The sequence below is a fragment of the Manis pentadactyla genome, chromosome 1 (genome assembly GCF_030020395.1).
Source record: "Manis pentadactyla isolate mManPen7 chromosome 1, mManPen7.hap1, whole genome shotgun sequence".
Taxonomy (NCBI): Eukaryota; Metazoa; Chordata; class Mammalia; order Pholidota; family Manidae; genus Manis; species Manis pentadactyla.
The window spans coordinates 71,508,984-71,797,341 of NC_080019.1; the positions used below are offsets into that span (position 1 = coordinate 71,508,984).

Below are 288,358 nucleotides of genomic sequence, written 5' to 3' on the forward strand. Positions count from 1 at the left end.
TTAAAGCGGAACTGAAGAATGGAAGTAAACTATTTTTATCTCACTAAAAATCGAACTAGTTATTAGAGGAGAGCCAAAATACTGGTAGAGTTGATTATGGGCTTTTTAGTTTAGATGAGAGGGAAGATAATAGAGTCTGGAATAAAATACAAAGCCCATCTACTTTATTTATTGTGTGTGTGTGTGAGCGTGTGTGTTAATAACAAGCACACTTTAAAAAATACCTGGCACACAAAGAAAACAAGAAATTTTTCCAGGGATGTTGAATGCTGTCAGAGATTTGTAGTTTGTATATTTTTACTGATCATTAATATGACTTTCATAAGCTGTGCTTTGTGGTTTTCCAAATGAGGATTTAAGTACAAATATATTTCAATAGACATTTCAAAACCCATGCCTAGTTTAGTATGGTAACTGAACCAATAGATTTCAATTTGGGGAAAAGTATTGGTTTCCCTGATACGTGACATTCAAGTGTTATCTAAAAAGAGAAAATAGTGAGTATATTGGCCTACCAAGTATAAGCAGATGAAATAACAAATTTAACCACAGCTGTATTCCCTTTAGGTTTATTTTACTATACCTAAGTCTCCCTTTTAAAAGAGAAATTGCTTTGCCGGATAAAATACAGGCTGCCGACTTAAACTTGAATTTCAGATAATGTATAATTTTTTAGTCTAAGTATTTCCATGCAATACTTGGCACATATTTAGACTAAAAAATTTATTCTTATCTATATGAAATTCAAATTAAACCAGATAATCTGTATTTTTATTTGCTAAATCTGGCTACCCTGCTTGCAGAGGATACCTATGAATCCCAAAGGAAAAATAATAATGATCATTTATACATAATTAAGTCCTAGACCCTGTACTCCTTGCTTAGTGTGATTTATTTCTTAATCTTCACAAATACTCTAAGAAGGAGGTAGTGCTTCCCTAATTTTGTAAATGAGGAAACTGAGGTTTAAAGAAATTAAGTAACTTGCCCAGGTCAAAAAGCAATCAAACAACAGCAGGTTGATTGAAATGCTCTTCTTTTCACAACCGCCCAGTACTGCCTCCCCTGTGATTGATGGCAGAGCTCTGGGGAAACTTCACACAGCTGAAAGAGGCAAAATGAGAGAAACAGTTGTGGGCCCCTGGTTGAGTAAACTCTCCAGTCAGCAGAAGCCATTTTCTACTTTCTGTAGGCATAAACAAACTATTTTGGCTCTTAATTTGCTAAAACTCTTTTAGTTTATTCCTGAATTGTAGAATCACATTCAGAAAAATGTTTTTCAGTTGTTAGAGCTGCATCTTCTTTTATAACAGTATTCTAACTGATGTGACTATGGTAGTAAGTCACTGCAAGGCCATTGTCCTTCAGAGGATAGATATTAAGATCTCCTTAGAAACAGTTGTTTAGCACAAGCAGCAGCTACAATTATGCTGGCATTTTATTGTATTAGAGAAACACAGTTGTAAATACATACTCCTCTTCACAGAAAATGTCCTTTCCCTCACACTGACTTTAATATTGAATGCTTTTACTGATTCTTTAACAAATAGCATCTCTACATCCTTTGCCGATTAAAGGGCAGACACTTGTATTACTGATCATTTTAAATGAACCAGTGTTTTTATAAAGCATGAGCACAGTATCTGGCACAGAGAGTGCTCTGTAAATGGTAGGGTTTTATGGTTATGATTTTTAATACTGTCATCCATTGTTAGGTGTTTTATGAAAAAGTATGATGTGATCTAACAGTATAATTTGCTAAGTGAAAAATAAATTCAAATGACTAACTCAATGTGAAAGATTATTTAATTAATAACTTGGTTATAAAAATTTACAAGTGTGGGTGGAGGCATAGGTGAAACAAGAATGGCAGAATAATAATATTTATTGAAGCTGGATGGGTACATGGACTTTATTATACTTTGTTTACTTTGTATATCCTTGAAATTTTCCACAATAGAACATTTTTAAAAAATGAGGACAAAGGATAGGTGATTTTCCTGATATACATTTTTATGTTCACTTAGTTAAAAAAAACAAAAGAATATAGAGATTTAATGTTTTAAAATAATTATTTTTTTAAAAAGCTGACCTCATAGGAAACATAAGAGCACTTTTTTGTATTCTAATTAGACCTCAGGAAAATTTGAGAAGCTATTGTATCCATAAAACAATAAAAAGCTTATATATATATGAAGCAATCAGAGACAGAGAAATATGGAGATTTACAATAGTTATTTCTACAATTAACATAAGGGCTGAAAAAGAAGGTCAATAGATTCTCCTAAAGTGTAAAGCAAAAAGTCAAGGAGAAACAAGTATTTTTAAAGGTCCAGAGACTATATAGGGTCAATGCCAGAGGGACAATAGTCAACTAATAGTAACAGAAGGTGACAAGAAAATGCAAGGGAGAAAATAATCAGAGAAATAATAAACAAAATTTCCTAGAGTTAAGGAAAGATAGGAGTCTTCAGACTGAAAGAGCTTACTGAGTGCCAAGCACAATAAATAAAAATAAACCCAAACTTAACTATAACCTTGTGATTTTATAGTGCATTTAATATTAAGAGAGGATCCTAAAAGCTTCCAGAGAACAAATAACAGGTCAACCACAAGAAAACACATATGTGATTGGCACCAGTCTTCTCATGAACAACACTCAGTGCCAGAAGCAGTGAAGCACTGCCTTCAAATTCTGAGGCTCATAGCTTACCATACCCAGCTAAGCTATCACTCAGCTGTAAAGGTAAAATGAAGACATGTTCATACATGTAAGAACTCAGAAAGTCTACTTCTCACAAATGCTTTCCAAAAGAATCTATTAAGGATGTACCAATAAAAAGAAAATGGAATCAAAGAATGAGAAAAATATGGGATCCAGGAAAAACCAGTCCTAATAGAAGAGTGAAATGCAAGGAAGGCTTAGAATGACAGCTATACAGCAGGCCACGAGAGCAACTGGCTTTGAACGGAAAAGAATGTCTCAATTAGAAAGTACCACAGAGACTGGGATTAGGATCCTGGACAAATTTAGTCATATGGTGAAGGCATGTACTTCTTTTATTAAGAAGGAAAATTAAAGGCAATTAAAACCAGCAGAAAACTGTATTCCAAATATAAAGCAAACTAAAATGTAGTTTTGTTTCGAGCAATCAATGGAGTGTTTGAAATGTAATTATATAATCTTGATGTCTGGAGCATCCTTTCTAGTGGCACAGGTCTAGTGATATAGACTTGCCTTCTCTTTTTTAACTGATACACTTTGTTCTACAATGAAAACCATTTACACAAAATAGTATAATTGCAGTTTATTGATTTTCAATAGAGTCAACTGAATGACCATTCACAGAACAGAAAGTAATGGTAGAGTTGACAGAGGCAGAGAGGTCTGTGGTGGAGAAAGAGTTGAAGGAAGAAAGTTGAAGGGAAATCTACGTAGAAGTGTTTTTTTTCTTACATAATAAATAAGGAGGTAGCTGTTAAGAATTAAAGGGTTTGAAGATGGTGGAGCTGGAAGTGGGGGGTTAAGTATGTTCTTTAAAGTTAGAACCAATACAAAAGTGAAGTAAATCCTAAATGTATTATTAACACTAAAATAATACTATTACTAACAAACTATGAAATGAAGGATGAAGTGGGGCTTAGTACATAAATACCTTATTTGTCATCTTCCTTGGCAGGGAGTTAATGGTGTTTAAAATTGACAAATACAAAAATAGTCATTTAGAGCTGAGGACAGAGTGACTGCTTAGACCATGCAGGCTGCTATAACAAAATACCACAGACTGGGTAGCTTATCAACAGCAGAAATTACAGTAGGGAAAAAAGTACATTAGTATAACTGGCTCCCCCCATTACAATCTCTGAGACCCACAGTCTCCCTAACTTTTTTTCCTTTGCAAAGGAAATTTTAAGTTCTTCAGTAACAGGGTAAGAACTAACATTTAAATAAATGAGTTACAGGGTAAGAGGTTGAAACCAAATGAAATTTTGCCCTGTGAAGATAACCATTTTGTGTGGTTCAAATTTAAATGTGCCCTTTTCACTGAAAAATACAAATGAAGCCAAAATCATAATTAGGGACTGTAATACAGAATACCTTTAGTTTTTTATACTGATTTTTCTACTTAATTTAACTTCAAAAAACTTTTAAACCCCACAGAGCTCTGTCAAAAACACGTAACAATTTTAAATCATAGAAAGGACTAAGCTATTAATCTGCAGTGAGTTTTTGTTTACTTTGATATGTCTTCTACAAAGCAACGTGCTAACTTAAAATTGAGACTAAAAAGATGTCACAGGAAGGCATCTATTAAATAATCAGGTCCCTTGGAGGAACAACCTAAGACAGGCACAGTCGCAGGGGGGTCATCAGGTGAGAAATTGGGGATCAACAGAGGTGAGGCTTAGAACCTCACCCCCCCTGTTCTGAGAGAAATCTTCTGCATACGTGGATGTTTTATTGCCCTTGTCTAGCTTGGATTAACACATAGACTACAGGCACACACCTGATCATCTACATTTGCTCTCTTACAACACTAAACTATGTTTTCTACCTTTATCTTGTATCTACCTACCACTTCAGCATTTTATTAAAAATAATAATAATAAAGAGAGAAATGTGGTATCCACATATAAATCAACTATAAAAATCAAATGAGTATTCATATTTGAACTGACTGTTTATAGTTCATAATGCATGAGCAAAACCGAAAGTTTCCGTGATGACTGCCCTTGTACTGTTCACTATGTAACTTATTCACTATGTAAGAATTTGTTCTCCATGTAAGAACTTGTTTGTTATGCCTCAGAAGATTGGAGACTGACGAAAATTAGGCTTGGGGTGGATTAATGATCGTGCATTGAGCATTGACTCCCCTATACAGAATTTTATTGTTGTTAACAACCATTTGATCAATAAATATGAGAGATGCCCTCACAAACAAACAAACAACAACAACAAAAAAAAGTACACACTTCCAATGGTAAAATAAATAAGTAACCGGGATGTAATGTATAGCATAAGGAATATAGTCAAAATACTGTAACAACTTGGTATGGTGATAGCTGGTACCTAGAATTATCATGTATATAAATGTTGAATCACTATGTTGTACACCTGAAACTAATGTAATGTAATACTGTGTGTCAACTACCCTTCAAAAAGAAATAATTATCTACAAAAAAAAAAAATCTAAGAGAGTTGAGGATGTCCTATATTTTGAATAGTGAATAAAATGAGTAATTATCAACTCCTAAAAAAAATAAATAAATAAAATAATCAGGTCCCTTGGACGTGTAATATGCTGCAGTAATATATACTACAAATGTTCTGTTTACTTCTTCCATGAAGATCACTAAGAAGGACCAGAATTTCCTTGGACAAGGGCAAAGCAGACTGGAGAATAATGTCTCATGCTTAATCACTGTTTCCATATTAAATCACCATAAAAAATACCAGTGTTTATAAGAAAAATTAGTTTAAAATGAGCTTTTCTAAAATCACGATTCTCCAGAAATTCTATAGATAAAAAAAATGTTGCCCCTCAGAGGTCAGGAATAATGATAGTAAACAAAATATTTTCCATATTCTGAAATCCTTATTCCTGCTTTTATGAATAAGGAAATGTGGGCTGAAAGAATAGGAAGTCCTATCTTTCCATATTCCATATTTATGTGAACAAAAATATCTCACAAATAGTGACCAGGATTCATTTCCCTCTGTTCAAATAAGCAGTGGGCTTCTGTGTCGGCCGGACAACTCCTAGGGCAAAGGTGGAGCAATTAAAAACTTGAATACAATTTTCTAGTTGCCAGGATTGTATTATTTGATAGTATGAATAAATAACTGACTTATATTATTTAAACAATCTCTTTTCTTTTCAATTTGATGCTTTGTTTTTAGTGGAAAATAATTGTGTCAGAGAAATGACTATGTTCTTTCAAGCAGGAACTAGCTGTCACAATCTAAGAGGAACCTGAGTGAAAATTTAAATGTCACTTTAGGCAATATCTCTCCATTATTTCCTAAGAGACTTGATAAAGTCCCCGGGGCATGGGAATTCAAGTTCCTTGATTCTAATTATTGTGTTGCAACCAACCCACTGTATGACCATAGCTTAATTACTTTTACACAAATTCATTATCTTTAATGCATTGTGTAAAACTATATAGCTCTGCCTTACTGGGGATATTATGAGGATAATGGTTTTGGTTAAATGAGGGTTTGGGAGTTAGGACATCCCCATAACTGCATACTGTGTTTCAACTTCCTGCAAATTACATCAGCTTATATTAGTTAATGATCTTTCCATATCAAGAAACAGAAAGCAAACTCAAGTTGACTTAAAGGATAGGAGAATTTATAGGTGAACATAGTTTAGAGTCTGGAGGGTTTGGCTTCAGGAAAGGTTTGACCTAGGGCCCAAATGAAGTAAATAAATTCTGGATTCCTGCTTTTTCTGTTTATTGGTTCTGTTACCTTAGGGTTAATTCCCAGAAACTTCTGCGCCTCCTTGCCTCCAAGTTCAAATCCAGACAGAAAAGAGAGACTTGGCATCCTCAGTAGCTTAAATAAAACTCCAAATACATAGTCTCATTGGACCCCCACAGCCCTGATTCCGGTGCTGTGTTTGTCCTAAATCAACTGTGAAGGCCAGGGATATGGGATATGCTTATTGGGTCAATCCCAGGAGGGTCCACTCCTAATCTAGGAGTGTCAGGGGGCTTGAGGGAGCTGATCCCTTTCAAATAATGGTTCAGAAATTTGGAAACATTAGAAAGAGGGAAGGGAAGATAAATCTTACAACCACCTATTTAAATCCCTTCAAAAACTAGCATCTCAGCCTAGAGTCATTCTTGCATTCATTTGTTCATTCAACTAACATTTATTTCTTCAGGGCTCACTGTACAAGACAGTGAGGTTATTTATATATTTATTTATTTCTAATTTTATTATCATTAATATACAATGACATGACCAACATTGTGGTTACTAGATTCCCCCCATGATCAAGTCCCCCCTCACATACCCTATTACAGTCACTGTCCATAAGCATAGTAAGATGCTATACTGTCACTACTTGTCTTCTCTGTGATATACTGCCTTCCCCATGTCCCCCACCCCACATTATGTGTACTAATCATAATGCCCCTTTTTCCCCTTATCCCTCCCTTCCCACCCATCCTTCCCAATCCCTTTTCCTTTGGTAACTGTTAGTCCATTCTTGGGTTCTGTGAGTCTGCTGCTGTTTTGTTCCTTCAGTTTTTGCTTCGTTCTTATAGTCCACAGATCAGTGAAATCATTTGGTACTTGTCTTTCTCCACCTGGCCTATTACACTGAGCATAATACCCTCTAGCTCCATCCATGTTGTTGCAAATGGTAGGATTTGTTTTCTTCTTATAGCTGAATAATATTCCATTGTGTATCTGTGTCACATCTTCTTTATCCACTCATCTACTGATGGATACTTAGGTTGTTTTCATTTCTTGGCTATTGTAAATAGTGCTGCAATAAACGTAGGGGTGCATATGTCTTTTTGAATCTGTGATCTTGTTTTCTTCAGGTAAATTCCTAAGAATGGAATTCTTGGGTCAAATGGTATTTCTATTTTGAGCATTTTGAGGAACCTCCATATTACTTTCCACAATGGTTGAACTAATTTACATTCCCACCAACAGTGTAGGAGGGTTCCCCTTTCTCCACATCCTCGCCAACATTTGCCGTTTTTTGTCTTTGCATTGTGGCCATCCTAACTGGTGTGAGGTGATATCTCATTGTGGTTTTAATTTGCATTTCTCTGATGATTAGCGATGTGGAGCATCTTTTCATGTGCCTGTTGGCCATCTGAATTTCTTCTTTGGAGAAGTGTCTGTTCAGACCCTCTGCCCATTTTTTAATTGGCTTATTTGCTTTTTGTTTGTTGAGGTGCATGAGCTCTTTGTATATTTTGGATGTCAACCCCTTATCGGATATGTCATTTATGAATATATTCTCTCACACAGTAGGATGCTTTTTGTTCTACTGATGGTGTCCTTTGACTGTGAGGTCTTAACTCCATTCTTTTTCACTGCATTTTCAGGTTCCCCTTTAAGAACAAGCACCAAGAATTTGACCTCAGACTGGTGGCAGAATTATGAGAGAGATTAGAAAAGGTCTCTCCAGAGCCTCCATATTTTTAGGGCTCATTTCTTATATTTTCAGGTTTCTGGGAAAGGAAGAGAAACAGCCATCCCACCATCCACACGCCCTGCCAAGGCACATCTTCTGCCTTACTATTTACAATTTAGGGGGTTAATAGACTCCTCCAAGCCCATTCATAAGCCCTCGGGCTATATGATCATTAAGAGATGTACCAGTTACTACTTCTGGAAGGATTTTATGATTTGGCAGTGACATTTGAAACAGAATCTTTCTTTCCTGAAAGGCCAAGGAAAGAAAAGCACATTCTACTTCTTGGGAGAGATTACCTCTTACCTAAATTGCAGGAAGGGGTGGTTACAGCATATAGTAGTTGGATTTAGGTTCCCAAATGCCACCCAAGTCCTGGCTGGAGTTAGATCAGAAAACTTAATCTCTCTAGCATGTGGGTTATACAAAATAGGACGGGACAGGAAGTGTTCATATATTTCAGATGTTCCCACTGACTGAGCAGGAAGCAGCAAGAGAGATAACAGATGATTAAGGACTCTCCCCAGGCTCCCTTTGAGAAAGCAGCCTTTGGGAAAACACATGCAGAAAATGAGAGACAAGTACAACTGGAATATTTTCAACCATGCTTTGACGCTGCCTGTCTTGTTTACAAAGCACTCTGAAAAACCGAGTGAAGTTGCTACACATCTAGGGTATCACGAAGATGGAGGCCAGGGTGGTTGAACCACGGCCTGATGGTAAGTACAGCTCTGTCTCTGTCACTCTCAATGTCTCTCTCTTTTTTAGCTCACTAAATCTGTGGACCCTGAGGATCCATTTGTATTTCCTTTTCTGAGGGGAAGAAATGTTTTGGTGTTCAACAGGAGGCTCTGATCCTCCTTGTGTTGACTTTGGGACCTGCTCCAGTGCCCTTGCTGGATGGCAGGGCACCTGAAGTGAACTGGATGGTGGAAGAGGAAATGGAGGAGAGGATGCATGGGAAAGTAGAGAAAGACAACAGCAGACCCTCTGACCCAACTAGGCAAAATGGTAGAAAACATCCTTTGATTCTCACCAAGATCAGACTCTCTATCTACAGTAAATATTTTAGTGGAAGTCCACTGAGTGTTGTTGAAGGAGAAAATGGCAGTACAGTAGAAAGGTAGGATCTTATTTCTAAGACAAATGCACGTTGGCCAGGAGAATACTCGAATGCAAGCTTTAATCCCCACCCTGACCCCATGCTCTTCTTCTGCAGGACATCCCCCAAGAGCATGGCTTCTGAGCTAACACTTCACTCACTACCTGTGGCCTTTAGGGATGGATTCTCTCAAACAGGCTAATGTCAGCAGAGATTAACTTCCTTTTGTGTTCCTCAGATTCACAAATGGAGCTGATCCTCATTACTTTGGTAGTGAAGGCAAAGTTTACTTGCAAGTCTTTGTAACAGAGGCTTAGTGAGGTGATGTTTTTCAGGCACTTTGGACTTCTTGGATGATTTGTGGAGTTAACTTGGGGAATGAAAGGGAGTTTACACACACTGAAGACTTGTCTTCATATTTCCAGAGTCAGCTTGTTTTAGACCTAGGAGATAAAAGGGCCTTCTCCTCATAACAGTAGTTTGCCAACCTTTTCTGACTGCAGTTGAAATACGAGGAGCAGTTAATTTGTCTGGTGTAAAACTTCTTTTGGAGCTTTGGCTTGGCTCTGAACTATCTCCACTCCCAGCTCCAGGCTCAGCACTGCCTTTTGGTCTAGGGACAATGCTTGTGGGCAGGAGACCTGTACAGCCCTGACAGGAAGCTCACTGCCTCAGGACAGAGCTGGTCTTGTTGTTTGTTCCTGCCACTGCCTTGACTTAGTAACCAAGTATCTGCCCACCTTCTTGTTCCTGGCTGACTCTTGCTCTGTTCCTGAGTTCTTAGTTATTGCATTTCCCTCCTTGTTCCTCAGTGAGGTTATTGCCCTCTGTTCCCTCCAGCAGCTAGATTTGTCTGACCTTGAGTCCTAAACTATGCCTGAGTCATCCACACATATATCATCCCTCCTTGGCATAGAATCAACCTCACCTAACACAGGCGTAAGAGCATAAATAGTTTCACTTGGGGCCTGTGTTTTATTTTACTTAGCTTTTTTTTTTTTAATTGTTTTATCTTTAGTAAGCAAAACATTTCACACCTGAGCTATTAAATTTATTGAACACCCTGAATCTCTCTGAAAACAGCTTATTAACTTGCTAACATAGAACTGCATCAGCTGGTAGGAACACACTCGAGATGGGCTAAGTAAACAGGTCAATCACCAAACACCTCATAACATGAGCAAGAGAAAGCTTAAACATCAGTGTGATATGGTACCAACCAGTACAAAGATTTCAATAAAATGTGAACCTGCTATAACAGCCATCTGGTTAAGAATCCCATTTTAGTGTTTACAGGAGAATCATGGTCATATGAATTAAGAACCATAGTCATAACAATTGCCATTATTACCTTGCTACTTAAAACCAGAGGGAAAAAAACATTGATATATTTTATTTTTGTCTCTTAAGTTATCTTGGAATAAAAAAATGAAATCTGTTGCAACTTTGCAGATAAGAATTTGTCTGGGGCATCTTAAAGACAGGGGTTTCTGTCATTATTTTACCATGGAAATGGTTCAACAGACCAATTGCAGTATAGGATTTAAAGGGAAAAAATTTCCTTTAGAAGTGGTATATGAAATTATCTAGTTGTGATAATAGGATTATGCCAAACCAACACAGCAAAATGAACTGTAAAGCTCTTGACCTTTTTCTGGGCTCTGAAACCATTGATATTAGCTGGGGTATTTATGCTGTAAAAGTCTGAAAGAGCTCACATGTTTTAGTTAGGGTGTTTTCAGCTGCCAGTAACAAAAATTTCAGAGAGTGGTTTTTACAACAAGAATGTATTTTTCTCATGTAGGTGATCCCAGAGATGGTTCAGTGCTTAGTAACATCATAAAGAATCCAAAACCTTCCCATCTCATTCTTAATGGGTCAACCATGTGTTCCGTCAGGTCACAAGAGGGCTGCAGCCGACCCACAGGGACTGTCCCCAAGCAGGGAGGGAGGAACAGAGTCTCCTCATACTTCTCTCTCTTTCAGTGAAGAAGAATACCTTTCCCAAAAGCACATGCCCCTCTCCCTCTTCTTTCATCTCACTGACCAGAATTTGTATCTTGACCAGAATGTAGTATCTTTGGCTGAAAAGTGACGATCTGCTACTAATAAATGTTCCACCTATTACTAAGCATTAGGACATTTCATATTATATGAGGTTTATCTCCTCCTTGAAGTCTTGGTTGTACTCAACCTTATGGGCCATATGGATTTGTTTTCTTTTTGGAAGGTACATCTTTGACTACCTATTTCTTAGGTTATTATTGATAAGTTCAGGCTTTCTGTTCTTGAGTCAATTTTGGCAATTTATCATTTTCTGGAAAGTCATTCTCCAGGTCTGGACTTTTTAAAGTCATTGGATAAAGTTGGTACATAGCATTTTTTTAAAATTTAGATCTCTGCATCCTGTTTTCATTCCTAACTTTGTGTCTTTTTTCTTTTCCTGGATCATACTTGCCAAAGGCTTTCTTTGTTTTGATCTTGTCAAAACATAGAATTTAAGTATTGTTTTTGGTTTTCTATTTCATATTATCTATCTTATCTTTATTAATTCCTTCCTTCTACTTTCTTTGGTTTGCACGTTTATTTTCTAGCTTCTACAGTTGAAAGCTAAGTTTGTTTCTTTTAATTCTTTCTTGCTTTCTAACACTAGATTTAACATTACAATTTGCTCCTTGAGGAACAAGTTTGTTATGACTCGGAGTCTGAGATGTTTTGTTCTCATTGTCACTGATTTCTAAATGATTCTGCTGCCCCACCCCTGTAGGAGCATTCTATCTCCCTACCCAACTGATGCCAGATTTGGCCATGTGGCTTTCTTCAGCCAATAAAATAATAGTTGAAATTTTGAATCACAGTGTAGCTCCACTGTCTTTATTGTCCTTCTACAACTATGTCCTAGACTGGGCTGCTCCTTTGCCTGCAAACCAGATTGAAGATGACCAGAGAGTGGCAGCTGACCTGGGATGGTGATGCAGTGTGATTGAGAAATAAATCTTTGTAACTCTTGATACAGAGAAGGGGAGACTTCCTTATACTGTGTTAGCTCATTCTGGCTCAAGACTGACATGGCCTGTTGGGTGTTCTCAACCAACAGGCACACACATGCGGTGATAACACACCTTGGTGTGTAGTTCACAGAAATGCAGGAAAGCAACTGCAGAGCTAGGAATACCCAGGACCTAGGATCAACAAGGAGCACACCTGCATTCAAGGTGAGAGAAGGTCAGGGATGAGAACTTGTATCCTACTGAGACACAGGCACAGCTTTGAAAGGCAGGAGAGACTGGGCAGAGTATTAGACTTCAGCCAAGGCAGGCAAGGAAGAGCCAGAATTGGGCCCATTTCCCATGGCAGGGACAAGGCAGGAACCACGTTTTAGGAGGCAGGAACTTGAGAGAGCAGGAAGGAGACAAGCAAGTAGAGTGGCATATTAGGGTTCTCCTGAGAAACAGAGCCAATAGGGCAAACATATAAAAAATAAGTAAAGAAAAGACCTAAAGACCAATGGAATAGACTAGAGAGCCCAAATACAAACCCAAGCATATATGGTCAATTAATATTCAATAAAGAGCCATGGACATACAGTGGGGAAATAACAGCCTCTTCAACAGCTGGTGTTGGAAAAACTGGACAGCTACATGCAAGAGAATGAAATTGGATTATTGTCTAATCCCATACACAAAAGTAAACTCAAAATGGATCAAAGACCTGAATGTAAGGCATGAAACTATAAAACTCTCAGAAAAAAAACATAGGCAAAAATCTCTTGAACATAAACATGAGCAACTTCTTCATGAATATATCTCCCTGGGCAAGGGAAACAAAAAGCAAAAATGAACAAGTGGGACTATATCAAACTAAAAAGCTTCTGTACAGCAAAGGACACCATCAGTAGAACAAAAATACATCCTACAGCGTGGGAGAATATATTCATAAATGACAGATCCGATAATGGGTTGACATCCAAATTATATAAAGAGCTCATGCACCTCAACAAACAAAAAGCAAATAAGCTAATTAAAAAATGGGCAGAGGAGCTGAAGAGACACTTCTCCAAGGAAGAAATTCAGATGGTCAACAGGCACATGAAAAGATGCTCCATATTGCTAATCATCAGAGAAATGCAAATTAAAACCACAATAAGATATCACCTCACACCAGTGAGGATGGCCAACATCCAAACAACAAACAACAAAAAATGTTGGTGAGGATGTGGAGAAAGGGGAACCTGCCTACACTGCTGGTGGGAATGTAAAATAGTTCAACCATTGTGGAAAGCAGTATGGAGGTTCCTCAAAAAACTAAAAATAGAAATACTATTTGACCCAGGAATTCCACTCCTGGGAGTTTACCCTAAGAATGCAGGAGCCCAGTTTAAAAAAGACATATGCATCCCTATGTTTATTGCAGCACTATTTACACTAGCCAAGAAATGGAAGCAACCCTTTAAGTGTCCATCAGTAGGTGAATGGATAAAGAAGATGTGGTACATATACACAATGGAATATTATTCAGCCATAAGAAGAAAACAAATCCTACCATTTGCAACAACACAGATGGAGCTAGAGGGTTTTATGCTCAGTGAAGTAAGCCAGGCAGAGAAAGACAAGTATCAAATGATTTCACTCATATGCAAAGTATAAGAACAAAGGAAAACTGAAGGAACAAAACAGCAGCAGACTCACAGAATCCAAGAATGGACTAACAGTTACCAAAGGGAAAGAGACTGGGGAGGATGGGTGGGAAGGGAAGGATAAGGGGGAAAAGGGGGCATTAAGATTAGCACATATAATGTGGGGGTGGGGGACATGGGGAAGGCAGTATAACACAGAGAAGACAAGTAGTGATTCTACAGCATCTTACTACACTGATGGACAGTGACTGTAAAGGGGTGTGTGGTGGGGACGTGATAATGGGGGGAGTCTAGAAACCATAATATTGTTCATGTAGTTCTACATTAATGATAGCAAAATAAAAAAAAATAAGTAAACAAAGAAAACCAAAAACTCCTAATAAAGCCTTAAATACTTCAATATGCATTTCTGCAGAATAAGAACATCTTCCTATATGGCCCAAAATGACATTTTCACATCTAACAAGATTAATGATGATTCCTTAAAATTATTTCATATTTAATACATACTTGAATTTCTTCCTTTGCCCCCAAAATGTCTTTTGTAGCTGGTTTGTACAAACCATGAACCAAACAAGAACCACATGTTCCATTTTTGTTGCTTTTAAACTCTCTTTTAACCCAGTCCCTTTTTTAATTACGCTGATTTGTTTTAGAGCCCAGGCCACTGTCTTAAAGAGTGTGCTACCTTTTAGATTTGTTTGTTTCCCCGTATTGTGTTCAGCTTGTCCCTATATCCTCTCTATTTAGTGTAAATAAGTTAGAAAGAAACATTTGGTTAGATTCAAGTTAAACATTTTTGGCTAGAATGCAATATATGTGATGTTGTACTTCATATTGTACATCTCAGAAGACACATAAGAGCTGGTTATCATAGCATTAGTGAGGCTACCAGGATAGGTGACCCCTAGGAATAGCCTGATTTCTCCATTATACAGTTATGTCTTTATCTCTTGTGACCAGAAAGTAACCCAAGTGCTATCACTTTGGCACCATATGAATAACTGGTACCCCATCTTAGAGGTTTTAACATCACTTGATAATCCTTTTCTGAATCAATCTTTTCATTAGGGACTATAAAATGATTCTTCTGTAAAGTAGAGCTTTCCCTTCTCAAACGGAGCCATTTGGTTTCTGTAACAGAGGTTTACCTGAAAGGCAGGGTAAGTGCTTATAAGAGCTTAATTCTCTCCCTTTCGTTATCCCTTCCTTTCTTGCTTGCTTTCTTGCTCTCTCTCTCTCTCTCTCTCTCTCGCTCGCTCGCTCTCTCTCTCCCCCTCCCTCCCTCCCTTCCTTACTTTCTTTCCTTTTCTTTCCTCTTTTTAGTAGGCAATTTAATTCCCTTTAATTTTCCTGTAGTAAACTATGTGGTGGCCACAGCTGAAGCCTGGGTCCTCTGCACAGAGACACTAGTGTGGCTTTATAAGATGGTCAGTGAATTCCTGATACAGAGACTTGGTGGACACAGTCTCTTTCCAGAGGTCAGGGGTGAGATAGCTATAGGTCTTGGAGATGGCATGAAAGGTGGCCTTGGCAAAGCTGCCCAGGCGGCCGTGCAGCCCCTGGGTGAGGTGTAGCAGTCATCAATACCCGCCATCAGCAGCAGCTTCCTGGGCACAGGGGCAGAGATGATGCCAGTGCCCCTGGGGCAGGAATGAGGTGCACTGACGCAGAGCCACAGCGGCCAGTCAGTGTGAGGGGCAAGGGGTAGCATGAGGCCTGCCAATCTTGTTCCTCTAGTAGCCTTCTTGCACAGGGACAATGGAGAGTTTGGCCAGGGTGATGACCCCACAGATGGCAGTGGCTACCTCCTTGGAGCACTGAACACCCAGGCCAACATGTCCATTGTAATCCCAGTGGCGACAAACGCCTTGAACCCGGCCTATTGGCCAGCTCAGGTCTGCTTCTGCACAGGTATAATCTTCAAAACCTCATCCTTGAGAGATGCCCCCAGGAAAAAGTCAATGATTTCAGACTCCCTGATGGGGTGGGGGAGAAGAGATAGATCTCCTCCAGTGACCCCTGACCAGGCGGCCCAGCTTGGGGCTGGGGATCCACTCCCTGTCCTCAGCCTTGCCTCCGTGAGCGCCGTGACTGCAGCCAGCCTCCACCCTGGCCACCACTGCCAAAGCCTCCACGGAAATTGCCCTGGCCTCCCGTGCCAGGGTTAATCCACACTGTAATTTCTCTTTTTGATGTCAAATTGTTTTTAATGCAATTCCTAATTCTAGTAGAATCCTTCATATGGGGAAACAGAAACAAAGGAACCCAAGCGATTGTACTCAGTAAGTCAGTGGAAAGGTGGCTGTCAACTGGGGGCAGTTTTGCTCCCCAGGGGACATTTTGACAATATCTGGAAACATTTTTGGTTGTCACCATGACTGTAATGTTGTATTCAGTATTGTAATCATTTAAAAGATCTAAAATAACACTACATTTAACATTAAGACAATGACATTATAGTCGCAACACACTGCTTATTGACATTTTAAAGGGAAAAATATACCTTTCATTTTTGAAATCAGTGGATTAGGTAACCTTTCTGTAAAACTGAGGCAGGGCAGGGACACGGGACAAGCATCATGATTAATTTTCCCTGCCTATGATGAAAAATGCTGAGATGTAAATAAGTAAGAATAGGAGGGGCTCCATCTTAAGGCTAAGATTCCCTTTTAAAAATCGGGGAATTAGGAGGCAAGAATCCTAACTTATTTTATGGTAATCAGACAATAACCTACCCTAGCTTAAAGCAGGGCAAGTAGTTTTAAATGATATTCCCAGTGATTGAGGGTAACCACTGTCTTGGAGAAGAACAAGATCAGGAAATTCTTTGTATTGAGTTTATCTTACAGAATATCTAGAGAACAGATTATGGATGGTGACACAATGTCTCCCACTGGAGATAGACATCATAAGACTACAAGTCAAGCCTACTGGACCCCCCACCTCTACCCTTTGTCCCATTCTTGAAAGCCTTAAAAGACAATCCTAAGCCCTTAAGTATGTCTCCTCTCTGAGGTTGCCTGCACTCCCCTTTCTTCAAATGTGTACTTTGTTATAAATAAAGACTTCTCACTGCTCAATTCACTGCGTTTTGTCTCTATGCTCTTCCAGTGGTAAGCGTCTTTGTTGCTTTGCTATTTCGTTCGATTTTCTAGACTTAAGCAAAAGTCTTCACTCTATCTCCGTTCTATTCAGACAAGTAGGGAAGGGCTACTGAGATCTCTGATCTGGGCTTGCACGTTCCCATCTCCTGGGTGAGCCAGATGAGACTGCAGCTGTACCAACATGCTCTTCAGTGGCCTGCCTGAAAAATCTCCTTTCTTTGCCTTTGGGAAGTTCTCAGAATGTAATCTCACTCCATCCAGTGCTCTGAAGTTCCCCCAAATCCTGGGGTGGTAGGAGGTTAGTTTCCATGCTGTTCAGATCAAACAGACACTGGACGCCAGGTGACCCTGGCTTCAGGAGTTGGTAAGGGATTCGCCTTGTATTGAGCCAGAGTTCAGTGAGCTTCCCTTTCCTCCCTCTGTTCTTCCTTGCTCTTTGCTGCCTGCTGCATAGCGGCTGCCACTTGCTGCTACTCTTGCTTTAATGAATTCCTTCCTTACCTGCACTCGTTGGACCTGGTGGAGAATTCTTTCTTCATCAGAGTCAAAAACCTCCCTGCCCACCTGATCCCCACAGCCAACCCTTACCAGGTTGAGATTACACCTAGTGTGCAGGAAGAGGCCTCCCAGACTCAGCTGCCCCACACAGAACTTCTCTGTTGAACACAACTAAAATAGATGAAGAAATATAAAAATCATCTCCCAAAAATCATTGACTAGCCAGATAAGGAATTTAAAAGGCCAAAATACTGGAAAGGATGTAAATCAGGTATTTTAACATGGCAGTTGGGAACATTTATAAATAAGTAAATAATAACACATTTGGAAAAAAAAGGCGGGGGTGGGGGGTGGAGAGAAGGGAGAAACATGGGCCAGATAGCTAGCTAGGAAGACAGCTGCAGGTCTCCATTTTCCTGAGAAAGGTGTTTTGTATAACAATCCCAAGAATGGCAGGCCAGAGGCACCATTAGCTCAGAAAGAACCACCTTGATGGAACCAAGAATCACCATTGTTAACTGCAAAAATGGCCAGTTTTTACCAGTGGTAATAGATTAATCTTTGGAAGGCAAACAGCAAATACCAAGGGATAATAGGTCAATCAATCAATCATTATCCCCATCAAACAGACACACTGTGTTGGGGAAATAAAGAACTAGTTACATCCCTGCAGTGATTTATAATCCATTTAGGAATACTCATGAGTTACCAAATAAATGTTAGTTATTAAACCATCAGTACTACTGAGATTCCTAAGAGGGAGGAATCCCTTCCGCTGCAGAGGTCAGGGGAGTCTCATCGAAAGAGATGGGGTTGGAATGAGGCCCTGATATCTGAGAAGTAGTTTACTGTCTGAAGCTGTGGGTTGAGAGGGCAGAGAGCACCAGAGCGAGAGGTAGATAGTTTTATACATGATTTCAGGAAATCAGCTTTGACTGGTGGGTTAAGCTGAAACTTTAGATGGGATTTAGTAAATAAGAGAATTACTATGAGGTTTTCAGCATGAGGGGGAGGAAAAGATGGATCTTGAATGTGTTTAATAATGAGGCCCAGACCCCCCCACAACCCCACCACCACAAGTTACTAGTAACACAGAGGGATCATTAAGAAAATACTCAGTGCAGAAAACCAGAGCGGCCTGTGTGGTTTTCTCCCATCTGCCTTAGACTTGCAATGCCTAGAGAAGGTAGGTGTCATGTACTCTGAATCCCTGGGCACAGTGGTTCTGTGATAAAATTAGCTACATGAGGAAGCAGTACCTAATTTCATTTTGGTTTAGTTTAGGGGAGAGGTGGCAGAGAGCATGGGGACTTGACATCAGAGGGCCAGTTTGACCCAGTCTCTGCTCCGTTCTTATCACCAGGTGACCTCAGGAAAGACACAATGGCTCCAAGATTCAACTCCCTCATCTATAAAGTAAGAACAAGAATACCTTCCTTGCAGGGTCTCATGAGAACTTAGGTGCAGGGACTATGAAGCACCATGTAAATGAAACTTTTGAAAAATTAATAAATAAAAATGTTTCATGTTTTGGAATGCCTCAAACTTTTGGATTCAGTTCTTATTTTTAAAATCAGGACTTGCTGGTGATTTCCTGGTGTGGAGCAGTGAGAGCGGACGGGGCATGGCAGACCCCCCGGCTGCTCAGCAGAGTGCCCTGGCAGGCCATACTTGGTGGACAGAAACTCACAAAACCATCACAATGGGTCAGAATCCCCCTCTCTTAGACCAAGTAACTTGTAAGAGCTTTATAAAAAATTATGCACAGAATGAAGTTTCCTAACTGATAGGCAGAGTTTCACTGTTCTTATCTAGGCACCCCGGGCTCAGAAGAATCCCTTACTCCTTTTCCCAGCATGAACCTTTGACCAGCTCCTGTCTCCTAGCAATCACGTTTCGGAGGATGGTCTAATGAGCTCTTCAGTTTCTGGTGTGAAATTTGAAGAGTGATTTGTGGGATGTCCCCTCTGGAAAGCAAATGGTAATACAGAACACTAATTTAATTATTGGGCCCAGGAGGTCCTACTTAGATATGCCATTACAGATGAGATTAATGGAAGCCATTGGTTCTCTGGAAATGGAGTGAAAAAAATGGAATATTGGGGAGATTCAAGATGACGGCGTGAGAGGTGAGACAGAGAACTCCTCCCAAAACCACATGTGGTACAAAAATATAGTTAATACAACTAACCCTGGAACAGCAACAGAAGAGAAGGCTGCACCAGACTGCATACAGACCTGGCAAACAGAGCAGACCTCACGAAGCAGGGTAACGTACCAAAGCCTTGATCTGGCAGAACCCAAGCCCTTCCCCCACCCCAGCTCAATGGCGGGAGGAAGAGAAATGGAGTTGGGGAGGGGCTGGAAGCCTGGGACTGCTGAACACCCAGCCCTGGAGGTCTGCTTTGTGAGCAGAAACCTACATTGTGTGCTGCTCTGGAGGTTGGTGAGGATGGGGAGCTGGGACAGGTGGAGAGTTTGAGAGACTTAGATTCCAGCAGTTTGTGGAGGATGGGGATCCACATCTGGCCACTCTAGCACAAGGGAAAGGCAGGCAGTCTGAGAGGCTTCCTAGCAGCGAGAGGGCAGCTGGAGGGGCGGAGATTGCATGGAGCTAGCTGCGCAGGAGACGGGATAGGTGGAAAAGGTTGCATGTGCATGCTCTGCCCAGCAGGCTGGGAACTCTGAGGGGCTTCAGGTGCTCCATCCTCCTGGCTGGCTACTCAGCTCCGAGGCCCCCCACTGTGATACGCAGCCTGCTGCACCTTCCTCCTGGCCTGACAGCACCTGCTTGCAAACCGGCAGTCACTGCGCTGGTGTCAGGAGAGCCAGAGGGAGGCCCAGCCTGCAACATCTAGATACACAAAGCACAGAGGCTTACACATGTGTGCTTGGCCCACTGGCTCTGACACTGGAGACAGGCACCACAAACGGGAATCAGGAAACAGCTATTTCCTCACCACAGGCACCAGCTCCACTCCCCTATGACCCTCAACCTCACTCTAGGGGCTGAACAGATCCAGAGACTGCAGCTTCTGGGCACTAGAGGACACCACATAGAATTATGAAACGTCAAAGGAGCCTGGTTCAGAACAAAATCTCACAAACCCCAGAAAAAGGACCAAATGAAACTGAACTCACCAATCTCCGTGAAAGAGAGTTCAAAATAAAAATCATAAACATGCTCATGGAGGTAAAGAAAAATATACAAGAACTCAGGAATGAATTTAAGACAGAGATTCAATCATTAAAAAATTCTATGTCTGAAATGAAACATACAATGTAGAGATTTAAAAGCAGATTACATGTAGTAGAAGAGACAGTAAATGGAATAGTAATTAGAGAAGAGGTATACAAAGAAGCTGAGGCACAGAGAGAAAAAAAAGGATCTCTAAGAATGAAAGAATATTGAGAGAATTGTGTAACCAATCCAAACAGAACAATTATTTGCATTATAGGGGTACCAGAAGAAGAGAGAAAAAAGGAGGGAAAGTGTCATTGAGGAGATAAATGCTGAAAATGTCCCCAATCTGGGGAAGGAGATACTCTCTCAAGCTATCTATGGAGGTGGACAGATCTCCCAACACAAGGGACGCAAGAAGACAACATCAAGACAAACAATAATTAAAATGGCAGAGATCAAAGATAAAGATAGACTTTAAAAAGCAGCTAGAGAATCCATCAACATCATCCACTACATCAACAAAAAGAAGGACAAAAACCATATGATCATCTCTATAGATGCCGAAAAAGCATTTGACAAAATTCAACATCCATTCATGATAAAAACTCTCAACAAAATGGGCATAGAGGACAAGTACCTCAACATAATAAAAGCCATATATGATAAACCCACAGCTAACATCATAGTGAACAGCGAGAGGCTGAAAGCTTTTCCTCTGAGATCGGGAACAAGACAGGGATGCCCACTCTCCCCACTGTTATTCAACATAGTACTGGAGGTCCTAGCCACGGCAATTAGACAAAACAAAGAAATACAAGGAATGCAGATTGGTAAAGAAGAAGTCAAACTGTCTCTATTTACAGATGACATGATATTGTACATAAAAAATCCTAAAGACTCCACTTCAAAACTACTAGAACTAATATCAGAAATCAGCAAAGTTGCAGGATTCAAAATTAACAGACAGAAATCTGTGGCTTTCCTGTACACTAACAATGTACTAGCAGAAAGAGAAATCAGGAAAATAATTCCATTCACAATAGCATCAAAAAGAATAAAATACCTAGGAATAAATCTAACCAAGGAAATGAAAGACCTATACCCTGAAAACTACAAGACACTCATGAGAGAAATTAAAGAAGATACCAATAAATAGAAACATCCCATGCTCTTGGATAGGAAGAATTAATATTGTCAAAATGGCCAACCTGCCTAAAGCAATCTATAGATTCAATGCAATCCCTGTCAAAATACCAACAGCATTCTTCAATGAACTAGAGCAAATATTTCTAAAATTCATATGGAACCACAACAGACCCTGAATAGCCAAAGCAATCCTGAGAAGGAAGAATAAAGTGGGGGGAATTACGCTCTCTGACTTCAAGCTCTACTACAGAGCCACAGTAATCAAGACAATTTGGTACTGGCACAAGAACAGACCCATAGACCAGTGGAACAGAATAGAGAGTCCAGATATAAACCCAACCATATATGGTCAATTAATATATGATAAAGGAGCCATGGACATACAATGGGGAAATGACAGCCTCTTCAACAGCTGGTGTTGGCAAAACTGGACAGCTACATGTAAGAGAATGAAACTGGATTGTTGTCGAACCCCATACAGAAAGGTAAACTCAAAATGGATCAAAGACTGGAATGTAAGTCATGAAACCATAAAACTCTTAGAGAAAAACATAGGCAAACATCTCTTGGACATAAACATGAGCAACTTCTTCATGAACATATCTCCCTGGGCAAGGGAAACAAAAGCAAAAATGAACAAGTGGGACTATATCAAACTAAAAAGCTTCTGTACTGCAAGGATACCATCAGTAGAACAAAAAGATATCCTACAGTATAGGAGAATATATCCGTAAGTGACATATCTGATAAGGGGTTGACATCCAAATTATATAAAGAGCTCACACACCTCAACAAACAAAAGTCAAATAAGCCAATTAAAAAATGGGCAGAGGATCTGAACAGACACTTCTCCAAAGAAATTCAGATGGCCAACAGGCACATGAAAAGATGCTCCACATCGCTAATCATCAGAGAAATGCAAATTAAAACCACAATGAGATATCACCTCACACCAGTTAGGATGGCCACAATGCAAAGACAAAAAACAGCAAATGTTGGCAAGGATGTGGAGAAAGGGGAACCCTCCTACACTGTTGGTGGGAATGTAAATTAGTTCAACCATTGTGGAAAGCAATATGGAGGTTCCTCAAAAACTAAAAATAGAAATACCATTTGACCCAGGAATTCCACTCATAGGAATTTACCCTAAGAATGCAGCAGCCCAGTTTAAAAAAGACAGATGCACCCCTATGTTTATCGCAGCACTACTTACAATAGCCAGGAAATAGTAGCAACCTAAGTGTCCATCTGTAGATGAGTGGATAAAGAAGATGTGGTACATATACACAATGGAATATTATTCAGCCATAAGAAGAAAACAAATCCTACCGTTTGCAACAACATGGTTGGAGCTAGAGGGTATTATGCTTAGTGAAATAAACCAGACAGAGAAAGACAAGTATCAAATGATTTCACTCACCTGTGGAGTATAAGAAGAAAGAAAAAACTGAAGGAACAAAACAGCAGCAGACTCACAGAACTCAAAAGTGGATTAACAGTTACCAAAGGGAAAGGGACTGGGGAGGCTGGGTGGGAAGGCAGTATAGGGGGATTAAGGGGCATTATGATTAGCATGCATAATGTAGGGTGGAGGCACGGGGAAGGCAGTATAGCACAGAGAAGACAAGTAGTGATTCTATAGTACCTTACTATGCTGATGGACAGTGACTGTAATAATGGGATATGTGGTGGGGATTTGATATTAGGGGGAGTCTAGTAACCATAATGTTGCTCATGCAATTGTACATTAATGATATCAAGAAAAAAATGGAACATTGGGAGGGCTACCACACATCTCGTCCCACTTTGCCATTTATATACAAGCCCATGTTAGGCAATAGGAAAAAAGGCTTTGTGCAATTTCATCAACTATGATCTGGAAATCACCACACACTTCTCCCAGGACTTCCCTCTTCACACACAAAGCTTTTTCCTCTTGAAAATGAGATTTTTATCCTATTTATAGAAGGAATGTGTGTTCCTTTGTCAAACTATAGTCTAAGATTTAGTCAACTTCACATCACCTCAAAGTGGTCATTTCTTCTGATAGGTAGTATGAATTTACATGGAACTGCTGATTTTTGCTAGTGAATCGTGTAGTAGGAGAAGGACAGAACTAAGAGATTGCTTTCATTTCATCTGAGCACAAGGCCGGATGAAGGCACAAAGGAAAGTAAATACACAGAGGAAGAAGATACGAACAAAGGAGAAATCATTATACTTTCTGTACAATGTCAGATTATTCTATATAGTCATTTCTACATGCAGATACTATAGTATTTAACACAACCCTCTAAGATAAATATTACTGTTATCCCTGTTTTAAGATAAGGAAACCTCAAATGGAATGGTTAAATAATTAGCCTAAGGTCACACACTGAACTCCAGACTCTGGTAAAGACACTACTCCAGAAAACCTTTCAGGAGGGAGGCTGCTTTTCCTCTCCCTATGCACCTTGGAGCATGACATCTGGGGGAGGGACAGGTGTGTCCTCATTTCTCCTAATTGCTACTGCAAGATCATTGTTCCTCTGTCCTCACAAGCTCTCCGTTTTGAAGCACATGTTATCAGACTTTATTTACTAAGTATTCCTCTTTGTTGAGTCAACATGGTAATTTCAAAGTCCACGTGGACAATCTTGCCTGCCCGCACCCCAAACACCTCTATCCAGTGATCTCTTCCATCTACCCAGCCTGTGCATGTTACTCCCCAGCCCATTTCCTCTCCCTCCCGGGCAATCTCTATTTCCCCTCCTCCTTCATAGTTGGGTGTGGCATGCTGACTGAGGTCTGCACAGAGGAATACGGAAACTGCTCATGTACCCTTCTGTTCTATCTCACTATCTGCCAGCCAAATCTTGAGGATCCACTGGAGGCTTCAAAGGCCCTAGAAGAGCACTGTCCAATAGAAATGTAATGCACTCTCAACTTTCTAGTAGCTGTTTTAAAAAATGCAAAAAGAAGCTAGTAAAAATAATTTTAATAACATGTTTTATTTAATCCAATATATCAAAAAATTATCATTTCAACATGTAATCATATACTATTATTAATGAGTTTTTTTAATAGTAAGTTTTTGAAATCTGGTGTGTACTTTACAGTTTTAGCATTCATCAATTCAGATGCTAAATTTCCATCAAAAACATTTGATGTGCATAGTATATGCTCTAGTCCCCACTTACCAGTGATCAACCATAGTCCAGAAGCAGATGATCTTCCTTCTGACAATATTGTCAGAAGGTTAATGCTACATCACCAAGCCTATGCCCGTCACCTCATTTCATTTCATCATGCAGGTATTTTATCATCTCATGTCATTATGAGGAAGGAGGGTATGAATACAGTGTAATCGAGTATTTTGAGAGAGAAAGATCATATTCATATAACTTTTATTACAGTATATTGTTATTAATTGTGCTATTACTAGGTATTGTTGTTAATCTCTTTCTGTACTTGATTTATAAATTATGTTTTATCATAGCTATGTATGTATAGGATTAAACAGTATATAGAGGGTTGGGTACTATTCATGGTTTCAGGCATCCACTGGGGGTCTTGGAACATCTCCCGCATGCATAAGGGGAGACTACTATAATTCCATAAAGTAGATGCACATACCCAAATCCAAACATTCTTTTGAAATTTCAAATTAATTAAGCATCAATAGAATTTTTTAAATTAAGTTATCATTGATATTCAATCTTATGAAGATTTCACATGAGCAACAACTGTGGTTCCAACCTTCACCCATATTATCAAGTCCCCCCCACACCCCATTGCAGGCACTGTCCATCAGCATAGTAAGATGCTTATAGAGTCACCACTTGTCTTCTCTGTGCTGTACTGCCTTCACCATGTGCCCCCCTGCATTATATGTGCTAATCATAATGCTCCTTAATCCCCTTCTCCCTCCCTCCTCACCCACCCTCCCAACACCTTCCTTTTAGTAACCACTAGTCCTTTCTTGGAGTCTGTGTCTGTTTTGTTCCTTCTGTTTTGCTTTGTTGTTATACTCCACAAATGAGTGAAATCATTTGGTCCTTGTCTTTCTCTGCTTGGCTTGTTCACTGAGTATAATACCCTCTAGCTCCATCCATGCTGTTGCAAGCAGTAGGATTTGACTTCTTCTTAGGGCTGAATAATATTACATTGTGTATATGTACCACATCTTCTTTATACATTCATCTACTGATGGACACATAGGTTGCTTCTATACCTTGGCTTCACATCAGTAAAAATTTAAATTCAGTTTCTTAGTTGCACAAGTCACATTTCAAGTGCTCAGACTTGGAAAGCATGGCCCTAGAGTCTGAGCTGCTATGGAAAAAAACCTAGGACCTGATTGACTGCAGGGAGCTGACTCACCCTTGTGTCATCAACAAGTATTACAGCGTGAGAAAGCAGTAAACCTTATGTGCTCAGCCACTGAGATTTAGGGCTGTTTGTTATAGCAGCTAGCCTGACCAATATACAACCTCAGCCTCCCAACCTCATGTTTAGTCATTGTTATTACAATCGCACCACCTCCTCTGTAACCTTCATTTCAATCTTCCTCCTTTCCTCATTTACTATATTTTCAGCTCCTTTCCTCTAATCTTGAAACTCTAACAATTTGTCAGCCCCCTTTCCTCCTCCCACATGGACCCTCTTCTTTTCCCCTGATTTTTACTTCCTTGCATACACTCCTGATGTCCTTGCCCTTGCCCCCTTCCACTGTCTTTTCCTAGCAAACACCTCGCTGGGGTGGAATCACCACTCTGCCTGCATTAAGGGAATGTGGACACACAGAACTGCACTGACTTGCCTCACTTTAAGTTCACACCAAGTACTTCAGGCTTTTAGTACTGTGGGAAATCCTCCGATATATCCATTCTAGATTGCTCTTTCCCAATTCTCTTCTCTTTGATCCTCCACTCCTCTTTCCTCTCCTCTTTATTAAGCTTCTGACCCACTACCTGTTTCCAATGAGAAAATAGCAGCAATCGAAAGAATAATTCCCTGCACTTCTACCGTGCCAACCAACCTATGCACTGGATCCTGGCCCCTCTTACTTCATATACAACCTTCCAACAACTGTCTCCTCTTTCCTGCAACATTTTGTCTTCTTTTAGATTTTTAAAATTTATGTGTACTTTAAATACAGTAAAAAACACCACTCTTAAGTGTGCAGATTGATAAGTTTTTGCACATGTATATATCTGATCAATATCAAGACATAGAACATTTCCAGCATTCTTGAAGGCTCCTCCGTGCTCCATCCAAGTAAGTACCCCCTCAAGGGTATCCACCATTCTGTCCTCTATCACCCTAGATTGATTATGAAACAAAACTTCATATAAATAAAATATTACAGAATGGATTCTTTCAAGTTTGACATTTCATTTAGCATTCAGCATCACTCACTCACTGCAAGTAACAGCAGTTCGTTCTTTTTATTGCTGTGCAATATTGCATTGTATGAGTGTGTAACAATTTATTTACCTATTTTATTGATTGTGGCAGATTTAAGATGGCCACAAATTCTTTGACATTCCTCCCATTTTGAATCATTCTGTGTCCCTTTGAACTGGGGGGGCCTATGACTGCTTTGACCAATAGAAAATGGTGGAAGTGGGCCTGTGCTAATTCCAGGCCTAATTTTAGGAGGCTGGGTAGTTTTTTTCCTTTCTCTTGGAGGCTGGAACCACGATATAAGAAGACTTACTACCCTGAAGGTGCCATGATACAAGGAAGCCCAAGGTAGCCACATGAAGAAGCTGAAGGTAGAAAAAGAGAGGTATCCTGCCAGCCCCCACACATTCAAAACATCCCAGCAAGGCAGCAGAGATCATAGAGCAAAGATGAGCTGTCTCTGCTGTGCCTAATTATCTGACCCACAGAAGCATAAGATCCAATAACACTGATATATTATTGTTTTAGATTTGTTTGTTACAGAAACCAGATAGATAACCAGAAAACTGCTGGTAGATATTTGGGATACAGAATGGTGGTGGGATAATATTCTTGTATGTGTCTTTTGTCAGACTTAAGCCCTCATTTCTCTTGGGTATATGCACCATCACCAGTTTTTCCCTCTCTCCTGGATCAGTCCCATCAATATGCAAGCTTGCTGCAATTTTTCCCATCTTTAAAAGAAAACAATATTTTCTCAAACCCAGCCACAATTTCTTTGCTCCCCTTTACAGCTGACTTCTAGAGTTATCTATATTTTTTGTCCTCACTTCTTCTCCTCCTCATTTAAATCACCACAGCTAGGCTTATATCTCCTTCACTCCATAGAAATAGCTCTTGTGAATATCCCCAGGGCCTTTCTGCTCCCATATTCACTGGGAGTTTCTCAGTCCTCTTTCTTACTAAACTTTTTCAGTAGCTTTTGATTCCTAGGATCCCTCTCTCCTTTTGCCAGCACTTTCTTTGTTTGACTTTTGAGACTAAGACTCCACTTTCAGTTCTCCTACTTTTCTGGCCATTTCTCCTCAACTTCCCTTCATTATTTTAAATCTCTAAAGATTGATGTATCTAGGGCTCTAAACATACTCAATAGGCATTCACATTCAATCTCACGGCTTTAAATACCATCTATTTGCTGCTGATTTCTAAATTTATATCTCCATCCTAGACCTCCTACTGGGCCTGTATGCAATTGCCCACTCCTATGACTTCATCTCTTATGTCTCTACGTCTCAGTTTATTATGCTTTAGCTTTACTGGTCTCTTGCTTTCTCAGGAACTCTTGAGCTCAATCGCACTCAAGAGTCTTTGGCCTTGCTATCTCCTCTCCCTGGAATGCTCTTTCCTAGGCCTCTGCATGGCTGATTCCATATCATTCAGTTTGGAATAAATGAACAAGTGAATGAATGAATCATTTGAAAGTTTTATGTTTTTATAAATGTAATAGTATTATGTTACTACCATATATATCTTTTTTTTTTACTAACCTCTATCTTAAATATAAAGATGAAAAGGGTAGCTTCAATCAAGTAACTCTTTAGGATATTTTTGGTCTTCAAGATCCCAAATAGCTAGGCTGATGGCCATTTTCTATCTGAAGGATGTTTTGCTTTAGATCAGAAATAAAGGGACTAGATTATTTAAACTGGACATAATTAGGTCTCATACTCTCCTCATTTACAAAAGGATAAATTCCTTTTTCTCATACTTTATCATTTATAAGAGGAGTGTAACTTGGAATTTTCTATTATCAGTCTAGAAAATTCTTCAAATTATCAGTCTAGCACACCAGGTCTCATTTGGACACTGCTGGTGTGGGTAAAATTGCATTATTTCCAGAATCTCTTGCCTGACCTTAGTGCATCTCCATATCAATAGGTGTTTCCAAGAGATGGAGAGAAGTAGTCCATCTATTTATCAACAGGTGATTACAAGGGAGAGCAAGGGCATATCTGGATGGGAGAGGTGTGGTGGGCCCCTTTTAGTGACCAGGTCATGAGAGACATGGGTGAGCAGAAGCAGACAACTGCTTATAAGCAATAAACAGTTTCTCCGACTTTATTTCTCCCTTTGATTGATTTCGGCTTAAAAGGTTATTTGCCCCAGGCTGGGAACATATTTTCCCCCATGGAGTTACAGCTGCTCAGGCAGATGTGTGTGTGTGTATGTCTGCATTTGGAGGGAGAAAGGACCACTAGGGGTTCAGTATCAATATTTCATTCTATGGTTTGGCAGAATCAACTAGCTTCTGTTTAATTCTACTAAATCAGGAGGAAGCCCAAGGAAAGTACAAGATTTAAAGGTCAACCAGCTGTTTCATTAAAAAGTGTTGCATTCCTTAGAAGTGGGGGGCATTTGACCTTGGAGTGTGAAGTGCACTCCTTTGTAGCCCCAGGGAAGATGGAGGCTTAGCAGGCTGCCATTTCACTACCATTGTAGTTGGTGCAAGAGTGGAAGAAATTGAGCTCCCACATCCTCTAGGAGGACTTAAGATCTTTTTAGTGAGACATTTAACACAACACAAAAATATAAGAATAATACAACCAATGGCCATGTACCTACCATCCCTTATTAGTGCAGCTGAAGTCCCTTGTGCTGCACCCCCAATGAACAAAGTGTAGGATAGAACTTTCTTCTGTTGATCAGTGGACATGACTAATTAAAATCAAATCAGCAAAGAAAAGATTCAGTGCACTATATATCCAGAAATATTAACTGGTTGGGAAAGGACATCAGATCCTTTCAGAGCTGTTTAGAAAAGAAGATTAAGGTGAGTCATGATGAGGGTGCAAATATTTGGTGTGCTCTTATGTGGAAAAGTGAGTGGATGTCTCCATCATTCCAGAGTGTCCGGCCCAACTTTATGCAGAGATACAGTCTGACATCAGCATGCTTGCCCTGATACATAGGCAACTTCTGAACTGGATTTTCATTTCTTCGGTCCCCAGTTCATGTGACTCATTTTCTATTTGGGTTCTGGAAGCTGCGCTCAAACCTGGCCCTTGGTTCAATTTCTGTCTAGCTCCTTTTTCCTTCATCATGATTACATTTCCCCTCTTACAATGCTGCCCCCAGTCCTCTGGGTAAGTACCCTGCTAGGTTTGCCAGGCCTCACTGACAGGACTTGGACTCAGAAGAGAAACTTGGTCTAGGGAATTCAAGTTGCTAGGTGATAGGTTTCAGCTCCATGAAGTGAAGGACGCTCCCTTGGAAAGCGTGTGACCTGTCACTGGGCACATGAGGGAAGTATCTGGAAGAAATTCCTTTACTGTGATGGGTTTGAAGGCTATCACCTCAAAAATATTCCAAATCTAACCTCCCAAGGGCCCAAGAACTGACACTGCAAAGTGGTCTAGGACCAGCCAAGGATATGGTTCTTTATGCTGATGTCCATTTTGTATTCCAGAAAAGCAGTGATGATGTTCCAGATTTAACCATTTTGAGTCTGTTCTTCATCTGTAAAAATCAGGAAAATAAAAATACTATGCCCAAAGATTATTGTGAGAATGAAGAGATGTTTGTTTTGTAAGTTGTAAAGCACTTGAAAATGTAAATAAATCTGGAAGAAAGCAGACCAAACTGTTGACTCACCTCCAAGAAATGGCCTTAAATGAAAGTGTGAGAGTTGGTGCTTTTACTTTGAATTTTTTCAAGGAGCACATATAACATATGCAATTTTAAAATTTGCTAGAGTATATACTGATTCTGTTATTACATATGAATCCACAGATATATTTCTATGAAGATATATATTCTTTCAGTCTTTCTCCCCCTTCAGAATGATCCTCTTAACTATCAGGTTGTAATATGAGTTAGTATTATTCCATACTACTAAGCATTCTTTGATAACATTCCTATAAGGATGGACAGAGATTTATTTAACTGGTTCCTTATTGTGGCTATCTGCATTGTTGACAATGATTCCATATTATAAACAACACTGTGATGAGTATTCTTGTGTCTATACCTGATTATTCCCTTAGGATGGTCTCCTAGAAGTAGAATTGCTGGGTCAGAGAGAAGGCACATTTTCTTGGCTTTTGATTCTTATTACCAAATAGTTCTCTGGAAAGATGGTACCAACAATGTTTCTGCCAGCAGTGTACTGTCAAAATACTTGAAGTCCAACACACTGAAACAATGGAAATCCAAAGTAAACCTCAGCAGCTGGATGGTTTCTCTGTCAGTTGACCCAGGAAACTGAGTTGAGGAGGGAGATTCATGGGCTAGTTCAGGTCCTGTAGGAAAGTCTCACTCTACTCAAGCCTCGCCATCTCTAGCGAACTTTACCCAGGCAACTCTTGGCATAAGTATGAGAGGAGAACCTCTCCAGCTCACCCAGGCTTGCTTTCTCTGAGTCAGGTTCTTAGAAGGAGCTATCAAGCCCAGCCAGCCTAGCCAGCTTCTTGCAGCTCCTTGATCCAACCTTGCAAGGATCAACTGCCTGCAGCTACAATGAGTCCTTTTGCTGCTGGCCTCAATGTCCTTCTGCCCAAGTTATCTGTGGATCAAGTCCTGCATGGGAGCAGACACCCAGACATCAGGAGGGGCTGCCAGCCACTTCTCCTTCCCTCTGCTTGTGCAGAAGTAGAACCCTCTCCCTGTTAGAAGTTTCTAAGAATCTGGGCTGGGCCTTACCAGCAATACCAGCCAGCTCAGCCTCTCTCCCCTGTTTCCTCCCAGACCTGGAGGAAATGAATAAGAATTCTTTTCATGCTTTTAAATATTTTCTGTTGCCATTGCCATTGTTATCAGAAGTTGAATCTGAAGCAGAAAGGAAGGGAGGCCTCTGGAAAGTCTTTGACCTCCTATTTCTTTAATAGCTTTTGGTTCCAAGCTTGTTCTATAATGTTTTGACATTTCCAAGCTGAATAGCACATGAAGGGGTAAGGGTGGGGTAGTGTGTGTCAGGGAGAAATAGCATTTCTAGCCAGTAGAGAGATAAAATACACTGTGTATTAGCAAAAGAGGCAACTGGATTCAATATACTAATGGTCTTCAGGTCACTGTTACTCCTCATAGCCCTAAACTAGAAGAATTCCCATGCCTATCCCTTAGAAAAGATGAGTAGCTTGTGAGGTATTCGTGCCATGGAATATTATGCAGCAATGAAAAAGAACACACTGCTTTCACATGGAACACAGGTGGCTCTCACAAGCATTATGCTGGGTAAAAGAAGCCTGACACTGTCAGAAACATGTTGTATGATTCCATTTATATGAAGTTCAATAAGAGCAAGCTATAACTAGTGTTTAGGGTTGTCTGTTGGATTGTACACTATTAAGAAAAGGACAGAAGTGATTCACAGTAGTGGTTAGCTCTGGTTCAGAAGACGGGGTGGAGGTTCTGCATGGGAGAGGGCTTGAGGGGGCTTCTGGGTGCTGGTGTCGAGCTATTTCTGGTGATGACCTAAGAGGTAGTTATATAGGTTTTTACTTTACAATAATTCTTTAAGCTTTCATCCTTACCTTTTTGGCACTTTTAGTTATGTGTTTTGTTTTTCATGGTTTAAAAATTGTGTCTGATGCTTTGGTGTCTGTGTGCACTTAGTTTGAGGGTCAGTATTTTCTGGAGTCAGTCACTAGTGGACACAACCTTCTATATCTGTGAAGTCTATCTATGATGGTATCTTTGCTGCCTATCAAGGACCCCTCTGTGCCTGCGTCTTGTTAGGAGGATGAGCAAGACTGTGACAGGGCAGAGAAAGGAGACCAACCCCACCACCAAGTCACAAAGCCATTTACATATTTATCTGTGTCACTGTTCTCAAAGACCAGAACAGCAGGAATTACAAACCATTCCAGTTTAAAAGGTGGAGGAGAATCTATTAGACATTGGGGTCAGGTAGCCCAAGGTCAAAACTCGTTCAAGCCTGAGATATCTATAAACCAGGCAGAAGAATCCCTCTTTCTTGGGCTTTGGAGAGGGAGAGTGGAGCTAATGTGTGCAGTGCCGGACCTGTATAACTACGAATGATAGAATGGTAGAAGGTCACCCAGCTAGTGAGGGGAGGATGAGAGAGTCAAACCTAGGCGTTTCCCTCTCAGAGCCCATGTTACCCCCACCAGCCCTGTTATGCCAGGCGCATGCACACTGTGGGTGCTCCGGGGAGGGAGCAGCTGCATGCGCTGGGAGGGACAGCTTGCCACCGAGGATGTGACATTTGAGCTGAGCCTTTGAACCCAGATATTTATTTCTTTATTCGCTTAAATCTTCACCAGGTTCTCCTTCCCTAGTCACCTTACATGCTGTGCAACCTTGCAAGGATCATTAACCTTGTCTTGTCCTTCATCCTCTTCACTGAAGCTGATTACACGATTGGGGGATGTTGGCTGATAACATCTATGTCACAGAGGTGATGCCAGTCCACATGAACAGCGCCACAACGCCTCAGGACGCGGCAGGAAGTTGGGATTGGTGCATAATTTGGAGAAATTTCAAAGCCCTTCCACTTTCTGCCCTAACCTCTACATTCCTTTGCCAATAGTATATAACCCATCCCTCCACCCGAACGAGTAAGGCAGATTTGGGAAAGGCCTGCCTGCTCACTGGGCTGCCCTTCTGATAATAAAGCTTCCTCTGCTTCAAACTTGGTGATTCAGAAATTGGCTTACGATGCATCAGGCATGCGAATCCAGACTTGAGGTTCGGTAGCATCATGAAGAAGAGGTGAGGCATACTAGGTAGAAGAGAGAACACAGACAGCCTTGGAGGTGTGAAAATTCATAGAATCACAAGTGAATGGTGGGTGGATAAGTCACTGAATTTCTTTAAACACCAGGCTCCACATGCATGGAATGAAGGCAAGAATAGTCTTGCTTATTTCAAAGTGCTATTCCAAGGATCAAAGGAGAGTATATTTGAAAGCTCTTTATAAATTGTTCAGCACTATACAAATATAAGAGTGTGTATGTGTGTACCCCAGGGAAAATTTAGAGCTTGGCTTACATCTGTGGGTAAAAAATGAAATCATGATCTTACCTTTTGACCTGTAAAGGCCACCCCTGAGCCTAGGACACAGAGAATAAAGAGAAATTCCTAGAAATACTGCCCTGGAAGATACTTATTATATCCAATTAAACCTAGGGTATATAGATAATGTTAGGCCAATTTTTGATAATTAGAGTTTATTGTTCACAAGTATAGAGTTATCACCATAAACTCTAGGATGTCCAGGATCTGCTGGAAGCAAATATAAATTTAAAGAGGTAAAGTTGAGTCCATTTTCTGGGATAATTCCATGTACAAAACACTGACTTTCATGAGTAAAAATATTTATATCCTCCTGCATTTTGTGAACCTCTGAAAATATTCATAGCTAACAATTCCTCTGTGCTTACTATGTGTCAGATGCTTTTGTAAGTACTTTATATGATTTCTTAGTATTAAATTAATAATTACATATGAAAACATTGTTAAGTGTCTCAGCAATACTGTGAGATATGCTGCCTTGCTCACCTCCATTTTACAGATGGGGAGGCCTTAGGTAACCTGGCCAAAGTCACACAGCTAGTAAAAGGTGGGATTAGAATCCAGGCAAGTCTGACTTTGGTGCTCACATGCTTATCCATTTCCCTCTACTGTTCTTTCAGCCGAATTAATTTATTAATGACAGTGACCATTCACAAGAAGAAACTCTACTTTTTGTAATTCAGCCTACAATCTCTAAACTTCTGAAAATCAAACTTTCATCCCTTACTTTGAATTATCACAGCATATGGAATGTTGGTGAGGGTCACTTGTATCTCTGAAAAGAGTTTTTGAACATTTATTAACTTGTTCAAAATTTTGAGAGTTTTAAAAAATATATAAAATTGGCTGACCCACATTCAAGAATTTGAGAAATCCTACTGAACCCACTGAGGGGACAGAAAATGGGCTGGGATTGTTATGAAGCTCTGTGGTGCTGATGAAGACTGAGTGAAGAGTGAAGAAAGGGGAGGCCCAGGCAATGATTTTGAGCCTTGAAGGTGCGGGCCTCACCTAGCAGAAGAATCAATGAGCTGTAATCAATAGGTACCATTCCCTGTAATGCACGATGCTGCACATAACATTGTGTACATGGACAGAAATAAGAGTGTTTAATTAATGACCTTTAAGATCTGCGAGAACAGCCCACAGAACACACAGCTAGACAATTCAGCTGGTTTGTCCAAGATACTCTATCCTGCTTTCTTAACATCCCTTCTTATATTGCCTTTCAGGCTGCAACCAGAAGTAGGTGAATTGGCAACAAGCCTGCGGCAAGACAGCAATGTGGCTGCCTCTGCTAATGCCCTAGAGAAAGTCCCAAGGGTCAGGCTCTCTGTCCCCTCGCTTGCAGCCCCAGACTTCACAGAACCTGTCGACCACTGCTTCTTTCTGCTATAGATGATTAAGACATCCCCTACCTCGAGTGGGTTGTACTGTTGGCAGGCTTTGGCACCAGAGACAGAGGGTTAACTTGAAGTGAGGTTTTTCCTCAAGCAGAAGAAAAGAAAAAAAAAAAAAACCTGGCAATTGGTAGAACTAAGGAAATGAGCTGAGAAAAAGCCAAACAAAGAATAGTGGCTGGATGATTCATGAGGTGGGGTGCTCCTTTCTGGAAAAAATAATATTATTATAAGATTGTAATCTGGTGCCTGTCTTGTTCTTTAAGGACCACATTCTCTCTCAGAATTCTAAGTGTAGGTTAGGGCTGGGAAGAGGGAGAAACACTGAAGTGAGGGACTTTTATTATAAATGTGTCCATCGCCTCAGCCTTCCCTTCCTGCGAGAGCTGCGGGCACGTCTGATTTGCCAGCCCTGTATCTGAGTCATGCTTGCCCCTGCCCAGGCAATGAGATTCATGATGTTTCATCACCTTGGAAGATACAAAGAGGAAAAAAGCTCTTAAAATCCTTCCTCCGGTTTGCTCCAGAAACTTGGGGATTATTTGCAGGTTACATTACTTCCTGGTCCAGTAACTTTTTCCTCATTGCTATTGTGAACACTTTCATTGTTTTAAGCAAATAATAGCCCAGGTGCAGCCAGGACTCCTTTCTTCTGACAGGAAGACCCCAGGAAGGGCTGTCAGTTAGAAACTGTTCACAGCATACAATTGGTGGGTGTCTGTCATTTTTCTAGTGCTACCGATGAGCTAAAAGTTCGAGTATCAGCTCTGATCAGATTAAGGAAAAGGGCATCACAAACATTCCGCCCTGAGGCTCTACCCAAACAGGGTTTCCCGCAAAAGTAGTAGTTTCTCTGATCAGTAAGGAAAGAAGTTTGCAAGCATGAAGTTAGATAAAAATCCTTCCGTTTACAGGAGGTGGGCAGTGACAGGCGAGAGGGTGGGTGGAGGTATGGGATAGTAGGGACAGATTCTGGTCACTCGTGTGCTCCTGGTAAATTGGGTGGGGATGAACCTGGCCTGAAGGAACTATCTATTAAATCTCCCTTCCATGTTTACGTAACGGATGTGCTGATAAACTATGGCTAGATTTAGGTTTGGATTTTGCTTGCCTTGATTTGAACCTGGGATCTTCAAAGTATTTGTTGTGTGTCCTTAGTGCCCCCTTAATTTAAATGTCAAATGGGAATATAAAGGTACCAACACTAAGGGGCTGGGAGAGGTCCAAGGATTAATTCATGGAAAACATGGAGTAAGTGCTCAACAGAAGTTAGCTGTTATTGTCATTAGGGCTATGACAATAGCTCTTCTGTGGCACAGAAATTCTATGAATTTTTAAATTAGCTATGTGATCTTGGGCCTGAATTCCCCCATCTATAAAATGAGGGAGTTGAACCAGATAAGGTCTAGAATTAAAAGCCTAGAATTATATTCTTTGCATTTTTCTAATGGAAACTTTGAGGCATGCGAGTAATACGTGTCCTTCAGGGCAACCCAGAAAAGACAGTCAGGCGTAGGGGATAGCTGGCCACCAATCCCTCAGTCTTCTACGATCTTATCAGAAGACCTTTCAACCTATGGCTGGTGATTCCAACCTGGTACACCTTTCTGGAGGTCAATCTGGCAATATTTATCAAAAACCTTGAAGGTATTTTTAGCCCCAAATTCCACTTCTAGTTTATCCTAGGACAATGATAAATAATAACTAAGGATATTGGAAAATATGTATAAGGACATATAATATGGAAAAATATTGATAGTCAAAACAGAGGAAGAGTTAAATAAATTATAGTGTATCTATGAAATGAAATGCTATTGTTAAAATGATTAATGAGGAAATTCTTTGAAATTTAAATATTGTTAAATGAAGAAACAGACTGTCAAACAATAATTATAGTATCACCAAAGAGAGGTTAAAAACCAATATGGATATATATATCTCCACCAAATAATCCAGCAGATCTACCAAAAGTATAATCAGTCCACTGAATATATCCACCAAAATATAAACAGTGCTTATCTCAAGATAGTGATGGGCATTTTCTTTTTTTGTATTTAGTTTAGTTGGGGTTTTTTTGTTTTTTATTTTTTGGTTTTACCAATTTTATACAATCAACATGCTGTGCTTTTTTTCCTGAACTTCTGTTTTGGAAAAATTAAAACATAAACAAAAATAGAAAGAGAAAGGGGGTAGAGGGCGAGCAGATAGATTACGTCATTAAAGTTCACAGAGAATCAGATTTCAGTTAATGGTTTCAAATTTCTTCCTAAACACCGGTTCCAAAACCAAATGGACAGATGGATTTCTCTTCCCTTCTGCATCCCTACATACCAAGGGATAGGGAGTAGCGAGCGGCCCAACGACCAAAAATGGCCTGTGAGAGGGAGAAGCAAATCGACCAGAGTCCGCCGACTGCATATCCCACCTGAGTGACTTAGAACTGACCAGACACCAAACGATGACAGGAAATATTGCTGACAAAGACATAATAAGTAATAATGAAAGGGACAACAGCACACGTCTGGGCAAAGCTCCGGCCCACAGCATTCTGCTGTGCAGTTTTATGGGCCTGGCCCGAAACGCGTTGGAGCGGAGGCGAGGACCGGAGGGCACACTGCTTCCCGGGAAGTGAGGCGCAGACCAGGGCACCCGAATGCTTGCTGGAGCTGCGATTTCACCATTGTCTGCCTTGTTACCAGTTGTGACATGTGTCTGAGCAGCCCTGGCCCCTTCATTCCACTGGCATTTGTTAGAACAACATTCACCAAGATCCAGTCTGGATGCATCTTTCAGCCTGCCTGTAACTTTCCACCGTGAGGCAGACGTAATAAGGAGTTTACAAGTCCTGATTCTACGCTTTTTAAGAACAAGGATTTTAAAGCATAAACCTGGGAGAAAGTCTTGCAAATAAAAAAGGGAAAGGGAAAGCCAAATTCTGGTTCCTAAATCCCCTCCCCGGGCATTGTGCTTCTTGGTCCTTGGCATCCATCACAAGCTGACAGGAGAAGCAGGGAAAAATCACTGACCCGTATCAGCAAGTAGAGATATCCAGCCAAAGCGGGAACTATTCAGGATGGCCATGGCCTGCCTGCCTTGGCTATGTTCCCGCCTGCTACAACAAGGCCTACATGGTAAACCCTGAATCAGTATCTGTGAAATGAATGGATGGACATGATTGTTTTTGAGAGTATACATCAAGAAATGTGGTATCAAAAGGATTTTGCTAGGCATCTGCCGCTGAAGCTCCCCATCCGCAGGACCAGGGTTAGGGAGAGTGGAATGAAAGGCTTCAGGTGCAAAGCTGACGGAGGTGCTCACCTTCAGTTTTGTACAAGTTTGGACAGTGTTCTTGCACGCCCTGGAGAGGGAGTGCCGCCTCAAATACCGCCCAGGGTGCTCACTTAACTCTACTCTAGCCCCAGCCCTGCCGTCCATTTAGGGCCTACAAAATATTTTTTTAAATTATTTCTTCCTTGGGCGTGGTCCACTAACTCTGCTCTGAACCCCCTAGGAGACATTTCAGGGAATAGGGGACAGAAGTAGTTTCTACTGTGGGACACCAGGGACCTCATAGCCAAGAGCTGTCAGGTAGACTTGGGTTTACTCAGCACTTACTGCATACTTAGACAAGTCCAATGACTTCTGGAGCTTTCTTTTCCTTATCAATAAGATGCAGATAATAAGACCCACTTCACGGGATGACCAGGATCATTCAGAAGTAATACACAAAAAGTGCAATGTGCAGCACCTGGCACATAGTAGGTGCTCCCTAAATGGAAGCTTTTATTGTTATTATCATTGGCAGCAGTAGTAGGGATGCTGGCAGCATTGCCTGGCCAACTCTTTGAGTGGGAGAGAGCACATGTGGACTTGCTGACAAAAATGTGTGGAAATGTTATCAGAGGGCAGATTTGGCAGATTCAGGCAGCCCAGGTAGAGCTGTGTGCCAGGTGCTGTGCTAGGATTTTTCTGCATTTTCTTTAATCCAGACCACAGACTATTCTTAGTCTATTATCTATACTTGTGGACAACAGATACTTTTTTTAGTATAAGTATGTCCCATGCAACATTTGGGATATACTTCTACTAGAAAAAAAATTAATTTGCTTTCTGCAGTTCAAATTTAACTGGACATTCTGCATTTGAACTGGCAAACCTCGGAGGGGAGTCATTAGTTCTGGGACTCTAAAATGGTGCCCAGCTCTAGGTATGCCTCGGGAATGCACATTTGCACGGACGGCCTCTATGGCTCCGCAAGTTCTGCACTCCTAGCTGGTGACCTTCTACAGCTGTCCTTGGCTCCTCCGGCGCCTGGCTTTCTCCTCCCTGTCTCCCCATTCCCCAACAGCTTCTCCTGGGGCATGCAGGAACTGTGGGCAAGGCAGGAATGTCTCTGACAGCTGACAGTGCACATGGGAGGGGCAAGGTGAGAACTGGTTTAAAAATACATAGTAGTCAGCTGGTCCCATGTGCCTCAATCCAACTCCCAGGGAAATGCTAGCCACTTTCTGGGCTCGCCACCACTGCCACCTGCCCTCTGTTTAGGGTCTTTTCTCTTTGCTGTGTTTCATAAGAAAACAAAAAAGAAAGCACTCTTGCTGAGAATTTTGCTTATGGAAGGAGAACTTCAAAAATATGCCTCAGTTTCCCTTGATGGCAGTGTGACATTCTGAGCTAATGGATAATCCTTTAAAAAAAAAAGATTTATGACTGTCAAACTCATTCATAGAAATGCACACATGTTAAAGATTTTATTTAACTTATTAATCAGGAAGCCATCATTACAACCAGTTCAAAAAAGTAATAAAGACCACACATTTATATAGAGTAAAGGAATGCTGAAATGAATGAGAAAATGGACTTAAAACTGGCTTAGGATGTGTTAAAGGCTGAATTATGTCTCCCCCAAATTCCCATGTTAAAATGCTAACCCCCAGGTAGTTCAGACTGTGACCAAATTTGGCGATAGGGTCTTTAAAGAGGTGATTAAGTTAAAATGAGGCCACTAGGATGGACCTTAACCTGATATGACTGGTGTCCCTATAAGGAGAAGAAATTTGCTCACAGACACAAATGGAAGGAAGACCATGGGCAGACAGGAGAGGAGGCCTTCTAGACCTCAAGGAGAGAGGCATCAAAGGAATCAATTCCACTAACCCTTGATCTGGACTCCCAGCCTCCAGAACTGTGAGATAATAAATTTGTATTGTTTAAGCCACCCAGTCTGTGGTACTTTGTTCTCACAGCCCTAATAAACTAATATAGTGGGGAAGGGCCATTTACATGTTTATAGACAAGAATTATTTTGCACCTCTTCATTTGTTATCTACAATTTATTGACTTGTAAAATAACTCCTTAGAATCAAATAACCCAGTCAGTTGAATAATAAGACTTAATTTATGATGGGGATCAGTAAACTACTGCTTGGGGGCCACGTACAGGCCCACCACCTATTTTTGTAAAGAGAGTTTTCTTGGTGCACACCCATGCTCAGTCCTTTATATCACATCTATGGCTGCTCTCTCACTATAAAGGCAGAGTTAAGTAGTTGCTGTCTGCAATGTCTAAAATATTTACTATCTGTTCTTTTACAGAAAAAGTTTGCCGATCCCCCTCTAGACAACACATCATTTTCCACTGAAGCACAAATCTTTCCCTACTATTGGAACACCATTCAAGGCCATCCAGTCCAGGGATTCCCAGACTATGAGATTTCACAGGTCAATCAAATTTCAAAATAAATATTTGAGGGACAGCCAGAGGATCTTCAATTTTTACTTCTGTCAAGTACCAACTACTTCATAAAAGAAGGCATTTTAACGACTTCCTGGCAGAAGACATTTTGAAGTTAACAGTGCGTGAAACCCTTGCTTGTCCTTTCTCTCATTTCTCTGAGGTTTGGAAAGAACATCACCACTCCCAGCCACATTCATATTCTGGGCTGTGAAACCACTGTTACGGCCCAACCTTAGGCACCAACTGATGGCTCTGTCCAGGGAGACCTGCTGGCTCAGATGGGGAGTCCTGGCCTTACCCCTGGTACCCAGGCAGATGTCCTTGGGCCTGGAGAGGGGTTCTCAGAAACTGGTTTATTCCAGAGCCAGCCTTGACACAGCCCACACACCCAGGTCCAATTATAATGGGTCCTGCCTTACTTTAAATAATACACTTTTCCCCGCTTTTTAAAAGACAGATGTGTTTGGGGCAGAAAACTTGAGGAAAAAATGGAAAGAATGAAATTTATCTCTACCTGGAGAGATATGTTTTACTGAGGCACACGAAGAACAAAAGCACTTTCCAACCAAAAAATCCTAGTGGGAAAAACCCAGCTTATTTCCCAAAACCAAAATGGAACTCAGCACATGGCAGGCACCAATATTTAATGAAAGAATAACTAAACCTAAATAACTGGAATTATTTTTTCCTAGATGATCCAAGAAAACTCAGGGAGTCTTTTTCATTTTTTGATAATCAAAATGACTAATATGGTAAGTCTTCCAGGAAAAAACATTTGTTATATCCATTTTTTTTTTCCTTGAACCATTATTTCTTTCTTCTTCTTAAGGCTTATAACTGCCAAGAACAACCATTTACGAAGAAAAGAATGCGTTTTCACTAGTTTTCATCATGTTTTACTGTTCAACAATTTACGTAAGTTGTGTTGTCTTATTAAACTGCCCTAATGATGCATACAATACAGTGGTCTTTAAAAATTGATGTAGTAGACTCCCATGATTTCAAGACATGCAATTCCTAAAAAGCAAAGTTCAAATTATTGAATTATTTCACATTCATGCCTGGTCATTTACATGAGAAACATCTTTAATTTGACATTTAGAATTAACAATTGAGACTATTTTTTTTAACTCTTTTTGTCTTGCAATCTTAAAATCAGCAATTCATCACTGTTTCCTATGAAAACCTCATCCATACCTGCTGCTTTGCAGGGCACTTTGAAGCCCTTTCAAGCAGTTTATCAAAGCCATTTCCTCCTTCAAGGAATAAGCATTCCCAATAATCTCTGACAAACTGGAAGAATACAGACAGCTTCTCCCTTCTTTGTCTAAATATTTCACTCATTTATGTCTTTGTTTCCCCTGATGTTTCATCATGTTTATAAAACTTTTCTAGGAAAGCATAAGCTCAATTTAACTTTTTAAAAATAAGTAAGCATCATCTCCTTTCAAAACTCCCCTTGATGAGACATTTGGTTGCACCTTATTTAAGTCTTTGCTTGAATCCCGCCCACAGCTTGCTCAGATCCCTTTGCGTTTGCTCATTTCTCTCCGTTTCTAACATTTAATCTCCCCAATCAGGTCTGTCCCTCACCATGCCTGCCCTTGTCTAGATGAGCCTCATTCAGTCCGACTTGGCCTAGGTGGGTCTCCCCATCTACCTAGCATATGGAAAGGATGAAGCCTAAAATGGGCCCCAATACCTCCGGTTATTTTAATTCTGTTTTTCTTTCATCATGCATTAAAACTTTCCTTCTCATCTACCCCTGGACCAGCTCTCTTCCTTCCCATCTCCTCTGGAAACTTTAATTCAGGTTGCTGGGTTCCACTTAAAATGTTTGTCCCCTGACCTAGAGTCGTTTGACCTGCTGCTACTTATTGACCATAATCTTCAATTTATTACATACCTAGTATATGCAAGTCAAGTACTATGTGCTTCATATACATTATTTCTAGCCTTCACAACAACCCAAGTTGTGTTACCTTGGACAAGTTACAAAACATCTATGAGCCTCAGTTTCCCATTTAAAATGTGAATAGTAACAGTGACCTTTCTTAAATGGTTGTCTTTTTTTCTCTGTAGTGTCCCCAGCACCACCCAGGATAGGGCTCAGTGTATAATTCAAGCTCAACAGATACTTATTTGGTGATTGTTTGAATATAATCATCTTACTCAACTGTTTTCCTGGGTTAGGTCTAAGAAATGAAACACAGGTTTGTATTTCAAGTTTACCAAAAACAGTGGACATTCATATTAAGGAACCAAAACAATAAGACATTACTTTTAAATGTCCAATGTTCAGTCAAAATCTGATCCTGAGACCTCTACTCTTGGTATTCTTTGGTTAATTGTATTTCCATTAACCATTAGTTTTTGTTAAAACAGACTTGTTAGAAATATTTTATTAAATGTATCAAATGTAATCTACTTTCTCACCTTAGGAAAAAGAATCTGCTGGACATACCTGCATCCTTCTTTGGTGACCCAGGAGTCTGCAGTGTCCCCAGGTGGGATCTGGAGCATCGGGGAGCTCAATGGGGATGGAGGACGTACAGGAGGGTAGTGGCATTTGTACTGACCCAGGACTCGATGCCAAGGGGATTTCTTCCTACTCATTCCAGATACCGTTAATGCCATCTTGCAGTTGAGGATTACTCTTAGCTGGATTCTGGTCAACCAAAATGTTTTTGGCCAGTGTTTTTGCAACTTTTGACTTCCTTACTTAAGGGACAGAACTTTTAAAATGACTTCAGTCAGGTTTCTCTTCACTGGGATGAGAAAGATTTCCTTATGCACACATATATATTCTTTTTTTTCCAAAACACATAATCACCCGAGATTGACATTTTCCAAATACTTTTTGCTCCCTTAGAATTCTCACTTTGGCTGTGCTCTTGAGAAGGGCTAATTCTGCAGTAAAGTGCCACCTGGGCAGACCCTTGAAATGAGGGCCTCCGTTTGTTCAAATCAGTTTCTAAGCCCATATTTCTCCCTCAGGTCTTCAAATAGCCAAGAGATCTACTTTCCAAAATATGTATGAAGAACTAAAGAGTACAAGGATGAGAAAATCTACAAGATGAGTACAGATTATCTTTAGTTTCATTTACACTACAATTACCAATTTTTTTTTTCACGGGGGCTTGGTATTTGAAAAATGGTTGTTAAAAATGTATGATTGAAAATTTTTTTTTTTTAGGAGAGCAAGGTACAGGCTTTTATTTAGAGATACAGTGAAGGGACAGAGCTCCCAGCTGACGCCAGGAGGGGACAAGAGAGTCCGTAGTGGTGCGTCGTCTAGGGGGTTTTATAGGCAGCTGAGGATTTTTTGAGAACATGAAAAAACTTAGGGGTGTGAACTTGTTAAGCGGTCTCTGAATATTTAGAATCAACTTAACACAAGCAACTTCCTCTGATGATTTCTCCCTGAGATACCAGCATCTTGGTCTGGGAGCATATGAAACAAGGCCACCTGCTCAGCCCCCAAGGTGGGCTGAGGTAGTGTTTGCTAAAGAGTAAGTTAAGAATTTCTAACGTCTTAACTTCTTGGGTATTAAAATACAATCTTATCTTTAAGGTGGAATCCTTCCTGCCTTTTACTGTGTTGTTTATGCCTGAGCTTACTTGCTAAATTAGTTGCCCAGCTTGCAAAATCACTTCATCAGATCTGAAGGAGGAAAGACAGCACATAGGCCTGGGCCTTTTAGTATGCTAAAGAGAACTTTACACATGATTATAAATGGTTAGCATAATAGAACATGTGCTACTCTTCTTTATTTGGGGAACATTAACTGATTTCACTGAAGAATGACTCTAGAGCTCAATGTTTAACAGAGTTTTAGCAGGGGGGTTTCCTTGCATGTAGTTACATTGCTCTGACTGCAAATATCTCACCCTGCCCCCTCCAGAGGCACTCACCCTACTCTGACTACATCCACGGTCCCTGTCTCATTCTCCCCTCTACAGATAGAGACCCTAGCAGCTGCTAGGGAAAGGGGGCGGTGACGCTCTGGCTGCTTCATGGTGAAAGGGGGCGCAGTAAGGGGTGCAGCTAGGTCTCCATCAGTGGTCATTCGAGAGGGCCTCGGAAGATGGGCACTTTTATTCCAGGTTCTATTTCTATTTGCAGTTTTGTGGCTTCTAGGCAAGATAGAACAAATTGTGTTATTAGGTTGAGTAGGAATATCTGGAGTTGGATTTTCCATTCTGGAAGGACAAACTTGATGAGATTAAGAATGCATGGTTGAATATGAGAACTAGAAATAGTAAAACTTTAATTGCAATGATAGGAGAAAACTAAAGCATCTAGAGAATCATAGCTAGATATTTTGAAGAAGCTAGAATTCTGAATCTAGACTAGTATTAGGATTCAGTATAGATAAGGCTGCATTATTGAAACAATACTTTTCTCTAAAATCACCTTCATTTTTATTAGAAGTAACCAGGTTAAGAAAATAATTAACACTTGGCTTTATTATTTGCATAAGTGCAGCAAGAAGAGCAATTGATTACATAGGCTCTTTTAAACGTGCCTTGCTGGAACTTTTTGTAAGGAATTTCAGATTGAACTTTAAAAAGGCCTCTTGAGGCCAGACAGCCAAGCCAGACTTGCCATCAGGTTTTGCCTGCAGTACCTGTAGATTTGGGTGGAATTCCTCTTTTCTCCAGGTCTCTAAGACACATATGATTAAAATTTTGAGCAACCAAAACAAGGACCCATTTGTAATAACATTTACACCAATATGGCCATGCCTCCCGGACTTGCCTGCACGTTAGAATCACCTGCAGAGCTTTGGAAACTCTAGATGCCAGGCTGTACCCCAGACCAATTGGAACCTGGGGGCGGGAGTCAGACAGTAGCATTTTTTAAAGTTTCCCAGGTGATTCCAAAGTTCACCAAAGTTTGGGAACCAATAGTGCATGGAACTACACATGCATGCAACTTGTAGCATACTACTTAAAGGACGTGATTCACAGAGTACTTTAACTCCCAGACCTCATGTATATTTAAAATACTTCACATTTAAAATATAACCACTTTATGTTTAACATATTTAAAATAACTTATAGTGGTAAAATATTAAAAATATTAAAAAGAGACTGCCAGTAAATTAAAATTATCCTGTGAATTGACATATTACCAAAATATTACAATCCACTCCTTTTTAGGGGAGGAGTATCAGGAACATTTATTTCCAGTTTCAAAATTCTTTTTATAAATACAGAAGCAGAAGAAATGCTGAAAGATGAAGGGAAGAAAGGATATAAACAAAGGAAAACTAAAATGATTATTTACTAAGAATGGCAAATGCTCACTTTCCAAGTACACCACAAAGTTCCATTCTCTGTTCCTAGGACTTTGTGTAATTTTCAGGGATATGATGGTGGACGGCCCCATGCTCTTAGGTCATCAAAATAAACCTGAGTGTTCCTTTTCCCAGCCCTCAGTGAAAACTGAGACTTGACTGTCTTTATGAAAAAAGAAAGAAAGAGAGAAAGAGGAAGGAAGGGAGGAAGGGAGGAAGGGAGGAAGGGAGGAAGGGAGGGAGGGAAGAGAGAAAGTGTGTCCTAGGGGTGAGCTCGTCTATTCATTGAACTGTTGTATGGTTGAAATGCCCCTCCTGCTTGATCAGTCACCATTCAACAGATTTTTTTTGTTAGAAACATTCAAGGATTATGTCAGCAGAGACTTCTGCTGGCTGGCTGTTAGGGAAAACAACTTATAATAACAAACACACGCCAGACTTGAATGAATTACCCTCCCCACAACCTGTGGACCTGTTGGGGTCATTCAGTTCTTCAAACAGTCCCGTTTCTATAATCTCTTCCTGCCATGCTATGGGGACAGCACCTGTTGCAAATCTTTGGAAGAACGTCTTATCTTTATCATCAAATTCAACTCCCCGAACCTCAGAGAAATCTTCGATTTCAGCGACGTCTTTGGCATAAACCACCAATGGGTCTGGCACAAATGGGGGTTCAACTAATCCGGCTTCCAGGCGAGGAAAATTGATGGTTTTGAAGAATGGGTGTTTCCTGGGATCATCAGACTTTTCTCTGTGAAGAAAGGAGATGGTCAGCCTGAGACTCAGTTAATAAACCAAAATAGGAAATGTTCTAATGATACAAAATATGTGGTATTCTTTTTCTACATTTCATTTTAATTGCAGACAATATAATGACATAATGAATAATTTAGAAAAATAGTAACTTTAGAAATCACCCATGATTCCCCCATGAGCAGACAGTAGCACTCATTGTTTGCAGACCACCTCCACAAGTAGACGTAATTTTTAGATTTTAGACTTTAGAGTCAAGCAGTTGACATGACTTTCCTCCTTGGGGAGGGTTACTGACATAAATTGAAGCTGTAAAGCTAATCACTGTGATCTTTTGCACAAGTGACTCAAATCAGTTCTGCAATTGGAAGTAGCATGAAGATTATTTTACTCTTGACTCTTTCCTTGGAAACTCTGTGCAAGGCTGTTTTGGTCCATCATCATATGGTGCATCACAGACAATAGGGGAGGCTATCGGGGGAGGGACAGCCAGACAGGCAGCTGCAGGGGACGCCTCCTGTGTGTCAGAGTAGAATGTATTTCAGAGCATTAACAGGGACTCTTGACTTTATGGAACTCCACACAGTGGGTTTTCTTACAACAGCCAAGGAAGACAAGATACTACATGCTTGTGTGTGAGGACCACATGGTGGGGCTCGGTCTGCCAAGAACAGTGGGTATTGGCATGACCTTGCGTGGTTATTTGCTCTTGTTCTTCTGCATTAACTGATCAGAATAAAACCTGCAAAATACTTGAGTGGTTTTCACCCTTTATTTTATTGGAAAACGCCACAGCTGACTGCATCTGGAGCCCCTGTGAGATGCTCAGAAAAGCTTTGGGCTTCTCTGTAAAATTAACTGACAGACCTATAAAGGCAAAGGAGATCCTTTTCCATGCTGTCTAGAGAAGGAGAAGGGTTTTTAATTTATTTCAAATGCTTGTGAATGCAACCAGGAGGGGGGACTTGACCTCTCCACTGTGTAACATGCTGTCCAAGCATTTGCTCAGCTTTGGAAGACACCCATCAAATTAAGCAAATGTTATCTCACTTGAACAAATTTTTTAAAAATACATAGATTTGTAATGAAGATGTCGGATGGTTTTCTCTTTCATGGAGCAGCTGGTTTTTATATGCCTTTTCTCTAATGTGGTAAACAGTTTTATTCAAAACAGCCACAAAAACAGATGCCTTATAGAAAGGTTTTGCTTTGCTAAAGCAGCTTCATGCAAAGATCCAGTGCTTTCAGGTGGCGTTTTCTTGAAGATGTTTGCAGATATTTCATTTTATAGACCCACAGTGTGCTTATAAAGAATTGAAATAGGTTTTCAGACAAAGATGCCAAGTGGGTGGTGTTCTCTTGAGGGAAAGCATCGAAAGAGAGGGTTTGCCTTCCCCACTGCTTCAGCCTCTGTGGTGTGCCTTCTGATTTCCCTGCACTTGAGAACCAGAACAGCAGAGATGGTCAGTGGTCACTCTATCCAGTTCCCCTCTCCTTCCAGCCCCCTCACCCTTAGGCAGGGCCTGAGGACTCATTCTGGCCAACAGAAGTGTGTATGAACTGCTGGGCGAAGTGGGTCACTTCCTGCTGAGGTCACACAGCATTCCTGGGTTCTCTGTGCTCTCTTTCTCTTGCCACAGCAACTGGAAGCCACCAGTTCCAATGGAGCTATCAGATGGAAGCAGCCTGGATCCCAGCCACTGCTCAGAGGGAGGTAATCCGGTTGCTGTTGGACCCATAATGGACTTTGTGTGAATGAGAAGTAACCCTTTAGTTTGAAGCTGCTGAGACTTTATGATTTGCTTGTCATCATAACATGGCCTACACGTTGGAATCTACACAGGAAAATCAGTTCCACATTTTATTTCACATAGATGTAGTGTTCCATCTAATTTCAAAGTATTCATTTGTTAGCTACTGGTTATCTGTCATGTTTTGAAAGTTATTACAAATGAATTTTGTCTGTCTGTTTTTAAAAAATCAGGTCAAAAAGTAAAAGCTGATTCCATACTCAAGCATTTTGAGCTAAGGCAGACAGCCTTGTTCTAGAACCTTCACTGGCAGCTTTTTAGAAGATTGAGAGTAATATGGTTGCCTAAGTTTTGATGCAGTACTAAAAGTCAGTCACATCACTTTATAGCTGCAGCCTTCAAATTTGTATATAATTTTAGATTTTGCAAACTTAATCCAAGTAATTTAAGACATTCAGGCTCATAGTTTAATCAAAATAGTATCTGGTATTTCCCATAGAACAAATTAATAATTACTATCACTTAATGAATGATTCCTAACAGACATTATATCTAACTTTACATACATTATATTTAAACCTCAAAATATCCATACTGTATTAGTCAGGGTTCTCCAGAGACACAGGACCATCAGGACGTTCAAGGGGTCCAGAATGCACCACAATGGCATACAGATTATTTTGAACTGAAGGCATTTGTGAGTCAACAGACGCAGGCTAACCCCTTTTATCTGCCTAAATACAGAGCCTCCCAAAAGAACTCAATTTATAAATCCTCTCCCCAGGAGTTCTGGGAGTTCCAAAATCAGAAAAGATTGACCCATATCACCAGTGACAGAAGTCAGCACCACACATAAATGGACATTGTCACACAACTATATCTCCTTTCTATTCTCATAGAGCCCTTTTATCTTTCCTAAGTCTTTGGTTCTCCATAAGTGCCCTTTCCTCCACCATTTCTAATAAGTCATTTGTTTTCCTGAAAGTGCCCTTCTCCCTCTCCCTTGTTAGGGTGGTATATAAGTCCCTAGACATATTTTTCTGTGAACTCCTGTGTAGTAGGTACATGAATAAAAATCTGTTTTTTTTTCTCTTGCTAATCTCTTTTTTATTTTATTTTATTTTGGTATCATTAATCTACAATTACATGAAGAACATTATGTTTACTAGGCTCCCTCCTTCACCAAGTCCCCCCCCACAAACCCCATTATAGTCACTGTCCATCAGTGTAGTAAGATGCTGTAGAATCACTGCTTGTCTTCTCTGTGTTGTACAGCCCTCCCCATGCCCCCCCACCACATTATACAAGCCAATCGTAATGCCCCCTTTCTTTTTCCCTGCCCTAATCTCTTTTTTAACAGTCTAATGTGCAGGCCTCAATTCCTAAACCTAAGAGAGTAGAGGAAAAGTTTTTCCTTCCTGGCAGTATGTGTGTATGTATATGAGCAAAGGAAGGAGAGAGAAAGGCTTATATTAAGGAATTGGCTCACATGACCTCGGAAGCTTGGCAAGCCCAAATTCTGCAATGCTGGGAACCCAGGGAAGACTTTCAGGTCAAGTCCAAAGGTGGTTTGCTGGCAGAATTCCCTCCTCTCCCGGGGACATCAATCTTTTTCTATTAAAGCCTTCAACTGATTGGATGACGCCCATCCATATTATGTAGAATAATCTGCTTTACTCAATACCTATTGGTTTATATATTAAGCTCATATAAAAAACATACCTTCACAGAAACATCTAGAATAATGTTTAATCAAATTTTTGAGTACTGTGGTCTAGTCAAGTTGACACATAAAACTCACTGTAATACCCACAAATTCCCATTATATATGTGAAGATATCGAGACTCAGAAGATGCAATTCAATTGCTTTGAATACAACGATCAATACATAGCAGAGCTGCCATGTGAGGCTGTGTTTGTGACTCTAAAACCCTTGGTTTTCTCTCTACAGTAATACAGTCACCCATTGCCAAGGGTCTTTTCACAGGCCAAATTTACTTATTGTTTTTATTTTTTAAATATCTTGATTTTATTATTCCATTGTAAGCAATAAAACTTGCCTTTCCTCAAAACTAATTTCAGCTGTATTTAACATAGCTGGAAATATCATATGTACTCACTATCTGTTGATTGACTGAGGGTATTTTACAGAGATGTACAAAAGGGGCAGAATTTCCCAGAGCTAAGGCCGTCAGTACTAATGGTTTTAAGTTTTAATTTTATTCATTTGTAAATACATAATTCATTCACATGATTCAAAATTCAAAAGGTAATTGTGTTATATAGTGAAATCCTCATTTGTATCCTTGTCACCAGCCCCCAACCAACTTACCTTTATTTGAGCCAACCAATCCTATACATCCTTTGTATACTTTGCCCCAAATATGCAATTACTTGAATCCCATATTCCTTTTCTTTTTTTTTCATGTATGATGCTTTGCACCTCACTTTTTCACTTAAAAATATTTTTTGGAGATTGTTCCATATCAAGTGCTCATAGTTTTCAAAGTTTCAGAAATACTTACCCATACAAAATGCAAATAATAATAGGGAAATAATACTACTTCTTTATCCCTAGGCTTTGTCACTAATCCAAAATATTCTCCAATCACTGTGGACAACGCTTAGATCACTAATTATCTTTGTTATATGGCAGTTTACCTGCTTCCTAAGCGTTGCTCTGGTTTCTTAGCCAAGAAGAGTCTGCAAATATCTTTTGCTTCCTCTGTGAAGTTACGGTGTTGGAATCTGACCTCCTCCTTCAAGGTTCTTTGCTTTAAGTCCTCTTTACTGACTTTTTCCTCATATTCTTTGAATGGTGTTCATCCAGCAACCATTTCATAAATAGTGCATCCCATTGCAAACCAGTCCGCAGGATAGGAATAACTCACTTTATCCATTAGGATTTCAGGAGCCATATAACCCTTGGTTCCAGCCTGTAGCACCCCAAAACAAAAAATAAAACAAAACAAAAACACTAACATGAGTGTAACAGACACTGCTGATTATCTATCCAATATCTACTATCCTTTTCTTTCTTTGTTAGGGGAACCCTAATTAATGGGGGTAACCATGTATTTAACCTATTCGGTTTCCTGCTTTCCCAGCAGCCTGTGGTGCCATCAGGACAGGCCATGTGATCCATTCTGGCCAATAAGACATAAAGAGAATTGGGCTGGAGTGCATTCTAAAGGGGACAGCTGTGGCTGCTCTTGAAGTGGGAAAATCACCCAGCCTCTCTTAGTCTCATTACCTCATCTTGTAGATGAAAAGTTTAAGTGGCTGTCTTAACAATCCCCTAAGCTCTGCCTCTGAATTTTATTTATAGAAAATTAGATGTATCATTTTTTTAAAGATTTGAGCACTTTATTGTTAATATTGCATATTCACAGAATATTAACTGGTCTATGATATTTCTTACTCTATATGCTCTACATATATTACTATATGCTCTATATTACATAATGATACTAATATCACACATCTCTGCCTGTGTGCTTCTGCACTGAAAATTGACACTGTCATTGTAAACTAGAAAATTCCACACATTTAACATGCTTCATTTAACATGCATGACTATATATTGTAGGCACACTTCTACTGACAATATATGCCAATTGACCATTGGGTTAAATTTATATACTTATACATATATATGTAATTTTTCTTTTGTAAAATACACATAGCATGAAATTTACCATCTTAATACATTTTAAGTGTACAGCTAAAGATATAAAGTACATTCACATTATTTTGTAACCGATCTCCCCAGCTCTTTTCATCTTGCAAAACTGAAACTCTATACCCTTTATGACTACCCATTGCCTCCACTTTCCAGGCTCTGGCAACCACCATTCTGCTTTCTGTCTCTATGAATTTGGCTACTCTATATGTGAGTGGAATCATGTAGTGTTTGTCTTTTTGTGACTGTGTGTAATTTTAGTACATCCGTTCATTCAATAACTACTTAATGAATACCTGCAACAGACATTGCAATTGTAACATACATATTTATATTATGTCTTCAAAAAACTAAGTTACGTTTGGTTGAAGTGTAATGTATAACCTCTGCAACAATTAAAAATGCAAACAAAGAACTCCCTAAAATGAGAACGGACTTCTATTAGCATATAAAATGATAATATAAATTATTGGCACAGTTGTGAGAAACAGACATGCTTTGTAAATTGACTCAGACTCTTAGGAAAGCAATAAGACATAGGGAGATAGAAAATAAGATACATCAACTATTCCCATCCTTCAGTCAGGTTATTTAACTCAGAAGTACATGCCTCAAAGAAATGACTCAGAAGAAAGAAAAAGGATTGCATATTAAGATTTTCATAGCTCCATTATTCATAATGGTCACAAGCCAGAAACATCCAAATGCCCAACAACAAAGACCATAGACCAGGACCTACTGTTAAGACCAAGAAATGTATATATGTAATGGATTTCACACATGGGTTAAAATATGTATTTCAGCACATCAAAAAACATTGGAAAGTGTTTTTAACTGCTCATTACATGATTTTGTTCTAATTGCTTAAATACGTATGTTTTATGTGCACAGTGTATGTTTAGGGATATTAACTTTCATGGATAACAACAGTGAAGGACAAAATGGCCCAGGCACTAATGAGGAGTAATTGGCCTCTGCAAAAACATTCTGGAAGTGACTGGGAGTCTGACAAGCTGGGCATGAGTCAGTGTGGGAATGTTCTTTTCATAGAAGCTGATATGTAATTTGGGTGACCATATGTTCTGGTTTGCCTGGGACAGTCTCAGTTTACATCTGTCACCCTGGCATCTTATTCAGCTTTCCACTTGTTCAGGCGAAAGGGTCTTGTAAGCTCCTTTGAGGCCTAGGGTATAGTCTTACTCATCTCTGTATCTAAACCAGGTACTTACAGCAGGGCCTCATTTGAGGCATGTCCAACCAAAGTTTGTTAAATAAACAACAGTAAAGATGGTAACTAGATGTTTTCCATTCACTAGCCAACAAAAATTTATTGAGCTGTGTCCTATGGTGAGTTCTAGGGATACCAAGACATAAAAGGCCTGGCCCCTAACCTTGAGGATTTACAGGCTGGTGGAGACAGGCAGGCTCAAAGGTTAATTCAGTAAAGTGGGGAATATGCCATAATGGGAGTGTAAAACAGCACAGGGAGGCTAGAGAGAGAGAGAGAGAGTGTGTGTGTGTGTGTGTGTGTGTGTGTTGGGGATACTGCATTGAAGAGTGACAGCTAAGCTGAGTCATGAAGGAAGGATCTGTCACACAGGCAAGGTTACCCAGGTAATGAGCATGTGCAGGAGATGGAGTCAGGGAAAATGTGGACTGCATAGGGAACCTGAAGAAATTTGGCATTTCTGGAACATAAAAATCTGTGGGATGAAATGATAGGAGGGGAGACTCATGGATGAGACTGAGAAATGCTGCATGCCAACGTAGCAAAAATCCATTCCCAGTTTCCCAGTCCCCTTTGTGATAGAGGCCAGAAGGCTGAGTTCTCCACTGCCCAGCCTCCTTTGCACCATACGGTGTAAGTTTTATTGGAAAGGTGCATATTGTGAAGGTGCTGAGCATTGGGAAAAAAGGAAATTAAATTATGTGGAAATACATAAAAGATATAAGATGAAATAATGGAGCAATAGAGGGATGGAGAGACACATGATAAGGCAAATCTAATAAAATGTTAATGATACACAATGGAATATTGTTCAGCAATAAAAAAGGACAAAGTACTGATTCTTGCTATAACATGGACAAACCCTGAAAACATATGTTAAGTGCAAGTCATAAAAGGCTACATATTGTGTGATTCTCTTTAGACGCAATGTCCAAATAGGCAATTCCATAGAGCCATAAAGTAGATTAAAGGTTACTTAGGGTTAGGAAAGGGCCGTGGAAGTGACTGCTAAAGGATAAGGGGTTTCTTTTCTGGGTGAAGGAAATACTCTAAAAGCGTGATAATGTTTGCGTATCTCTGTGAATATAATAAAAACCACTGAATTGTATACTTTAAATGGGTCAGTTTTATGACATTTAAATTATACCTCAATAAAGCTGTTTTAAACGTCAGTGGTAACTAGGTATTGGGTACACAAGTGCTTCCTGTGAAATTCTTTCAACTTTCCTATGTGTTTGAAGGTTTTCATAACAGAATATAGTGGGGGAAAAGGAGTGAGGGAAGGGGCATTGATGCCAGGCATTACCACACTGGCTGCTAGTTTCAGGCACAAGGGACTCTTCTGGAAGGGTCACAAGGAGGACCCAAAGGGGGGAGAGGGGGAGGGTAATCTAACTGCCTAGCTCCCTCCCAGCTCCCATTCCATTAGTCAAGGATTACCCAAAAGTTAACTTATTTAGATTTCCAGATATGTCACCCACATCCTTAACAGCTGCCTGGACAGCAGTCCCATATCCCTCAGTATGGTATTTCATCCAGTTCTAAAACCAGAGGAACAGCTTGGCCTAGAAGTAGTGCCAGCAGCATAGTGTCCCAGAGAGAGAAAAGGAGGCAGCAGAGGGACTGTAAGAAGGTATGTGAGGCTCGTGGCCTTGTACGCCAGCTGGATGACATTTCTCAATGATGGACTTTAGGATGGGACTTTTTTCATCCAGCTGGCTGCTGGCTGGCTTCTCAGTGCAGAAACTAATGGCTGTCACTATTGGAAATTTTTCTCATATTATTTCTTTGTCATTTTCTCCTTTTCATTTTCTTTGCTCTCTTTTTTTGAAATCCTGAAGTTATCCTTTATGCTTCTTATCTTTCATTCTTATTTTACATCTCTTTGTCTTTTTTCTTTTCCCGAGAGACTTCCTCTATTTTTTTCTTCCAATGCTTCTGTTTTTTTTAAAAAAGGGGTTCTGTTATGGGAAATTTCAAGCATATACAAAAAGAGACTAGAATAATATCCAGTGTATGCGACACCCAACTTTAACAATTATCAACACAAGGCCAGTCATGTTTCATCTGTGTCCCTACCCACTCCCGCTGCCCCAGATTACCTTAGATATCATATAATTTCTAAGTATTTCACTATGAATCTCTAAAAGACAAGGTCACTTAAAAGAAACAAATAAAGCTCTTACCATTAGCTCACTGTAAAAATACCAACAGTTCTTTACCATTATCAAATATCTAGACATATTTGCATTTTTCCAGTTGTCCTAAAACTTGTAAACAGTTTGTTTAAATTTGGATCCAAATAAGGTTCATACAATGTGATTGATAGGTTTCTTAAATCTCTGTGAATATATGTTTCTTCTCTTTCTGTCTCCCCCATACTTTGAAAATTTTTGTTGGAGGAAACTGTAAAGTTTCCCGCAGTCAGATTTTATGGATTGCATCCCTACAGTGTCATTTAATATGTTCCTCCGTTCTTTGTCCTTTAAATTGATAATTAGGCCTACAGGCTTAATCCTTTTGTTGAACTTCTCATTTCAGCACATGTATTTTTTTATTAACATGTAATTAATATAGAATAATGTGCACAGATCTTAGATATTCAGCTTGATGAATTTGATAATTGAATACACCCATGTAAATACCACCCAAGCAAGATATGGAACATTTCCATCTACTGAGTGCCTCTTTCTAGTCCATTCTCCTCCCTACTTCCCAGGCAACCACTTTCTGATTTCTGTCACCATAGATTAGTTATGTCTATTCTTAGATTTCATGTAAATGGAATTGTATGGTGAATACTCTTTTCTTAACATAATGTTTTAAGATTTATCCATGTTGTTCTGCAAACGTATTTCTGTATTTTTTATTTCCACATGTGCTCATTGTTCTTCTTCCTTGTTTTATAATCTGTTCTTGTTTCATGGATTCAATATCTTCTCTTAGATTCAAAAGATATTAATTATAGGTTTTAAAACATGTTCTCTTCTACTCCCTGCATTGTTCCTGTTTCTACAAGTTTCTTCTGCTTTGGCATTACATTTCACTTTGGAAAGTCTTTTTCTTTTTTTAAACAAATGATCTTGACTATTTCACATTTAAGATCTTTGACTGTTCATATTTTAGAGTGCAAGACCAAAAGGCTGACAAGAAGATCTCAACTGACAGGCTTCACTGTAGAGTGAACCTGCCAAGCCATTTCAATGAGGACCCCACCTGTGAGTTTGTGCAGACCTTTTCTGTTAGGCTGTTCAGTCTCCCAGAGAGCACTCCTCCACTACCCCACCTGAGAGATGTCAGCCTGCTTGCCCTCATTTTCAGAGCTAAGGTGGGGAAGGTGCTGAGAGTCTCCCTATATGTAGTAATTCACTCTTCCCAACTCTCAGTTGTGGTATATGCTGCTGGGTCCAGCTTCTCTCTGGTTCAGTCTTTTCTGCTGAGGTGCAAGAGGAATGAAGAAGGACTACAAACCACATCCAAATGCAGTCCAGATGGTGGTAATGGGTAAGTTCCACTCAGCAACATCTACGGTGTCCTTGAAATGAGCATATTTCAGATGTGAGTGACTTTAAAGATTAAAATCACTAACCAGGACACCAGACAGACATCAGTTGCTCAGAAGAAGGTGTAGGGTGAAAGTGGAGGACATGCCTTATCCTGAGCAAAGGATTGTGAGACACACATTGGAAGAAACATTGGAAATCATAATGGTCAATAATTATTGAGTGCTTATTACATGTTAAATATTTTTTCAAGGGCTTTATGTGAATTTCTTGTTTAATCTTCATGATAACCCTATGAAATAAAAACCGTCTTATTGCCCATTTTTCAGATTAGAAAAGTGAGGGAGGTTAAATCTTGCCTAAGGTCACCCAGAGGCCTGCGCTTGGAACCACTACATTGCATTGCCTCTATGAAAGGAGGGAGGTGAGGTGGCTTTTTCTTCCCTTCCAAGTTCCTTTAGGGTTTCTTTTCTCCCTGTAGGTAAAATTGTAGCATTTCCAGATTATCTCCCTGGTTTTAGTACTTTTGCATTATCCTCAGGGGTGGAGAGAAGTTCATCTCCACTCAATGGGTAATTACCCGGACAACCGAGGGTGTGTCTGAACCTGAGAGTTTAAAGGGAGGGGCTGGCTTACTTGCTTGCCTCTTCCTGAGTAGAAGAGAGAGACGCCCCTAGACTGCAGTTTGTAAGCAGTAAACGGGTTTTAAACTTTGTTTTTCCCTTTGACTGATTTCGGTTTTTAGAGGTATTTTGCCCCGGGATTTCCTTTCCCCAGATTTATACCTGGTGGCAGTTGGCAGGGTGCCTCTGAACCCGAAATCTGTCTTAATGGGTGCAACCTTTGGGAGGGCTGCTCCTGTAGATGGTGGGAAGGCCCCAGCGGATGCAGCGGCAAAGGGGCCACTTCACCTGTTATTATCCCCACAGCTGTGGGGCTTCCAATTTTGGAACCCCTAGTGGGGAATTGGTCCAGGGTAAAGTACCTCTTAGAGGGGTGGGACATTCCCCAGAACTGGGGGAGGGTGGAAACACCGGAAGCTACAGAGTTAGCCCTCTGTGAGTTGGAAGACTGCTTAGAGACCGTAGGGGGTCATGTAGCGGCTGGCATTGTAGGGTCTCTTTTCATCCAGATAGTGGAAAATGTTATACAGGAGAAAGAGGATTATCGAGAGGGTTAGCGAAGAGAGAGAGGGACTTAGGGGGAGAGAGACACACTTCAGCATCTCTTGGAGCTGGGCAATAACCTGTGGGAGGCTATTAAAGAAGAGAGACAGTTACTGAAAAGACAGGTCACGCTCCTAGAAGACTCCTTAGAGGCAAGGGGGGAGGCAGCAGGAAGAGCCGCCTTGCAGGAGGCCATGGGGAGGGGGAGGAAAGAGTAGTGCCTTCAGCCCCAGAAGTGGTGGAGGAGGAGCCGTTGATGGGGGAGCCCGAGGGAGAAGAGGAGGTGGTGGGCCACTGGGGGATGTGCTTCCCAGGCCACAGCTGGAGGTACCATCTTCTCCTGTTTTAAAGGCCCGCCCAGCTGTAATTAAGAAAATAAAAACAAAACAACCATGGGCTCCTCAGGTGGAGGTTGCCCCCTCCCCGGGTTGTGGAGGACTCCATGCTCTGTCCCTATGCCCAGGATGAGCTGGTGGACGTGAGTGTCCGGTATAGGCAGAAGCCATCTGAATCTCTGCCCATATGGTTTTTACATCTCTCGGATATGGGGGTGGAAAACATTGTTGTGTCGAGTGCTGAGATGAGTAGAATGGCTTCCCTGACGACTCACCCTTCCCTCCAGCAGCAGTTGCAAAATGCCCATCACGCCTCAGGGAATCAGACACTCCTGGAATGGTTGACAGCTGCCATCAGGGCAGTTTGGCCTGATCAGGGTGATTTACCATATTTTCCCAGTAGTTGGAAAACATATGCAGAGCTCCAACAGGTACTGCAGGAATTGGGTATGAAAAATATCATCTATAATATGGACCCCCAGGGCCCTGATAAAGAGGTGTTCGCTATAGGAATGAGAAACCTGGTGCTGCATACAGGTCCCACATCTCTCTTTGGGTCCCTAGTGACTACTCTTGCCCCCCCACCTAGGGCAGCCCATAAGTGAGGGTTGGGGGAGCAGATCTGGGGGAGGTTGAAACAATAAGGACACAGAGGGAAGTACAGGCCACGACTGAGAGGAGAAGTGCAAAAGGCCCCGTGAAGGTCTTGAGGACCCAGATGTGGGTTGATTTGATAAAGGCCCAGGGTAGTGAAAGAAAAACTCGATGGTCAGCCCAATAGAATATTGTTAGAACCGTGGCACCAATTAAAGCCAGAGTAGCAGTTCCAGTGGCTGAGGTCCAGGACACAGAAACCAGAGTCAAGGCCGCATGCCTGGCCTGTGTCCCTGCAAAACTTCCTGGGAGACAGTACTCAGGATTCACCTGAGCCCTCACCCCCACAGGAGGATGAATGGGCATCGTGGTTCAACTGGAGGGGGGGTCAAAGTCCCACCTTGGGGGACATGGTGGGAACCAGAGGCCACATGTAGAATCAGCAATTCATTGATCCCCTGTGAATGTACAACGTGTCCTGGCGCTGGTGGACACAGGAGCTAAGTGTTCTCTGATTCGTGGCAACCCTGAGCATTTTCCTGGAAGCCCTGCTGTGATAGATGGCTATGGGGGTAAGGCAGTTAGAGTGAAGAAAGCCCACATCTCATTGGGGATAGGGCGTTTACTCCCAAAGGAGTATATTGTGTATATTTCTCCCATCCTTGAATATATTTTGGGGGGTAGATATCCTGCAGGGCCTGTGGTTACAGACCACTGTAGGTGAGTTCAGACTGAGGGTACATGTGGTAAAGGCAGTTCTGAGGGGACATGCTAAGCAGCCACCTGTAGCTCTGCCTGTACCTCGGCAGGTGACAAATATTCAGCAGTATAAATTGCCTGGGGGGCACAAGGAAGTTGGAGAAACCCTACAGGAGTTGGAGAGGTTGGGCATCATAAAGCTCACTCAGAGTCCTTTTAATTCCCCAATGTGGCCAGTGAGAAAGCCAGATGGCTCCTGGCATATGAGTGTAGATTACAGGGAATTGAATAAAGTCACACCCCTTTTGCATGCTGCTGTCCCCTCTATAGCAGATGTTCTGGACACCCTCAGCCATGAACTGGGAATGTATCATTATATAGTAGATCTTGCTAATGCTTTCTTCTCTATTGACATAGCACAGGAAAGCCCCGAACAGTTTGCCTTCAAATGGGAAGGCCAGCAGTGGACATTCACTGTCCTTACAGGGATACCTCCACAGCCCCACCATCTGTCATGCACTTGTAGCCCAGGACTTGGCCACATGGAAGAAACCACAAACAGTGTGGTTGTATCACTACATTGATGTTATTATGCTCACATCTGATTCTCCTTCAGATTTAGAAGGGGCAGTTCCTAGACTGTTGCAACATCTACAGGAAAAAGGTTCAGCTGTGAACAGCACCAAGGTTCAGGGACCTGGTTTGTCTGTGAAATTCTTGGGGATTGTCTGGTCGGGTAAAACTAAAGTTATTGCTGAAGCAATTATAGACAAGGTCCAGGCTTTCCCTACCCCTACCACTGTGGCAATATTACAAGAGTTTTGGGGTCTTTTGGGCTACTGGAGAGTGTTTATCCCGCACTTGGCACAAATTCTGAAGCCCTTATACCGGTTGGTATGAAAGGGCATCAGGTGGGACTGGGATGAGACATGTGCAGCTGCTTTTACTGCTGCCAAGCAGGCAGTCAAGGCCATACAGGCCTTGGATGTAATGGACTCATCAAGGCCCTGTGAGCTGGATGTTCATATAACTGAAGATGGTTATGGATGGTCTTTGGCAGCGGCTTGAATGGACGCACCAACCTATTGGATTCTGGTCACAACGATGGAAAGGAGCAGAGGTCTGGTATGCCTTGATAGAGAAGCAACTGGCTGCTGTGTACCATGCCTTGCTAGCTACAGAACCCATGACTGGAATGGCCCTGATAAAGGTAATAACCACCTATCCCATCGCGGGGTGGGTGCAAGACTGGACCCAAAAGCCACAGAATGGTGTGGCACAGAAACCGAAACTGGCCAATGGGGCGCATATTTATAGCAGCACAGCGCCCTCTCTACTAGCCCCTTACGTGGAGAACTACAGCGCTTATTGGGGCCAGTGACCTGTACCAGTGGAAAGCAGGAACAACTTGCTTTTGACCCATTGGTAGCCGAGACTCCTTTTCAGGAGGGAGAAGCTCCTATACCTGAAGATGCTTGGTACACAGATGGCTCCAGTCATGGGCAGCCCCCGAAGTGGAGGGCTGTGGCTTTCCATCCTAAGACTGAGACAATATGGATGGAGGATGGAGAGGGAAGAGCAGTCAATGGGCTGAGATGCAGGCAGTATGGCTCATGATCACCCAGGAGCCTTCCCCCATAGTTGTCTGCACTGACAGCTGGGCCGTCTATTGGGGCTTGACCCTGTGGCTACTGACATGGTACCATGCCAACTGGAGGGTTCGTCACCAGCCCCTTTGGGAAGAGTTGTGGCAAGACCTTTGGGCCTCTGGTCAGACTAAGGCTGTTACCATATATCATATGACTGGCCATAAGCCTTTGGCATCTCCAGGGAATGATGAAGCAGACACACTGACCCAGGTGCGCTGGCTAGAAGGAAAGCCTACCTCTGATGTGGCCCAATGGCTACACCAGCGTTCGTTGCACATGGGGGAAAAGACAATGTGGGCCGTAGCCTGTAGGTGGGGCTTGCCATTGACCTTTGAAGAAGTTAGCAGAGCCTGGTGTGCTCTAAGAGGGACTTACACTGTGTCCCACAGCAACATGGGACAATAGTAAAGGGGCCAATACCCCTTGTCCGGTGGCAAATAGACTATATTGGGCCTCTGCCCACATAAGAAGGATATCAGTATGCCGTGACTTGTGTGGACATGGCTACTGGACTATTGGTTGCTTTTCCTACATGTCGTGCAGATCAGCAAACCACCCAAGAGGACCTTGGAGCATCTTTTTGCAGCCTATGGCCGGCCACAGGTGATTGAGAGTGATCATGGCACCCACTTTACTGGAGACACGTTACAAGAATGGGTGCAGCAATTAGCAATAAAGTGGAAATTTCATGTACCATATAATCCTTCCAGGGCAGGCATAATAGAGAGGTACAACAGTTTGTTGAAATCTGGCCTGAAGTCAGACACCAATAGTCTACAGGGTTGGTTAGTTCACCTATGGACAGTGCTGCGGTATTTGAATGAGAAGCCCCAAAAAGAAGCCTTGAGCCCTGTGGATATGCTCACACACCTTGCCTCTCCTGTACAAGTGTATGTCCAAACCAAAGAAAAGTTACTGATGCCAGGATATGGCCAACAGAGCAACATCCTGCTGCCAGCCGCTACTGCATTAAGCCCTGGAGACTCTGTGGAGTGGATGTGGCCCTGGACATTTCGACACATAGACCAGCGATGGCTGGAGCTTCTGGCACCTTGGGGAGAAGACCTGGAAGCTGACCTCCTGTGTATTCCTGGAATAACAGCTGAATGGCTCCCAAAGGTCACGGTAGTATACCCAAAACGTCCAGGAGGTAAGAGCATCTTGTGGGGAAGTTTTGTTTTATCTCTATGGCCAGTGCACGTACCTCCTGTAGCCCTATATATTGACCCATCTGTAACTCCCACAAGGGGGGTGAAAGTCTGGCATACTAGACCAGGACGAGATCCCATTCCTGCCACTGTCCTATCACAGGACCACTCTCTTGCATGTATCCTACCTGATGGACAAGATTTGCCTATGCTGGTGTCATTAAAACATGTATCTTATAGCCCTTAAGGTTATTTTCTCCTACAGTCCTTGTGGCCTGAATGGACCCCCTGGGTGCAGCTGCTGCATGACGATTGCTCTGAACCCTCGGCTACTGCCCGCCTATGGAATGGATGAGCCATGGACTTTATCTTCCTAAGACTTTTGAACCTAGCTGAATCCTCTGGCTTGAGGGTTGTCATAATTTTATTGCTGTTGCTATTGTTATTCATTAGTCTGGTCATAATGCTCCAGTTTTCTCACCCAGGGACCATTGTGGAAGAAGGGGAATGGGTAGATTGTAAAGCAAGATTTCTGGAGGGGTGGCCTATGGGTAAAATTGTAACATTTCCAGAATATCTCGCCTGGTTTTAGTACATTTGCATATCCTCAGGGGTGGAGAGAAGTTGTCTCCATGTCAGTGGGTAATTACCTGGGCAACGGAGGGCGTGTCTGAACCTGAGAGGTTAAGGGGAGAGGCTGGCTTGCTTGCTTGCTTCCTCTGGAGCAGGGGAGAGAGATGGCCCCGGACTGCAGTTTGTAAGCAATAAACAGGTTTTAAACTTTATTTCTCCCTGTGACTGATTTTAGTTTTTAGAGGTATTTTGCCCCAGAATTTCCTCTCCCTGGTCTTACACTCCCCTTGGAGTCCCCTCCTTCCTTCTCCTCACCTGGCAAGTATTAAGTCCTCATCTTGTCCATTCCTGCTTAAGCTGCTTCCCCTCCCTTTTCCCCAGTGGGCTTTCCATTCTTTGCCTGCATCTCTGCTCATCAAGCTAGCTGGGCTGTTCCACACTACAGAGGGTGCTTCCCAGCAACCTGGGGGGACCAGACCCTGAGCCATGCTCTGGGACCACCTTTCTTCCTCCCCAAGGAAATAAAGGAAGAATGAGCCTGACGTCTTTACCGGGCTATAGGTCCTTGCCATGATGGAAAGAGCATGAGACAACATGCAGAATAGCCTTAGACTCATTCCAACTAACACGCAGGAAGAAATTTACCTCTTGCTAAAAGACAGAAAATGCCAACAATGGAATTTTGAAGGGCATCACTTCCTTGAAGACTGGAAGTATTTCACAGAGAAGAATGGAATTAGAGGCGCATGCCAGAGTCTAAGCACCCAAATTCCATCACAGCCTCCAGCTGAAGAAATTAATTGCCTGCCCTTTATGCCATTTGTCTTCTGCATGTGAACTGCCTCCTCAGAGTGGGGTGGGAGGAGGGAATGGGCCAAGCAGCATGGGGCAGGGTCCAACCACGCTGACCTCGTGGCTCTGTTAACTCCTGAAGTTACAAAGGGCCCCCGCACATCAGTCTCTGTGTTGTCAAAACAGTCGCTTTCAGCCCATGTGACAGAAACTGCCACTGCCAGGGCTATAGGGATCACCCAAGTGTCAGCAGCAAGAGAACTCTTAGTGGAGGTGTTTGCATGTGGATTTTTTAATTTTTTCACTTCATTTTGTTTTGATTTTGGTTTTATAGTGTCCTTTGGTGGACCAGGTCAGGCAAGACAAAGTATACCCAGCATTGCATGGCATCAAGCATCAGATCTCACAGGATTTAGCCAGGCAGTGGCTGCCCCCTCTCCCATTGTCCCCCAGAGGGGCAGCAAGAAGTCCATCTATCACAGCCATGGCATGTATATTGTTTAGTCCCACCAAGGCCACTTGTCACTTACAAGTGTCTAGACTTTGAGGAATGTGGACACCCTAAATTGGGATCGGGATCAGATCCAGTCTGTTGGGACCTGTGCAGATACCCCCTACACTGCTCTTACTGTTGGATACTGGCTTCCACAGACCTGGTAACTATTGCCACTCTCACCCCGGGCCCATAGGACCTGAGTGGCAAGACACAGGCTGGGTGGATTCTGCACTCTGAGTACTCCCAGTATGGCTCTGGACAGCAGTGAACTGTGAACTTGACAGTGAGAACAGAGAGGGGCCTTTGAGTGGGGCTGAGAGGGCACAGTTGACATAATAGTTTTAAATCCATAAAAACGTGTGTGCACGTGCGTGCGTACATGCAGGATCCTTCAAGGTCAAGGTCACGAGTAAATCATCAGCTCCAACTGAATCTGAGAAGTTGGCAACCTTAAATTCCATCGCCGGTGTCATGCCCCTGGTGTGGCCATGCTGGCCTTGATGACCCGGGCTGGGAGAAGGAGGCAGAAGAGGAGGCTCTGTGCCTCTTTCAGAGGCAGAGGCAGCCCAGCCCAGCAAACGGGCCAGCCGAGCAAGAAACCGCCCTCGAATGCCTCTTCCCCCCAGCTCATCACAAACCAGATCCACTCGACGGCAAATCCAAACAGAGGAGGGAATCAGAATGTACATCTTTTGTTTGCCGTGGCAGGAGAACTGTTGAGCAGGGAAAAAAAAACAAGCTGAGCTTGGCGCTATCAGCTGTTTCCTGGGGCTCGCTCCTTCCTTCCCCGAGGGGGTCCTGGCCGCTTTGTTCTCATTCCCAGCTGCTCCTCTGCGCCTTTAAGCGGTGGCCTTTGCAGACCTCGTAAGAATGCGGCTCGAAACCCCAGGGAACTTAGCTCCAAGGCTCCGCCCGCACGCTCAGCCCCAGGCTGCAGCCTTGCAGAGTGACGGCGGCACTGGGGCCTGCTTGGGCCCTGCCGCCTGATCACTTTCTCCCAGCCTCTTCCTGGGCCAGGAGCGCGAGCCTCACCAGCGCCGGCTCCCTGCTCTTGCGGACACTCCTGAGATAGCCCCGACGGGAGACCCAAAGAGGGGTCCCTGCAATAATGCTTCCCGCAGCTATGCAGCCTGGAGACCCTCCACGGAGGTTCAGATCCCAGCTCTTATCGGTCATTGGCTGGTCGCCACTCTCCCCACCCCCACCCGCTGCCAGTTACTCAACCTCCAGAGCCTCCTGGCTCTTTGCTGTAGGACTGTGATGATGATTAAAGTGATAAGACACACTGAGTGCCTCCCCAAAGCCTGGCACATAGCAGGCCCTCAATAGGTGTTAGTAACCATGGTCACCAAGCCTGTCTTCTGGTTGGTTGTCTCAGGGCAGCTACCCAAGAAGAAAAACTCAGAAGCATCTAAGACTCCAGCAGACCGAAAGGCAGGCAAGGCCTAGCACATGGGCAGAGATCAATAGTTGTGACCCTTCCACTGGTGTGTGTTCTTTAGTGGTTTCATGTTCCCTGAATCTGCCCAGCATCAGGCTAAGGCATATTTTACATGGTGCCTTTAAGATGCAGAATAAAACCACAAGCGAAGCTCCACGTGGCTGTGCTGCAGGAATACGTCAGCATATGCCTGCTCTGCTCAGCCTAGAGGTGAGCTGCGCCCTCAGCCACTGCCCACTCGGCTGCAGCCATGGGTCCTGCTGGTTTCCTGTGCCACTCAGAGAAGAAAGCATGGCTACAGACGCCACCTGAGCGGCTCCGGGGCCTGTCAAGGCAGAAACAAGGCAACAGTGGGGAGTGTGACTGAGGGGACTGGCCTCAAGTGCTTGGCTCCTTGTAGAATAATCAAAGCAGTCATTTCTTGAGTGCCTACCAAGGGGCTGACCCTCTGCTAGGCATTTATCTACCTTGTTTCTTAATCTTCTCATCAAACCTAAGAGTCAGGCAGCATAAACGAGGCTCAGAGAAGAGGCATGACCCACCTGGGCTCAAGCGCAGCCTAAGTGGCATGTCTGTGTCAATTAGAAGCTGCTCTGCATAGCTTGGTGCATGGAGCACCAGCTGGCCTCCTATCTCACTGTCCCTGGGGCCAGGTGCCCCGGGTGATCAGGTCAGCCTGTGCATCTGTACACAACAACCATAGTAGGAGGCAGAACGAGGACTGGCACACTTCTGCTCCTTCCATCTGGGTGATCCTGAACACTGTATTTCATCAGCTACCTGTGATCTGAGTGGCTGCTCTGAGCTTCCAACATGGGAATATACCAAATTAGATCATGTGGCAAACTTCTGGTCGCTGGTTCACATCCTGCCACCCCCTGCAGACGTCCTGGCTCTCTTTCTTCCCACCCCCACAACTCACTAGACAATGTGCCAGCTGACCTGCCCAGTTCCCAGATCCTCTGCAATGCTACCCTCCTGTGCAGCCCCATCGTTTTCCTGAGTGTCCTTCCAAGGCTGATTTTGTCACTTCCCTGCCTGAAAGCCTTCAGTGGCTCCCCATCACCTTTAGCATCAGGGTCAAATGCTCTTGTCTGACTCCTCCAGCCCCCTATGGCTTGACATCTGCTACACTTTCCAGTTGTAGCTTTCATCACCCCTCCCACCCTGTGATTTCACATTCTAGGCGCTGCAGAGGCACTCTGTTCTGTGACTGAGCCCGGGCGTCTCCCGCCAGGCCTGTCCCTGGGCCAGGGTTTCCCACAGGGTATGGTGGACACTGTGGACCAGAAGGTTCTCGATGGGGCCTGTCCTGTGTCTGGCCTCTACTGCCTAGATGCCGGTAACGGCACTTCAGTCATGAGAGCCGAAGGTGCCTCCACACTGTCCAACTCCCTTGAGAGCCACAGTCACCCTCATTTGCGGACTGCTGACCTGTGCTCATCCCTTTGCATAGGTCAGCATCCCATTCTTCTTCCTCTTCACCTGCCTAGCTTCAGTTTGCTCTGAAAATCTCGATTTGGTTGTCATTTCCTCCTGGATGCCCTTCCTGACCCCTGACCCCTGACTACAGGTGCACCAACTCGGGCAGCCTTGGTCTCAGGTTATCACTGCGTGTTGGCTTATCAGTCTCCTCCGCATCATAGCAGGCATGTGTTAGCCCAGTTCCCTGTGCTCAGGGCCCAAGTCAGTACCTGTGACACCAGGTCACCTAAGAAATCACCCTTGGCACCACTCTTTCTCTCACCCACACCCAAACCATCACCGAGGCCTGTTCATTCTGAAATCTCTTCCCAGTTCATCCACTGTGCCCTGGCTCCACCCCCGCCCCCCACCCCACTGCCGGCCACCATGGGCTGAGCTGCCAGCACCTCTCACCTGGATTATCAATGACCACAATCTGCCTGAATCCCCTCTGACCTGTTCTCACCTCCGATGGAGTTATTTTTTCAAAATAGGCTTCTACTTGACCCTTTGGTACAATCTTTTCAGAGCCTTCCCAGTACTCTTAGCAGAAAGCCAAAGCCCTTCACACAGCCTGTAATGGCAGGTTTGGTCTGGCCCCTGCCACCTCCCCAGATTCATCCGAACCACATTTCCTCCTAATTAGTGCTTTTCATTTCCTGCCTTCCTTTCATTTCCCCCAAGCAGCATGTGCTTTGCTCTGGCAGCTCCCAGTGCCTGAAGCGCTCTGCCCCACCTGGAGTGGCTGCTGGGGACTCTGCCCAGACCACTCCTCAGGTCCCGGCCTCCGCTCCCCAGCTGCTGGCACCAGGGTCGGCCTCCAATGTAGTTGGGCAGGGCCCTGTGCTCAGAAGCAGCCAGGTGCAGGGTGAAAAGCTGTGCGGAAGCTGTCTTGACAAGTTTGTGAATTTGCATCTTGTAAATTAAGTCCAGTGAGATGATGGAGCATACACCTGGCGCTTGGAGCCTGGCTTCACACAGTCCTGTCTCCCACATGGGTTACTGCCTCCAATCATGGATTCCTGGCCGTCTGCTCCCCACCTGTCTCTGCTCAGCAACTATTGTTACCCTATGTCCCCTTTGGGGGCCTGGACTCGGCTTCAGGGAGCGTTGGAGTGAGGCACAAGCTTCCTCAGGTCTCTTTGTGGGTTGGGGCCCTGGGTGTCTGTGAGATTCTCCACTGCTCATGTATCTGAGCCTGAAGGAGTATGACTTTAAATAGCAAATTTAAAAAACACCATGGATTGTTGAAAGATTGATCATGGAAGAAAGGAGAAAGCCTTTTCCTGATGTTTGAATGAGAGGGCCCCAGATTTTCAGTTCACAATGAACCCGGAAAATTATATAGCCCCCTGTGGCTGGCGCGGTTGACTGCTGATGTCTCACAGAGGCACCCCTCCCAGCGGATTGCCTTCCGCAGCAGGGAACTGCCTTGTCCACGCTGCCCCCTGCTGGCAGCTGGCCAAGGTCACTAACTGGCTTATGGAGAGAGAAAAAAGCCTAGACCCCACTTGAATTTTGGACAACGCTGCCAAGGACCATTCCAACTCCAGAGCTCGCTGAGGGATTGACCTAGTCTGCTTCATCGTGGGTCAGCATCACCCTCTGCCCGTCCTGCCGTCCGCATGAGTGGGTCTCCTAAGAGAACTCCTTAATAAATTTTCCACATATAAATAAATCTGTCTTCAGAGTCTTTTTCCAGGGAACTCAGCTTAAGTTCACCCCAATTCCTTTGCTGAGTGAATTCCCATCTGTCCTTCTGATATCAAGCATGTCACATTTCCCCTGAGGCTAACTCTCTCATCCTCAGATGTTTAGTCAAATCCTTGGAGAGCCCCACGGACCACATCTTCACAGCACTCATCATAATAGAAATTTTACATTCCTTTGAGTGAGTATTAAGTTCTCTCCCCCCACTTAGACAGTGAACTCCATCGGGGCAGGAAATCATGTCCATTGTTTGATCATTCTATCCCTAGGTTTAGCACAGTCCTGGCATGTGGGAAATGCTCAGTAAATACATGTTGAATGAATGAGGGAGTGAGTGAATGAATGAATGACTGCCTTTTGAATGAAGGGATATTAAAAATGATTCTAAGACTGTCATGAGTATTTTTTGAAAGCTCTTAACAGTGGTAAATACTTAGAGAATGGATTTGAAGTTTTTGTAGTGGTCAAAAGTCACTAAGAACCAAATTTAATGATGGTTGGTGGAGACCAACATGTGACCATGAAATAACCAGAATGCCTCTCCTCTGTGGCTCTTAAACTGTTTCTCAGAAGTAAATTCTCAAAGAGAAAAAATTCTGGAGCAGGGTCATGTCTGTGCTGTACGTTGGTGTTAACTTGTGATGAAAAACACTCTGAGATCTTTTAAAAATCACTTATTCAGTGTGTCTTCAGCATTCAGAGTTCAGTACAATAGAAGCGTCAGAATAAATATAGAGCCTGACATCTGTCACTCAGCTCCTCTGAACGTGAGGAGTTGAAGGCTTCCAGGCAGGACAAGGTAACCAAGCATGTCACGAGTGTTCAGGGCACTGTTCTAACTTCATTACCATTCCTGACAAAATAACAAGTTGTAAGGATTCATGTCCTATGAATGTCCCATTCCCCACATAGAATGCTGAATTTGAAAAACCCCAGCCTGAGCTCCACTGCCCCATTTTCCTTTTGTATTTTCCTGGAGTCTCTAAAAAGTGATGTGGGTTAGTTTTATTGTGTGCATGTGGATGTTGGCTCAGAACTGGCAGGGGTGCCTATCATGTGTATTTAAAGTGAACACAGACAGTGGCTGGGACCGTGTGTAATTATACTGTGCCTATATGTGGGAGGCTGGCTCTGAGACATTAGTCACATTGTTCCCTGTGTAGCTGGGAGCTCCTTTCTGAAGCCTTAACTCTGTCAGAGTTTCAGCTAGGCTTCTGGTTGGTATCCGTATCAGACCAGAATGAGGCAGATATGCTAATGTCATCACATGCACTTAGTCTGCCTGAGTTTACTGAGTGGAAAGCCTTTTACAACACTAAAAACCATAGGCCATGTTCTGCCCTGCGTGTGAACTTAAGGTGGAGTGGGAACCATTAAGTGCTCTTGAATCTGATACACCTGGGTTCATATCGCATGCCAGTGATGGGACTTTGGATGGGTAACTCGATCTCTCTATCTATAAAATGCAGCTAATAATAGTTCCTACCTCATAGAATTATTTTGTAAAGGATTTGATTAAGGGGGCAGAAGACTTCCAAACTTTTCAAACCATTGGGGTAACAGCAGTTTTTAGGGACATCCACTGTTTTTGCCTATCTGCCATCCTTCTCTCATTCTTTTCCATCCTGATTTTCCTTTGGAGAACACATTCCTCTGCTCTCAGTCCATGAGACTGAGATGGACAGACCTCCCCCTGGCTCCTGGGAACAGCAGTGATCTTCTGGCTGGTAGAATTGGCTGTAGTTGGGCATGTGACCTGAGCTGTCCACTGAGAGTCTTCCCTGGGAATTGTGAAGGACCTGTTTGTAAAGAAGTGTTTTCTCTCCACGGGGTTGCTCATCTGGTAGGCTATATGTGGAGCTGGCCTCGAGGTGGGGAGCTCCTGCTTGAGAGTGAGGCCAACACCAACGAGAGCAGAGCTGGGAAGCAGAGGGAGAGATTCCCTGGGACACTGTTCAGATGCCTGGATCAAGCCAAGTCTCTGGGATCCTTAGTTATGTAAACCGTTAATTTCATTTCCTTAGATAAACTTCATTTTGTCCCATAGGAACCCTGACAAATAGTGTAGTAAATCATAATGACTTATTCCTTATGTTAATCTTTTGAGTTGACAAACCTTTTTCTCCAAATAATTCAAAGACTATCTCATAGATTCACAAATTCTTAGAGATTAAAGATGTCCTGAGTTGGCAGGCACAGCTGGGACAGGAACCAGCTTTTCTGCCCCCCAGGTCAGTGCTCTTAAGCACCCCTGCCTCTCCTCACGTGTCTGCCTCAGTCTTCCTCAAGCAGAGCTACGTGTCCCCTCCCCAGCAGCACCTCCCTCAGCACCACATTGTAGGGGTGGCCTCCTCCACTGAGGACAGCCACGTTTTAAGAGAGGTGTGTCCAGACGTGGGTCCTTATGGAGCCCAGGTGAGAGGTCAGGGGGCTGAGTTCTGGACATGAGACTGTTCAGAGGCCAGGGCCCTACCTAAACCCTCATTACCTCATGGGTGGATCATTACATAGCTCCCTGCAGGTTCCCCACCCCCATGTCCTTCTCCTTCATCTTGTATAAAGTCAGAGTCATCTTCCTAGAGAATCACTCTGTCCATGCCACTCTCCTGTTGAAAAACTTTCAATGGCTTCCTACTGCCTATAAAGCAATGTCCAAAGTATTTCACCTCACATCCTGCAATAGCCCGGAAGAGCCTCTCTAGGGAGGCTCAGTTTCTGCCAAGGAAAGGGTTACACTTGGAAGAACCAAGCCCAGAGTTTCAAAGTCAATTACAGCCTCAAGTTCTACTATAACATGCAGTAGGCATTCCGAGCCCTGTTGGGAAGAAAAGCTCTGTTGCTCTAACGATGTCCAGCACCCTCCTATCTTCTCAATTAATTTTGATGCTATCATACAAAAAATCTTTCCACTGGCTACCTTCCTTTATTTATAATTTGTATGAGTTTTCTTATGCTGTGTAACAAATTACCATGACTTAGTAGCTTAGAACAACACCCATTTATTAACTCACAGTTCTGTAGGTAGAAGTTTAAGCATAGCATAGCAGGGTTTGGTCAAAATCTCACAAGGTCAAAGTTAAGGTGTCTGCCATACTGCATTTTCACCTGGGGCTTAGGATCCTTTCCCAATTCACATGGCAATGGCAGCATTGAGTTTGTTATGGTTGTAGGACTGAGGTCTCTGTTTCCCTGCTGGCTGTCAGCCAGAGGCTGCTCTCAGATCCTAGAGGTCACCTACACTTTGCCACATGGTTTCTCCATCTTCAAAGCCAGCAATGGTATATTGAGGGCCTCCCATGTTTTAAATTTCTGACTTCTGCTGTCTCTGACCTCCATACCCATATTTACAGAACTCATATAATTAGATCAGGCCCACCTGCATCATTTCTCTCTTGATTAGTTCAAAGTTAACTGATTAGTAACCTCAATTACATCTTCATAATCTATTTTGCCTTATAGTGTAGTAAAATCATGGGAGTGACATCTCATAATATTCCCAGATCCTGCCCACACCCAAGGGGGTAGATTATAGAAAGGCAAGAGTCATTGGAGGTCATCTTAGAATTCTGCCTATCACACCATTGTAAGAATTATACTCTAGCTTTAATGCCCATGTGAGTTAAGAAGCTGAATGAGATTTCCTAACCCTTATCAAAAGCTTTTTCCTGGGGGCTGGTGTGACCGATGTCATCAACTCACCCAACACCTAATCTCACTCCCCTTCTCCCTTACCATCGCCTATAATGGGTGGAAAAGGAAAAAGTCTATTTGTTAGGCTCCTTTGCAGCTAGAGGTGAACATGTGGCATGTTCCCAGCCAATAGTATGTAAGCAGAAGTCTGTTGATATTGCTCTTTTCTCCATCTTTCTTCTGTCCTAGAATGTGGACTTGATATTTGGAGTTGCAAAAGTCACCTTGTGGCAAGAAGGGAAAGGCCAGGGGATTTTTCCAGAGTGTTTGGCTATGGAATTGTTGGGAGTCTGCCATTCTGTTATTTGTAGCAGGAAGCAATCCTGACTTATGCAAGACTACTAAGTAGTTGAATGGGAAGAATCCAGTCAAGTCTCCATAGCTGTGAAACCTCAACTCTTCTGGGAGGACAGGACAGTCAATGCAGGTATCAACCTTTATAATCAGGGTGATAGTTCCTTCTTACCTACTTCATAATGTTCACAGGAATTCTTTACATAGCATCTTGACATCAAAGCAATGTTAATGGTTATTACTAAAGCCCTGTAAATATTTCCTTTTTCATTTCTTCTGTGAAATGTTATGAATATAATGACCTTAAAACCCAGTTGGGGGCCAGTTACAGATGTGAGAGCTACAGTAATGGGGACGCTGAGGGGCTTTTCTTAGCTATGCAGGAGGGTAAACAGTGAAGGAGGGAGGCTTTCCTTTCTTCTCTCTTTTCTTTTTATGGCTTCCAATCTTGCTCTCTGACTCTTCCCCTACCCATCCTGACAGTCCCCTGGGCTTCAGTGGCAGGCCTGGGGACTGAGGCATAAATCTTCTTAGAGAGAGCAAGTGGTCTAAACCCTGAAGTTTAGTCTCCAGAGACAGAGAGGACTCAGGACAGGCAAAAGGGCCGAGGTCTCTAGGCAGTAACTTCTCTACCGAGTGCATTCATTATGGTGGACAATATCAAGGAGGCACAGGAAATTTCCTGCAGGCCCCAAGAGAGCTGGAGAGCTGAACACAGGGCCACTAAAGGAACTGTCCTTAAAAATTCTGTTGGCCCATAAACAGAGCTGGAGGACAAAGGAAGGATTTTTAAGACAGAGACAACGATATGTGTCTCCTAAGTCTCCATCAAGGTGGAGTTATATCACCAATTAGCATGACACATGCTTATGGGACACTTCAAAGGAACATTTCTACTTTGCATAATTGACAGCATGAATTTAAAACCACAAAGTAAAGAACTTTGTTTTTTTCATGCATAGACAGACATGGATTCACAAAATCCTGTCTCCACAGAAAGGTCCCAAGGAGGCAAACATGCTGCCTCCCCCATCAACCTGTCGCTCCTCCCCACCCACTTAGGGGACAGTGTCACTGAGGCCCTCCTTCCTCATCGGCCTTTTCCTTGGCTTCTCCTCCATAATTCACTCTCTTCCCTTCCTATAGAGTCATCACTTTCTTGCCTGGCACTTATCTCAGCATCTAAATCTGCTCCACTCTGACCCCCTTAAAACACCATCCTCCTCCCCGTGACCCCCTAGAGTGATCAGCCTCCCTCCTTAGTCTTACTCTCTACTTCCAGGCCAGCCCAACCTCCACCATCTGAGTTTAGACCTTGAAAATTGCTCTCACCCAGGACACTGTGGTTCCCTACTTGCCAAATCCCAGACTGTGTGACCTCTTTGCAGCATTTGGCCGTGCTGACCACTCTCCTCCCTAAAATCCTCTTCTCCTCTGGCTTCTGTGGCAGAGGCTGCTAGTTATGCATTCTACATCCAGCCTTTCTTCTTCCTTATTAACTAGTACTCCTCTCTCCTACTCCAAAAAAAATGTTATTTATCAGGCTCCCCTGAAGACTGGTGTGGCCAGATAATAGTTCTAGTTAATGAGATTTTAATGGAAGCTGTTCAGAGGTGGGTGTCCATGCAAGCTCCTTAAAGGGACGCACACTTGGCTGCTCTGCACATGCTCAGTTACTCCTGACCCATCCTCCTTTCTCCTGCCTGGAACATGGACCTGATAGTTGGGACTAGAGCAGCCATCTTGCAACACATTGGAAAAGGCTAAGATCACGAGGCATTGAACCCGTCATCCTGCAGCTGCTGAACTAATGCCACCCATTGTTTGTCTCCACCATACTGTTACGTAAGAAAAATAAACCCCTTTGCTTAATCCACTATTTGTGTTTTCTTGGATGTGCTACTGACATTAACCCATAAATGATCCAGCTTCCGTGACTACACCACTCCTGCCTCTAGTCCTCTTCTTTCACCTCTTCAAGGCTCTTCCCCAATGCCCCCTGCACGGTGGTGTTCCACAGCTTCTGTCCCAAATGACTCAGGGGTGCCTGATTTTTCCCCAGCCACGATGACTCCAAATTCTGATGTCCAGCCCAGAACTTTCTCCACAACACTAGACCTATAGGTCTAAATATCCAGTGACCAGCTCCACCTACTTGTTGCATATACAACACAATCAACAATTGAACAATTGAACTTGCCAGCTTTCCTACCATTTTGCTGTCCTTCTGGTCATGGGAGACAGAGACCATCCCCATCCCTCACCATCGTACCCAGCTGGTCCTGAAGTCCCATTAGGTCTCTTTCCAACAGCTCTAATTTCCTCCCTTTTCTTCAAACCTACTGTCTTAGACAAGCAGGTCCCCCCATCGTGTCTCCCTGAGCCACTGCCCTGGCCTCCTCTGCCTCCCATCTGCAATCCAAACTGGTCTTCTAAAAATGTAGATCCACTCATGTCATTCCCATGTCTTCACATCATCTAAGCCCCACACATCTTGTCAGCACCCTGACATGACAGCCATATGAAATCACCTGCTATTTCCCAGACTTGCCATGATTTTTTTTTACTTCCTTGCCTGATTGTTCTAGCCACTTTATAGGTTGGAAACTGTGCAAAAACAAAGTTTTATGTGAATATTTAAGAACCTGACTTGGGCCCTTGTCTTCCTGGGGATTCTCCTACTCTTGTGCACAGAAACTCACCTGTAAAGATCTGTCAGAATCCCAGAGATGTTGTATTGTTCATTTAGCATAACTGCTTAATTATATTTCCTTTTTTATCAAACAATTTTATGCAAGACCCTTTGAACCAAATTGATCAAAATAAACCTCCATATATTTTTCATTTAAAATTCACCTTCATCCAATATAAAACAGTCCCCTATTCTGCACTCAGCAGAGAACATTGACTTTAATGTGCTAAGTGTTAGGGGGTTGTTCTTTTTTTAGAGTTTACCTCTTAGGATCCTGGAATTTTAGGGTCCAGACCCTAAAGTTTTCCAGAAGAGGAAATGAAGGCTCCATTGACTCTGGAACATGACACCAGGGAGGTAGTTATTGGTGGAACATACCTAGACCCTGACTGTGGATTCGGCTCTTTCCATCTTACCATGAAGGCGCCCAACCATCTCTAAAGCACCGAGGCTCCCCTCTGCCCCTGAGAGGACAGCAGAGTACTCCCGAAACAGCCAGTGGAGCTAATCCTTTCCCACCACTCCACTAAGGCAAGGTGACAACATAAGGGCTTTAGGAGAAAGGAAATGAGAAGGATCATATCCAAGACTGTTTGCCCTGGGAGTACAACAGCCCTCTGCCCTCCTCTCCGACCCTGTGCCCCACCCTTGGGGCAGCTGGAGAGCCACTCACCCTCTGAGTGATGGGCATGCCATCCTGGATGTGCACCGCCAGCCCCAGGTCAGACAGCCTGCAGTTGCCAAGGTCATCCAGCAGCACGTTCTCAGGCTTCATGTCCCGGTAGACGATGCCGAGGGAGTGGAGGTGCAGCACAGCACAGGCCATCTGGGCCGAGTAGAAGACCACCCTGCTCGTGGCCAAGCCCCTCGTGCCCACATTGTAGATGTGGAACTTTAGGTCTCCCCCATTCATCAGGCTCATGACCAGGCAGAGATGGGACTTGCTCTCAAAGGCATAGGCCAGAGACACGATGAAAGGGCTGCTGACCCTCTGCAAAATCTCCTTTTCCAAGAGAGCCATTTTCTCACCATTTCTTTTCTTCAGTCGCTTCTTGTCCAGTTTCTTACAGGCATACATCTTACCAGTGTTTTTCACCTGGACAGCACATACCTTAAGGAAAGAAGAAAAGGGAGAGGCAGAGGTAGAAGTAGAAAGCATGAAAGAAGAGAAGACGATGATACGGGGCTGGAGGGGCAGAAACCAGCCAAGGTGAGAAGACGGCAGGCTTCTGAGACAGCAAAGCTGGAAGGATGAGGGGTTCTTCAAGGAAAAGCTGGGTCTGCAGTGAGGTACCACGTCACCTCCACTGGGCGGACCATACATTTTTTAAAAAGGGGAAATAACAAATGTTGGTGAGGACGTGGAGAAGTTGGAACGCTCGGGCATTGCTGGTGGGAATGTAAAATGTGGACAGTTTCAGTGGTTCTCAGAAAGGTAGACACAGCATTGCCCTCTGACCCTGCAATTCCACTCCTAAGCATACACGAGAGAAACGAAAACAGGTGTTCAAACAAATACTTGCACGTGAATGTTCACAGCAGCACTATTCACAATAACCAGAAAGTGGAAACGACCCAGGGTCCATCGAGGTGGATGGATCAATGAATTGTAGTACAGCCATGCAATACGATATTATTCAGCCATAAAAAGGAATGAAGTTCTGATACACGGGTCTCCAAAACATTATGCTCAATGAAAGAAGCCAGACACAAAAGGTCATATACTGTCTGATTCCATTTATATGAAACATCAGTATAAGCAAATCCATAGAGACAGAAAGCCGACCAGCGGCTCTCAGAGGCTGGGGTGAAGATGGCGTGCAGCGAGAGGCGATGGTCACACAGCATTACAAACATATTAAATGCTACTGAATTGCACACATGAATATGGTTAATGGCTAATTTTATGTTATGTGACTTCTACCTCAAAAAACTGTTTTCTACTTAAGAAAAGAAAGTGGAGCACAGCGGTGGTACAAAATGGACTCTCAGCTTTACTTCAATTGAGTGTTTTTCTTAGATATCTGAAGTTTTCCCTGATTACCTCCATTACCACAAGTGAGGGGAAGATACCCCTCATTTGTTACTATCATTCTCCTAGGTGTCCGGGCACACAGTGCGGCCCTGGGGCAGACCCCAGGATACAGAGTCTTTGCCGATTCCACATGCTGTTTGCCTTTCTTATGCCATTCTCCTTTTATTTCATGTGGTGACCAGAAAGAAGAGGTGAGAGCAAGCTAGGAATTCTTCACATGTAGGTAGCTCTAAGTAAGTTCCCTTGAGACTTAAAAAAAAAAAAAAAAGGCAGAGGTAAACAAAACCCCTTTTACACTGTGCGTCACCTTTCAGCCTGGCTGTTCTGAGACACTTACCTCCCCAAAACTCCCTTTGCCCAGCACTCGGAACTCAGTGAAGTACTTATCGGACACAGGCTGCATCTCGAAGGCTTTCCATTGCAGAAACCTGTGGTAGAAGGGGCTGGCCAGGAACTCCTGGAAGGGCTGGTCCTGCAGGAAAGCCATGGCCTCATCCTTGGCCAGTGCCACCAGGGCCACTTGCTCCTCCTTGGTGGTGGCTGCTTGGCTCTTGGTGGCCAGAACTGGGCTGAGGAAGGGGTGCGGGTGCCCTGGGGCGGAGGCAGCCGCGCAAGTGGCCACAAGCCCCTGCAGCGTGCTGCCCCTGGCAGGCCCCTCCTCAGCCAGCTCCCAGCTCTGCAGCTCCTCAAGGAAGGCCGCTGCCTCTTGGTACGGGGGCACCGTGCCCAGGAAGTCTCGGAAGAGGCGGCGGCCGATGGGCTGCTGCTGGCACAGGCTGCTGAAGTCGAGGGGCAGGGCCTGGCGGAGCTCGGCACAACTCTGCAGCCCGGGCAGCACCAGGGTCTGGCGCCGCCGCTGCAGCTCCCTGCTGTCGCCATCCAGGGTCTTCCGGGCCTGCAGGTAGGCCGTGTTGGCGATCAGGTTGTCCAGGCCCCCCAGGTCGACCATTGCTGAGCACAGGCCGTGCCCCCAGGAAAAGAAAGGAAGGATGGAGGGCTGTGGTGGGACTCGGCCAGGTCTGGAGAACAGCCGGCTGGCTTCCGTTCCGGGAGTCACAGATTTACAGCAAGTCTCCCAATCTGCAGGTGCAGAAAGAGGGTTCTCTTGTAAGAAGCTTTGCTGGCTATGTATAAGCGGCCAGGGAAGGGAACATCACAGGTCACGGCGCCACCCCACCCCCCACCCCCATGGGAAGCAGCCAGACACCTGCAGGGGCTTCTCGCTATTCAGGGGCATTTCTCCGTACGCACCTGCTCCCTGGAAACACAGCTACCAACTTCCAGAGGAAGGGAGTCACACAAGGTGGTATGTTACTTGTTGTGGACAGCAGTATTTGAGACTGTGTCTAATTTTACATGTTTCCTACCTGGCTCGGACTATGTAAACTCACTGTAATGATAGATCAGGAAGAGGAACTGAGAGAAGCAGGGGAGGTTTCCTTCCTTGTGTCTAGCAGTCAGACTCAGAGCAGGTCGCAGAAGGGGATGCCCTTAACTTCGAGTCCTGAGACACGTTCCCAGAGAACCTCAGGGACTCGAGTCGCGCCCTGAGTGGCTCTCCCGCAGCCGGATGCACGCCGAGCAGACCGCAGGGACTGCCCAGCTCCGGTCTTCCGAGGAGCCTGAGACCTGCAGTACAAGGATTAGAAAGGAAGGAGGGGTCACCTGGACCCACGCGAAGTGGGTCGTCCCATGAAGTGACAGGAGCAGTAAAAGTGCACCAGCGTGACGCGGCTCCCAGGACACAGTCCGCGGAGCCGGATCTGAATACGAAGGTCCCTGCGTTGAGCCCCAGACGAATGAGGCTTTCAAGCATGTCCCCTCGACATCCCTCCAAAGCCAGGAAGCTTACGCCCGCGGAGATCACTCAGAGCTGCCCCAGACCGTGACTTCACAAAGAACAGAAATCGGTTTAGACAGAGATCAGCCTAAGAACCTCTGCTCCAAAAATAACACTGGTGTCCTACAGGGAAAGAATATGCAGGCTTTTTCTCCACAGAGCAAGGCTTAGACAGCTTAAAAACAAAGTCATTCAGTATTATGTCAGAGTGTTTCAAAGGGGAAAAAGAGAAAGAGCAAGGAGGAGGGACAAAAAAGCTGGTCAGTCTTTTTCCAAACAAACAACACCTAGCACACACTGTCCAAACATTGCCACGACCACCTTGGTCCGCCTGTCGGAGCCTGCCCACCGTTCCCCAGGGTCGATACACACTTGGCCTTGCGCTACCAGGAATTATGTAATGAACTCGTGGGTGCCCTTTGGCCTCGCACCGCTGTGCTAGAAACCTCCGCCTTCGTGGCAGACGTGGGCGAGCTACTCCAGTGGCCACTGTTCAGAACCGCACCATCTGCTCTGAATCTCACACAAGAAATGCTGGCACATTTTTTTTGTTCTTGATATGTCATCCTGGGTCCACATTTCTGAGCAGTGAAAAATCAGCCATAAAGACCCTCTACAAAGGAGGAAACGCCTTTTCCCAGGTTTCTTACAAATACAGTGGCCATCTGACAAACGCCCTCAAAGTGCAAAACTTTGAGAACATGGTAGAATTGTCATCACACAGATATTTAACCTTATCACTGAATGCATTTTCACTGATAAATGAGTATATGTTATGAACTGCTTGATTCCACTTGCACTAACCCTTTCCTTTCTCACCAGTAATCCCTTCACCCAGCATTGTCCAATAGAAATATTCAAAGCCACAAATTAAATTTAAGATTTTCTAGTAGCCACATTAAAAAGGTAAAAAGAAACAAGTGAAATTAACAATATATTTTATTTCATCTAAATATGCCAAAAATTATCATTTCAACATGTAATAATATAAAAGTTGCTAATGGGATAGTTTACATCCTTTTCTGTGTCCTGATTTTTCAGGATATGGCTTGTTTTTGACACCACAATTCTCAGTTCAAAATGGTTACATTTCAAAAGGTCAGTGGCCACATGTGGCCAGTGGTCACTTTATTGGACAGCACAGACTTAACCCTTCTTTATTCAGCTTTGCCATTCATAAGAGGACGCTTTTCTTGTGTTTGTTTTCTAATCAGTAATACTACACACCATCTGAGTAAAAAAACTCACTCTCTTATTAATTAGAAATTAGCTGACTGATGAGAACAGAATTCGGATGTTTGAAAACAAAGTTTAGAAGTTACAAAATAACTATATGTTGCCTACTGGCAATTTTCAACAGAGTATCATTACTTTTAAACTTTCATCTACCTAAAAAAAAAAGACCCTATTTAAAATGAAACACTTTATGTGATTGCTAACAATTAGGGCTTAAGGCTTTTCCCAACTGGATGAAATGGTAACTGTAGATCCAATTAAAGAATAGCACTGAATTCTTAGCTTAGAAGCAGAGCCAGGTGCTGAGCACATTCAGGATACCCTAAAACAATGGGGGGAAATGCCAGCAACCTTGGATTGGAGATGTGGTAGCCAATTGGTTACGAACAATAATTCGGGCACTTTTTGGGAGGGCTGAGTCCCAGCTCTATGAAGTCCTGGCTGTGTGACTTTCAGCAAGTTACTTAAATTCTCTGAGCTTCGGTCTCATTATCTGAAAACAGAGATAATTAAGGCTGTTTCTTGAGTCAGTTCTTAAAAGAATTAAATGCCAAATAGCGCCTGGCACAACGAAGTGATCAAAAATACAAGGTTTTAAATGATTATCAATCATCAAAACTGATCCAAAATTATGCTTTTCTGTTATGTGTATTGGAGGCAGGAGAAACATAAGCAACGTGGAAGAAAGTGGGTTCCAGTGTCCAATGCCCACCCAGCATACTGCAGTCAAGTGGACATTTCATGTGACCTTGGAAAGCTGTGGGGTGTGGTGGACCCAGAAGACAGGGAGATCAGATTCATTAAGAGGCGTGCAAGACTTCCACAACAAGCTATTGCAACTAAATTATTTATATTTTGCCATAAAAGAAGACAACTCTGTCATGTGAACAGAGGAGATACTTCATCTTGAAAGAAAAATAAACTGTGATGATAGGGGAAAACAATGAAAATATTTTAGTATCTTTTATGACTAATTTTGTAACCTAGAGAAAAGACAAAAAAAAAATCTCTACCCAGGTCTTCCATTACATTTGCATGATGTGGTTTAAAGCACTACTTATGATGTATATGTTCTTAAATTTTAAAATGCTTTGAATGTCATACAATACTGGAAACAAAAAGAACATTTTTAAAGTTTAGGTTAAATTAGTAATGGGCTATGCTTGGTTTGCTTCTCTTTGTAAGGATTTTTAATATTGAAAGTAGGTTCTAGAAAAAGGAAAACAGTAAAGCAAGGTTCCTAGTAAGAATGTAACCTTTCTTTAAAATGCACAGTTCTCTGCATGGCTCAATAGCATATCTAGTTGAGGATCAAGAATTACGGAGTAATGTGAGTTGATATTATATCATCTCAAAAACAGAAGATGTTTTGTAAATTTAGTGTAAATTCTGAAAGAGATTAATATGCTAGCATTAGGATATCTGCAATAGCCAAATTATTCTTCAGCCTCTGATTAAAATCCCTCCATACCAAAGATTTTGCCTTTTTTTTTTTCAGTAGAAGCCCTCTACTGGAAGGAAAAGCAAAAGGGTCTTTATCCTTCCCACAACAGCTGACCACACTTTATATTTTAATAATTTGAAGACATCAAAGACATTTCGTTGGCTAAGATTTGCTGAATACTAAACAGAGAAGAGATGAAGCTAGATAAATTTTAGCCTATTAATTCAATGTGATCACAGAATTTTCTCACAAAAAATTAGTTTTTAAGCACCTGTCTTTTCTGTTGAAATGCTGAAAGTTAGACAAATCGGTTGTCCTGCTGGATTTTCTTCAAATATTCTAAAGACAACTGAGGTTTTAGTGAGATTAGAAAGGAGTTATACAAGGTATTTTCAGAGACCAAAGTATAAAAATTACACAGAGGATAAAAATCACCATTTTATCTCACCATTTTTAGACATCTTTTTGTTACAGGAAATCTCATATAAAAATAAAGAGAATAGTAGAACGAACTCCATACACTTATCACCTGATTTTATTATCAGCATCATTAGCATTCTACCAATTTTCTTTCACTTTCATCAGACATCCCCCTATCTTGCTTGTTCTGTTTTTTTAAGATTTGATGTTTTAGAGCAGTTTTAGATTCGCAGAGAAGTTGAGAGGAAGGCACAGATATTTCCCATATACTCGCTGCCCCCACACATGCATACCTTCCCCCATTACCAACATCTCCCCACCCCCACCAAGTGGTACATTTGTCACAGTTGATTAATCTACGCTGGCACATCATGACCACCCAAAGTCAACAGCTCAGAGTAGGGCACCCCCATATTTTTTTGCTAGAGTGTTTTAAAGAAAATCCCATCATTACATCTGTAAATAAATATATGTAATACATACCCACATATGTAATATATATTTATATCTTAAATAATATAGACAAACAGGTACCAGTGAAGCAGCTCAGAGACTAATTCTGAGAGATTAGCAGAAAGCTGCTTCCACCCCCCGGCCTCCAGCACAGAGGCAGGAGTGTGTCGCCAGTGCCACGGGGTACCAAACGCTGACCCGTAGAAACGCGATGGGCTGGAGTGGGTTGAATGATATGTTCAACTCCTAAACCCAGTACCTATGAATGCGACTTATTTGGACATAGGGACTTTGAGATATAATCAAGTTAGGATGAGGTATTACTAGATTAGGGTGGGTCCTAAATCCAATGACTGGCATCTTTATGAGAAAAAGTGGGGAGAGATTTGGATAGAGACACAGAGGAGATGCAGAGAGAAGGCACTGTCGTGGAGCAGGCTCCGCCTCAGAACCTTCAGAAGGAACTGACCCTCACGACCCCTTGATTTTGGACTTCTGATCCCCTGAACTGTGAGAGGATAAATTTCTGTTGTTTTAGGCTACCCAGTTTGTGGTACTTCATTACAGTAATCACAGAAAAGTAATACAGGAGCTCTGTGGTAGGTGCTGGTTGTCCAGGGGAGGCTGAAATATCAGTGGAGATGCAGTCCCCATGAAGCTGAAGAGACGGGGGCAGATGTCCTGGCATCCTGTCTCCATTTGCAGAATCGGCCAAAAGCCAGAAGGCAAGTGCTATGGATTGAATTGTGTCCCCCTAAATTCATATGTTGGAGTTCTAACTCCCAATGTCACTGTATTTGGAGATGGGGTTGTTATGAGGTAATTAAGGTCAAGGGAGTTCATACAGGTGGGGCCCTATAGGACTGATGGCCTTAAAAGAGGAGGAAGATCCCCTTCACACACACACACACCTGCCATGTGAGAGCGCAGCAAGAAGGTGAGGCCATCTCCAAGCCAGGAAGAAACTCTCATCAGAACCTGACCATGCCAGCACCCTGATCTCGAACTCCCAGCCTCTGGAACTGTGAGAAAATAGATTTCTGCTGCTTGAGCCACCCAGTCTGTGGTATTTTGTTGTGGCACCCTGAGTGGGCTAGTACAGCAAGGGAGAGGCTGGGAGATGAGCCACCTGAAAAATAGGTCAGAGAAGAGTATCTGAGAACAAACAGGCTGTTGATCAGCATAATTATCATGCTATTATCACCCCAACACCATTACCAATAATTTCTTAATATAATCTAATATCCAGAAGTAAACTTTTTATGTGTTAATAAGCCTTGAGACTTGGGGGTTTCTTTATTACCCAGCCCAGCTTAGTTTATCCTGCAATTGTTTATTAGCCTGTATGTTACTGCTTGCTTCTGGCCGAGTGCTATCTGAAAACATCCATGCATGCATTCGTTCATTCAGAACATTGAGTGAGCACCTAGTGTGTGTCAGAGATCATAACCAAGTCCTCGGGGTACAATGTTGAATAATGGCCATGCTGTCTGACATTTCTTCCTCCCTTCAACATGTGTTTATTGGGGTCTACCACATGCCTGGCATTGTGCTGGGGCTCTGGCCCACAGCGGGGAACCAAAGCAGATGTCATCCTTGCCCTCATAGAACGTACCATCTAGTGAGGAAGACAACATTAACCATGTGGTTTTCCACTTATGTGAAGTGACTGGCAGGAAGTTATATGATATCATGACTGGACATGGCAGGGGGATTGGTGGGACTGCTCAGGGAAGGCTGGGCTTTGTCCTGAAGAAAGAATAGGGAGGAGAGTAGGAACATTTCCAGAAGAGAGAGCAATCTGCTCAATGCCAAAGACCAGTGCAGATGGAGCACCATGAATGAGGGGGAAAGCATGTGGTACAGATGAGGCTGCAGGGACAGCCAGGAGTCAAATCATCCTTTCAAGGATTTGGGCTTTGTCTTAAGAACAATGGGAGACCACTAGGGTGTTTAGGCATATAACATGGTTATACAGTTGACCCTTGAACAATGAAGGGTTAGGAACACCAACCCCATGCACAGTCAAAAATCCACATATAACTTTCAACTCTCCAAAACTTAACTACTAATAGTCTATTGTTGACCAGAAGCCTTAACAATAACACAAACATTTGATTAATACATATTCTGTATCATATATATATATATATATACACCAGCCTCTGTATGATATATATATTATATATCGATATAATGTACATAATATGCTGTATTCTTACAATAAAGTAAGCTAGAGAAAATAAAATGTTTTTTCAAATTGTTACAAATCACAAAATATTTTTCCAGTATGTTTATTGAAAAAAATCTGGGTATAAGTGGACCAAGCAGTTCAAACCTATGTTGTTCACAGGTCAACTAACTGTACTTGTGTTTTCAGAATGAGCCCACTGGCTGCTGTGTGGTGAAGAGAGTGGGAGCAGGGCATCTGGGGGAGGCAACTGAGGCAGCCCAGTGAGGAATGATGGCTGCAGAATGAGTGTCAGCCTATTCAGAGGGCAAATGGACAGGAGATGGGGAGATGAAGGGGGAGGAAGGTGAGGAAGGGTGACTCCCGGGTTCTGCTTTGAGGAACTGGACAGTTGGTTATGTCATTCACCAGAATAGGGAAAACCTGGGAGAAGGCTTGGTTTGAGTTAATGGATAATGGGTACAGTTACTGAAAAATCGGTCCAGGGATTGAATGAGACCTGAAGAAGGACAAGGACTGAGCAAGACATGAAGAGGGACATGGACTGAGCCTTGAGGACCCTCAGCATTTCCCAGGCGTGGAGAAGTGGAGGAGCCTGCAGAGGAGCTGAGGACCAAGCAGCAGTAGGAAGTGCAGCCCGGGTAAGGGGAGAAACCGGAAGTGCCCCCCTACAAAGGAAAAAATAGGAAGTGCCGAGCTGCAAAGGTCAACTCTGAGAGCGGCCAGCTACGCTCGGTGCCGCTGTGCGGTCAGGAAGACGGGAACCAAGAAATGACCCTTAAAGGGGGAAGATGGAAATCCTAGGTACTGGAGAATAGTTTCCATGGTGTTGTAGTCTTGGGTTTAAGCCTGTCTGGAGTGGTTGAGGAGGGAAGGAAGATGAAAACGTGTGATTGCAACAGAAGAACTTGCGCTGTGAAGGGGAGAGATGATGGGGGAGCAAAGGGCATGTGGGGAGAGGAAGAAGTCATGGCAGTTTTTCTGCACATGAAAAGATGAAAGAAAGCATCCAACAGGGGGAGGGCAAGGTTACCATATGGAAATAAATGTCTATAATTCCTGCAAAGACAACAGGAGTTCAAAACTCAGGGGAAGGATTTTAGGATTATGGGCAGCTCTTTGATCATAAGGAGAGAAAGAGGGTGGGTCTGGGTGCCAAGGTATTATGTTTGGCTCCATTTGCCATAATAACCATGATACTGGGTGGTTAAAGTCATCATAGACATAGGCATCGAATCCCATGGGAGCATAAAGAAGGAGCAATTTGCTTTCCAGCTTTTAGGAAATGTCAGTTTAAACCAAGCATTTTCTTATTAACTTCAAACATTATCTAACAGCCATAGACTCAGAGTTATCTGTAACATAAGTAACTTTAATGTTGACTTGGTCTAAATTATTATATATATGAAGAAAACTGAGACCAGAAAGAATATAAGTGCTCAACTTGATTTAGGAACTCTGGGTCCTCTTTTCCAGAAAAGGTTTTTTTTTTCACCATGCACTGTCCTTGTGGCACAGAGAAGCTAGGGGGTCGAAAGAGTCTGGTCTGGACTGGGAAAAGCTGGGGTTGTATTTAAAAATGATTCTTGTGCTTTATTTCCTATCAAAATGCTACATTTTCTGGTTATAAGGTTTGTGTGATGACATGGTATAATGCTAAGCATCTAGTTCTTGCTCTGTTTTAATTGATAGTGAAACAGTTATTGCGCACCTGAAGGAAAAATCCTTTTATCATCAGGAATTCTGATATTCCTCAAAAGCCATACCAAGAATAGTTAGTAAAAACTTTTGATTTTGAGGCTACTTCAGATAGAAGAAGTTACATGTACTTTACTAGCAGTACAAGAATCTGTAGACCTGTTTAAAGTTTCTTGTTTTTTTATTACAGACTAAATTCATAAATATTGAACCGAAGGACCCATAATCTGGCATAACATAAACATCCTCTTTAAGGCAGACTCTTAATTATTTAATGATGACTACACACCCATAACAGAGGATATTCTTAAACAAGGAGCCCCAGTAGCTCAGAGAAAAATTTAAGTAGTTGGTATATTGGAAGGAAATAGAAAATACTTCCTGATAGAGACTTGATTTGGAAATGAATAATGGCAGGTATACAAAAGAAAATGTTCTGTATGTGTTTCACAATGAGATTTTCTAAATCTACTAATTCTCTGGGAAGTAAGAGATTCATTGAAGAAGACGTAGAGGTTATTGAGAAGACCAAACAATACGATGTTAAAAACAAGAAAAAAGCAAAATGAAGTCCACAAAACATATATTTGGTAGGTGGGGGAAATGTGGGAATTAACTGGAAAAAGTTCCTGTGGTTATAATGAACTATGAAACAAAGGGATAAAAGCCAAAGTTATTTTCAGTAGCATAAAATACTTTGTATTCTGGAATGGATAGTATTAATTGTTTGCTACAAATTTTGGTAAGTCTGCTTCCAAAAATTTCTTTTTTAAAGAATATAAATAATCAAGAGTTGAGAGAATAAGGCAATTATAAGGGAAAATGAGTTAAGCATTAGATCTCAGCTAAATGTCTACTGGGGGTGGGGGAAGAAAGTTATGTTAAAAATATTTTAAAGTATATAAACACCACCACATTTAATACACAGAAGTAACATCAAGTTCATTTGGTAATAGCAGATGAGAGGAACACCTTATTTCCATTTATAGTTGGGGCCATAATAGACGGCTGGACTCTGATATGTTAAATTGAACACAGTGCAATGCAAGATGTAGTTGGTGAGACAGAAACACCTCATACCTGGTTATTACATTGCAAGTAATGACCTTGATGTATAAAAGAATATTAGTAAAGGCAGATTGACCACCAAGTCATTATCAACTAAATCCACACAGAATTCTGGCATGCTTTCTTTTGCCTATTTGGTCTCTTCATTCATCCTACAAATAGATGATAGACAGACAGACAGACAGACAGGACCTACTGTGCCAGGCACTGTTCTAGGAACTGGGTATACAACAGTAAAAAAAATAGACAAAAATATCTATCTTTAAGGAGATTACATTTTAGTGGGTGAAACTGTCAATAAACAAGTAAAATATATAGTATATTAAATTGTGGTATTAAAAACCACCCCAAACCTTCATAGCCTAAAATAATGATTTATTCTTTCTCATGAATCCTATGCTTTGATTGGGCAGCTCTTGGCTGATCTGACTTATGTGGCTGCACTCTGGTGGGTCAGTAAGCAGCCGAGCTCAGCCACTGGAGGTTTTCAGCAGAGGCTTGCTACAGAGGGATGCAGACATTTTAACAAGATTACAGCCTGAAGTACGCAAGGGTAAAAATTAGTCAGTGGAGGGTTAGACAGGAACCCTGGTGAGACATACATCAGTGCAGGGAGTAAGAAGGTTTGCTTATGAGTTAAATGTGGGGTGTGGCAGAAAGAAAAATGACAAAGTAGACTACAGGGTTTCGGGCCTCAGTAACCGGAAGGAATTGCCCATAAACTCAGCTGGAAATCCTCTGGAAGAAAGGGCTGTGGGGAAAATCAAGAACTCAGTCTTGTACCTGTTAACTTTGAACTGCCTATGAGCCATCCCAATGGGAATCATGAGTAGTTTGATGGATTTATGGGTCTGGACCCCAGGGTGGGCCTGGGCTGGAGATAGTCACCAGGAGTCCCCCAGTATATAAATGGCATTTAAAGTCATGGGACTGGATGTGACACTCTCAGGGAGATCACTGAGAAGTGTGAGGTCAGGGCCTAGAGATCAGGGAGGTGAGAGGAGCAGAGGAGGAGAAGGAAAACCACTTGTGTCATAGCAGCCAAGTGAAGGAAGGGTGTCAGGGACTCCTACCCATGCTGGGGCAGAGCTACGCTGGCAAATGCTGCTGGCAGATCAAGCAGGGTAAAGATGGAGTGTTGACTGTCCTCGACAGTTTTATATACTGGTTTCTTTGTGGTGCTGAAAAGAAACGGTAAATGGGAAGGAAAATGTTGATTTTATTTATAAAAGTGGTACTTCTTTGAGACATAATACTCAGGGGGAAAAAAACCTTAGCAGTATTATCAGGTGAGTGGCACTCTGGCACTTACTCTTTGGGTAGATAAAAGAACCTGTTTGAGAGCTTTATATTTCTTTTAATTCAGAATTTTCCAAGGTCTAGATTTTAGTTGCAAACTTGGCTTTGAAATATTTCTGTTGGTTACCATGATCAAGGGTATTTAAAATCACTACCTTGTCATGCTGCACTTTCGGCAGGGGGCTGTTGGCAGCAGGACACAGTGGTTAACAGCGGTTAAATATGCTATTGTAATAAAATATTGAAGCTTGAAGAACATTTAGCAATATGGAGGTCACTAGGGAGCCTGACACAAGCAGTTTCAATGGAATGGTAGGACTAACACTTTATTAGAGCCAGTTCAATAGAAAGAGAAGGGGATAAACTGGAGGCAGTCAGTATAAGCTACTCTTTTGAGGTGTTTTGCTCAAAGTTATGACCATTGGAGTAGGTGACCAAGGTAGGGGCGGAGAGAGAAGGCTAAGGGATTGGGAGACCAGGGTACTGGAAGCATCATCCATATGAATATTGAAATCCCTAAGAATTATCCAAGAGTACTGATGGAGAGATGGACAGAGAGCAGAGCTGGCATCTTTCAGGAATGAAGAGGAGTGACTCAGGGCCATCAGTAGGCTGTGGTGAGTGGTCGTCTAACGAAGGATGGTCAGAGCTGGCTGTTTTTTAGGGAGGGAAGCAGCAACTGAGAGAAATGAAGAAATCTTGCACATGGCCAGGTCCAGTGGAATGAGGGAGGCAGGAGGGCTGCAGGAGAAGCTGTGTCCTCGGGGGGACACAGGTTTTAGCAAGAGTAAGAAAGTGAAGGGAACTTCATTGGATAAGGGATGGAGGAAATTTTGTTGATATAAATATCAGAGGGCACAGAGAGTTTTGGAAGTTGGGGAGGCATGGGAGATGGAGGAATAAAAGGGGATGTCAAGAACTACTTGGAATTAGATTTGAGAGAATGTGAGGTGACCTGGAAAGCCTGGGTTGTCTGACCCACTGGGGATGAAGGGCAGGATGAGACTGATGGTCTCAAAGTAGATGGTGGTAGCCAGGCCCTGAGTGTTGGGGCGGGGAGGGGCGCTGGCCTGGCATGGACATGCCATATGCTGGAGCTCCTCCTGGCCCACTGAGACCACTGGACCCGCTGGACTGCTGAGTTTGGGGGCCTTAGGTGGAGCCCTTGGACTCCCTCCTGCCTGATCCATGTGGGTGGATCTGGCAGAGGGTTGGTCCAAGCTGAGCTGGGAGCACCTGGGCCATTTTCATGGTTAGATGGTAGGTTTGAGGGTTGCAGGTGGGTACAGCTCAAAGATGTCAAGAGTAACTCCTTTTACTTTGCATCCACCTAAGGACCTAACAGCAGGGCTGTGGTGGGTTGGGAGGACTCTAGCATTCCTAAGCTTCATCAGGGTGTCTTTGTGTACTGTCACCAGACCTCAGCCATCTGTCAGACAGAAACCCAGCACTACAGCCTCATGGCCATCAAGGACTTTTTTAAGCAAAGGTGTGGCAAAGACCCAAGTCTGTCTCTGTTAACCTTAAATCTAAGCCTGTTGTTAGAAAAGTTCTGTGTTAGTGTTACAGTTCAGTGAGGAATTTCAGGCTACACTAACATTTCCACCTAACTGAGGGCAGCTCCAAGATTTTGTACATATAAAACCATGAAAAATATTTTAGAACAGAGTTGGAATGAATATAACACATTACCTTTTTGAAAAGCACCTCTTCCACTACTTATTTCTTCTGCATTTTGATAAACTTCTTGAAAATGTAGCACTTCTAATGAACTCCAAGGAGCTTTCTCAGATTACCTCCACAGGGGGCCAGAACAAGATGAGAAACACGATTATTTTGATTTGAGTGCTTTCTTGAAGAGTTTGAACTTAAGACAAATGGAATAACCATTAATGGGTTTTCTTGTATTTTCCACTTAGTAGCAAATATAAAAGGGCTTTTGGCTGTGGTCTTAATAATACCCATCTCTTTAAAAAAAACAAAAACAAAAAAAACTTAGGTTTACTTCACATAGAATAAAATGTACAGATCGTACATGTACAGTTTGGTTGAGTTTTGACAAATCTATACACTCATGTAACCATAACCCAGATCAGTATATAGAACATTTCCCACACTACCGAAAGCTTCTGTGTGCCCTTCCTCCAGTTAACAGCCCCACTGAGAGATAACCATTATTCTCATTTCCATAGATTAGTTTTGCCTGTTCTTAAACTTCACACAAACAGAATCATACAGTTAAGTTCTCTTTTGTGCCTGGGTTCTTTTGCTCAATATAGTGATCCAACCATGTTGTAGCATGTATCAGTAGTTCGTTCCTTTTTTTACTGCTGAGTAGCATTCCATTCTGTTGATGGATATTTGGGTTGTTTCCAGTTTGGGGCTATTAAATATGAAAAAAGCAGCTTTGAATATTTGTCTTGGTCTTTTTGTAGACACTCTGTTTTCATGTCTCTGGGGCAAATACCTAGGAATAGAATCGCTGAGTCATAGGGCTGATGCAGATTTTTACCATCCTGCCTTAACTGTTTTTCCCAAGTGGCTGCTCCCATTTTTTATTCCCCACCCAGCAACATATAAGAGTCCAGGTCTTCCACATCTTTCCCCAGACTTGATGCAACATTCTTTTTCACTTGAGCTATTCTAGGGAGTGTATAGAGGTATTTCACTTTGATTTTAACTTGCATTTCCCATGAGGAACGTTAGGTACCTTTTCAAGTATTGACTGCCTATTTGTATATCTTCTTTCATTAAGCTTCTTTTCAATTCTGTTGCCCAGTAGCTGGCTCTTGAAGATTTTGTTAAAAGTATGGCCTCCTCAGGCATTATTCTGTTGACTGATCCTGTTTTTTTAATAGAGAAGCTGAATGTTGTGCAGACACTGAGGCAGCAAGGGCAGAAATAAGATAGCTAGGTAAGAGCGTGAGATTTAGATCTTTCCAAGCAGTTTACATTTCTCGGAACTGTAGAAGCAATAGTCTTCTAAAAGAACACTTAAAAAAATATTTGTTAAAGGCTCCATGTGCTATTTCAGTTCAAACTTTCAAAAGATGAAGAACAATTGCTCTATAAACTGCATAAAATTAGGGTCAGGGAAAGTATCTGGAAGTACTGTTATAGCCTGTGTAGCATGCTTGCTCTGTATGGCATTTTATTTTCAGACATAATTTAATTCAAGGACTATCCAAATTTGTGTCATAATGGACATGCGCTAAAGCCCTACTAAAAAGTTTTTGCTTTACAAGTCAGCATATTAAAAAATATAGACACAAAGAGGTCATTTCAGAGATAACATGCTCCCTTAGATCCTTCCCAATTCTACGAGTTTATGGAAAGGAAGGACATGTAGCAGCAACTCCCCCAGTATCAGCAACTGTGAATACTGTGAAGAGAATACAGTTTGATTCATCCAACACCTGTACCCAATTACTTCTGATTTCTTCTGCTCCTGTACAAGCTACAAAGCCAACTACATCTCCCATTTCCTTTGCATCTAGAATGGTGGTGCGACATAATTCTGGTCACTGAGGTGTAGACTAAAGACACTAGGGAGGACAACCTTTTCCAAGTCAAAGTCTTGCTAAAGGAAAAAAATCCTCTTGCCCCGCACTTTTCCCCAAGAATGTGAATGAGACCTGAAAATACAGCAGCCATCTTGGGACCGTGAGGGAGTAGGCATGAGAGGGAGGTATCATGCAAAAGATGCCAAGGGCAGAAAGGAGTGAGCCTGGTTCCTGGTGGCACTTTAGCCCCAGCTTCCTACCCCTAGATTACTTACTGTGTGAGACAGTAAACCTCTGTTTAAGCCAGCATAGTCAGGTTTCCTGATACTTGCAGAAAAATGTATTGCCAGCTTTTCAGATGTGTTGGGGTGGTGAAAAAAAAAGTTGAAAACCACTGTTCTGAAAACTCCCATTGACAGTTCTTCACAGGTGCAGGTGCACACACATATTTCGTACAAGAACCATCACTGCAAACAAGATACGTTTCTTAAAGGCCATTCTCTAGTTAAGGCAGAGATTAGTAGTGGTGGTGATCTATAACAATGGTGAGCATTTATTGAGGGCTTACTGTGCTTCACTGTTCTAAGTTACCGTGTCCTAACTCATCTCATCTCCATAGCAACTCTATGGGGTAGATAATATTGTTATTCCCATTTTAGTTGAGGAAATAGGCACAGAGAAGTTAAGGATTTGGGTAGAGTCAAGATTCCAAGCCAGACTGGGTGGCTCCTAAATTGCAGTCTTACTCCTATGCTGTTCCGCAGCGGCACTCACCCCGGGAAAGCTGGCTGCGATCCAGCATAGGAAAGGCAGGTTCTGTCCTAACCAACTCAGGTTTATCAGGTGCATAGACAAGAGAAAGCAGCAGGTTGACAGTAAAGCTTGCTACTGCTGTGAAAGGCTAGGAAGATTAAAACTGAGGAGTGTGAAAAAGGCTTATTTTCTAAACCATATAGATATTCCCCAAATCACGTGGTCAAAAAATGTACCCCGATTGTCATATCTGCAAGATCCAATCAAATACTAAGATGGAAAACCTCAAATTTTAATGAGAGCACAATATTTACAAAGCCTTTTAATATAAAATCTGGAAATCATATTGAACAAATGATTACAAAAAAAAATCTAACAGGCAAGTCACTAAAGCCTCATTACCTTTTTTTTTTTTTTTTTAATAATTATTTTTTATTGAGGGGTAGTTGACACACAGTATTACATTACATGAGTTTCAAGTGTACAACACAGTGGTAGAACATTTATATACATAATTCTAGGTTCCAGCTATCACCCTACCAGGCTGTTACAATATCTTGACTATATTCCTTATGCTATACCTTACATCCCGGTTACTAATTTATTTTACCATTGGAAGTCTGTCCTTTTTTTTTTTTTTTTTTTTTTTTTTTGTGAGGGCATCTCTCATATTTATTGATCAAATGGTTGTTAACGACAATAAAATTCTGTATAGGGGAGTCAATGCTCAATGCACAATCATTATTCCACCCCAAGCCTAATTTTTGTCAGTCTCCAATCTTCTGAGGCATAACAAACAAGTTTTTACATGTAGAACAAATTCTTACATAATGAATAAGTTACATAGTGAACAGTACAAGGGCAGTCATCACAGAAACTTTCGGTTTTGCTCATGCATTATGAACTATAAACACTCAGTTCAAATATGAATACTCATTTGGTTTTTATACTTGATATATATGTGGATACCACATTTCTCTCTTTATTATTATTATTTTTAATAAAATGCTGAAGTGGTAGGTAGACACAAGATAAAGGTAGAAAACATAGTTTAGTGTTGTAAGAGAGCACATGTAGATGATCAGGTGTGTGCCTGTAGACTATGTGTTAATCCAAGCTAGACCAGGGCAATAAACATCCATGTATGCAGAAGATTTCTCTCAGAACGGGGGGGTGAGGTTCTAAGCCTCACCTCTGTTGATCCCCAATTTCTCACCTGATGGCTCCCCTGCGACTGTGCCTGTCTTAGGTTGTTCCTCCCTTGAGGAATCTTACCCGTCTCTGGCTAACCAGTCATCTTCCGGGGCCATAAAGGGAAATGTAAAGTTGGTAAGTGAGAGAGAAGCCTTATTGTTTGAAAAAGTTAGCTTTTTACTTCTTTGCATATTTATGCCCTGTGGCTTCTATGCCCAGCATTTGTCTTGAGGTATCTTTACCACTTGGAAGAATTATGATACTCGGTAAATTTGATATGAGGCACGAATTCTATTTAAGGGTTGTAATTAGGAAGGAAGAAGAAAAGCTATAGAAGTAGCAGGCGGAAGAAAACATGGGAAGATTGATTATTTCTTTGATATATCTTCTTGTAGAGTAACTTCAGCATGTATAGGTTTTAAGCTACTACTTAAATTGCACACACACATTAACATAATAGGAGTATAGTTACATAACCAAAGCATATCTGTAATTACCAGCCATCTGCAGTGAAACCAAGAAAACCAGTTAGGCACCTTAGGCATTTGTGAAAACTTATCTATGATATGGTGGATATTGTCCAAATGAACTTGAACAGTCTGAGAGAAATCAGACAAATTAAAACAACCCATTCCTGGGGACTGTTCACATGCCATATGTTCTTTTAACAATAAATAGTTTGTAGTTGTAAGACTTTGGAGCGCTACAATTTGCACTTCTCCAAATTCTTGGTTGAGTTCCAACAGTATAGATCCAGTCCAATTTTGTTGTTTTACTGTATGCACAGGCCAGCTTAGATATCTCCTTCCTCATTCCCATGGCAGGTCCAGGAACTGGTTGGATGAGTGCATCTACAGCTGTAGCAGTGCGTGGATCTTTGTTGGGGTTTTTTGATGATCATCTTCTGGCATGAGTCTTCCAGAGGGTGCAGATGTTGGAAGTTCTTTTTCATATCGTATCTTAGTTCATTTTCGGGGTAGCCCAATTAGGCTTTGATCCTCTGTATAAACACAAACAGACCCTTTGCCTACACTTTTATATGCCCTTTATACCCTTGTGTAGAACTCGTTGGAGGTTACCACACAGGAACTGCCCTTTTTTTTTTTTTTTTTTTTTTTTGCTATCACTAATCTACACTTACATGACGAATATTATGTTTACTAGGCTCTCCCCTATACCAGGTCTCCCCTATAAACCCCTTTACAGTCACTGTCCATCAGCATAGCAAAATGTTGTAGAATCACTACTTGCCTTCTCTGTGTTGTACAGCCCTCCCTTTTCTCCTACCCCCCCATGCATGTTAATCTTAATACCCCCCTACTTCTCCCCACCTTATCCCTCCCTACCCACCCATCCTCCCCAGTCCCTTTCCCTTTGGTACCTGTTAGTCCATTCTTGAGTTCTGTGATTCTGCTGCTGTTTTGTTCCTTCAGTTTTTCCTTTGTTCTTATACTCCACAGATAAGTGAAATCATTTGGTATTTCTCTTTCTCCGCTTGGCTTGTTTCACTGAGCATAATACCCTCCAGCTCCATCCATGTTGCTGCAAATGATTGGATTTGCCCTTTTCTTATAGCTGAGTAGTATTCCATTGTGTATATGTACCACCTCTTCTTTATCCATTCATCTATTGATGGACATTTAGGTTGCTTCCAATTCTTGGCTATTGTAAATAGTGCTGCAATAAACATAGGGGTGCATCTGTCTTTCTCAAACTTGATTGCTGCATTCTTAGGGTAAATTCCTAGGAGTGGAATTCCTGGGTCAAATGGTAAGTCTGTTTTGAGCATTTTGATGTACCTCCATACTGCTTTCCACAATGGTTGAACTAACTTACATTCCCACCAGCAGTGTAGGAGGGTTCCCCTTTCTCCACAGCCTCGCCAACATTTGTTGTTGTTTGTCTTTTGGATGGCAGCCATCCTTACTGGTGTGAGGTGATACCTCATTGTAGTTTTAATTTGCATTTCTCTGATAATTAGCGATGTGGAGCATCTTTTCATGTGTCTGTTGGCCATCTGTATTTCTTTTTTGGAGAACTGTCTGTTCAGATCCTCTGCCGATTTTTTAATTGGGTTATTTGTTTTTTGTTTGTTGAGGCGTGTGAGCTCCTTATATATTCTGGACGTCAAGCCTTTATCGGATGTGTCATTTTCAAATATATTCTCCCATACTGTAGGGATCCTTCTTGTTCTATTGATGGTGTCTTTTGCTGTACAGAAGCTTTTCAGCTTAATATAGTCCCACTTACTCATTTTTGCTGTTGTTTTCCTTGCCCGGGGAGATATGTTCAAGAAGAGGTCACTCATGTTTATGTCTAAGAGGTTTTCGCCTATGTTTTCTTCCAAGAGTTTAATGGTTTCATGGCTTACATTCAGGTCTTTGATCCATTTTGAGTTTACTTTTGTATATGGGGTTAGACAATGGTCCAGTTTCATTCTCCTACATGTAGCTGTCCAGTTTTGCCAGCACCACCTGTTGAAGAGACTGTCATTTCGCCATTGTATGTCCATGGCTCCTTTATCAAATATTAATTGACCATATATGTCTGGGTTAATGTCTGGATTCTCTAGTCTGTTCCATTGGTCTGTGGCTCTGCTCTTGTGCCAGTACCAAACTGTCTTGATTACTATGGCTTTATAGTAGAGCTTGAAGTTGGGGAGTGAGATCCCCCCTACTTTATTCTTCTTTCTCAGGATTGCTTTGGCTATTCGGGGTCTTTGGTGTTTCCATATGAATTTTTGAATTATTTGTTCCAGTTCATTGAAGAATGTTGCTGGTAGTTTCATAGGGATTGCATCAAATCTGTATATTGCTTTGGGCAGGATGGCCATTTTAACGATATTAATTCTTCCTAGCCACGAGCATGGGATGAGTTTCCATCTGTTAGTGTCCCCTTTAATTTCTCTTAAGAGTGACTTGTAGTTTTCAGAGTATAAGTCTTTCACTTCTTTGGTTAGGTTTATTCCTAGGTATTTTATTTTTTTTGATGCAATTGTGAATGGAGTTGTTTTCCTGATTTCTCTCTCTGTTGGTTCATTGTTAGTATATAGGAAAGCCACAGATTTCTGTGTGTTGATTTTGTATCCTGCAACTTTGCTGTATTCCGATATCAGTTCTAGTAGTTTTGGGGTGGAGTCTTTAGGGTTTTTTATGTACAGTATCATGTCATCTGCAAATAGTGACAGTTTAACTTCTTCTTTACCAATCTGGATTCCTTGTATTTCTTTATTTTGTCTGATTGCCGTGGCTAGGACCTCCAGTACTATGTTAAATAACAGTGGAGAGAGTGGGCATCCCTGTCTAGTTCCCGATCTCAGAGGAAATGCTTTCAGCTTCTCGCTGTTCAATATAATGTTGGCTGTGGGTTTATCATAGATGGCCTTTATTATGTTGAGGTACTTGCCCTCTATTCCCATTTTGCTGAGAGTTTTTAACATGAATGGATGTTGAACTTTGTCAAATGCTTTTTCAGCATCTATGGAGATGATCATGTGGTTTTTGTCTTTCTTTTTGTTGATGTGGTGGATGATGTTGATGGACTTTCGAATGTTGTACCATCCTTGCATCCCTGGAATGAATCCCACTTGGTCATGGTGTATGATCCTTTTGATGTATTTTTGAATTCGGTTTGCTAATATTTTGTTGAGTATTTTTGCATCTACGTTCATCAGGGATATTGGTCTGTAGTTTTCTTTTTTGGTGGGGTCTTTGCCTGGTTTTGGTATTAGGGTGATGTTAGCTTCATAGAATGAGTTTGGGAGTATCCCCTCCTCCTCTATTTTTTGGAAAACTTTAAGGAGAATGGGTATTATGTCTTCCCTGTATGTCTGATAAAATTCCGAGGTAAATCCATCTGGCCCGGGGGTTTTGTTCTTTGGTAGTTTTTTGATTACCTCTTCAATTTCGTTGCTGGTAATTGGTCTGTTTAGATTTTCTGTTTCTTCCTGGGTCAATCTTGGAAGGTTATATTTTTCTAGGAAGTTGTCCATTTCTCCTAGGTTTCCCAGCTTGTTAGCATATAGGTTTTCATAGTATTCTCCAATAATTCTTTGCATTTCCGTGGGGTCCGTCGTGATTTTTCCTTTCTCGTTTCTGATACTGTTGATTTGTGTTGACTCTCTTTTCTTCTTAATAAGTCTGGCTAGAGGCTTATCTATTTTGTTTATTTTCTCGAAGAACCAGCTCTTGGTTTCATTGATTTTTGCTATTGTTTTATTCTTCTCAATTTTATTTATTTCTTCTCTGATCTTTATTATGTCCCTCCTTCTGCTGACCTTAGGCCTCATCTGTTCTTCTTTTTCCAATTTCGATAATTGTGACATTAGACCATTCATTTGGGATTGCTCTTCCTTTTTTAAATATGCTTGGATTGCTATATACTTTCCTCTTAAGACTGCTTTTGCTGTGTCCCACAGAAGTTGGGGCTTAGTGTTGTTGTTGTCATTTGTTTCCATATATTGCTGTATCTCCATTTTGATTTGGTCATTGATCCATTGATTATTTAGGAGCGTGTTGTTAAGCCTCCATGTGTTCGTGAGCCTCTTTGCTTTCTTTGTACAGTTTATTTCTAGTTTTATGCCTTTGTGGTCTGAAAAGTTGGTTGGTAGGATTTCAATCTTTTGGAATTTTCTGAGGCTCTTTTTGTGGCCTAGTATGTGGTCTATTCTGGAGAATGTTCCATGTGCACTTGAGAAGAATGTATATCCCGCTGCTTTTGGATGTAGAGTTCTATAGATGTCTATTAGGTCCATCTGCTCTACTGTGTTGTTCAGTGCTTCCGTGTCCTTACTTATTTTCTGCCCAGTGGATCTATCCTTTGGGGTGAGTGGTGTGTTGAAGTCTCCTAGAATGAATGCATTGCAGTCTATATCCCCCTTTAGTTCTGTTAGTATTTGTTTCACATATGCTGGTGCTCCTGTGTTGGGTGCATATATATTTAGAATGGTTATATCCTCTTGTTTGACTGAGCCCTTTATCATTATGTAGTGTCCTTCTTTATCTCTTGTTACTTTCTTTGTTTTGAAGTCTATTTTGTCTGATATTAGTACTGCAACCCCTGCTTTCTTCTCACTGTTGTTTGCTTGAAATATGTTTTTCCATCCCTTGACTTTTAGTCTGTACATGTCTTTGGGTTTGAGATGAGTTTCTTGTAAGCAGCATATAGATGGGTCTTGCTTTTTTATCCATTCTGTTACTCTGTGTCTTTTGATTGGTGCATTCAACCCATTAACATTTAGGGTGACTATTGAAAGATATGTACTTATTGCCATTGCAGGCTTTAAATTCGTGGTTACCAAAGGTTCAAGGTTAGCCTCTTTAGTATCTTACTGCCTAACTTAGCTCGCTTATTGAGCTGTTATATACACTGTCTGGAGATTCTTTTCTTCTCTCCCTTCTTGTTCCTCCTCCTTGATTCTTCATATGTTGGGTGTTTTGTGCTGTGCTCTTTCTAGGAGTGCTCCCATCTAGAGCAGTCCCTGTAAGATGTTCTGTAGAGGTGGTTTGTGGAAAGCAAATTCCCTCAGCTTTTGTTTGTCTGGGAATTGTTTAATCCCACCATCATATTTGAATGATAGTCGTGCTGGATACAGTATCCTTGGTTCAAGGCCCTTCTGTTTCATTGTATTAAATATATCATGCCATTCTCTTCTGGCCTGTAGGGTTTCTGTTGAGAAATCTGACGTTAGCCTGATGGGTTTCCCTTTATAGGTGACCTTTTTCTCTCTAGCTGCCTTTAACACTCTTTCCTTGTCCTTGATCTTTGCCATTTTAATTATTATGTGTCTTGGTGTTGCCCTTCTTGGATCCTTTCTGTTGGGGGTTCTGTGTATTTCCGTGGTCTGTTTGATTACTTCCTCCCCCAGTGTGGGGAAGTTTTCAGCAATTAGTTCTTCTAAGATACTTTCCATCTCTTTGCCTCTCTCTTCTTCTTCTGGGACCCCTATAATACGGATATTGCTCCTTTTAGATTGGTCACACAGTTCTCTTAATATTGTTTCATTCCTGGAGATCCTTTTGTCTCTCTCTATGTCAGCTTCTATGCGTTCCTGTTCTCTGATTTCAATTCCATCAATGGCCTCTTGCATTCTATCCATTCTGCTTATAAACCCTTCCAGAGTTTGTTTCATTTCTGTGATCTCCTTTCTGGCATCTGTGATCTCTTTCCGGACTTCATCCCATTTTTCTTGCGTATTTCTCTGCATCTCTGTCAGCATGTTTATGATTCTTATTTTGAATTCTTTGTCAGGAAGACTGGTTAGGTCTGTCTCCTTCTCTGGTGTTGTCTCTGTGATCTTTGTCTGCCTGTAGCTTTGCCTTTTCATGGTGATAGGAATAGTCTGCAGAACTGGGACGAGTGACGGCTGGAAGGACTTCCTTTCTTGTTGGTTTGTGGCCCTCCTCTCCTGGGAGAACAGCGGCCTCTAGTGGCTTGTGCTGCGCAGCTGCGCGCAGACAGGGTTTCTGCTTCCTGCCCGGCTGCTATGGAGTTAATCTCCGCTGTTGCTGTGGGCGTGGCCTGGCTCGGGCAGCTACTCCAAAATGGTGGAGTCGCGTTGGAGCAGGAGCTGCTGGGAGGCTATTTATCTCCGTAAGGGGCCTCCCTGCTCCCTGCAGCCCAGGGGTTAGGGTGCCCAGAGATCCCGGATTCCCTACCTCTGGATTAAGTGGCCCGCCCTGCCCCTTTAAGACTTCCAAAAAGCACCCGCCAAAACAAAACAACGACCACAAAAAAAAACAAGAAAAAAAATTTTTTTTAATTAAAAAAAAAAAATTTTTTTTTAATTAAAAAAAAAAAAGGTGGTCGTTCGTTTTTCTTTATTCTCCGGTGCCAGCCTCAGGCCTCTGCTCACCGGTCTTTCTGCCCTGTTTCCCTAGTATTGGGGTCCCTGTCCCTTTAAGACTTCCAAAAAGCGCTCGCCAAAACAAAGCAGCAAAAAAGCAAAAAAAAAAAAAAAAATGGTCGCGCGCTTTTCTTATGTCCTCTGTCGCCCAGCCTCCAGTGCCTGCTCACTGTTCTTGCTGCCCTGTTTTCCCAGTATCGAGGGCCCTGCACTCTGGCCCGGATGGCTGGGGCTGGGTGTTCGGCAGCCCTGGGCTCCGTCTCCCTCCCGCTCTGCCTGCTCTTCTCCCGCCGGGAGCTGGGGGGAGGGGCGCTCGGCTCCCGCGGGGCCGGGGCTTGTATCTTACCCCCTTCGCGAGGCGCTGGGTTCTCTCAGGTGTGGATGTGGTCTGGATATTGTCCTGTGTCCTCTGGTCTTTATTCTAGGAAGGGTTGTCTTTGTTATATTTTCATAGATATATGTTGTTTTGGGAGGAGATTTCCGCTGCTCTACTCACGCCGCCATCTTCCGCCCCCCAGTCCTCATTACCTTTTTTCACAAAAACTCACTGTGCTACAGGTAACCTAACATGGTTACAACAATGAACTGTTTCTTACAAAGTTTTTATTGAGTGTTTCAATTAGGAGTGTTTTACTCCATAACTAAAAACACATTGTTTTTAAAGTGTCACTTCTATTAAAACAGCTGCCAGGAATGACTAAAATGAAATAATAGCAGCACTTATCATGTGCTAGAAATTGTTCTCAGAGTTTTACTTGTGTATTAACGCATTTAGTCTTCAATCCTCAAAACGATCTAGTGAGATAGGTATTATCATCATCATTTACATTGCACATGAGGAAGTCAGGTACAGAAGTGAAGTAATTTGCTCAAGGTCACACAGGGAAGTGGTGGCACTGGAATTCAAATTCAGCTATCCTGGCTCCAGTCCCAGCTCTTGGCCACTGAGTATCAAAATCCAGGGAAGATACTTCTGTAAGACATATTTTTTTTAACGAAACCTAAGCATGGCAGGAATGGAATGAAGTAAAAATGGCAAGGGAAATTCCATGCGTTTCTCATGCATTCCGAACATATGAATATATTATTCAAATGTTCAACATAAAATATTGCTTAAATCTAAAATATATTTGTATTTTAATTACAATTTTCCTCATATCAACATTTTTCCTTTAAATATATATTTTTAACAAAGGCTACTAAGGTGAACATTCAAATGTTCTAATTTTCTTTTCAGAGCATTGCCCCAAGTTGGCCCTTAGCAATTCATTTTAGGAAGCAACAAAGTGTTTTCCTTTCTTATCAGAGATGTACTAAACTTCTAAAAGGACACTTAAAAAATATATTTTTCTGATCCTGAATACTTCTCCATTAGCTTCAGTTAAATAAAACAATTTTGAACTTATTATTTAGAAGATTGCTAAGTGAATATTTTCCCACCACGTGTGTATTCTGGATATTAAACCTAAGAGTTGTTCACATGCTAGAGAAAAGTACACAGATCAGCAAGATTTTGCTCTGTAAACTTTTTTTGTAAACTCTTTTTAGGAAAGCAGCTATTAAAAAATCTGAACCCTTCATACCTTTTAAAGAAGGTATTTTGTGTCTATTATTTTTGGATGCTTCCAGGAGACTGTGACAGCAAAGTATACATGGTAGCTGCCTCTGCAAGCACTTATCACTGCTCCCAGAGCAGCCAATTCTACCTCTCAAGGGGACGTTTTGGAAACATACTTTCTTTGGATGGCACAAAGACTGATGGCACCATTGGCACGTGGTGGGTGGGGGCCAGGAAAGCACGACATCTTGTGATGTATGTGACAGTCTCACGGGATGAAACGTAGTTCAGAATCCTGCACATCTCAATGTCCATTTATGAGGAAAAATCTGTATGATCTGAACCTTGAAACCTTTTTTACTTATAAACCCAAAGTTTTTTGCACAGCTTTAAAATTCATTGAAATTTCCTAATATGCAACTGACATTTAAAATATTGTACATTGGTCAGTTAGGAAAGTTCAGAACTTCCCTAGACACAACCCACCATTTTGGTGGGAAAAAGTTTTATCAATGGACACTCTCATGTAACTGAGTCACAACAGTACATTGTTGTCTACATATGATTTTATACACACACACACCAGCCTACTGCATTATGTCCTCTGGTGTAATTATGACCAAGCATTTACATATTGAAATACAAATGAATTATAAATTACTTTCCTTTTGTATCTACTTTATAGTCATTAACATGCATTTTAATCACATGTGGCAATATATTCACAAATCTCACTTCAGGAAAACAAAGGGGATGCTTTTTATAAAAATGGGTTTGACAGAGTGAGGTTTACTGGCTCAGGATGTCAGCTGTAATATTAATTTGCAGATGGAAAATTTAAAGATGACATTTTTCTAGTACACTGGTACAATAAAATTTAGCATTCTGCAATCAAATGTAAAGAAAAACCTGTTCAATGCTCACTTTTGCTTTGGAACTCCTAATTAAATGCCAGTGTGTTCTTGCTGGTGCAACAATCTGTAGTAAGCTTTCAAGTGACTATGTAGATGAGCTGGTGTCATCCCAGGATGGTTGGGCTCAGAGCGGCCTTGTCCGGTCCCCCTCCTCCTCCCTCAGAAGTGGTGTGTAGTTCAAACAGCTTTGTGAGGCAGCGGGCCTGTGGTTCTGCTGCGTGGAAATCAACTGCCACCATCCTCCACATTTCATTTACATACTGTCATACTGACTAAAATAACTTGATGTTCTATTTCTCTCTTTGCTGCAAAGCCAAATGTCTGGTTCATATTTTAGGTATCCATTCTTTTAAAAAGGTCAAATGAAAAGCTGCTTAGTTTGCTGTATGATGATAAACATAATCAAATGCTCAGACATACTTGTATATTATAATTAAGTTTTACAGCAGATAAACATGTGAGAACATAATAAAGCAAGAAATTTTCAGAGAAATGATTATTAGCCAATGCGAAATATACGGAACTCTCATTTTTAATTTGAATGAGTATATTTTTAGTATTCTTTTATGTATCCAGAGTCTTTAGACTTAAAAAGATTCAGATTGACAAACCCTGAAAATACATAAGTGGACGATTAACACTTCAGTTTCTAAAATTCATAGCAGTAGCCCTTATTATGGAAAATTTCAAAATGAACTTGTGGTCCAAAAATTGTTATAACTTCTATTAAATGTGAATGAGTTTGATAAAATTTAAGTAGTACTCATATTTATGTTTCCAGGTAATAAACTTTAGACTATTACCAAATACAAGAGTATATGAACATTTTTTTCAAATGAAAGCATTCACTTAACAAATTAGTTTATTAACACTAAGTTTAAATTTGTGCATAAAACTGCAATAATTCAAATGAAGTAAACAGAGTAAACTATTTATTAAAACACCATGTAATAAAAATAAACACTTTGATCCATGCTACAGTGGTAAACAATTTCCCTCATCAACATGCCACCTAAAAACACAGTTAAATTACAACATATTCTGACCAGAGGCTGGAAATACTTTTGTCCTTTACTACTTAATGATTGAACAGAGGTGAGCGCAGATCTAGGTTTTCTTGATGAGTCAAAGATGATAATCTAACAGATAATTGAAACCCCATATGCCCAAAAGTTAAATTTTATTTAGCCTGTTCACTGGTCCAAACTTAAAAGTTCTCATTATTTCAAACAAAGATTTTGTGAATCGCCCCTCTCCCTCACCAAAAATAAATATTAGGAACAAATTAAGGCTAAAAGTTGGGTTTTGAACTGCACTCTGATATTTTAACATTGTCTCTTTTAACTTAACCATAAGCATGCAAAATGTTCTCTTCTAAATGGAGTTGTTTGCGCAGCCCCTTGGATATTGGTAAGTAAATTATAGTCATTCAATTTGTAGTTCTCTCCTCCTTTAAAGCACTTCTAAGCTGTGTGTGTGTGTGAGAGACACATTCCACAGAGGTAGGAAAGAACATCTTTAATAAATTATCTTCTTAATTGTAGAGAATTTCTGAAAATAAAATTGACAAAATGCTAAACTATGCCTTTTATGAGTCCTAGAGCTCCAGATCCAGCTCCTCCTATTTGAAGAATTAGTCCCTTGGAGTGTGCTAGCCATTACAGGGCACTTGATAACAGGATCCAAGCAGGGCTCTGAACAACTGCACAAAGAAAGCCTTTTACCACTCTCATTTGCCGATTCTTTGGACCACCCAGTCCTGCTGGCAGAGGGGGCAGCGATTGTTCTGTTTCACCCACAAAGACATGCAGCAGTTGTGGAAGGAATGATTACATTCTCCCCAGACCACTGAAAAAAAAAAAAAATTATCTCACATAGTTCAATTTCAATTACTGAGTTCAAAATTATAGCCTATTTTATATTATGAATAATAATCATGGCTTATAATCTTGAATAAAAATGGTTAATTTGTCAAAAATAATTTTTTCATCTATAAATAAAACTTAGATGTGTAAATTACACTTAGTGAGATAAGGCCCTGTGCTTGGGGAACTTTTTATCACTGTTTAGAATTTGTGGGTGATAGGCTAGTGCCCAGCCCCTAATAACTCCACATGATGTCTTCTGGAAGTTAGATTAAAGTACTTAAAGCCCTCATTGGGTCCCAGACTTTAGGCATGCACCCACCTTGGAGACCTTTTGCGCTTTATTTTATTGAAAAATGTCGTCCCAATTTTTATTTACCAAGAGATCATGATGAGTTTTAAATGTCTTCAGTTCACAGTAGGCTGTTATAAATAGATGACATACATCTCAACATTATAATTTGCCCATTTACTGAGTGATTTTCTAGAAGTGGTGATGAACTGTGTTAAGTCACCCATAAACTGTAATTCTGCGTGTGATAGAATGAAATTTTCAAAGTGGCAGGCTGGAAATAGACGCCTCTCTCTCCATGACCAAAGAAAGCTGGGCTATACCTCACAATTACCAAATTAATATTTTTAAACAAACAACATGAAAAAAATTTGGACCAAGGGAAATCACCCACAATCTGAATACACTCTCAAACATGGGTTTCATCTGTCCCTTGCTTGACTGAGCTGTATGTAACAAAACAAGTGAAATCAGAACAAAACAAAACAAAACAAAAAAACGTTTTGCTGAAAATTGCTTTAGGGGGTAAGAAGCAAAAGCAAATCATTCTAAGTGTTTCAGGAGGACAGAACAGGATTTGATCAAAATTGCATAAACCAAGAAGTTGCATGTAAACCACATAATCACAAAGTACAAAGTTAACCTTTCATTCTCGGAAACCCTTTGAACACTTTTACACAGCAATATAGTAGCAATGACCTCAAGAACTAGGATATAAAAACCTTTAAATTGCTTAAAACCATTTAGCCTATGAAATTTTTATAATCCAAGACTATAAGGAAATTTAATAGATTTCTACATACAGAGTATATTCCAAAAAAACTTGACACAAAATTTTTTCTACCTTAGTTGAAAAATTAAAAATTATATCATAAAGAAGTACTGAAAATTGAAATGCTTTATCAGAACAAAACCCAACCAAAACTGACCTATAACATAATAAAAATTTAAATGTTTTGACAAATTTCTTATTTTATAATTTTCTTAGCAGAACATAATTTTTTTTTTTTAATCCAAATGTTTGCTGTGCCTATGTCTGGACTGGATAACCAATTCTTAATTACAGGTAATAAAAGGACTTGCAGATTAATTCCATTAAGGCCTTTTGAGAACCAACACATTTTATATTAATAATGGATCACTGCTTTAGAGTTTAATTTTTGGTGTATTGATAAAGTCTATCTTAATTGCAAATTCGAACATCCCCACTGAGAGAAAACCTTCAGTTGAAAAAGCAAGAGAATGAAATTACAACATACCAACACAATCCTCTTGTTTGTTTTCAGCTTGACATCTAAGACAGGCATCTAAAAGTAAACAAACAGCAATTCTCATTCTGATACTCAGAAATGCAATTTTTAAAACTCAGACACTTCAAAGTCAAATAAAAGCCCAAAGGGTTAGAGATGGGGATAAAAGGCTCATACTACTAATTTCTCATCTGAACATAACTGTTTAAAGATGAATAAAGTACAAAGCACTCTACCAGTTTACTTATGACCAGGAGCAATTTCACAAGGGTTACCGACCCTCTATTTTTACAAGCTCTGATGAAAAGATGTCCTGTCGGTGGATGCAACCACTAGAGAATATGCCATACTCCACCACATTAGAAGTTATAAGCTTACTGGGCATGATCACATAGATCGACCTTAGGGGTAGTTTATTTTCAAGACACCTTTTAAAATCAGCCATGCATGCATACTGGTATTTGCTTATACATACATACATAAACTCCAGAAGGATACTCAAAAAACTAATAAAGTTTACCTGGGATGGAATGGGATAGGAAGTTTTCATTGTATAATTTTCTTAAATTTCTGAATTACATGACTGTATCTATATAAAACTAACTTAAAATTAATTTTTTAAAGGGAATCTCTTGAATACTAGGTTCTCTTTTTTTCTTTTTAAGAAAATGCTGCAGATATGTCTGAGCCCAAAGCATTTATCCAACAATGGCAAAATATTTAAATAAATTACTTGGGGGTAATACTAGGAATGGGAACCTAAATGGTATACTAAGTTTTCAAAACTCACTCTGTACTACTATTTGCTTAATGAAGAATGCAACATAGAATATTTTAGGGACCAATGAAATAGATTCATTCACTAGCTGGGTGAATTCAAAGATGGGTAAAAGGGAGTTCAAACCAACAGGAAAAAAAAACGTTTGTAAGGTAAACTGGAGAAAAATAAATCTGTAAAAATAGACACACCGCGGAGTCAAAGCCTGATTCCCTTCTTAAATTGGATTATGCTCAGGCATTTGTTTGCTCCTCTCTGCATGCTCTTACCCTAAAAAAACACACCACCCTGGCCTCTTCAGTGTAGATTAAAAACAACCACTGCCTCCTGAGGCTTTCTTCAGTTCCACAATTACTGAGTATCTACTCTGTGCAAGGAGCGGGCACTGGGACCACCAAAATAACGAAGCCTCAGTCCCTGGTCTCACTACCACATTCAGAGAACAACTAAATACCATAAGGATCATGACAGAGGTGAAGACATGGCTCTGGTTCTGTGTAATTACAGAATTATAGTTTGTGATCCCTGCCTCTTTCACAAATTAGGGAAGCCAAATATCCAGGCTAACGTATGGCCATTTACAGTTCCTCTGGCTCTGTATAACTTGGCAGTCCTAGCACACATTCTCTTCCTTAGTGGCATTTGCTTATCGTGCCATCTGCTCCTTTCAGGATAGTGGAAACCAAGGACTGATAGATAAGTCGGATCAAAAAGTCATAATAATTCATTTATGTAGTATATGAGATGAATGCCAAAATTTATTAAGGAAATGGGGTTAAGCGGGATTTTGTAGAATCTAGAAATCTGTGAATTATGCTTATACAGCTTTGTTTTGACTGAGATTCACTATCAAAAACTGACCTAAATTGATAAAATCTCCTAAAGTTTCAGAGAAAAAAGTTTTGATGATGTTCCTAATATCTAAAACAGAGTGTTTCTACTGTTACAATAACAATCACACTTTTTAGAATGATGCTAAGGATTGGGAAGTCTAAAAAGCAAACTGTCTTCAGTCACTTGACCACTAAGTGGATTTTAACACCTCATAAACAGTATACAAAGGTCTAGTCCAGAATACTTCCCTGAACTCAAAATGCAGCTGTTGTAAATCTGAATAATTAATCAACAGAATGCTTGCTGTAATTAAAAATGTCAACATTGAATGTGAGTCATTTAATAGCCTACACTTTGGCTTACTTTAAATATCCCAGGAGAGTTTATTTGTTGCAAGATTTCATACATTACTTCAAATTCTGCATTTATATGTACTATTTTCAATTTTTTCTTTGGGGAGAACAATAAAACACCCTTTTAGAAACGTCCTTCGCTTTAAACTAAAGGACGTTTAGGGGATAAAATTTTCAGTAAAGCTTGCTTTGCAAAAGAAAAAGATTAAGTTGCCTAAGTTAAAAATGCTACCCAAACTGGAAAATTATGATTCTAGTTCTTAGTAAGGGGGATGTATTGCAGGCCAATAAACTAGGCACTATTTAGACCTACTATGTAAAATTACTGGCTCATGTTTGAAATCAAGTTCTTTCCAAAGTAAAAAATAAAAATATTTGAATCTCATTGTTGTAAATCCTCTTTGAAACAAATGTTTATGAATAAAAAACAAGAGAGCCTACTAAAGAGACTGTAAATTGAGAAATCTCTTGATTCTGGTAGGTTTAAATTTCATCCAACAAGAAAGGAGGGGATTTCTGTTTTCTCTTAATTTTCTCGTTTTCCAGGGCAAGACCCGAAGATTTCCAATTACAGAAACCTGTTTTCTTCTCCTCCTCCCCAAAACCAACACTTTTAAGATGCTTTCTCAATTGTTTTAAATGCCCTATTTAAAAACGTAACTCGCATTTAAACAGCACCTCTTTTTCAAGATGGTCTGAGATGTTAAACGTGAGAGGATCAAGCTGTTCTGAAAGGCTTCACTTGATCCAATATTTTAATTCAGAACACCATAGAAAGAAGTAGTTGTAAGTATTTATAAAAAAGCGTTCTCCACTAAGGCCTAACTCAGAGCAGGGCAGTATCCTTGCCAGGAAATGACGAGGGGCCAGGAAGGGGATGACGTTTTTATGTTTCTGATTAAAGGGCTTAAATTCTTCAATTACCACGAAACTGAAATATTCTTAAGCTACAATGTGTCTCGTTCAAGACTAGCGGGTGCCATCTGACCCGTCTAGATTCCTCCAGATTTAAAAGCCAGCAGAGCAGCAGTGGCTAATCCAAAAATGCAATGGCCGGCAACACTTTTCTTCCCAGCGCCTTTCAAGAGCAGAACTGAGTCTGTGTCATTTTGGGGGGAACATTACCCCAGAGCTCCACTCTGGTCCGTGACCGGAACCAGTAACGTGTCCTGCGGAATCAGGGCCTTCACCCTGACCCCTTTGCGCTTTTGCTTTGAGGGACGGTGCCGTTCTTCGGCTCACACAAACCCCACCGGCTCCTCCCAGCTCCTATCAGGTCACCCAGTTTTACGTTCTCGGCCACACCCATCACTACCAAGTAATACCTTATCCCCTCTGCTCACTTTCCGTTCCACTCCCTAGAATACCAGCCCCCAGCGCCAGCCAAACGACCGCGCGGCCCCACACCGCGGCCGCAGCCCTCGCACGAGCCGCAGCCGAGGGGTGGTCCTGGGACCCCCGCGCGCGGGCGGTACGCCGCCCGCCCCCGCCCCTCTGGGAAGGGGTCTCTGAGCCTTAGCCGGTCCCTGGAATACAGAAGCGGCAGCCGGAGGCCGTGATGCGGCCCGGGCCTCGCGTGCAGCGCTTACCCATCACCTGGACCCTGCAGATGGCGCACGTATCGCACTCCACGTCCCAGCTCCACATGGCTACCGCATTCCACTTTTTCAGAGAGAACATTTTGTCGCCTCCCGACTTGGAGCCTACGCCCCCGGGGTGAGAGGACAGGGTGCAGGATTCCTCGCCGTCTTCCACGTCGGCCATGGCGGCGGCGCGGAGCCGGCGGCAGAGACGTTGGTTCGGAGGAGGCGGGCGGCTATGGCGGCTCTGTGGGGTCGCCCTACGGGCCACAGCGCCTCCCGCCGGCGGCGGGCCGCCGCAGCATTCACAACAGGGCCCCCCCCGCGATTGGCTGGCGCGGCCCAGTGACGTTGCCTTGCGCCAGCGCCTGGCCGCATTCCCGACCCCGCGCCGGGGCAGTTGATGGCCGAGTGCCAGCTGCGCTCTTCTGGGCTGAAGTCTGACGTCTGCGCCGTGGAGGGCTACTCTCGTGGGAGCGAGCTTACTTTACGCAGGAACCACGTGGCCTGCTGTATGCCCTCGTGAATTTACGGCTCCCAGAAATTGTCTTGTAAATGTGTGTTTGCCTCGCCCCTCCTGAAGGTGAACTCCGTCAAAGCAGACCCCGAGTCTCTGTCTTTGTCTGGTATCCAAAAGACGCCTGGCCTCGGGAGGCACAAGTACTTGTTGAGTGAAAGACTGACCTTGACCATCTTCTAGTTACCTGTTTCAGTGGTTCTCAAACTTTTGGGTCTCAGGATCCCTGCATACTTAAAAATTACTAGGACCTTAAAGAGCTTTTGTTTATGTAGGGTATATATAATTTGCCGCTTTGAAAATTAAAAGAGGAAAACATTTAAATGTACTAATTCATTTAAAAGCAACAGTAATAAACCCGTTACAAGTTATCATTAGAATGATGACGTCACATCGTGTAGCTTCTGGAAAATTCCACCGTACACTCATAGGATAGTGAAATGAGGGAAATAGCTCTGAATATTGTTACGCAAATCGTTTTGACCCCCGTTCCGCTAAAAGGATGCCAGGGCCCTGGGGTGGTGGAGGGGGCACACTCTGAGCCCCTCTGATCTGGTTTAACCTCCTCCTTTCATAAGTAGGAGTAATGAGGTCCAGAAAAGTGAGTAATTGAATTGAGTCAAGGCGACAGTTTTGAAACCTGGTTTCTTCTATTGCTATCCCAGGGTTACATTCTTCTGTTTTACAAAGACGACATCTCCATTTAAAAGGTAAGACAGTTGAGGCACAGAGAGCCTAAGGAGATGCCTGATCACCACCACTACCTAGTGGTGGACACCTGCTGTGCCAGGTCTGGGATTCGGACCTTCCCACCTCCTTTCTGGGCTTCTCAACATCTTAACTACTGATCAAGCCCTGTAGCGGGATGGGTGCTAACCGAAGTCAGGGAGTCTGGCAGAGGAGACAAGATATCGACACAGGATCATATTGCTAGATGCTTTGTGTGCTGTTTATTGAGTGGTAGTTAAGTGCTGTGAGGGACACAGATATCCCTGAGGATTGATGCAATAAGGAAAAGCCTCTTGGAACTGTTGAATTTTGAACTTGGGGGAGATGGGAGGCCCTCAAGCCTTCTCCTTCTTTTTTTTCCTATTTTTTCTTGTGTAGCTGTTCTAAGTGAAATAACTGGATCACTCAATTCTAGTATCAACACTAACAGCAATGAAAACAGCCAGTAATATTTATTTTTGAACATGTACTATGAAATAAGTATTGCCCTAAAGTGTTTGACATGTGGCAGGCATCTCATTCAATGCTCACCAAATGAAACAGGTGCTTTTCTTACCAGGGGAAACTGAGACACAATGAGTTTAACTGACTTGCCCGAAGTCATACACCTAGAAAGCAGCAGGTTTCCACAGAGAATTCTGATTCAAATAACTCCCCAGTCCATGCTTTTTTTCATCCCCAACCCCACATTGTCATGGCATATAAAATGCAACAAATCCAATTTATCATCCATGCATAGACATACATAGATCAACCACACCTTTTCTATTTCCCTTGGAACTGTGACATCTTGGTGGAGGGGGGATTAGAAATTTTTTCATCTGGGAAGATCCCCATTTTCTGGAATGTTGTCTTTTAGAAAGTGGTGATTATTTCTAAACATTTCTATTGTTTCTGACTACAAATATTTTTATGAAAGAAGAATCTTTCTTTCTTAGATGACTATTTTGACCTTAAAATCATATATTTCACATGCACAAGAAAAGCCCCAGAGAAGAATCTCGTTTATTTTTACTAAGACCTACTTGTGAAATCCACATTTAGAAAATGACAAGCATGATAGGATTAATACTACTTTAAACTTTCATAAAGTAGTCTTATCAAACTTTAGAACTTGAAAGGGGCTTGATTACAGTGAAAAAAATTATTATTAGAACAAGCAGTATCTTTCTAGGCATATCTGGTTAGCAATGGAAGTAGACAGCTTCCGTAAGGAAATATGGCATCCATATTCAGTTTGTAGCCTATGAAATAATAAACAGGAAATCATAAATTTAAAAAAGAGAAAAGGAAGTTCAACTTCACACAATAGAGAGTAAACATATGTAATCCATTACCCCTGAAGGAGTATTATACGACTCATGAAGCGTTTAGTTAGCTGAATTCACCATATCAGATCCACAGTAAGCCAACAAACAGGACTGAGGTAGGAGGTGGGGGAGTTAGAAGAGGCAGGGTTTGTGCTAATTTTTGAGGAACTATGTTGTTACCCTAATACTTGTCCTTTGGTACAGTCAAGATCCATCATAATGGAACTATGGTTTAGGGAACTATTACGTAGAACCAGGTAACAGGACAAAATCCACCGCTGACGGCAGTATCTACCCTGCTGAGTGCCTAGGCTCTGTACAGTGCCCCCTGGTGTCTGCAACTCACGGACACAGATCTCCAAAGCACACCTCTTTCTTCTTACGGGTAATATTGGATTTCTTGCTGCTTTTCCAAATAGATCTGAAGGTGTCTGAAGAGATCTGAGGGGTGACTGTAATTTTCTTTTTTTTTAGGTAATTATTTTTTATTGAAGGGTAGTTGACACACAGTATTACATTACATTAGTTTCAGGTGTACAACACAGTGATTCAACATTTATATAAATGATAATTCTAGGTACCAGCTATCACCATACGAAGTTGTTACAATATTTTGACTATATTCCTTATGCTATACATTACATCCCGGTTACTTACTTATTTTACAATTGGAAGTGTGTACTTTTTTGTTGTTGTTGTGAGGGCATCTCTCATATTTATTGATCAAATGGTTGTTAACAACAATAAAATTCTGTATAGGGGAGTCAATGCTCAATGCACAATCATTAATCCACCCCAAGCCTAATTTTCGTCAGTCTCCAATCTTCTGAAGCATAACGAACAAGTTCTTACATGGAGAACAAATTCTTACATAGTGAAAAAGTTACATGGTGAACAGTACAAGGGCAGTCATCCCAGAAACTTTTGGTTTTGCTCATGCATTATGAACTATAAACAGTCAGTTCAAATATGAATACTCATTTGATTTTTATACTTGACTTATATGTGGATACCACATTTCTCTCTTTATTATTATTATTTTTAATAAAATGCTGAAGTGGTAGGTAGATACAAGATAAAGGTAGAAAACATAGTTTAGTGTTGTAAGAGAGCAAATGTAGATGATCAGGTGTGTGCCTGTAGACTATGTGTTAATCCAAGCTAGACAAGGGCAATAAAACATCCACGTATGCAGAAGATTTCTCTCAGAACAGGGGGGGTGAGGTTCTAAGCCTCACCTCTGTTGATCACCAATTTATCACCTGATGGCCCCCCTGTGACTGTGCCTGTCTTAGGTTGTTCCTCCCTTGAGGAATCTTACCCGTCTCTGGCTAACCAGTCATCTTCGGGGGCCATACAGGGAAATGTAAAGTTGGTAAGTGAGAGAGAAGCCTTATTGTTTGAAAAGGTTAGCTTTTTACTTCTTTGCATATTTATGCCCTGTGGCTTCTATGCCCAGCATTTGTCTTGAGGTATCTTTACCACTTGGAAGAATTATGATACTCAGTAAATTTGATATGAGGCACAAATTCTATTTAAGGATTGTAATTAGGAAGGAAGAAGAAAAGCTATAGAAGTAGCAGGCGGAAGAAAACCTGGGAAGATGGATTATTTCTTTGACATATCTTCTTGTAGAGTAACTTCAGCATGTATAGGTTTTAAACTAATTAAATTGCGCACATACATTAACATAATAGGAGTATAGTTACATAACCTAAGCATACCTGTAATTACCAGCCATCTCCAGTGTAACCAAGAAAACCAGTTAGGCACCTTAGGCATTTGTGAAAACTTATCTATGATATGGTGGATATTGTCCAACTGAGCTTGAACAGTCTGAGAGAAATCAGACAAATTAAAACAACCCATTCCTGGGGACTGTTCATATCCCATATGTTCTTTTAACAGTAAATAGTCTGTAGTTGTAAGATTTTGGAGCGCTACAATTTGCACTTCTCCTAATTCTTGTTTGAGTTCCAACAATATAGATTCACTCAAATTTGTTGTTTTACTGTATGCAGAGGCCAGCTTAGAAATCTCCTTCTTCATTCCCATGGCAAGTCCAGGAACTGGTTGGATGAGTGCATCTACAGCTGTAGCAGTGTGTGGATCTTTGTTGGGGTTTTTTGATGATCATCTTCTGGCATGAGTCTTCCAGAGAGTGCTGATGTTGGAAGTTCTTTTTCATATCGTATCTTAGTTCATTTTCGGGGTAGCCCAATTAGGCTTTGATCCTCTGTATAAACACAAACAGACCCTTAGCCTACACTTTTATATGCCCTTTATACCCTTGTGTAGAACTCATTGGAGGTTACCACACAGAAACTGCCCTTTTTTTTTTGGTATCACTAATCTACACTTACATGACGAATATTATGTTTACTAGGCTCTCCCCTATACCAGGTCCCCCCTATAAACCCCTTTACAGTCACTGTCCATCAGCATAGCAAAATGTTGTAGAATCACTACTTGCCTTCTCTGTGTTGTACAGCCCTCCCTTTTCTCCTACCCCCCCACGTATGTTAATCTTAATACCCCCCTACTTCTCCCCCCCTTATCCCTCCCTACCCACCCATCCTCCCCAGTCCCTTTCCCTTTGGTACCTGTTAGTCCATTCTTGAGTTCTGTGATTCTGCTGCTGTTTTGTTCCTTCAGTTTTTCCTTTGTTCTTATATTCCACAGATGAGTGAAATCATTTGGTATTTCTCTTTCTCCGCTTGGCTTGTTTCACTGAGCATAATGCCCTCCAGCTCCATCCAAGTTGCTGCAAATGGTAGGATTTGCCCTTTTCTTATGGCTGAGTAGTATTCCATTGTGTATATGTACCACATCTTCTTTATCCATTCATCTATCGATGGATATTTAGGTTGCTTCCAATTCTTGGCTATTGTAAATAGTGCTGCGATAAACATAGGGGTGCATTGGTCTTTATCGTACTTGATTGCTGTATTCTTAGGGTAAATTCCTAGGAGTGCAATTCCTGGGTCAAATGGTAAGTCTGTTTTGAGCATTTTGATGTACCTCCATACTGCTTTCCACAATGGTTGAACTAACTTACATTCCCACCAGCAGTGTAGGAGGGTTCCCCTTTCTCCACAGCCTCGCCAACATTTGTTGTTGTTTGTCTTTTGGATGGCAGCCATCCTTACTGGTGTGAGGTGATACCTCATTGTAGTTTTAAGTTGCATTTCTCTGATAATTAGCGATGTGGAACATCTTTTCATGTGTCTGTTGGCCATATGTATTTATGTTTTGGAGAACTGTCTGTTCAGTTCCTCTGCCCATTTTTTAATTGGGTTATTTGTTTTTTGTTTGTTGAGGCATGTGAGCTCTTTATATATTCTGGACGTCAAGCCTTTATCGGATCTGTCATTTTCAAATATATTCTCCCATACTGTAGGGTTCCTTTTTGTTCTATTGATGGTGTCTTTTGCTGTACAGAAGCTTTTCAGCTTAATATAGTCCCGCTTGCTCATTTTTGCTGTTGTTTTCCTTGCCCGGGGAGATATGTTCAAGAAGAGGTCACTCATGTTTATGTCTAAGAGGTTTTTGCCTATGTTTTCTTCCAAGAGTTTAATGGTTTCATGACTTACATTCAGGTCTTTGATCCATTTTGAGTTTACTTTTGTATATGGGGTTAGACAATGGTCCAGTTTCATTCTCCTACATGTAGCTGTCCAGTTTTCCCAGCACCATCTGTTGAAGAGACTGTCATTTCGCCATTGTATTTCCATGGCTCCTTTATTAAATATTAATTGACCATATATATTTGGGTTAATGTCTGGATTCTCTAGTCTGTTCCATTGGTCTGTGGCTCTGTTCTTGTGCCAGTACCAAATTGTCTTGATTACTATGGCTTTATAGTAGAGCTTGAAGTTGGGGAGTGAGATCCCCCCTACTTTATTCTTCTTTCTCAGGATTGCTTTGGATATTCAGGGTCTTTGGTGTTTCCATATGAATTTTTGAATTATTTGTTCCAGTTCATTGAAGAATGTTGCTGGTAGTTTCATAGGGATTGCATCAAATCTGTATATTGCTTTGGGCAGGATGGCCATTTTAACGATATTAATTCTTCCTAGCCATGAGCATGGGATGAGTTTCCATCTGTTAGTGTCCCCTTTAATTTCTATTAGGAGTGAATTGTAGTTTTCAGAGTATAAGTGTTTCACTTCTTTGGTTAGGTTTATTCCTAGGTATTTTATTCTTTTTGATGCAATTGTGAATGGAGTCGTTTTCCTGATTTCTCTTTCTGTTGGTTCATTGTTAGTGTATAGGAAAGCCACAGATTTCTGTGTGTTGATTTTGTATCCTGCAACTTTGCTGTATTCCGATATCAGTTCGAGTAGTTTTGGGGTGGAGTCTTTAGGGTTTTTTATGTACAGTATCATGTCATCTGCAAATAGTGACAGTTTAACATCTACTTTACCAATCTGGATTCCTTGTATGTTTTTGTTTTGTCTGATTGCCGTGGCTAGGACCTCCAGTACTATGTTAAATAACAGTGGGAAGAGTGGGCATCCCTGTCTAGTTCCCGGTCTCAGAGGAAATGCTTTCAGCTTCTCTCTGTTCAGTATAATGTTGGCTGTCGGTTTATCATAGATGGCCTTTATTATGTTGAGGTACTTGCCCTCTATTCCCATTTTGCTGAGAGTTTTTATCATGAATGGATGTTGAACTTTGTCAAATGCTTTTTCAGCATCTATGGAGATGATCATGTGGTTTTTGTCTTTCTTTTTGTTGATGTGGTGGATGATGTTGATGGACTTTCGAATGTTGTACCATCCTTGCATCCCTGGGATGAATCCCACTTGGTCATGGTGTATGATCCTTTTGATGTATTTTTGAATTCGGTTTGCTAATATTCTGTTGAGTATTTTTGCATCTACGTTCATCAGGGATATTGGTCTGTAGTTTTCTTTTTTGGTGGGGTCTTTGCCTCGTTTTGGTATTAGGGTGATGTTAGCTTCATAGAATGAGTTTGGGAGTATCCCTTCCTCCTCTATTTTTTGGAAAACTTTAAGGAGAATGGGTATTATGTCTTCCCTGTATGTCTGATAAAATTCCGAGGTAAATCCATCTGGCCCGGGGGTTTTGTTCTTTGGTAGTTTTTTGATTACCGCTTCAAATTCATTGGTGGTAATTGGTCTGTTTAGATTTTCTGTTTCTTTCTGGGTCAGTCTTGGAAGGTTGTATTTTTCTAGGAAGTTGTCCATTTCTCCTAGGTTTCCCAGCTTGTTAGCATATAGGTTTTCATAGTATTCTCTAATAATTCTTTGTATTTCTGTGGGGTCCGTCGTGATTTTTCCTTTCTTGTTTCTGATACTGTTGATTTGTGTTGACTCTCTTTTCTTCTTAATAAGTCTGGCTAGAGGCTTATCTATTTTGTTTATTTTCTCGAAGAACCAGCTCTTGGTTTCATTGATTTTTGCTATTGTTTTATTCTTCTCAATTTTTAAAATTTCTTTTCTCATCTTTATTATGTCCCTCCTTCTGCTGACCTTAGGCCTCATTTGTTCTTCTTTTTCCAACTTCGATAATTGTGACATTAGACCATTCATTTGGGATTGTTCTTCCTTTTATAAATATGCTTGGATTGCTATATACTTTCCTCTTAAGACTGCTTTTGCTGTGCCCCACAGAAGTTGGGGCTTAGTGTTGTTGTGGTCATTTGTTTCCATATATTGCTGGATCTCCATTTTGATTTGGTCACTGATCCATTGATTATATAGGAGCGTGTTGTTAAGCCTCCATGTGTTTGTGAGCCTTTTTGCTTTCTTTGTACAGTTTATTTCTAGTTTTATGCCTTTGTGGTCTGAAAAGTTGGTTGGTAGGATTTCAATCTTTTGGAATTTACTGAGGCTCTTTTTGTGGCCTAGTATGTGGTCTATTCTGGAGAATGTTCCATGTGCACTTGAGAAGAATGTGTATCCTGTTGCTTTTGGATGTAGAGTTCTGTAGATGTCTATTAGGTCCATCTGCTCTACTGTGTTGTTCAGTGCTTCCGTGTCCTTACTTATTTTCTTCCCGGTGGATCTATCCTTTGGGGTGTGTGGTGTGTTGAAGTCTCCTAGAATGAATGCATTGCAGTCTATTTCCCCCTTTAGTTCTGTTAGTATTTGTTTCACATATGCTGGTGCTCCTGTGTTGGGTGCATATATATTTAGAATGGTTATATCCTCTTGTTGGACTGAGCCCTTTATCATTATGTAGTGTCCTTCTTTATCTCCTGTTACTTTCTTTGTTTTGAAGTCTATTTTGTCTGATATTAGTACTGCAACCCCTGCTTTCTTCTCGCTGTTGTTTGCCTGAAATATGTTTTCCGTCCCTTGACTTTTAGTCTGTACATGTCTTTGGGTTTGAGGTGAGTTTCTTGTAAGCAGCATATAGATGGGTCTTGCTTTTTTATCCATTCTATTACTCTGTGTCTTTTGATTGATGCATTCAGTCCATTAACATTTAGGGTGACTATTGAAAGATATGTACTTATTGCCATTGCAGGCTTTAAATTCGTGGTTACCAAAGGCTCAAGGTTAGCCTCTTTAGTATCTTACTGCCTAACTTAGCTCGCTTATTGAGCTGTTATATACACTGTCTGGAGATTCTTTTCTTCTCTCCCTTCTTATTCCTCCTCCTTCATTCTTCATATGTTGGGTGTTTTCTTCTGTGCTCTTTCTAGGAGTGCTCCCATCTAGAGCAGTCCCTGTAAGATGTTCTGTGGAGGTGGTTTGTGGGAAGCAAATTCCCTCAGCTTTTTTTTGTCTGGGAATTGTTTAATCCCACCATCATATTTGAATGATAGTTGTGCTGGATACAGTATCCTTGGTTCAAGGCCCTTCTGTTTCATTGCATTTAATATATCATGCCATTCTCTTCTGGCCTGTAGGGTTTCTGTCGAGAAGTCTGATGTTAGCCTGATGGGTTTTCCTTTATAGGTGACCTTTTTCTCTCTAGCTGCCTTTAAAACTCTTTCCTTGTCCTTGATCTTTGCCATTTTAATTATTATGTGTCTTGGTGTTGTCCTTCTTGGATCCTTTCTGTTGGGCGTTCTGTGTATTTCCGTGGTCTGTTCGACTATTTCCTCCTCCAGTTTGGGGAAGTTTTCAGCAATTATTTCTTCCAAGATACTTTCCATCCCTTTTCCTCTCTCTTCTTCTTCTGGTACCCCTACAATACGGATATTGTTCCTTTTGGATTGGTCACACAGTTCTCTTAACATTGTTTCATTCCTGGAGATCCTTTTATCTCTCTCTATGTCAGCTTCTATGCGTTCCTGTTCTCTGTTTTCTATTCCATCAATGGCCTCTTGCATCCTATCCATTCTGCTTATAAACCCGTCCAGAGTTTGTTGCATTTCTGTGATCGCCTTTCTGGCATCTGTGATCTCCCTCCAGACTTCATCCCATTTCTCTTGCGTATTTCTCTGCATCTCTGTCAGCATGTTTATGATTCTTATTTTGAATTCTTTGTCAGGAAGACTGGTTAGGTCTGTCTCCTTCTCTGGTGTTGTCTCTGTGATCTTTGTCTGCCTGTAGTTTTGCCTTTTCATGGTGATAGGAGTAGTTTGCAGAGCTGGGACGAGTGACGGCTGGAAGAACTTCCCTTCTTGTTGGTTTGTGGCCTTCCTCTCCTGGGAGAACAGCGGCCTCTAGTGGCTTGTGCTGGGTAGCTGCGCACAGACAGGGCTTCTGCTTCCTGCCCGGCTGCTATGGAGTTTATCTCTGCTGTTGCTGTGGGCGTGGCCTGGCTGGGGCAGCTCCTCCAAAATGGTGGAGTCGCATTGGAGGGGGAGCGGCCTGGAGGCTATTTATCTCCGTAAGGGGCCTCCCTGCTCCCTGCAGCCCAGGGGATTAGGGTGCCCAGAGATCCCCGGATTCTCTACCTCTGGATTAAGTGTCCCGCCCTGCCCCTTTAAGACTTCCAAAAAGCACCTGCCAAAACAAAACAACGACCACAAAAAAAAATTAAATAAAATAAAAATTTTTTTAAATAAATAAATAAATAATAATAAAAAATGGCAGCTCGTTTTTCTTTATTCTCCGGCACCAGTCTCAGGCGTCTGCTGACCAGTCTTGCTGCCCTGTTTAACTAGTACTGGGGTCCCTATTCCTTTATGACTTCCAAAAAGCGCTCGCCAAAACAGAAAAAAAAAATGGCCGCTTGCTTTTCTTATGTCCTCTGGCGCCAGGCCTCCAGTACCCGCTCACTGTTCTTGCTGCCCTGTTTCCCTAGTATCCAGGGCCTCCCGCGCATGCACTGTGTCTGAGCTTTGGTCCGGATGGCTGGGGCTGGGTGTTCAGCAGTCCTGGGCTCCTTCTCCCTCCCGCTCTGCCTATTCTTCTCCCGCCGGGAGCTGGGGGGAGGGGCGCTCGGGTCCCCCAGGGCCGGGGCTTGTATCTTACCCCCTTCGCGAGGCGCTGGGTTCTCGCAGGTGTGGATGTGGTCTGGATATTGTGCTGTGTCCTCTGGTCTCTATTCTAGGAAGAGTTGTCTTTGTTATATTTTCATAGATAAATGTGGTTTTGGGAGGAGATTTCCGCTGTTCTACTCACGCCGCCATCTTGGCTCCACCGGTGACTGTAATTTTTTAATACTGGTAGTTTACCTGGGAGAGGAAAGAACAAAATAGTAAATGGGTAGGAAATCTCACAACTCCATCTGATAGACTGGATATTAAGCTTCTGAGAGGGGCATTCTCACATATTCTTAATAGCTGGACAACTTTCCTCTCATCTAATACCCTTTCCCTTTATCTTGATGTGAGTGATCCATAACAATTATTTTATTTCTGTAATAATTTCTTAGCTAGTCCTTTCTTTTCCATTCCTGTTGTCATATCTTTTACCTGGATGATAGCTGTAGGTTTCTAACTGGTCTTCTAACCCCAGATTTCCCATCCCTAAATCCATCCTGGGCTCTACTTCCAGATTACTTATCTGAAAGCAAAATTCTGATTGAAAGGAAAGGAGCGACACACAGCAGCAATTCACTGGAGAATTCCGCTTTATTAGGGAAAGGTGCTGGGTTATATAGGAAGGGGCATGGGGTGATTGTGGTGTTACTTCTACGGGGCTGGTGGCTATTGGCTAGGAGCTGGGATTAGGGGGCGAGGGGCGATTGGGCTTCAGGTGGCACCGGCGGGAACTGAGGACCCAGAAGAGAAGCAGGAGGTTCGCCATCTTATGGGTGGGGGCCCTTCATTCCCCCCTTTCTCTTCTATGGGCTTGTGGACGTTGCTTTCTCTCTGACTGCTTCCTGCTGAACAGGGGTGGAGAAGGGAGTGAGGGCTTGAGGTCTGGGAGGAAAGGGTTGATAGGACTCCCCACAGTAAGGACGAGTAGATGTGGACTTCTTCAGGTTGGAAATCAATGAAGGTTCCCTGTAACTATAGGTTGAGGACTTGTTGATTCTAATGGTGCCAAGAGAATACGGGTGCCAGAAGCCAGGCGTCTGCGGCCATTGTTTCCAGGAACAGTTTCCAGTGGAGAGAGGGGTCCATCTCAGTGTGTGGTGAGGAGGTTACATGAGGGTGAGGGATCTTCTGTGGCTAAAAGCTGGTAGTTCCTGAGTAAAAGCTGGTTGAAAGTTTGATTAGAGATTTTACCGACTTGGGATTTGATAAACTTTACTATACAAGGTAAGAAGAGACAGGCGAGAAGAATGATTATTATAGGGCCTGCAATGGGCCACAGCCAGGTGAGGAAGGGGTTTGTTAGTATTGAAGAGAATGGGTTGGAATTGGAAGCAGAGTGGAGGCTGGAGGCAAGGTCGGTGAGTTTGGTAATGTCAGTTTCTACAATGCCGGATTCGTTGATGTAATAGCAGCACTCTTCTTGAAGGAAGACGCAGGTGCCGCCCTTTTCGGCTGTAAGCAGATCTAAGGCCCACCGGTTTTAAAGGGTGACCTTAGCTAGCAAAGTGACCTGTCTTTGGAGAGAGGCCAGGGAATCAGCAGTGGATGTCAGGGCTCCCTCAAGTTTGGCGTTGAGATCTCTAATTGCCCATAGAGAGTGACCCAAGGCTCCTCCCGAAAACCCTGCCCCAATGGCTGAGGTGGTCAAAGAGATACAAACCATGATGGGAAGGAAAGCAGCCCTTTTTGTGTGTGAGGGCAAGGGAGGTTGGAGCTCAAGAAATTCTGCCATGCTGTAAAGTGTAAGCTGTGGGATTAGGGTGACGAGAATGCAGGGTATATTGGAGTTGGGAGGCAGTGAGTTAAAAAGACTGCCATTGTACCAAAAGAAGTGACCTGGTTGTGTAAAAGTCTTAGAGCCGGAGGTAGGGGTATAGATAGAGAGACAGTAAAGTGCGCTGGAGGGGGGAGGGGTTGGGCCTACACAGTGGTGGATGGTGAGATTATCTGCGTATTCTGGTTCCCATAGGGGTATGTCTGCCAGGGGATGGAGGGGGTTGTCCTTCTGCATGGAAGGAGTAGTTGGAAATATTAAGGGGCACGGCGGCCAGCAGTGGGCGTTGTAGTGATGCGCACAAGAAACAACTGGCGGTGTTGAGCGTGTGGTTGAGAAAGATGGTGGTGTCTTGAATGAGCTGTAACCAAGAGTAGGAGCGGGGGTAAGAAGATGAAGAGGCACCGTCAAGAGTTTGGACAATAACTTTTTCGGAATGTCCGATGTCTGATGCAACTTGAGAGATCTGGGAATGAGAGGGAACATACTTTCGAGAGATATGAAGGGTACCGTGGGGGGTCGAGGATCCCCCCATAGTAAACTGAGGCTGTGACACTGGTGGCCCATTGAGAGTTCCAGGGATCTGGGATTGATAAGGAGAATGAGCTGTTGAGATATTTTATGAAACGGTTGGAGGAGTAATACTGTGGATACTGGGAGTTGCCCATGTAGTGAATGATGCAAGACCTGTGGGACAACCCCTGTAGGTATCTGGCCATCACCTGCAATAGGCTTGTTTTTGGTCATAGAGGAAGCAGAGGTAGGGAGAATAAAGGTAGCTGCTAGTGAACACTTCGTTGGAGGGAGGAAAGTGGAGGTATAAAGGCTCGGAGCAGCCTTTCAGAGGGCAGTCTGATGTGGCAATGAGGGCAGTAATTTTTGTTTGATGCTGTGTGTAAGTCTGTCTAACTTTGAATCGCCATACAAAGGAGGCTGGGGTGGCGGGGAAGACAATAGGAATGAGGAAAACAAGCAAGAGAGAGCGAGGGAGCAGTAAAGGAGGAAAAAGTCATGATTCGGGTATGAATGGCAAAGGGGGTGAACGGGATTTTGGAGGAAAGAGGACAGTAAGGTCAGGAGTCTGGAGGGAGGGAGAGTCTGTAAACTTTTGTAGGTTAAGAGATCCTTTAGGTGATGTGGGGACAGAATGGTAAGGGGCGCCCCGAATGTCAGTTTATGAGCTTCCTTCTGCAAGAGCTGCCCAGCGGCTAATGCCCGTAGGCAGGGGGCCCATCCCCGAACTGTGGGGGTCTAATTGCTTGGAAAGATAAGCTACTGGGGCAAAGGATGGGCCATAATGTTGGCCTAGGACTCTTAGAGCTTGACTGGACCTCTCATGAATGTATAATGAGAAGGGCTTCAACAAATCAGGAAGATGGAGAGCTGGGGCTTCCACAAGGGCTTGACGGAGATTAATGAAGGGGTGTTGGGGTGAGGAGGATAATGGTTCTTCAGGGGGGCCCTTGCTGAGGTCGTATAGGGGTCTTGCCAACAGGGAGAAGTTAGGGATCCATGCTCTAAAATACCCAGCCAGGCCTAGGAAGGAAAGGATTTCTGTCTTGGTTTTGGGAACGGGTAGGTCAGAGAGGAGCCGTTTTCTGTAAAAAATCTTGGGAGGAGGGGTCCAGAGGGATAGAAAAAAAATGCATCCTTGAGATCTAGGACTGAGAAGTGGGAGGCCAAGGCAGGGATCTACGATAAAAGGGTGTATGGATTTGGGACTAAGGGATGGATAGGGACGATGGCCATGTTGATGAGGCGAAGGTCTTGGACGAAGCAGAAAGATCCATTGGTTTTTTTAACAGCTAATATGGGGGTATTAAACGGGGAGTGAGTGGGTCTGAGGTAATTTTTGTTTAAAAGATCTTGAATGATGGGTTGAAGTGGTTACGGGGTATTGGGCCTGACAGATATACTGAGAGGAGTCATGTAATTTGATAGAGGCAGGAGGACATAGAGCCACAGAGGGGCTTGTAATGTCCCAAACTTTGGGATTTACAGGGTGTATGAGGGCGGAACTGGAGCTTTCATTGGGTAGAGGGGGGTCGTCGGCTATGAGGGCCATCAGAAAGGGAGTACTGGGGGCTGTGGGAGTGGATATAGTTATGGAAACATGGAGGAGAGAAAGGATGTCCCGTCCTAGTAAGGGGATGGGACACTGGGGCATAACCAGGAAGGAGTGGGAGAAAGGTATGGGATTGTCTTGGATTGTGCAAAAAAGGGTGGGGGGGGGTTTAATGGGAAAATCTGTTTACCTCCTACCCCGACTATAGGAGTAATGGCAGGCGTGGTAGGGCCCTGGTATTCTTGCAAGACTGAGAAGGTGGCTCCTGTATCTAGGAGGAAGGAGATGGGGCGACCGTCTATTACTGAAGTAACCCTGGGCTCCTGTTTGGTGATGGAAATGGTCGGGCGAGAAGCCCCCGGGCCCCGTCAATCTTCTTCTGCCAGCCCCACTACGGAGGGCTTAGGATGGGGGTTGTTCGTCCAGCCTCCCCTTCGGGTGGCTGGGCAATCAGACCCCCAGTGGCCCTTTTTGTGACATCTGGGGCATGGGGTGGTAGGAGATCTGGAGGAGGGGCACGCCCTTGACCAATGTCCTTCTTGTCCGCACTTGAAACAAGCTCCTGGGGGGGGCTTGTTTGTAGAGGAGTGCCCAGGTTGTGGTTTTATCAGCTGGGCCAACATTTGGAAATTGGCCTGATCAGCCTTTTGTTTACGGAGTTCTTTCTCCTCCTCCCGGTTATGGAAGACTTTAAAGGCCACTGTTAGGATCTCAGTCTGTGGGGTAGCGGGGCCCTGTTCTAACTTTTTGAGTTTAGCTTTAATGTCGGGGTAGCTTTGAGCCAGGAAGTATGTCATAAGGACATGTCTCCCGTCAGGCGTTTCTGGGTCCAGGCTGGTAACTGTAATAGGGCTTGAGTGAGTCTGTCTAAGAACTCAGAAGGAGTCTCCTCCCTCCTTTGAATTATGTCTTGGAGCTTTTGAAAATTGACTACTTTACAAGCTGCCTTTTTCAGACCTGCTATTAAGCAGCAGGCGAAGATATCTAGAGAGCGGAGTCCCACGGCGGTGGGGGACTGAAGGGTTCTGGCTCAGTCTGTGGGGGAGAAACAGGTGATGGGGGCAAAGACGGAGGAGGCTTCTGGGACTTAGAGGGGGGCTGAAAGGCTCAGGCTTGATCTGTAGGGGGGTGAGGTGGGGGAGGAGATGGTGGTGGAGGAAGGGGGAGGGGCTGTTGTAGGAGAGGAGGGGGAAGGGAGTGAACGGGAGGCTTCTGCGGGGGAGACGGCTTGCAGGCTAGGAGAACTTGGGGGGAGGCGGGGGGAGGAGGAGGCGGCGGCGGCGAGGGAGGCGGGAGGAGGCGGCGGAAAGCTTCGGTATAGGGAATTTCCTTCCATTTTTTCAGGCACTGGCAGTAGTTAAAAGATCGCGAGTGATGTTAGGATCAAGAGTTCCCCCTGCGGGCCATTGGTTGTTATTGTCTAGGGGGCATGTCGGCCAATCTTGGGAGAGTATTTGCGGAGAAGTTTTGGTTTTAGATCAGGCGTCAGGGAGAGGGTGGCTAGATGCTTGAGCAGGCATTCAAGAGGTGAGCTTCCAGGGAGGGATGAGGAGGCTCCCATGGCTAAAGGACAGAGAAGGAGACAAACAGGGGAAGACGAACGGAGACCCTCGGACTGGGAGCAGACGGCAAGGAGACAAAGGGCGTCCCCGATGATCCTTGGTGGTCTGCGGAAACTCGTATACGAGTCGGTTTCTTAGGAAGTGTGGGTCGTCACCCAGACTCCTCTAAGAAGGCAGAGTGCCGGAGTCCGAGGTACCTAGTACTAGGAGTTTTCGGTGGAAGGAATGGAAGGAGGGGGGGGGAAGGGAGCGTTCTCATCCGCAAAGGAGTCGCCTCATTTATGGCTGTTGGAGGAGGGGCCTGAGGGTCCACCGCAGCCATGAAGGCCTGAGGCGGGGAGAGCTCCCCCCTTGTCCCCGAGCGTCAGGGCCTTGCCGGACGATCACGGTCAATGGCACTGCGATAGCTCGGGGAAGAGCGGCCCGCTCCGGGGGAAAACTTACCCAAAGGCCAAAGAGCAGCGGTGAGTGTGAGGAGCCAGCGCCGGAAAAAGAGGACGAGGGCAAGCTGCTGCTGGTGTCGGGGGAAGACGGGGCCCAGTTGGGGTGTCCCGTCTCCCGGGTTTCGGCACCAATGAAAGGAAAGGAGCGACACACAGCAGCAATTCACCGGAGAATTCCGCTTTATTGGGGAAAGGTGCTGGGTTATATAGGAAGGGGCATGGGGTGATTGTGGTGTTACTTCTACGGGGCTGGTGGCTATTGGCCAGGTGCTGGGATTAGGGGGCGAGGGGCGATTGGGCTTCAGGTGGTGCCGGCGGGAACCGAGGACCCTGAAGAGAAGCAGGAGGTTCGCCATCTTATGGGTGGGGGCCCTTCACTGATCTTGTCATTCATCAGTTCTAATACTACTACTGGCTCTTCATCTCTAAGGGACCTCTCTTGTTTTTGTTTGTCCAGCTTCCATTTTAGCTTCTTTCTGCAACAGAACGTTGAGTTTCCTTTGGGGTTCCACTCCCCTGCACTCCACACGTGGGCACAAAACCCAGAGATGACCAGGTAGTGTATTTCTTCTCCAAGGCACAGTGATTGGTCAGCAGGTGTGTATGTGAATCACAATGGTCCAATGAAATCAGGAGATTAAACTGGCAGAATGTAAACTTCTGACTAATGCTGCCTAACTTGCCACTGTGTGGGAAGAATCTGCCTGAGAATAAAGTTAAGGCAGAAGCAGAACTTCCAGGAGATGGAGGTGGGTGGCATTATTTGCACCCCTGAATTCAGCTAGACCTGTGGCTAGAACCAACCCTGGACTTTTAGTTTTATTATCAACACTTTTCCTTTTGTACTTATATCAATTTGGGTTGGTTTTGTTTCACTTGAAACCAATAGTTTTCACTGATTTTTCTATAAAGACCTGAATTACTGTGATTTACAGGCATACCTTGGAGATATTACAGGTTTGGCTCCAGACCACCACAATGAAGCAAGTATCACAATAAATTGAGTCAATTGAGTTTTTTGAACTCCAGGACATATAAGTTATGTGTACACTATACTGTAGTCTATTAAGTGTGCAATAGCTTATGTCTAAAAAAATTTAGATACCTTAATTAAAAAATACTAAATGCTAAAAAATTCTAACCATCATCTGAGCATCCAGCAAGTCATAATCTTTTTGTTGGTGGAGGGTCTTGCCTTGATGTGGGTGGCTGCTGCCTGATCAGGGTGATGGTTCTGAAGGCTGGGTGGTGGTGGCAATTTAAAAAATTAAGACAACAATGAATTTTGGCACATTGATCAATGCTTCCTTTTACAAGCAATTTCTCTGTAGCATGAGGTGCTGTGAAAGTACATTACCCACAGAACTTCTTTCAAAATTGGAGTCAATCCACTCAAACCCCTCAGCAGCTTCATCAACTAAGTTTATGTAATTTTCTAAATCCTTTGCTGTCATTTCAACAATCTTCACAGCATCTTCACCAGGAATAGATTCCATCTCAAGAAAACGTTTTCTTTGCTCATCCATTAAGATGCAACTCCTCATCTGTTCCAGTTTTATCATGAGATTGCATCAATTTTCAGTCACATCAGCAGGCTCCACTTCTAATTCTAGTTCCCTTGCTATTTCCACCATATCTGCAGTTACTTCCTCCACTTAAGTCTTGAACCTTCAATTTGCAAAAAACTTAGTACCTGTGAAGCACAGTAGTACAATAAACTGAGGTATGCCTGGATAAGTGCTGAGGAGGAAAAATTCTCCTCTGCCCTTCAAGGTTCGTTTGACTGATCTAAGAATTAAATTGACATGAGACATATTAACAGGAGGAAATTACACAAATGTTTAATAACACGTATACTACTATATACATGAGAGAGACCCAAGAAAACTAACTCCCCAAAAACTAGGTCCAACATTTTGCCCACTGAGAAGGTCAGAAAGGAGTGTGGGATGCATGCCTCGGGCTGTGAGGAGCTTTGGATGCTGGGGACCACTTAGGGACCAGCAGTGTGGTATGAGGGCCAGCCTGAGGCCTCAGAGGATTTGTGTGGCACCAAAACCCACAAAAGACAGTCATGTTTATCACACTTTCCTGTCATCCTTTTTATTTCTACCCACTCGTCAGTGCTTCATGGTGTGTGAGATCTCCGAGTCTTCAGTGGAAACTAAGATGATTTAAGATAAAATTAGATATTGACATGGAGCTACAGAACAATGAACCACATGGTGAGAAAACTATGCACTTTTCAATTCCCTAAAATACTTCTATTGGAGTAAAGCATACATTTAGCTAAAAAATGAAGCCTAAAGAGTTCATGATGAAAAGCAGTGGGCTCTTGCCCCTCCCCTCAACATTGTCAGTGTTCTCCAGAGACAACCACTGTCAACTCACTCGGTTATTTTTCATGATATTTACTGCTTTACTTCAAAGTGCCAATTATGTTATTTCTTGACATTTCCATTTAAAATTTTACAAACTGACTGCTGTCATGTCTTCTCACCAAACCTTTCAATAGAAATATATCACAGTTTTTCATTATGGTTACTAGACTCCCCCCATTATCAAGTCCCCACCACATACCCCATTACAGTCACTGTCCATCAGTGTAGTAAGATGCTATACAGTCACTACTTGTCTTCTCTGTGTATATCGCCTTCCCCGTGCCCCCCCCCATTGTGTATGCTAATCATAATACCCCTTTTCCCCCCTTATCCATCCCTTCCCACCCATCCTCCCCAGTCCCTTTCCCTCTGGTAACTGTTAGTCCATTCTTGGGATCTGTGAGTCTGCTGCTGCTCTGTTCTTTCAGTTTTTGCTTTGTTCTTATACTCCACAGATGAGTGAAATCATTTGATACTTGTCTTTCTCTGCCTGGCTTATTTCACTGAGCAGAATACCCTCTAGCTCCATCCATGCTGTTGCAAATGGTACTATTTGTTTTCTTCTTATGGCTGAATAATATTCCATTGTGTATATGTACCACACCTTCTTTATCCATTCATCTACTGATGGACACTTAGGTTGCTTCCATTTCTTGGCTATTGTAAATAGTGCTGCGATAAACATAGGGGTGCATATGTCTTTTTTAAACTGGGCTCCTGAATTCTTAGGGTAAATTCCTAGGAGTGAAATTCCTGGGTCAAATGGTATTTCTATTTTGAGTTTGAGGAACCTCCATACTGCTTCCCACAATGGTTGAACTAATTTACATTCCCAACAGCAGTGTAGGAGGGTTCCCCTTTCTCCACAACCTCACCAACATTTGTTGTTGTTTATCTTTTGGATGGTGGCGATCCTTACTGATGTGAGGTGATATCTCATTGTGGTTTTAATTTGCATTTCTCTGATGACAAGCGATGTGGAGCATCTTTTCATGTGCCTATTGCTGTTGATCATACATATTTTGTTCACAGTGTTTCCTTTTATAACTTTCTTTTGTCTGAGTTAATAATTGTCTTGTTTTTTCATTTGCATAGTTGAGTGTGTACCTATTCTAAATATTTTCCCCAAATTTCTTCTATTTTTCACACCTTATCAGCATTTCTTTCAAAATACTTAAGTATTTCCAAAGTTCTGTTAATTCTGTTTTTACCCCTGTTCCTCCTTTTCAAAATCTTCCATTTTTCTGCCTCTGCTTGGCCTATGTCCACACCTCAACCACTATCTAGGGCTCCCTTTTCTACTTTTCTGTATTGCTTCTCCTGGTTTCTGGATACTGCATTCTTTGTCTTTTTGGTTTATTCCCTCATTTTGTTCAAGCATGTTCTCTGGCAGCTTCCTAAGAATGGATACAGAGCAGGTACAAAGTTTGAGTTATTGCATCCTGAAAACGTCTTTATTTTATCCTGGTACTTGGTTAGAAGCTGGGAGTGTATAGAGTTCCTACAGAGTTGTTACTCCTTTGCCTCTAGAGAAAATTCCCTAAGTGGTCTCCCTGCCTCTGCTCTTGCCTCCCCTCCAATCTATTTTCAACACAGAGCTGGATTAAATCTTGTTAAAATGTGGGTCAGATCAGGTAACTCCTCTACTTAAAATTCTCAAATACTTTTCCATCTCAATACTCTTCAAAATTCAAGTCCTCATAAGTGCCTAAAAACCCTCCCCTGCCTCCTTCATGCTTGCTTCTTGGAATTTCTGTCCTGTTCTTTCTCACAACATTCCAGACATACTGGCTTTTCTACTGGTACTAGAACATACCAGGGAGGCTTCTTCCTTAAGACCTCTGCACTTGCTGTTTCCTTTACCTGGAATGCTCTTCTCCCAGATCTCTCTACCCGGCTACCTCTCTCTCTCTCTCTCTTTCAGGGCTTTACTCAAACATACCTTCTCGGTAAGACTTCCCTGGCTATCCTAATTAAAATTGTAGCCTCCTACCCACTGACCTACACACTCTATCTCTTTTTCTTGTTTTACTTTTCCCTTAAGCATGATCCTCATCTGATATACAATAGTGTATGTTTTATTTATTTATTTATTTTGGTATCATTGATATAAAATCACATGAGCAACATTGTGGTTACTAGATTCCCCCCATTATCAAGTCCCCACATACCCCATTACAGTCACTGTCCATCAGTGTAGTAAGATGCTATACAGTCACTACTTGTCTTCTCTGTGCTATACTGCCTTCTCTGTGTCCCCCCTACATTATGTGTGCTAATCATAATGCCCCTTTTCCCCCTTCTCTCTCCCTTCCCACCCACCCTCCAAAGTCCCTTTCCCTTTGGTAACTGTTAGTCCATTCTTGGGTTCTGTGAGTCTGCTGATGTTTTGTTCCTTCAGTTTTTGCTTTGTTCATATACTCCACAGATGAGTGAAATCATCTGGTACTTGTCTTTCTCTGCCTGGCTTATTTCACTGAGCATAATACCGTCTAGCTCCATCCATGTTGCTGCAAATGGTAGGATTTGTTTTCTTCTTATGGTTGAATAATATCCCATTGTGTGTATGTACCACCTCTCCTTTGTCCATTCATCTACTGTTAGACACTTAGCTTGCTTCCATTTCTTGGCTACTGTAAATAGTGCTGTGATAAACATAGGGGTGCATATGTCTTTTTTAAACTGGGCTCCTGCATTCTTAGGGTAAATTCCAAGGAGTGGAATTCCTGGGTCAAATGGTATTTCTATTTTTAGTTTTTTGAGGAACTTCCATACTGCTTTCCACAATGGTTGAACTAGTTTGCACTCCCCCCAGCAGTGTAGGAGGGTTCCCCTTTCTCCACATCCTTGCCGACATTTGTTTTTCTTAGTCTTTTCTATGTTGGCCATCCTAACTGGTGTGAGGTGATATCTCATTGTGGTTTTAATTTGCATCTCCCTGATGATTAGTGATATGGAGCATCTTTTCATGTGCCTGTTGGCCATCTGAATTTCTTCTTTGGAGAATTGTCTGTTCATATCCTCTGCCCTTTGTTAAATAATAGTATATGTTTTAATTCTTTCTGTCAGTGGTGGTTTACTCTCTGCCCTTTTCTACTAGGAAGTAAGGCCCATGAAGGTGGGAATTCACTGCTCAACTCTCCAGTGTCTAGAAAAGGGCCTGACACACAATAGTCATTTAATGAATGTATGCTGAAAGAAATAAATAAGTGAAGAATGAATAAATCAAATGATCCTGAAGTATATACATGTATGTGTGTGTGTGTGTATATATATATATATATAATATACATTATATACATGTATATATTTAAAAATTATATATATATATAATTTTTTTTATTCAAAAAGCAACCCTGTAAAATGTTCATAGCAGTTTGTCTTTCTGTTAATTTTTATTTTAAGAAATGAAGCTGCTCATGTTTCTGAGGAAGATTTCCTTGTGTGTGTTCCATCATTAAAGGTAGGTCATTAAGACCCCCTAGGTAGGCAAATAAATGACCTAAGGCTGTTAATTTGGATTTCAGGAAAGAAGTAGAATTAGAATTAGACATTAGCTTGTTAGTTTGCATATGTTAAGAATGCAAAAGAAATCAAAAGAAGAACATTAGTTCTATAATCACTGATACTACTAATTGCTTTTAGTGTTTAAAGGGGCTAAAAAATGACAGGAGATTTTTCCCTATAGAATCCTACTAGTTAACCCTGTTTTGAAGAATCTTGGTGTTCAAACTAGTAATCCAATTGAAGTGCTCCATCAAAAACATGCCATAATTATTTTGGTTCAAAATGTGGATGCATTAAAGTTAGCCATGATGTATACTACTATATTAAAAAAAAACTTTATTGAACTATATATTACTTTTTAATGCCTTTTAAATGAGTATCTATATTTTCAGGTGGGTACTTCATAATTATCTTCCCACTTACACAAATTGAATCATTAATAAACAAGCATGATGTTTTGCAGCTCTGAATACCTGCTCAATAATGATCACTTTCCACCAAATCATTTGACACTGTCCAGCATTAGCACACACCCTGGTAATGGCCAGAAGACTGCCTGCAGCCTTTACAATGTCTTCTGCCCCAGTGTATAGTGAAAAAGTTATTATGGGGCCAAGAAAAAAAGAAATACAATCATTAAACTGCTTTCAGTTTTTTGAGCTTAAGTTATATTGGAATTAATCTTAACAGAATAATTCTGTTGAATTTGGATTCAATTCAAATGGGCTACAAAGTAGATGTTCTGTTTCTCTAAAGTAAAGGGATAATTAAAACATCTTGGAATCATTTAATTAGCTGTTAAGAGATGGCAATGCAAAGTTTTAGTTTAAAATGGCAATGCAGTAGATAGTAATATTGTAGTTCTTCTTTTTCAAACCACCAGTGTTAAAAGAAATGTAAACTAAAATTATGGCATGTCTCTAAGTAAGACTGTTTTATTGAAGAAATGATAGACCACATGCTTGTACTACTTAATTCTCTCCACATAACCTGCCAGACAGTGCACCAAGATTTCTCCCGCATTTTTAATCATTGAATTTGGATTTTCTAATCTGTTTAAGATGTCTTGCATCAAGTTTTATTTAAAATGACATTTTCTCATCTCTCTGTCAGCATGGCTATTGTCAATTCTGGCCATGCATATTGATGAAGGGGAGAGGGCAGGAGCGGCCAGTGTTAAACAATTTGTTCCATATGTAATCTCTCATTTTCAAAAGCTTACATGGTCATAAAGTACCCTTAATGCCCTTCCGATGCCAATCACAATGGAATGATTCTTTGATGATCCAGATGCAGATCAGAACGTAACCTTATGAGGGCAGTGACTTGACTTTTCCAATTGGTATCTGGAGAAATATTTGCAGGTTGGGTAGGGAAGGGGAACTAGAGAATAGGACAGAGGTCCTCAGAATAGGTGAGGATGACAGGGGAGGGAAAAGAAAGAGCAACCAAGGAACTTTGGCTTTCACAGCACTCATTATGGTAGTCCCCCCTGATCTGCGGGTGCGCACTCTGTGATTTCAGTATCTCATGGTCAGTTGAGGATAGGAAGCAGATGATCCTCCTTCTGACAGCTCATGAGAAAGTCAGTAGCAGCCTAACTACGATGCAGGCCTACGTTATTCACCTGATTTAATCTTATGTAGGCATTTCATCATTTCACTTCATCACAGAAAGGGTGAGTACAGCAGTGAGGTATTTTGAGAGTGAGAAAGCACATTCAGATTAGTAAACTGTTATAATTGTTCTATTTATTGTTATTGGTGTTACTTTCTTGCTGTGCTCACTTTATAGATTAAACTTTATCATAAGTATGTATGCATAGGAAATAGCATAGTATATATAGGGTTCAGTACTATCCAGTTTCAGTCATCTACTGGGGGTCCTGAAACTGCATTCTCTGCGGATGAGGGAGGACTGCTTTACTTAAGTCAAAGACTATGTATAATATCATAAAAGTTCTGGAACTCTGCAAGTCACTGGGGAAAATGACACAACGGTGGCCAGCCTGTGACAGTACTCCTGGTCATCACACAGTTTAGGACAGTTATTTCGTGAAATGAGTAGAGCAGGCTGTGAGACATACAGCATGTAGGAATGAGTGGGTGTGGACACGTGGAGAGAAACACAGACTGACCACACTCTACCTGTCTTTCTGGCTCTCAGTGCCTCAAGTATGTCAGCAGCTGCCACTTCTCCCAGGACATTGTTTTCAAGGTCAATTTCCCTTAGGTGAGCTGAGTATTTGATCAGGCTGGCCACAGGAAATGACAAAAACAAAATGGCATTGTGCTCAGCACGGTTACTCAAAGAAACACAATCCATTTATTTTGGAGTGTGATATTTCTTTTGAGGTGCTCTCCACTCTCCCCCTCCCCCTCCCAATGTTCAGTGTGCCAAATAAATAACAACTCACACCTACCAGTACTATACAAGAACAAATCTTATTATATAAAGTTAGGAAGGGCATAGTCTTGAAATAGAGAATAGCTTTTTAAATCAAGTGAGGTTAGCTTTTTATGAAAAATGAACTCTCTACATGTCTTTATTTTTCTAACCTCTTTGAGGATTATTGAAAATTCCTACATGCCCCAGCACTGAACTGCCAACTGGTCTTTGGGAACATCTGGCATCATGGGTGGAATCTGGGCAAAGGCCTGGGCTCCGGGTCAGCATCTACCTCTTGTCATGTGATCGTGGGCAGGCCATGTGCCCTCTTGTGTCTCACCTTCCTTATCTGTAAAATTAGCCTGCAGAGGGCTGTTCTACCTAGGCCATAAGATTGTGGTGAAAATAGAATGAAGCAGCTCCTACAAAATCATCTTGCAAAATGCAATATCAATGATGCTAATGTATTGGCTGCATACTTACTAAATGCATAGTATGTACCTAACATTGCAGGGATTAAAGGGAACTTAACACATGGCCTTTGCTCTGAAAGAGATTATCATATGACTATTTGTAAAACAATTTTGAGCTCTTACCATGTTCTGCTGATACGAAATTTTAGTTAGGGTCAACAGTGAATACAAGGCCATTCTTCTGCTCCCTGTACACATTTTCTATTGATTCAGGAGGCAGAATGCAAGGTCAGGGCTGAATGGTCCTGCCAGACTCTCCCTCTCAAAAGTCTTATTCCCAAGGAAACGGTCTGTCTTATCAGGATTTGACCAGTTTTAGGTTCCTGAATTGCCTGACTGTCCAGTTCCTTCAGACAGGAAGGGCCAGGGCAGGCATGCTTCAAGAAGAAGCAAGGGTGCACAGGAGAGCGGAAAGCATTGAGGACAAACTTTACAATTCAACAATTCTAACTCTAGGCCTGATTCCATGGATTTAATCACTACCCTACACAGCTTCACATGAGCTGTGGTTTTATGGATATTCACAAGCATCCGACATCATAGGGCTACCCACATACTTAAGCACTTGTGCCTGGCACAAAGGGGTCTTTCTAGGATATGCATAGGGCTGAAATCCAGCCCAGCTCCTTTGCCAAGCCCTGAGTCCTGATGCATAGAGCTGGATGGGGTAGCTTCCTTGACTCATTGGCCAGAGGTGATGCCCCTTATAATTAATCTGCCCAGAGAGGCTTTTTCTAATTGGTACTGAAAGGTGCTAGCTGGTGCGGCTTGCATACATGGCCTCATTTAACTTTGTAATAGTCTCTTAGTTAGACATTATCATTATCCCCATTTTTACAAATGAGGAAACTGAGATATAGAGAAGTTATTTAAGTGGCCTAAGATTACATTGCTAGTAAAAACATGGAGCCGGGATGTGAACTCAGGCAGTCTGCTTGAAAATAACCAAGAAGCAGGATTCAATATGACAAGAAGATATGTTTCCATCTCCAGTAGTTTTCAATTATTATACTTCAAAAAAAGAGAACAAAAAAGATTTTAAGTATTTAGTGTCCAAACTGAAAAATCATGGGAAAGGAATTCCTGGCACTGGTGCACATTATTAATGGTGTTTATGTGCTTTGTTATTTGGCGCCAGCAGTAGCACAGGGCCCCGTGCTCAGAAGGGCTCCTCATTTGGTTCATACTTTGCTATTGTCATCTTGAAATTCTTAATATTTGAAAAAGGGCCCATGAGCTTCCATTTGCCCCAGGGCCCCACAAGTTCTATAGCCAGTTCTGCTTTCATGTTTAGTATGGTCAGAGCAGAAAGCAAAACCTGACAAGGGGTCAGCCTTAGGTAACTGTACTGTTCTGTCAGCCCCATAGACCGCCGCTAGATGCATCCTGATCAGAGGGAGGCCTGATTCACGAGAGGAGGACCCACCAGGCTTCATGCATGCAAACCAGCATTTGGTTGTGTGAGGCCAGAATTTCAGTGTCCCCAATACCAGATAAAGACATCACAAGAGAAAAGAAAAAGGAAAGGGAGGAGATTCAAGGTGGCGGAGTGACAGGTGAGACAGAGAACTCCTCCCAAAACCACAGATAGTACGAAAATATAGTTAATTAATATAACTAACCCTAAAACAGCAACAGAAAAGAAGGCTGAACCAGACTGTATACAAACCTCACACACAGAGCAGACCTCACGAACAGGGTAATTACCAAAGCCTTGATCCGGCGGGACCCGAGCCCTTCCCCCACCCCAGCTCACAGGCAGGAGGAAGAGAAACAGAGCAGGGGAGGGTGTGGAAGCCTGGGACTGCTGAACACCTAGCCCTGGAGGTCTGCTTTGAGAACACAAACCTACATTGTGTGCTGCTCTGGAGGATGGGGTGCTGGAACAGGCAGAGTGCTTGAGAGACTGAGATTCTGGCCATTTGTGGATGATGGGATCTACACCTGGCCGCTCTGTGACAAGAGAAAAGCAGGCAGTCTGAGAGGCTTCCTAGCAGCAAGAGCACTGCTGAAGGGGCAGGGTTTGCATGGAGCTTACTGCGCGGGAGAAGGGAGAGCTGGACAAGGCTGTCAGGGTGCACTCTACCCAGCAGGTTGGGAACTTTGAGGAGCTTCAGGCACTCCATCCCCCTGGTTGGCTGCTCAGCTCCGAGGCCCCCCACTGTGACACGCAGCCTGCCGAGCCTTCCTCCTGGCCTGACAGTACCAGCACGCAAACCAGAAGTCACTGCACTGGCGTCAGGCCAGCCAGAAGGAGGACCCGCCTACAACAGCTAGAGACCCCAAGCACAGAAGCTTACACATGTGTGCTTGGCCCACTGGCTCTGATACTGGAGACAGGCACCACAGACGGGAATCACGAAACAGATCTTTGCTCCCCGCAGGCACCAGCTCCACACCCCTACAAGCCTCAGCCTCACTCTAGGGGCTGAGCAGCTCCAGAGACTGGAGCTTCTGGGCACTAGAGGGCACCACATAGAAATATGAAATGTCAAAAGAACCTGGTTCAGACCAAAATCTCACAAACCCCAGAAAAAAGGGTCAAATGAAACTGAACTCACCAAACTTCCTGAAAGAGAGTTCAAAATAAAAATCATAAACATGCTTATGAAAGGTATGAATTTATTGCCATTGCAGGCTTTAAGTTTGTGGTTACCAAAGGTTTAGGGTTAGCTTCTTTACTGTCTTACTGTCTAACTTAACTCGCTTGTTGAGCTATTATAAACACAGTCTGATGATTCTTTATTTCTCTCCCTTCTTATTCCTCCTCCTCCCTTCTTCATATGTTGGGTGTTTTGTTGTGTGCTCTTTTTAGGAGAGCTCCCATCTAGAGCAGTCCCTGTAGGATGCCCTGTAGAGGTGGTTTGTGGGAGGCAAATTCCCTCAACTTTTGCTTGTCTGGGAATTGTTTAATCCCTCCTTCATATTTAAATGATATTCGTGCTGGATACAGTAGTCTTGGTTCGAGGCCCTTCTGTTTCATTGCATTAAGTATATCATGCCATTCTCTTCTGGCCTGTAGGGTTTCTGTTGAGAAGTCTGATGATAGCCTGATGGGTTTTCCTTTGTAGGTAACCTTTTTTTTCTCTCTGGCTGCTTGTAATACTTTGTCCTTGTCTTTGATCTTTGCCATTTTAATTATTATGTGTCTTGGTGTTGCCCTCCTTGGATCCCTTGTCATGGGAGTTCTGTGTACCTCTGTGGTCTGAGAGGCCATTTCTTCCCCTAGTTTGGGGAAATTTTCAGCAATTATTTCTTCAAAGACATTTTCTATCCCCTTTTCTCTCTCTACTTCTTCTGGAATGCCTATGATTCTTATATTTTTCCTTTTATATTGATCACTCAGCTCTCTTAAAATTCTTTCATTCCTGGAGATCCTTTTATCTCTCTCTGCATCAGCTTCTCTGCGTTCCTGTTCTCTGTTTTCTAGTCCATTAATGGTCTCTTGCATCTCGTCCATTCTGTTTTGAAGTCCTTCCAGAGCTTGTTTTATTTCTGAATTCTCCTTCCTTAGTTCTTGCATATTTCTCTGCAAGTCCATCAGCATGGTTATGACTTTTGTTTTGAATTCTTTTTCAGGTAGACTGGCTAAATCTATCTCCCCAGATTCCTTCTCAGGGGAAGATGTAGCAGATGCTGAAGCTGTCTGGGTTAGTCTTGTCTGGATCATATTTTTTTGCCTTTTCATGTTGACAGGTGCTATTGACTGTCAGCTGGGAGGGCCAAAATTTTCACTTACTACTGGCCTTTCTTTACTGGGACAACTGCGACCCCTAGTGGCTTGTGTTGGGTAATTGCGTGTAGACTGGGTCTTTGTGTCTTGCCTGGCCGGAAGGGAGAAATTTCCCTTTCTGTGGGCGGAATTTGTCTCAGGCTGCTTCTCTGCTTTCGCAGCGCCCGGTGGGGTAATGGATGGGGGGGCTGCTTGACTGTTTGCCTCCGTGAGGGGTCTCAGAGCTGTTGCCCAGGGGGTTAGTGCACCCGGTTTTCCCTGTAATTTCCAGCTGCTGTACTGTGACCTGGGTTGTTTCCGTCAAGCTGTTAAGTCCCTGTCCCTTTAAGACTTTCAAAAAGCCCCCGCTTTTCTTTGTCACAGGGGCATCAGCTTCAGCACCCGCTCAGAGGTCTTACTCCCTGTTCCCCCAGTATCCAGGGCCCCCTGGGCACGCACTGTGTCTGCGCTCTGGCCCGGATGGCTGGGGCTGGGTGTTCGGCAGTCCTGTGCTCCGTCTCCCTCCCGCTCTGCCTATTCTTCTCCCGCCGGGAGCTGGGGGGAGGGGCGCTCGGGTCCTGCAGGGCCGGGGCTTGTATCTTACCCCTTTCACCAGTCGCTGGGTTCTCGCTGGTGTAGCTGCAGTCTGGCCACTGTCCTGCGTCTTCTGGTCTCTCTTTTAGGGCTAGTTGTGTTTGTTGTATTTTCAAAAGTATATATGTTTTTGGGAGGAGATTCCCACTGTCCTACTCACGCCGCCATGTTGGCTCCGCCTCCGTCCATAAACATGCTTGTGGAGGTGCAGAAAAATATTCAAGAACTCAGGAACATTTTTAAGATGGAGATTCAATCATTAAGAAATTCCATATCTGAAATGAAACATACAATGGAGGGATTTAAAAGCAGATTAGATGTAATAAAAGAGATGGTAAATGGAATAGAAATTACAGAAGAGGAATACAAAGAAGCTGAGGCACACAGAGAAAAAAGAATCTCTAAGAATGACAGAATATTGAGAGAATTGTGTGACCAATCCAAATGGAACAATATCCACATTATAGGGGTACCAGAAGAAGAAGAGAGAGAAAAAGGGATAGAAAGTGTCATTGGGGAGGCAATTGCTGGAAACTTCCCCAATCTGGGGAAGGAGATAGTCTCTCAGGCCAAGGAGGTGCACAGATCTCACAACACAAGGGACCCAAGGAAGACAACATCAAGACATATAATAGTTAAAATGGCAGAGATCAAAGATAAAGACAGACTTTTAAAAGCAGCTAGAGAGAGAAAAAGATTACATACAAAGAAAAACCCATGAGGCTATCATCAGATTTCTCAACAGAAACCTTATAGGCCAGAAGGGAGTGGCATGATGTAGTTAATGCAATGAAGCAGAAGGGCCTCGAACCAAAGGATACTCTACCTGGCAAGGTTATCATTTAAATTTGAAGGAGAGATTAAAGAATTTTCAGATAAGCAAAAGCTGAGAGAATTTACCTCCCACAAACCACCTCTACAGTGCATTTTGGAGGGACTGCTGTAGATGGAAGTATTCCTAAGGCTAAATAGATGTCACCCAAGGGATAGACAAAGAGTACAGAATATGATTGATAACATACAAAGAATGGAGGAGGAATAAAAAGGAGGGGAAAAAAAGAACATTTAGGTTGTGTTTGTAAGAGCATACAAAGTGAGATAAGTTAGACTGGTAGATAGTAAGGGAATTACTGTTGAACCTTTGGTAGCCATGAATCTAAAGCCTGCAATGGCAGTAAGTACATACCTATCAATAACCACCCTAAATGCAAATGGTCTGAATGCACCAATCAAAAGACATAGAGTCACTGAATGGATAAAAAAACAAGACCCATCTATATGCTGCCTACAAGAAACTCACTTCAAACCCAAAGACATACACAGACTGAAAGTAAAGGGATGGAAAAAGATAATTCATGAAAATAATGAGAAAAAAAGCAGGTAATGCAGTACTTGTATCAGACAAAATAGACTTCAAAACAAAGAAAGTAACAAGAGACAAAGAAGAACATGACATAATGATAAAGGGGTCAGTCCAACAAAAGGATATAACTGTTATAAATATCTATGCACCCAACAAAGGATCACCTACATATGTGAAACAAATACTAACAGAATTAAAGGGGGAAATAGAATGCAATGTATTCATTTTAGGAGACTTCAACACACACTACTCACTCCAAAGGACAGATCAACCAGACAGAAAATAAGAGACAGAGGCACTGAACAATGTGTTAGAACAGATGGACCTAACAGACATCTACAGAGCACTCCATCCAAAAGCAACAGGATTCCATTCTTCTCAAGTGCACATGGAACATTTTAAAGAATAGATCATATACGAGGCCACAAAAAGAACCTCAGTATTTTAAAAAAGATTGAAATTGTACCAACCAGCTTCTCACATCACAAAGGTATGAAACTAGAAATAAATTACTCAAAGAAAATGAAAAAGCCCACAAACACATGGAGGCTTAATAACATGGTCCTAAATAATTAATGGATCAATGACCAAGTAAATCAGAGATCAAGCAATATATGGAGACAATGACAACAATAATTCAACACCACAAAATCTGTGGGATGCAGTGAAGGCTGTGCTAAGAGGGAAATACATTGCAATACAGGCCGACCTAAGGAAAGAAGAACAATCCCAAATGAACAGTCTAAACTCACAGTTAATGAAACTAGAAAAGGAAGAACAAATGAAGCCCAAAGTTAGTAGCCAGAGGGACATAATAAAGATTAAAGCAGAAATAAATAAAATTGAGAAGAATAAAACAATAGAAAGAATCAATAAAAGCAGGAGCTGGTTCCTTGAGAAAATAAACAAAATAGATAAATCCTTAGCCAGACTCATCAAGAAAAAATGAGAGTCTACACACATAAACAAAATCAGAAATGAGAAAGTAAAATCACTATGGACACAACAGAAATACAAAGAATTATGAGGGAATACTATGAAAAATTATATGGTAACAAACTGGATAACCTAGAAGACATGGACAACTTTCTAGAAAAAAACAACCTTCCAAGGCTGATCCAGGAAGAAACAGAAAATCTGAATAGACCAATTACCAGCAAAGAAAATGAATTGGTAATCAAAAAACTACCTAAGAACAAAACTCTGGGACCAGATAGTTTCACTGCTGAATTTTATCAAACATTTAGTGAAGACCTAATACCCACCCTCCTTAAAGTTTTCCAAAAAGTAGAAGAGGAAAGAATACTTCCAAACTCATTTTACAAGGCCAACATCACTCTCATACCAAAACCAGGCAAAGACACCACAAAAACAGAAAATTATAGACCAATATCCCTGATGAACATAGATTCAAAAATACTCAACAAAATATTAGCAAACTGAATTCAAAAATACATCAAAAAGATCATCCATCATGATCAACTGGGATTCATGCCAGGGATGCAAGGATAGTACAACATACAAAAATCCATCAACATCATCCACTACATCAATAAAAAGCAGGACAAAAACCACATGATTATCTCCATGGATGCTGAAAAAGCATTCGACAAAATTCAACATCTTTTCATTATAAAAACTCTCAACAAAATGGGTATAGAGGGCAAGTACCTCAACATAATAAAGGTCATATATGAATACATATGGGAGAATATATTCATAAATGATATATCCGATAAGGAGTAGACATCCAAATTATATAAAGAGCGCATGCACCTCAACAAACAAAAAGCAAAGAAACCAATTAAAAAATTGGGCAGAGGAGCTGAACAGACACTTCTCCAAAGAAGAAATTCAGATGGTCAACAGGCACATGAAAAGATGCTCCACATCGCTAATAATCAGAGAAATGCAAATTAAAATCACAATGAGATACCACCTCACACCAGTTAGGATGGCCAACATCCAAAAGACAAACAACAGCAAATGTTGGCAAGGATGTGGAGAAAGGGGAACCCTCCTACACTGCTGGGGGGAATGTAAAATAGTTCAACCACTGTGGAAAGCAGTATGGAGGTTCCTCAAAAAACTCAAAATAGAAATAGCATTTGACCCAGGAATTCCACTCCTTGGAATTTACCCTAAGAATGCAGGAGTCCAGTTTAAAAAAGACAGATGCACCCCTATGTTTATCACAGCACTATTTACAATAGCCAAGAAATAGAAGCAACCTAAGTGTCCATCAGTAGATGAATGAATAAAGAAGATGTGGTACATATATACAATGGAATATTATTCAGCCATAAGAAGAAAACGAATCCTACCATTTTCAACAACATGGATGGAGCTAGAGGGTATTATGGTCAGTGAAATAAACCAGTTGGAGAAAGACAAGTACCAAATGATTTCACTCACTGTGGAGTATTAACAGCAAAGCAAAAATTGAAGGAACAAAACAGCAGACTCACAGAACCCAAGAATGGACTAACAGTTACCAGAGGGAAAGGGATTGGGTAGGATGGGTGGCAAGGGAGGAATTAGAGGGAAAAAAGGGTCATTATGATTAGCATGTATAATGTAGTGGGAGGACACGGGGAAAGCAGTATAGCCCAGGGAAGATAAGTAGTGATTCTACAGCATCTTACTACGCTGATGGACAGTGACTGTAAAGGGGTATGTGGTGGGGACTTGATAATAGGGAGAGTCTAGTAACCATAATATTGTTCATGTAATTGTACATTAATGATAGCAAAATAGAAAAAAAAGACATTACAAGAGAAGTATGGACAAAAATCCTTCATGAGCATAGATGCAAAATCCTTAACAAAATGTTAGCAATATACTAAAAGGATAATGCAGAGCAATATGAATATATGAAAGGTCTACTAATATATTAAAAGGACTATACAATGAAATTTATTTATATATTTTTTATAAAAACAGCAACAAAGCTATCCAAGCTGGAAATCTTCCCAGCCTTCCCGAATAAGGAAGTAAGGTATATCTGAAAAGGAATCTTTATCTTCTAAAATAATAAATAACCATCAATCAAGGCCTCAAGCCTCAAATGTTGGCTGCGATCTGTGCCCTTGGTTGCCCCCGGGTGCTCTGCGTACTGATATCCTAGGACTGTGTAGCCTGGAGCCCTCTTTATCCAGCAAGCTTTCTTACAGCGCTGCAAATGCTGACTTGTGGCTTGGCCCTGTGGGTGTGTGGATCCAGAAGAGCTGGACAGGGGGATGTCCAAGGTTGTCAAGATACACATAGCAAAGAAATAGTCTGTTTTTCAGAAGTTTTTGATAATAGCTCCGTCTTTCTGACTAAGAAGGTTGAGACAACTTTGTCATGAAACACAAAAGAGTGACCAGTCTTGTGTAGGCTGCCCATCTCCGTCAGGTCACATGGCTTACACTTTATATGATCTCCTGACTTTTGGGAAGAAGGACCTGGAGGCCATACCTCCTGTCGTTTCTCGTTTGCTAACTTCTTAAGATGGGGCTTCTAGTGAGGCCTTTGAGACCTTTTTGTGGGTACACATACCACTGTCTGCCATTCTATTTTTGTACTCCCAGGCCTTCTCTAAAATCATGTGCAAAGACCAAGATAGGTCAGTCCTTCCCTCTCAGGTGAAAAAAGTCACGTGGCACGGTTAACAAGCTGCAGTGAAATCATTCTCCCCACGATTTAACCCAAGCACCGAGTTTTGAAAGGTGAACAAATAAAATCTCTTAATTTTCTACTCACCATGTTAAAATTTGTGTGAATTCCAGAAAACCATTTTCTCCTTCTTTTCCTTTTCCATCTATGCCATTATCTTCCAAACATAATTTCACTAGCCAAGGACCAACTTCAGTCAAATCTTTAATTTCTTTCTTGATTTCTACAAGAAAATTAGAGCATTTTATTATTTTTAGGCAGTCATTTCCCCATTTACCACCAGATAAGTTGAATTTATTTTTAAGATTGTTCTTATTTTGACTTGTGTGAGTAGGTGCATTTTGCCAAATAGGGAAATACGTGTAATTTAAGAGTCCTTTAAAAAATACTCAGTACATCCTTTATTCTTTTTAACAAAATTGCTCTGTATGAAAGGAAATCTCATTTAAGATTTATATTGTTGCCTTTACTGTGGCTAAACAGGAAAACAATTTCTCTAGAAATTTCTGGGTAAAAGATGAATGAGTTTTCCACTGATTCTAGAGAAGTGATAGGCCTTATACAGGAACTCAGCCCTTTAAAAGAGCCTGTAAAGTTATCTTATTTTTTGAGCTCTAGAAGGACAGATTTGAAGGTGAAACAACCATGCTGCCTTCACAGACTTCGTGACCGAGGGCAGCGGCCCTGGAGTCTGGTTCCTTCTTGTCAGTCGATCCAGCTTTCACGAAGGTCAGTGTCAGTGCTGTGGGGTGATACCATGTACACATTTAATTTCAGCCTCTTCAAGCTTAGGAGTTTGGCAAAGGAAAAAGTAGGATGGGGATGGAGAAAGAGAAATAGCCATGGACATAATGCTGGCTCATCCACTCAGTAAGTGTTGAGAAGAGAAGTCTGAATTTCCAGTCCCAAAGCCAGGTCACTTCCCAGGGGCCTCCAGGTGTTTGACGTTAAATGCTTTGTGTGCAAAGTGACCCCCTAAACACTAGTCAACAACTTCATCTTCGGCTCAATTGAAAAACAATGATCTGTTTCGAAGACAGGAAAGAAACTGCATCTGGACTAAGAGATAATATATCTATGTTGTGTTGCACTGGCAATTGAAGGGATTTTAAAGGATCCCTTACCTAAACACTAATTTTGCCTAACGTGCTAAACTGAGAACCTAACTCCGGGACTAGACAGGATTCTTGTACTTGAATCCATTCAGCCTTCAACAAATACTATTAAGCTCCTATTATGTAGCAGGCATTGTTCTAGGTGCTGGGAATACAACAGGGGACAAGAGACAAAACTTGCTGCCCTTGTAAACCTAGCATGGAGTGAATGCCAGCTGGTCTGTGGGACGAGCAAGGAACCAATAAGAGCCGATGATAACCAAATATGTTTTTAAGTCATGAAAGAGAAGTGACTTTTTAGGGGAAGGTGATAAATTTGGACATTGGACCAGAATGTTCGCCAGTTTTTAAGAGAAGTTTGCTTTAAAAAAAAGATTCAGTTGGTTTCTTTGGATACGAATATAATCTGCTGGATTGTTGAATGAAATAGGATTTATTTCATACAGCTGTGGTTGATCAAGTATTACCAGGAGGGATGAAAATTAGCCCATCATTTAGTTTACTCAGGATAAGCCTAACTGGTCCAAATCTCACTTGTCTTACACATCCAGGGCATGGGAATGACAGCAAATGACAGCTGCTATAAATGTAGTAGTGCTGGTATACTAGAACAGTGTCTGCCACATTGTAGGTATTTAATAACTATTGAATAAATGGGTGAATCAATGAATAATAAAGTCTAGAATATAATCACATTGTAGAAAATTTCACATTACTGTTCATTGTTTTTTCAAATATATAGCTAATGCCTTGGGACTACTCATGAACAAGAATATAATATGGTTTTTCTATTTATAAAATCTATTCAAAGAATATATATGCCTTTGAAAAGTTAAGGTTATGCCCAGAATGCCTAATGATGTGCATGCTGATCACATGTGGTACTTGTTTCCTTTTGCCTCCTTCTGGCATGCCACAAAGCAGCAGTGACGAAACGTGAGGCCAGTGGGGCCAAGGCCAAAGGCCAAAGGCCACATTCCTGTGCAGCTGCCCAGCGTGGCAGGAAAGAAATGTTCTCAGCCAGTCTACATGCCCAAGGTTGCCAGCGTGGCACAAATGTGTGCTATTGGAGCATAAGGGAGGTTCCAGGCTTAGGATGGCCTTGTACGACTTGCTTCCCCATGTGAAAGGCAATCCAAATCTCTCCCAGCTGGTTGTAAGAGCAGTAACAATGTCACCTTTGCCAATGAAAAGCAACCTGTTTGGAAAGTGCTTGTCCAAAGCACACTCCAGCCTTTAGACCGCTAGTGAGTCACCGTGCCCTGGTGGAGGATAGGAAGGAGATGCTGCTCAGTACAGGGATTTCCTGCTCTGGGCCTTTAACCAAAGTTCAAGCAGAACCAACTTCTTTTCTCTGGGTGGAAAGCAAATTCCTTGGAGTACGGGTGAGCACACACTCAGCTCCTAGTAATACTTGATCCACCACAGCTGTATTCACCCTGGCCGATTTTTATTTAATCTTACATTTCTTTACTTTAAAACAAAAACAAGCTCACCAACAATGACCATTTTAATTTACCCCCTCTGTACCAGAGAACTTAGTGCTGCCATAACAATGCCAGTTTCTCCTAAGAGGCAGGGGGTTGTAGTGAAATGAGTGAACTGGGTTTAAAACCTCTCTTTGAAAAATGTGCGACTCCCAGAAAGTCACTTAACTTCTCTGAACCTAAATTTCCTCATTGCTGAAATAGGCATCTTAACACTTATCTCAAAGATGCATTGTGAAGACTGACTGGGGAACAAAATGAAGTAACAGTTGTTGGGGTGCTTAATTAGTACACAGTAAATATCATTGCCCAGCTTCCCAGTGTCATTTCTCGGTTTTATAAATCACTGAAACACTGGAATCGTTGTGATCTGGTGGAGAATCTCCATGTGTAAGATGTCCTGCCTTCTGTCACTGCCTCCCTGATGATCAGACACGTATTTATGACAACTGCGTACTACCCTGGAAGCCACTCCACAGAACCAATGTGGACTCACTCATCCTTGTGGTTCTTCCTATCTTCTCTTTGGTTAATTGCCAAGATCCCCCGATTGCCCTCAACTTCAGAATATTTCTTACTACCCTCACTGAACCAGCTACTAGGGCCTGTCAATTCTCTCTTGTAAATATATCTAGACCCTATCTTTCCATCACTTCAGCCTCAGCTCTGCCCTTTATCTTCTCTTGCCTGAGCCACTGTAAAAGCCTCCAAACTAGTCTCCCATTACCCAGATGTCCCTCTTTTTAAAATATGTTCTAGAAAGCTGTCTGAGGCTCTTTTCAAAAATCCAGTTCTCATTATGTCACTGTCTTCCTTCAAAAGCATCCCGGCTCCCCTTTCCCTCAAGAGAAGGTGACTCCTTAACAGCAGTCATGGCTTTTGGCCATTGGGTCCACGGCCCTTTCCAGCTGCACCTCCAGCCACTCCCCCAGTGGCCGCCCCATGGTGAGCGTCACACCCTCCACATGCTGAGCACGCCAGGCACTTTCACCTCCTGAGCCTTTGCTCACGCGGTTCCCTTTGCCTAGAATGCCCTCGCTCCCTCAGTTGACAAACCACTCCTCATTCTTTCCAGAAACAGCTCTGGTTCCTGTGTGGACCAGCGTCCAAAAGACAAGTGTAAATTTTCAGAAGAGGCTCTCTGGCCTCTTCTGGGACCACCAGAACAGGTGGACATCACACATTCTGGTGGGCATCAGATGGTTTTTTGTTTAACCACAACTTAAATGTTCATCTGTAGGTGCCAGGTTCTGGTAAGACCTTTTTCTTGAGTTTGATTTTTTTTTTTTAATTTGTTAAAAATATCTTCTTTCTGCCAACAAGGAGCATGTGCAATTTCCTGTGTAATTATTGGAGGATTATAAACCAAAACATATATTCTTTTTGTGTGGTTGCAGCACTTAAAGAAGTAAAGTGTTAATTAGTGTTGGATGATTGGCACCTCGGACCTTGGAACCTGTCCACAAAGGTTCCCATTGTTTAGCTGTCATTCTGGGATAAAATCCCAAGAAAATAATTTCAGGATTATAACCAGTAACTTCCTGCTTTGGGACTAATAAAGCTGTTTTGAAGATTACATCTTGACCTTTGGTTTGAACCCTTGAATTCCATAACGCCACTACTTTCCTAGGGACTGTGGCCATGATATAAACAATAAGGCCTTATTTGGGGAAATGAACTAGCCACTCAGGCAGCATTGATACTATAGTAAAGGCCTGACCAATCCCAAGCTTGTGGACTGATCATTTTATGGTTGGATTTTGCTCTGTGATTGTCTAAGTCATGTACTGGCCCTCCCAGTCCTAAGTCCTTGAGAATTAAAACAATCCTAGAAATATGATGTGGGGCTTAGGCTAGGCAGCAGAGCAGGCCCGGGTGACAGGACACACCTGAGTCCTTGCTAGGTGTTTTAGGAATGTTTGGAGCCTTGGGATAACATGGCAGGCCTAGATGAAGAGGGCTCAGGGCAGATGACTGTTCCTGATGACCTTTTGGTGACTTTCAGTCCTTAACTTTATGGACCTCATGGGCTTGTGACGAGGCATAGGCCAAGGCAGACATTACCCATTTGAATGTTGGTCTCCCTCCAGGCCCAGGGTGCCCAGTTCCTGTAGACCCCTGGAACAGAGCCATGGGGCTCAGAGGTGGGCCAGACTGGATCTTGAGGAGACAGAGAAGCCAGAACAGAACAGGCCTGGGCCCTGTTTGTTTTACGGTTTCCATGGCAGAGAAGAGACATATAAGAGCCTCACTCTGCCCTCTGATTTTTTCCACTGAGCAAAATAAATCTAGAGTAGGCAATCTGACTGTCTTTCTAGTTTAAAGCAGTTGTTCCCAAAGTGTGGCCCTTGGACTGGCAGCATGAGCATCACCTGGGAACTGGATAGAAATGCAAGTTCTCCAGCCTTCCCGCAGACCTACTAATTCAGAACTTTGGGGCGCAGCACCCAGCGACTTGGGTTTTAACAAGCCCCCAGATGTCCCTGATGCTGCTTGAGTTTGAGAACAACTGATTAGTGATTCTTCACATTCAGTGGTGCTTTGAGGCAGGACTGACTTGGACAGATGCCTAGTTTCTGCAAGCATACAAGTGGAGTCCTTTACCCCTTGGATCAACTTATAAATGTAAAATTGTCAAGTTCTTTATACTTGTGCATTTGGAGAGGAATAATAGTGTCAGTCTTCTGAATGAGGGCTTTAACTGGTACAGTGTTGAGTTCAAGTTTCCAAGCAGCAGGCCAGAGACTCCTGCCCGCAAAGGGATGAGCAGAAAAATAGCTTGGCTGTTTCCAACTGGGACCAAATGTAAACCAGCTGGACTCCTCACCCAGGAGGTTGATGCAAATCAGCTCAATCTGGTCCTCTATTTTGCAACAAGTAGAGCTCTTTACCAAAGACCAAACTCACCCCGAACAAACAAACATGAACAAACACATCACGACTGCAAAAATGATTATTCAACGTGGGGAGCTGTTGTTCAAATTGTTTGGTGAACTCTGGAAAGCCTGGAAATGGTCTGCTCTGACAAGAATCTATAATGTAAACACATAAGTAGATACAAAGTTGTTTCTATTGATTTGAGGCACAGGATTCCTTGGGAGACAAAAGACTTTAAGGGCTCCAGGGTCATCTTCCAGATTAAGCCCAAACTCTTGGCCTGCCATGCAAAAGCCTCTTTAATATGACCCATCGTCCACCCTCCCACGTCCTCCTGTTTCAGCTAAACTTGTGGGTTTGTAGCTTGCGTTGTTAAGGCCTTAGTTCTTCCTCATGTAAGTCCTTTCTTCCCACATCAGGTCACCTCCCAGTCCATTCACCAAGCCATCCCCCAGTTCCATCCTGGAGGAGAATGTCCTTCCCTGAGCCCCGTGTCCATGGTCAGCTCTTGCTGCCTTGTGTGGTTGTTTCCTAGGTCTGTATCTCATGTCTAAGTACCTTTAGTATGAGTTGAATTGTATCTCCACCCAAAATTCATATGTTGAAGTCTTAACCCCCAATTAGTCAAAATAGGACCTTATTGGGAAATAGGGTCGTGGCAGATGTAATCCCTTAAAATGGGATCAGACTGGAGTAGGAGCCCTAATCTAATCTGACTGCTTTCTTAATAAAAGGGGAAGTTTGGACACAGACCTGCACACAGGGAGAATGCCATGGAACATGAAGGCAGAGACTGGGGTGGGGCATCTGGAGCCAAGGGTGCCAAAGATGGCCAGCAGACCACCAGGAGCGGTAAGAGGCAGGGAAGAGTTTCTCCTGCACACCCTCCAGAAGGAACCAACCCTGTCAACATCTTGATCTTGACTTCTAGGGTCCAGAACAGTGAATTTCCAGAATGATGTATTTCTGTTGTTGAAGCCAACCCCGTGTGTTGCTTTGTATGGCAGCCCTAGGAGATGAATGGGCCCCTAAAAGGTGGATGCACACCTTGTGCCCACACAAAGCTAGCACTTGATAACCATTTTCTGTGGAGGCAGCTACAGTGACCAGAAGGCAAGCCCTCGGGCAAGGCCCAGGATATCCCTGACTATATCCCTCACACAGCAGCTCCAGGTGGCTTCCAGAACATTTTATTTCATCCATGTTGACTGCAAGAATGACCATAGGCAACCTGAAGTTCTTCAAGGACCCTAACCTCTTCCCTGAAACACTGTAAGATACTAGACTCCTCTGGGGCTGGTGGCAAAATTCATATGGTTCACAAAAGTCAAAGAGGCAAGTCTGGAATGTGTGCCAGATTTTAGTAGCTGAAAGGTAACATTGTGGCCTGGGTCTCAACATAGCTATTCTTTAAAAGCTGCAGGGTGAATAATGTATTGCTCTCTTTTTACTTTTCCCTCAAACTATCCATCTTCTGTGGGGGTTTAACATCTACAGGGCCTACATGGGGGTGGGGGAGAGGGGACCTCGGTAGGGGTGGCAGGCAAGGGGGGAGTCACATTGGCCCAGGCCCTCACATTCACAATCACCTAATGAGGTTTGGCATTCATTCTCTGCTTTTACATAGAAGAGTTAGCTTGTTAAATATAAAGACATAAAGTATTATGCAAGTTTTAAAAAAGCTTCTTTGCCATCAATCAATTTAAAACATTTGTTTTAAATCAGGTCAAAGCCTCTCTCCAGGCTTGAAAACCCTTGAAGTTCCCAGATAGATTTTTGCCTTTGCTCTTTCTGCAATGTCGAGCAGCCTGCACAGCGTGACACGTAGTCTCTGTCCTTGTGGCCACTCCCTGTTCAGTCTAGATGCAGAGTGGACTCGGCGACCCAGCAGCCTGCCCTCTAGCCCCATGTGAGGCCTGTCCTCCGCAGGGCCACCTGTCCTGGAGGTGCTGCTTGTCTTTGTCCCCACACAGTCCCCAGCCAACACCTCTGAAAGGATTTTTGGGTGAAAATACTCCCAAATGGCAACTGTCTAAAGCAAATGATAGCCTGGCATGGTTCATCTTCCTTTTTTTCCGTTTAGTAGATATTTTCAAACTCTACTAGCACTATCCAGTGAGAAAATCACATTTGCATCAGAGAACAGAGACAGAGTCTGATAAATTTTCTTACTGTCAATTTTCATATGACTGTTCAGAGCATATGAATTCGTATTTCTCTAGTTCAGTGAGATTTCACAGAGGAGCTAGGATGATAATCCAAGGACAGGAAAAAGACCAATGAGAACAGATTAAAATGGAGGAAGAGAAAGACAAAGGGGGAAGAGCTTCATTACAAGGGCCTTTCACAGAGTAACTCTCTGGAAAAAATTGAAAAATGAAATGGACTAAAAGAAAACAACACAAATTTAGGTTAACCTCTGCAAAGGTGCTCATGACACATACCCAGTGACCATCGTGTGCTACCTCTTTCTAATGTCAAAATGTTAGCGCCGGAGTGGGATTTAGGAAACAGAGCATAAATTATCTGACCTGCAGAAGAATAGTGCCAAGACTCAGGCTTCAGGGCAAACGCCAGGAAGAGAATCTTAGTCTCCTAACACTTAGCTACAAACAAACACATAGCTAGTTTCTCACTCAGCTCAATTCTGCTCAGAGGTCTTAGAGTTGGTGATTTCCTAAAATTCCCTCTAAATGGCTCAGTCTCTGATTCTAGTACAGGCACACCTTGGAGATATTTGGTTCTAGACCACTGCAATAACACAAATTATCCCAATAGAGCAAGTCAAATGAATTTTCTAGCTTCCCAGTGCATATAAAAGTTACATTTGTTCTATACTATGGTCTATTAAGTGTGCAATAGCATTATGTCTAAAAATACATACACCGCCATTTAAAAATATTTTATTGCTAAAACATGCTCACCATCATCTGTCCTTTAGCAAGTTGTAATCACTGATCACAGGTCACCATAACAAATATGATAACAAAGAAAAAGTTTGAAATATTGTGAGAATTGCCAAAATGTGACACAGGAACACAAAGTGAATAAATGCTGTTGGAAAAATGGTGCTAATAGACCTGCTTGACATGAGGTGGCTACAAAACCTTTAATCTGTAAAAAATGCAATATCTAAATTAGTTCAACCATTGTGGAAAGCAGTATGGAGGTTCCTCAAAATGCTCAAAATAGACATACCATTTGACCCAGGAATTCCACTTCTAGGAATTTACCCTATTCCTAGAAGAATGCAGCAGCCCAGTTTGAAAAAGACAGATGCACCCCTATTTTTATCACAGCACTATTTACAATAGCCAAGAAATGGAAGCAACCTAAGTGTCCATCAGTAGATGAATGGATAAAGATGTGGTAAATATACACAATGGAATATTATTCAGCCATAAGAAGAAAACAAATCCTACCATTTGCAACAACATGGATGGAGCTAGAGGGTATTATGCTCAGTGAAATAAGCCAGGTGGAGAAAGACAAATACCAAATGATTTCACTCATCTGTGGAGTATAAGAACAAAGGAAAACTGATGGAACAAAACAGAAGCAGAATCACAGAACCCAAGAATGGACTAACAGTTACCAAAGGGAAAGGGACTGGGAAGAATGGGAGGGAAGGGAGGGATAAGGGCAGGGAAGAAGAAAGGGGGTATTAAGATTAGCATGTATAATGTCCGGTGGGGAATGGGGAGGGGCTGAGAGAAGACAAGTAGTGATTCTACAACATCTTACTATGCTGATGGACAGTGACTGTAATGGGGTTTGTGGGGGAGACTTGGTGAAGGGGGGACCCTAGTAAACATAATGTTCTTTATGTAATTGTAGATTAATGATAACAAAATTTAAATAAGTAAATAAATAAAAATAAATAAAAAAACAAAACAAAACAAAAATGCAATATCTGCAAAGCACAATAAAGGGAAGCTCAATAAAACCAGGTGTGCCTATAATGAGTGTAGGAGAGAAGCTGCCAAGCTGAGTGTTTCCGGTCCTTCGGCCGTTTAACACAGAGATAGCCCCAAACCAGCCTCGGCCCCATGATTGTGTTTTGGCCTTGTTTAATGTGCCAGTAACGAATTCCTCTGGTGGATATTGCTAATCTGTCTTTAGTTTCAGTGAAGCATAAAACACTGAATCTTCTGTTTTTCCACTTGACTTTTTCGGTTGGGGCGATTACTTCCGCAGTGGGAATGTGCAGTGCGTGAAAGAGGAAGTGACTCACGAGATGAAGGCAGTGGGAGGAATAGTGGAAACAACAAGAGTACCTGTTTTCCTCTTCTTTTTCCCTGCAGAAGCTTTCCCTGTTACAGCTCCAGGTGACTTTACTGTAATCTGGTTCAGAGTTGACCTTCCCCTTTGGCTGGCTACATGGAAAAAAAAGATTAAAAAAAGAAGAGCCCATTCAGTGTTGCATGAATGGGTTTTTGACACTCTTCGATATTGGTTATTGTCTTCATTTTAGGTACACTTTGGGCAGAGAGATTTCTCCTAAGAGAAATATCTAACCCATTGTCAAAAACACATTCACAGCCATTCAGGCCTTTTTCATGTTTCCTCTAATGCCTGAGGAGACCATGAAACGATGTAGGGCCCCCCAAAATTATTCCACAAGGCCTTGTGTAAATTCTTCTTTACATTCCACAGCTGCCTCTGTAAACATGGCTCCAGATCTCTGGAGTTAGTCAGCATGTAATAGAGAGGAACACATTTTTGGCATGTTTAACAAAACATGTATTAGTATAGTATTGTCTGGAGTCATTCTGGGCCCTTCTTCTTTCCCTTGCACTCCACATCCCATCCATGAAATGGTGTAGACGTGGAACCTGACCTCCTCTGCCACCAGCCTAGTGTCATCTCTCACCACCACCTCTTACCTGGATGACAACAGCCTTCCCCAAGCCTGCATGCCCCCCTGTGCTCTCCCAGTTTGTCTGCCACACAGATTAAGAGGTCCTTCTCAGAACCAGTCCTAAGTCCTAACTCCTCTGCTCCTTCCTAGATAAAAAAGCCCTTGACCCCCTGCCCCCTGTTATCACCGAGTTACCCCACTGTTCCTTGGGGCCGGCTGTCACCTCCACCTGGAATGCTCTCCCCATTTATCCTCGGGCTCCTGGGTCCATATGAGAATGCCACCTTTCCTCAACTAGCTATTCAAAATCATACCCCATCCATCTTCCTTCCCCAGACTCCCAAACTTGTTTGACCCTTTCTTTCTCCATAGCAGTTACCTAACAAACTATAGCACTTGTATATGTTTCGTGCCTTTAAAAAGTTGTCTGGTTCCCCCCACTGCTGCACGCACAGACATGCGCACACACATCCATGCACACGCATGCACGCTGCATTCCCAGCCTCTTCCTCATAGGCGGGCATCTTTGTTCTGTGCACTAACATAACCCAAGCACCAGGAAGAGTACTTGGTATGTATTAGGAGAGACACAAGTGGTCATGCACACATCTGATGAAGGAAGCTGATGAAGGAAGGTAGGAGCATCATTACTAAGACTGCATTTTACACGTTACTGCAAGAAGAAAACTGTCGTTGGATTGGGACGCACTTGTTACAGAAAGCCACAGTGCCTGACTGACCGGCAGGGGGATTTACTGGGAGGCCTGGGCAGAGCTCACAGAACAGGAGAGAAAAATCAGACATCTGGGCCTTACGAAGCAGTGGCCTCAAAACATTGTCACTCTCATAACGTCCTAGAGGAATTCTGAAAAGCTATGTATTATCTTATACACTTTTATGTTGGCATCTAAACTTGTTCATCCTAAACTGTAAAATTTCAAAGAATGAGATTTCTAGCATATGGCACATACTGACATTTTTAAGTAATATCTGTTATACCCTTCTTTTAAATGTATCAAATGGAATCTAAATTCCAAGCAATTTGATACCCACTATCATCCACTGGAAAATCCCAGACAACCTAAAACATGAGCAAATTCTTCTTTAGGTTCCTCATCTCAACAATCATGTCTTAGGGTGGCAGAACCTGGGTCCCACACTTCTCTGTGGCCAGGAGAGGACTGGTAACATACCATAATCACCTTTCTTGCCTTATATGCCCCTGTTTTCACTTATGGCTACTCCTGCCAGCAAAGAAGTGAAATCAAGATGAGGAAACTAATTTGCCAGAGCAGAGGTCTGTGGATCCTGCTCTGAAAGAGAAAGCACTTTTACTCTGGACTAGCATGCATGCTGCTATTATGGACTGAAGGTCTCTGTCCCTGAACCCCATCCCATCCCCCAGTTCATACCGTGAGCCCCCAGTGTGGATGTATTTGGAGATGCAGCTCCTAAGGAAGTAATTCAGGTTAAAAGAGGTCATAAGGGTGGGGCCCTGACCTGATAAGATTAGCATCCTTATCAGAAAGATACCAGAGGACTCTCTCCTTCTCTATGTGCCTGCACACACCTAGCAAAGTCCATGTGAGGACATGGCAAGAGGGCAGCCATCTGCAAACCAGGAAGAGTGCTTTCCCAGGAACCAGGTCAGCTGGCACTTTGATCTGGGACTTTTAACCTCCAGAACTGTGAGAAAATTAATTTGTTTAAGCCACCCAGCCTATGTTATTTTGTTACGGCAGCCTGAGCAGACGAATACAGTAACCCAAAAGAATGCAGAATGGCTAAGATGTACCAGGTGAATGTGGCAAATATCAAGGTTCAAGTGTATGTGCGTGTCAGAGACAGTCATAGCCTTAGGGGATAGAAGGGCCTAGAAATGTACTTGTGGTGGGCTTTGCTGTTGTCATTGCTGACAGTCTGAGAAATGGGAGGAACTTAAAAGACACCTGTGTGCGGACCCCTGACCACAGGCCCTGCCCAGCTGGGGCAGCCTCCCCTGTCCAGCGCTGCTGTGAAGACCTGCAGCGCTGGCTCGCGCTCTGGGCTCAGCTCTGACCCTGGCTTTTCTGGCTGTCCAGGAAAACAGATCTGGACCCCTTCAGGGTGAAAGCCGAACTGCTCTTTCAGCAGAAACCACTTGGAACAAGTGGAATTAGAGATCTCATTTCTTGCCCACATTCTTGTCACATCTTTACCTTTCCAATCACACACCTCTCACACCTGTCTCTGCCTGCCACACACCAGTCCCTTGAGATGGTGCTTTTATATTTCTAACTATTTTTTTTTAAATCACAGATTCACTGATTTAGATCCCAAAGTTATACTACAGGACTGCTATAAACAGGACTCTGGCTTTTTATAGGAATGTTAATAAAAATAGCAGAGGGAAAGTAATATTTGAGAGCAAATATTGTTTTCCAGCTTCTTTTTGCATATGTATTGAGCTGACTGAATTATCAAATTCAACAAATTAGCTTATATAATTCTGACATCATGAAAGTTCCTAAATGGGGAAAACAATTGTATTTTGAATCTCTATTAGTTACAAGTTCTTTGCACTTATTTCTACAAAGCAGAATCGACTTCAGCTCCTTTTTTTTAATAGGGCAAGTCTGAGTAATTTTTTTTAATTGATATATAATTGACAAATAATTATTAGTTTTCAGGTGTACACCATAATGACTTGATATATGTATATATTGTAAAATTATCAACATGGTAAGTCTAGTTAACATCCATCACCATACATAGTCTCATTTTTTTCTTGTAATGAGATCTACTCCCTTAGCAGCTTTCAAATATACAGTATAATACTGTTGACTGTAGTTATCATTGGACTCCAGCTATTTACCTTCATTTTTCCAGCAGGTGGAGTGAGTGTGTTCACCAGCTTGCTTCAAGATTTTACTCTCCTGGGAAGAGGTTGTTTTTGCTCTAATGATGATGGTGATGATGATTAATATCCCTCAAGTACTTACTGTGTACAGGGCCTTGTGCTAACTGCTTTACATTGCATCATTTAATCCTAAGTAAACTCTATGGGGTAGTTATCATTTTGCAGAGAAGCTGAAATTAGCTTGGTTTGATAATTTGCCCAAAGTCATTCACAGCTGAAGTAGAATTTGAACACAGGTCTGACTCTAAGCCTGTTGGATTAGCCACTTGCTATAGCTTACTGTACTAAGGATTGAAAGTAACCTGCTTTGAAATGTGTCATGAACATATGTTCTTGGGATCTATGAGAACAAATGATAAACCCTCCACAGGGGAGTGAGCAGCTGCTCTTCTTGTGTGTCCTACATCTGTTCTCTTCATCTGCCTGCTTCTTTGGGGGACTGCCATTTCCCTGTCCAAACTGTGGGATTCTGGTAGGGCCACCCATCCAGTGCTCCACCCCTCACCCAGGGGTGCCATCAGTCCTGGCTGGTTATGCTTTACCAGCGCCTGGGCCTTAGGGATTGGTTCAAGGCCTAGATGTGTGCCCCAGGGAGGGCCAATTAGAGCCTTACTAGGGCGTCTGACCCACAGTCACTGGGAGAAAGAGGCTCACACTTCCACCAACGGTGACAACCACGCTTGCAGGCATGTCAGCTGCTGTCCCTGCCTGGTGGAAGTCTGCCCTGGGAGAGAAGACCAACCCACAGCAGGGAAGTAAAGAGCAGCGTACACTGGGTCTCCTGATAACAGTTTGCTCCCTGAATTCAGTGCTCTCTGACTACAGTCCCACCTGTGCACATCCCAGTTCTGTGAGCCACCAAACTCCTGTTCACCTTCATTCTGTCTGGGTTGCTTTCACTTTTAACTGAACAAGTTCTGATTAGATGCTGTACTGTTTTCCTATCGCTGCTGTAACAAATGACCACAAACTTAGTGGCTTAAAGCAATTCAGGTTTATTGTTTTGCAGTTCTGGAGGTCAAAAGTCTGAAATGGGTCTTACGAACAAAGCCAAAGCAGGGGCAGAGCTGCTTCCCTCTGGAGGTTCCGGGGAGGAATTCATTTCCTTGCCCTTCCCAGCTGCCAGAGGCCGCCTACATTCCTTGGCTCAGGGCCCTCTCCTCACCTCACTCCAACCTCTCCCGCCACTGTCCCATCTCCTTCTCTCTGACTCTGACCCCCCTGCCTCCCTCTTATAAAGATGTTTGTGATTATACTGGACCAACTGGATAACCCAGGATACTTCCTTCAGCTCAGGATCCTTCATTTATCCAGATCTGCAAAGGCCTTTTGCCATGTGAGGTCCCATAGCCACAGGTTCTGAAGATTAGGACACAGACATCTTTAGGGGCCTGTTATTCTGCTCCTCCACACACTTAGGAGAAAGAATCTCTGCTGACCACTGGGAAAGTCACCTTCAATCACAAAGCACATCCCTTCTTTCAGGTGGCCCCAACCGAGTTCAGGGCCAAGTTCCCCAGTGCTTACCTTGGAGTAGCTGGGCGGAATTCCTGGTGTCAAGTGAGGGTGTGGCCGGCCCATCTTTGCCCTGCATCTCTGCATACTCTGCGATGGCTCTGAGCAGAGCCAGAGCTCCAGAGCATTGCAAGTAATTGCCATCGAGGTGCAGCTCACTGGGGAAGGGGTGAAATACACTCTTCATTTGATGTTATTTCCACTTCCTTAAATTTGGATTTGAGGTGTTCACCTCATAAAATAATAGACCTCGTTATAAAATAACAAGTAAATAATAATAAATAATAGACCATGTCATAAAAAATAGACCTAGTGGCCATGTCAGCTGATCAAAAACATGCATTTAGCCTGACACCTTTGGTTCTCAAATGTAACTAAAGGATCTTTCTCCTTATAATTAAGGTAAAGAAAACAAAAATAACTAAAGGGAAGTTTAGTAAAAACAATGAAAACTCAGGGGACCTCATGTGCTAGTTGGCACTGTAAGTACACTGGTTACATAACCAAGACAGAACATGCCAAGACGCAGGTGGGGAGCAGGGGGCGCCTCTCACCAAATGTCACTGTGGCGTATGACCGAGCCCAGCCTTGGCCCACTCTGTAGCCCCAGACCACAGTAGCACAGACTGAGGCCTTGAAGCCTCTGGCTGTTCTCCAAGCCTGAGAATATAATCTCAATTTCTTCATTTCCAAATCTAAAAAAGACATGAGAGGAACAAATCTGTGACTTTTAAAACCTATGCCTCTGATTGGATTATTAACTTTAAGGTACTCCCCAGGGCAGTTAGAGGCACTTCTGATTTTCAATTGGGGGTTCCAGGGCCAGGGTTGGCTACAGGGGTGAGCTGGGCAGCTGGTGTATGGAGGAAAAGGAGCAGAGGACAGTTTGAACTATCCATTCAAGGGAGCAGATGGAGAGCAAGTCTGAATTCTGAAGACAGGAGAGATGGCCCAGCTGGCAGGGATGGAGGAGGCTGGGAAACGACTCCAGTGGTACCAGGACTCTGTAAGGAGGGGGACTTTTAAAGTATGTCAAGAGCAGGTTCAGGAAAGTTCCACCACTGGGCCCCCCTTTCATGACCCTGTACTGCCTCTTGCCTTGCATGGCACTGTCCTCAGAGTTTGCAAAATGTCACATGCATCCTCTCAGTCATGCCAGCAACAACCTTTGGGGGTAGGACTGGGTCAGGGACCTAAGGATCAGTGAGGTCAGGGGACAGCATCCGGGAATTTGAAATGCCAAAGCTTGAACTTTAAAATGAGGTGAGTAGTGATAACTGAAATAACTTTTAAACTTTATGAATTCATTCAACATGTAATCGCTGAGGGCCAGCTATTGAGGTGGGTGTGGGGCTGCAGCTGTGCATGAGAACGAAGGGCACCCTGCCTGGTGGACTTCACAGACTAGTAGGGATGACAGGGAGGAAAGAACCGCAGTCCCCAGGGGCCAGTCTCCTGCAGTTTCACCAGTGTTGAAGTCTCAGTGGTGATTCCCAGCTACTAACCCTGACAATTCTAGGCGTCTTAGCAGCAGCAGGATTTCAACTAGCAACTAATATAAGCTCTTTCCTCAAGTTGGGAAATCCTTCTTTCCTTCTCTCTCTTCCCACCTGCATAGGTGACTGGGTCCAGCATGGGAGCTGGGGTCTGGAGGGGTCTCTCAGCAGTGGGCTTCAGTGCAGTGTGCAAAGCTGGGGAGACATCTAAGCAGATCCTTGTCACTGCATGGTGTCCACAGGCCCCTGGCCTTCTGCTGCCCTGTGTTAGGAGACCCTGACTAAGGTACTCCAAGTATTTCAGAGCCCCGACAACCTCCAGAGAGGCCTCCCTCTCCCCAGCTTTTGCTGATGGGCTTGTCCACTCTCACCACCAGGGCCCTAAGAAAACCCGCGTTCTTTAATGGGGCCTTTGTGTCTCTGTGCTACCACTTCTCAGGGATGCATCATCTCTTTTTTAGGTCACAGCCCACTGACTTTTGAGTACAAGGCACCAGTTGGCTCCATGGGAAGACTCACAGAATCACAGACTCAGGAAGTAGAAGAGATCATTTCATGACAGATTGGAAAGGTTGCATGACCACCCCAGAAATACAAAGAATTATGAGAGAATACTATGAAAAATTATATGGTAACAAACTGGATAACATAGAATAAATGGACAACTTCCTAGAAAAATAGAACTTTCCAAGGTGATCCAGGAAGAAACAGAATATCTGAATAGACCAATTACCAGCAAAGAAATTGAAGCAGTAATAAAAAAACTACCAAGGAACAAAACTCCGGGACCAGATGGCTTCACCATTGAATTTTATCAAACATTTAGTTAAGACCTAATACCCATTCTCCTTAAAGTTTTCCTAAAAGTAGAAGAGGAAGAAATACTCCCAAACTCATTCTACAAGGCCAGCATTACTCTAATACCAAAACCAGGCAAAGACACCACAATAAAAGAAAATTACAGACCAATATCCCTGATGAACATAGATGCAAAAATACTCAACAAAATATTAGCAAACCGAATTCAAAAATACATCAAAAAGATCATCCATCATAATCAAGTGGGACTCATGCCAGGGATGCAAGGATACTATAACATCCGAAAATCCATCAACATCATCCACCACATCAACAAAAAGAAGGACAAAAACCACATGATCATCTCCATAGATGCTGAAAAAGCATTCGACAAAATTCAACATCCATTCGTGATAAAAACTCTCAACAAAATGGGTATAGAGGGCAAGTACCTCAACATAATAAAGGCCATATATGACAAACCTACAACCAACATTATACTTAACAGTGAGAAGCTGAAAGCTTTTCCTTTAAGATTGGGAACAAGACAAGGTTGCCCACTCTCCCCACTTTTATTCAACATAGTATTGGAGGTCCTAGCCATGGCAATCAGGCAACACAAAGAAATAAAAGGCATCCAGATTGGCAAGGAAGAAGTCAAATTGTCCCTCTTTGCAGATGACATGATATTGTACATAAAAAACCCTAAAGAATCCACTCAAAAACTACTAGATCTAATATTTGAATTCAGCAAAGTTGCAGGACATAAAATTAAAACACAGAGATTGGTTGCATTCCTATCCACAAAAGATGAAGTAGCAGAAAGAGAAACCAGGAAAACAATTCCATTCACAATTGCATCAAAAAGAATAAAATACCTAGGAATAAACCTAACCAAGGAAGTAAAAGACCAATACCCAGGAATCTACAAGATAGTCCTAAGAGAAATTAAAGAGGACACTAACAAATGGAAATTCATCCCATGCTCTTGGCTAGGAAGAATTAATATTGGCAAAACAGCCATCCTGCTTAAAGAAATCTACAGATTCAATGCAATCCCTATCAAAATACCTACAGCATTCTTCAATGAACTAGAGCAAATAGTTCTAAAATTCATATGGAACAACAAAAGACCCTGAATAGCCAAAGCCATCCTGAGAAGGAAGAATAAAGCAGGGGGAATTATGCTCCCTGACTTCAAGCTCTACTACAAAGCCACAGTAATCAAGACAATTTGGTACTGGCACAAGAACAGAGTCACAGACCAGTGGAACAGAATAGAGAGCCCAGATATAAGCCCACGTATATATGGTCAATTAATATATGAAAAAGGAGCCATGGATATACAATGGGGAAATGACAGCCTCCTCAACAGCTGGTATCGGCCAAACTGGACAGCTACATGTAAGAGAATAAAACTGGATTATTGTCTAACCCCATACACAAAAGTAAACTAAAAATGGATCAAAGACCTGAATGTAAATCATGAAACATAAAACTCTGAGAAAAAAACATAGGCAAAAATCTTTTGGACATAAACATGAGCAACTTCTTCATGAACATATCTCTCCAGGCAAGGGAAACAAAAGCAAAAATGAACAATTGGGACTATATCAAGCTGAAAAGCTTCGGTACAGCAAAGGACACCACCAATAGAACAAAAAGACATCCTAGAGTATGGGAAAATATATTAAAAAATGACAGATCCGATAAAGGGTTGACATCCAAAATATATAAAGAGCTCACACACCTTAACAAACAAAAAGCAAATAATACAATTAAAAAATGGGCACAGGTTCCGAACACACACTTCTCCAAAGAAGAAATTCAGATGGCCAACAGACACATGAAAAGATGCTCCACATCGCTAATCATCAGAGAAATGCAAATTAAAACCACAATGAGATATCACCTCACACCAGTAAGGATCGCCACCATCCAAGAGACAAACAACAACAAATGTTGGCGAGGATGTGGAGAAAGGGGAACCCGCCTACACTGCTGGTGGGAATGTAAATTAGTTCAACCATTGTGGAAAGCAGTATGGAGGTTAACCTCAAAAAACTAAAAATAGAAATAGCATTTGACCCAGGAATTCTACTCCTTGGAATTTACCCTAAGAATGCAGCAGCCCAGTTTGAAAAAGACATATGCACCGCTATGTTTATCGCAGCATTATTTACAATAGCCGAGAAATGGAAGCAACCTAAATGTCCATCAGTAGATGAATGGATAAAGAAGAGGTGGTATGTATACACAATGGAATATTATTCAGCCATAAGAAGAAAACAAATCCTACCATTTGCAGCAACATGGATGGAGCTAGAGGATATTAAGCTCAGTGAAATAAGTAAGGCAGATAAAGACAAGTATCAAATGATCTCACTCATCTGTGGAGTATAAGAACAAACAAAAAACTGAAGGAACAAAACAGCAGTAGAGTCACAGAACCCAAGAATGGACTAACAATTACCAAGGGGAAAGGGTCTGGGGAGGATGGGTGGGAAGGGAGGGATAAGGGGGAAAAAGTGGTATTACGATTAGCACACATAATGTCGCAGGGGGGCATGGGGAAGGCAGTATATACAGAGAAGACAAGTAATGATTCTATAGCATCTTACTACGCTGATGGAATGGGGTATGTGGTGGGGACTTGATAATAGGGGGAGCCTAGTAACCATAATGTTGTTCAAGTAATTGTACATTAATGATATAAAAAAAAATTTACATGAACATCTTTCCTGGTATTCAGAGTTCCTACCTGCATTACACATATTCAACAACATGTCTCCTCTCCTCTAGTACACCCAGCTCTCCCATGGGCAGTGGCATTACATTATGTATATATTTGTATGGTCCTTGGTAATGAACACAGTGTACTGCACAAACTGGCCTTCAACAAATGCATGCTGTAAGAATAAATGAGCGATTGGAGACTCTTTTTGAGAAGCCTAACATTTAATCAGGAACATTAACTCTTTAATGTGTCCCCTTTCGGCCATGACTTGATGAGGCACAAGGAACGGGGACACTGCCCTCCTCGGCCTTTGCCTCCCCCAGCTGACACCAGTACAGCCTTGAAGGAACTCCGCATTCCAGCCTTACTTGCAGTAATCGAGGACAAGAGAATGCAAACTGCTGAACTGCAGAGCCTTCCCAAGTCTCCTTAGAGAGCATGGATCCATCTTGCAACCAACGAGTTTTAGGGTGGTAAGTGGGTAGAAGGTGCCCGCCTTCAATTCCAGAAACCAAGCCTAAGAATGCAAGGTAAAAAGTGCTTACACAACAAAGATGAATATGTTCTGTGTTTTAAAATGTTACTTGAAAGTCAATTATATTAATTACCTTTACATTTTTGCCTCTAAGATACTTTCTAATTATCTGAGAAAAAAAAGTGGCATGATAACAAAATGATTTCCCTTTAAAATGAAGACACACTCAGGAAGTATATGGGAAACACCAAACTTTATAAGACATGTCGTAGCATATCTTTCTACGTGTTATGGGCTGAATTATGTTCCCCCAAATTCCTGTGTTGAAGTCCTAACCCCCAGTATGTCAGAAAGTGACTGCATTTGAAGACAGGGGACTTTAAAATGTAGTTAAGTTAAAAACAAGGTCATTACAGTGGGCCCTAAGCCAATAGGACTGGTGTCCTTATGAAAAGGAAATCTGGGCGCAGGTAAGTACAGAGGAAAGACAGAGGGAAAAGATGGTTGTCTGCAGGCCGAGGAGAGAAGCCTTGGGAGGAACCCCCATCCTCGCCAATTCCTCAATCTTGGACTTTTAGCCTCCAAAACTGTGAGAAAATGTTTCTCTTGCTTAAGCTAAGCAACCAATGGTAGTTTGTTATGGAAGCCTGAGCAAACTAATACAGATGTTGATACTCTAACCAACAAATTTATCCTCCTGGCGTTGTGGGGGTTTTTTAGTAGAGAAATATATTGCTATGCCAATCTTCTTATAATTAGATAAAAGTTATAATAGTTAAATTAGCTCATAAATTATTTCTGTCCAGCTATAGCTGTGATTGGGATTTAGAGGCCTGCCCAGAACTGTACTGCAAAATCAGCAGCTGGATGCTTCTCATGTCGAGCAGATGGACTGGTGAGCATTTGCAACTGTCTCAAGTTCTCTGTCTCTCCTGACTGGGTGGGGCCATGTTAAGGCCATTTCTTGTGATAACAAAGGATCCCAGTGACAGTTAAATCTCTACTTAACTGACAGGAGTGGGTAGTTAAAGCTACAAATTATGAAGGCTGACTTTTGGCAATTAGAATGACCACAGCCTGAGGAGGATTCCTTCAGTTCAGAATGTATGCCCAGAAGAGGCTTTGGTAAAGTTTGGTGGATTTAGGGTTTTTTGAGGTAAAATGATATGTTGTTCAGAGATTGGATTCCAAATTATACCTTGGCTGAGAATAAAAGTGTTTGCAACCTTAACTACAGAGCTGGTGCCGGAGGCCTCTTTAGTGAGAGAACACTTAGTGTGAGTCCCGGATTGGATTTCTCAAGCTGTGATCCTGGCAGAGAAGGTGATGTGGTGAGTCCCTGTCTATGGTAACGGTCTGTGCCGAACAGGCTCTCGCCCTGGTCCTTAAGATCTCAGTCAGTGGTTGGCACTGTCACTCCTGGGCAGCAGCTTCTCTGCAGGCAGGACCACAGCCACCTGTGCCAAATGCCTCCACGGCCTCCAGATGACCAAGACAGTTACAGTTTAACGAACTGTTAAAGGATCACTTTTTTAAAAAAATTTTTATTAAGGTATGATTGATATTCACTCCTATGAAGGTTTCACATGAAAAAACAATGTGGTTACTACATTTACCCATATTATCAAGTTCCCACCCATACCCCAATGCAGTCACTTTCCATCAGTGCAGCAAGTTGCCAGAGATCCACTATGTCCCTTCTCTGTGCTACATTGTTCTCCCCGTGACCCCCACACCATGTGTACTAAACATAATACCCCTCCATCCCCTTTTCCCTCCCTCCCCACCCGCCCTCCCACACCCCTCCCCTTTGGTAACCACTAGTTCACTCTTGGAGTCTCTGAGTCTGCTACCATTTTGTTCCTTCAGTTTTGCCTCACTGTTATACTCCACAAATAAGGGAAATCATTTGGCATTTGTCTATCTCTGCCTGGCTTATTTCACTGAGCATAATGTCCTCCAGCTCCATCCATGTTGTTGCAAATAGTAGGATTTGTTTCTTTCTTATGGCTGAATAGTATTCCACTGTGTACATGTACCACATCCTCTTTATCCATTCATTTACAGATGGACACTTAGGTTGTTTCCATATCTTGGCTATTGTAAAAAGGGCTGCGATGAACATAGGGGTGCATATGTCTTTTTGAATCTGAGAAGTTGTATTCTTTGGGTAAATTCCAAGGAGTGGGATTCCGGGGTCAAATGGTATTTCTATTTTTAGTTTTTTGAGGAACCTCCATAGTGCTTTTCATAGCGGTTGAACTAGCTTACATTCCCACCAGCAGTGTAGGAGGGTTCCCCTTTCTCCACATCCTTGCCAACATTTGTTGTTCTTAGTCTTTTCAATGCTAGCCATCCATACTGGTATGAGGTGATATCTCATTATGGTTTTAATTTGCATTTTCCTGATGATTAGTGATGTGGAGCATCTTTTCATGTGTCTGTTGGCCATCTGAATTTCTTTGGAGAACTGTCTCTTCATATCCTCTGCCCATTTGTTAATCAGGTTATTTGCTTTTTGGGTGCTGAGGTGTGTAAGTTCTTTATATATTTTGGATGTTAACCCCTTGTCGGATATGTCATTTACAAATATATTCTCCCATACTGTAGGATGCCTTTTTGTTTTGCTGATGATGTCCTTTGATGTACAAAAACTTTTTAGTTTGATGTAGTCCCATGAGTTCATTTTTGCTTTTGTTTCCCTTGCTTGAGGAGATGGGTTCAGGAAGAACTTGCTTATGCTTATATTCAGGAGATGTTTGCCTATGTTGTCTTCTAAGAGTTTTATGGTTTCATGACTTACATTCAAGTCTTTAATCCATTTCAAGTTTACTTTTGTGTATGGGGTTAAACAATAATCCAGTTTCATTCTCTTGCATGTACCTGTCCAGTTTTGCCAACACAAGCTGTTGAAGAGGCTGTCATTTCCCCATTGTATGTCCATGGCTCCTTTATCATATATTAATTGACCATATATGGTTGGGTTTATATCAGGGCTCTCTAGTCTGTTCCATTAGTCAATGGGTCTGTTCTTGTGCCAGTACCAAATTTAATTGTCTTGATTACTGTGGCTTTATAGTAGAGCTTGAAGTTGGGGAGTGTAATCCTCCCAGGCTTATTCTTCCTTCTCAGGATTGCTTTGGCTATTTGGGGTCTTTTGTGGTTCCATGTGAATTTTAGAACTATTTTCTCTAGTTCATTGAAGAAGGCTGTTGTTATTTTGATAGGAATTGCATTGAATCTGTACATTGCTTTAGGCAGGATGGCCATTTTGACAATATTAATTCTTCCTATCCATGAGCATGGGATGTGTTTCCATTTATTGGTATCTTCTTTAATTTCTCTCATGAGTGTCTTGTAGTTTTCAGAGTATAGGTCTTTCACTTCCTTGGTTAGGTTTATTCCTAGGTATTTTATTCTTTTTGATGTAATTGTGAATAGAATTGTTTTCCTGATTTCTCTTTCTGCTAGTTCATTGTTAGTGTATGGGAATGCCACAGATTTCTGTGTATTAATTTTGTAGCCTGCAACTTTGCTGAATTCAGATATTAGGTCTAGTGGTTTTTGAGTGGATTCTTTAGGGTTTTTTATGTACAATATCATGTCATCTGCAAACAGGGACAGTTTAACTTCTTCCTTGCCAATCTGGATGCCTTTTATTTCTTTGTGTTGTCTGATTGCCGTGTCTATGACCTCCAGTACTATGTTGAATAGAAGTGGGGAGAGTGGACATCCTTGTCTTGTTCCCGATCTTAAAGGAAAAGCTTTCAGCTTCTCACTGTTAAGTATAATGTTGGCTGTGGGTTTGTCATATATGGCCTTTATTATGTTGAGATACTTGCCCTCTATACCCATTTTGTTGGGAGTTTTTATCATGAATGGGTGTTGAATTTTGTCAAATGCTTTTTCAGCATCTATGGAGATGATCGTGTGGTTTTTGTCCTTCTTTTTGTTGATGTGGTGGATGATGTTGATGGATTTTCGGATGTTGTAGCATCCTTGCATCCCTGGCATGAATCCCACTTGATCATGATGGATGATCTTTTTGATGTATTTTTGAATTCAGTTTGCTAATATTTTGTTGAGTATTTTTGCATCTATGTTCATCAGGGATATTGGTCTGTAATTTTCTTTTATTGTGGTGTCTTTGCCTGGTTTTGGTATTAGAGTGATGCTGGCCTCATAGAATGAGTTTGGAAGTATTCCCTCCTCTTCTATTTTTTGGAAAACTTTGAGGAGAATTGGTATTAAGTCTTCACTAAATGTTTGATAAAATTCAGCAGTGAAGCCATCTGTTTCAGGAGTTCTATTTTTAGGTAGGTTTTTGATTACCAGTTCAATTTCTTACCTGGTAATTGGTCTGTTCAGATTTTCTGTTTCTTCCTTGGTCAGCCTTGGAAGGTTGTATTTTTCTAGAAAGTTGTCCATTTCTTCTAGGTTATCCAGTTTGTTAGCATATAATTTTTCATGGTATTCTCTAATAATTCTTTGTATTTCTGTGGTGTCTGTAGTGATTTTTCCTTTCTCATTTCTGATTCTGTCTATGTGTGTAGACTCTCTTTTTTTCTTGATAAGTCTGGCTAGAGGTTTATCTATTTTGTTTATTCTCTCGAAGAACCAGCTCTTGCTTTCATTGATTCTATTGTTTTATTCTTCTCAGTTTATTTATTTCTGCTCTAATCTTCATTACGTCTGCCTTCTACTGACCTTAGGCCTCAGTTGTTGTTCTTTTTCTCATTTCATTAATTGTGAGTTTAGACTGCTTATATGGGATTGTTCTTCTTTCTTGAGGTAGGCCTGTATTGCAGTATACTTTCCTCTTAACAGAGCCTTGGCTGGGTCCCACAGATTTTCTGGTGTTGAATTATTGTTGTCATTTGTCTCCATATATTGTTTGATCTCTGTTTTAATTTGGTCATTGATCCATTGGTTATTTAGGAGCATGTTGTGAAGCCTCCATGTATTTGTGGGATTTTTCATTTTCTTTGTGTAATTTATTTCTAGTTTCATAGCTTTGTGATCTGAGAAACTGGTTGGTACAATTTCAATATTTTTGAATTTATGGAGGTTCTTTTTGTGGCCTAGTATATGATCTATTCTTGAAAATGTTCCATGTGCACTTGAGAAGAATGTGTATTCTGTTGCTTTTGGGTGTAGAGTTCTGTAGATGTCTGTTAGGTCCATCTGTTCTATTGTGTTGTTCAGTGCCTCTGTGTCCTTACTTACCTTCTGTCTGGTTGATCTGTCCTTCAGAGTGAGTGGAGTGTTGAAATTTCCTAGAATGAATCCATTGCATTCTATTTCCCCTTTTAATTCTGGTAGTATTTGTTTCACATATGTGGGTGATTCTGTGTTGGGAGCATAGATATTTATAATGGTTCTATCTTCTTGTTGGATTGACCCCTTTATCATTATGTAATGTCCTTCTTTGTCTCTTGTGACTTTCTGTGTTTTGAAGTCTATTTTGTCTGATACAAGTACTGCAACTCCTGCTTTTTTCTCTGTTAGTTGCATGAAATATCTTTTTCCATCCCTTCCCTTTTACTCTGTGTATATCTTTGGGTTTAAAGTGAGTCTCTTGCAGGCAGCATATAGATGGGTCTTGTTTTTTTATCCATTCAGTGACTCTATATCTTTTGATGGGTGCATTCAGTCCATTTACATTTAGGGTGATTATCGAAGGTATGTACTTATTGCCATTGCAGGCTTTAGATTTGTGGTTACCAAAGGTTCAAGGTTAATTTCCTTACTATCTAAGAGTCTAACTTAACTCACTTAAGATGCTGTTACAAACACAATCTAAAGGTTCTTTTCTTTTTCTCCTCCTTTTTATTCCTCCTCCATTTTTTATATATTAGGTATCATAATCTGTATTCTTTGTCTATCCCTTGATTGACTTTGGGGATAGTTAATTTAATTTTTCATTTGCTTAGTAATTAGCTGTTTTACTTTCTTTACTGTGGTTTTATTTCCTCTGGTGACAGCTATTAAACCTTAGGAACACTTTCATCTATAGCAATCCCTCCAAAATAGACTGTAGAGATGGTTTGTGGGAGTTAAATTCTCTCAGCTTTTGCTTACCTGGAAATTGTTTAAACCCTCCTTCAAATTTAAATGATAATATTGCCAGATAAAGTAATCTGGTTCGAGGCCCTTCTGCTTCATTGCATTAAACACATCATGCCACTCCCTTCTGGCCTGTAAGCTTTCTGCTGAGAAGTCTGATGATAGCCTGATGGGCTTTTCTTTGTATGTGATCTTATTTCTCTCTCTGGCTGCTTTTAATAGTCTGTCCTTATCCTTGATCTTTGCCAATTTTATTACTATATGTCTTGCAGTTGTCTTCCTTGGGTCCCTTGTATTGGGAGATCTGTGGATCTCCATGGCCTGAGAGACTGTCTTCTTCCTCAGACTGGGGAAGTTTTCAGCAACCATCTACTCAAAGACACTTTCTATCCCTTTCTCTTTATCTTCTTCTTCTAGTATCCCTATAATGCGAATATTGTTCCATTTGGGTTGGTCACACAGTTCTCTCAATATTCTTTCATTCTTAGAGATCCTTTTTTCTCTCTGTGCCTCAGCTTCTTTGTATTCCTCTTCTCTAGTTTCTATTTCATTTATCGTCTCCTCCATTGTATCCAACCTGCTTTTAATACCCTCCATCGTGCACTTCAGCGATTGGATCTCCAACCTGAATTCATTCCTGAGTTCTTGGATATCTTTCCGTACCTCCATTAGCATGTTGATGATTTTTATTTTGAACTCCCTTTCAGGAAGAGTTGTAAGGTCCATGTCATTTAAATCTTTCTCTGGAGTTATATTAATTTTACTCTGGACCAGGTTCCTTTGGCATTTCATATTTGTTTATGGCGCCCTCTAGTGTCCAGAAGCTCTATTCTGCAGCTGCTCAGCCCCTGTAGCAATGTCAGGGGCGGCAGGGGAGCGGTACTGGTGCCTGGGGGGAGGAAAGAGCTGTTCCCTGCTTCCCAGCTGCTGTGCCTGTCTCCACTGCCTTAACCAGTGGGCCGAGCACAGAGGTATAAGCTTTTGTCCCAGAGCAGCCGGATATGGATCCCTCCTTTCCGCAAGTGGCTGGAATCTCAGTCTCTCCAGGAATTCTGCCTGTATTAGCTTTCCAACCCGGTAATCATGCAAGTATCATGAAAGCACCATGAAATGTAGCTTTGTGCTCCCAGAGCAGATCTCCAGAGCTAGGTATTCAGCAGTCCCAGGCCTTCTACTCCCTCCCTGCTCCATTTCTCTTCCTCCCGCCCATGAGCTGGGGTGGGGGGAAGGGCTTGGGTCCCGCCTGGCCACAGCTTTGGTACGTTACCCTGTTCCATGAGGTTTCTCTTTTCTCCAGGTGTATGCAGCCTGGCGCCATCCTCTTTCCTGTTGCTCTCTCAGGATTAGTTGCACCAACTATACTTTCTAATTGTATACAGTTTTAGGAGGAAGCCTCTGTCTCTCCTCTCACGCTGCCATCTTTAATCCATTCAATGATCACTTTTAACATGCATGGACAGAATTTTATTTCTGGCTTGAACGGACTGGGTACCCTGGCTGACCTTCTGAATCAAAACAACTAAGAATTCTGGTTATATATTTAAAATATCTTTAAATAAATCAAATACATAGAACATAAAATTTACCATCTCAACCATTTTTAATTATACAGCTCAGCAGCAGTAAGTATATTTAGAAGGTTGTGTAACCCTCACCACCATCCGTCTCCAGAACTTTTTCCATCTTGGAAAACTGAAACTCTGTGTCCATTAAACAACAGCTCCCATTCTCCCCTCCCCCCAACCCCTGGCAACCACCATTCTGCTTTCTGTCTCTGTGGGTTTGACTTCGCTCAGTATGTCACATAAGTGGAATCATACAGTATCTGTTCTTTTGTGGCTTATTTCACTTAGCATAAGTTCTTCAAGGTTCATCCATGTTGTCAGAATCTCCTTCCTTTTTAAGGCTGAATAATATTCCATTATACATATATGCCACATTTTGCTTTTCCATTCATTTTTCAGTGGACATTTGAGTTGCTTCCACCTTTGTTTATTGTGAATAATGCTGCTAGGAACATGAGTGTACAAATATCTTTTCAAGACCCTGCTTTTAACTCTTTGGGGTGTATACCCAGAAGTGGAATCTCCAGATCACATGAGAGTTCTATTTCTAATTTTTTGAGGAGCTGCCATACTGTTTTAAAAAGTGGCTGTACCATTTTACAATAGTGCACAGGGTTCCAATTTTGCCACATCTTCATCAATACATTGTTTTCATGTTTTTTTGTACAGTACCCATCCCAGTTGACACGAGGTGGTATGTCATCATGGTTTTGATCTGCATTTCTCTAAGGATTATGAGGTTGAACATCTTTTTGTGTGCTTATTGGTCATTCATATATCTTCTTTGGAGAATATTTATTCAAGTCTTTTGCCCATTTTTAAATCAGATTTTTTTTTATTGTTGAGTTGTAGGAGTTCCTTATATATTCTAGATATTAATTCTTTACCAGATACATGATTTGCAATTATTTTCTCCCATTCTGTGGGTTGCCTTTTCACTTGGTTCATTGTGTCCTTTGATGCACAGCAGTTTTTAATTTTGATGTAGTTCAATTCATCTGGGTTTTTTTTGCTGCCTGTGTTTTTAGGGTCATATCCAAGCAATCATTGCAAAATCCAGTACCATGAAGCTTTTCCTCTGTGCTTTCTTCTGGGAGGTTAAAAAAATGTCTTTTTAAAATGTGTTGATTGTCAGTTTATTGAGGAACACCCAAAGCCAGTGAGTGGAAGTAGGAACCTGGAGAGGTAGGCAGGGCACTGAAGCCAGCTTTCCCTTTCAGACCATCTTTAAAGCTATAGATTTGAGCTTTGGTTTTCATGGATTCCACAGTTCAGGGGATAGGAGATAAAGCCCAAGACCACTGAAGGTGAGGAATCCAGTAAAAAATACTGGATAAAGATGTAGCCCCAAATGCAAGGTGGGCCAGAGTGCTGTGCCCTTAGAGGGAGGACGAACTAGAAATAAGCCAAGCTCTCCCTTCCCCAAATGATCCCAGAGAAAATTGACTATCTCAACCTGATACCATGTATACAGGAGAAAACATATCCCCTGAGAACTCACAAACAAGTCTTAACAAAGGTTTGCAAACTGGATTAATATGCCTGGATTAGATAAAGAAGTTAATTTAATGTAGCCCTGAAATGACAGCATCCTGAGTACATGGCAGAAACATATGCAAATCTTCTCTGGAGAAAACTGCTTTCAACTCAGTGCTCAAGGAATTGACACACTATTTTTCCAGGAAATATGAGTTTACAGTAAAAAAAGACATCACAAAGACACACAAAGAAAATCACCAAGAGTAAAAGCCAGTAGAGGCAATATTCGGTGATATCCAACTCCAAAATAATGCAGATTCTTGAAACTATTAGACACAGATTATAAAGTAAGCTTAACACATTCAAAGAAATACAATAGGAAATTTAAAAATTCTTTTTAGAAAAATGGGCACTAATGCTCTCTTTCAATTTCTACTCCATCCTAAAAGTAATTTTATCATAATCAAACATTATAGCTTTATCTGTTTTTTGAACTTAACATAAATACAACATACAGTATGTATTCTTTTGTGTCTCTCATTTGTACACCATTATGTTGTGACAGTAATATTTTGTTTTTGTACAGCTGTAATTAGTAAATTTTAATTATTATATAGTATTCTACTCAATGAATGTACCACAATTTCTTTTCCATTCTGCTGTTGAAGACATTTAGTTGGCTATTATGATTAATGCTTCCATGAACATTTTTGTGTTATGTCTCCTCATTTCCATGCACATACATTTATGTAGGTTATATAGCTACAGAGTAGAAATGATGGATCATGACTTTGGTATCAATAGATACTGTAGTACAGCTCTCCAATGTGATTATACCAATTAACTCTCCCGCCACCATATTTGAAAATTTTCATTTGTTCCAAATCCTCACTGACACTTGGTAGTTTGATTTTATTTTCACTAATCCAATAGCTATGTAATAGTATCTCTTTATGTTTTAAATTTGCATTCTCTCTCTGAAGTCTCTCTCAGGAGCTCCTGACATTGGCAAAGTTTCCTGACGTCTACAGAGCAGACATTCTTCCAGCAGGTTACTGGAGATCAATTCAATGGGTTGTAACCAGCTTTTATGCTTTCTTTAATGAAATAGGCAAGAAGAGAAACTGAGTGTATCCTATGCAGTAAGGAATAAATGTCTCATTCCTAATAAGGTTGAGCCCCTTTTTATGTTTATTGGCTATTTGATATTTTCTTTGGTGAAGTGCATATTCCAGTTTCTTGACCATGTTTCTATCTGTCTTACTGATGAGTGGGAGTTCTTTATATATCCTGTGTATGTACCAAATACTTTTTCCAGATCTGTGGCTTGCCTTTTCACTTTCTTAATGGTGATTCTTGATGAACAGAAGTTGCTAGTTTTAATGGAGTCCAGTTTAATCAGTCCTTTATGATTAGTGCTTTTGTGTCCTGGTTAAAAGTTTTCCCCAACCCCAAAGTCATTATGATATTTTCCTATATTATCTTCTAGAAATTTTACTGCTTTGCCTTTCAAATACCCCAATTGGTATTGATTCTGGGGTATAATGTAAAATAGGGATTAAGCTTCTTTATCTCCCATACCACATATTTCAGCTCATCTTGTCCTTGTGAAAGGGCTGGCCTGAATTATTGATTTGCCCTTTCCAGAAGTAAAATCCTATATTACTAGATTATCTGATTTTCCCTCTCCAGAAATAAAGTCCTATATTAAAGTCCTCACTCACAATAATGGATGTTCAATTAAAAAAATAATAATGGTTAATCTAAAAGTATATATCCAGCAAAACTATAATTCAAGAATAAAGGTTATGTGTGATATGATAGCTGCCAAAAACAATGGACATGTGGATAATCTTGACAACATACTGTGAGTAAAAAGGAAGTCATAAAATCATACACACAGTACAATACCATTTATGTAAGTAAAAACATACATGTATATGCAATAAAAGTATAAAAACACACATGGGATTGATACACATCAACTTTAGACTAGTAGTACCTCTGGGAAGAAGATGGGGGAAAAGAAGTGAAATGAAGCTTTAGCTATCATATTTGTAAATATCTGCAATTTTTATTTCTTAAAAAAAGGATATAACATAATGGCAGATAAAGTTAGTTTTAATGGAGTCCAGTTTAATCAATCCTTTATGGTTAGTGATTTTGTGCCCTGGTTTGGATGTCAGTTCTAGTATTTTTTGCACTTTTATATAAGGTTGAAGTGTGTCATTAAAAAAGACATTGTTTTTTTATCAAAGAAAACTTCAGAGCTTATCAGTCAACAACCAAATGAACTATAGGTGGAACACATGATGTAATATTTCATTTTAAGGTTAATTAAAGAAATCTTTTAAATATGCATGACTCACTAACCTGCCCACCTCTGGGTTGCTCAGTTGAAGGCTCCAGACACAGCTCTCTTTCCCCAGCGTGTAACACTCGTCTCTAATTGTCATCAGCAAAGGTTCCAAGGAAATTGGCAGGATGCTTGGTGGGGAGTCATCAGGTCTTTTAAGTATAAACTGAAGTGTGAGAAAAAAAGCTACAGGTGGGCATCATAAAGAGACATCCATGCTTCTGAATATGTGGAGAAAGAATGTTGTTATTAGGCAACATTAGAAGGACATTTAACAATTAACTTTGGATCAGGTGTGCATTGGGGTAGTAATTAAACACAAACTAATGGAGTTCCTGACATTGGCAAAGCTTCCTGAAGTCCTACAGGGCAGACATTCTTCCAGGAGGTTACTGGAGATCAATTCAATGGATTGCAACCAGCTTTTATTTTGTCTTTCTTTAATGAAATAGGCAAGAAGAGAAACTATCTCAGTGTGTCCTATGCAGTAAGGAATAATTGTCTCATAAGACTTTCATTTTAGTGATATTCAAAATCAAAATGGAGACTCAACCAAAGCAACCCGTCTAACCTAAAGAGCCCCAGTAGTCGTACTGATTTACACTAGCATGTACATACAGGGTCATGATGTTTATTGTATTTCTGATGGTGGATGTAATTTAAAATGTTTGGGAAACATTGCCACAGGGACTATAAATTTGGACATGATTTACAATTAACCCTTATGATTAAGTAGTGGAGGCTAATTATAAGAACTACAATAGAAAAAAATTAATTAAGAGTTACCATCAAAAGGATGGCTCTGGGAAGCTCCTCCATTGGATGATCAGGGGGGTATGCTGGGGAGCCCAGAGAAGCAACTGCAAAAGAAGGAATTAGAAAGACCTAGGAGGGCAGAAGAGGGAGAGGAGAGTAGAAGAAAAGGAGAAAGAGAAAAGCTGAGGGGCAAGAGTGGGACAGAGGGTGCGGGCAGCTGCCCTCAGAAGCGCAAGTTCAGGTGAAAGAGGGAGAGATGGTCAGAAAGGAAGTTTAGGAGGTTCTTTTTTTGTGGTGTTCAATGTAATCAGCCTCTCACCCCCAAGAAACATGTGGAAAAAATATGGGTGGAATATATTTGGGTCAAAGTCACCTTATAATATTGCCTTTTTTTTTAAAGCACCTGTCCCTAACTAATTATTTTGTTTAACTTGTAGCCTTGTTTTGTTTAATTTGTAGCACTCAGCCTTTTAGGAAATCAGTAGGTATTTGATTCTTAAAACATGGACTGTCTTTCTGGCTGGTGATAGAAAAGCTATAAAGCTGGCCGGTCTGTCTTTGGGTGCTAGCCCCCCCCTTTCAGTCTGCCAAGCACCCCCTCCCCAAAGGTGACCACTTCATTTCAATGCTGGCCTCTCTTCTTTTCCACTCATGCCCAATCCCCAGATTTAATCTCAGAAAAGACATATCATCAGGCTTTTTTTGAAACTATGTGTGTGCTGACCTCACTCCAAGTGAGATGGGAGACGTGGGTGAGTCTGGCCTGATGAAGGACACATCGGCTGTTCAAGGAGGGGGACTTTCACTTGGAGGGTCAGGTGGGGTGGCTGGGATGCTGGGGAGGGAGGTCCTGCAATGGTGACACAAGTCGTGCTTTTTAAAAATTGTAATATAGCTGATATCCAATATTATATTGGTTACAGATGTATAACATCATAATTGATGTTGGTACTTTTGAGCTGGGCTGTCCAGACATAGAGTGGGAGGAGGAGCGGGTTGGCCACTCCAGATGTGAAGTGGTGTGAGAAAAGGCAGGCTGCTGGAAAGACTGGGGTGGGTAGGTTCCGAGGTAAGAGCAAGTAGGCAGAAGTGTGGAGCAGACCCTTGGTGCCAGACTCAGCTTTGGGCTTCGTTCAGGCGGGAACGCAGAGGGGGCGGCCCCGGCAGTTCCGGGCTTGAGGGGTCCGTGGGCCTGTGCTCCGTGGGAGTGAGCCTAGTCCGGTCACCGCAGACGAGAATCTGGAAAGAAGGATGCACACTCACCTTCCTGAGAATCTGTTCATTGCTGATGCTGGTTTTCAAGTCCCTTTTGATGGCTGGACACACGGACGTCTGAGTCTATGCACAGTGCTTCTCATAGGTTCTCAGGAACTTCTGCAGGATTGTGCGACGGGCACGGGTGCTCCTTTGGTTTTCTGTTTTCCTTCCTTTTCTCTCGGCATCCTGAAAACAGTCACATGGACTCTGGATTCCACTTGGATTCTAAAAACAGTCACTTGCCCTAAAACTTAACACACAGATGTCTTTTTAAGGAACAGATCACACCTCCCCCACTAAAAATTGGCAAATATTGTTTGCACACCCTTCTCTGAAAGTCTTGAAGTGCTTCATTTATCTTAAAATGGGAGTAGGGAATTAAGATTGAGACAGTTAAGCAGAATTGTTCAGTTTCCAATTTCTATATTTATGGATCCATGTTTTCTTTTAGAGTCTTTAAAATGACAGCAGTACCCATGGAACTCAATTATGAAGGAACACAACTCACATTAATAATAGGCACTAAATATTACTATGGACATGTGATAAAATGGTGTAATTCTCCTTATTGACAATTCTTGCCAGGCAGTATCTCACAGGGGCTAACAATGTGGGCTTTGGAGGAGAACAGGGCTGGATTTTAGTCTTGTCACCACCACTTGACTCAGTGGGTGGCCTTAGATAAGTTGTGAAGCCTCTTCAAGCCTCTATTTCCCCATCTGTAAAATGAATTATGGTTATTATAAGGATTGAGGATTATAAAGCATTTAGCACAATGCCTGGCATGTAGTAAAAATGCTTGATAAACTTTATTATTATTATTATTCTGCTAGCCTCAGGACGCCATGCAATCAGTACTGATTTTGTCCTTTAAATTATCCAGTCCCAAAGGGTCCCCCATGTAATAAGGCAACAGCTGGGTCTCTGAGCTGGCTTCACAAAGACAGAGGTTTATGGGAATTACAGTTGATTCTTGAGCAACATGGGTTTGAACTTGAAGGGTCTACTTATATGTAGACTTTTTGCCAATTAATATTTGGAAGATTTGTAACAACTTTTTGGAGATTTGTAACAACGTAAAAAATAATTTTCTTTTCTCTAGCTTACTTTATTATATGACTACAGTATATAATACATACCTGAATAACAGAGTATGTGTTAACTATTTATGTTATTGGTAAGGCATCCAGTCAATAGTAGGCTATTAGTAGTTAAGTTTTTGGGGAGTCAGAAGTTAACAGAAGTTATACAGTTACACAACTGCAAGGGGCTTGGCAACATGTGCCACCCTCAGGCCTGCTCTCCAGCCAGTTGCCAGAGTGATATTTTTGAAATGTAAACAGATCATGTGACTCTTTTGCTTAAATCTCTCTGGAGGTTTCCCATTACATTTATCTTTACTGCATTTTATATATACACTTAATTTCATCAGTTATTGAGAGAGGTATATACATGTAAATTTGTCTGTTTCTGCTGTTAATCCTGTAAATTTTTGTTTTATGGATTTTGAAGCTATGCTATTACAAATTTAAAATTGACAAATCTTTCTGGAGGATCTGCTTTTTTTGTCACTATTTAATATCCCTTTTTATCCCTAGAAATGCTTCATGTCTTAAAGCCACAGTTTCTAAACTGGGTACTGTGGTACTTGAATGCCCTGCAAACTTACAGGGCACTTTGGGATACTTTAAGTTTTCAAGGGAAAGCTTGTAACAACTGTCAGATGCCATAGGAGCAAAAGGAGGTACAGTTTCAAATTAGATCACACTTGTATTAGCATCCTCTTGTTGTGTAACAAATTACCCCACCATGACTAAAAAACATTCTAGAAAGAAAAGATGAACTCAGCAAAATGTAGAGACATTAAGGTACTGGAGTAAGGAAAATCACCCTATTATAGCTCTGGTTGGGACTTTATAGATTGTCTAATCCAGAGAAGCCATCACTAGGATACCAATTGCCCCAGGACTTTGAGTGATAACATCAGGAAAGTACTGGGCAAACCAGGACGGTCCTTTGCTCCGCCGCTCCCGCCCATGGCCCTTACCTAGCGGTTGCCTCAGAGTTCTCCTCATGGCTGTGCTCCAGGCAGCTCTGCAGAGCAACCAGACTTGGTAACTACCCAAACCTCTTTGCCATGTCAAGTCTGGGGTGACTCCTTGTTTTACACAAAACAAAAATGAGGCCTGAGAAGGGAAAGAAGGGAATTGGCCAGCTGAGAACAGAACTGGGCCTGTTGATTCCCCAAACCGCCTTTGGTAAGCATCCAGGATTGGCAGTTACCACTGGGCAATCATTGGGCAATTGGCAAACACTGGCATGGCATCATGGGAGACCGTGCAGGTGGGGAGGTGGTGGCCCAGGCTTTGGGTCTGGGCTTGTGTCTATTGATTACTAGTAGGGTGATTGTGAGTGATCAGCTTCACTTCCCAGAACCTCATTTTCTTCATTTGTAACAATGGTAATATCACTTCTTTGGCATTTGTGAGGATTAAATGTGGTAACATATGTAAAGTTTTTTTATCAGTAACATGAGGATGATGATGGTAAAGAATTGTTATGAGGTATAGTGAGTCAGTGCATGAGGAACTCAGAACAGAGCCTGGCACAGAGTCAGTGCTCAGGTGGGGAACCTAAGGCCTAGGGAGGTTAAGTAGTTTGCTTGCAGGCAGACACTGGTAAGGAGTGCAACTGGGTTTCAGATTCAGGCAGTCTGGCTTCAGAGCCCAAATTCTTAACCACTCTAAGGTACCACCTATCAGGTATTGTTATGCACTGAATATATCCCCACCAGATTCATATGTTGAACCCCTAGATCCCAGCATGATGGTATTAGGAGGTGAGGTCTTTGGGAGATAATTAGGTTAGATGACATCATGAGGGTGAGGCCCTCAGGACGGATTTAGTGCCCTTATAAGAAGAGAAACCATAGTGTTCATTATCATGTTCCCCCCTGCCGCCCACCTCCCCAGAGGTGTTGAGACAGCTGGACCTACAAGTTAAGAGAAAAGGCTTCCATGGGAAATGAAACCTACCTTACTGGCAACTTGATCTCGAATTTCCCAGCCTCCAGAACTGTGAGAAATAGATTTCTATTGTTTACCAGAATGCCTAGTCTATGGTATTTTGTTATGGCAGCCACAGCTGACTACATAGGCACTATACAATATTACTGTTCACAATATGATGTGTTTCTTACTAGCCTTTTCTGGATATTTACATAAGCACAAAGTATACACATACACACAATCTATAAATATTAAGATCCTCTTGAGTTTTTCACTCAATAGTGTATCACCAGCATCTCTCTATGTCATCCATATACAGTAAATGTGTGGCCCAGGTTAGCAGCTACCAAGGCGCTGGAGGCCAGCATGGATGGGCTGATGCATTCATGAAGACTTACTGGAGGCCAAAGAAGCAGGTGCTCCACCCTATGCTATTTTTCTTACCTAACTGCAGCTCTCCTGGAGATGGGACGGTGGAGGCAAAATCAAAACCGCCCGGTCTGTCCCGAGGAAGAGGGGGGAGTAGAGATCCAGCCTGAGCCTCCTGCTCGCCCAGCTCCCCCTCGGAATCCCAGGGGACAAGGAGAGGGAGAGCAAGGAGGGGCTGCGTTCTGCTCTATTCTCCAAGTCTCCCGATACCCGCTACAATTTCAGTACATACCAGAGAAAATCCCAAGTACCCAGCCGAGGCCAGGAATCCCTAGCTGCCGTGCGCCGGGCGCCCCTGCCCAGGGGAAGCCGGCTGGGGAGGTGCGAGCCCGAGCCGTCTCCGTGGAGCTCAGGGGCCAGCCCTGCCTGGGGCAGCCAGCCGGGGGCCACCGGTTCCGGCGTCGGAGCAGCCTCGCCCGTCCTGGGGCACGCTCCCCACCCGGGCCTGCGCGCCGCACTCACTCGCGAGCACAGTCCTGGCGTCCCGCGCCGGGCGGCTCCCCGCGTCGCGGCCGGGGCCCTGGAGACGGCGACCAGGGGCGGGGACCGCGAGGGGCGGACGCTGCAGGACTCTCGGCCGGCGAGGGGCGGCGCGGAGGGTGGAGGGGCTGGAGGAGCACCGCGGCAGGAAATTGCGTTCCAGGGCTCGTCCGGGCCCGGGCTCCGACTCGGAGGACTCCCGGTGTCCTCCCTGCGGGTCAAGGTCGTGGCGGCTAAAGGCGCTGCGAAGGATGAGGCCTAGGAGGGGACAGAAGGTGGGGACCCGTGTCCCTGGTCATCACTGGGGCCTCGTGGCGGCGGTGGGGGGCGGGGTGGACAAGGGCTCCAAAGGATAGATGTCAGCCTGCTACCCGGCTGCACGAGGTCGGCTGTGCATCGCACGCAAGCCCAACGCCGCTTCCCGGGGGTTACAGCCCACAGCAGCGGAGGGCCGTGGGAGGCCGCCCTCCTGCTCACTAGAGAGGGATGGTTTTGAGGGTCTTTTTTAAAATTAATCAATCAATTAATTAATTCTAATTCTCCCCACTCCCAGGAGGAAGGGGTGCCAGGATAAGGAGGCACCGCTGGGTTAGGCCTGTGAAGGCGTTTTTCTAGGGACTATTGAGATGTAAAAGCAGTTACAGCTTTCAGAAGAAGTGGATGGGGGAGGAAAAGGGTTCTAAGAAATCGTGCAGTGGGCAGTGGTTTAGGGGCTTGTAAATATAAGGATTAGGGGACTAAATAAAGGGCCCAAAGAAATCCCTGCCTTAATCCTGGGAAACTGGTAATATGTTACCTTCCGTGGCAAAAGGAACCTTGCAGATGTGATGAAAGTTACCGACCTGTAGGATGGATGGTTTCCCTCGGTCATCCAGGTGGGGCAAATCTAATACCTGAGGCTGAGCCCACGAAGCCAGGAACTCTCCCTACTGTGGCCACAGAGAGCTGCAGGGAGGTGGACAGCACCTGCCCGTGCTGGCTTTACGGTGCTGGCTTTACACATGGAGGAGTGGGGCTGTGAGCCAGGGGGCTCCGCATGGGGGAGTGGGGCTGTGGGCCAGGGGGCTCCACATGGGGGAGTGGGGCTGTGGGCCAGGGGGCTCTGCATGGGGGAGTGGGGCTGTGAGCCAGGGGGGTCGATGAGGGGGCCTCCAGGGTCTCGAAAAGGGGCAGAAGCACATTCTCCCCAAACTCCATAAAGGAACCCAGCCCTATAACACTTAGATTTTAGTCCAGTTAGACAAGTGTTAGACTTTTGACGTCCAGAACATAAGAAATCGTATATACATAATTTTATATTATATATATATATATATATATATAATATAAAATTATGGACATGCAAAAGAGTTTGGGAAATACAGTCTTTATTTTAGACAAATATGTTCCCAACTAAAAATGGGCGCTTCTGTTACTTAAAGTAGAAGGGAAAATGGATATTGGGAGATAACTAGCAATCTGAGCCATGCAGCTACTCGCTGCCATTATCACAAGAATCCTGGTACAGTAGGTGGGATGGGCACCAGTTTGCAGGTACTATATGAAATCTTCATACACTGAACATACATAAGTCAGGGGCAACCTGGAACTCGTTTCCTGGTTGTTATAGTTTTCTGTGTGAGTCAGCAGGGCTGCATTAGTGGAGAGGCTAAGCATGTGTTTTGGGCTCCTGCAAAGCTGGCCAAGCCACTGGTAGCCTTCCTAATATTATCCATTCTCCACTTCTGCCTTGCTGACTTAACTCAGTTTTGGTATGGGGGTCAGTAAGACAGGCTAGGAAAACCACATTCCCCAGTCTTCCTTGCCTATGGGATAACCATGTGACATAGTGCTGGTAGATGAGACATAAGCATAAGCACAAGTTGATAGATGAGGCTTCCCAGAAAGTGCTTTAAAAGGAGGCAGACCAAGGTTGCATGAGTTTTTGTATTTCTTCTTGCTTGGAACACTGTCATTGCGCTCAAGATGAAGCTGCATCCTGTATGTAATCCCCAGACAGCAAACACTGAAGGATAGTGGAGATGGATGGGAGTAGCTGGAGGTCCTCTGAGGGCCTCAGGGAGAGGCTGAACCCATCTGGGCTACCCTTTTCTGGGTTCTCATTACATAAAGAAAAGAGCACCTCAATTTATTTAAAGCAAAGCTGTTCAGATTTCTTTTAACTTCAGCAGAGCAAGGGGTATGGAAATAAGAACTCCTTGATTGATGCACCTTTAGGAAATGTGCAAACATTCTAATTCAAAATTTTAAAAGTATTCAATGAGTGGGTTCCACATTTTTGATTGGGACTGTTTTCTTTAGAATTTGTATCAGTGACCCATCTCTGAAGGACATAGTAACTGCTGTGAAGAGAACAGGGATGGCAGTGGCAATAAATGGAGACAGTCTCTTTGGGTCCTCAATAAAAACACTGGGTTTTGAACTGAAAATGTAAAAACTGGTACTGCTGGCAGTCTGGATCTTATCAGCATGTGATTCTGGTGCAGGGTTTCTAGAGTGACATCTTAGAAGTATATTTTTATTTATTTTATTTTATTTTTTATTTTTTAAATAGAAGTATATTTCTAAGAAGTCCTGAATAATGCTGATGCTGCTGGTCCATGGACCCCACTTTGAATAGCAAGCTGTAGGTTAGTGATTCTCAAAGTGTGGCTCCCATCCCAGCAGCATCAAGATCACCAGGAAATTTAGAAATGCAAAATCTTGGACCCTTTTCCAGGCCTACTGAATCACACACTATGGGGAAGGACCCAGCCATTTAAGTTCTATAAGCAATTCTGATGTGTGCTTTAGTTTGAGGACCATTGCTCTGTGAAAAACCAAAACCTCTTCTGGTTCTGGGATTCTCTGGTGCCCAGTCTTGCTGACTGCTTCAGAAACTGCTGGCAACTCGACACCCCAAAGTGGAAATCCATTAACACTTGCATGACCTTCTTCTATGGTTCCATCTCAATGACGGATTTAGAAACAAGTACTACAGTGGCTCCACGACTATAGTAGCAGATGTAGGGGCTCAGAATCCAGCTCAAGGTGGCACTGGCAGCTTGATACCTGAGTACCTCTTTCTTTTCTCCTAGTCTCTCCTTTCTTCCCTCCTCCCCCTCTTCCCTCCTCCCCCCTTCTCTCCCTCCCTCCTTCCCTCCCTCCCTCCCTCCCTCCTTCCTTCCTTCCTTCCTTCCTTCCTTCCTTCCTTCCTTCCTCTCTTTATCAAATCAATAAAGGGCTTTTATCATATCTTTACAATATCACAAATAGGCCTTCGGAATTGCCCAAAATCTTGTTGTTTCCATAGTCGGACAACTCATATCTTATTCCTTAGGCTGCTGAACTGTTCCTTTTTTCAGAAACTTAACTACCATCCACAATTTTTGGACATCCTTGTTTTAACTATAGTGGCTCACTGAATCAATCAGCTGTATTTGACACAAGTTCATTGTCAATTCCTTCGAGAATTGACTCATCTTTCTTGGCTCAAGATACTTAGTAATGCCTGGCCTCATCACAACCCTGTCAATGTGTTTTTCACCCAAGAAACTTTGAATTTTAACAAGAGATCCATTCTCCTGAACAACGACCCTGATGGGGAAATGAGCAAACCCAGGCCTCACCTCTAACAGCCTCAGGTAATGCCCTGCCCCTGCCCTGTAGGGACACACGCAGGACAAATGGTAACCAGCCCCTTCCCATTTCCCCCTACTTGTCAGCTGGGAACCTCCTCTTCTTTCCAGTGAATCTTCTCCAAGAAATTCCTTCCCAGAAGCCTCTGGAACACTTCCCTTCTCATTTCACTGTTCAGATCAGAGTCGTATGCACACCCCCTAGACATATTAACAGTGAGATTGCCATGCTCAGACCAGCCACAGCTCATCACGCAGGTGACTGGCGAACACCTCTGGGGAATTTATTGTTCACAAGGAAGGATGGAGAATGGCTTTTAGGTAAGTGGCCAACAACTTCTGCCATAGGGAACCAACATTTTCATACAAAGATGTGTGATGTAGTGTCATGCATAAATATAAAGAAATGGAAACTATGTGGTTAAGAAATTACAGTACATTTATTTGGATGAAGGAACTACTAAAACTAATAAGGCATGGAAGCTGGGTTCCAACCAGGTCTGTCTGATTCCAAATCCACTTTGTCAGTTGCTATTTCCTCCTTGAGTTTAACAAAAGCATTAACAACAATAGAAGCAAAAGCAATAGAAAACTTTCCAAAATTTAGGTTACTTAATAAAAAGCAGTCAGTGCGTTACAATACCCCCATTCTCCAAGGGCTAGACTTAATCCTCATCCCGACTGTCCCTTTGGGGAGATTAGTAGACTCCTCTAAGATTCTTTGCCCGATTCCTGCTGAGAAGCCAAAACAGTAAAAGTTAAAACAATGTCAGTTGAAGTTTCCAAGGATTCTGGCTGCTTTACTGGGTCTCTCACAATGTAATTAAAACACCTAAGCCCTTCAGACAAACCCAGGGTATATGAAGAAGACTGATAAAAGAAAAGCAGTTACTGGAGAATTTGGATAATATGATTTTCTGCAATTAAGGGAATATAACTTTAGAAATTAAAGGGCTTCGTATTGCTGGTCTTTGGCTCACACTCTCTGTCCTGATGATGTTCCTGCCAGTTTGGTTCTATACTAGGTGATTGATTGTGCAGGGAGCTGACCATACTGGCCTGTTATTTTTCTCAGGTCAAATACCTTCTAGATGTGTTGGCCTCCTCCCCATTTAGTATTTTTGTCAAGGAATGAGAAGGGATGTAGATGAAAAGCTGAATTCCAAATTCTTCATTTTGTTACTTAATAGGTCTGCCTGCATGTTTGATAGGAAAGAAAAAACTCCTACTTTCTTTGGAAATGGAACATGGTTAGATGTAAAGTATCTAAAACGTAGATCTCAAAATTCAAAATTTATTTTTCTTTCAAAGCCATACCAATGTTCACTCAGAATAACCACCATGGTTTTCTTGCTTTTGCAATCACCTTCACAAACTCACTCTTTCAGATGCTTTGTAAGAAGGGTGTGCCGCGAACCCCGCAGTCTGATGGCTGGGTAATCTCACCTCCCTGAGGATGGATGGCTCTGTGCTCCTCATGCTTGTTTGCCTGTTTCATGCTTTGACCACAATCTCATTATTTCAGAGATGCAATTTTCAGTTTATAAGTGCTCATGCTTGTGCAGGTAGCATGAAAACCCACCACCTTTTGCCTTGGTGTGGACAAATAAAAGTGCACGGTGGACACAAAGCCATGTGGCCAATGTGGGTCTGAACAATGGAAGGAGGGCAGAGCCAGGGCTGCGCAGCACCACGGGGCCTGCAGGCCGGTGTGACGCTGCAGATGGGAACAGGCTCATGGAGGGGTTCTGAGACCCCAGGAGGTGATGGAGCCACAATATGGAAGAATCTGGGTCCCATAGGCCCTGTGTGGAAGTTTCCTATTGAACACTGTGAACTATTTGGAGAGCAAGAAGAAAAAGTTCTGTTGTGTTATACCGTTGAGAGTTTGGAGTTTGTGAGAATGTAAGTTTATATTCATGAATCTTTCAATTCCATTTCACAATTTTTTTCCACAAACATTTTGTGTGTGTCTTTTGTTAGAGTTCCTCAGTCACATTACCTGTTTTATTGATGCTGAATATGGTGTTTTATTTAAAAAGAAAGAAAAAAAGTTTTTTCCACTGTTGTTGATTGTAACTATTTTAGGCTTGTAGGCCATATGGTCTCTGTTGAAACTACTCAACTCTGCCATTTCAGTGTGACAGTAGCAGCCATTGATAATAAGTGAACCAACAAACACGGATGTGTTCCAGACACTGAAGTTCAAGTGTCATAAAATTTTCAAAGGTCCTGTGACATCTCATTTTTCTTGTTTTTTTTGACCATTTAAAAGGGTATAGAAGAGCTGCTATTAACAAAAACAGAAAATAAGCAATGTAAAGATGTGGAGAAATTGAAATGCTTGTGCACTGTTTGTGGGAACGTAAATAAATGGTGCAGCCACTATAGAAACAAGTTGGTGAGTCCTCAAAATATTAAAAATAGTATTACCCTATGATCCAGCCACTCCACTTTTGGGTATGTATATAAAACAACTGAAATCAGGATCTTGAGAGATTAAATTTGTAAAACCATGTCCATGGCAGCATAATTCCTAACAGCCAAAGGTGGAACCAACCCGCGTGTCCATCTAGAGACGAATGGAGAAGCAAAACGTGGTCTGTATATACAATGGGATGTTATTCAGCCTTAAGGAAGGACATTTCAACACCTATTACAGCATGGATGAACCTTAATGACCTCATGCTAAGTGAAATAAGCCAGTCACAAAAGAAATGTTGTAGGATTCCACTTATTTGAGGTACCTGGAGGGGTCAGATTGTTGAGACAGAGAGCAGAATGGTGGTGCTGAGGGCTGCAGGGAGGGGGAACAGGGAGCTCCTGTTTAATGGGCACAGAGCTTGAGTTTTGCAGGATGGAAGAAATTCTGGGTTGGTTGATGGTTGAACAGCAATGTGGATATAGTTGATGTCACCGAACTGTACACTTAAAGATACTTAAGGTGGCAAACGATATACTGTGTGTGTTTTATCACAATTTAAAAAATGTAAAACCTAATCTTAGCTCACAGACTGTAGAAGAACAAGTGGTGAGCCACACTGGGCTTGTGCTCCATAGTCCACTGACCCAGGTCTTACAGGATTGTATCAGCACCCAATCCCTAATTTGGAAATGGCCAAAAATTCCATATGGCAAGATAATGAACCAATGCAGTCCCAAGGAAGAGGTTAGGTGGATAATCTTTGTTTCATAACAAATGAAAGAAAAATATGCTATTTCATTGAAAAGTAGAAATACACTTTAACCAGTGCCCTGCAAGCGCCAACATGCAGAAATGTGTTTGAGATTCCGCTGGCCCCCGTTGCTTTTCTCCTTGAGGATGACAGTTCCTTTTGCTGAGCCTTTCCTTGCCACAGCACAGCATGTGAGTGACCTACCTCTGGTCATCAGGGCAACTATGCCCCTTCTTGTTCTCTGTTAGTTTTGGAGGGGAGTGTGAATTACCAGGTGCATTTCAGTTACTGACATTGTACTGTTTCCTATAAAAAGCTCACTATAGACCGTTTGTAGAGAAATGGCCCAGCGAGTGATTTTAACACAACTGCATGAAATATTACAAGGCTCTTTAGAGAACAAACAAGAAGTCTATGTAGCAAGGTGGAAAATACTGCTCAAATGATCTGAAGAGGAGAAAATAAAACAGTGGCAGATGGACACAATGACTTCAGCTATGCCCAATATTTGCATGTACAGCTGCGCTGGGATGGGATTTCAGAGAAGTTAAAATGGCTGTGCACGTATCTGGGGGGATGTGGTGGGATCTGGTACTATGTGAAAGACAAGCATTCTAGACCCAGAGCATTCTCGGTTTCAGTCCTGTCTCTCCCACTCCTTAGTTTTGCCATTTGGGTACCTGACTCATCTGCTCTGAGCCTCAGGTCCCATTCATCGTTGGTAGATTAAAAAGTGAGACTGAGCATGTGGCACTTGACAGACTCAGTAAGCAACAGGAATTATCCTACCAGGAGAAGAATTTTTAAAGTTCTGTTTTAAAGAACAGTTTTACTGTTCAAAGAATTTGTAAGGTATTGTTATTGTTTCTAAGTAAAGAATTTTTAAAGGAGTAGTTACAATAAATTTTAAAGACTTAAAAATACTTTCAGTTAAGTCAGACAGAGAAAGGCAAATACCGTATCATATGATTTCACTTATATGTGAATTCTAAGAAACAAAATATACAAACAGAACTAAAATAGACTCATAAACACAGGAACAGGCTGGTTGTTACTACAGTGGAGAGTGGGGGAAAGGGGTGAAATAGGTGAAAGGGGGGGGAAAATAGAATGTTTAATGTCTTTGATATGGACAATGACTACATAAGTGTAAACACATGTCAAGATTCATTAAGCTGTGCACAAGATTTATACATTTTATTATATGTACCTTAATATAAAAAAATACTTCTAGTTAACAGCAGTACATGTTCTTTGTAGAGAGTTTGAGAAATACATAAAAATAAAAAATATAAAATAAAGTTCACTTGTAATCATAGCAGCTAAAGACGGTCACGGTTTAGTATCTTAGAGTGCAGTGCTACGGACCCATTTCAAATCCTGGATCCGCCTGCCACTCCTGAGGGGTTACTTAATCATTCTCAGACTTACTTCCTCTGGTGTAAAGTGGGTCCAATAACATCTACTCACAGGGCTGTGTGAGCATTAAATCAGATAATGTTTGTAAAATGCTCAGCCTGGCAGATTGTGGGTTGTTAAAACCCTGTCTCTATGAAAGAGATACATTTCTCCCTTCTCTGCCCTTTATATTCATCATTTGCTCTGGATTACCTTTTCTCTCTCTTTTGGTGTCAACAGCTCACCGCAAATACCTGTTTCCAACTCAGCCAGGAAGAGCAAGGACTCTAGCAGAAATGTTACCAGTTTCTCCAAAAAACAGACTTGCCAACACCTATTTAAAAATATTTCTCTGATGTATTAGTGACATGCCATAAACTGTACATCTTTAAATGTACAACTTGATACATGTTGACATATGTAATTACCCCCGAAGCCATCCACAGACGAGTGAGGTTTCAAGCCGCCTCCATTTCCTTGGGCCCTGACAACCCCTCTCCCCAGGACCGCTCCCCCAACTATAGATTTGTTTGCACTTTCTAGAATTTTATATGAATGACTCACACCGCATGTCTCCTTATTTCACATAGAATAGTGACTTGGAGATTGAACCCCCTGCTGGGTGTGCCATATGCCATCCCTTTACATACATATTACAGTTTGGTGACTCATTCACCTGCTGATGGACATTTGGGTTGTTTCCATTTTTTGGCTATTACAAATAAAGCTGCTGTAAACCTTCCATGCAAGACTTCATGCACATGTTTTTGTCTCTCTCAATCCCATTTTAAAAACCAGTATTCTCTCCAAATGCTGGTTGTGTCCAGCCTTTTTCTCAAGAATGTCAGGAGATGCACCTGCTTTTGGTCAGTCTCTTGTTAATTTAGCTTCTATCAGGGCTAGGTTCTCTGCACCCTGTCATCTCAGGACTCGAGAGGGTCCCTTTTTCTCTTATATGAAGTGCCCAAGCCACATGGGTCAGCAGGCTTTTAGGCAGGAGGTTTATGGCAGCGGCTGCAGGGAGCTGCACTTAACCGATTCCTCCAGGGGGCCTGGTGACACACCAGAGACTAGAGGCCTGAGTCTGCAGCTGCATCTGGCTTCTAAGCACCCCTAGGAGGCAGAGAAAGGGAGACTGAGGCCCTAAAAAGGCCAGATGTTGGCCAGCGCACTCAGCCGGGATGACTTTCCCTCCCGCTCCCTGCCCTCCCCCCCACCCCACCCCGCATCCGCCCCCGCATCATGCATTTGAGAAGGAAGATGCGTGGAGTGACGTCACTTAACAACAAGAATGGTCACATTGGGGTCTTAATTTAAGGGAACATCTGCATTATTTCCCCATTACTCCTTGCTCCTCTCAGGGGCTGTGCTTTAGACCTGGAGTTTTATAATCATGTCGAAATATTTCCACTATCACAATGCTCATCCAAAAATAAATAAATACCAGCACCCCCACAGATGTTACATTATTTGCCGAAGGAAAAAGAAGATAAGCACGGTTATTGTGATTCACAATATTTGTGTAAAAGGCACCACACTAGAGCCTTCCTAAGTATTCCCAACAATAATATTTGGGGAACTTTAATTTTTTATCTCAGATAGCTCCTCGCCACTTTGATTCAGCTTTGGGCTCCCCCAACCCAGTGTTAATCCCCACGGCATATGAGAAGAGCTTTGGGGGATGACCTGTTGCTTCCAGAAATTGCCTTCTGCCCCTAGACATGGAGGCTGGCTTCTTCTCTCCAGCAGCCAGGGAGGACCCCCAGAGTGGACAGCTCGCCCCTGGCTGAAGCAGGCACTCTCCTACGTGATTGTCAGGGTCTCTTGGAGGGAATGTTGACCGATGGCTGGGCCCCACCCCTGAGCTGTGGCTCAGGAGGTCTGGGCTGGGGTCTGAGCACATGCGTTTCTGCCAGGCTTCCAGGAGATGCTGATGTGGCTGGCCTGGGACTTTGCTTTGAGAACCATTAGTCTAAGGCTTCTCTTTCCAGAGTTCCCTAAAATGTCAACCCATAGCTGGGGCTGACCGGCAGAGGCCTTCCCCAGGGACGGGTAAGAAAGGCAGCTTTGTTGCTTCCTCAGCCTGATTAAGGGGGATTGTCTCAAGGGGTTAAAACTCTGCCTAGTACCTGACAGCTTTCTGGAGGGTACTGGACTTGGTCACTCCCTGGGGGTGGCTGTGCTTGGAGAGGTTTATCCCGGATTCTCTGTGGCTGTCTGAAGTTCAGGGTGTCTGAGCCCAGAATGTGGGGGAGAGCCAGGGGGAGAGCCGGGGAGAGGAGACAGAGGGAGGAGGCCTTAGACCCTAGCTTGTCTTGGCTGTCCAAGAGGGCATCACAGCTGGGCAGAAGGTTCCCCCAGTGAACCAGGCATGGGGAACAAGTGTAATGCTGGATGGGTCCAGTGAGCTTGAGACCTGTGCCCAGAGGTGCAGGGAGCCTTGCCCTCCTTTTGGTGATCTGGGGCTTGGGCTTTATGTAGGGGGAAAATGCACATCGAGGCACAGTAAGGTGAGGCTAGAAGGGTGGCCTGGGCTCTCTCTCAAAGGTCATGAAAGTTCAAGTGACACGGAAATTTGAAGAAGGGTAGAAGATGCTCTGAAAAGATAATTCCTGGGATGTGAAAGGATTTAAATGGTGAGGGTCCGTAGCCTGGAAGGAATTGAGGCAGTTATTCTCCTACTCCGGGGTGGGACAAATTCTGGTGTATCCCAGGCAAATCATCTTCTCTGTTAGAAGAATTAAAAGGGGGCCTGGTGCCTCCCCTCAGCTAATCTGATACTTCATGCTGCACCCATTCTTTATCCATTATGTTTCAAATGGGAAAGAGCAGAAAGATCGCAAGAACTGGCGGCCCTTTGCACAGACTTAGGCTAGGGACCCAGAGAATAGTAATCACTCCTGAAGGTGTCATCCTTTACTGTTAACCACACACTTTTGACCCCACACAATCCCATGAGGGAAGTGGGGCCTTTGTCTCCCATTTACAGAGGAAGGAATGGAGACTGGTGTCAGTAGGGGACTTGCCTTAAAGGGACATGATGGCAAGGAATGGAGCCAGGACACCTGACTTCAGCTTCCAGGCTCTGGGACAGGTTCACGCCAGTCTAGATTCTCCATGTTCCTTCATTTGAGGAGAAAGACCTGGATTCCACTGACAGAGTAAAGGCTGGGCAAGTTTGCCTTCTCAGAGAGAGCTCCTGGGGCTGAGTCCTTGCTGGGACAGGGCCTGCCCGTGGGGCCGGCAAGGAAGGCTCTGGAAGGGAGGCTGGGGCAGGGCCTGCCTGTGGGGTGGGCAGGGGAGGGTCTGTAAGGGAGGCTGGGCCTGTCCTGGGCCTGCTTGGGCTCTTGTCCCATCTTTGAACTAAGGACTTTCCAGGGATTTGAAGATAATCTCTTGAGAAGCAAACTGTGAAGATCTTGGTTCTAGCTCACCAGACATATCCCTGGCAGGCACATTCCATCTTCTATCCTTCAGAACTCTATCCCAGGGATTGACTGAGGGGAAGCTCTTCTTCCTGCGGGACTGTCTTCTGCATATGGAGAGAGTAGGGTTGCTAGATAAAATATGGAAATACTGCATGGAGCATACTTACACTAAAAATTATTTGTTGTTTCTTTGAAAACCAAACTTACCTGAGTGTCCTTTTTCTTTTCTTTGTTCTCTTTCTTCCCTTCCCTTCTCCTCCATTCCCTTCCCTCCCCTCCCCTCCTTTCTGTCCTCTCCCTCCCCTCTCCTCCTCTCCCCTTTGATGCACATCTCTTTATTGGAAGACGCTGGTGGGCACTGGGGCTCCTTAGGCCCTGCTGCCTGGGCCTGCAGCTAGATGTGATGCAAGGCTCTGGGTGCTGGGTGCTGAGCCCGGGGTGCTGCACAGAAGCCCATGTCCAGAGTGGACCTCAGCACCACCATAAGCCAAAGTCCCTGTCATCAGCATCAGGCAGTTAGGGGGCTTCCTCAGACCCCTGGAGTCGGAAGCCTGATTCAACTCAAAGGACAAGGCCACCTCCTCTGTCACCTGTTGCAAGTTTTCTCAGGGGCCTTCCCTGACCGGGCAACTGGCAGAACAGGCAGGTAACCTCACAACAGTCACACACACACTGCTCAGGGAGCTTTGTCCAGAAGGTCCCACCTGTTTGTGTCCCTGTGGAAGGAACAGGCCTTGTTGGTAATATCAGATGGGACCTTTGGGCCCCAGCCCAGCAGCTGGCAGTGCACATAAACATCATCAGGACCATCTGTAAAGCTGAAGGCCTGGAAGGAGAGCCCAGTCTCTCAGGGACCTCTCGGGGCAGGAAGTGGAAATGGGCATCCTTGCTATCCAGTAGGCGCCCACGATGCCTGAAGAGACTGCAGTGCACAGGACCTGTTTCCAGATCCTGGCTGTGGCTGGTTACACACTCATCCAGATATAGCAAATGACTGATGGGAACTGCTGCATTCAGCAAATTTCACGTGGAGCTCGGAGCCCAGGAAAAGGGTGCTGGCATTGGTGGGGTCTGGAGCTCCCAGAACAGCCCCAACCTGGGCTGTAGGAAGGGACAGACCAGGCCAGTCACCAAGGAGGCCAGGAGTGAGGTGGGGCTTCTGGGCACCTGGCTGTTCAGCTGACTCGATGGTGGAAGACGGCAATGGGGGGTTGCTCAGAGCTCTAGGTGGGGGTGTGGAAGGCAGGTTGGCAAAGAATTCCACCACCTTTCCCCATATTCTGCAGCTGAAGACACCTCCAGGGTTGGAGGCAGGACCCTACTGCCTCCATCCTATCTCACCAGATTTATTTTGTTTCCTAAAGCTTGCAACCCTGACCTGGGATGGAAATGGTGGTGGAGGCAGGGGGAATCCATACCAGAAGCCCCGCTGTGGGGGAGCTTCTAAAGCCCTGTCTGCCCCAATTAAGTATTGTTCTGGCACCAGGTGGGACTGACTTAAAGGGGCATGGCCCAGGGGCAGAGGGCTGCATGGAAGTCAGTTAACTTGAGAGGCAGGCAGGGCCTGCATGAGAGTTTCTGGTTCAGCACAATAAGAAGTTCCTTCCTGGCATGGGGCCACCATCCTGGCATGCCTTCCCTACATGTGGTTCTGCCCACCAGGGCCTCGCCCAGGGGTCTAATCTCTTCTTCGGGAAGTGCTTTGGCTCTTTTCACCAGGCCCAGCGGCTGCCCGCTGCTCTGCCCCTCCTGTGGGGGGACCAGTATCCCGCCTAAGGCCAGTTCCACCAGCTCAGAGCCCCACAGTCAGCTTTGCTCTGCTGAGGAAGCCGGCTGAGGAAAGGAGAAACAGAGTTTCTTTGTGGGAGAAACAGAGGCCCCCTCCCCCAAGTTCATTTGTTATCTTCAGATGACAGTGAAGGGCTCCAGTAGAGAGGAGATTAAACTCTTCCCCCCAACTCCCACCCTGTGGGGCTGGTTGAACTGGAATTGCAGAAAATTGCAGAAAACAGGGTCTGGGTTTGAGAAAACAGCCCTTGAAATGTGATTGGAAGCTTGAATCCTCCGTGCCCACTCCCTGCCCCCAGTTCTCCAGGATAGTGGAAAAACAAGTTAAATGGATTTACTTCTACTTACTTATGGCAGCACAAACTGAGGGGCAGGCAATATGACTGACTTCCTGCCATAGTTTGGTGGCCTGTTTGTAAAGTTTTTCACATCTTTTTCAATATGTGGACAAAATACCTTCAAACATGGTGATTAGATGTAAGTATTGCCATCTCTCAGCTGAGCAAGTCTCTTTATTTCCTTAAGCATTTAAGTAAAATAAAATGTGTTGAAAATTTCCAAGATACAAATAAATAGGGCATCTAATTGAGGAAGCTAGTTTGAGACAGTGAATGAGTTGCTTCCCTTTCTTGCTACAAATGGTTTTGAAATTTAGCTTTTTTGTTTTCTTTTAAACCACCACCAAAAAAAGCACTGATTGAGTCCCCAAAAGATCATTACACTATTCTTGGTTGCAGCTTTTAATTTCCTCTGTGCTCCTCGTAAATGATGGTGGGGCAGGGGAGTGTCTTGCTGTAAGAAAGTCAGCCAGAGGAGGGGGAAATGCACACGGCTGCTCCTCTTCTCTGATCACTGGAAGGGCTGTCATCCAAAATGTTGTCCATTATGACATTAGAATGCAACTGCCAGTCCCTTCAGAGTCCAAATAAAAATCACCTTCAGAAGTCGGTGCCAGCTTTGCTGTTCTAAGGCTGCTTTTTATCTATGAACTATTAAAAGATAAACTAAGGCATATTTAAAAATTTAAGTTTATTTGAGCAGAAATCAATTCCGATCGAGCAGCACCAACTGGACATGGTCAGAAGCACTTCACCGACAGGAGCCAGGAGAAAGCCTTATACAGAGAAGGTGCTGAAGCAAAGGAGGGAAGTTACTGATTGGCTAGAGCTTAGAGCTTGCTTCATTTTTTGTAACCTTGAGCCACTGGCAGGCTTGGATTTGGGTTTGCTTACATAAGCTGCCATGGCACTGGTCAGCCTAATGGCCTCTTTGTTTAAATGATTTAAGAATACCTTGGCAGAATGGGTGCTGGGCTCTTTTCCTACACAGGGCTGTTTCGTTTCATTCATTGTAAGTCAGTTATTTTGTTAAAAAACCAGGACTCTATATTCTATTAATTCCTCAAAGGGTGATGGGATGAAAATACAATCTACAGGGTCTAATAGGGTCAATGCTAATAAATTGGTCCATAGTTGTGGAGCTTTGGGGGAGAGCTGGGAGCATTGCTGGGAAAGACCCACTGAAAGAACTGAATTATCTGCACAAATAGTTGGAGTGTTAGGTGAGTGAGACACTAGGGGTCGCTGAATATTGAAGTTGAAAGAATCCTCAGGTCTCTGGGCCACCAGTGTTTAGCTTGACCATGAACAACTTGAAGGCAGCACTGTAGGGCCCTGAGTTTAGCTCAATACCTTGTTCTTGAAGATACACAAGAGTTCTTTAAGAGTTCACAAATGTAGGGAAACCAGAACCCAAAGGGGTTATCCCACCACGATCATAAAGGTAGTTTCTGGTGGCATCGTGCCTTTCACCCAAAGCCCTTGCAGCTCCACCATCAGCCATACTAAGTCACCACTCATGCAATACGTATGAAGTCTTCCTCATTTGCGGGCAGGGGCTGTGGGGTACAATAAAGTCCTTCCCTACCTTTGGAATCACTTGCAGTCTAGCAAGGAAGATATGATAAATGTATAAAGCTAGATACAATTGGTGCTGGTACTTACTAAGGGATTTAAACTCCTGGTTTCTAGGAGTCATTAGCATGGTCAAAGATAAAACAAATACAAACCTTTTCCTCCAAGTCCTTCCCATCTCATCTCAGCAGATGACCCCTCCTTTCTTGCAGTTACTTAGGCTACTAAATCTTTCTAGACTCCTTGCTTGCTCCCACATTCCACTTGTCAATAAATCCTGTTAGTTCTGCCATCACACATAACCAGAATCTAACCACTCTTCATGCCCCCCCACCCCCACCCCCGTGCTATCAGCCCCAGTCCAGCCAACTCTCTCTCACGATTTGGATCCGAGCCTTGTCTGCCTCCTACTTCTTCCCAAGCCCTCCTTGAGACATTTCTCAACACAGCAGAGCAATCCATGAAAGGTTAAGTTGATCATGCCATTCCACTGCTCAAAACCCTCCCTCATTCCAGTCTCCTACCACCCCCCTCACTCATTTGGCTCTGGCACCAGTCTCCTTGCTGCTTCTGAGTACACCATGTATTTTACTTCTTTTGCCTGGGAGGCTCTTTCCCAACATGTCCTTTTGACTCTTTCCTCACTTTCTTCAGATCTTTGTTCAAATATCCTTCCTAGCAAGGCCTTCACTGACCACCTGATTTTATCTTGCATCCCCACCCCTCAGTCGCACAGGTAGTGTGCCCCATTTCCTCTCCCTGATTTACTGTGGTTCATACTACTATGTGATGTGCTTCATTTAGTCTTCCTTCTCCTTCCAGAATGTAACCTCTAAGGAGGCAGTGATTTGGGCTGTATTCATACTCCAGACACATAATTTTGATTAGTTTAGGACTGAAATTCAGGGGCTGGATCAGGAATTTACTTCAGCCAGTGTCTGCTGCACTTTTAAAACAAATGCCCTACAATACCATAGGTATCGCAGGCTCCATATTGGAAAGGACCTCCAGGTGAGAATCACGGCCTCACCTATGTCTCTGTATCAAACAGGGTTTTGTTGAACTTTTTCTGTAGTTTAATTACAAAAATTGGTATTTGTATTTTCAAGTGTAAAATTGTAATAGCGACTATGCCTTTTCAAACTAAAAAGCTTTCTTCCCCTGAGACCTCTCTCGGAGATTCCAACAGGCATCTCTGGGAGTTACTTACCCCATCCTGCATTGAGAATCTGTTTAAAATGATGAGTGCTTCCAGAAACAGACCCATAAATCAATGGAACAAAATAGAGAGCCCAGAAATAAGTCCACACTCCTATGGTCAGTTAATTTATGACAAAGTAGGCAAGAATGAACAATGGGTAAAAGTCTCTTCAATAAATGGTTCTGGGAAAACTGAATAAATATATGCAAAAGAATGAAACTTGACCACTTCCTTACACCACACACAAAAATAAACTTGAGATGGATTAAAGACCTAAATTTAAGACTTTAGGTCTTAAAACTCCTAAAAGAAAACACAGGCAGTCAACTCTTGGATGATGGCCTCAGTGATTTTTTTTCTGGATGCATCTCCCCAGGCAAGGGAAAGAAAAGGGAATGCATCAAACTGGCAGCTTCTGCACAGTGAAGGAAAACCCCAATAAAACAAAAAGGCAACCAACTGTGTGGGATAATACATTCACAAATGATATATCTGATAAGGGACTAATATCCAAAACATATAAAGAACTCATACAACTCAATACCCTCAAAAACAAATAATCTGATTAAACAATGTGCAGAGAAACTAGACATTCTTTCAAAGAAAATGTTCAGATGGCCAATACACACATGAAAAGATGCTCAACATCACTAATCATTGGGGAAATGAAAATCAAAACCACAATGAGATATCTGCATACCAGAGAGGCTAGTATCAAAAAGACAATAAAATTCAAGTGTTGGTGGGGATGTGGAGAATAGGGAATCTATGTGCACTGTTGGTGTGAATGCAAACTGGCGCAGCTACTATGGAAAACAGATGGAGTTTCCTCAAAAAATAAGAAATACCATTGATTCAGTAATTCCACTTCTGGGAACTTGCCTGCAGAAAACAGAAATGCCAATTCAAAAAGATATATGCACCCTTATGCTTATTGCAGCATTAATTACAATAGCCAAGATATGGAAGTAACCTAAGTGTTAATTGAGGGATGAATGGATAAAGAAGATGTGGTACATATATGCAATGGAATATTGCTCAGCCATAAAACCTGCAGCATTGAACCTGCAGATTGCCTTAGGCAGGATGGCTATTTTGACAATATTAATTCTTTCTTCCTACCAAAATACCAACGGCATTCTTCAATGAACTAGAACAAATTGTTCAAAAATTCACATGGAACCACAAAAGACCCCGAATAGCCAAAGCAATCCTGAGAAGGAAGAATAAAGCAGGGGGTATTATGCTCCCTGACTTCAAGCTCTACTACAGAGCCACAGTAATCAAGACAATTTAATTTGGTACTGGCACAAGAACAGACCCATAGACCAATGGAACAGACGAGACCAGGTACAAACCCAAGCATATATGGTCAATTAATATACGATAAAGGAGCCATGGATATACAATGGGGAAATGACAGCCTCTTCAACAGCTAGTGTTGGCAAAACTGGACAGCTATATGCAAGAGAATGAAAATGGATTATTGTCTAACCCCATACACAAAAGTAAACTCAAAATGGATCAAAGACCTGAATGTAAGTCATGAAACAATAAAACCCTTAGAAGAAAACAGGGAAAAATCTCTTGAATATAAACATGAGCAACTTTTTCCTGAATGCATCTCCTTGGGCAAGGGAAACAAAAGCAAATTGAACAAATGGGACTACATCATGCTAAAAAGCCTCTGTACAGCAGAGGACACTATCAGCAGAACAAAAAGGCATCCTACATTATGGGAGAATATATTGTAAATGACATAGCTGACAAGGGGTGAACATCAAAAAATATAAAGAACTCATATGCCTCAACACCCAAAAAGCAAATAACCCTACTAAAAAATGGGTGGAGGATACGAACAGACAATTCTCCAAAGAAGAAATTCAGATGGCCAACAGGCACATGAAAAGATGCTCCACATCACTAATTATCAGGGAAATGAAAATTAAAACCACAATGAGATATCACCTCACGCCGGTTAGGATGGCCAACACAGAAAATAATAGGAACAACAAATGCTGGCAAGGATGTGGAGAAAGGGGAACCCTCCTACACTGCTGGTGGGAATGTAAACTAGTTCAACCATTGTGGAAAGCAGTATGGAGGTTCCTCAAAAAACTCAAAATAGAAATAGCATTTGACCCAGGAATTCCACTCCTTGGAATTTACCCTAAGAATGCAGGAGTCCAGTTTCAAAAAGACATATGCACTCCTATGTTTATTGCAGCACTATTTACAATAGCCAAGAAATAGAAGCAACCTAAGTGTCCATCAGTAGATGAATGGATAAAGAAGACGTGGTACATATACACAATGGAGTATTATTCAGCCATAAGAAGAAAACAAATCCTACCATTTGCAACAACATGGATGGAGCTAAAGGGTATTATGCTCAGTGAAATAAACCAGGTGGAAAAAGACAAGTACCAAATGGTTTCACTCATCTGTGAAGAATAAGAACAAAGAAAAAACTGAAGGAACAAAACAGCAGCAGACTCACAGAACCCAAGAATGGACTAACAGTTACCAAAGGGAAAGGGACTGGGGAGGATGGGTGGGAAGCGGGGGATAAGGGGAAAAAGGTGCATTATGATATGCACACATAATGAGGGGAGGGGGGTACGGGGAAGGCAGTAAAGCAGAGAAGACAAGTAGTGACTCTATAGCATCTTACTACATTCATGGACAGTGACTGTAATGGGGTACATGGTGGGAACTTGATAATGGGGGGAATCTAGTAACTACAACGTTGTTCATGTAAGTGTATATTAATGATACCAAAAAAATAAGTAATAAAAATAAGAAATAAAAGAGAAAAACAAAACAAAACCCCCAAACTTAGGTTCCTTAATTTATTACTGATAAATTTTAAATGCATATACTACCTGATTCTGATTCTTAAAGTACAAGGGGATGAAAAGATAAAATTGAGAAATCACTAATACCTGAGTGACTGCTCATTATGCAGTTATCTGCCAACCCGTGTTTACGTCCACACAAGTTATGGGAAAAATTACACAATACTATCAATTACAATTTTTCTTAACCATTTTTGACCTTTTAATGCCTAAAAATATTTTTTCAGGGATCTTACTAGGAATAACACGGTTAAAAAGTACGGTAAATATGCATACAAAAAAAATACAGGCCAGTCATTAACATATTCTTCTCCAAACCTAACACCATAAAACTTTTTTTTCTTTTTACAGCAGTAATACATCCGGTCTAAAGCCAGGCTAAAGTGATAGCGATCTCAATTTCAGGATATATAAAGCTCAAATTTATAAAAATGTCCAAGCTAAAACATTCCTACTCCTTTCCAGTCTTAGTACACTGACTAGAAAATGCATATGCCTAATTGACCCAGGGTAGTTTTACACATCAGTAGGACTTAGAATTATACCAAGCATCCCTATCCATGGGGAGGTCCCAATCAACAGGAGACAGGGACTGAGGGTACGACTACACCAAACATCACTTTTGTTTTAGCATCCTCTACTGGTGGTTTCCAAAGACAGCAAGTAGAAATGGTGCAAATAACAGAAAAATATGTACCTGCTATTCCATCTAAAGTAAAGTAATCAGATTGTGGTCATTAGTAGCTAGAATACGTTCCTCAAAAAAAAAAAAAAGGTAAGAAAACCACACACAGAGTATAAGTGGAAAATGAGAAGACAGATTTTTAAAAATTTAACAAGCAAAGCATTACATTATAAAGGGTAAAAACCGATTTAAGCAATTCGAACACCACTCCTTTATTATATGACTAACATCATTACTGTCAAGTTACTACATAAGGTTTGATGCTTTGGCTAAACCATGCTCACTTGGCTCATGCCTGTCAAGTTACATTACTTGATTTCCCATTAATATTCTACACTGCAGATATATTCCAGAAAGAAAATTAAAAATGTTTTACTGGAGGCTTGGCAGTAAAATCTGCATACCTTAATTTAAAATGAACAAAAAACTATTTACATATAAATAACAGCATAAAGTATCTCTACGACTGCCTATCACTCTATACATCACTCACCCTGTCATTAAAAAGACTTAAGAGCTAACATTTTTTCCAAGCAGTTCTCTCCAATAAACAGCTGCAACTTAAAATATGATTCTATTGCTAAGAAATATTAACCAGCACCTATCCTAAGGTTTCATAACACAATGGCGTATAACCAATTTTAATTCGCCCCCGAGATAAGCAGAAATGCAAACAACTTACACAAATCAAGAAACACTGCAGCTGCAGCACGAACAGCGGACCGAGCGTCCGTGGGTCCGTCCGCCCCCTCCTCTACCCGCCTTCCACCCGAGACCGAGCGCGCCATCCAAGCTCCATTACCCGGTGCAGCACTCCGCGCGTCCGGCACAGGTAACAACTTCCCCAGAAACCCAAAGAGAAGACAGGCGTCCGCACAGAGCCCCATCCCGGCGCGGAAATGCAGCCCTCCCCGGGGAGGGATCTGTCTGTGGTGCTTCCCGGTCTCCGTGACCAGGTAACAACTCCACAAAGGCACCCGCCGCCCGCTCCAGGTCTCTCCGCCGGGGCAAGTAGGTGCCCGCTCGTGGCCCGAGTCCCCGGCCGCCCCGCCAGCTCCCCACGGAACGTGCGCGGCGTTCACGGGGCTCGCCTCGCCGGGGCCCGAGGAGCGGGGAGGAGGGCCGCCGAGGGCCCCACGCCTCCTTCCCGCTTCTCCCCATTCCGCTGGCGCGCCTCGCCAGCCGGTCACTTCGCCGCCGCCGGCCCACCACGGTCCGCCTGCGGCGCGCTCGGCCGGACCCGCGCGCACGGGCGACACACATCCCGCAGCCGCTTCCGCACGTCGCCCGCAGCCCGAGCCCAGCGGGTCCTAGCCGCGGGGCCCGAGCGAGAGGCCCTTGTGTTCGGGCCGCGCCGGGCACAAGTTGGTACCCCACCGCCCGGGGGCCTCCGCGCTGAGGGAGGGTGACACGCAGGCCCCTCCTCCTCTGAGTCCCGGAGGAGGGGCCGAGGGGCAAGATAGTGGGGTGCGTGCGGGACAAAGCAACGGCCGCTCCCCCCGGGACCAGAAGAGGGGCCGGCCGCACGCAGCACAGCTTCCCCGCCCTCACCCCCATGGCGCCCCGGCTGCCGGCTCTCCCGGACTCCGCCGCACCCCGGTCCGCCCGGCCGCTCACCGTTATGGCGCCGCGGGCTCTCCTGCTTTCTGCACTGACGCCTGGGGCCGTCCACCTGCTCCTCCTCGCGTCCGTCGGAAAGTTCCAGTCAGGTCCTCCGACTTTCGCCGCCCAGCGCCTGGCTTACGACCCTCCCGGCTTTACGACATCACGTTCCTTACACCTAGAGCCCCTCGCTCTACGGCAGCAACCTTGTTGCTAAGGAGAGGACGGTTTGCGCCAATCCTGGAAGCCGCTGAGTTTGAATAGCGGGCGAGGGAAAAGTTTTCCTCAGCTGTCGTGAGATGGGGGAAACTTCATGGAAAACAGTAAAACATTACTGAGAAAGGGAAGGAGGGAGAAGGGGAAGAAGGGGCATTACGATTAGCACACATAATGTCGCGGGGTGGGAGAGGGCACAGGGAAGGCAGTACAGCACAGAGAAAAGCAGTGACTATAGCATCTTACTACGCTGATGGACAGTGACTGTAATTGGGTATGTGGTGGGGACTTGATAATGGGGGAACTCTAGCAACCATAATGTTGCGCATGTAACTGTATATTAATGATACCAAAAAAAAAATACATCAAGAGGATCATACACCATGATCAATTGGGATTCATCCCAGAAATGCAAAGATGGTACAGCATTTGAAAATCCATCAACATCATCCACCACATCAACAAAAAGAACAAAAACTACACAATCATTCCCGTAGATGCTGAAAAAACATTCGACAAGATTCAACATACATTCATGATAAAAACTCTCAACAAAATGGGTATAGAGGGCAAGTACCTCAACATGATAAAGGCCATATATGACAAACCCACAGCCAACATCATACTTCACAGCGAGAATCTGAAAGCTTTTCCACTAAGATCAGGAACAAGACAAGGATGCCCACTCTCCCCGCTTCATTCAACATAGTACTGGAGGTCCTAGCCATGGCAATCAGGCAAAACAAAGAAATACAAGGAATCCAGATTGGTAAGGGGGAGGTCAAACTGTCACTGTTTGCAGATGACATGATTTGCATATAAAAAACCTAAAGACTCCACTTCAGAACTACTAGAACTAATATCTGAATTCAGCAAAGTTGCAGGATACAAAATTAATACACAGAAATCTGTGGCATTCCTATACACTTAACAATGAACTAGCAGAAAGAGAAATCAGGAAAACAGTTCCATTCACAATTGCATCAAAAATAATAAAATACCTAGAAATAAACCTAACCAAGGAAGTGAAAGACCTATACCCTGAAAACAACAAGACACTCATGAGAGAAATTAAAGAAGATACTAATAAATGGAAACACATCCCATCCTCATAGATAGGAAGAATTAATATTGTCAAAATGGCCATCCTACCTAAAGCAATCTACAGATTCAATGCAATCCCTATCAAAATACCAACAGCATTCTTCAATGAACTGGAACAAATAGTTCTAAAATTCATATGGAACCACAAAAGACCCCAAATAGCCAAGGCAATCCTGAGAAGGAAGAATAAAACAGGGGGGATCTCACTTCCCAACTTCAAGCTCTACTACAAAGCCACAGAAATCAAGACAATTTGGTACCGGCACAAGAACAGACTCACAGACCAGTGGAACAGAATAGAGAGTCCAGATATTAACCCAAGTATATGGTCAATTAACATACAATAAAGGAGCCATGGATATACAATGGGGAGATGACAGCCTCTTCAGTAACTGGTGTTGGCAAAACTGGACAGCTACATGTAAGAGAATAAAACTGGATTGTTGTTTAATTCCATACACAAAAGTAAACTCAAAATGGATCAAAGACCTGAATGTAAGTCATGAAACCATAAAACTCTTAGAAGAAAACATAGGCAAAACTCTCTTGAACATGAACATGAGCAACTTTTTCATGAACTTATAAAAGCAAAAATGAACAAGTGGGACTATATCAAACTAAAATGCTTCTGTGCAGCATAGGACACCATAAGCAGAACAAAAAGGCATCCTAGAGTATGGGAGAATATATTCATAAACGACATATCCAATAAGGGTTTGACATCCAAAATATATTAAGAGCACACATGCCTCAACAACCAAAAAGAAAATAACCAGATATATAAATGGGCAGAGGAGCTGAACAGACACTTCTCCAAAGAAGAAATTCAGATGGCCAACAGGCACATGAAAAGATGCTCCAAATCGCTAATCATCAGAGAAACGCAAATTAAAACCACAATGAGTTACCACCTCACACGAGTTAGGATGGCCACCATCCAAAAGACAAACAACAACAAATGTTGGCAAGGATGTGGAGAAAGGGTAACCCTTCTACACTGCTGGTGGGAATGTAAATTAGTTCAACCATTGTGGAAAGCAGTACGGAGGTTCCTCAAAAACTAAAAATAGAAATGCCATTTAACCCAGGAATTCCACTCCTAGGAATTTACCCTAAGAATGCAGGAGCCCAGTTTGAAAAAGACATATGCACCCCTATGTTTATTGCAGCACTATTTACAATAGCCAAGAAATGGAAGCAACCTAAGTGTCCATCAATAGATGAATGGATAAAGAAGAGGTGGTACATATACACAATGGAATATTATTCAGCCATAAGAAGAAAACAAATCCTACCATTTGCAACAACATGGATGGAGCTAGAGGGTATTATGCTCAGTGAAACAAGCCAGGCGGAGAAAGACAAGTACCAAATGATTTCACTCATCTGTGAAGAATAAGAAGAAAGGAAAAACTGAAGGAACAAAACAGCAGCAGACTCACAGAACCCAAGAATGGACTAACAGTTACCAAAGGGAAAGGGACTGGGGAGGATGGGTGGGAAGGGAGGGATAAGGGGATTAAGGGGCTGGGCATTATGATTAGCACACATAATGTAGGGGGGGCACAGGGAAGGAAGTATAGCACAGAGAAGACAAGTAGTGACTCTATAGCATCTTAGTATGCTGATGAACAGTGACTGTAATGGGGTACATGGTGGGAACTTGATAATGGGGGGAATCTGGTAACCACAATGTTGTTCATGTGATTATTATCAGTGATACCTTTTAAAAAAAGCTTGAAAAAGACTCCTTTAAAGTCATTCTGATTAATGGTAGATTACACCATATAACTAAATGTTTTACAAAAGTGTTCTGTTCAAGTCACATATAAAAGTGAGGCAATTAATCACTGCTCTCTAATGACTGAACTGCTAGCTCCCCATGCTCTCTGTCCCCTCCAGGTCCAGTGCTTCAGCTGCAACTCTACTTGCCTTCAATCACCCAACACTCTTGCCTATCTCAAATCCCCTCTGCCCTCTCTACCTTCTCTCACAACACTATCCACAGAGCAAATGGTCTCCCACTTTTGCTATAAACAAAGTTCAGATCCCAAGCCAATGGACACCTGCTATCTTGAAACCTAACTCCTCACTTCCAACAGGGCCTTAAAAGTTTTCAACATACTGATGGCTTTCTGGCTGCTATTGTTAGGGCTACCACAATTGGCCCTGTAAATATGCTGAAAATTCCCATACGTTGTATGCTGAAATTACACCTGTTTTATCCATAACAGTGTTTTCCAAACCATCCGAGAGGAACGGAGCATTTTGAGAGCTATCATAGGAAAAGAGAGGTGTGAGCAGAAGTAGAGCTGACACTTCAACAAAGTGGGGGTTAGGGCACTGACCCCCATGCAGTTAAAAATCCAAGTATAGCTTTTGACTCCTCTAAAACTTAATTAATGATAGCCTACTGTTGACCAAAGCCTCATCAATAACAGCTGAGCAACACATCTGTTGTATGTTATATGTATTACACACAGAATTCTGCACTATACTAAGCTAGAGAAAAATATTTTCTCGTATTACCTCAAATCTTCAAAACATTTTCCAACATGTTTATTATTGAAAAAAATCTGCGTCTAAGTGACTCCATGCAGTTCAAGCATCTGCTGTTCAAGGGTCAACTGTGTATGATCATTTGAAAAGTTTCTATTGCTTTTTAAACATCAGAACCCTCGCCTTTCAACCTTTTAGAGGCTTTTGAGGTTATAACGTGCATAGTCTTTTGTATGTGATTTATGAACATTACATGATCTTTAAATTCCAGATCTACTTTATTAGAGCTCACATTTGCTGAAAATAGCTAAATATAAAAACTAACCAAGTACCTCCACCAAACAGAAATGTCCTTCAGGAAGGAATAATGAAGTCTTGTTGGAAATGCAAAATACTGGAAAACATAGGTAAGAAGTAGAAGGTATAAAAACATTTGGGCCATCCTCTAGAATATTACTCTTTTGCTGTATCTAAAATATGGTTCCAAGAGTCTTTTGCAATAATAACTCTAAATCTACTAACATATGCTATAGAAACAAGTAACATGGTAGATTTAGCTGGAAGGTAAATTAAAATTTAAGAATAACACATGCCTTACTTTCTTTATGACGGTTGAAGAGGGTGCTCTGTGTTTTCAGAATTAAAATTATATTCTCGGGATCTGGCCCATCCACTATTTTTGCTGATTTGGTATATAAAAATTCATACTCTTTATTAACTTTTTCAAACATATCCTGTATATAGCCAAAGATAATTAACTTTTAGTTTAGAATATCTCAAACTACAACATAACAGAACACAGCTAGTTTGTATTTTACCAATAACTCCTTTAGTTATTATTTTATTTGTTGTTACAACTGTAATCTAGCTGGTATAGTCTTAAGGTGAAACTTTTTCCCCCAAAAACAGTTATTTAATGAGCTTAATACCATTTACTGAAAAATTCTGCTTCACTGGCCTATACTATATATTAAATACACATTAGAGACAGTTTCTGAGTTATTATAAAAATAACTATAAGAGCCACTGTCTACTAATACTGTAGCACGCACTGGGCTAAATGCTTTACATACATTATTTTGTTTAGCCCTCAAAACAGCCATATAAGCTGTGTACCATTATAGCCTCATTTTTTAGATGATGTTAAGCAAACTGCCTAATATCACAAAATCAGTTAATGGCAGAGCTAAGACATATCCAGGTCTAACTCCTAAATCCATGCTCTTTAAACAACTATGCTGTATTATGCTCCTTGATCTAAATGTTGATTCTTGTGTCAGCATATTGTTTTACTATTATAGTTTTATAGACTATTTTAATACCTGTCAGGTTAAGTCTAGCAATTTAATATTGATTTCAAAATTTCTTCATATCTTGTTTTTTTCTCACAGATGGATGTGAATTGCTCTACCTTTCTAAAAAAATATCCCAGGCTTCTGATTAAAAATATCTTAAACATATAAAGGGACATCTTTTCAATACCAAGTCTTCCCACTCAGGAGTAATGTCTCCAGTAAAAAACACTGACCCTTGACCCAGTAATTCCACTCCTAGGAATTTACGAGAAGAAAACAAGATCCCCAGTTCAAAAAGACAGATGCACCCCTATGTTTATCACAGCACTACTTATAATAGCCAAGAAATGGAAGCAACCTAAGTGTCCATCAGTAGATGAATGGATAAAGAAGATGTGGTACATATACACAATGGAATATTATTCAGCCATAAGAAGAAAACAAATCCTACCACTTGCAACAACATGGATGGAGCTAGAGGGTATTATGCTCAGTGAAATAAGCCAGGCGGAGAAAGACCAGTACCAAATGATTTCACTCACCTGTGGAGTATAACAACAAAACAAAACTGAAGGAACAAAACAGCAGCAGACTCATAGACTCCAAGGAGGGACTATTACCAAATAGTAGAGGAGACCTTACCAAAGGGGAGAGGTTTGTGAGGGTGGGTAGGGAGGGAGGGAGAAGGAGATTAAGGGGCATTATAATTAGCAATCACAATATAGGTAGATCATGCGGAAGGCAGTAAAGCATTGAGAAGACGACTAATGACTCTACAGCATCTTACTACACTGAAGGACAGTGACTGTAATGGTAGGGGGTGAGGACTCGATAATATGGGCGAATGTTGAAACCACAATGTAGTTCATGTGAAACCTTCAGAAGACTGTATATCAATGGTACTTTAATTTAAAAAATGACCTTGAAATTGCTCCAAGATTCTAGAAATAGACTATCAGTCTTAGTTTGAGTGGTTCTTGTGTGATTTCCATTTATGAATATTCACTGATATTTTAGTAGGAAGCTAGAAGAGGCAGGATCAGGCAATGCCACAGCACATGATTTTAAGTCTGATCCAAATTTTCTACTTTTTAAGTTAGAGTGAGAGGAAGTTGGATGTCATTAGAGAGAAACAAATAAAATACTCAAAGCAATCTGGACAGCAATGGCTTCACCTACAAATGAATTAAGTTCACCCACATTCCCATCTTTCAATTATTCATGTGATTGTCCATTAGAGTTAATTCTCAAACAGACAGGGGTAAGGAGAAAGAATAAATTCCCTAAGTTACTAGTCACAAGAGCAGTCCTTTTGGTAAACTGAGGGAGAGCAATTCATGTAGAAAACATGGGCATGTGGGCTAGAAGTTAATTAAACATACAGTGGGCACATATGAGGTAAACACTGGCACAGAGGGTGAGTATATCTCCTCAGCCTGAACCAGTAATAGAACAAAGGGAAGTCAACCTAAAAGCCTTAATTCCAAAAGTAGTACTTACCCTCCCTTCTGGATTCTTATCAGGGTGGTATTTTTGTGCAAGTCTGAAGTAAGCTTTTCTAATCTTGTTCTCATCATGCCTATTAAACAGGAAAATTATTTTATATACACAGTAAAGGCAAGAAAATATTTATATAATCATCTAAAATCATATTTTAAGAACCTTAGATTTATTGTATATAATCAATCATACATTAGGCATCAAATTAAACCCAGTAAGATTATTCTTTGTATGTTATCTTTACAAATGAAAGATAAAACCTAAACATTCCTTTTGCAAGGTTATCATTCACTTCAAATTACAAAACTATATTAGGGATTTGAAGAAACAAATTTTTTAAAACTAATTTTTCAAACTGTTACTTAAAACTGCACAACTCTTAAGTTATTTTAACCATCAGCCTTAACAAAAAAGGCATAAATTCAGTCTGTAGTTAAAATGTCTTTTAAACCTATCTACTATAAAATTTTACTAATTAAATAATCTGCATTCTTTCCTACACATCTATCATTTAGTATCACAGACTTAATGCTGTCAAGCCTCTTCCTCATGCGTAACACAAACTGCAAAAGGAACGGGGACGATGAGTATGTGGGGGACCACCGTGTGTCAGATGCAGTGCCAGGAACTCTGCACACGTTAGTTCAATTAATAGAGAGGAAAGAATGTGCCATCAAGGAAAACTGCTGGTACAGGAGAACACAATTCTGCTAAAGAATTTACAATAAATAAAAATCACATGGATATTATTCCACCTGGATATTTTCACAGGTGCATATAATGAATAATAGGCAAAAAAAGGTTAAATGGTTGGTATTTAATTTAGTCTTTGATATTAGTATTTTAAGACAAGGCAGACATTTACTATTGAAATACTGAAAAGAACTCAGAGCCCCTGTCCTTGGGGGAGACTAAGCACTTCATAAGCATCATCTATTGACATCATAGGTGGCTTCTTTTCCGCCTCCTTCTTCCAGGCATCAAGAGTATCTTTTAGAAGCTTAACCTTAAAGACAGATGAGTAAAATTTAAATCTATTAAAGTAGAGCTACTTCAGAATATGATTTTAGAGTTATAGAATTTTTGTGCTGTATTTATTTAAACTGACATTTCTAGCCTATCCAACTAACAGCTTTCTGAAATACAAATAACCAAAATCACCTTTTTTAGCAATACTGAAGTTAGGCAGCTAGATATTTGTTACAGGGCTATCTACCTCTACTTTTTAGGGAAAATTTTTATTCTCTGCCAATTTTTGTCTCTACTCTTAATTCTTAAAGGAATGTTCATCAAGTACAGAAAACTCTGAAATCAGATGATACACTGCTGTAAGAAAGCAGGCAGTACATGGTAGCATGGTTCTCGAGGTGCTCTGACATAGTGGCATCCTGGCATTCAAACAAATGTAAGGGGTAGTGGAAAACTAGGGAGTCTGCAAGCCTATGTGCCAAGGAGCTAGGTGTTTTATAGACTAGCAGATTTAATTCTTGCATAAAATTTCAGAAATACATGAAAACACTGAGATTATGAGAGAGAGCTGCAAGTTTCCCAGTTGTAAGTGATGGAGCTGGATTCAAACTATATCTGAGTAAAAAACCCATATCCTACCTCATGCTGAATCCAGAACAATCAGCAGAGACTACCCGCTTTCATTTGGTCACAGCACTGTGAAGAGGGGGTACAAATGGCAACTGTTCTGAAATACTTAAATGGTAAGGATAATGGTATAATCTCTGCTACAGTAAGAGTCCAACATGGACATGCAGGCCTGCTTTATTCCAAGCTTCCAATAGCCATCCCAGGGCTCAAGGTGGAGGGGTCCCAATGGCACTGTGCACAGGCAGACAACAGATACTACTGTACAAATGAGCAGATCACACTTACTGGCTCCCATGCATGCCAGGAATTATGCTGTTTCTTAATGTGAACTCTCACCTAATCTTCCCACCCACCAGATGAAATAACTGCTACTGTAGTACTATTAATACAATTACTATAACCAGAGGCTGAGAAATCCAGCAATATACCAAATGTTATATAGAACTGTTAATGGCCACACTGAGACTCAATCCCAGATTCCCAAATTCCATGATCTGTGAGCTTAAACAATCTGATATAAAGACAAGCTTCCACCAAGCTATCATAACATATAATTCTGTTACATACACAAAATTAAGTTTGTTACATTTTTGTCACAAAAAGATTGTTAAATTCTTTGTAAATCCCTCAAAAAAAATACCTCTCAGTTTGGGGCTTACCCAAACACACTGAACTGTACTCAAGAGTTATGTGGCACTTAAGTAAGAGGGAATACACCTAAGGAAGCTATTATTCTTCTTATTACAGAAGAAGGAATTACCTGGAAGAGATAAGAAGCTATTTTTATGGTTTAAGAAGGCACAAATTAATCTGTTGACTTACCGGATCTTTAATTGGCCAATCTGGAAACCGGAGTGTATCACAAAGTTGTTTGAGGTAATAAATATTACAGAATAATTCATATTCTAGTTGTGGATAATTGATTACTGGGATGGGACAATACTGATAAAGTGCTCTGGTGTTACTCTGAAGACGAGGTGTGAAGTCCGCAAGATGAGCAGCAATCTTCTCTATCATGAGGCGCCTACAATTATAAAAACCTCCAAACATTAAGAAGGGATTATTCTAGTTTAAAAAAGATGGTTAAGTAATCATGCAAATAATTACATTCAAAAAATGGTTAAGTAATCATGCAAAACAATTACATGGATCTTCTTTGCAATAACTCAATTACTGGCCTAAAATGAATGCTTCTAAGAATGTTGTTATTCAGGGTATTCTAAATTTAGTGTGTGAAAATACTCAATACTTATCTATAAAGGTGATCATAGAGAAAGAATGATATTCCCAGTCATTCCTACTGAAAAAACAGTCATCAAAAGGTCAAACATCACAGAATCTACATGTATGAGCGCATAGTCAGGGAACTCAAGTTTGCTATTACCCCAAAAAAGCTCACTATGTGGCATTTATTTTAATTAACAATCTGGCTCTGGCCTCAACTAAGCAGAAACTTGATTTGTTAAATATATAAAAAGTTACATTTTTAGATGGAGGACTTATATTAACCAATCTCAAGAGAAAGAATATTACATAGAGAACAACCAGCAGGTGGCACTGAGAGTGTGAAGTCCAGGAAAGGAGAGTAGCTACCTCGGAAGGTCGACTGCCATCCCGCTGGGAGGACTGAGGGGCTCTCCACAAAGAGGCAGCGGCCCTGATAAGGCAACTATGAAGTGCCATGTCTTCCTTGGACAGGGCCTGTTTGGACACCGACATCTGCTTCTGGGCCTCTCCTTTTTCTTGGTTTTTCACAAGCTTTTCCTATGGCACTCCCCTCCTAATAAGGGTATCTTTTAGGAATGCTAACCTCCAGATTAAGGTCAAAATGTGCTGGCTAGGGAGCCCTCATTCTCCAATGACAGTGGGTATCTCTGGTCTGACCCATTCTATGTGAGCAGTTCTTAATTAGTGGAGTCAGTTCCATTTCCAAATACCTAGGAGGTGTGTCTCGATTTTTATTCCTATGTATTCCTTACATATTAGTTCAGCACCTAAAATTTTACCAGTTCTATAAACTGATTGAAGAAGCACCAGCGGTAATAGGATCCCTGCCCTCCCTTATAACAAACTCTATTTGTCAAATCATGTTAGAATACAAACAGCTTACAGCCTTGTCAAAATCTATCACTTGAGATGGCTCCAATGACTACTTTAGATTATACAACTAGGGCAAGCCGTTTATTTTAAAAGAAGTCAAACCAGAAAACAAGCAAAGTTTCCGAGTGTAAAATACAATCAACTGGCTATTTACCTCATTTCGCTGCTCCAGATTGCTTCTGGAGTATCAAATTCTCCCAGAAAAATCTCAGAAAATTTTTCAGGTTCATAATTTTCTAAGTAACAAACCATTGCTTCTGGTAGAATGTGCCCAAGTATACTTCTCTGAAAAACATCTTGTCCTTTTGTCTTTAAAACAAAATAAAACACAGAAACACTAAACTTATCTTTTAGTTTTCTAACACATGAATTGGGGTTAGAGAACATTTTAAAAAATAAAATATTTAAGAACAAATTACTTTTATGCTTTGGAAATTTAGATGAAATAGAGCAAATTGTGAAGTGGAAGGTCTGTGGTATAAACTGGCTTGGCACGAGCTGCAAGGAGGAACCTTCAAGGCCTGCAGCAGAATTAACCTCCTCGGCTGTCGGGTACTGCCAATACTACTTAGGTCTACCAGCCTTGGACCACGTGCAACAGTATTGAACAACACAAGGAAATTTCTGTAAAGATTTACATCAATTTTTCTGTGTTACAGTGTCGGCTGCAGTTCCTATGTGTACCTGCTTTTTTTTTTTTTTTTTTAAACAAGTTCTGAAAATCAAGATTTTAAAGAGATCTGTCCTCCTAAAGGTATGGCTAGGATTTAGATGGAACATTAGTATTCAAAGTAATTAACTGTATTAAGGACTTTATAGGCTCTGGCTGACCAAATGGAATTGGTAATGATCATACTTTATCATACTAAATTTTTAAACTAATTTCTTTACTTGATGGAAACAAAATCCTAAAGACTATAAGGGTTTTCCTATTTCCTTCTAGGCTACTTAAGAATGTTTTATTTCTCTAGAATCTGGTGGGGGAAAACCCAAACCGCTTAGTGCAAAGACAAATGACATGATGAATATTTTCAGACTTTGTTAATAAAATCCATAAACGTTTGGGTTAAGAATTGCTCATCCTATTCTTTAGAATACTACTATTTGTTTATTTCTATATCCACAGTTCTGCTATCAACACACATGATTTTGCTGTAATTACTCACTATTAACTGAAATGATATGAACAGTTTCTCATATTATGAAATCTGAAAATAAGACTACATATGTGTAACATCACAGTAAATAAGGGAAAAAAAAAAGAATGCCAGAAATGCTTAATGCGACATTAAGATGACAGCACTAGAAGTAATTTTTTTTTTTTGGTAGATAATTATTTTTTATTGAAGGGTAGTTGACACACAGTATTACATTAGTTTCAGGTGTACAACACAGTGATTCAACATTTATATACATGATAATTCTAGGTACCAGCTATCACCATACCAAGCTGTTACAATATTTTGACTATATTCCTTATGCTATACATTACATCCCGGTTACTTATTTATTTTACAATTGGAAGTGTGCACTTTTTTTTGTGTGTGTGTGAGGGCATCTCTCATATTTATTGATCAAATGGTTGTTAACAACAATAAAATTCTGTATAGGGGAGTCAATGCTCAATGCACAATCATTAATCCACCCCAAGCCTAATTTTCGTCAGTCTCCAATCTTCTGAAGCATAACGAACAAGTTCTTACATGGAGAACAAATTCTTACATAGTGAATAAGTTACATGGTGAACAGTACAAGGGCAGTCATCACAGAAACTTTTGGTTTTGCTCATGCATTATGAACTATAAACAGTCAGTTCAAATATGAATACTCATTTGATTTTTATACTTGATTTATTTGTGGATACCACATTTCTCTCTTTATTATTATTATTTTTAATAAAATACTGAAGTGGTAGGTAGATACAAGATAAAGGTAGAAAACATAGTTTAGTGTTGTAAGAGAGCAAATGTAGATGATCAGGTGTGTGCCTGTAGACTATGTGTTAATCCAAGCTAGACCAGGGCAATAAAACATCCACATATGCAGAAGATTTCTCTCAGAACAGGGGGGGTGAGGTTCTAAGCCTCACCTCTGTTGATCCCCAATTTATCACCTGATGGTCCCCCTGCGACTGTGCCTATCTTAGGTTGTTCCTCCCTTGAGGAATCTTACCTGTCTCTGGCTAACCAATCATCTTCCGGGCCATACAGCACTAGAAGTAATTTAAAATTTTTTTAAATATTCTTTCTACTTGTATAAAGATGTGGCAATTATACTGCCATGACATCACTTTAATATTAGATTATTTTCCAGGGCTTTACTGCCGGCTCCATAAAACATGCAGATTGGGTCTGGGGCCCAATGTGAAAGTGGTATATAACATTCCTTGGTTAGTGTCCTGAACAGTGGCCTGGTCTGGGTTTATTTTTCTGCTCTCCATAAAATCTGAATATCAATGGTCTATGAAAAGTCTAACAAAATTTGAAACACCCTTCAATTATGTTTTGGTAACAAATCTGTAGGTATAAAGTTTCAAGTTGTCAAAGCTACCTGGATAAGTCTCATTTTTTTTCCTACTTTTCTTCCTCAGTAAAACTGCAAGAACACTTGAGGGTACCTGAAAAATTAAGTAGCTTCAAAAAAGAAACTAGGACTTCTGCCACCCTGGGATCTGAGCAAAAAGAAGACTGTCTTACTGAATTTTAACTATTTGAGATTTAGGTATATAATCAATTATTCAAGAAAATTACTAATCTATATTTTACACAAAGGGAACAGGTTATATCCACAGTGGTATCAGTTATAATTCAAATCTACAATTTCAATATTAATCCTATGGGCAACATTTATTTTCATAAAAAAATATATATTAGCTTAGAATTTCCAAGTACAAGGTACCTCAAGGAAAGTTAAAAAATGGATAAAAGAGTATTTACCCTCAGTGCTTATAATCTAGCAAACATACATAGTTCAGTTAACCTTAGTGCTGAGACAGCTTACCCAGTGTTATGTTACATTATGCACTCAGATGATTAACCTGGCTTACGTCCTCTGATTTGAAAGCCTGTTTGGTATGTGTATACTTCAAAAATCTAGGAAAAAAAAACAACTACCTTTTAGATATAGGAACTGATTGAGATTTAGTAATCTTAGTTTTCTAAAGGTCAAATTTTTTTTATTTATAATAAAAGGCAACTTGTAAATCCATATTCCCAAATTATTTAATTTCTAACTAAGAAAAGAACATACATAAATTTAAAAGATTTTCAAATTATGGTCATACTTAGGTTATGAAAAATTACCCAATTTTAAGAGGCAGAATGTAAAACTGCATGAGCAATATGAATATAGTTACATTAAATACATATATTAATATATTAGATAATGACCAAATTCTTATGTTAGATGTGGTTGAGTAATTCTGAGCAATTTTTCCCCTATTATTCTAATTTCCAAATTTTCAGACATATAGCTAACAGATTTTATAATGGAAAATTTAATAAAGGCAATAACATACTCACATCCACACAAAAAATCAATTAAAAAAATATGCCCATGTACAGTTCAAGCAATAATTTTAAAGAGGTTACCAATAAAGTACTTACCGAGCAACAGGAAGCACACTGGAACATGTATACATCATGATAAAGAAAAATACTCCACTAAGATTAAGATGAGGTAACTGTGGATTATCTTGCATGATATGGTGTAACAAAATCGCAACCTTCTCAAGAAAAATAGGGTCAAAGTTCAGCAGTAGATAAAAGAAAAAATAAAATGTTTTTGTTACTCGGTTGTAGAAAAAATAATATTGCGGGGGTGGAGCCAAGATGGCAGCGTGAGTAGAGCAGCGGAAATCTCCTCCCAAAACCACATATATCTATGAAAATATAACAAAGACAACTCTTCCTAGAATAAAGACCAGAGGACACAGGACAACATCCAGACCACATCCATACCTGCAAGAACCCAGTGCCTGGTAAAGGGGGTAAGATAAAAGCCCCGGCCCAGTGGGACCCAAGCGCGCCTCCCCCCAGCTCCCAGCGGAAGAAGAATAGGCAGAGCGAGAGGGAGACGGACCCCAGGACTGTTGAACACCCAGCCCCCACCATCCGGACAAGAGCACAGACACAGTGCCTGCGCGGGGCCCTGGATACTAGGGAAATAGGGCAGCAAGAACAGTGAGAGGGTACCGGAGACCTGGCGCCGGAGGACATAAGAAAAGCAAGCGGCCATTTTTTTTTTTCTGCTTTCTTTTGGCGAGCACTTCTTGGAAGTCTTAAAGGGATGGGGACCCCAATACTAGGGAAACAGGGCAGCAAGACCAGTGAGCAGATGCCTGAGGCTGGCGCCGGAGAATAACGAAAAACAAGCAGCCATTATTTATTTATTTATTTACTTATTTAATTAAAAAAAAATTTTTTTTTCTTTTTTTTGTGGTCATTGTTTTGTTTTGGCGGGTGCTTTTTGGAAGTCTTAAAGGGGCAGGGTGGGACACTTAATCCAAAGGTAGGGAATCCAGGGATCTCTGGGCACCCTAATCCCCTGGGCTGCAGGGAGCACGGAGGCCCCTTATGGAGATAAATAGCTTCACACCCCCTCCAACGTGACTCCACCACTTTGGAGCAGCTGCCCGAGCCAGGCCACGCCCACAGCAACAGCAGAGACAAACTCCATAGCAGCCGGGCAGGAAGCAGAAGCCCTGTCTGTGCGCAGCTGCAAAGGCACAAGCCACTAGAGGTCGCTGTTCTCCCAGGAGAGGAAGGCCACAAACCAACAAGAAGGGAAGTTCTTCCAGCCGTCACTCGTCCCAGCTCTGCAAACTATTCCTATCACCATGAAAAGGCAAAACTACAGGCAGACAAAGATCACAAAGACAACACCAGAGAAGGAGACAGACTTAACCAGTCTTCCTGACAAAGAATTCAAAATAAGAATCATAAACATGCTGACAGAGATGCAGAGAAATACGCAAGAGATATGGGATGAAGTCCGGAGGGAGATCACAGATGACAGAAAGGAGATTACAGAAATGAAACAAACTCTGGAAGGGTTTATAAGCAGAATGGATAGGATGCAAGAGGCTATTGATGGAATTGAAACCAGAGAACAGGAACGCATAGAAGCTGACAGAGAGAGAGACAAAAGGATCTCCAGGAATGAAACAATGTTAAGAGAACGGTGTGACCAATCCAAAAGGAACAATATCCGTATTATAGGGGTACCAGAAGAAGAAGAGATAGGAAAAGGGATGGAAAATATCTTGGAAGAAATAATTGCTGAAAACTTCCCCAAACTGGGGGAGGAAATAATAGAACAGACCACGGAAATACACAGAAACCCCAACAGAAAGGATCCAAGGAGGACAACACCAAGACACATAATAATTAAAATGGCAAAGATCAAGGACAAGGAAAGGGTTTTAAAGGCAGCTAGAGAGAAAAAGGTCACCTATAAAGGAAAACCCATCAGGCTAACGTCAGACTTCTCAACAGAAACCCTACAAGCCAGAAGAGAATGGCATGATATATTTAATGCAATGAAACAGAAGGGCCTTGAACCAAGGATACTGTATCCAGCACGACTATCATTTAAATATGATGGTGGGATTAAACAATTCCCAGACAAACAAAAGCTGAGGGAATTTCCTTCCCACAAACCACCTCTACAGAACATCTTACAGGGACTGCTCTAGATGGGAGCACTCCTAGAAAGAGCACAGAAGAAAACACACAACATATGAAGAATAGAGGAGGAGGAATAAGAAGGGAGAGAAGAAAAGAATCTCCAGACAGTGTATATAACAGCTCAATAAGCGAGCTAAGTCAGGCAGTAAGATACTAAAGAGGCTAACCTTGAACCTTCGGTAACCACGAATTTAAAGCCTGCAATGGCAATAAGTACATATCTTTCAATAGTCACCCTAAATGTTAATGGACTGAATGCACCAATCAAAAGACACAGAGTAATAGAATGGATAAAAAAGCAAGACCCATCTATATGCTGCTTACAAGAAACTCACGTCAAACCCAAAGACATGTACAGACTAAAAGTCAAGGGATGGAAAAACGTATTTCAGGCAAACAACAGCGAGAAGAAAGCAGGGGTTGCAGTACTAATATCAGACAAAATAGACTTCAAAACAAAGAAAGTAACAAGAGATAAAGAAGGACACTACATAATGATAAAGGGCTCAGTCCAACAAGAGGATATAACCATTCTAAATATATATATGCACCCAACACAGGAGCACCAGCGTATGTGAAACAAATACTAACAGAACTAAAGGGGGAAATAAACTGCAATGCATTCATTCTAGGAGACTTCAACACACCACACACCCCAAAGGATAGATCCACCGGGAAGAAAATAAGTAAGGACATGGAAGCACTGAACAACACAGTAGAGCAGATGGACCTAATAGACATCTACAGAACCCTACATCCAAAAGCAACAGGATACACATTCTTCTCAAGTGCACATGGAACATTCTCCAGAATAGACCACATACTAGGCCACAAAAAGAGCCTCAGTAAATTCCAAAAGATTGAAATCCTACCAACCAACTTTTCAGACCACAAAGGCATAAAACTAGAAATAAACTGCACAAAGAAAGCAAAAAGTCTCACAAACACATGGAGGCTTAACAACACGCTCCTAAATAATCAATGGTTCAATGACCAAATCAAAATGGAGATCCAGCAATATATGGAAACAAATGACAACAACAACAACACTAAGCCCCAACTTCTGTGGGGCACAGCAAAAGCAGTCTTAAGAGGAAAGTATATAGCAATCCAAGCATGTTTATAAAAGGAAGAACAATCCCAAATGAATGGTCTAATGTCACAATTATCGAAATTGGAAAAAGAAGAACAAATGAGGCCTAAGGTCAGCAGAAGGAGGGACATAATAAAGATGAGAAAAGAAATTTAAAAAATTGAGAAGAATAAAACAATAGCAAAAATCAATGAAACCAAGAGCTGGTTCTTCGAGAAAATAAACAAAATAGATAAGTCTCTAGCCAGACTTAATAAGAGGAAAAGAGAGTCAACACAAATCAACAGTATCAGAAATGAAAAAGGAAAAATCACGACGGACCCCTCAGAAATACAAAGAATTATTAGAGAATACTATGAAAACCTATATGCTAACAAGCTGGGAAACCTAGGAGAAATGGACAACTTCCTAGAAAAATACAACGTTCCAAGACTGACCCAGAAAGAAACAGAAAATCTAAACAGACCAATTACCAGCAACGAAATTGAAGCGGTAATCAAAAAACTACCAAAGAACAAAACCCCCGGGCCAGATGGATTTACCTTGGAATTTTATCAGCCATACAGGGTAGACCTAATACCCATTCTCCTTAAAGTTTTCCAAAAAATAGAGGAGGAAGGGATACTCCCAAACTCATTCTATGAAGCTAACATCACCCTAATACCAAAACAAGGCAAAGACCCCACCAAAAAAGAAAACTACAGACCAATATCCCTGATGAACGTAGATGCAAAAATACTCAACAGAATATTAGCAGACCGAATTCAAAAATACATCAAAAGGATCATACACCATGACCAAGTGGGATTCATCCAAGGGATGCAAGGATGGTACAACAATCCAAAGTCCTTCAACATCATCCACCACATCAACAAAAAGAAAGACAAAAACCACATGATCATCTCCATAGATGCTGAAAAAGCATTTGACAAAGTTCAACATCCATTCATGATAAAAACTCTCAGCAAAATGGGAATAGAGGGCAAGTACCTCAACATAATAAAGGCCATCTATGATAAACCCACAGCCAACATTATATTGAACAGCGAGAAGCTGAAAGAATTTCCTCTGAGATCGGGAACTATACAGGGATGCCCACTCTCCCCACTGTTATTTAACTTAGTACTGGAGGTCCTAGCCACGGCAATCAGACAAAACAAAAAAATACAAGGAATCCAGATTGGTAAAGAAGATGTTAAACTGTCACTATTTGCAGATGACATGATACTGTACATAAAAAACCCTAAAGACTCCACCCCAAAACTACTAGAACTGATATCGGAATACAGCAAAGTTGCAGGATACAAAATCAACACACAGAAATCTGTGGCTTTCCTATACACTAACAATGAACCAACAGAAAGAGAAATCAGGAAAACAACTCCATTCACAATTGCATAAAAAAAAATAAAGTACCTAGGAATAAACCTAACCAAAGAAGTGAAAGACTTATACTGTGAAAACTACAAGTCACTCTTAAGAGAAATTAAAGGGAACACTAACAGATGGAAACTCATCCCATGCTCGTGCTAGGAAGAATTAATATCGTCAAAATGGCCATCCTGCCCAAAGCAATATACAGATTTGATGCAATCCCTATGAAACTACCAGCAACATTCTTCAATGAACTGGAACAAATAATTCAAAAATTCATATGGAACCACCAAAGCAATAGCCAAAGCAATCCTGAGAAAGAAGAATAAAGTAGGGGGGATCTCACTCCCCAACTTCAAGCTCTACTATAAAGCCATAGTAATCAAGACAATTTGGTACTGGCACAAGAGCAGAGCCACAGACCAATGGAACAGACTAGAGAATCCAGACATTAATCCAGACATATATGGTCAATTAATATTTGATAAAGGAGCCATGAACATACAATGGCGAAATGACAGTCTCTTCAACAGATGGTGCTGGCAAAACTGGACAGCTACATGTAGGAGAATGAAACTGGACCATTGTCTAACCCCATATACAAAAGTAAACTCAAGATAGATCAAAGACCTGAATGTAAGTCATGAAACCATTAAACTCTTGGAAGAAAACATAGGCACAAACCTCTTAGACATAAACATGAGTGACCTCTTCTTGAACATATCTCCCCGGGCAAGGAAAACAACAGCAAAAATGAACAAGTGGGACTATATCAAGCTGAAAAGCTTCTGTACAGCAAAAGATACCATCAATAGAACAAAAAGGAATCCTACAGTATGGGAGAATATATTTAAAAATGACAGATCCAATAAAGGCTTGACGTCCAGAATATATAAAGAGCTCACACGCCTCAACAAACAAAAAACAAATAACCCAATTAAAAAATGGGCAGAGGAACTGAACAGACGGTTCTCCAAAAAAGAAATACAGATGGCCAACAGACACATGAAAAGATGCTCCACATCGCTAATTATCAGAGAAATGCAAATAAATGCAAATTAAAACTACAGTGAGGTATCACCTCCTACCAGTAAGGATGGCTGCCATCCAAAAGACAAACAACAACAAATGTTGGCGAGGCTGTGGAAAAAGGGGAACCCCCCTACACTGCTGGTGGGAATGTAAATTAGTTCAACCATTGTGGAAAGCAGTATGGAGGTTAACATCAAAAAACTAAAAATAGAAATAGCATTTGACCCAGGATTTCCACTCCTAGGAATTTACCCTAAGAATGCAGCAGCCCAGTTTGAAAAAGACATATGCACCCCTATGTTTATCACAGCACTATTTACAATAGCCAAGAATTGGGAGCAACCTAAATGTCCATTGATAGATGAATGGATAAAGAAGATGTGGTACATATACACAACGGAATACTACTCAGCCATAAGAAAAGGTCAAATCCTACCATTTGCAGCAACATGGATGGAGCTGGAGGGTATTATGCTCAGTGAAACAAGCCAAGTGGAGAAAGAGATATACCAAATGATTTCACTCATCTGTGGAATATAAGTAGAAAGGAAAAACTGAAGGAACAAAACAGCAGCAGAATCACAGAACTCAAGAATGGACTAACAGGTACCAAAGGGAAAAGGACTGGGCAGGATGGGTGGGTAGAGAGGATAAGGGGGGGAAGAAGAACGGGAGTATTAAAATTAGCATACATGGGGGGGTGGGAGAAAGGGGAGGGCTGTACAACACAGAGAAGGCAAGTAGTCATTCTACAACATTTTGCTATGCTGATGGACAGTGACTGTAAAGGGGTTTATAGGGGGGACCTGGTATAGGGGAGAGCCTAATAAACATAATATTCATCATGTAAGTGTAGATTAATGATACCAAAAAAAAAAAAGGCAGTTCCTGTGTGGTGACCTCCAATGAGTCCTACACAAGGGTATAAAGGGCATATAAAAGTGTAGGCTAAGGGTCTGTTTGTGTTTATACAGAGGATCGAAGCCTAATTGGGCTACCCCGAAAATGAACTAAGATACAATATGAAAAAGAACTTCCAACGTCAGCACTCTCTGGAAGACTCATGCCAGAAGATGATCATCAAAAAACCCCAACAAAGATCCACGCACTGCTGCAGCTGTAGATGCACTCATCCCAGCAGTTCCTGGACTTGCCATGGGAATGAGGAAGGAGATATCTAAGCTGGCCTGTGCATACAGTAAAACAACAAATTTGACTGGATCTATACTGTTGGAACTCAACCAAGAATTAGGAGAAGTGCAAATTGTAGCGCTCCAAAATCTTACAACTACAGACTATTTACTGTTAAAAGAACATATGGGACGTGAACAGTCCCCAGGAATGGGTTGTTTTAATTTGTCTGATTTCTCTCAGACTGTTCAAGTTCAGTTGGACAATATCCACCATATCATAGATAAGTTTTCACAAATGCCTAAGGTGCCTAACTGGTTTTCTCAGTTTCACTGGAGATGGCTGGTAATTACAGGTATGCTTAGGTTATGTAACTATACTCCTATTATGTTAATGTGTGTGTGCAATTCAATTAGTAGTTTAAAACCTATACATGCTGAAGTTACTCTTCAAGAAGATATGTCAAAGAAATAATCAATCTTCCCATGTTTTCTTACGCCTGCTACTTCTATAGCTTTTCTTCTTCCTTCCTAACTACAACCCTTAAATAGAATTCGTGCCTCATATCAAATTTACCGAGTATCATAATTCTTCCAAGTGGTAAAGATACCTCAAGACAAATGCTGGGCATAGAAGCCACAGGGCATAAATATGCAAAGAAGTAAAAAGCTAACCTTTTCAAACAATAAGGCTTCTCTCTCACTTACCAACTTTACATTTCCCTGTATGGCCCCGGAAGATGACTGGTTAGCCAGAGTCGGGTAAGTTTCCTCAAGGGAGGAACAACCTAAGACAGGCACAGTCACAGGGGGGTCATCAGGTGAGAAACTGGGGCTCAACAGAGATGAGGCTTAGAACCTCACCCCCCCTGTTCTGAGAGAAATCTTCTGCATACGTGGAGGTTTTATTGTCCATGTCTAGCTTGGATTAACGCATAGTCTACAGGCACACACCTGATCTTCTACATTTGCTCTCTTACGACACTAAACTATGTTTTCTACCTTTATCTTGTATCTACCTACCACTTCAGTATTTTATTAAAAATAATAATAATAAAGAGAGAAATGTGGTATCCACAAATAAATCAAGTATAAAAATCAAATGAGTATTCATATTTGAACTGACTGTTTATAGTTCATAATGCATGAGCAAAACCAAAAGTTTCTGTGATGACTGCCCTTGTACTGTTCACCATGTAACTTATTCACTATGTAAGAATTTGTTCTCCATGTAAGAACTTGTTCGTTATGCTTCAGAAGATTGGAGACTGACGAAAATTAGGCTTGGGGTGGATTAATGATTGTGCATTGAGCATTGACTCCCCTATACAGAATTTTATTGTTGTTAACAACCATTTGATCAATAAATATGAGAGATGCCCTCACAAAAAAAAAAAATACACACTTCCAATTGTAAAATAAGTAAGTAACCGTGATGTAATGTATAGCATAAGGAATATAGTCAAAATATTGTAACAACTTGGTATGGTGATAGCTGGTACCTAGAATTATCATGTATATAAATGTTGAATCACTGTGTTGTACACCTGAAACTAATGTAATACTGTGTGTCAACTACCCTTCAATGAAAAATAATTATCTACAAAAGAAAATAATAAATAATAATATTGCCATTTATTTTATGCTTACATGTTCATGTGCTGAGGTTATAGTTTCTTATATTCAGAGTAAGTTACAAAACAAAATATCTGTGATTCAGTAATCCTGTCTAGCAAATTCAAAAGATCTGAAAATGATTTATTTTGTAACATTTAATTCAAAAAAGGTAAAATACTGAGAACTGATCAAAACTTATTCAGAAAAAGCTCAAAAGTGCCTGAAGTTTTGTCATGAACATAGGTAAAATTATTTCTTGTGCAGGTTAGTTTTGGTTGAGCTGATGGGACACATTCCCTGACGACTACATGAGAACCAAAGCAGCAAAGCAGACAACGGTTATCAGTGAAACAGCACTAAAATTGCAGGCAGAAGGTAAGAAGATAACAGTTAGTTAGTAGTTCTATTAGAAATAACCAAAAGATGTGGTCTCTAAAAATTTGAGCTAAAATTTTTCCCTAAAGGACAACTCAGGAACCACTGCAATGAATCTGGGCTAACAAAAATCTATAGATGCTATGAACGAACACTTGGTAAAGAAATTTAGTTAATCTTTTTCTTAATAAAAGTGGCATTTGAATTTTCAATAAGCACTTCCAAAGAAGCCCCAGTTTTTGGGTCAAATGCTAGCAGTAAAAATATAATCACAATAACAAGAGTCAGTCAGTGTTAGTTCAGATTAGGAAGTCAAAGTTCTAGGCTCAGATAGATTTTAGACTGAATAGCCACATGTCTTTAAGTAAATACTTTAAATTTCTCTGTGTTTTGTTGTCTTATCTGTATAATGAAGTATTTAGATTAAATGTGTAGTATTATGACATATTTTATGAAGGAAAAACTGAGATACAGTAACACAAAATATTTCCTAGTGTTAATGGCAGTTGTAGTTTAAGACTTGATATCACTTTAACAGAAATATGGGAATTAGTAGGCAAAAACCCAGAATATCTGCAATTGTGACTATACCAGAAAACCTAGGACATTCACTCACTGTATCTTAGAACTCTCTAAAAATTCTGAAGCTCTGTCAAATGGTAAAACTAGTGTTTGCTCTAAAAGTCAAATGAAATACAGAAATCTGTACTAACCAATGTAGATGGTATGTTCCTGAAAACTTCTACAGTTGCCTACCTGTGCTTGGCAAGATTAAGGTCTCCCAGGATATAGAAAAATAAGTAAAATTAAGGAAAAACAATAATAACTTCTAAGAAAGTTTTTGAACTCAGTATAAAAAATTTAGGAGACATATACTGTTAAAAACAGATTTATCAATAAAATTCTTCTCTTAAATCATTTTAATTGCTAAGATAATACTAAAAATTTTTGGTAAATCAAAATAGTATCTTTCTCCCACAAAGATTTTATGTTACACTGATCACATCTCAAAAGTTTTTCAGCCATCCTTTATTGGTCTGAAATTCAACAGCATTTGCATTTACATTTCTTGTTTCAGTTTCCTAAGTCCTGGAAAAATGTTTGGGGGAGAGAGATTTTCTAGGCAGTCTTTTATCCACATGTCGAGAGGGTCCAGAATAGAAAACAAATCTCTCTCCTCATACCGCACCTCACATAGGCAGCCACATAGCCCTCAACAAACACAAGCTGCGCTTTTTCATTTAAGCATCTGAACAGAAAGGTCCACAACAGAAAACCACATAAACTTTAAATGCTGATATGCTTAAACAATGAGGTTGGCATGAAGCAAAGAAAAGTTGACAGGGAACTGTCACTGTCATATTCAGAAGTCTTTTTCATTAGCAGTGATTTACACAGGCACTTACATATCTATGAACATAAATATACAAACTGAGTAATTCTCCTCTCCCTCTTCACACCAATGCACAACAGACAAGTACAAATGGCACAAGTAATTGGCATATATTTTAAAGTCATGCCATGTGTGGTTACTATAGAAAATACAATTTGGCAACAGCATAATCAATAGACAGATGATAAACACTGACCTGTAATCTATGGGACCCGAAGTATTTTGGGTTTATGCTAATCATAAATTTAGGTAGGTTAGTACCTAAAGGAGCAGAATGATGAGGGAAAAAAAGATACTTTTGTATATCCCACGCAATTCCCATTCACTGCTTTGGATCAGTTGCTATCCAGGAAAACATGTAACTGAGAAGAGTCAAACGCTGAGGCAGGCTGGCAAGACTACTGTGTATTTCTTAGGATTATTATGTCCACACCTGTGACCTACTGGTGTGCTTCCCAGCAGTTCTAACATCAATCTGCACCACTACATTTTAGTTACTACAGTGGTGTGATTTCAAGAATGGAAAATAAATAAAACCTTTTGACAATAATTCTGGTGTCTGGAGGCTTCCCATGTTTAGGCTCTTTTGGTCCATGTAGCATGTCTCTTTTAAAATTTAATTTTAATAGAAATTACAATGGTCAAAAATACTGTGCACTCATATGAATTTTCTCTCTTACAGACTTTAAAAAAAGGACTTTTTCTGCTCTTAAAATGAATAACATTTAATCAAGATATGCTATTCTAAAATTATTTTTCTTTTTATCAACTATTTCTCAATTTGAAAATGGTTTCAAAGGCAGAATTTAAAGAACTGTGAGCATGAACTAGTAACTGTATCATACTGTTCTAACACCGTCTGCATACTTAACCACCCCTCCCTCCACCATTTCTTGACATTAATTACATAGCTATCTCCATCCTGTCGGATGCTACATTCAGTATTTGTGGCATCACTTGAAGCTACATTGGGCTCTGTAAAATAAGCAGAGGTTGAGTTCACAGGCAGGCAGATACCATCAGTTTACAGAAGAAATTTAGATAAACAAATGTGAACTCTTTGAGGACAGAGGCATCTCCGTCCTATTCATCTTCCTACCTTTCCCCCATTCAACCCTGGTTTTCCCATAACCTACACATAATAGGAATTCAATGAATGTGCATCGGAAGAATGAAGGAATGAAGTATTCAGAACACTGGGGATCAGCAATCTGAATTGTGTTCTTGGCTTCCTCATTGATACATGACTTGGGATACAACTCAATCTTCTCTCCAATCATAAGTAGATAAAAAATACTGTTCTTATGTTCCACAGTGAAAATCTGTACTAAATATCTGCAAGCCAGATTTCCCCACCATATAGTTTACTATCTTAACTCTTAGCTATGTTTTACAAATCCTATCAGGAATGCTTTCACTGATTTATTTATTTTGTATTCTGCTGAGCCTGCTCAGCACAGTGTCTTCAGGAAGGTCTCCACGGGACACCCTCAAAGACCGCTTCCTTGCATGGCCTCCAGGCTAGCTCCTAATCACAGTGACCTGCACCTGGTAATCTCTACTCTGTTAAATGGTCGCCTCAGATATTTCTTGTGTCCTCTTTCTGAACTGAAGGACTCAGTTCCTTTAGAAAGGGAACTGGTACTTACTTTGTGACCTCCAGTTAGTGCTTTGTAGACAGCAGATCAAACTGCAGGTATTCAATAAATGTCTCCTGCTGATTTAAATGGAGATTAGTTTGCTTTTGTAAATGTATGCAATGATATAAAAGACAATAAAAGCTGGCCAAAATGATGGCCAGATGAAATTTAGCTTAATTCTAAACTCAGTTATGGAGCAATGACTTTGTCTTTGGAAGAGCTCGTGATTATTGTTTCCTATGTAGAAATGGTACCAGTCCTATTTTTATTAACATATACTCTTAGTTTTATTTTCCCACATGATTATAATCTTTGTTAGCTGTATGACCAGCCCTGATGATGAAAGTTCTATTTTTCTGGGTTTATGGCAGAGTTGAATATTTTGTAAATATCAATAGAAAATTATCACAAAGATGACTATTTCATACACATGGGTAAAAATGATCTTTGTTATTCATAGATGACATTTTAGGAATGGCAAGGCAAAAGATGATGAAGCTAGGTTTACTCTGCTGCTAATGTCTGACATCGTCCAGTGTCCTCCCAAAGGGGAAGACAGTTTTATTCTGCACGTTTAAAAATGCTAACGTTTAAAACTGAGCTCAAAACAAACATATTCACCTTTCTGGCCATGGGCAAAATATGTCTTTTTTCTGGCCTGAAACACAGATCCACATCCCACATTTACCAGCTCATCCATAATAAATAACTGCAGGGTGGCTGGCTGCCCAGGGGGAGGACAGCGGTTTGCTTTCACCATCATACAGAAGCACGAGGCAATGCTCCCTTGAAGAAGTGGCTCAAGCCACTGCTGTTTCTGCTTTTCACTTCCATCGAGGTAGAGCTCCTCTATGTTCCCTGTGTCTATACAGAATAAAAAGCATTTGTTTTACAGTTAAACATTTACCAATATGAAATCCAAACTTTATGTAGAAAAGTCAGACATGCATCTTTTTAAAGCAAATGTTTGCTACCAAAACTATTTTGAAACAGAATAGTAAACATAATTTACAAAGGAAGTATGCCATAAATAGTTGCAAGTATGTGGCATTTGGTGCACATTTATTCAACTTGTTCTGACTCACAGAAGCTTGTCCACTGTAACTCAATCAGGCCAAAGGAAAACGTTTGTCTGCTATCTTGCAAATATGCTCTGCTAGAAGTGAGTGCAATGTTCCTGGGGACCAATTATCATTACATATTCTTCTGAGGCTCCAGTTCCTCAAACACACCCTGGGCTTTCTAACTCCCACATGTTTTCTTGGCCAGGCCTTCTTTCAAGTGAAATTCTTCCCCATCATTCCTAAGCAAATTCCTGCTTCTGAACCACTTCCCTTGTGAAGAAGCTGACGACTGGGTCAGAAATATTTCCTTCCTCTGAACTCACATAGTAATTATTGTCCCTTTACCTCTAATATTGTTCTTACTTTTGTGTACCCCATACCACCTAGAAAAGTACAAGGTCATACCTCAAGGATGCTAAACACAGAATCTCTGCCCTGGACAGAAAATGACAGTAAGTAACTATCTAAAACCTTTCCCTTGAATACTGATTACCTATAAGAGTTTGAGAGAGAATTTTTCAATATCATCTCTTAAATGACTTTCAGGATAGTAACTGAAATGCTTACCGCAATTGAGTTAAGTCTAAGTTAAGTCTCTCAGAACATGTTTGTATTCTGTTTAGACACTCTTAACAGAAACAAGTTTATATTAAAATGCACAAAATTCCTAATAATTCACATACACTTAATTTTTTTTCTACTGAGGGAGAAAATGAGATCCTATTTTTAACTTTGAAAAAGTTACAACTACATTTGCTTTATATCGGATCACAATATAAAATATATTTCTTACTATGAATAGCAATAAAAAAAATCCTAAACAAAGGACTACCAGTTCTCTTTCCATAAAATTATGCCACCTATGTGAACATGATGTAATAGCCTCACACAAATGAGATGGATGCCTGGAAACCCTATGAACAGATTTCTTTTATAATAGCCTCATAATTGGATTAAAATGTAGTGGAGCAGTAATTTGATAAGTCAGTGTTTTGAAGAGGGCAAACCACATCAGGGACAAATTCAATTATCACCAAAAGGCTGTGAACTAGTTCCTTCATCCTTCCAATTATTCAGGCTAAAGCCCTTGGAGACATCCTTGACCTCTTCATTAATACCCCATATCCAATCAGGAAACCCTCTTGGCCCTGCCTTCAAAATATATTTAGAATCTTTTCACTTCTCACCCCTTCCACAGCTACTACCCTAGAACAAATCATCCTCTCTCACCAGCATTACTGCAACAGACTCCCTCCTTCCTTCCTTCCCTCCTTTTGTCCACACTCAGCATATCAGCCAAAGTGATCCTTTTAAAACTGAAGTTACATCTTGTCACTCCTCTGCTCAAATCTCCAACAGTTTCCCATTTCACTGAAGGTATGAGCCCTTAACTGCCCTATAAGAAGCAGCATATAAGGTCCTGTTCTCCTACTACTCTTCTCCCAGACACACTGGCCTCCTTGGATATTCCTGAAATACAACAATCACATTCTTGCCTTAGGCTCTTTGCATTTTCTGTTTCCTCTGTTATGGAAACTCTTCCCCCAGATTGCATGGCTAACTCACTCACTTTAATTCTTTGTGGAATGTCATTTTCTCAATAAGGCCTGTTCTGCCCATTCTACTTTAAATTGTAATCCATATTCCTGTCCTCCAGAGTTTCAGAGCTCCCCTACCCTGCTGGGGTTGTTCTTCCACAGCACTTTTCATTTTGAAACTTACTACATATCCTACTCATTTAGTATATTTATTATTTATTTTTGTCTCTTACCATTAGAATATAAGCTCCACGAGGGCAAGAATCTTTGTGTATTTTATTTCTTGATCTATGCCAAATAGGTAATCAATAAATAATTGGTGAATAAATGGAGATGTTGAGGCTAACCAAAAGATTTGGAATCTCTATCCATTTCAATTAGCCATAGAAATATCCAGTATCTGGAAGACCCTGAGAAAATATGGAGGAATGGGGAGGCAAGGCAGAAACCTCCTCCCACTTACACACCAAGGAAGCAGCTATAGCAAACAAAACTAATCCTGCAAATGACCTGAAGACTGCAGAACAGACATCCACACCTGGTGAAGAAGAGAAGACCACACAGAGAGGGTAAAGTGGCAGAGCCAAGACTGATTGGGACCCAAGCCCTTTGCCCATCCCAGCCCACAAGTGAGAAGGAGAGGAACAGAGCAGAGAAGGGATAAGTGCTCATGAATCCTGCACACCTTGACCATGGGGATTTTCTCTGGGAACACATTGAGTCCACAGTGCATTGGGCTTTGATGATAATGGGGTTGGACATGAGGGAAAGTTGGAGCATTCTGAAAGGCTAAGACTCCAAACACTTGTAGAGGACAGGCATCCTCCTTTGGTCCCACTGAGACCCAACACAGCAGCAGCAGTTTGAAAGATTTACCAGCAGTGGGAAGTGTGCCAGAAGAGCAGGGGGTGGACACAGCTCTATCTGGAGGAGAAAGACCAGGTGGACTATGCTTCCGCAGCCCTCCCTCAGCCCAACTGAGGGGTGGTCATGGGAGCCAGCCCCAAACGTTCCATCACCCTCACTGGTGGCTCAGCACCCCCAGTGGTGCTCCCCTGCACACTTGTTCCACCCACCCCACAGCCCCAGCAGCTGCCATTGCTTCCCAGCAGGCAGAGGGTGCCCCCACTAACAATGATCCCAGAAGAAGCAATACCACAGGGCTCACAAAGGTCACAGATGCCAAACAAGATCAGCCACTGCCAGCAGAAAGGCAGCGCTTCCCACAGTCCCCCAGCAGCAACTGTGGCTCCTTCACAAAGCCAGGCACAGGTTAGCAAAGAGTCCTGAGCTTCTGGGCACCAGAGGATGCCTTCCTCATAAAGCCATTACTCTCTAGACAAGGAGGCATAGCAGACCTATTTAATATGAATGAAGAAACACAGAAACCCTGACAAAATGAGGAGGCAGAGGAATATGTTCCAAACAAAAGAACATGATAAGACACCAGAAAGAGGGCTAAATGATATGGAGATCACCAGTTTCATCTTTATCAAGATTTCAAAGTAACAGTCATAAAATTGCTCACTGACCTGCAGAAAAAAATTGATGATCTCAGTGAAAACATCAACAAAGAGATAGAAGATTTGAAAAAGAGCAACTCAGAGCTGAAGAATTCAATAACATGAAAAATGTGATGGAGGGAATGGATAATAGATTGCTGCAAATAAAGAAGGCAATCAATGAGATAGAAATTGGAGAAGAAAACAACAAAGATGAGGAACAGAGAGAAAAAAGAATTTCTAAAAATGAGAGGATGCTAAGAGAGCTGTGTGTCAACTCCAACTGAAACAATATTTGCATAATAGGGGTACCAGAAAGAGAGAGAGAGACAAAGGAGAAGAAAGTCTCTAGGAAGAAATAACTGCTGAAAATATCCCCAGTCTGGGTAAAGAAATAGACACTTGGGTCCTGTAAGCACTGAGAACCCCTAACAAAAAGAACCCCAGGAAGACAACACCAAGACATATAATAATTAAAATGGTAAAGATTAAGGATAAGGAGAGAGTATTGAAAGTAGCCAGAGAGAGAAAAATGATTATTTATAAGGGAAACCTCATCATGCTATCAGCAGACTTCTCAGCATAAACTTTATAGGTCAGAATGGAGTGGCATGAAATATTTAATACACTGAAATGGAAGAAATTACAACCAAGAATCCTCTACCCAGCAATATTATCATTCAGAACTGAAGGAGAGAGTAAAAGATTCCCAGATAAATGAGAGTTAAAAGAATTCATCACCACTAAACTGGCCTCACAGGGTATGTTAAAGGGACTTCTGCAGATGGTAATGTTCTTAGGCCTAAATATCTTTTATCAGTGAAAATAAGCCCACAGTAAAGGTAGTAGACCAATTACTTACTAAGCAAATATGAAGTTAAAAAAAACCCAAAAGTAGTAAAATCAAGTATACACAAATTCAGCCAAGGGATACACAAAAAATGTAAATCATGACATCTAATACATAAAGTGGAGAGGAGGAAGAAAAAAAAAAGAGGTACTTTTAGATTGTGTTAGAAATAGTGACCATCAACTTAATATAGACTGTTCTATATTTAGGCAACTGTCTATGAACCTTATGGTAACCTGTAATAAATACACAAAAACTCTGTAATAGATACACAAAAAATTTTTTTTTCTAGATAATTACTTTTTATTGAAGGGTAGTTGACACACAGTATTACATTACATTAGTTTCAGGTGTACAACACAGTGATTCAACATTTATATACATGATAATTCTAGTTACCAGCTATCACCATACAAAGTTGTTACAATATTTTGACTATATTCCTTATGCTATACATTACATCCTAGTAACTTATTTATTTTACAATTGGAAGTGTGTACTTTTTTTTTTATTGTGAGGGCATCTCTCATATTTATTGATCAAATGGTTGTTAACAACAATAAAATTCTGTATAGGGGAGTCAATGCACAATGCACAATCATTAATCCACCCCAAGCCAAATTTTTTTCAGTCTCCAATCTTCTGAAGCATAACGAACAAGTTCTTACATGGAGAACAAATTCTTACATAGTGAATAAGTAACATGGTGAACATTACAAGGGCAGCCATCACAGAAACTCCTGGTTTTGCTCATGCATTATGAACTATAAACAGTCAGTTCAAATATGAATACTCATTTGATTTTTATACTTGATTTATTTGTGGATACCACATTTCTCTCTTTATTATTATTATTTTTAATAAAATGCTGAAGTGGTGGGTAGATACAAGACAAAGTTAGAAAACATAGTTTAGTGTTGTAAGAGAGCAAATGTAGATGATCAAGTGTGTGCCTGTAGACTATGTGTTAATCCAAGCTAGACAAGGTCAATAAAACCTCCACGTATGCAGAAGATTTCTCTCAGAACAGGGGGGGTGAGGTTCTAAGCCTCATCTCTGTTGAGCCCCAGTTTCTCACCTGATGACCCCCCTGTGACTGTGCCTGTCTTAGGTTGTTCCTCCCTTGAGGAAACTTACCCGACTCTGGCTAACCAGTCATCTTCCGGGGCCATACAGGGAAATGTAAAGTTGGTAAGTGAGAGAGAAGCCTTATTGTTTGAAAAGGTTAGCTTTTTACTTCTTTGCATATTTATGCCCTGTGGCTTCTATGCCCAGCATTTGTCTTGAGGTATCTTTACCACTTGGAAGAATTATGATACTCGGTAAATTTGATATGAGGCACGAATTCTATTTAAGGGTTGTAGTTAGGAAGGAAGAAGAAAAGCTATAGAAGTAGCAGGCGTAAGAAAACATGGGAAGATTGATTATTTCTTTGACATATCTTCTTGAAGAGTAACTTCAGCATGTATAGGTTTTAAACTACTAATTGAATTGCACACACACATTAACATAATAGGAGTATAGTTACATAACCTAAGCATACCTGTAATTACCAGCCATCTCCAGTGAAACTGAGAAAACCAGTTAGGCACCTTAGGCATTTGTGAAAACTTATCTATGATATGGTGGATATTGTCCAACTGAACTTGAACAGTCTGAGAGAAATCAGACAAATTAAAACAACCCATTCCTGGGGACTGTTCACGTCCCATATGTTCTTTTAACAGTAAATAGTCTGTAGTTGTAAGATTTTGGAGCGCTACAATTTGCACTTCTCCTAATTCTTGGTTGAGTTCCAACAGTATAGATCCAGTCAAATTTGTTGTTTTACTGTATGCACAGGCCAGCTTAGATATCTCCTTCCTCATTCCCATGGCAAGTCCAGGAACTGCTGGGATGAGTGCATCTACAGCTGCAGCAGTGCGTGGATCTTTGTTGGGGTTTTTTGATGATCATCTTCTGGCATGAGTCTTCCAGAGAGTGCTGACGTTGGAAGTTCTTTTTCATATTGTATCTTAGTTCATTTTCGGGGTAGCCCAATTAGGCTTCGATCCTCTGTATAAACACAAACAGACCCTTAGCCTACACTTTTATATGCCCTTTATACTCTTGTGTAGAACTCATTGGAGGTTACCACACAGGAACTGCCCTTTTTTTTCTGGTATCACTAATCTACACTTACATGACGAATATTATGTTTACTAGGCTCTCCCCTTTTCCAGGTATCCCCTATAAACCCCTTTACAGTCACTGTCCATCAGCATAGCAAAATGTTGTAGAATGACTACTTGCTTTCTCTGTGTTGTACAGCCCTCCCTTTTCTCCCACCCCCCCATGCATGCTAATCTTAATACCCCCCTTCTCCTCCCCCACCTTATCCCTCCCTACCCACCTGTCCTCCCCAGTCCCTTTCCCTTTGGTACCTGTTAGTCCATTCTTGAGTTCTGTGATTCTGATGCTGTTTTGTTCCTTCAGTTTTTCCTTTGTTCTTATATTCCACAGATAAGTGAAATCACTTGGTATTTCTCTTTCTCCGCTTGGCTTGTTTCACCGAGCATAATACCCTCCAGCTCCATCCATGCTGCTGCAAATGGTAGGATTTGCCCTTTTCTTATGGCTGAGTAGTATTCTATTGTGTATATGTACCACATCTTCTTTATCCATTCACCTATCGATGGACATTTAGGTTGCTTCCAATTCTTGGCTATTGTAAATAGTGCTGCAATAAACATAGGGGTGCATTGGTCTTTCTCATACTTGATTGCTGCATTCTTAGGGTAAATTCCTAGGAGTACAATTCCTGGGTCAAATGGTAAGTCTGTTTTGAGCATTTTGATGTACCTTCATACTGCTTTCCACAGTTGAACTAATTTACATTCCCACCAGCAGTGTAGGGGGGTTCCCCTTTTTCCACAGCCTCGCCAACATTTGTTGTTGTTTGTCTTTTGGATGGCAGCCATCCTTACTGGTAGGAGGTGATACCTCACTGTAGTTTTAATTTGCATTTATTTGCATTTCTCTGATAATTAGCAATGTGGAGCATCTTTTCATGTGTCTGTTGGCCATCTGTATTTCTTTTTTGGAGAACCGTCTGTTCAGTTCCTCTGCCCATTTTTTAATTGGGTTATTTGTTTTTTGTTTGTTGAGGCGTGTGAGCTCTTTATATATTCTGGATGTCAAGCCTTTATTGGATCTGTCATTTTTAAATATATTCTCCCATACTGTAGGATTCCTTTTTGTTCTATTGATGGTATCTTTTGCTGTACAGAAGCTTTTCAGCTTGATATAGTCCCACTTGTTCATTTTTGCTGTTGTTTTCCTTGCCCGGGGAGATATGTTCAAGAAGAGGTCACTCATGTTTATGTCTAAGAGGTTTGTGCCTATGTTTTCTTCCAAGAGTTTAATGGTTTCATGACTTACATTCAGGTCTTTGATCTATCTTGAGTTTACTTTTGTATATGGGGTTAGACAATGGTCCAGTTTCATTCTCCTACATGTAGCTGTCCAGTTTTGCCAGCACCATCTGTTGAAGAGACTGTCATTTCGCCATTGTATGTCCATGGCTCCTTTATCAAATATTAATTGACCATATATGTCTGGATTAATGTCTGGATTCTCTAGTCTGTTCCATTGGTCTGTGGCTCTGCTCTTGTGCCAGTACCAAATTGTCTTGATTACTATGGCTTTATAGTAGAGCTTGAAGTTGGGGAGTGAGATCCCCCCTACTTTATTCTTCTTTCTCAGGATTGCTTTGGCTATTGCTTTGGTGGTTCCATATGAATTTTTGAATTATTTGTTCCAGTTCATTGAAGAATGTTGCTGGTAGTTTCATAGGGATTGCATCAAATCTGTATATTGCTTTGGGCAGGATGGCCATTTTGACGATATTAATTCTTCCTAGCACGAGCATGGGATGAGTTTCCATCTGTTAGTGTTCCCTTTAATTTCTCTTAAGAGTGACTTGTAGTTTTCACAGTATAAGTCTTTCACTTCTTTGGTTAGGTTTATTCCTAGGTACTTTATTTTTTTTTATGCAATTGTGAATGGAGTTGTTTTCCTGATTTCTCTTTCTGTTGGTTCATTGTTAGTGTATAGGAAAGCCACAGATTTCTGTGTGTTGATTTTGTATCCTGCAACTTTGCTGTATTCCGATATCAGTTCTAGTAGTTTTGGGGTGGAGTCTTTAGGGTTTTTTATGTACAGTATCATGTCATCTGCAAATAGTGACAGTTTAACATCTTCTTTACCAATCTGGATTCCTTGTATTTTTTTGTTTTGTCTGATTGCCGTGGCTAGGACCTCCAGTACTAAGTTAAATAACAGTGGGGAGAGTGGGCATCCCTGTATAGTTCCCGATCTCAGAGGAAATTCTTTCAGCTTCTCGCTGTTCAATATAATGTTGGCTGTGGGTTTATCATAGATGGCCTTTATTATGTTGAGGTACTTGCCCTCTATTCCCATTTTGCTGAGAGTTTTTATCATGAATGGATGTTGAACTTTGTCAAATGCTTTTTCAGCATCTATGGAGATGATCATGTGGTTTTTGTCCTTCTTTTTGCTGATGTGGTGGATGATGTTGATGGACTTTCGAATGTTGTACCATCCTTGCATCCCTGGGATGAATCCCACTTGTTCATGGTGTATGATCCTTTTGATGTATTTTTTAATTTGGTTTGCTAATATTTTGTTGAGTATTTTTGCATCTACGTTCATCAGGGATATTGGTCTGTAGTTTTCTTTTTTGGTGGGGTCTTTGCCTTGTTTTGGTATTAGGGTGATGTTAGCTTCATAGAATGAGTTTGGGAGTATCCCTTCCTCCTCTATTTTTTGGAAAACTTTAAGGAGAATGGGTATTAGGTCTACCCTGTATGGCTGATAAAATTCCAAGGTAAATCCATCTGGCCCGGGGGTTTTGTTCTTTGGTAGTTTTTTGATTACCGCTTCAATTTCGTTGCTCGTAATTGGTCTGTTTAGATTTTCTGTTTCTTTCTGGGTCAGTCTTGGAAGGTTGTATTTTTCTAGGAAGTTGTCCGTTTCTCCTAGGTTTCCCAGCTTGTTAGCATATAGGTTTTCATAGTAGTCTCTAATAATTCTTTGTATTTCTGAGGCGTCCGTCGTGATTTTTCCTTTTTTGTTTCTGATACTGTTGATTTGTGTTGACTCTCTTTTCCTCTTATTAAGTCTGGCTAGAGGCTTATCTATTTTGTTTATTTTCTCGAAGAACCAGCTCTTGGTTTCATTGATTTTTGCTATTGTTTTATTCTTCTCAATTTTTTAAATTTCTTCTCTCATCTTTATTATGTCCCTCCTTCTGCTGACCTTAGGCCTCATTTGTTCTTCTTTTTCCAATTTCGATAATTGTGACATTAGACCATTCATTTGGGATTGTTCTTCCTTTTATAAACATGCTTGGATTGCTATATACTTTCCTCTTAAGACTGCTTTTGCTGTGCCCCACAGAAGTTGGGGCTTAGTGTTGTTGTTGTTGTCATTTGTTTCCATATATTGCTGGATCTCCATTTTGATTTGGTCACTGAACCATTGATTATTTAGGAGAGTGTTGTTAAGCCTCCATGTGTTTGTGAGACTTTTTGCTTTCTTTGTGCAGTTTATTTCTAGTTTTATGCCTTTGTGGTCTGAAAAGATGGTTGGTTGGATTTCAATCTTTTGGAATTTACTGAGGCTCTTTTTGTGGCCTAGTATGTGGTCTATTCTGGAGAATGTTCCATATGCACTTGAGAAAAATGTATATCCTGTTGCTTTTGGATGTAGAGTTCTATAGATGTCTATTAGGTCCATCTGCTCTACTGTGTTGTTCAGTGCTTCCATGTCCTTACTTATTTTCTGCCCGGTTGATCTGTCCTTTGGGGTGAGTGGTGTGTTGAAGTCTCCAGAATGAATGCATTGCAGTTTATTTCCCCCTTTAGTTCTGTTAGTATTTGTTTCACATACGCTGGTGCTCCTGTGTTGGGTGCATATATATTTAGTATGGTTATATCCTCTTGTTGGACTGAGCCCTTTATCATTATGTAGTGTCCTTCTTTATCTCTTGTTACTTTCTTTGTTTTGAAGTCTATTTTGTCTGATATTAGTACTGCAACCCCTGCTTTCTTCTCGCTATTGTTTGCCTGAAATATGTTTTTCCATCCCTTGACTTTTAGTCTGTACATGTCTTTGGGTTTGAGGTGAGTTTCTTATAAGCAGCATATAGATGGGTCTTGCTTTTTTATCCATTCTATTACTCTGTGTCTTTTGATTGGTGCATTCAGTCCATTAACATTTAGGGTGACTATTGAAAGATATGTACTTATTGCCATTGCAGGCTTTAAATTCGTGGTTACCGAAGGTTCAAGGTTAGCCTCTTTAGTATCTTACTGCCTAACTTAGCTCGCTTATTGAGCTGTTATATACACTGTCTGGAGATTCTTTTCTTCTCTTCCTTCTTATTCCTCCTCCTCTATTCTTCATATGTTGTGTGTTTTCTTCTGTGCTCTTTCTAGGAGTGCTCCCATCTAGAGCAGTCCCTGTAAGATGTTCTGTAGAGGTGGTTTGTGGGAAGGAAATTCCCTCAGCTTTTGTTTGTCTGGGAATTGTTTAATCCCACCATAATATTTGAATGATAGTCGTGCTGGATACAGTATCCTTGGTTCAAGGCCCTTCTGCTTCTTTGCATTCAATATATCATGCCATTCTCTTCTGGCCTGTAGGGTTTCTGTCGAGAAGTCTAATGTTACCCTGATGGGTTTTCCTTTATAGGTGACCTTTTTCTCTCTAGCTGCCTTTAAAACCCTTTCCTTGTCCTTGATCTTTGCCATTTTAATTATTATGTGTCTTGGTGTTGTCCTCCTTGGATCCTTTCTGTTGGGGTTTCTGTGTATTTCCGTGGTCTGTTCTATTATTTCCTCCCCCAGTTTGGGGAAGTTTTCAGCAATTATTTCTTCCAAGATACTTTCCATCCCTTTTCCTATCTCTTCTTCTTCCGGTACCCCTATAATACGGATATTGTTCCTTTTGGATTGGTCACACAGTTCTCTTAATATTGTTTCATTCCTGTAGATCCTTTTATCTCTCTCTCTGTCAGATTCTATGCGTTCCTGTTCTCTGGTTTCAATTCCATCAATGGCCTCTTGCATCCTATCCATTCTGCTTATAAACCCTTCCAGAGTTTGTTTCATTTCTGTAATCTCCTTTCTGTCATCTGTGATCTCCCTCCAGACTTCATCCTATATCTCTTGCATATTTCTCTGCATCTCTGTCAGCATGTTTATGATTATTATTTTGAATTCTTTGTCAGGAAGACTGGTTAGGTCTGTCTCCTTCTCTGGTGTTGTCTCTGTGATCTTTGTCTGCCTGTAGCTTTGCCTTTTCATGGTGATAGGAATAGTTTGCAGAGCTGGGACGAGTGACGGCTGGAAGAACTTCCCTTCTTGTTGGTTTGTGGCCCTCCTCTTCTGGGAGAACAGCGACCTCTAGTGGCTTGTGCTGGGTAGCTCCATGCAAACAGGGCTTCTGCTTCCTGCCCGGCTGCTATGGAGTTTGTCTCTGCTGTTGCTGAGGGCGTGGCCTGGCTCAGGCTGCTGCTCCAAAATTGTGGAGTCGCGTTGGAGGGGGAGCGGCTGGGAGGCTATTTATCTCCATAAGCGGCCTCCCTGCTCCCTGCATCCCAGGGGACTAGGGTGCCCAGAGATCCCCATATTCCCTACCTCTGGATTAAGTGTCCCGCCCTGCCCCTTTAAGACTTCCAAAAAGTGCTCGCCAAAACAAAACAGAAAATAAAAATGGCCACTCTCTTTTCTTATGTCCTCCAGCACCAGGCCTCTGGTACCCACTCACTGTTCTTCCTGCCCTGTTTCCCTAGTATCCAGGCTCCCCACTCACGCACTGTGTCTGCGCTCTGGTCCGGATGGCTGGGGCTGGGTGTTCAGCAGTCCTTGGCTCCGTCTCCCTCCCGCTCTGCCTCCTCTTCTCCCGCTGGGAGCTGGGGAGAGGGGCGCTCGGGTCCTGAGTGTCCGGGGCTTGTATCTTACCCCCTTTACGAGGCACTGGGTTCTTGCAGGTGTGGATGTGGTCTGGATGTTGTTCTGTGTCCTCTGGTCTTTATTCTAGGAAGAGTTGTCTTTGTTATATTTTCATAGATATATGTGGTTTTGGGAGATTTCTGCTGCTCTACTCACGCCGCCATCTTGGGTCCCTCCAAAAAATTTTTTAAATAAAGACATCTAAGCACAACCTTAAAGGAAAGCATCAAATAACAAGAGAAGAGTATAAATGAGAAAGGAAGGAACAGAAAGAAACTACCAAAACACCAGAAAACAATGAATAAAATGTATATAATAATATAATACACACAAATCAATGAATGTGATATACCACATAAACAAAAGGAAAGGTGAAAACCGTATTATCCTCATTAAAGAAAACTAATTATATCAATAACTACCTTAAAGTGAAATGGACTGAATGCACCAATCAAAAGACATAGGAATATTATTCAGCCATAAAAGAAAACAAATCATACCATTTGCAACAACATGGATGGAGCTAGAGGGTATTATGCTCAGTGAAATAAGCCAGGCAGAGAAAGACAAGTACCAAATGATTTCACTCATATGTGGAGTATAAGAACAAAGAAAAAACTAAAGGAACAAAACTGCAGCAGAATCACAGAGCCCAGGAATGGACCAACAGTTACCAAAGGGAAAGGGACTTCGGAGGATGAGTGGGAAGGGAGGGATAAGGTTGGGGGGGAGAAAGGGGCCATTACGACCAGCATGTATAATGTGTGGGGTGGCATGGGGAGGGCTGTACAACACAGAGAAGAAAGTAGTGATTCTACAGCATCTGAATACACTGATGGACAGTAACTGTAATGGGGTTTGTAGGGGGGACTTGGTGATGGGGGTAATCTAGTAAACATAATGTTGCTCATGTAATTGTAGATTAATGATACCAAAAAAAAAAAAAGACATAGGGTGGCAGAATGGATAATGAAATAAGAAACACCTGCATGCTGCTTACAAGAGACTCATTCAGACACAAAGACACACACAGACTAAAAGTGAAGGGATGGGAAAAGATCTCTTACCAATAACAGGGAGAAAAAGGCAGAAGTAGCAGGATTTATATCAAACAAAATAGATTTCAAAACAATGAAAGTAGTAAAAGACAAAGAATGACATTAAATAATGATGAAGAGGTCAGCCCAACAAGAGGATATAACAATTGTAAATATCTATGCACACAAGCACCTAAATGTGTAAAACAAACACTAACAGATCAAAGGGGGAAATAGACTGCACCACATCCATTTTGGGAGACTTCAACACACCACTCACATCAATAGACAGATCAACCAGACAGAAAATAAATAAGGACACAGAGGTCCTGAACAATATATTAGATCAGATGGACTTAACATATATCTACAGAACATTCCACCCAAAAGCAGCAGGATACACATTTTTCTCAAGTGCACATGGAATGTTCTCCAGAATAGATCACATATTAGGATATAAAAGGGCCTTACTATATTCAAAAATACTGAAATTGCATCAAGAAACTTTTTGGATCACAAGTGTAGGAAACTAGAAATAAATTACACAAAGAAAACAAAAAACTCCCACAATCACATGGAGGCTAAATAACATACTTTTAAATAATCAATGGTTCAATGAACAAACCAAAGAAGAAATTAAGCAATACCTGGAGACAAATGAAAACAAAAATACAGCAGTTCATAATATGTGGATGTCACAAAAGTGACTGAGGGAAGTACATAGCAATAAAGGCCTACCTCAAGAAACAAGAACAATCTGAAATAAATAGTCTAAACATGCAAAACTAAAGAAACTAGAAAGAGAAGAACAAATGAAACCCAAAGTTAGTAGAAGGAGGGACATAATAAAGTTCAGAGCAGAAATAAATAAAATAGAGAAAAATAAAACAATAGACAAAATCAATGAAATCAAGAGCTGGTTCTTTGAGAAGATAAACAAAATAGACAAACCTCTATCCAGAATTAATACACATACACACAAAAGGGAGAGGACACAAATAAACAAAATCAGGAACAAGAAAGGAAAAGATATAACATACACTATAGTAATACAAAGAGTTACTAGAGAATTCTAAGAAAAAATAATATGCCAATAAATTGGACAACCTAAAAGAAATGGACAAATTCCCAGACTGACCCAGAAAGAAACAGATAATCTGAACAGACCAATTACTAGTAACAAAACTGAATTGGTAATCAAAAACTCCCAACAAGCAGAAGTCAAGTACTAGATGGATTTACAGCTGAATTCTACCAAACATTTAAAGAAGAGCTAATACTCATCTTTCTTAAAGCATTCAAGAAAGTAAAAGAAGTGGAAATACTTCCAAACTCATTCTACAAGGCCAGCCTCACTCTAATACTAAAAGCGAAGACATGAAAAAAAAGAAAATTGTAAACCAATATCACTGATAAACATAGACACAAAAATCCTCAACAAAATATTAGCAAACTGAATTAAAAACAAATCAAAAGGATCATCCAACACAAAGTGGGACTTATTCCAGGTATGTAAGGATGGTATAATACACACAAATCAATGAAAGTGATATACCACATAAACAAAAGGAAGGGTGCAAACCATATGATGATTTCAATAGATGCTTAAAAAGCATTCAACAAAATTCAACATCCATTCATGATAAAAACTCAACAAAATGCATATAAAGGGAACATACCTCAACATAATAAAGACCAGATATGATAAACCCACAGCTGACATCATACTCTATGGTGGAAAGCTAAAAGCTTTTCCTTTGAGATCAGGAACAAGACAAGGATACCTACTCTCACCATTTTTATTCAACATGGCCCTGGAAGTCCTAGCTGTGGCAATCAGACAAGATAAAGAGATAAAAGTTATCCAAACTGGTAAGGAAGACATAAAACCATCACTATTTGCAGATGACATGATACTATAGATTGAAAACTTTAAAGACTCCACCAAAAAACTATTAGAACTAATAAATGGATTCAGCAAAGATACAGGATACAATATCAACACACAGAAATATTTTGCACTACCTATATACTAACAACTAGCCAAAAGAGAAATCAAGAAAACAATTACATTTATATTTGCATCAAAAAATAAAATACCTAGGAATAAACATAACCAAGGAGGTGAAAGACATGTACTCTGAAACCTGTAAGACACTGAGGAAAGAAATTAAAGAAGACACAAATAAGGTAATCTATCCCATGCTCATAAATGGAAATCTATCCCATCTCATGGACAGAAAGAATTAATATCATCAAAATGGCCATCCTTCTCAAAACAATCCACATGAAAATACCAACTGCATTTTTTAATGAACTAGAGCAAAGAAACTTATGGAATTCATGTGGAACCACAAAAGACTCCAAATATTCAAAGCAATCTTGAGAAAGAAGAACAAAGCTGAGGGTATTATGCTGACTTCAAGTTCTACTACAAAGCTACAGTAATCAAAACAGTATGGTACTGGTACAAGAACAGACCCATACGTCAATGGAACAGAATAGAGAGTCCACAACAAACCCACACATATATGGTCAATTAACATATGATATGAATTTACAATGGAGAAAAGACAGTCTCTTCAATAAATGGTGTTGGGAAAATTGGACAGCTACATGGAAGAGAATGAAGCTGAGTTATTGTCTAACTCTGTACACAAATGTAAGCTTGAAATGGATCAAAGACCTACATGTACATTAAATCATAAAACTCTTAACATAATCTCTTACAACAAAAATAACTCATAACAAAAATCCCTTGAACATAAGCATGAGCAATTTTTTGTGGACACACCTCCCCAGGCAAGGGAGACAAAATTACAAATGAACAAATGGGACTATATCACACTAAAAGTCTTCTGTATAGAAAAGGACTCCAGCAGCAGAAGAAAACAACCTACAATATGGGAGAATATATTCATAAATGATTTATCAAACAAGGGGTTAACATCCAAAATATATATATACCAAGAACCCATACACCTCAACACACACACACACACACACACAAATAATAACCTGATTAAAAAATGGGCAGAGTACCTGAACAGAGATTTTTCCAAAGGAGACATACAGATGGCCAACAGGCACATGAAGAGATGCCCCATATTGCTAAACATCAGGGAAATGCAAATCAAAACCTCAATGAGGTATCACCTCACACCAGTTAGAATGGTCACCATCTAAAAGACAAGAAATAATAAGTGTCAGTGAGGACATGGAAATAAGTGAACCCTCCTACATTGTTGCTGGAGATGTAAATTGGTGCATCCACTATGGTAAACAGTATGGAGGTTCCTCAAAAAATACAAATACCATACAACCTAGTAACTGTACTACTAGGAATTTACCTGAAAAAAACAAAATCTGTTTCAAAAAGAAATATGAAAGCCTATGTTTATTGCCATGTTCTTTACAATATAGCCAAGACATGGAAGTAACTGAAGTGTCCATTGATAGATGAGTGGATAAAGAAGAGGTGGTACATATACACAATGGAATATTACTCAGCCATAAAAAAGAAAGAAAGCCTGTCATTTCTGACAGCATGGATGGTCCTAGAAGGTATTATGCTACTTCAAGTCAGGTGGGGAAAGACAAATACTATATGGTTTCACTTATTTGTGGAATCTAAAAACAAAATGAACAAAACATCAATAGACTCAGGGACACTGAGAAGTGACTGGTGATGGAGGGGTTTGGGGGGGATGGATGAGGAGGGTGAGGGGGATAGAGGGGCATAAAAATCTCAATCATACTCTACATTGGTCATGGGGATGGTAATACACCAATGAGAATATAGTCAATGTTTCTGAAACATCTTTCTATTTTGACAGATAGTATCTGCACTAGTTGGGGTGAGAATTTAATAATGTGGGTAACTTTTGAATCACTGCATTATGTATCTGAAATCAATATAAGATTGTGTATCAACTATATTTAATAACAAAATAAAAAAAGAAAGAACTATCCAACACCCAGGCAGGAACCTGCAGTCCTTATATTGCCAATCCTTTTGGTCATAACTTATACTAATATTCCTAATATAATGATGTTTAACAACATAATCCAATGAGTATGTTAGATTTATTTTTTAATACTTAAAGTCACTAAAAAGAAAATTACAGACAAATTTATAGAAGTCAATAGATATGTAGAAAAACTTCCTTCTCATAAAATAGTGAAATTTTAAACACTGCTCAAAATATAAAAAAAAGTTTTGTTTTTTAAATAATGTAGTTAACCTGGTGCTTGGCAGTTAAAGACATCTGGAGCGAAACAGCATTTTCCTGTTTCTTCAGCAATGAAGGCATAGTCCACCTGGTTGAGACAGCTCACCACTGGCAAAAGCAAGCTCCAGAAGCCTTCTGCTTTGGCCATTTCCTGTCAAGGTGACGAACACGCCCGAGTGATCATAATTTACCATGAATTAAAATAGTTTGTTTTTAAAAGACACTGTTATTTATGCATTTTGAAATTTAAAAACACTTCTGAAGTTATTTATTACATTATATCCTGCAGTGTGCAAAACTAAGTAGTTATTAATTCATTATAAATCAATAGTTTCTTTACTTAAAAAATGGCTTTTCCTCCAAGCTTCCTTAGATTGGCAGAAAAACTAGATTTGCCTTCTCAAGTACTTCTTACTGAATCATATCTATTACAAAATCTCCCACATTTGAGTATAATTATGCCAAATACACTACTTTGTGCATTTCAATTTCTTACATGTGTTGCTATTATGATTTAAAAATATGAAATTCAGATTAAGGTCATGTGGGACAAATGTCCTGCCTTGACTTCAGTCTTAATTTAGGGATAGATGGTAGTAAGTAGTGTTGATCATATCTTTTTCTTTGAACAGATGTAAGTCTGTTCTCATCATATATCATATACAAAACACCATGTGACCTAATTTGTATATTACAGATTCTAGTTGTAACTTTGAAAAAAGTCACTATAGATATAATTATCCTTTATATATATGACAACAGCAACAAAGGAAGGTCTCAAAATTTTTCTAATATTTCTTTCTAAACCCAGACACAGAAGTATAAAACATTCTAGAGGTCTGCAGCTCATAAAATTATGCTGTCTCGGTGTCATACTTCCGAAATCTTATACCCGGATTTGTGTGTCACACCTTTAGTGATACGGCCACCAGGTGGTCTTAGAAACCCCTCCCAGGTTGGTATAACTAAACATTCCATTAAAATATTAAAAATATCTTTAAAAACACATTTAGTGATGCATAGCTATCCTGGAAGGAAAATGAGGAAATTCCTCAGAGGCCAGAAATAAAAAAGCCTGACCCTTCAGGTGTGAGAGAGAGCGCTGGAGCCAAATCTGTCTGGGGGATGCAGGCAGATCCATGTTGGTCTGGGTCCTGGCCTTTAATAGGCCACATAGGCATGGATCAGGAGACAAGGTCAAATGCTCCAAATGGCAAGAAGGAGGATTGGAGATCAACTCTTCCCTTCACCAAAGCCAGGATGCCTGATGGCAAAAGCTAACTGGAAAATAAATAGAAAACAAAACATAAACCTGCCCCTCAGAGGTAGACCATTTAGACCATGAATAGGTTGGAACAGAACAAAGGAACGTTTCTAACTTGAAGCCTGACTCCACCCAAGTGTAGGATCTGAATTCACATACCAATGGGGCCCTAAAATCTCAAACCAAAAATTAAGTGTACAGAGTTCCTGGTGACAATGTCTGTAAGCATCTGGCAGAAGCAAAAACAAAGCCTCTCTGCAGAAAAGAGCTTTACACAAAGGCCTTAAATAATTCCAGCAGATAAAATTCCACTTCAAAAAACTTAAGGTCAGCAAATAATTCAATTAAAGAATGGACAGAGGAGCTGAAGAGACAGTTCTCCAAAGAAGAAATTCAGATGGCCAACAGACACATGAAAAGATGCTCCACGTCGCTAGTTATCAGAGAAATGCAAATTAAAACCACAATGAGATACCACCTCATACCAGTAAGGATGGCTACCATCCAAAAGACAAACAACAACAAATGTTTGCAAGGTTGTGGAGAAAGGGGAACCCTCCTACACTGCTGGTGGGAATGTAAATTAGTTCAACCATTGTGGAAAGCAATATGGAGGTTCCTCAAAATGCTCAAAATAGACTTACCATTTGACCCAGGAATTCCACTTCTAGGAATTTACCCTAAGGATATAGCATTCCAGTTTAAAAAAGACAGATGCACCTCTATGTTTATCGCAGCACTATTTACAATAGTCAAGAAATGGAAGCAACCTAAGTGTCCATCAGTAGATGAATGGATAAAGAAGATGTGGTACATATACACAATGGAATATTATTCAGTCATAAGAAGAAAACAAATCCTACCACTTGCAACAACATGGATGGAGCTAGAGGGTATTATACTCAGTGAAATAAGCATAGCAGAGAAAGACAAATATCAAATGATTTCACTCATCTGTGGAGTATAAGAACAAAAGTAAAACTGAAGGAACAAAACAGCAACAGAATCACAGAACCCAAGAATGGACTAACAGTTACCAAAGGGAAAGAGACTGGGAAGAATTGGAGGGTAGGGAGGGATAAGGGCGGGGAAGAAGAAAGGGGGTATTATGATTAGCATGTATAATGTGGGGGGTGGGGGAAAGGGGAGGGCTGTGCAACACAGAGAAGACAAGTAGTGATTCTACAACATCTTACTATGCTGATGGACAGTGACTGTAATGGGGTTTGTGGGGGGGGACTTGGGGTAGGGGAGAGCCTAGTAAACATAATGTTCTTCATGTAATTGTAGATTAATGATAACAAAATAAAAAAATTAAAAAAACTTAAGGTCAGAATGAAAAATTACTAACATTCAAGGCAACAAGCCACCACTAGCAAGAATCAGCAAAAACAATAGTTAACAGAATCACACTCCCCAAAGTATAAAGATAGAATAATGATCAGATAGAGACTACACAATATTTGTGTCCAACAGATTTTAAGAATAAAGGAATTAAAAGTATGAAAAAGGATTATCAAAATAACCCAGAAAAATCTGAGAAAGAACTGAATGCCACTTGGAAAAGATAAACAATAGTAATTAAAAATTCAACGGCAGTGGTTCTCAAACTTAGGTGGGTACCAGAATCTCTTGAGAAAATTGGTTAAAAACACAAGGGGCTAGGGGCTATCCTACTTCAGGGAGCTTGGGGCTTCTCTGTTCTTTACTAGCTTGCTAGACAATTCTGATACACCGTAAATTTTGAGAATTGTTGGAGAGGAATTTGGTTCAGAGAGGCAGAGAAGACAGTGTACAAGGTGAGGAAGGAATTCATTAAAGGGAGAGTAGCAGGGAATGACACCTGCCTTGCAGGCAGCAGAGAGCAAGGAAGAGCAGAGAGAAAGGCAAGTTCATTGAACTCTTTATTGGCATAGGGCACTTCTCTTGTGAACTCTTAAAGCCAGTGTCACTTGACGTCTGGTGTCCACTTGCATCTGCACAGCATGGGAACTAAGTCCCTACCACCCCAGGATTGTGGGGAGCTGCAGAGCACTGGATGGAGTGAGATTATGTTCTGAGAACTTCCCAAAGCAAAGAAAGATTTTCAGGCAGGCTACTAAAGAGCACGATGGAGAGCTGCAGCTCAGTCTGGGTTACCCAGGAGACCGGAACTTGCAAGCAGAAATCAGAACTCTTAGCAGCCCTTCCCTACTAATCTGAAGTAGGACAGAGACAAAGCGAAGGGTTGTGCTTAGTCTTAGAGAATGGAATGAAATAGCAAAGTAACAAAGACACTTACCACTGGAAGTGTGCAGAGACAAAACACTGATAAGTTGAACAGTGAGAGGTTTCTTTAAAGGAAGAGGTGCACACTCGAAGGAAGGAGAGTGTGGGTTACTTTAAAAAAGAGGCACACCTAAAAGCTGGGATTGTGTCTTTTAAGGATTTTCAAGAATGGGGTAAAGGTAAAGGGTCTGGGGGAATAGGCCTGTCAAGCGGTCTCATCCGGTGAGAGACAACATGTCATTATCTGTAGTCAGTCCTCTAGGTAATTCTGTAGGATAAACTTTTTGTTTTTCTCCAAGAGAGTGGCCGCTCCCAAATAATGGGAACATATCAGTTAAGACTGCTTGCTTATTTAAGGATAACTCATTGGCTGATTATCAAAGAGTATGTTAGGAAACTAACTTCCCAAAACTCTGCTCTTAGCCTCAAAATAAGTCTTTCTTATCCCCACTGTGGTATTCACATCTCATCATTTTTAGGAAATTTAATCACAATGTTTGTGTCATATCTCTGCCCTATCTCACCTGCATTAGCGAGGGCAAGTCTCAAGGTCAGCCCAGATTCGAGGCATGTGGAATGAACTCATATTGCAAAGGGCATTAACTCTGTGAGGCCTTTCTGACTTTCTGGTTTTATCTGATTGACTCTTTGAGTCCCATTTAGTGGGCTTTACTGACCTTATTCTCCCTCCACTCACTTGTATTTATTTTTCTGCCTAACATTACCACTGCTCTACAGATGGTTGACAATTAGATTAGATACAGCTGGAAAAAACTGGAAGGCTGGACTCAAGAAATTACTCCTTTCTTGAATGAAGCCCAGAAATTCAAGAGGAGGAAAATACAAGTTGTTAAAGGACATGATGGATACAGAGAGAAGTTCTCATACACGTCTAATTTGAGTGCTAGATGAAGAGAATGAGGGAGAGAGGGAAGATAGGAAAAAATGACATCTAAGAAGTTTTCAGAACTGATAAAAGACACTGATCCTCAAATTCCAAAAGTACAATGAAGCCAGAGCACAAACCGCTGAACATAAAAGACAAAGAAAAGCTCTTAAAAGGAGGAAGAGGGGGAGGGGAAAGACAGATTATCATAATTAACAATTAAAACCAAGAGCTAACTTCCCAGAGTAACAAATGAAGCCAGAAATCAGTGGGATAATATCTTCAACTGCAGAGAGAAAATAACTGTCAACATAGAATACTATACCCAATAAAACTACCTTTCAAGTGAGGGAAACATAGGGAAAGGAGGAGAAGGGGAGAGGGCGAAAGGGGGAGAGAGAGAATATGAATCATTAGGTCTCTATTCTGGGCAAAAAATGGATGAGAAAAGGAAAAAAGAAAGAAAGATCAAAGTTTACTAACAAATTCTCATTAAAGAAACTTCATCCTAGAAGAAATAGTAAATAAATAAAGTGATAAATACATGAGTAAATTTAAATTAGAAACTAGCCATGTAAAACATAGAATAAGTCACACCTCTGATTTGTGTAACTAAAAGAATCAAGATGATTGAAAAAGCAGACCATAATGGCATTCCCCAATATTTTACAACAATAGCATCTTTGGCATTTATTATTTTTTTCTACACTTAGGAGGGTAGAATTATTGAATTAAAGGTTATGAGCATTGTCAAAACCCCATATTACAATTGTTACAGCAATTTAGTCATAAAAATAATACACCAAAATGTTCCTTTTATTGAAGTATGGCTAGTCCAGCATACTGCTGTCTATAGGGAAAACTTCAAGAAGTTTGACTCTTTCAAAGGCACGAGGATAAATAGCATTTGTTTTGGTCAGAAAGTCAGTTGAATTAGAAGATTTCCTGTTAAGGGTTGTTTATTATTTCCATTCCTCATATTGCCGTGGAAATAGTCAATGCTATTGTGTTTGATAATAAATATATTATGCAATACATTACAAATTCCTCATCTCTGACTACCTATGATACCAATCTGAGAAATTAAATTATGTCAGTTTTTATATAATTATTTAAAATCTTAAATGACTTAGTATTTCCTGTTCTAAATTCTATCCAGTTAGAGATTTACAAAATCTACTTGTGGTATGATAGGAGCCAGAATTAAAATAAAATACCTCATTACAAAGAAGCTTTCTTTAGTTCTTAATGTATGAAAAAGAGTTTAATGGTAAATGAAGCAGAAAATACACTTGCTACTTGATCAATTCTTAACATCTAACTTCCTGATCGAGATACTGCTTTGGAGTATGTGGTTCAGAATCTTAAATCTGAGCCTTCAAATAACTTTGCAATGTGGTATGTTTTCCACTTTGAACTTACATCTGTCAGGAAGAAAGCAGCAATGGTTCTTGAGTACATAATTGCAGGAAAATATGACTGATGTTTTCATTATGTTAAAAGCATGTTCTCAATAATATGCCATGTTGCTAGTTCCTGTTTTACATGCTATTTATGTTCTCCCTTTATGATTATCTGAGGAGATCCAAAAAGCACAATAATAGTTTAAATGGAAACTTATTTTTTTCTCATTATAGAGAATTGGAAAAATATATAAAAGTATTAAGAAGTCATCAAGAGTCTTACTAAAGATACACACTATTAAAATGTTGGTGTATTATATGATATGATCATGTTTTCTAGACATGACTTGTAGTTTTTGTAACTTAGTTATTATAACATTGGATAGTTTTATAGGCTTTTCCCCCTTTGATTTTGAAAAAGCTAATTACTTTTCTTCAAATACAACTGCAAATGTCTATGTTCACACACAGGGATTGGTATTGCTCAGAATCATCCCATAGGAGAAAGCATTTGTACTGATGTAGGTAAAAGGTTTTAAAGGAAGACAAAGCCCACATTTTTACATGTGGGTATAGTCCAGTTTTGAACATCTGAAAAGGCAAAATGATTGCCTTTCCTTGCCTCTTCCAAGGAGACAAAATACTGATGCTCTTTCCTTTAAAGCTTCAAAAGTTTAAGGTCTTCCTTATAAGCTTCCCTTTAAAGTTTCAAAGCTATAGACTGCATTTTTGCTTATTATTATTTGGAAAAGAAAAGCATTTTCTTTTATTGCGAATTGTTTGTAACTGTTTTAATAGCTGCATGATATTAAGTTCAGCAGATGTATCACAACCCAACCAGGGATACGTCTCTTCTGTGCTGCAGGTTTCCCTTGATTGCCCCTTCGCATCTGCAAATGAAGGAGCAAGGTTACTTGGTTTCTCTGCCAATTTTGTCCCCTCCTTTGAGTAACGGGCTGGTTGCCAGCACTACCATGTCAACAGATAGGCTTTGTTTTATGGTCAGCAGGTAGGAATCAGGCAGGCAGAGGGCAAGCTGGGGTCTATACCAACCCCCCCACCAGGTAAAAAAGAAAAAAAGGAGGACTGTGGATAAAATGAGAGTTTCTGTGGCCAGGATTCTCACTGGGCCCTGGTTGACTAGCTCACTGCACACCTGTGGCTCCACCCAGTGCTCTGGGTGTGACATGGTGGCAGGGCTGCAAGGCTGCAGGAGAGCAGAGCAGAGGCTGGAGTGGTGGCAGCACTGAGGACAGAGGCCCAGAGGACGGCTGTGTGGACAGAGGGGCCCGGAGGCAGAGACTGGCTTGCTGCCTGCAGACTCGCTCTGAGTGAATGGGATTCTAGTGACTGATCTGCCACCTGGAAATAAAGTTGGGTATAACCCTTTCACCCCAAGAATGTTTTGCTGTCATTTTCTTTGGTCACACTGAATCCATAGCGAACTTGCCCAGGGCTGAAACCCATTGGCAAGACAGGGACTCAAGAGCACTGGCCCTCATGTTGAAGCCCTGGCTCTCTGAAGCAGATGGTTTGCTGTTTTAGAGTGCTCTTCTGGGGCAAGCACCACTGCTCACCCAGGGAGTTAGAGGCCAGCCCAGGCAACCCGCCTACAAATTAGTTCTTCAAACATCTTGATTTCTCTACCTCTACTCACTCTTGCTCTCCATACCCCACACCAGCCAATCATTGGTGGAGGTGGGTGGGAGGAGGGTCCATTGTGGAAAAAAAAGAGGAAAAAGAGAAAGTCAGCACCTGTGCTCTAGCCTTCTCTTATTTCAAAGTGCTTTTCAGATGTGGCTTTCTCTGTTAAGGCTTATTGTTTGGTATGATCCATTTTGCATTCCAAGTCCAATTTCCCTTCTCTTTTCAAAACCTTTGTTCCTCTGATGGGTCCTCCTGTTTTTGTGCTTTTCCCAATTTATTCCACTTAAAAAAATGTACTGTTGATTTGATGGGATTTTATTTGAGGGAGGAGAGGGAAATGTTGAATTCAGTCTGCCATCTTGAACCAGAAGTGTTGCACTTTCTTTTTAATACCCTGAAGTTCAGAATTTTAAAACTCTAAGTTGCATATATACTAACTAGAGCATAAAGTCTCCAAAGTAGGATCTTAATCACTGAACACAGGTAAGAGCTACCTATCTTAGAAAGAATTTCCTCATATTTAAGTAGATCTTCTTTAAAAAAAACCATACCCCATTCTGTGATCTAAGTCCATTTCTTGCCAGATCTTTACTAAAAATATGGTAATTATTCAAATAATTCAAGCAACAACGCTAACCACCCTCTAAACACATGTCAACTCTGAACATTTCTCTTGAATTTTGATCTCTTTCAGTTTCCTGTTTGATTTCCCAAGCTAGCTCCAGACTTCTGAAAACCAGGAATTTATATACATCTATTCATAACTATTCACATTATAGAAAAAGAAACTGAGGCTCTGAGAGAGAGTTATTTGCCCAAGGCCACCTAATGTGTGGCAGGAATGGACTAGAATCAAACACTTACAGTTTCCACACCCATGTTCTATCCACACACATACCGCACCTGCCTTACATGTTTTTGTAATAGTTTTTATCTTTCCTCCACAGCATTTTCATCTCTAATGTCTTTCTTTTTTGCTAAAGTATAAGCTGTGAGAGAGCATAAGCCTTATCTTATACTTTTTTTTTACTTTCAAGGACTATCCAGGTGCCTAACCCATTATTAGGTCCCCAACACTTACCTGTTAACTGAATGTATGAAGGTACCATGCTACTTCTCTACCTGTATCATGACAGTATCATCCATCCATCCATACAGTAAGTGCCGGGTAGTGAACTTACTGAAACTTAACATCTGAAAAGAGTAGTTTGTGGGGAGAAACATAGTGGTATCTGTGAACAGCTTGACACGATACGCAAACTTTCCTGGGTATGTCTCTCTTGTTTGGTCTAGAGTTCTCTTAATTCTCCAAGGAGTCCATAAAAGAAAAAGCAGAAAGTCACCACCTTTAGGAAAAGGTTCCCAAAGTAGTGTTTCACCCTAATATACTTAGGATCTCAACTTTATAGTCCATTTCCTTTGACTTAATGGTAATTTCACAGATTTATTTGTGGCATTCCTTTGGCATATTTTAGAAGCTTGGAATCTTTCAGGATCGGGTTCTGTAGCAGCTCAGTGCTAAGGTAAGTAGGGGAATCATGTAAGGGTTGAACAAAAAGATATGATACCATGGTACTCTTGGGAGCAGAGATAACAGAATTCATATCAACAGTCCTTGAGCACAAATACACTCTGTTTGTTTACAGGATACTTACCTTTTCAGCTGGGAGGATGTGTTGCTTCATGAAGTGCTTCACCCTGCTAAGAACTTCCCGGCCTGTCCTAGTCTGTACAAACAACTTCCTTGTGGAATCGGTCTGTGGTAGCGTAGTACTGAAAGTTCGTTATTAAAAGAAAAAAGTGACATAGCTGTCCAAAATCATAGTACACATTTCTGAGTAACATATGAAGTTCTCCACAGCTCCACAGAAATACCCCTGAGAAGGAGTTGCCATATTTGGAGTTTTGAAGTCTTTCACATGGTGTAGATGCAGCATCACTATTTTTTGAACATTAAACTTTAATCCTCAAAGGCTGGTAGGACCTCAATCAATGGTGACTTTGAGTCTTTACTGAAGTCACCTATCAGAATCTTGAAAAAAGGAAGCAAAGAAATTGAACACAAATTTAATAATTACTCTTAGTGTATGCCTCACAAACACAACTGCTGGATGTAATTATAAGGAAGAACTTTAAAGATCATTATGAAGAGCAAGCAAATTGTTATGTTGTGGAAATCACAAATGCCCATCTGTTAGATGAACTTTAGTCCTAACATTATGCCGTGGCTACTTGTGGCTTGGGCAGAATTTCCATGGGCAGCATCATCCATACATACAGTAAGTGCCAGTCATCACAGCCCTTAGTGGGAGTGTGGTCAGCAAAGTGCACTGAATGTCTCAGAAAGTGCCCCAGTGATACTGGCATGGATTTCAAAGATACTTATGAAATGTCTGAATAAAATTTCATGAAATGTGATTGTGGAAGAGAGCAATATTTCTAAATTTCTAATTTTCTAAATTCAATATTCTAAATCATCTCTTATAATATATAATTTTAAATAGGTATATGTTAGTAATTTAAATATTAGAGGGAAACTTTGTTTCATCTTATCCTTCAACATTCATACACGCAAGTTCTAAAGTATTTAAGATACTTTAAATCTTGAATATGGGCATTTTCTCTAGATTTGAAGTCATTTATTTTCAGGTATATAAAAGATTTATTTAAAAAACTCATTGGCAGTAGCACTGGCACAAGAACAGACCCACAGACCAGTGGAACACAATAGAGAGTCCAGATATTAACCCAAACATATATGGTCAATTAATACATGATAAAGGAACCATGGACATACAACGGGGAAAAGACCATCTCTTCAACAGATGGTGCTGGCAAAACTGGACAGCTACATGTAAGAGAATGAAACTGGATCATTGTCTAACCCCATATACAAAAGTAAATTCAAAATGGATCAAATACCTGAATATAAGTCATGAAACCATAAAACTCTTAGAAAAAAACATAGGCAAAAATCTCTTGGACATAAACATGAGCAACTTCTTCATGAACATATCTCCCCGGGGCAAGGGAAACAAAAGCAAAAAATGAATAAGTGGGACTATATCAAGCTGAAAAGCTTCTGTACAGCAAAGGACACCATCAGTAGAACAAACAGGTATCCTACAATATGGGAGAATATATTCATAAATGACAGACCCGATAAAGGGTTGACATCCAAAATACATAAAGAGCTCAGGCACCTCAACAAACAGAAAGCAAATAATCCAATTAAAAATTGGGCAGAGGAGCTGAACAGACAGTTCTCCAAAGAAGAAATTCAGATGGCCAACAGACACATGAAAAGATGCTCCACATCGCTAGTTATCAGAGAAATGCAAATTAAAACCACAATGAGATACCACCTCACACCAGTAAGGATGGCTACCATCCAAAAGACAAACAACAACAAATGTTTGCAAGGTTGTGGAGAAAGGGGAACCCTCCTACACTGCTGGAGGGAATGTAAATTAGTTCAACCCTTGTGGAAAGCAATATGGAGGTTCCTCAAAATGCTCAAAATAGACTTATCATTTGACCCAGGAATTCCACTTCTAGAAATTTACCCTAAGGATGCAGCATTCCAGTTTAAAAAAGACAGATGCACCCCTGTGTTTATTGCAGCACTATTTACAATAGCCAAGAAATGGAAGCAACCTACGTGTCCATCAGTAGATGAATGGATAAAGAAGATGTGGTACATATACACAATGGAATATTATTCAGCTATAAGAAGAAAACAAATCGTACCATTTGCAACAACATGGATGGAGCTAGAGGGTATTATGCTCAGTGAAATAAGCCAGGCAGAGAAAGACAAGTATCAAATGATTTCACTCATATGTGGAGTATAAGAACAAAGAAAAAAACTGAAGGAGCAAAACAGCAGCAGACTCACAGAACCCAGGAGTGGACTAACAGTTACCAAAGGGGAAGGGACTGGGGAGGATGGGTGTAAAGGGGGAGGGTTACGGGGGGTGGGAGGAAGAAAGGGGGCATTATGATTAGCAAGTATAATATGGAGGGGAGCACGGGGAGTGCTGTACAACACAGAGAAGACAAATAGTGATTCTATAGCATCTTACTGCACTGATGGACAGTGACTGTAATGGGGTATGTGGGGGGGACTTGGTGATGGGGGAAGTCTAGTAAACATAATGTTCCTCATGTAACTGTACATTAATGATACAAAAAAAAACAAAACTCGTTGGCAGTAGCAATCCTAGCATAAGCATTAAAAACAACCTCTGCTTTTACATATCTAATAAAGGCTCTAATTTGAGTTAGTCAAGAAATCTATTTTGCTTACCTTTTTAAGAGCTGTAATCCAGTTTCTGCCAGAGGTTGCACAATATTGGCAAACAGAAAGGTATTCTCAGGTGGGTTATTTCCCAGAAGGTATCTATTATATACTCCCTATAGGTATATTAACATAGAGCAATTAAAATACATTGAAAACTGTTCTTCAGCTATCCAGTGTTCCACGGTTTCCCAACTATGTGAGTCACTAAATCCAAGATACCAAGAGCTATCATACCAACAATTCCATTAGTTTACATACAGGGGTAATTATATGCCCCTAAATTACAGAGTTACATTTGTATTATTTGGTTGACATATTTTCATCCTGACAGAACTGTAACTGGGAATCAACCCAAACTTTAAAATGAGCTTTACAGTTAATCAAAGATACCAAGTGGCAAGTTAAATCACCTCAACAGATTACTGCTCTCCCTTTATAGTGGGGGAAAAATCTAAAGAAACTAAACTAAAATAAAAACTTCAACACCAAAGAGAAGGCAACAAGATGCCCTCTACGATACTTTATGTAATTTACCTGGACCCCTAGTCTAGGTGAAATTGTCTCCTTTGAACCGTGTTAGGTGAACGCTAAGCAGTTTTTCTTCCTGCTTTGTGTTCTGTGCTTCCAACATAATATATTCTCCTCTCCTCTGCCCACCTCCCCCGAAACACAATCAACTGAATTTCATTAGTTTCTTTATATAACTCTTTATGCAATAAAACACTTCCCATCCTTTCCATTATTTGCAATTTCATATTTCTAGTTAGGATGGGAAGTTTATGATCATCTGTGAGACTACTATTATATAGTTTATGACATATGTATTAATTTCAATCATAACCCATATCAAACTTTTATCTCAAATCAAAATTCATTTTAAATTCAAAGCCTATTTGGTATTTGATTTGTGGAACTGATAGATATAGAAATACACCATGAATGCTATTTTGAGAAATCCATCCAATCAACATGATTAACTAACATTAATTCAGTTCTAAAATACAGGATGAGATGTAACACAACAATTTCCTAGAAGACATTTCAGTTGTTTGTGGATAGCATGAACTCTGAGGATAGGGAACAATAATAAATTTTCCTTAATCCTTTTTTTCCCACTGCTTTCTGTTTATAAAATTTCTTACTTACCTGTTCTTTCTCCGAGCCCTGAACCCTGCCATTGATGAAGCATCTCAATTTCTTAAATAAACTCCCAAGATGCATAGTACATGGAAACTGAACTAGTATAATGAAGAATGTATTTGTCTAGATTAAACTGTAATTTTAAAAAACTGAATTTATGCTCTATTTCCTCTAAAAATTAATCACATTATATGACCAAAAATGGAAAAATTAACTCATCTAGTCACCTAAATATATATAAAGAGACTATTATATACTTGGTAGGGTGCCAGGCTTTGGGAAATATGAAAATAATTCTTTCCCCATCATCAGCTTTGGTTAATAAATGGTCTTATAGTCTGAAGCGAGACATCATCAAAAGAGTTTAGCTCTTTCTTACATTGGGTATTCAGGGCATAATTGATCCTCACATGCTTTTCTGTCTGTCATTATGTCTTTCTCTTTCCCTTCCACCATCTGTTGAAGTTACTATACCAAAAGGTGATAATATATTTTGTTACTCATCTTTTCCTTGCCAATTTCCTATTCTATAAATTCTGGATTTATATTTTATCCATGTCTGTCATTTTTTGACAATTTTGTTATTTTTCGAATTGATACAAAAATCAAATTTTGGTGCTTGTCATTATGAAAAGCAAAATGACCTAAGGGTTAAAGAAGATAAAATCCCCCAAGACCAGAAATCAGACCATAAGTCTGAAGGCATTGTATTAATAAACAGTGGTGAAATACATGTTAAAAACAACGAATTAACTGTGCTGTTCCAGGCATTTTAAAATGTGACAGGGCAAGAAAGAAATTCCAGTTAGGAAGAGTAGAATTAATTCCCCTGCATGGCAATATATTGAAATCAGTTCTTCCATTGATGATATACCTATAAATACAACACACACTATAAACTTGAATAAAAATGTCATGGTGAATATTTCAACATGTCATAATATTACATTTAAAATATAATATTCATAAGTATATAAAATTGAACATAACCATTAATCCACATAACAAAATATGACTAAACACTGATTTCCAAAAGCACATTATATACAAAGGACTACATTTTGTCATAAATTACTAAAAGTGGAGTGCTACATTCAGAAAAATCAATAAAGAATAAGATGATTCAGAAACGTTTCAAGAAACAAAATCTATGTACCTAAAATTGCAATAAAATCCTAATTTTTAATTATGAAGACAAATAAAGACCTAATTATTAGACATAATAACAGTAATTTAGGCACATTGTGTTTCCATACCTACGTTTTTTCCAAAATAAGAACTTTGATGTGTCACTGGAACACTCCTTGGCCAAAAGCGGGACAGGGAGAGATGAGCTACATCTGACAAAGGATGACTGATGGCTGAAGCTGCCAATCCAGTACGGCTCTAACTCGAGACTGTTATTAAAAATAAAAAGTGTTAACATATCCAATCCAAAACAAAATAAGGAAATAAATGAAATAGAATGCATTCTAAATCATAATTTCCATCAAAAGCAAATCTGAGGCCGAAGTCTGAAGTCTTTATCCATAGTGGCACATCTCATTTATTAAATAGCTAATTAACCTTGATTGTGTAGAGCGAAGTCCTCTGGCTCCATTACTGATCATCAGTTCTCTTGCATTTCACTTTACAAAGCCTTACTATCTCTACTAATGAGCACAGTAAAAAGCAGTTGAAACTTTTCAACTAGGAGTAGCTGTTCCAAAGAAGAAATTCTAATAATTACTTACAATTTAAGAATCTATGCTATGCCATGTATAATTAAGAGTTTGCTCTGGTGGTGAATCTTAATACATAACAAATATTACACTCTTATGGTAATAGTAATTTTTAAAGTAAGTTATTTCATCCTGTAGATACAAAACTATAATTGTTATAAATGATGCTATTTGTTTTTATGAAAACATATTATAAAGCAACATGATAAAATGATCATGTAATTTGAAACCAATAAAACAGAAAGCTTTCCCCATTCTACTTTGTAACAATATGTATCAAGGGAATGTCTATCTTTAAGTTAAGAACACAGGACATTCAACTATAATTACAGGGGGAAAAAGAAATTTGCAGAATAATACGTACAGTATAATCCTATCTTTGTTTAAATAAAAATGTTACAAATGAATATTCAAAGTTGTAAGGGTGTACACCAAACTGATAGCAATGGCTGTGATTATTTCAGGGGACTGAGGTAAGGGGGATGGGGTATACGAAGGGGAACCTTCACTGGAGGGTTCTGTGCAGAGGAGTGACATGAAAGGGTTTGTGTTTGAAGACAGTCACTCTGGCTATGTTTTGAATAGACTGTACTGGGGCTAGTGAGGAGGCTGCAGAAATAATGTGGACAAAATTACCCAAGCCAGATAAAATAGCAAAGCTCTTTTGGGCAATGCAAGTTACTGGGCTTCATGCCTTTATATAACTTTGTATGTGTTTGGACTCCCTAGTTCTTTGGGCACACCTATATACATTACTGTAGTTTTGTGGAAAAACGTGGACAGATCTACCTGCAAATCTTAGTTCCACCACTTACTGGCTGTGTAACACTGGACAAGCTAGTTAACCTCTCTGATCCTCAATTTTCTCAGCCATAACATATACATCTTGCATAGGGTTAGTGTGAAGATTATATGAGGGCAGGTAGTGTGTCTGTTTTGTTTACCAGTTCCTAGCAAACTACTTGGAATATAGTAGGTGGCCAATATGTATTTATTCAATGACTAAATACAGAGCCTAACATACAGTTGGCAATCAAGAATTTGCTATTATGATGATGGAAAAATTGATTGGATCACTCCCTCCTCCATGATTTGACTTTATAAGATCTTTTATTGTTGTAGTAATATTATATTATAAATTAGTATACTAGCTAGATTTGTTAAGCTAAAAAAAGAGATTGCATGCATTTTTTTCTATACCATCCTATTTGTTCCTACGCTCTTAATATCCAACGAAAAGATGAGAAACTTACACTATAACTTTTTTTTTTCAGTAGAAATTGGGAATCTGCTCTGGAGTTAAATTTTAAGACATCTGAAACATTTTTTAGGTAATCACACAAAGCTCTAAAAACAATGGCCAGTGATAAAAGTTAAATTGTATCAATTAGTGTAAATTGGCTATAGTTTATTAGAATTCTGTCTATGCCTGTGTACAGAGCTATAAAAATCTCAGCCTAACTCCCAGTAGTTGAAACGAATACTTAATCAGTTCATCTTGCTGATAAAGAACTTATTAATAAATTGATTTCTGAGAGTTTTTCTGAAATATCAGCACAACTGAAAGCTTTTCAATTTTGTTTATCTTCTAGATTGAGTTATATTTTTCTATGTATTGCTTTTTGTACGACTGAATTGTATTAATATGTATGTATATTAATAGTTCTGACTTTCCACACTGGACCCTAGAGAATTAAGAGAGGAAGAGAGGAATCTCTTAAACCAGGAGAACATCCTTTTCCTAAGGAGATGAGAGTTTTTCTTCTTCTTACAGCATTATTTACACCATTGCCAAACATTAAAACCAGGCATTTCTGGCAATGTGTTTTCACTACTAAGCATCCATCCAGAGATTATGAAGTGGATCTTTAAGCAGAAAATCTGTGTGGACCTTCACCCTATCAATTTATTGCTCAAGTAGATGTATGTAATTCAGTTATAGAAACAGTAACAAATAATGGATGAGCTCTTTGCATACTGTATTCCTTTGCACACTGTTTTGTACTGTTTGACTTTTGCCCACTTGCAGAAGTGGGAGGTGTGTTTTCATGGATGTAGACTCTGAGCTGAGACTTGAGCAGAGGATGTTTATCAGCAAGTGTTCTTGTAGATGGGAAGGGAAATGAAGGAGGATTGGGCATTGGGAGAAGCTGAGCTGTGATGGATTCCCAGCAAAAGCTTTGGCCACCCTCAGGGAGCTCTGAATCTAGGTTGGACCTTCAGAGTTGTCCCAAGATGGGATGAGGGGCCAGGCCTTCATAGCCCGAAGACTGATCAGTCACTGGACACTGGCTTACCCTGGAAGGAGGTGGAGCCTGGGGAGGTGGTTTCCTTCAGCTGAGACAATCCACAAGGAGGGCTGACAGTGAAGGCCTTCTAGCACATTCCCAGCAGCTGGCAGACAGGTCCCTCCTTCTTGAAGAGGGATCAGGCAGTACATGACATTATTTATTCTTGCAATAAGTGAATGACTTAACTATCAAGGAATCTAGTTGCCAGTATCAATAGTTAAAACATAGGTCTGGCCCAAACACAGGGTATAGGCAGTCTTTGGTGTGACTGAAGGGGTATTGCAAGGCTATCCGCCCCTACCCCCAAGTCTTTCCTACACCACCCTGCCAAAGGCATATGAAGTTTTAACAATTTGTTGATGGATGTTTAAGCAGTGCTTCCTGGAGAAATTTATTGGTATATACTAACTACATTAATAGATTACTTAATCTGACAATCATTCAGGAGTTCAATGAATCAGCCAGTAGAGAACAAGACACTGAAATTGTCCAGTGTTCCTAGTTTAGACCTTACTAATATTAGTAGGGGTTTGGGGTAAATTCTCTGAATAACCAAAGAGGCCTGACTATAATTCAGGACAGTGTTCTCTAAATGGGATGCATGTACTCCAGGGGTACAAAAGACATCTACTTTGCAGCAAAAACATTTGCTATAGAAAGGAAACTTGAAAATTTTTATCTTTAAGATTTCTTTTTACTTTAAAGTTTTATCTTTCAAATTATCATCTTTAAAAAAGGAAAAGTAAGGAAGAAATAAAGACTCCGCAATATTTAGTATACATGTGGAGATTGTCACCTTATTCTGTCCACAAGCTAGAGGGCTTCATTTCAAGGACAGTAGAAGAGACCCTAATGCCACACAACAGAGTGACTAAGAAAACCCTTGCTTTAAGCATCTTGTAGCATTTTGCAGTTAACTTGTTCTTGGTGAACAGGATTGCCAAATAATATAAGTTCAACTAAACAAATCTTCACAAAATTATTATGTGGCATTGACTATTGACTATTTTGGTCAAATTTAAAGTTTAAAATTTAAAACATGGTATCCTGTTTTAAACAAGAAAAGGACAATAATGGAAGAACTGGAGAAATTCAAACAAAGTCTGTAGTTTACAATACTAATATTAATTTTTTAGTTTTGAAAAATACACAATGGTTATATAAATGTTAACATTAGGGGAAGCTGCCTGAAGGGTATATGGGGACTCTTTGTTCTATATTAGCTGTCCTTCTGTAAACTCCAAGTTATTTCAAATTTCAAAGTTTTTAAGAAATTCTATTTGACATATAACTTCCTACATCCATGATTGTTAATGATGAACAATGGCTTAAGTGTAGAGTATTCCTCTGCAATATTAGAAGATGATAGACAAAATTCTCAAGATCAGCAAGCTATTTGCAATGAAGAGTTCAGAATATAAAAACACAGCCTCTAGTTTTGATTTAAATGTAAAGTTGTATGATTCTCAGTGCAGGATTTTAAAACAATTTACTAAATATTTATACATAAATAGAGGCCACTTTTGAGATTTCTTATCTAGTAGTGAATATGCTGTTATAGAAACTGCAGCAGAGGAATAATTATATAAAGCAACGGCAAAACATTAAAACGCTCTCTTTAGTTAGAAATCAATCCCTTTAGAAGACACAAAGCACAAAGTGTTAGTAAAAATTGCAAACTATGGGATGATTGCTGAACGAACTGTTGCTGAGCGAATGAAAGTCAAGATGCTTCTAACATGACTCCATAATTGAGCTGGTAGATTCTGTTTCAATATTAAAATACATGAAGAAATGGTTCTATATGGCCTGTCAAAGAAATATACGTGCTCAACAATGAAGGCTTTTTAAATTAAGAATAGATGGTGGGGAGTTGGCATCCATCATGGACATTTGACAGAATTTAAGAAGAAAATGCACAGACCTGCTCCTCCTATGAATAGCCTGCATCAGTTACAAGGATGTCACTGCAGCAACAAAGTTCAACCAGAAATGCACAAAATGTCACAGGATGTCATCAATGTGATTACTTGAAAGAAAAGATATAGAATCTTAATGAGACAAGGGAATGACTGTGATGATCTTTGGTGCTCTTTGAGGGTTATAAGTCATCTCATGGCAAACCACCTGAAAGCATTATTAAACTTGAAATAGTTATCGTTGCTTTACAAATACCAGTGTTCCAAACTTGTTGGCTATTTTTGTGAAGGGGTTGACATATAAGCCAGCAGATATTTTCAAAAATCAAATATGGTTAACGTGTCCATTTGACATAAAGGTGTAGAGAAAATGTTAAAACGAATGAGAAAGTAATAACATTTAAAAGAAATCCAGGCTATAGGAAGAGCATTTGAAAATAGATGTTCAGAAATGTTTTTAACGCATGTGTTCTTTACGGCCAGAAACAAATGTAAAAATTCCTACCTGCATCACATAAAATCCTAAAACCAGAATTTTCTAAGCCACTCCCCAATTTTTCCAAATGAAGAATTTTATCATGTTTTGAATATGTTTGTTAGAAATACAAAAAGCGCCATACTTTCCAATTAAGTTGCAGCAACTACCATTCGGCATTTAGAAAAATGGAAACGGACTAGTCCATGAGAAACCTTAGGATAAGTAGTAGAAAAAAATGAAAAAATCAGTATCATAATTTAGTAAGTAAAAAAAGAAAAGGCACTTCTTCCACCTGATCTACATATTTTTATGAATATATATATATTTTTTAATTTTCATTTTGATACCGTTAATGTACAATGACAATTACTTGAACAACATTATTGTTATTAGACTCCCTCTATTATCAAGTGCTCCCCACATACCCCGTTACAGTCACTGTCCATTAGCGTAGTCAGATGCCGTAGAATCATTACTTGTCCTCTCTGTATATACTGCCTTTCCTGTGCCCCCCTCCTCCGGTACATTATGTGTGCTAATCGTAATGCCCTATTTTCTCCTTTATCCCTAACTTCCCACCCATCCTCCCCAGTCCCTTTCCCTTTGGTAACTGTTAGTCTATCCTGGGTTCTGTGAGTCTGCTGCTGTTTTGCTCTTTCAGTTTTTTTCTCTGTTCTAATACTCCACAGATGAGTGAAATCATCTGATACTTGTATTTCTCTGCAGGGCTTATTTCACTGAACATAATACCCTCTAGCTCCATCCATGTTGTTACAAATGGTAGGATTTGGTTTCTTCTTATGGCTGGATAATATTCTATTGTGTATATGTATCACATCTTCTTTATCCATTCATCTACTGATGGACACTTAGGTTGCTTCCGTTTCTTGGCTATTGTAAATAGTGCTGCAATAAACATAGGGGTGCATATGTCTTTTTCAAACTGGGCTGCTGCATTCTTAGGGTAAATTCCTGGGAGGGGAATTCCTGGGTCAAATGGTATTTCTATTTTGAGCTTTTTTGAGGAACCTCCATACTGCTTTCCACATGGTTTAACTAATTTATATTCCCACCAGCAGTGTGGGAGGTTTCCTCTTTCTGCACAACCTTGCCAACATTTGTTGTTTGTCTTTTGGACAGTGGCCATCTTAACTGGTGTGAGGTGATATCTCATTGTGGTTTTAATTTTAATTTCTCTGCAATGGGGAGCATCTTTTCATGTGCCTGTTGGCCATCTGAATTTCTTTGGAGAAGTGTCTGTTCAGCTCCTCTGCCCATTTTTTAATTGGATTATTTGCTTTTTATTTCTTAAGGTCTGAGAGCTCTTTATATATTTTGGATGTCAATCCTTTATCAGATATGTCATTTATGAATATATTCTCCCATACTGTAGGATGTTTTCCTGTTCTATTGATGGTGTCCCTTGCTGTACAGCAGTTTCAGCTCGATTTAAGTGGTCATTTGTAAGTCTTTTGTCATTTATAGTCACTGTTTTATTACTCCTAAATGAGTAGAGAACTAGATTTCAGGAGAACAGGTATTGGTTTCATAGGATTAAGTAAGCTAAGGAAAATGATTTTGTGGCTTTTGTTTCAAATGTTGCTGATAAAGTGTTTTAAGCTTTTTCTCTTAAGCTGACAACAGTTTAGTAAATGACAATATCTTTATAAGCAGAATTGAAACATTTATCTTTCTCTCTACCTAATCCCTCCAGAATTTAAAAACTCTCAGAGACTATTTTCGTATTTCATGGCAGTATGTTTATTTGCATAAGTTCAATAAGAATCTGCTTTCCTTGTAAGAGAACCAATTAAAAACACGGGTTATATTACCAAGGCTTTGACTGGAATGTCATACCTGAGAGACACATGCGTGAACTCAGATATGAACAGACAGTTTTAAGGAACCAAGGTTGACTTTATAGAGCCAGCCAACAAAGCCCCTTGGAAGAACTGGCCTGGTACCTTGCTTACAGGGTTCCCAAGCAGCCTTACCAGGGGAGTAAGGAAGGTCACTTCCTGACAGGTGCAGGAACCTCAGGAAAGCCTTGGCAACCTCAGGAAGAGAGGAATTCACCCAAATCTACAGGTACTGCAGACAAAACCTGATGTCAAGTCTGGCTTGGCTTTCTGACCTCAAGAGGCCTTTAAAAGTCCAATCTAAAATTCCTTATAAAATGTTCCAGCAAAGCACATTTAAAAGATCCTATGTAATCAACTGCCCTACTGGCTGCACTTATGCAAATAGTCAAGCCAAGTGTTAATTATTTTCTTAATCTAGTTACTTCTAATAAAAATGAGGGTGATTTTAGAGAAAAGTATTGTTTCAATAATGCAGCCTTATCATACTAAATCCTAATACTAGTCATTGGGACGTAGACTAGATCCAGAATTGTAGTTTCCCCAAAATATCTAGCTATGATTCTCCAGATGTTTTAGTTTTCTCCCATCATTTCAGTTAAAATTTTACTGTGTCTAGTCCTCTTATTCAGCCATGCATTCTTAATCTTGTTGAGTTGCTCCACAAAGGATAATCCAACTCCAGATGTTGCTATTTAACCTAATAACACGATTTGTTCTATCTTGCCTAGAAGCCATAAAACTGCAAATAGTAATAGAAATGGAACCCGGAACAGAAGCGCCAATCTTCCGAGGCCCTCTCACTGTCCACTGATGGAGACCTAACTGCACCGTTTATGTGCCCCGTCTCAGCCTGAAGCAGCCAGAGCAGGTGTGACCCCCTTTCCCTAGCAGTAGCTAGGGTCTGTATCTGTAGAGGGGGGAAATGAGACAGGGGCCGTGAGCTTAGACAGAATAGGCTGAGGGCCTCCCGAGAAAGCAAGGCAGGATATTTGCAGTCAGAGCAATGTAATTACATGCAAGGGAAACCCCTACCAAAACTCTGTGTTAAACATTAAGCTCTAGAGTCATTATTCAGTGAGATCAGTTAAAGCTCAAAAGGCCCAGAGCAACTTGGCCTTGAATGTTTTGAGTGTTCTGCAAATAAAGAAGGGTAACTCAGCATAACCCGTGACTTCACTGCAAACAGCCCTAGCAGACAATAACCCAGTCCACCTTAAGTGGTACAAGTCCACACCCTAAGCCCTCTCTTCACATTATCAAGGTATATGTGGCATGGGATGTATCCTTCCTGCTCTAATAGATTATCCCGGAAATAGTCATGAAAGATTTCTCTGAGCTCTGCCGTCTGATGGTTATGACAGCTTGAAGCTTTTAGATGCCACCTCTGTTGCAGTTGCAGCTGCATTCATCCTGCTGGTTCCTGGACTTGTTGGTGAAATGCAAAAAGAGACATCTAAGCTGGCCTGTGTATATAGTAAGACAACGAATTTGACTGCTTCTGTATTATCTGAACTCAGTCAAGAGCTAGGAGAAGTGCTGTTGTGGTGCTTCAAAATCGTGCTACGATTATATGCTGTTAAAAGAACATATGGTATGTGAACAGTTTCCAGGAATGTGTTGTTTCAATTTGTCTGATTTTTCTCAAACGATTCAAAATCAGTTAGACAAGATGCATCATATTATTAATAAGTTTTCACAAATGCCTGCGTTACCTCACTGATTTTCTCAGTTTCATTGGATATGGCCGGTAATTGTAGGTCTGCTTTTGTTATGTATGTGTATTCCTGTTCTGTTAATATGTGTACGTAATTTAATTAGTAGTTTGTTAAAACCTATACATGCTTACATTACTCTACAAGAAGTTATGTCAAAGAAATAATCTCATATTTTCTTCCTTTGCTACTTCTATAGCTTTTCTTTTTCCTTCCTAAATACAGCCCTTTACTAGAATTCATGCCTCATGCTTAAAATTACCATGTATCGTAATCCTTCCAGCTGGTGAAGGTACCTCAAGACAAGTGCTGGGCATAGGAGCCATGGGGCATAAATCTGCAGAGATGTAAAAAGCTAACCTTTTTAAAGAATATTGCTTCTCTCTCACTTACCAACTTTATATCTCCCCATACGGCCCTGGAGATAGCTGGTTAGCCAGAGACGGGTAAGATTCCTCAATGGAGGAGCAACCAAAGACAGGCACAGTCGCAGAGGGGCTATCAGGTGAGAAATTGGGGGTCAACAGAGGTGAGGCTTAGAACCTCACCCCCCCTGTTTTGAGAGAAATCTTCTGCATCCGTGGATGTTTTGTTGCCCTTGTCTAGCTTGGATTAATACTTAGTCTATAGGCACAGACCTGATCATCTACATTTGCCCTCTTACAGCACTAAATTATGTTTTCTACCTTTATCTTGCATCTACCTACCACTTCAGCATTTTATTAAAAAAAAATAAGGGAGAAATGTGGGATTCACATATAAATCAAGTATAAAAATCAAATGAATAATAATAACTGACTTTATTGTTTATAGTTCATGACGCGTGATCAAAACCAAAAGTTTCTGTGATATGACTGCCCTTGCACTGTTCAGCATGTAAGAACTTATTCACTATATAAGAACTTGTTCACCATCTAAGAACTTGTTCGTTATGCTTCAGAAGATTGGAGACTGTTGAGAATTAGGCTTGGGGTTGATTAATGATTGTGCATTGAGTCCCCTATACAGAATTTTATTGTTGTTAACAACCATTTGATCAATAAATATGAGAGATGCCCTCTCAAAAAAATAAAAATAATAAAAATAAACTGTGCGTTTTAGCAGGATAAGGTAAACTTTACATTGTCATGATGTAACTGATACAATTAAGTGATTGTTTATGCTGAGATACTTTTCTTTATCTGCAGAACACTCAAACATTCCAGGCCAAGTTGCTCCTGGCCTTTTGAGGCTTAAGTGATTTCACTAAAGAATGTCTGTATTCCTAGTTATTCATACAAATCTTTACCCTGGAGAATTAGTGGGACTCTGACTTTGCATAATGCTTAACACAGAATTTTGATAGGGACTTCTTTGCATGTTGTTACATTGTTCTGACTGCTCTTGCTCTGCTTTTTCTCAGGAGGCCCTCACCCTAGTCTGCCTAATCCCATGGTCCCTGTCTCAATTCCATCTTAAAGACTGTATTTTAATACCCAGGAAGTTAAAAGTGTAAGATTCTTAGCTTACTCTTTAGCACACAGACAGACAATAACTCAGCCCACCTTGGGCACTGGGCAGGCAAGGTGTTTAATATGCTCCCAGACCAAGACACTGGTATCCCAGGGCAGAAAGTTCCTTGTGTTAATTCTAAGTATTCAAAGGCCATTTAACAAGTCTGCACTCCCAGCCCTTAGTCACATTCCTTAAGAATCCTTAAAAGGGGGAACCCCCCAGCCTTTCGGTGCTCTCCTCTCTCTGAGGTCGCCCACACTTTGTCAGTGCGTAACCTTTTAACTTTAAACTTTCTCTTTTTTCAACCTTTCAGGGGCACCTGAAAGAAAGATTGGGGCTTATAATAAAATTAAGGGGAAAATGATTCTTAAAATATTGTTCCTAATTTGGTAACGTGAAAGTAACTCACCTGGATAACATGAGGAAGGCAAGCGCTGTTTGTTTGTTTGACAGCAGTCTTTTCACTCTCTGTAAAGGCCAAATGATGGCATTATCTTGGTCCCTAGAATATATTTTCTAAGGTCAACATTTAATACATTCATTAAAATTTGTAAGTTCAGAGCATGTGACATTCTGATGCCGGAGTTCTTGTTTGCGGAGCCGAAGAATGAGCTTCACAAACAGTCAAGGTAGGAAAGCAAGGTACAGGCTTTTATTTAGAGATAAAGTGAAAGGACAGAGCTCCCGGCTCACGCCAGGAGGGGACAAGAGAATCCATAGTAGTGGGTTGTCTAGGGTGTTTTATAGACAGTTAAGGATTTTTCGAGAACATGAAAAAAAACTTAGGGGTGTGGACTTGTTAAGTGGTCTCTGAATATTTAGAATTAATTTAACACAAGCAACTTCCTCTGATGATTTCTCCCTGAGATACCAGCATCTTGGTCTGGGAGCATATGAAACAAGGCCACCTGCTCAGCCCCCAAGGTGGGCTGAGGTAGTGTTTGCTAAAGAGTATGTTAAGAATTTCTAACGTCTTAACTTCTTGGGTATTAAAATGCAATCTTATCTTTAAGGTGGAATCCTTCCTGCCTTTTACTGTGTTGCCAGCAAGTATGCCTGGGCTTACTTGCTAAATTAGTTGCCCAGTTTGCAAAATCACTTCATCAGATCTGAAGGAGAAAGATAGCACAGAGGCCTGGGCCTTTTAGTATGCTAAAGAGAACCTTACACATGATTATAAATGGTTAGCATAATAAAACATGTGCTACTCTTCTTTATCTGGGGAACATTAACTGATTTCACTGAAGAATGATTCTAGATCTCAATGTTTAACATAGAGTTTTAGCAGGGGGGTTTCCTTGCATGTAGTTACATTGCTCTGGCTGCAAATATCTTGCCCTGTCCCCTCCAGAGGCCCTCACCCTACTCTGACTACATTTATGGTCCCTGTCTCAATTCTACTAGGCATGAAGCATGTTTACCTTACTTTTTTGTTAATGAAGACTAAGCTCTCATACAGCTGGGAACATGATTAGGTATTTTGGTTTAAATATACTTGGCTGCTTAATTTGACTTCATTTCCTTCCATAAGATTTCCTTGAAAAACAGTACCCTAGAAGAGCCAAAGACTCTTGTTTAATTGATTAAACTTGGTGTTGTCCAACACACTGTCAGTGGATACTTCCTCCCCAGAGGGCAAATCAATCTTTGTCCTGTAACTTCAACTTCAGTATAACTACTCTCGGTAGTTTCCAAGCAAAGCCTTAATTTTAATGCTACATTACTTCTAAATACTAATTGTATGGTTTTAGGTCTGATCTGAATTTTAAAGAGATATGGAACCACAAAAGTCTCAAGTGTTACATAAATTGACAATTTCTCAGTAATTTCCACCACAGAATATCTTTAGCACAGTAATACAACAAAATTATGTATATGCAAATATTTTATAAAGATCAGAAGTTCCATATAAGGGTTATAATTACAATTGTCAGTGGTAACAAATTCTTACTTTCACTAGTCAAGAAGGCAAGTTGTGAACCTAGATTCACGTTCTATACCAGGAGTGACCAAGCTGACAGATCAGGGGTTGGCATAACTGTCTGGGACTGCAGTCTGTTTGTCAAAATGTTCATATCTGAGTCACATGAATGTGACCAACTGTTACTGTTACTAGAGTGCACTTAGCAAGCCTCAATTTTTTAATGTTTGAAGTCTCCCAGACAAGGCTGCTTTTTAGCTACTTTATTATGATTTGCAAATTATTTCCTTATGCCTGTTTCAAAAAGCTCCAACGTTTAAAGCATTATTCCTCCAAGGCCACAAATGAAACACCTTTGCTCTAATCACCACAGTAGTCCCCATATCATTACTAAGGAAGCACCCATACAGATGGGAAGATGACAATGTTTTAGTCCCTGTTAACCATGGAAATGTTCAATTACATTTTACCTGCCTGGGAAATATCCACACATTGTGATCAACATGTTCAATATAAGGGTAGCAAGGTCGGTTTCATTTAGTACAGCCTGTCTGCTGGCTAACAGACACCACTTAAGCTGGGGTATTGCCTGGAGTGGTCGCCATCCATCCGTGCCTTGAGCCCAGCACCTGGTTTTTGCATTTAACATTCCTTTGGTCCACAATTCTTGCATCTAAATGAATGGGAGGCATCATTATAACAAACACACAGGTAAAGTAAAATGAAAAGTTTAATATTTTCTCTCTTTCACAGTAAATACACTAAGCTATAAAATTAATGTAAGAGTTCACTATTGAAAAACAGTAAGCTTTTGTTGACAGACCTTCAGGAACCCAAATTTGGCTACTAATTAAGAAAATAATCATTTAGTTGACCAACCTACAGAGCATAAGGACCACCAGAAATAATAATAAAGGTAGGTGTAATGTAAAATGAACAAATGATATATAAGCAGAAGGCCTGGTCTTCTATAGAACTATTTTTGGCTAAATTCCAACTGAGCCTGGGAGGCTGAGAATGGGAGGGCAGGATCAAATTTCAGCACTATTAAAACAGAAACTGTCTTTGGACCATACATTTCAGGATTTTCAGTGAGTTTCAGACTGCATATTAAAACTTGTTCATACCACATAGAAGCATTCTACTTTGACATAATTGTTAAAGTAGCAATTGTTATTTTATAAAATTAATTTAAAATGTTGACTGCTACCTCCGTAACAACTTTTAAACAAGAAGGTTTGAAGACACGACTGTGGGGGGTGTGTGTGTGTGCATGTGTTGGGGGGTGCACACGCACGTGTATGGTTCCCTAACATGCAAGCCATCTAATTCTTCATAGGAAAATGGAATGGCAGAGCCTTGGCAGGTGATGACAGTAATTCAAGTCACAGTTTTAAATTATTCCACATCTCTGTGTGTGCTAAGCAGGAGGGCATAAGAAAGGATAAGACCTTCACAGAAAGTTTCTCCAAGAGTCATACCTCGTGAAATCCATAAGGGCCACTCCTTTCTTTGTCTGCATTGCCAAAGTACCACTCCTTTTCACTCTCTCTTTTCATGTCTGGAGCAGCTTCGATTACATTGCTCTAAGTTTTAAAAAGATTTAGTTATTTTTCAAGGCAGAAATCTAAGGGGGTAGTAATGTTTACTACCCCTAAGTCTTGGGTTTTTGTTGCTGAAATTGCTGGAGCCCAGGTTTGAAATTATGTCTAACAGGAATTCTCTTGTGGTGTGTCCTTATGTGAAAATTGGTGACTGGTGTTTTATTTGATGATCTGAAAAGATGTATAATATGTTGGAGAAAAAAAAATCAAACAATAGAGCTATATATATAGCATGATTTCATTTTGTTAAAGATAATTATATAAATAAATATGTACACAGAAAGATGCACCATAATGGTAGCAAATTCCATTCATCGCCATCCTGTTGCTTTTTATCTTCTTAATAGTTCTTAAATCCTCCTTTATTTCTACCACCTTAGTCCAGCTCTCCTCTTTTCACTTTCACTCCTACAAGATCCTCCTAATGGAATCCCCTGCTGCAACCACATTGCCCTTGTTTTGGTTTCCCAAATGTCCAATGTTTCCTCCTACCATAGATCTTTGTACTTGTTCCCTCTGTTTTAAATGTCTCCTCTTTACCCAAGATAGTTTAAGCATAAGTCCCGACCTCTTTAGGTGAAACCTACTTATTATATCCTTTAATAATAATATGGTATACCTCTTCGTTATAGCAGTCATCATAGTTGCAGTTACATGTATATTGTTCTGATTATCTAATTTTCTGGCTCCTTCTCCTCCTACCTCATTCTCACAAAAGAAAAATTCCAAGCTCAATGACAGGATGGGCAAGTGACCAAGCTCATTTGTACTCGTCATTGTATCTCCTGTGCCTCACAGGTACCTGGCGTCAGTAAACACTGAGTAAATATTTGATAAATAAAGAATGAATGGCTGCTTCTTTGTCAGACTGGATGATAAAATATATTCTTAATATGTCCTTACATTGTACGAAGGAATGTGGGGGAATCCACGTGGTTGGTTTGTTCTGAATTCCAAATTAACCTTGTAGCAGTATGACTTTGAAAATGTCCCAGTAGAATGTGTGTTTTCTTAGGATGTACCAGATGACCTTGATGGTGCACCTCTAGATGTGGAGGGAATTCCTATTGATGCTAGTCCTACTGATGATCTTGATGGAGTTCCTATAAAGAGTCTTAATGATGATCTTGATGGAGTGCCTTGTAAGTACAAATTTCTAACTGATAAAACTTAGTAAATTTGATTACAAAACTCGCTATGAAATTTCCACACATGCTGATATGGAAAAAGGTTGTAATTTCTGATTCAGGTGTCAGTCATTAGCTATTTTCTGTCATTTCTGACTTTCAAAATTCAGATCCCAGTGATGCATTTTGCCAAGAAAAAGGTTTTCCTACTGGTCACATTTCATTTTTGATTTTGGGGATGATAGTCAGCTTCTTACATGGTCAAGTTCCTCTTCTTTTTGTCTTAATTGTCAGTAGACTGTAGGCAAAATCTTGTGTTGAATTGTATTCATAACCCTAGGTGCCTAGTTTTATCAGCTCCGTTTTTATTACTAGTTTTCCTAAGTTATAGCTTAGTTTTTCCTAGCTGCCTAAAATAATTTTTGGAAATAGGAAGTGTACACCATCTTCATTACATTTGAATTATATGTTAAAACTCTTCAACAATATATGTTCTATAATTTAAACAGTAATGAGATAAAGGTATTAAAGATTCTTTTAGTGCCTCAACTTCTCCATTTTCTTGACATAATAACTTGTATGTTCTGAGTTGCTACATATACTATTAAAAATTGGACCTCAGGTGCAGAGACCTGGAGTAGGTGTAATCCTCTTCTTGACACTAGTATTATTAGTCCATATGTGGTCTTATTTTGTCTTAACTGCTTAACAATGTAGTGAATGCCTGTGAACTCTTTGATTTGGGTCATCCTCTAGTAGTTAGGGTTAATGGTTCATCTTTGCTCAACAGTGGATGCAACTGAAAACTCAAAGGAGAATGAGCCTATATTTAAAGTTGCCCCATCAAAGTGGGAAGCTGTGGATCAATCTGAATTGGAAGCACAGGGTGAGTACAAGACAGTAAATATTAGGCTTTAAAAAGTTAGCCAATTAAATTTAATCATTGGAGTGTACGTATGCTTTTATATTTTATAATACCAGTGTTACCATGTTTTATGTCTAGTGGCTGCGTTTTCATTGTGGTGGTTGCTATTAGAATTTTTTTACGTCCTTCAGTTTGGATGCTTTGTGAGTAATAAGAGAAATCACTAAAAACCTTTCAGGGTAAGGCATTTCGATAGAAAATGTAGACGGGAAGTTGTACCTGTTGAGAAATCTACTGAGAAATTAGTTTCAGAGAAACCCAGCTTTGACCCTCCCGTAATGCTTGACTTATTAGAAGCAGTTTAGACCTTCCTTTCCTACTTTACTTGGACATGTATCCTAGTGCTTATAATCTGTAATTGATAATATTTGTAGATTCTAATGAAATAAATCTTACCATCTAGCACAGAACTAAGGATGATTATTTGTCACTTCATGAATTTGAATAAAATTAGAGTGTAGATGTGAGGAAAGAGATTTAGCACAGAAATGGCTATTCATAGAATAGGTAAACATGGATAACTTTTGTAATAGAAGCTTTTAATTCGAAAGCTGGGCTTCTACTATGCTACTGCAAAAAACTGATTTACCTTATGAAATACATCCTTTTTTTCCCTTCCATTCACCTGTAACAACTTCTAAATGGGAGTTATTTGATAAGCATGAAGAATCAGAGGAAGAAGAAAATCAAAAGTAAGAATCTGAGTTTCAGGTATACTTAGTTTCTTATTGCATATACGCTCCCTTTTTCATTAAGCAGTGTGCTTGAAATAATAACAGGAAAACTTCACTCTTAAAAGAACTTGTTAAGAGGATTATTTTTTAGTTCATCATTGTTTTTCCAGTGAACAAGGAGCTTTTGGTTTCTGGTCTTCATCTAGTTTCACTTCGCTTTTGAGTTTATTTCTACACTAATTTATATATTCTCACTTTGTAGTTACTAAATAGTCAACTGCATTTATTTCAAATCTTTGTCATCAAATATTGTTTTGGCTCCACAAAAAACGATTTTTAAAATGTGAATGGGAAGGTTATGTCCCCTTTCTTTTGGATTGTATGTTGTTAACAAAAATATTACATTAGTTATTCAAATGTAAACTCAGAAGAAATAAGAATAAATAAATAAATAAACCCTTGCCTTTAATAATATGGAAAAATTATAATTTTGAATTTTGCTCTTTGGTAGTCATCCCAAAATTGTTTTTGCATTTAACACTGAATGTGATTATAGGCATTCTTGCCCCCAAATTCTCCTGCAAGTTTATATTGATAGTTTTTGGTAGAACTGCACATCTTTTAAAAATTAATTGCAAAGGAACTTAATTTTTTTTATTAAAGCATCATTGGTACACACTCCTATAATGGTTTCAAATATACAACACAGTGGTTCCAACATTCACCCATATTATCAAGTCCTCAGCCCCTCCATTGCATTCACTATCAACATAGGAAGATGTTAGAGTCATTAATGGTATTCTCTGTGCTGTACTACCATCCCTGTGACCTGCCTATACTGTGATTGTGAATTAGGAACTTAATTTTTTTAATAGGACAAGAGATGGCAGCAAGAACACAAAGCAGATGTTCCTATTATTGAAAAAGGTCTTCGTTAATTGTTCTCAGATGTAAGAGTGTGAACAGAGGGGAAAAGTACCTTGGTGTCCCAGCACACCTTAGCTTTTGTATAGATTCAATAATTGGGTATTAGTAGCATTTAGATTGTTAAGGAAATGTGATAGATCAGCACTTGTGGAAACCATAGTGTGATAAGATAAGAGAAACTTGGCAACATTGATGTCTTTCCAGAAACATTGGTTTGATCAGAATAAGTTAGCAATGATCATGACAAAATTTTTACAAAATGTACATGTGGTTAGCTGATGGAAATACCTATCTGAGGCTTTGTACTGGAATTCAGTTTGCTTTAAAACTTTCTTAAACCTTTTCTGTGTCTACAATTCCATCATTAGTAATGTCTCTCACTATTTGAATCACTGCTTTAAAGTGAGGATGCACACTCATAATTTAGGGGAATGGAAAGGTAGAGAAGCCATTGCAAACTCAAATACTGTACAATTGGTTTTGTTTCTAGAGGGATTTTTTCCCATAAATTTCATATTTATGTTAATGTTTGTGATGTGAATGCACTTTAGTGTTGGTACAATAATCATGCATTCATATAGTAAAGCATAGATCACTGGAAATGTGTTAGGTTAGGTGTTTTTATTGTAGCTTGTGGTGAGAAGCTGAATATTTGACCCTGTTATTTTTTTTCATTTGTTGTTTACTCAGCTTCCGTCCTCTCTTCATCTGAAACTTTTCAGTGGCCTAATTGCAATTCAGTGATATTCTTCAGCTGTGCTTCAAAGTTAAAAGGAATGATAGAGTTAATATATTCCTTTTTGTTTCCTTTCCTTTTCTTTTTTTTTGTTTTGAGTTTGTGTTGATCTTTATTATTTGTTTTAATTAAAAAGAAAATTGAAGTATAGTTGATATACCTATAATTTACTTCTTAAATTTTTTTCTTAGCTCTAAATAAATCATGATTACATAAAAATAACTTTATGAAAGTACAAAGCAAGTTAAAAGTACTTTTTCCCCACAAAACTTTCTGTTCCTTGAAATTTTCTTATGCCTCACTACTGCTGTCTAGGCTGAATTCAAAATGCCTTTTTACCAAGGAGCAACTTTTTGAGACTAGTAATTATTGTATTAGTGATAGAAATGTGGTTTAAAAGTTCATAACATTACTAATGCTTTGTAGAAAAGTTCCAAATATTAATTTCATGTCATTTGTAGTGTATTCTGTATGGGTCTAGTCTTAAGTTTCAATTTCTTTAAAAGAACAAGGTGAAACTGATGATACCTGAACTTAGAGCTGGTAACTAAGAGTTAAAGTCAAAAACAATTAGAACAAACTGCTCAGGCCTTGAAAAACTAAAATAGCAGTTGTAAAATATGTGTATGTCTTAAATTGTCAAAATGTAGTATAGCTCATTTTAACAGTCTTAACATGGTTAATGTTTAGCATCTAGCTGTCTAGATTCTTTCTCTGTATAAGAACATATCTATTTTAAACATATTGTACATATGTCCTTTGACTCATGTTGTTCACTCAGGTGTCATGGGTGTTATTTCCTGTAAATCCATATATTTTCTGCTCTGTATTCATCTGTAGTTGAAAGCAAGCATTCAGATACATGTATAAGGATGTTTACCAAGGAATATTGAAATTACAAAAAAAAAATTTTTGTAATTGTACATAACAGTCTGGAATTGGTTAAGTAATTTTCATTACAGATACCACAATTTCCTGTGTTGTATTTCTGATTGACCCTTTCCAGAATAATCCTTCAGTAAACATCTGTATTTACACACACATACACACACACACACACAGAGAGTTTAACCATTAAAAAGCATTTCAAGCACTTGTAAAAGTTTTGTGTACCATAAAAGAAGAAATTCTTGTGTTTTAAAAAATTAACTAAAGCCTACATTTAGGAAGTTTCTGACAAATTAAATTTGAGAAACATGAAGTAAAAGGTTTATTTCAAAAAAGAGTATTTGTCTTTTCTTTAATGGTTGGATTTACTTTTCTCTTCATTACCAAAGTGTTATATTGAGTTGTATAATATTAATGATTTGCAGGGCTCAGAGAGTGTTTGTAAAGCATTTTAGTAATGTCCTGGAAAAGACCTTTGGATGAGAAATTTAAAAGCTATTTAGCATAGTCTTCTCTTAGTACCTTGTTATTTCTGATTCCCAATTGGCAGCACTTTGTCTACCTTCCTTAAATTTCTCTCATTCTGTGTGTGAGTCTTATTGAAGTCAGACTTTAACAAATCTAAATTTTTATTTGGAAAGGATTTGGTTTTAACATAATTATGAGTAGTTTTAAATATGTACTACAAGGACTCATCCTACTTATTATGGTAGAATGTATTTAGTACCCAAATAGCAATATATAAGGGCTTATCAGGTCCAAATATTAAAGAGAATATATTTTCTAGTATGTCATTAATCAGTGTTGTTCATAAGGAATTTTGTTTGTTTATACATTAACATTCTAAGTTCATTTTACATGGATAACATGCTTTACCCAGAACTTAACATCACAGAGCTTAGTCCCAGAAGGTACAATTAATTTTTTTTAAGCCCCTTCATTTGTTCTTCAATATTTTGTTAATCCTATCCTAGCATTGGTGACCAGCTTTAAACACATAGTTGCCTGCCTATCTGTTTTGCACTACATTGATTCTGGAAGGACAGGAAAATTTTTCTTCTTTGTGTCATTACCCATGATAGTCAGTTTTTCATTTACTTCTTATCTGACATGGTACAGATAAGTAGAGCTTCCAGTATGAAGTATGGTGTGAGTACTAATGTGTGCTAATAAGTGAAATTTATATGTTGCTTTATTCCCAGGTTTATGTGTTAATAAGTCAGTCTTCATGTGCTGCACTGATTGTTTCATAGTAGGTCTGTATGACACAAACTCATGTTTTTTCTAGTTCATAGGCTCTGTTGAAGGACAGGTAAATATTTGGCTTGTTTAGCATTAAGCGTCATGGAATCACTCTGAACTGTGAAGTATGTAGAAACCACTGATTGATCATTCATCTAACTGCTGTGAGGAACGTTTGTTGCAGAATTAAGGGCACACAGATAACATTAACATGAACAGAAATTTGAAAAGTATGGGTATGTTGAAACTCAAAATTTTTGTGTGTAGAAAACATAAGAGTTTTATAAAATTATCCATATTATTTGAACAAATATTTTGTAAAAGATGTTTCAGTGATGAATTATCCTAAGTTTTATTAACACCATCTAAAGGCAGTGAAAAGTGAAAAATCCAGATTGTAAGATACATTTTTTTGCTGCCTTGACATACAATGTATTCTGCTTGTTTCCAAAGTCAAGAAGAAGAAAGTGAAGATGAAGAAGATACTCAGAGTTCCAAATCTGAAGACCACCATTTGTACTCTAATCCAATTAAAGAAGAAATGAGTGAGGAAAAACGAGCTAAACTTTGTGAAATTGAGGTCATTATGCTGTGAAGTTTGAACTCTGCTCTACTGGTCTCCTTTCACTTTTTCCAGCAAACTAGGCCCCCTCTTGGCATCATACCTTGGTCCATACTCTTCCTTGTCTGCCTAGAAACTTTTCATACAAGCTGACTTCCTTCAGGCCTCTTAGTTCATGCATCCCTTCCTTCCAGTGTCATTGTCTTACTTGCTGGATTTGCTTGCTTCTCCCTATATATATGTTTTGATTTTACATGTATTGTGTGTATATCATGTTTATTTCCCTGGCTTGCTTGTTTGTTATTAATGTTGGTATTGCCCACTGGGCTGCAGTTTCCACGAGGGGAAAGGGCCATGTCTGTGGTCTTTTCATCATCGTATCTCCAGTGCCTGGCACAGAGGCGATCCTCTGTAGATACTGATTCGAATGAGTAGATTATACCTGGTATTATAAAATCCCATTACATTTTGAATGTACATAATATGTAACAAGGAAAAGTGAGATATTTTCTGGCATGTTCAAATAATCAGTATATTTTATTACAGTAGGCTCATTTTAGGTGTCTCTACTCTTTAGTGACAGGGAGAGAGCAGACATTAATTGAGGCTTACCAAATAGAAGGGGAAACACTTAGGAGAGAGTCCATACTATATTTAGCAGACTTTTCCCTCCCTTTTTCCCCTCCTTTTTTAATGCCTCTTTTTCTTACTAAAGGAATTCAGAAATGTCAGAGAGGGAGGGATTTTATAATTGGAACCTTTCTTGTTCCTTGCTCCAAGGTGATGAAACATTCCCAATAAATGTTAGCAGTAGAGTAGCACCAAGTGGGGGTGAGTGAATTTTAATACTTTGTCCATTCATTTAACAGTATATCTAATGCCTACAGTGTGTTAGCACTATTCTTTTTACTGACTTATGATATCTACATTAGTTACCTTATTTCCACTTTTCCAGCTACTAGCTGTCTGGCTGGTACAAGTTTTTGCCCACCTCTTTCTCAGATGTCAACAAGCCAAAAAGTTAACAGGGAAAGTATTTTATTTTAACCTAGCACAGAATCAGTCTGGTGTCAATCAGTAGGGAGGAGGAATTTTCAGAGTTAATAAGTTGATTCATTTTTCCTGGGATGTATCCATACACATTCTTTATAAAATTTTCAGAGGAGGAAGATACTGTGTATCAGTGAATGCTTGTACCTGTGGACCTTTTTCGAGCTGTACATGTACCTCGTTAATCATCAGAACTCTTCCCAACCTTACTGAACTCTGCCTTACTGGCCTGATGGAACTATTGGAGTAGAAACAAAGACTGAATTCAATAAAAATGTAGTTTCTTGATAATTGAAGTTAGCACCTTATAAATGCCAAAACATACTGATCATTCTTAAATCTACCTCCTTAATGATTTACAGAGAAGAAAATGGCTGGTTTTTATAAGCAGCATTATCGCCCCACCGTATGTGTATGTACATATGTGGTAGACTGTATGCACACACATGCATACACCTTAATACACACATTCCCATACTTTCTGTGCACTTTGATAATCTGTCCATTCCCTTCTTTGTTAGATACAGATGTACATTGTTTTGTGGCTCTTTGCAGGTATTTGTTAATAAATTGAAGGTTTGTGGCAACCCTGTGCCGAGCAAGTATGTTGGTGCTTATGCTCACTTCATGTCTCTGTGTCACATTTTTGCAGTTGTTACTTCAAAATTTTTTATTGTTATATTTATTCTGTTGATCTGTGATCAGAGATCTTTGATGACACTACTGTAATTATTTTGGGGCACCACAAACAGCTCCAAGATAAGATTAAGCAATTAAATGTTGTGTGTACTCTGACTGCTCTGCTGATAGGCTAGTCCCTCATATCTCCCTCTCCTGGGACCTCTCTATTCCCTGAGACAAAATGCCAGGATTGTCAGTAACCTTACAGTGGCTTCTAAGTGTTCAAGTGGTAGGAAGAAGTCATATTTCTCTCACTTTAAATCAAAAGCTAGAAATGATTAAGCTTAGTGAGGAAGGCATGTCAAAAGCAGAGATAGGCTGAAAGCTAGGCCTCCTGCACCAGTTAGCCAAGTTGTGAGTGCCAAGGAAAAGTTTATGAAGGAAATTGAAAGTGTTACTCCAGTGAAGACATGGATGAGAAAGGGCAACAGCCTTACTGCTGATACGGAGAAAGTTTGGGTGGTCTGCATAGAAAATAAAACTAGCCACAGCTTTCCCTTAAGCTGAAGCCTAATGCAGAGCAAGGCCCTTTAACTCTCTTCCATTCTGTGAAGGCTGTGAGGGCTGAGGAAGCTCCAGAAGAAAAGTTTGAAGCTAGCAGAGGTTGGTTGTAGAGGTTGGTTCAAAGAGTTTCAGGAAAGAAGCTCTTTCTATAATGTAATAGTACATGATGAAGCAACAGGGGTGTTGTAGAAGCTGCAGCAAGTTATCCAGAAGATGTGGCTAAGATAATTAACGAAGATGGCTACACTCAACAACAGATTTTTCAGTGTAGGTGAAACAACCTTCTATTGTAAGAAGATGCCATCTAGGACTTCCATAGTTAGGAGAGGTCATTGCCTGGCTTCACAGCTTCAAAGGATAGACTCATTCTTGTTAGGGGCTAATGCAGCTGGTGACTTTTAAGTTGAAGCCAGCGCTCATGCTTCATTCTGAAAATCCTAGAGTGCTTAAGAATCGTGCTGAATCTTTGCCTGTGCTCTATAAATGGAGCAACAAAGCCTGGATGATAGCACATCTGTGTACAATATGGTTTGCTGAATATTCTAAGCCCACTGTTGACTATTGCTCACAAAAAGATTCCTTTCAAAATATTGCTACTCTGGCCACCCAAGAGCTCTGATGGGAATGTACCATGAAATGAATGTTGTTTTCTTCGAGCCTGCTAAAAGCATCCCATTCTGCAGCCAATGGATCATTTTGACTTTCAAGTCTTATTATTTAAAAAATACTTCATAAGCTGTAGCTGCCATAGATTGTGATTTCTCTGATGGATCTGTGCAAAGTAAATTGAAAATATTTTGGAAAGCATTAACTGTTCAAGATGCTATTAACATTTGTGGTTCATGTGAAGAGGTCAAAATACCAACGTCCACAGGAATTTAGTAGAAGTTGATTCCAGCTCTCATGGCTGATTTCGAGGGTTCAAGACTTAAGTGGAGGAAGTACCAAGAATGTGGAGGAAATAACAAAGAGAACTAGTAGAGGATGTGGAGCCCAAAGATACAGCTGAGTTGCTACAATTTCATGATAGAACTTGAACAATTTCATGATAAAACTTGAATGGATGAGGAGTTGCTCCAAATGGAGGAATATTTGCTTTAGGTTTCTTGCCTCAGTTGTCTGGTTTCAGTTTGATTTAATCTGAGAATATCCAAGTAAATCAAGGGCAGAGAAGGGCTGCTATGGAAATGGGATGAAAAAAATGAGAATTCTTCAACTTGCATAGATACTTACCAGTAGGTACATGATCTAAATCAA

General features: G+C 41.0%; 2 protein-coding genes and 2 pseudogenes across 4 annotated transcripts; all 4 read right to left on the minus strand.

Moving 5' to 3' along the window:
* Nucleotides 1-15,272: 15,272 nt before the first annotated feature.
* Nucleotides 15,273-16,153, minus strand: LOC118908205 (40S ribosomal protein S2-like; annotated as a pseudogene).
* Nucleotides 16,154-46,515: 30,362 nt separating this feature from the next.
* Nucleotides 46,516-105,598, minus strand: GRK7 (G protein-coupled receptor kinase 7). The gene is given in 7 exon segments (XM_057498420.1): nucleotides 46,516-47,458; nucleotides 51,874-52,148; nucleotides 77,042-77,479; nucleotides 78,741-79,483; nucleotides 84,708-84,925; nucleotides 91,745-94,710; nucleotides 102,875-105,598. Coding segments are annotated over 5 exon segments (1,854 nt in total). The 5' UTR covers nucleotides 84,769-84,925; nucleotides 91,745-94,710; nucleotides 102,875-105,598; the 3' UTR covers nucleotides 46,516-47,121.
* A 723-nt stretch (nucleotides 105,599-106,321) lies between these two features.
* Nucleotides 106,322-112,189, minus strand: RNF7 (ring finger protein 7). Of its 3 annotated transcripts, none has more exons than XM_036877261.2 (3): nucleotides 111,787-112,181; nucleotides 108,235-108,282; nucleotides 106,322-106,666 (listed from the first exon to the last, which is right to left on the minus strand). In XM_036877261.2, exons 1-3 carry the CDS (start codon nucleotides 111,952-111,954, stop codon nucleotides 106,610-106,612), a joined length of 273 nt encoding a protein of 90 aa, XP_036733156.1. In that variant the 5' UTR covers nucleotides 111,955-112,181; the 3' UTR covers nucleotides 106,322-106,609. The 3 variants fall into 3 exon arrangements, with proteins under 3 accessions (XP_036733156.1, XP_036733154.1, XP_036733155.1); XM_036877259.2 differs by having other exon boundaries at nucleotides 111,780-112,159; XM_036877260.2 differs by lacking the exon at nucleotides 106,322-106,666 and adding an exon at nucleotides 106,870-107,106 and having other exon boundaries at nucleotides 111,780-112,189.
* A 2,398-nt stretch (nucleotides 112,190-114,587) lies between these two features.
* Nucleotides 114,588-180,579, minus strand: LOC118908173 (uncharacterized; annotated as a pseudogene).
* Nucleotides 180,580-288,358: the final 107,779 nt, after the last annotated feature.

Excerpts from the sequence above, each read along its gene's own strand:
- RNF7 (XM_036877259.2), bottom strand. The coding sequence starts at position 111,954 with ATGGCCGACGTGGAAGACGGCGAGGAATCCTGCACCCTGTCCTCTCAC. Across the intron at positions 108,283-111,779 it reads CTGCAGGGTCCAGGTGATGG|ATGCCTGTCTTAGATGTCAA; the intron begins GTAAGCGCTGCA and ends GTTTACTTTTAG. Across the intron at positions 106,667-108,234 it reads CAAACAAGAGGATTGTGTTG|TGGTCTGGGGAGAATGTAAT; the intron begins GTATGTTGTAAT and ends TTTTTTTTTCAG.